At 41.1% G+C, this 288,358-nt stretch overlaps 7 protein-coding genes across 18 annotated transcripts in view; 2 read left to right on the forward strand and 5 right to left on the reverse strand.

Annotated features, from left to right (window-relative positions):
* Positions 1–1,220, reverse strand: part of LOC118098900 (C-C chemokine receptor type 3) — a 7,116-nt gene extending 5,896 nt beyond the window's left edge. The window contains exons 1-2 of the mRNA XM_035143152.2: positions 1,055–1,220; positions 666–838 (exon numbers count right to left, since the gene is read on the reverse strand). Of these exons, the coding sequence (XP_034999043.2) occupies positions 666–838; positions 1,055–1,084 (203 nt within the window). The 5' untranslated portion in view covers positions 1,085–1,220. The remainder of the gene's footprint in view (positions 1–665; positions 839–1,054) is intronic.
* Positions 1,221–16,422: 15,202 nt separating this feature from the next.
* On the reverse strand, positions 16,423–69,522 carry si:dkey-225n22.4 (collagen alpha-1(XXI) chain). Its single transcript, XM_047344603.1, has 31 exons — positions 69,395–69,522; positions 69,123–69,259; positions 68,441–68,560; positions 67,247–67,363; positions 66,939–67,125; positions 66,099–66,264; positions 65,769–65,991; positions 63,752–63,925; positions 63,423–63,500; positions 63,276–63,287; positions 62,965–63,057; positions 61,797–61,850; positions 61,639–61,692; positions 60,473–60,526; positions 60,326–60,379; positions 59,390–59,443; positions 59,138–59,191; positions 46,739–46,792; positions 41,316–41,360; positions 41,176–41,220; positions 35,336–35,389; positions 32,534–32,587; positions 29,609–29,680; positions 29,088–29,123; positions 27,285–27,329; positions 22,501–22,533; positions 20,878–21,024; positions 20,576–20,630; positions 19,771–19,965; positions 17,161–17,238; positions 16,423–16,720 (listed from the first exon to the last, which is right to left on the reverse strand). Exons 1-31 carry the CDS (start codon positions 69,474–69,476, stop codon positions 16,533–16,535), a joined length of 2,814 nt encoding a protein of 937 aa, XP_047200559.1. The 5' UTR covers positions 69,477–69,522; the 3' UTR covers positions 16,423–16,532.
* A 15,368-nt stretch (positions 69,523–84,890) lies between these two features.
* Positions 84,891–108,826, forward strand: zcchc2 (zinc finger, CCHC domain containing 2). The gene is made up of 14 exons (XM_047344630.1): positions 84,891–85,882; positions 90,470–90,590; positions 91,588–91,658; positions 93,875–93,946; positions 94,378–94,478; positions 97,141–97,244; positions 98,009–98,071; positions 98,834–98,894; positions 99,196–99,325; positions 100,909–100,976; positions 101,313–101,389; positions 102,211–102,327; positions 102,434–104,140; positions 105,100–108,826. Exons 1-14 carry the CDS (start codon positions 85,091–85,093, stop codon positions 105,159–105,161), a joined length of 3,546 nt encoding a protein of 1,181 aa, XP_047200586.1. The 5' UTR covers positions 84,891–85,090; the 3' UTR covers positions 105,162–108,826.
* A 470-nt stretch (positions 108,827–109,296) lies between these two features.
* On the reverse strand, positions 109,297–123,108 carry ift74 (intraflagellar transport 74). Its single transcript, XM_035142301.2, has 20 exons — positions 122,975–123,108; positions 121,968–122,101; positions 121,689–121,830; positions 121,484–121,532; positions 121,130–121,228; positions 120,959–121,019; positions 120,486–120,545; positions 120,332–120,393; positions 115,052–115,190; positions 114,318–114,380; positions 113,814–113,957; positions 113,520–113,560; positions 113,216–113,295; positions 112,628–112,681; positions 112,173–112,270; positions 111,927–112,053; positions 111,663–111,826; positions 111,300–111,425; positions 110,337–110,397; positions 109,297–110,195 (listed from the first exon to the last, which is right to left on the reverse strand). The coding sequence occupies exons 2-20, from the start codon at positions 122,094–122,096 to the stop codon at positions 110,080–110,082; spliced, it is 1,815 nt and encodes a 604-aa protein (XP_034998192.1). The 5' UTR covers positions 122,097–122,101; positions 122,975–123,108; the 3' UTR covers positions 109,297–110,079.
* LOC118098471 (SLIT and NTRK-like protein 6) lies at positions 115,671–119,783 on the forward strand. 2 transcript variants are annotated; one of them, XM_035142303.2, is made up of 7 exons: positions 115,671–115,790; positions 116,668–116,773; positions 116,893–117,143; positions 117,432–117,543; positions 117,958–118,045; positions 118,606–118,815; positions 118,929–119,783. In XM_035142303.2, exons 2-7 carry the CDS (start codon positions 116,669–116,671, stop codon positions 119,237–119,239), a joined length of 1,077 nt encoding a protein of 358 aa, XP_034998194.1. In that variant the 5' UTR covers positions 115,671–115,790; position 116,668; the 3' UTR covers positions 119,240–119,783. The 2 variants fall into 2 exon arrangements, with proteins under 2 accessions (XP_034998194.1, XP_034998195.1); XM_035142304.2 differs by having other exon boundaries at positions 118,934–119,228.
* A 6,557-nt stretch (positions 123,109–129,665) lies between the features above and the next one.
* Positions 129,666–227,263, reverse strand: LOC118098393 (microtubule-associated protein 4). 11 transcript variants are annotated; one of them, XM_035142145.2, is made up of 18 exons: positions 227,120–227,263; positions 203,453–203,638; positions 199,270–199,326; positions 180,130–180,243; positions 179,177–179,263; positions 178,766–178,954; positions 173,761–175,239; positions 144,539–145,533; positions 143,580–143,834; positions 141,550–141,730; positions 140,799–140,861; positions 138,353–138,648; positions 136,941–136,997; positions 134,362–134,454; positions 133,039–133,120; positions 132,290–132,402; positions 130,308–130,500; positions 129,666–129,828 (listed from the first exon to the last, which is right to left on the reverse strand). In XM_035142145.2, exons 1-18 carry the CDS (start codon positions 227,214–227,216, stop codon positions 129,824–129,826), a joined length of 4,542 nt encoding a protein of 1,513 aa, XP_034998036.2. In that variant the 5' UTR covers positions 227,217–227,263; the 3' UTR covers positions 129,666–129,823. The 11 variants fall into 11 exon arrangements, with proteins under 11 accessions (XP_034998036.2, XP_034998044.2, XP_034998042.2 ...); XM_035142144.2 differs by lacking the exon at positions 129,666–129,828 and adding an exon at positions 129,880–130,061; XM_035142151.2 differs by lacking the exons at positions 129,666–129,828; positions 143,580–143,834 and adding an exon at positions 129,879–130,061.
* A 6,196-nt stretch (positions 227,264–233,459) lies between these two features.
* kcnh2b (potassium voltage-gated channel, subfamily H (eag-related), member 2b) overlaps positions 233,460–288,358 on the reverse strand; it is a 200,317-nt gene continuing 145,418 nt past the window's right edge. The window contains exons 7-22 of the mRNA XM_035143130.2: positions 250,730–250,909; positions 249,843–249,946; positions 248,960–249,098; positions 247,604–247,758; positions 247,417–247,511; positions 246,939–247,079; positions 243,797–243,996; positions 238,766–239,018; positions 237,804–237,997; positions 237,466–237,568; positions 237,090–237,241; positions 236,812–236,956; positions 236,518–236,707; positions 235,061–235,166; positions 234,795–234,896; positions 233,460–233,890 (exon numbers count right to left, since the gene is read on the reverse strand). Coding sequence (XP_034999021.1) covers positions 233,462–233,890; positions 234,795–234,896; positions 235,061–235,166; positions 236,518–236,707; positions 236,812–236,956; positions 237,090–237,241; positions 237,466–237,568; positions 237,804–237,997; positions 238,766–239,018; positions 243,797–243,996; positions 246,939–247,079; positions 247,417–247,511; positions 247,604–247,758; positions 248,960–249,098; positions 249,843–249,946; positions 250,730–250,909 — 2,688 coding nt within the window. The 3' untranslated portion in view covers positions 233,460–233,461. The remainder of the gene's footprint in view (positions 233,891–234,794; positions 234,897–235,060; positions 235,167–236,517; positions 236,708–236,811; positions 236,957–237,089; positions 237,242–237,465; positions 237,569–237,803; positions 237,998–238,765; positions 239,019–243,796; positions 243,997–246,938; positions 247,080–247,416; positions 247,512–247,603; positions 247,759–248,959; positions 249,099–249,842; positions 249,947–250,729; positions 250,910–288,358) is intronic.

Below are 288,358 nucleotides of genomic sequence, written 5' to 3' on the forward strand. Positions count from 1 at the left end.
CGTGGACAAACATAGTTGCACATAAGGTCATGATGTAAGCGATATCAACCTAATTTTGAAGTTGGCCCTCCTTCTCAAACTGCACTGGAGCTAAGTTACTGATGTTGTAAACATTTCCTCCAGCTGCTGCTTCACATAATTCATGTTTATGATTTCTGTCTGGGCCATTTGTCCCATAAAATTAGATCACAGGTCATAGGGCTACGCGTTAGATGATGGAAAAAGGCCGGTGATTGTCAGATTTCTTCATAAAACAACATGGCTTGTTTAGTTGCAGTGGAAACAGATCCACCAGTTGGTCTTTTGTTGTGTTTCGGACTAAATAGCTGCAAATTAATTAGTTTCCCCTACTTTAATACCACACTTGCAGTCACAACAGTAAACGCAGATGTTGCCAAATCAACTGGGGTCTACGACTTTAATTTACACCTCCTATAAAATCTGAATTATACCCTAATTCTGGGTGTATGTATTCTAAACACTAAATCATACAGTAATTTAAATGGACCCACCGTAAAAACTGTTCAAATGGGATCATGGATACTGCATTAAACTGCTAAACTAAGACATTGTTTACTATGGAATCTTTTTAATTATGCCTGCACTATGTACTCTGTGTTTTCATTCAAGCTGAGCAATGTTTTTCTAGTTAGTAGTCCACTCACCGATAGATGATGACCAGAACCAGCGCAGTACCACAGAGACTGAAGAGAAACATAAAGTAGTACAGGGTGGATAGATGAGCCCCCAGACTGTTCTGATCGTCCCCGTCACATAAGGTGTGATTTTCCACGTCATCGTATCCTGGAGTTTCCATCTCAAATGTTTGCAGGAGAATCTGTCCGAAAAACACATGCAGCCATCAAACCATGCTGTGTTTGAAATGATAAAATGATCAATCCTTAACAATTGTTTTCAGTCACGTCAGAGCGATTCAATTCTGCATATGTGCTCCCGAGGCTCAAGGAAATAGGAGCTCCAATACAATGTGTTAAACTAAAAAGAAGCCCAGGAACATAAAAGCAGATGCTCGTGCTGAGCTGAGATGACTTACCGCCTGGCCAGCGGAGACGCTTCTGCTCATTGTCTGACAAAGAAGGCCCGAGCTGTCTGACTCACAGTAACTTCATGTCACTTCATGATAAGTCAGGCAGCCAGGGTGAGGAAGTTCCACAGAACTGTGTTTGTGAGATGTGTGTGTGTGTGTGTGTGTGTGTCTGTGTCTGTATGTGTGTCTGTGTGTGTGTGTGTGTGTATAAGGGGAGGGATCTGCTGATAGCACAACATTGCCACACACTCTCTGGATCACCCTCCTCCTCGGACTGTTTGGAACAGATTCAGAGGCTGTGGTTACAGAGACAGGCTGAGAACATCTGTGCAGACAATTCGCTGTGATCGTTGTAAATGTCCAGAATTTACTGAAGTCCACAACGTGAAGTCGAAAACTGCTTAGGATGACAAGGGGTGAAGCATGTTAGGTGAAAGGAAAGACCCATGTGCCCCCCAGGAGCGAACATAGCAAAGTGACAAAGATACTGCGAACACAAGTTTCCTAAAAACAATGATATAGCTTCAACTTGGCCTAAAACGGTGTTCAGACCAGAGACTGTAAAAAAATCATGAGTCAGTCTCAGCTGTCAATCATCTCGATTCACTTTGTTGTTTTAGCATCAAATAACTAATTAAAACCACTCATCAGAAACATGAACACTTGAACATACATCAGTGTTTTAAGAACTACATAAAATGACAGAAACCGTCTTTGAGAAAAAAAATAGTTGATGTGTACTTGGCCCATGTCCCATTCACTAACATAGGGTCACTGTGTAGTGAGTGTGACCTCTACTGCAGGTCAGGGGGCTGTGCAGATGTTTTGGCTTCACGTTTGGGAGCTGTCATGTCGTCCGTCTTTATATACAGCCTATGGTTCCCACCAACAACTGCTGTCTCGCTTCAGCACAATGAGACAATAAGATGTGAAATATAGAAAGGCCAGTTTGCAGTACAGCTCCATGAGGGAGTTTTCAGGTGCCAAAATTCCAACACGGCTGTTTATAATACAAGGAGGAGGACGGGAGTTTAGAACTCTGGCAGCTAACGTGGCCGATCCTGAAGTCCGCCAGATAAACAATTGACTACATAGCAATCTACCAGGAATGTGCAATGGCAACTAACATGTATTTATAGCATCAGTCTTTTTAATAACCTAACAGACATAAATATATTGCATGATTTAGACAGAATTCTTTTTAGACGTCAAATTTTAAATTCTCACTTACAGTATCTGCACGTGGTGTGGTTAAAGATAAGGAAATGTGTTTTCAGCAACTCAAACAGGATGGAACCTCAGCCCCCTGCCAGAAAGCCTCATGGGACACATCCACCACACTGACACGCTTTAATAACACTACATTCAGAATGATATTGAAATTTATTATCACAGCTAATAAACCGTATCACCGTCCATTATCCATAGAGCATGAAATAAAATAAATAGGAGCAACTCTTGTTCTCTTGAAAGCACTGGTCGAACATAAGCATTATGCTGGGTGGGAATATTACAACCATTTGCCAGTTAAAGTGCATATTTTTCTAATACTGCTTTACCCACAGTGAGGGAGGTTAAACAGACTTTCACAGAATTTCATATATTTAAAATATACAATTACAAATGTATGAAGGTGTTCACCATTAGTTTTCTCAAACTCAGTATTAAATGTACACCTCTTCACTATGTCAAACCTTTTCAGTATAATATTTCCTAAAACTTTATAATCAAATACAATTCATATTTTATTTGGTATTGTCCCTGAATATGGTTTCATATTTCATTTTGGCCAAGGCTTGAGTCGTATAGAAGTGTGTCCGCCTGCTGCTGTTGAGGTTTATTACATTTCTCTCTCAAGATAAAAAAAGAGGCAGATATTTGCCTGTCATAATGTCACCCTGTCAGCAGAATATTTATCATTCAGTGCAATGCACCCAGATCAGTGTGCATCAGTGTGTGTGTGTGTGTGTGTGTGTGATGGTAAATCACAGATTTCCGCTTCACTTATTCACTGGTTGAAGTAAAGGGTGTTCCCAGTCCTCCCACTATTTCACATGTAGCGGTTGATATATAAGTTACTGTCAGATATTAAGTGTGGTGCAGTTAAGTGATGGCTCAGTTACAGCTCATACAAATATCCTAATAAAAGTTATAAACCTCTGTTGAGACGCTCAGCACCACGTCCAGCAGTGACAAACTGACGCTGTCTCAATTCAGGGGCCGTAATCCTTTGGAGGCTCAACTCAAAGACCGATTGCATCACAGCGGTGCGACTCGGCTGTCCCATTTCAAAGGCTTCTTCAAATGCACCCGACAAATGCGTCCTTTCATCCCCGAGCAACGAAGGCTCCAGCCGGTGGATCTTTCACAGGCCATACCTATCCCAGGATGCACTGGGCTTCAGTGATGAACTGTTCATCAGAGAGATAATTGCCACAGCAGGCAACAAGACCAAAACGTCACGTGCTTGCGCCTTTATATATAAATATCAGACTCAGCTCAGACTCAGCAGACGTGGTACACATGTAATGTACACATTACACATTTTCTTGTATGTGAACAAACTACAACATTAAATACTATAAATATTCAACATTTATTGGCATAATTATACAAATTTATACAAGAGCAGGGGAAGGAAAACAGGAAAAAAATTATTTTTGACCTCACTGAACATGCAGAATAAATATTTTTTAATTTCTAATGTAGTATACATCATAAATTCAGCGGCATAGTCAACTCAGATAGTTTTTTATTGTCAACTGAAAGACTGCTCTCACGCTTAAGAAAGGAGGAATGCTTGTCCTCTGTATGTGAAATCATCCCTTGAGAACTGGGATTTATGACCTTTAAAGGCTGCTCTATTTTATTTTAAATTCCAAATCTTCTTCTATGTAAAGACCTAAAATAAGCAACATGTTTATCTGTCTCTTAATACATACTGACATCCTGTCCGTGACTTCGTGCCAAGCCCATCGCTTCATACTGAGGATATAGGACGGACGGACGGACGGACGGACGGACGGACGGACAGACAGATGGACAGACGGACAGACGGATACTTTATTGATCCCAAGGGAAAAGCATCAATAATTTCCTTTTACAGCTGATCATTGAAAAATGTTATCCAGCCAGAGGGAAATAATACATTCTTGATTTGTTGCGGTGAATCTAAACGACCCAGCACCAGTGTGTCCAGTGTTGGCTACCACTTTGCATAGACTACCCCCACTTGCCAGTGTGAGCAGTGAAGGCCAGATAATTAACACATTAGTGTGTGTGTGTGTGTGTGTGTGTGTGTGTGTGTGTGTGTGTGTGTGTGTGTGTGTGTGTGTGTGTGTGTGTGTGTGTGTGTGTGTGTGTGTGTGTGTGCGGGAAGGGTGGGATAAAGTCATAGTATTAAAGGAACATGTCGGCCAGTGAAACAGTGTGTCTCCCCTCGGATCAATTAGGAGGAGGAGGTAGATCTATCGGGCTTCGGATACACACACACACACACACACACACACACACACACACACACACACACACACACACACACACACACACATTGTTCTGCACTTTTGATTTTGTGGACAACGCGAGAAACATAGAACATGACCAGACTTGAACTTCACCATGGCCTTTGACCGTGTCTTGAGATATCGTAGAAGAGGTGGTCCACGTGATTTCTATCATGTGGACTGACAATCGAAGCTGTTATAGAAATCTGTTCAATTTGCTCTTCTATCTATCTTTGGAGAAAAGTTGGGATTGTTGTCGTCCAGTCTTTGTGGATCCGTTTTTTTGAACTGACAGTGTTCCTATCATCAGAGCAGAGTGGATATGAGAGGGAGATGATTTGTCTTTTGAGCATCTGAAAATAACTGTGTGGGAAAATGATTGGTTTGTTTATATGCAGTTGAAAATAATAGGGCCTGTCACTAAACTGAGGCACTGACGAATAAAACGTATGTAATTAAGGATGAATAATGGAAGACTATGTATAAACCAGTCCCTGGGGTTTTAACAGCAAACAGATTAATTAATAATGCAAATAATTAGCCGCAGCTCTACTGTTGTCTCCGCGGGTTGTGATGAACAACCTCTTTTAGGTTGGCAGACTTGTTGACCTCGACAGGGAAACATTCTTTTGGTGTTAGTTTCGTTGGAAATAAAACACAGTGTGACGTCTCAAGGTCGTGTGCGTCCTGCAAACTGCCTTGTGATTTCAGTTGCACAGAACAGGAATCCACTTGCTAGCTTCAAAAATATGTCACATATATACCATGCATGATTTGTCAAAATAAAATTCTGTTTCCCGAAAGGAAGGAAATCACACATTGGTTTGGACAGGAAATCTGTTCACCACCTCTGAAGAGTGTAATGGAAATTTTGCATTTTGTATGTGACGATTGGATGAACAGACGTGTATGTAGAAGATTGACCAGATTGTTTAGCTTTAACTTTCGGTTTACGATTATTGCTCAGGGGCTTTAAATTTGTGGCCTCTTGAAGCCTGAGGTTCATGGTGTTTCTGAGAAAGTGGTTTGGATCTCACAAATGGTTCACTCTAGGGGTCTTGTCCAGAAATGAAGAGAGAATGTCTCCCACCCTAATAAAACATCAAAGAGGGTAATACGATACCCAATGGGAGGGGGCAGTGGGTTATGAGAACACAACTCTCATGCCTGTTCTTTGCTCATTGTACATGTCATTCAGGTGATGTGTACTTTGAGTCCACCTGCAGATGTTGGATTAAACTTACCGAAAGACAATTGTTTGACATGTGCTTGATTCACAGAAATTGCCACCGCAAGAGGTAAAGAACCGAGCACGTACAGATCTCAGACGTGATCAACAGTCAGCAGTCAGTCCATTCATGGGGTGAATCAGTGGCAAATGTCATTTTTGCAATCAGTAGATTGTAATTTTCATTGTGTCTCAGCGGTGAAGCTCTGAAACTGTCTGAAGAGATGTCATAGTCAAAGTTTGTAAGTCAGAGGATTTCTTTTTTTTCAACGTTGTGTCAAAAGTAGCAGACGGATACTAATTTGTCCCCATGGACGGAACAATGACACTTGGAGGCAGAGCAGATTAAACCTGAATGCCTCCCCGATGAGTGTTATTAGCTCTTTCCTGAAGACACACTGATACAAGAAGCTAATGATTGTGCTTTAACTGAGCTGCTGTGAAATTGGCACTTTCAGAGACCTCATTATTTCATCCTCCGCAAAGTGGCGCAGAGTCTTTGTTAGTTTCACATTGACGCTGTCGTCATTTTCCGGTCCAGTGGCCACGTTGTTTAAATAACAAATGCCTTTGTGTCCATCTGAACCATCTGTGTTGGTTTAAAAATAAGGATTGCATTGTTGTTGATGGAATTTTTTTATCTTAGAATTAATTGTGCGATTTACAAACAAAAACCTGATCTACACAACATTATCCAACTGAATACACTCGGACCAACTTCCTGACTGGTGTTTGTACTGAACCTGTTGCTCAGCCTGTCCTGTTTTCTGCTGGAAAACAGGACAAGACAGTTAATATCCCTTAAACGTTTGAAAGTCTTCTGCACTAGTTTGCCAATCACCAGCAGATGTTAAGGGACACATCATCTGCTGTGTACCTCAGCGTCATTTGTTGTTTCTGCCTTTTAATCAATGCCGAAGTAAACCTGGATCATTTGCAATTCAAAAATTGAAGTGGATTTTTCCAGAACTCAAGTAACTTAGTATTGCATTTCAAAAAAGGTGGGTGACTCAAAAGAAATCCTTTATAAAAGTCAAAATCAAAGCAACTGAGGTTGAGCACCAAATCACTGGATCCTCCACTTCCTACAGTTCAGCTCAGTAACATATTCAATTATCTTTAATTACCTGTCAGGTAGACAGGCCCATGTCTTTCAAACAACACACCCCCAGTGTGTAAGACAGGATTTTTTATACATTTCCAGAAATAGTGCATTCTCACAGTGACACAAATGACCAAATAAATGACACTTTAAAATGCCATCATGCTCACTTTTCTCTGTGGAGATTCCATCATCACTCATCCACATCACAGTGGCTTGTAATTTATAAAAAAAAAAAAAAACCCACTGCTGTCTGTTCCAAAGTGAATTGATGTGTGGCTGTGCTCAGCTATGTCCTGTTTATACAAAACAGTTAGGGCTATGAAATATAGTGCACTGTCCACTGCCGTTTATACCTACACTATAGTTCATACAAACACTCAGTGCTAAAAACCACATGGACGATTATATTTTTTCAATCACAGGCTGATCTTCATTGCACTATCAGTTGTTATTTAATGTTCGGTTAGTGGCTATTTTTTCAGTTGATGTATAAACTACAATAGCACTCAGTAGAGCGCACACCCCCGCCCGTTCCCGACCGTCTCCTTAAAGTCAGACAAAGCACAACACATTACACACACCAAAGGCATCAGTCTCGTAAATTTGCCAGATGTATTTCATCACGATCGATGAATCATTCTCGGAAAATCTGTGAAAATGTCAAAAAATAAGGCCAAAAACTGTTTCTGGGAAAACAGTTTCTGTGTAACCCTGCTGACAAAAAAGTACAGCGGCAAAAAACATAACCTCCTTTGCGGTGGTAAAGATAAAGCAGGTTTTAAGTGTTATGAATGGTAAAAGTGTATTTTTACTAAATGTTATTGTGAACAGATGAATGGAAAAATGAAAAGATTGCTCATTAAATTATTGAATGTAATGAATTTTGAGGTCACTGTAGGTCGGTTCACTTGGCTCAGACCAAGGAAACAGACCATGGTTTTATGTGCTTTTCTCTACTGGGACCTTTTTTTAGAATCCCCTCAGCTACCACTACAGGGAACAACGACTTCTGAATGCAAAGTGCCAGATTGGACTTTGAACTGATACAGCTCTGATACATTAGGTTGGTTGTTGTTCGTCATTGCAGCTGTTGGAATGAAAGAAGAAATAAATGTCTAAGTTTAAAATATAATCTGAGAAGTCTAAACACATTAGTTTTACGGTTGCTTAAACCAGTTTTCAGATTGATTCTACTAAAGTCATTTCCCTAAACTGTTAAAATAAAAATAAATAATATCAAACTCAAAGTAAATATTTGCTATTGACCGTCATACATTGACTTCTTTATAGGCTCCAAATGTATACTATCTGTTCAGACAATGTCCAGTAAGGATATAGAGCAGATGGCAAACAGGGACTCAAAGACAGAAGGCGTACTCACAAGTTTTTCTTTGAACAAAGGTGCAGTCCAACAGCCATCACAGTGCAGGTCAACAACACAGGATGAAAGAGATATTCAGAATATTCTGTCAACCATACAGACCAACACTGGAAAAATCAATCAATCAAACTTTATTTGTATAGCCTGTATTCACAACTCACCATTTGCCTCATAGGGCTCAACGTGTGACATCCTAGAGGGCCTCATGTGAGGTATCACTCTCCCAGGACGGACGAAGGTGCAAGGGAAGCTTTAGCGTTTTACATCAGGTCAGGTCTGGGAGAGAGTAACATCAGCGATGACTCAAAATAAATGTATCCAAAGTGAGAGGCAGAGCCCCCAGAGAAGAAGAGATCTCTTTGTGAGGCTTGTTCTGTTTAGGGCAGTGAAAGAAGAAAGACATGTGGGAACTGCTGGTCTGGGGCTTTTTTACTGCAGCAGTTGTGAACATTGATGATTGTGAATGTGGACAAAGAATCAGTAAATCCACCAGCCACAGTTGGAATCCCTGATAGCTCAACCTGGGTGTGTGATGCAAAAGCACTAATATAGGCCATGAAACCCCAAAATACATTTGGAATATGTACTAATATCAGTGGTGGGTAACAAAGTGCATTTACTTCATTGCTGTACTTACGTAGATTTTTCATGTATCTGTACTTTCTACTCCACTACATATGTATAATGTGTTACATGTTCACATAGTTGTCTATCATTTTAAAGTAATCAACAAGAGGGGGATTGAGAGAGTAAGAAACACCTAAGATGACTCAGTCGTTAATAAATATGACAATGGAAGTGTTGTCAGTAGCATCATCTGCATCATCATTCTTTATTCATATGACAGAGTCTGTACTATTCTTGTGTTAAATAAAATATACAGTTGGCACAGTTGAGGATGAAGTAGACTGTTGGATCAGGAAACCAGCTACATTTTGCAAGTACTAGGTATATGTAAGTACTTGAATACATTTTTGTTTATTTATTTTATACTTTTACTTAAGTAGAATATCATACATGATCAATGCAGCTTAAGTGAATATATCTCAAGTGCTGACTAATTAAAACTAATAAGTATAAAGAATGCAGATGGCGGAACAACAACAGGCCAAAGCAATGGTCTAAGTTCTTGTCCTGCGATAATAACCGTATGTCTTTTTGAGACATGGTGCAAGTTCAGGACAGATCAAATTGAAGACATTGCTCTGACATTGGGACATGGATCTGAGTGTCACATGATCAGAATGAAAAGCGGTGCCACAGAGCCTGAGATCTAACCACTGCCAACATCGTTCACAAAAAGAAGTGGAAGAGCTTTTTCACCTGACAGCAGAGCTGTACAGAGCAACTGAAGCATTTACCTGTGCCCTGTCCGACCTAAAAGGATGTAGTGGTGTAAATTATGCAAGATGTCGAATGTTCAGGAGTGGAAAGTGCACAGACAGACGTCTAGCACCAAACAGGGTTTCCTTACATAAGCACACTCAGCGGGCAAAGTAGAATTCATCCAAAGGTGCCTGCAGAGTCAGCCAGACAGACCCCTGCCAGTGGCCCACTGTTGGAGGATTAAGGGAGACTTCTTTGTGATTGACTGGATGACACTTCCCCCACGACCCCGGTCAGCATCTTGCTGTGCTGCTACTGTAAAATAAAGACACAGTGTGTAGTCAACAAGATCCACACACACACATACACCCACACAAACACTGAACAGGCCATTTACTGTGAAAACATTTTAAACAAGGCCTAGGAGTACAGATGTTTATTTTAAGGAAACTAAAATGGAGGTAACTGTCCAAGGACAGAAAGATGATCAAATTAAGTACAAAAGTTTTTATGCTAATGAAAAAAATATTGACATATTAGGTCATCTGCAGATACAACCTCTGTAATAAATGGTGTCTCTTTAATTTCAATCTCTGTCTGCTCTCGTCAAATTTAGCTTAAAGGTTCAGTGTGTAGACTTTAGTGACATCTACTGGTGAAGTGTCATGTTGCAGCTGAATACCCTCACCCTACCCTCCCCTTCCAAACATGAAAGAGAACCTGTGGAAACGTTCAGTTGTCATGAAAACTCAAAAGGTGTTTAGTTTGTCCAGTCTGGGCTACTGTAAAAAACATGATGGCTTCAGTAGAGAGGATCAGCTCCCGATATAAATATACAGTATTTAAATATAAAGGGCCCATTCTAGGATAAAGAAAACAACAATTCATACAATTTAGATGAAACACACTAGTGAAAACATCACTAGGATTATTTTACATTCACTTTCTGCCATTAGATCCCTTTCATCTAAATCTATTCATTTAGATATACTTGTCCTTAGATTAAGTCCAATGACTACAACCAGTGTGATGACATTCAATTTAATAGGTTGCCAATATTTACTGCATCAAACATTCAGCAATGTATTAACTACTATTATTATTATTATTATTATTATTATGAAAAAGAGTAGATCAATTTGAAATGAAGATTATTTCCTGGGAGATCAGTGAAAATGTAAAAAAAAAATTCCTAGATCAGCCCCTTTTTCCAGATGCACCAAAATATATACAGTATATATATATATATATTTTTTTTTTTTCTTGTTTTTTCAAAATCTGTCTGTAATTCTGCTGACAACAAATAAACACATGCACATGGTTGAAAACAAACCTGCTTGGCGGACATAATTAAACAACTTACCTGGCAGCAGTATCCTCAGCTTCTGAGTGTCTGTCGTTCTGTTTGGCCCCTTTTCCACTGGTCAAAAGAACCACTAACATCCACTAACAGCTGGCTTTTGTCCACAGTATGACTGGGTATAATCTGTACAGTAAACCGGACTCTGAAAACTTGCATACTTGCACAGTTCCTCACTTTCCATGTGTAATTGCGTATGTGACAAATAAAGCTTATCTTATCTTGTCTAAATGATGCTGCAGTAGACACAGGTTTTTATCAGCTCTGATCGGCAGTGCTGGTTGAATGTCTACTTCTTTGTGTTTGTAGCTTCACCTTTCCCTTCCAGTTACTGGCACTCAAATAGCTATGACTGTTTGGGTAGTTATTGTTTTTTACATTTAAGAAACATTGTGAAGTGTAACGGTGATCTGTTTCTACATATCATTCAAGATGCAGGACAAAAAGATTTCTGACGAAATGGTTTTCAAATACGGGTAAAGGGAAATTAGTCAATGGCCTATTTTTGTGTGTTAACACTAATTTTGGTGTAAAAGAGTTTGTTAGAATGTGTTTTGAATGGTTTGCAACATAGTACTTTCTACAGTTTGCTTACTTTTGTGGAACTTCAATTTATTTTTTATATTTTGTGCTTTTATAACATCGACTTGAAGCTTCCAACAATCAGAAACATTTATTTGGAACTGATGATCATTTAAAAAACAAAAGGGGTATCAGCTAAATTATTGCCTGACCTGGAACACGTAGGCTGTGGGTTCAGAAACATTCAATGGGCAACTGGCGCAACAACTGATATATTGGTGTAGTGTTGTGTGTAGACAATGGATGACCACAGACACAGCATCTCAGATGCCCCTCGACGTCCTGACGGAAAGACAGGCTTGTCTGATTCTTCATAATAAGGGAATCTGCGCACAAATTCATACATGTGCAAAGCGAAAGAGTAATGATGTTTGTGTCCCAAGTTGTAACTTTGAAACAAAGGAAAGGTTTGTTGAGCTGCGGTAACCACACCTCTGCCTTTTGGACATTTCCTCAAGGGATGATCATGACACAATAAAAAAGAGAGTACCTGGTCAGTCAGTCACAAGTGCTTTCTAATGACGTCATCCACATTGTAAAAGATGGCAAGAGTGATTGGTCGGGAAGCAATGTTCTGACTGTCATGTCAGAATTTATGACTCTCTAATGACCCTAATCTGACACAGTGACCATCTAAAATATCTCATAGTCTGACCCCATTAGGCAGATAGCAGCCTTTGGCCCACAGCCTATAAAGCAGTATGGTAATGGCTGCAGGGACACAGCACTGCTGAGATAGGTCTGACTATCCAAAACAACTGTCTGTGTAACACTGCGGTCGGTCTGTTTCCTTTCACTTGTTTAAACAAACCAAACAGTTGTGAAAGCATCTTAACAGCTGGGTTGACCAATCAGCACAGATCTGACCTTTGGAGTTTTCGGGCATTGGTCTTAATGCTGTGTATGCTGACAGGATCATAGTGCAGTCAGTGTTGCTCTCACTACATATTGCTGATCAAAGATCGATCAATATCACCATCATGTAGCCAATAAACAGGATGGATCCTTTTGAATTAGATTCATCCAAAATCTGTCCTGACTGAAATATACTTAAAAATCGCAGTGAAGTCAGTAAAAAGTCAATGTTACATAATTAAAGTTTATTTCAATATAAAAAAACTTTACAACAAACATAATAATGCCATGTTTTTTCATATGTTGTTAATAAAAGGTACAAAAATATCATTCCAGCATTCATGGATATTAAACATCATATTAAGTTTTGAAAAATATAAACAAATCAATGTTTCGTAGAATATGTTTCAATTACAGAAGCTTGAAATGCAAAGAAGTCCTTTTCAAGAACCTGGTTAAAGATCTTGTTTAACCCTCGTTTTCTGACGTGATAGCAAAACTCAACTCAAAATGCCACATGTAACAAATCATGTCACCATCTGCACTGGAAAAATTGTTTCGACAGCGAAGATTGTTTCAGAAAAGGCTGACACCTTTAAGTAGGTGTCAGCACTCAGGAATGACAGATTATATATAAGATAGAAAAAGAGAGCTTTTCATGATACAGAAGATACTGTGTTCAAACCAACCACAGCTGCACCTTTCAGACTCACAGCATTAAATGTGAGACTGTACCCAGCAGAAAGACGGGAGCTTAGTCAGTAGCAAAAGCGGAAGTAGCGTGACATTGATGTACTGCTACAAAAAGCTTTAGGTAGCAAGCTGGAGTGGGTGTAGAAAAAACATGTGACTGTGATGCTGGAGCCTCTTCTCTACCGCTTTTCTGTTAGTCCACAGACAAGTGATACAGTGCAGAGGTAAGTGTGTTGGACGGTTCGCTGTACGAGTCACTTTTAACATCGTGACTCACATTAGTGTGTAGCATGTATTGTTAGAGTTAAGGCTTGTAAAACACTTGGTTAAATGGAACTCAAAGTCTATGCAAGCTCAAGTGTTTTGAGCTTGCAAGAATGAAACCATAAAAACTTAAAATCTGCTTTAGCTATTTAGGGAAAGCCTGAGTAATTTGTTTAAAAACTGAACTTTATTGATCACATTCATGCTCCTCAGAGGATAAAACCATTCCATGTTCACCATTTCATTGTACCAGATATAATAATTAATATAGAATTATATACATTTCAGCATTCATGGTCCCCAGAGGAAGAGCCCTTATGGTTTTACTATGTAGGGCAAATTTACAGTGCTGGAAAACTACAAATTTCAAAAGCATTACTATTTTGTTGTTTTGTCAAAGTTGTAAGGGCTGCTAGCCAAGCTATAGATTTTTACATTTGTCCATTAAATTCTAAATAAAATAATGCCTGCAAACTCTGAAATCAAACATTTGGACGCTTAAGATGTAAGCGGTGTGATGGTTTAATGGAAGATTAGCATTAGCATACTAACAAGTAAAATATATAAAATTATGTTTTCATTGAAAAAATTAGAATGGAATGATTATTGTAATAAATAGTAGGGTAGTCATTCAAAAAGCATTACTCTTCCAGCAGGTCTGTTGGCTTAATGCACACTTAAAGTACATCCGCACCACTTTTTAAAACTTGAATGACTATGTACACGAAAGCGTGCTACTCTTACAGCAGAGATACTTTGAGAGCAACAAACAAACACTTGTTTGGAAACTATTGTCCTCAGAGAGGTGGTCACCTGGTTGTTGCTCCACGAGGCATCTGAAGGGGTTTTGTGACGACATATCCATTGATTTCGGTGAACAGCTATGAAACAACAGTTGTCTGAATTTGGGGGGGGGGCGGATAAACATTTTATGTCTTGTCATATCCCAAAACTAATATGTTGTCTTTAGTTAAGTGATGTTAAATCTTTACCCAGATCTGTCTTTTTTTAAATAGCTAACAACACATGTAGGGATAGCAGGTGCTAAAGCGAAAAAGGAAGCCAACAAAAGCGTCTTAAGCGTGGGGTTGATAGTTTTTGGAGTGTGGAACTGCGCTGCTATCCATGAATGTTGTCTGTTTGCTATCAGAGTGTCCAAAGCTACAGAGCACAGGCCTGGTCAAAGGCCTGGTCAAAGGCCGGGGATACAGTGGAAATAAGAAAAGCTAGCAACCAAACAGCTGATTAATACCCATAGTAAATTTTGCTCTGAAATGTTTAAATTTTGGTGTGACTAAGCCTTACTACAGTGGCACACAGGGATACTTATTCAGATCCAACGCAAAAGTAATACAGCCATCTTTGCTAGTTACAACATAGATATGTTTTTTTGCTGACTTTCTTATTTGGGATTGTCATTATGATTGGTACACCAGGAAATTTCAAATGATAATACTATGAGTTTTTCTTTTTTCTTCGTAAAAATGTAGCATTTTAATTAATAAATGATTTCTAATAGTTGTACATCATTTTACTCCACCAGGAATGGGATGGCCCTATGCGCCACAGGGAGGCTGTAAAGTGAACCAGTGATGTGTGTATTGTTCACTTAATGGTGACTCAATCTAGAGCAAGAAATGGAAAATGAAAGTGACTGGATGATAAATATAAACAGTAGTTCATTAGTGAACAAAGTTGGACAATATGTTGCTGTGGCACTGATGAAATTAGTGTTGTGGAGATGCATCTTTGCGAAATCTATCTAGACAACAGAAAACATGGAGGAGGTTTTGAGTTAGAACTGACAGTAATGTGGACGTGTACAGAAACAGTGAGGCTTCTTCCCCTAAAACATGAGAGGATATAAATATAAAACGGGGAAAACAGAAATAAATGTCTATCAATACTAAACGTCTGTATGAATCTGCAGTTGAGGCACTTTCTTGAGACTTATTGGCATTCCATGCAAACCAAAATGCGATGCAAAATAAGTCAATATAAAATTGATAAGCAAAAAGAAAAGATGACGGCTAAAAATAGACAGACTAGAATGGATCCTTTAGAGCTCTGTCTGCCACAGTGATTGATTAGCGCAGCCCCTGGTGATAGTAACGTTTCTTTCACATATACAGTCTCTAAAGCAGGCTGACTGTAAAATAAAACGAAGAACCTTGTGCTTGCCATCTGCAGGTTTTATCTTACGCATTCCTGAACTCTTTTTGTAGGTTCTTATCTTGTTAATTGTTTGTCTTTCACAAGATGAAAAGGTGAAAGGTGTGAAAAGGATGTGCTCCATTCCTCCATTGTGACATATCCCAATGTTACGTCAAGGAGTGTACTGTACTTTTAACATCATTTGCTGATACAATCATTCTCTCTGGAACAGAGCTGCGCTGAGGGTAGATTTAACTTCACAGGTCGATATAAATCTCAACTGGTGAGGCCAAAGGAACCACAGCTTTCAAACACAGCACGAGAGATAAGTAATGCCCACTTCCATTAATATGCAGTTTTAGCAGAATGTACTTATAATATGAACTAAATAGAAAATATCAAGTATTCATTTTGGATCAGTTTTGTTAGGTTGTCAAAATGGGATCTTTTGCCACATTATTCCACGTATGGCAAGGACAAAGTTTTATCTGGCTTTATAGGTGATTTCTTATTAATTATATTTAAAGGTTCTTTATTTTATTAAGTAGATTTGTCTGTTTTTGTGAATGCGTGTGGATATTTGTGCGGACTGCTGGGGATGCTTGTCTGTTGGCCTTGTTAGCAAAACCTTCTGTATCATTAACTGAAAGAGTGACTCGGGTAAAAGAGGAGGTAGCTATTCTGTTGTGTTTTCCCAAACATGAATTCTCTCGATAGTTACACAAAAAAACAACACGTCTCAGTTACAGCCATTCCGGTGCTTATCAGACTAACTCAGGATAAGAAACCACCATTTAAACCTGCTGTCAAACTTTGCAAGTTTAAAGTTTGAATTAGCCATGTCAGCCTGGTATCTCAGTAAGTTACTGCGAGCCTGCTGACCATCTTTGATCATGAAATCCATAATCATGGGGGTATGCAGCTGTTTTCCCACATACTCTCATAAAGGAGTCCACAGTCACACACATTTCTGTAAATCTCTAATACAGTAAATCACTTCCATAAAAGCAGCCTCTTCCACACTGCCATGTCCTCAGACGTTGGGTCCTTTGCTGTAATGTTCCCTGAGGTTGTAGGTCTGATAACACATTGAAATATCACACACTCCTGGAGCCCCTGAGCTTCCCCGTTTACCAGGGTCTCCCTGAGGTCCTTGTTTTCCAGGAATTCCCTGATTGCCTGAATGGCCAATTCCATCAAATCCCCGGGAACCCTGAATTCCTGCAGGGATAAAGAAAGATAAAACTGAATTTTGTATGAGCGGTATTTCTGCGTCATTTATGGAAATAACGTCTAATAAAGTCATCGTTCTAACTAAAAATAGCATAATTTGGATCATAAATTACATCTACTCATATGTGATGAAAATACTGCACTTACTGTCTGTATCTTGCCGTCACATCTCCCTCACCAAACCAACCATGCTGTCACTAATAGTACTCATTGAGAACTAAGTACAAACAGGATCCACCCACGAACGTATTAAAAATGTAAGACTACAAACAGCCCAGATGCCTTTTTGTTAAAAGTGCATTCATGCACAGATCTGAAAGCTCAGATGTCAGAACACTGCGGTTGCTAAAATAGCTGTTACTTCACAAAATGGAATAATGGTTGAGTCATTTTAGAAGAGCGTGCGGATAGGTGCAGTTTTTACATACCTGGATGTCCAGGTGGTCCTGGAGGTCCACGGTAACCTTCTCCTTTGCTGCCCTTGAGTCCTCTGGATCCCATGTCACCTGAGGACACAATATATCTGCTTTTAAAAAAAAATACAATTTGAGTATCTGTAAATGAGCTGTCAGGTTCAGAACAAAGTAAAAGGTGTGATTCTGTTAACGGTGTCGAGACCTGTGCCGAGTCTGCAGGCTTTCGTTATAATGTAACAATACAGCAACTTATCAACCACTAAGTCGCTACATTATTTGTTTTTTTACAACCTTACTCTTATTGAACCAAACTATCTATTAACAGTTTCAGTGGTCCATGTGGACACTGGAACACCTCACTATCATCAGACAGGATTTAAACAAGTTTAACTGATCATTGTTACCGAAACAAGTTGGAGTAAGAGAAATGTCTGCAGATGTTTAAAGTGTGAAACCTCAGAACAATCTCTGCAGGGCAACAAGTCTAAGAGCTGACATCTCTGTGAGGCTGTATTTAGGCACAACAGTGCCTCAAGCTAAATGTTAAATGCCAGCATGCATCATTTAACATGATGCTAATATAGTAATCTATTCGTCATCATAATTTTCATGTAAGCATGCTAACATTTGCTAATTACCACGAAATACCACGTTTATATGTTGGACGACATAAGATTTTGACCTGATGATGTGTGAGATGAAAAGTCAGTGGATGAACATTATTAAAATCTATCCTGTGGGAAAGATTAATACCCATAGTAAATGTAATGGCCGTCCACTAGTGGGTGAGACATTTCACTTAAAAAAAATGTCAACCTCTTAGTGGCTCAGGATAAAAAAGTTTGGTGATCACTAGTGGGATTCAGTCTCTGGGCACCAGGGGGATTTGTTCAAAGTTTCCTCTTAATCAGCGATAGAGTTTCTGTGTGAACCAAAGTGGTGCACTGACAGGCAGACTAATCAATGTTGTCGTCTTCAGAGCTGTGCCACTTGTGTGGGTAAAAAGCCTCTGAATGCAGTTGCCAGCAGGATGCTGTTTGCGCAGCACCACTCCCCAGGATTCTGGAGGAATCTCTTGGGGAAAATCTGTCCCTCCAGATGGCTGAGTGTAAGTAATACAGCTGAAAAATTCATTATTCTTTCATTTAGCTCCTTTAAACATTCTGTTGAAGCCTGAGTCTACAAAGTTCTCATCGATTACAGTACACGCAATGTTCATACCCCCCCAGTGAAACTTTGTAGACACATAATTCACAGAGAAAAAGAGAACGAATCATCTTAGGCCAACCTTGGCTCAAACTCATCATTTTTTCCCTTGATCTCTATGTGAACAAAGATAACTAAAATAAAAGTTAAGCTTCTTTCAGACATGCACATGAACCCCACATAATCTCCTGAAATAATCAGCAGGGGCTGTATGTGGGAACACAAATGTCCGAGTCACTTGCTGTGCTTATTCTGCAGCGTTTCTCCTGCCAGCCCCCTATTAGAAACTCCATGTGGGTGCATTGCTGATGACGTGCGATTAATGCAAAACAACAAGAACTAACAAAGAGAAAAGAGATCATACACGTCGACGACACCGGCGATGATGTCATCTTGAAATGACAATCAAATTCGAGAGCCTTTTGCGACGCCGGTGTTGATGCGCTGTAAACAAAAACACACAACCTCTGTGGCGGACTGTGGAGTACTGCGCCACCCCTCGCCTCAACACTCAAGAAAAAAAAAAAATTGTCAACACATGTAACCGGAGAATTTCCTACTGCCTTCTTAATATGTGAACGGCAAACATCCAGAACCAGAAAAGTCCAGACCCCATTGTGAGGACATTTTCCAGAGTTCATGTCTGAAAACGGCTTTAAAGGCGTACTCCAGTGATCTAGAATTGTACTTGTGTGACATAATAAAACAGTGCCAGAGAGATAGAAGGCATTATGCAACGGTTTTTAATAAGTAAAACCTGCAGACTGCCCCTTTAACTGAGCAATAGAGACAGGTTCATCTACAAATGACATGAGTGCAATTACCTTTTTTAAGATGCTATGTGAATAAAATGTCATTCAGGACATTGAATCCCTTTTCTCACTGCATTCAGCCTTCATTCTGTTCCCTCAGTGTTCCTAACCAAACCTCACACCTCTGGTGTTGCTCTTCTCCTGAACTAGCAAACGGAAATAGTCCACAGGAGAGGAGTGGTACAGTTTGGCATCTTTCACAGCTGATTAGCCATTCCCTGTCTCGAAGTGGTGATAAATCACAGACAGCTTATTGGGATGCATTCAGTATTTGTTGTCTTTTGCTCTGCTGGCGTTCACTGATGTTCACTTGTTTAATGATCTTGTTTTATGGGGTACAGTGAACATCAACGCATCCAATTTGTTAGGCGTTGACACTGTTTTGATTTTAATAGTTGATAAAAGAAACAGTAAATTTTGCCTGCACTCTTGTTCATGGAGATGTGCTGCTTTTGTTGTCTTCGGGGTAAAGAGAGATTGTTGTCCCAGTTTCAGACAGTGAATCAGACGGCGTCTGTAAGGAAGCATTGCCTACAGAGAGCATGAACTTTCATAAGGTGTCGACGAGTACCTTAACAAATTCATACATTATGGATCATATCACCTTTGATGCCTGCAGGACCCTGAAGTCCAGTTGGCCCTGGGTAGCCTGGAGAGCCGCTCCTGCCAGGGTAGCCTGGAGTTCCCATGGAGCCTTTGGTACCTGGTGCTCCTGGCTCGCCCGGGGGTCCCTTGATGTTCTCGCAGGGTTCACACCTTGCTGGGGGGGCCAAGGTCTGGAGCAGTGCTGGGAGTTGATCTGTAGGGCACAGCCAGAAGGTACTATTAGTGTTGTTCAATTGAATTTATCATTTCAAAGTCCGGAGGTCAACTATACTAACTTATTATTTCTACCTTTTAAAGGTTATTTTCTCCAAACTCAAGGTTGCAAAAGAAAGAAGCAATGCTAAAGAGAGCAAGAAGTATCCACTTGGTGGATTGGATTCCTTCACGTTTACATCTCTTGCATCTCTGTTAGTCTTTGTTATTAGGAGCTAATATGTGAGTTAACGAGTCAGGGAGGCGTAGAAGCTAAATGGGAGGCATCTCATGCTTGAGTTGCTTTTAGATAAAGGGTAAACATGGCAAAGGCATTTACACAGTTAGGGAGTGTTTGGTTATTTACATTCATGTCAATAACGCTAAATAATGAAAACCATCCAATATGTTTTGTGTTATTTAACGTAGCGCCACTCCACGAAAGCAAAAGAGCAGATTAACCTGATTAACCCCAGTTTGTTTTAATTAATGAGAATCAATCAAAGGAATTATGTGAAATGTGCAGCTTTCAATTTGAGACAACTTATTCAGACTGAACCAAGGGAAACAGTGGTTTTCCCCTCTGGTCGACAGAAAAAACAGACACTTACTTCGCAGAACGTCAGTGCAGAGCTTGATAAGATGTGCATCTGAGGGGGGTTTGCCCTGCAACACACAATTACACCTTTCTTTAGCTGAATCCACTCGGGGACTAGGAAAGCGGACTCATCCTGTGATTGACTATGCCTGCAGATTTACAGGATGTCAGCGCTCCACTCTTTGTCTTCACATTCAGCAGCCCACACACACTGATAGTTGCACCCCATTACTCCCAAACATAACTCCCCTAGTCCAGACAGGAAATCACTGATTGTATCTTCCAGCCCAATTATTTCTCTCTTGGTTCACTCACAGGTTTCCCTGGATATCCTGGCTGGCCCGGTTGGCCTGGCAACCCATCCTCACCCGGAAATCCCCTGGGACCAACAGCACCCATGTGGCCCACGTCCCCTTTCTTTGCTTCAGGACCCCTCTGGCCCATGTCGCCTGTCACACCTTTCTGAAAAAGCAGGAGGAGAGACAGAAAATCTAACATCACAGGGACAAGAAACTGGGGCCTGATACTGTTTGCAGTAATTTACCAAATTGTGCTGTAGATTAATTGAATGTTCGCTAAGTGCCGCCCCTAAATATTGTCCAAATATAGGGCACGGCTGGCCACCAATAAAAGAGCAAAAGCACAAGCACTGAAATAAACAGTGAGTTATTACATAAGCTGCCCAACATTAGCTGCAATCATTAGCGTGTCTGGTTAATTAGTTACCAAAAATAGTAAACTATTTCTGTTAGTACCAAGGCTAAATTGCAGTCCATTAACTAACTAGATTACATTAGTTTAGTTAGTGTTAGTTAGTTGCATTAGTGCTTACATGTTATGTAAAAAAAATGGATTATCAAAGAGTTTAGGATGCTTAGGAGCTCTGTCCTGCTCTTAACGGATTTGGGGAATTTAGGGAAATGTAACCCAGCCAAGATCAGAGAGTTAGCCCTCATCCTAAAACCCTTTTCTCTTGTCAAATTAAAATAAACTAGATGTCAACATGAGCATGCTTAAGCAAGCAGAACATTTGAACCCACTTTTAATGTTGTGGTGGGTCTGTGTGTAAGAAATAAACACTATAAAAGGGTTATGTCAGACCAAAATAACAGTCTGCTCTTACATCTTTCTAATAGAATAACTGACTAGCCCTACACTGGATCACATGGATCAGCCGGTGAGGATGCCGTTTGCCTTGGATATGCAGTTTCAGTCTCTTTTAAGACCCTTTAGCATCGCTCTGATTTGTAAACAAGTCAGCTTGAAGCACTAAAAGTCAGCCGGAGACAGCTCGCGGAGGGATAATTAGCGAGCTGATAGCCTGGTTGATAATATCAGCTACAACTGATGATATCTGCCGTGGACAGTTGTCGTTTTCGACTCACAAAATCAACGTCCTCTAGATAGAAAAGAGAGGCCTGGTTTTGCCGACCTCTGTCTGAAATCAAGGAACCATTGTTTAAATAGAATTATTTTCTAGAATTAATTTCAAGTGGTACACGTGCCACTGTGGTGAAACTGATCTGTGCAAGAACAGAAGCAGGACTTATTATAGTATAGCAGTTACAGGTATATATACAGCATTCTAATGTTTTCTACTTCACTAGATTTTATTAGTGATCAAAAAGCATAACATAGTGTATATTCAATTATATCTTCCAAATTGTACAGCACTGGCACAACGGGGAGAGGCTACATAACTTGTGATTCTGCAGACAGTACAGTAAGTGTTTGATATTTACGATGTGTGCGCCTTTTAGAAAGGAGTGCTTTTGTGATGTATATTTTTGCCCGGGGGGCCAGATTTCCCCCAGCCTGGAGGTATTGGCTCTGTAAGTCTTCTATAGCAGCCGTGCAGGCTTGACAGGGCTTCTCGCCGCGGTGAAGAATAAGACAGAATGGATTATATCTAATACCGCAAAGTCTAATTCGACAAACCTCTCCTTTCCTTCCCCTGGGTCCCACTTCGCCCTGATGGAAGAAAGAAAAGAGAGCAAGAAGGGTGGGGAAGGGAGGAGAAGAGGAAGAAATGGAGAGAGACAGTTAGAAACTTCTGCCTCCATATCAAAGGCTGAGACAGTATGTCAGAGGAGATATGCTCGCTGCTCTGCATGGCTGATGCAGGAGTGTTCTCTTCTCCGTCAAAGCTGATGGCTTACCAATCGTTTTAGATTGGTTATTATAATGCATTAAATAAAGTTTTTTTCTTATGTACAACTTGTTCTTATGTGATGAAAAATGCAGACAGTGGTCCTTAAATAGCACCCTGCGGTGGTAACACCATTTCTGTGAGGCTTTTGTTTAAAATGAAGAACCAGGACATGAATCTGAGGCTCATGATGTGCTCTGTTTCCCTTAAAATCCTTCCTCATTTCCTCTAGAGGTGACTGATTTCAGCCATCTCAATGCTGTATGACACAAGTAGCTTGGTCGGCTGTTAGGAAGCTTAATCATAGAAATATATATATATATCATATCAGAGAACATAAACACTGCTTCTTCCAGCTAGCATTCTCCAGCGATGTATTTACATGTAAAGTGTGCATTCAAACCCTGGAGACAGGTCCCTATTTATCTGTTCTTCATTAATTCACATAAATGTATTTATTAATCAACTTAAAAGCCATGCTCCTGCCACCTACCTAACTTTCAAAGGTAACTTTGTGCAGATGACTCGATGGAAACAACACTCCTGCTCATTTCAAGGATGAAGGATTCCTAATTTATCTACAATAGAACTTTTAAGAGCTATTGGGACTTGAATAAGAAATTCAACACTTGAAACAACCTCACACAGGAAATAAATTAAACTGTCATGCCTTGGTAATGGCAACATGACAAAATAACAGTCTAATGCTCGACATGATCCACACTGATTACAAACAGCAGTCACGTCTGCCTGTTTCTATTTTAGTGCTCGTATCCTTTGTCTGTATCACAGTTCATCTGGGCCTTCCACTGCTCCAGTTTCAGTTTGTCAATCCCACATCTGACAGAAGGAAACCACACTCTCAAAAAGGCTAATGTTTACATTGGTAGCACCTTCAAGCTGCTGTAGAAATTATGACGTAAAGCCGGGAGGAAGTCACATGGCATAAAAAAGCATAACAACATCATTGTCTTGCCTCATGATTATTTCTAAAACTAACCAAATCGTAACCATAGGGGTTATCACATCATAAAAGATATTTATATTCCAACGGTGAACAGTAACCTCAAGTTGCAGAGACACTTCTATGGTATGGACCCACATAAACCCACATGGACACACTTTTATTATGATTAACACTAACCAGCTTTCACTCCAATGTGTAAGGTTGTATAGAAGATGCAGTGAAGGTGGAGTAAGGGTCATATGTTATCTGTGATGGATGTGAACTTTTAGGATGCTCTAACAAACAACTGTCTGTTCAACCCTGCGTCCACACCTCATTCGCTTTCCTTCCATTCTTTACTCGCTTCCTCCGTGTTGTGTTACCTTCACAAGAAAAAGGCAATAGGGGAACTATCATTGTGTAATTAGTATCTTTTTATTCCTGGTCCCCCTGAACCCAAAAACGTCTAATTTATTGAGCCTGAGCTCCGCTAATCACTTTGCAGAAGAGCCTCGCTTTTTGCCCTAAATCTTAATGCCACATTACTTGGCGGACGAGTGGAAGTGAGGAAGGAAATAACTGAAACAGAGCACACCCTCTCTTCTCCTGCAGTGCAGTTTTATCCTGCAGGAATTAGGAAGTCTGTCTGAAGGCAAAAATATGTCATATTCATTTCTGGGGGTGACACACTTGTGATTCACGGCTGATGCTTTTAGCCTTGAGGGCGTGTCACATGGAAGTTGGGCTACACTGTGTGCACGTTAAGCTGCACACTGAGAAATACAATCGTTTTATCTGTCTCAAGTGGCACAGGCAAAAAAACACAATTCTGCAATAAAGATCCTGCTGCGCACGCACGCACACACACACACACACACACACACACACACACACACACACACACACACACACACACACACACACACACACACACGCCTCTGACTGAATTCTTTCTACAATAGAGATCGATGCCTCAGTAATTGATACTCACTGATCGATTCTATTCATTTGCTGTTGTTCCCAAAATGTATCAATTAAGAATGCAAGGCTTGAAGGCTTAAAACCGCTGCAGATAGCACAGCACTTTATATCACTTTTTTTTTCATTAGCAATTACTGATGATAATCTCAGTATAGATAAACATGTTAAATCAGTTGTACTGTTCTGCTTCTTTCACCTAATGAAACCTCATTTCATCTTGTTGCCAACATCAAATCATTCCTCACTGCTCAGATTTAAAAATGATTTTAGACGGAATTGCATCTTAGCTTCAGCGTTAGCGTAAGCAAATATATCATTAAATATATATATATACTACATTTGTATTTGCATGTTGACAGAGACAGATCTTTTTATCTGCTAATCAGCTGGGAACATGCCAGTCCTCATCAGACACAATAAGCTTTTTCACAGAAGACACTGTTCTGGTGCCGTCATGGTTTACTGGGACACTCAAACAGAGCAAAGTCATTGTTAGTGCAGTAACTGGTCATAATGTCTTCTGTTAAAAAGGTCTATCATTGTCATAAGAGCTCTCCAAGCTTAGAAAACTATCTGTAAAAATAAGCTAAAATAAGCTCATTAGCTGAATGGGACAGCAGGTTCACACACTTTATTCAAGAGAAACATTTGCATATGTCTATGTGTTAACTTTCTAATGCCCATGTCTCTTTGGCGGAGAGCAGTTGGAGAAGCACAACAAATATGACACAATCATACAAAAACTCATTGCAATGACTTTGGTATTATTAACAGTGTAAATGAGTGTGAGTGAAACTAGAGGCAACAGATTTGCATGGATTTCCTTTGCCTCTGAGCAAATCCACTGGTCATGGTGATTCCACTGAAATTCATCAGTTTTGCTGCAGAATGTCACTGTTTTAATTGATGGTGTGGCCGCACTCTCTCTAACTCACCGTCCTGCCTTCACTGCATCAGAAGAGTTTGCCAGCACAGACTGCTTCAATTTGCCCGACTGCAAAGTGACCATTGATTTTCAGTTGACCGTAATTCAACCTGCACTGACTTAGCATCTTACCATTGTCAAGAATCTGAACTGTGACACCACAGTCCTCTTATTGATCTGAGGTTGAACCTAACGCAGGCAGTGGCTTTAAAATGAGGGGCCTGAGATTGCAGGACAACGTTCCTAAACAGAGTCTCTTACCTCTTTGTTTCTGAAAGTTTTGTTTCGCAGACTACATTTTATTTTATTTTATTTTATGTTATTCTATGGAGCTTGGATCAATTTGTTCTTTCAAATTTGTTTCCGTCTTGTCTCTTCTGTGATCTGCTTTTTCTTTTATTTGTCTTGCTCTGTACAGCTGTTCACTTGCACTGATTTTTGTTTGCCATTTTATTGCAGTTTCATTGCTGTTGAATTTTTATCCTGTGTAGTACATTGTAAAGTCAGTTTCTGACTTTTGTTATATAATTTGAGTTTCTTAAATGTATTTTGTGTTGAAGTTTTTATTTGTGACTTGCATTAGAGGATTTCTGACCAAAATAATATTTCATATGTTTTATCTGTTTTGGAATTTATTTCAAAACCTTGGCTATGCATGTAGCTGTAAAGTGTCCTAACTTACAAGCATAACGGTGAGTGTCGAGAAAAGGAAAGCAGCTGAGGAATGTGCCATTTCTAAGAGAAATGAATGAGTACAGTAAAGGACAAGTCACTGTGCCTGGTTTGCAGGGATGTGGTCACAGTGATGAAAAACTGAAAATACAGCCGCTGAACTGGATGAGCTGCAAGGACAAATGCACTTGAATGAAGTTAATGCTCTTTGGCGGAGTTTCGGTTCCCAATAACCAGCTTCCACATAATCGCATTCTGACACAGACAGTGTTACACGGGCAAGTTTTGTGGAGAGAGAGCTAATAGCTGAGAAGTTGAAACCTCATTCAGAAGGAGAATTTGTGGAATGCCTTGTTGCTGCTGTGTCACTGCTAGCAACGGGCAATGTTGAACATTGTGTGCCAGCGCTGTGCAGAAATAAAAACCTGGGCTATTTTATTTTTAATAGCATTTTGTGAGATGCTTCAGGACATGAAATGTGGAACAGATGTGCCTGTCCACCCAATATTAAAATAATCGATTTGCCAAGCAACAACAAGCTCAAAGTTCAGTACAACAACATCCCTCTGCTCAAGTTTTCTATTCTTGAATCTGAGTATGAGGCAGCATTCTGCTGTTAGCAAAGCAAGTGCAAAGCTCCACTCAAGACCTACTGACCCAATCCTGTACAACCGAATGTGAGTAACATCATCATCACTACCATGTGACATCAGATCCCTTGTCAAAGAGAAACAGTTTCAGACATCTCATCAGAGAGCTCAGTGTGAAATTTGTCTTTAGTTATTTAATATGGCTCACACAGGATATTATAAAAGTCCAAATTAACTGCAAGTTAGTTTAAAATTTGATGTCATTTTGTTTTAATGCAGAAAAAAACATTTCTTATCGTATTTCGGAGTGCTTTTTGTATTTAAGAATTATCTTTTCCTCTTATGCCCTTGAGGGGACATTTGTGACCACAAACACACATTTAAACCACAGTGTCTCCGCTAAACCCATCTCATAATCTTCGCTGCCACCCAGTGGAAGTAAAATGACTCTACACTTACAGGCACACCAGGAGTCCCAGGTTCTCCATCTCTGCTTCTCTCCCCCTGCAAAGACATACATCATGATTAACTGAAGGTTTGTGTGAATAAGCTTCCATACACGGTGTGTGTGTGTGTGTGTGTGTGTGTGTGTGTGTGTGTGTGTGTGTGTGTGTGTGTGTGTGTGTGTGTGTGTGTGTGTGTGTGTGTGTGTTCTTTTACTTATATCTCTTTGTGAGGACCATTTTAAGCATAGACCCTACAGAGTGAGGACATTTTTTGAAAGTGAGGACATCTTGACTGGTCCTCACTTTTTCATTCGGCTGTTTGAGGGTTAAGACTGGGTTTTATGGTTAGGGTTAGAATTTGGTTTAGGTTAGCTTAAGGGTTATACATTGAGTTTGGATGGTTAAGGTAAGGGGCTAGGGAATGTATTATGACAATGAATGTCCTCACTGAGACAGAAGTACAAACGTGTGTGTGTGTGTGCATTTGCAAGGATGAGAGTGACTACGTGCAACAACAGTGTGTCAATGTAGTTTTGTGTGTGTGCCACTGTCTGCTGGTCCATATCTTCATTCTGTGTGTGAGCAGTAGAAAAGGTCATGATTACCACTAGCAGCCAATAAGAGAAACCCAGGGAGAGAGGGAATCGGAAATGGCTAACGGTGACCTTTAACAAACCTGACTTTTTATCTTGTGTGTGGCTTTTCCAACTGCATCCTGCAGCACTGTAACACACTGCTCTCCTCTCTCTGCTCCGCTGGGCCTTCGCACTGTTTTCCATTAGCGCGTGTACAAGGGAGCAAGTGAATCTGAGCATTCATCACATGCTGTGATTGCTCACTTTGTGATTGATGCTGTGTTCACAATGCTCGAAGTAGAGTGGCTGATGTAAATCAGTGCAACATGACACTTTTAGACTTCCAGAGTTCCCGTAATGAGCAAAGGGTGCAATCTCAGAGCAGATTGTTGTCGCAGCAGCCACAAGGGAACTCTCGACTAAGATCAGCACATTACAATCCTATAATCAAATTAATTAAACTAGATCCTCTTTAATCAAAAACCTTGTGTAATCAGATTTTGTCAGTTTCAAGGATGGTCAATTTAAATTGTCTGGAATCACCTCTGGGATTTATTCTGAACAATTTCCATCTGTCCTGAAACTGGTTAGTCAGCCTTCCAAACATTTATCTTAAATGTTGCTGGTTTGATACGATGACTGACAGAGAGGTCTCCAATGGTAGCACTATAAGTTGTGTTCATAAATGTTTAGAAAAAAGGTATTTGCTGTTTGGCAGGGTTTCTTAAGACTTAAGACCTTTTCAGATTTTGTAAGACCACAGTAAATGGGACTCTGATGTTTCCTTATATCTGTCGTACTTGACATAGGCCTTAAATTCATCAGAATTACTTACACTTCCTCATAGTTGAAGTTAAGGTGAAGCAGACTAGTAGAGAATAAGGCTTGATACTGAACATTATCTCCCAAGACCACAAACTATGCATGTCATCAAAACATATCTTCACAAAAAAGCATCACGGAAGTAGTATTCAATTAAAGTTAACATAATAATAAGACTAGTATGTAATATTTTAACATATTTAAGACTTTTCAAGGCCTTAAATTCTACTATTTAATTCTATACTTTTTAAGACCCTGTAGAAACCCTGTATAGGTTCACATTTTCAGAGCGCTACATATGAGTTTGTGAGACTTTCCACCTGGTCAGTCTGCTTCACCAGAAACGATACAGTCAGAAACACTAAAACATGCTCAATACAGTTTTACTATTGGATGCAGGAGTTGTGTGACACAAATACCTGGTTTCCTTTGGAGCCAGCCTCTCCTCTCTCCCCCTAAAAATACAACACAGAACATTAGAACATGTCCCACTGAAAAACCGACAGTTTGACATCTTAATAAAATAATATGCTGTTTGAGGAGTTAATACTAGAAAAATAGCATCAGTATTCCGTTTACATAATAGTGTACAGAAAACAAACACAGCACGTTAAAGCGACTGATCCGGATTAGGATTGTTTGCTCTGTATTTGTGTTAGGGCGTACTGCTTTTGATGTGTGAAGGACGACCTTCAGCATCATTAAAATTAATCATGTCATCTGAGCCGAAAAATAAATAATGCATTAACAAGTATGTATAATGTTAAGCTGTCAACACTTCTGCAGTACAACATGTAAATTATGTAAGCTCCTCACAGCTAACGCCATTAATCATTCATGAAGTGGCGCCTTCAAGTCCAAATGTGGACGTCGATTAGTGAAAACAAAATGAGGCAAGTCATTTCTTTTTATTTGATTGATTCCTCATTGGCTTCCTGACCTTGTGACCTTTGAACCCCGGCAGCCCCATGCCACCTGGCTGCCCTGGAAAACCAGCCTCCCCCGTTGAGCCCTGGAAAGGTCAAAGGTTATTGATCTCTGGGAATCAGCTTTAAAAAGTAAACATTTGAAGAAAAATACTATGGAAAACCATATTAACCATCATTTGTATGTTTATGTTTGATAACAGATAACAAGAGCTGCATAAATGCTATAATATGTTTTAAAAAGTGGTCAAATTATATGTGTGACCTAGACTGTATATAAAGATGGGCGACATGACTGCTCCCCAAAAGCGAAGCCAAAGCGTCTCAATTGCCAATTGTATAGGTTATAAAACCTACCTCCTCCATGTTAATAGATGGGACATGGACCAAATTAGAGAGTGCATGACAGATCATTTTTTTTCTCACAGGTATATTTGATTTTAATTAGCTTTTTGATCTAATTAAAACGGGGTGAAAAGTCGTGATTGATAGCCGAGACTGACGATTGTCCACAGCTCCATCCCCCGATCACTACTGCGCGGACTTTTTTAGGGATATTTTTGCTTCATATCTGGAAAGTGGAGATGCCCCATCCATCTTTATAGTCTATGATGTGTGACAAGCAATCGGGTCGACTGCAATAAATTCCCAGACTGTTGCACTGGAAGAAAAAAAAAAATCAAGGTTAAGTAAATGTTAAATAAATATTATAAGGTGATTGAGTGAAAGCTTTCCTCCATTAAAATCCTGATTTCCAGAAAAAAAAAACTATAGCAAGATCTGCTTTGAAGGATGACACCTTCATATAACCAATTACCTGTAATTAAGTGACAGAACAGAGACAACTCAGAGTCTATTTAACATCACAATGGTTGACATTTATGGGCGTAATTGCCGAGAAACGTGTCAATTAACAAACAAGTGGCATTAACAGTGTAGCTGTCACACATCAGCAGGATTTGAACTGCAGGCTGGTGAAATAAAAAAAAAAAGGATGGCTCTGAGGATGGAAGGGAAGAGACTGAGAATGAGGTTGGTTCAGAAAAAAGGAAAAGGCGAAAGCTGTCACCCTGATCACACCCTGATCCCTTCGGGGGGGAATTAGTAGAGCCCCTATTAATCCTACCACCATGTTGAATTCTCTCAAACTCACAGGGGCGGCAAAGCAGATTTGCTTAAACTGGGGAATAAATAGTGCAAATAGTGTAAAAATGCAATTGGCAAGGGAATGAAACTACAAGACCCCTTTGAAAAAAACACATTTGTTAAAAATCTATTTTCATGAGCACTTCACCTTTGCTAAAATAATCCATCCATTTAGTAGGTGAGGCACATCAAGACCCTGATTAAAGACCATTATTATTGCACAGGTGGGCCTTGAACCGGTCGCGATAAATGGCCACTCTAAAATGTGCAGTTCTTTCATGCAACACAAGGGCACACGTGCCACAAGTGATGAGGGAGCGTGCAATTGGCAGGAATAGAGCTGCTGCCCATGAACTGAATGTTGATTTCACTACCATTAGCCGCCTCCAACGTTATTTGGGAGAATTTGGCAGTACATCCAACCGGCCTCACAACAGCAAACCACGCGCGACCCTGCCAGCCCAGGACGGCCATATTCTGCGTCTACATCTGAGAGATTGTCTGAGATCAGCCACCCAGACAGCTGTTTGCACAACCACCAGGATTTCTGCACAAACAGTCAGAAGCTGTGTCCTAATAAAAGTCTTTCTTCAAGATAAACTTCACATTTTAGAGTGGCCTTTTACTGTGACCAGTCCATGGCAAACAACAAATTGGAGAGCAAGATTTGAGAGAAATAAGCCTTTTGTTTGCATAGAGGAAATCTTGAATCTTTTACTTTCAATTCATGAACAAAGGGGAAGCGAAGACGAAAGTGTTGCACTTATACTTTCGTTGAGTGTACATGTCCCTGCAACAGTGTAGTTGAAACAGAGTACGCACTAAAATACGGGATAGTTAAACATAGATTCTCCATTAAACGCAAGATTGAGATGAATATTTATGAATTAAAGAGGACTTTTGTGGTTTCTGCACTGTATTAGCAGTTTTTAAGATTTCTAAGATTGTGTGAATGTGAATGTTTATCTTTGTGATGACGCAGTATCTATAGAGATTTTACCTGCTCCCATTTTCTTGTTTACTTTTATTTTTAAGTGTGCGTGTAGGGCTTTGCAGCATCTTATTGTCTTGCTTCCACACCATAATGTAGTGTGCACTGTATATGGGTGGTTCTCTTATCCACTCTGTAATGCGCCATGAAGGAGTCCTGTGGCGAAACATATTGGTTAAATAAAGAGCAGACCATTGCTTAATGGATCCACATCCTTTGGCTTCCACTGGGCGACAAATGATTTATTGTTATTTACATAAAGAGCAGCCTCTGACGGTCATGCCATAATTTTGTGTGGTTAATTATTACAAAGATTATATTGATTTGAGTAATCTGCCATGGCTTTCATCCTGAGGTTGTTTTGATTTTGCTACTTACGCCATTTTACTGTTGTCTTACTGGATTTTTGAGGAGAGAAGAAATAAATGTCGATTTTACTGTACTTTTTACACTCAGGGTTTATCATCGCCATCATGAATCAGGTCTTTTTTGATACCGCAGCAAATGGCAGGGATTATTTTTCCTGGCTGGTGGACATTAGTTCTGCTTTTGCCAGGAGCTTATGAGAGAATATCATCGACGATGACTTTGACATCACATGTCTACCATAAGAATGCACTTGAAAACCAGACACTATAGCAGTAGGATGTGAATCTCTGTGTGAATAAATAAAAGACAGCGAGTCAGAAGGGTGGACGGAGGAGGAAAAGCAGAAAGCACAGACAAAAGAAAAGGAGGTGAAGTGAGGACAGGGGTTAAGGGAAACAACAGAATCTGCTCGATAATGGGCTGCTGCACTCACCTTCTGGCCTGCAGGACCGAAAGAACCAGCGACTCCTGGATCTCCACACTTTCCCTAAATAAATCACACACACACACACGCACACTGCATTTGTCTGGAGATGACCGTGAGAGCCCCCTCTTTACAACATGCCTTCCTCAATCTAATCTTTAACAAGTCTCGGGGCTGTATTCAGCGATCATAGAGACCAGCACACAGGTCACTGAGGACACATCAGAGAGTAGCTGCTATTTGCATTCAAATAGGTGCCGGCTGCCATGCACAAAGAGGTGAAGTGCAGAGGAATATAAATCAGAGTGTGTGATGTGTAATCATTATCCCCTCAGCCAGTCACATTATTAGTCTCCTCCCTGTTAAACAGGCGAAAGTGGCCCAAAGACCAGTCCTGCCACATTCCCAGAGCATGAAACAGGTTTTTAATAAGTGAGACAGTATTCATTAATAAGTAGATATTACACAATAAAAGTCTGTTGTAGGCTACGATGACATTAGTGCAACCAAGGGGAACATGTGTTTTTTTTTAATTAAGTAAAGGTAGCAATACCAAAGTGTAAAAATAATATGGCAACATGCAGAGCACTATTAGTCCCAGGATGGTGTGCTCGTAATGCTCAAACATCTTGGTTATGCAGCAGGGAGGAACTAGAGAAAATGACGGTCAAGCAAGGAGGCATCAACCGCGCCAGTGGCAGCATAATTTCCGCATCATGTGAAACAAGGGGCCGATAAAAACACACGTAAAAATTTGCTGTGTCCGAAATCACTCACTAATCACTATGTAGTCCACTGTAGAGAGATCTCACCATTTTGTAGTTCTGTCTGAATGTTTAGTGAAATGTTTTTATACCCTATACGGTGGAGAGTTGAGAGGAGAGAGCACAGCACGTCTCAGCCTTCTCTCCCTGGCGACTCTACTCCCTCTAATTCTCATCCAAAATATCGGAGTTATCGTGAGGACAGAGACAAACAGGTTTATATGTACTGGCATTTTCACAGACGGATAAAACATCCTGTTTCAGCGTACCTAATATTTCAGATGGCTCAGTTTGTTTTTGTATAACCGGCAGGATAAATCTGAGATGTGGGAGTGAAATATGTAATAAGAGCCGAGCAGTGCATCACAGCATCACAACTGTGACAATCAAGTTTATTTCTACATTCAAACGTCATGGAAAGTGTTAATACTTGATATAGTTAAGGGCAAAATAAACATTTTAAAATTATTATGGGATTTTCCAGCATAATCCAGTGACAATGAAACTGAAAGTGTTTTTTTTCTTTTGCTGAAGAGTCCACTATATAGACCTGTACATAGAAGTCCATCATAGTGAGTGGAGGGTAGTGAAGGAGTGAGTGATTTCGGACACAGCCACAAATTTAAATAAGGTGAGACGGATATTTTGGACCAGTGCAATCAAATGTGATTGTCATTTTTGGTAAGTGTACAACGGCCATGTCTGATTTGAGACGACAATACCCTGTCGACCTTTGCATCCTACGCCAGTATAAACATAATGTACTACATGTAAGTGTACTAAGGGTGAGAAAGTATTTGAATTGATACACAGTCTTATATATTTATTTCTCTGACTTGTTCCCCCCCTGCTCTCCGGTGTTTGTGCGACAACTGTGAACCGTGCACTTAGGGTTACAAATTATAGGTGCACAGGAACACAGAGGTTTGTGTGTTTGCTTTACAGCAGCTTGGTATTTGTTACTAATAACTTAAGTGAAACAGCGGCGGATCACTGTGTGTGTAACAGTGCTGTTAGCATGATGTGTGTTCCATCTGCAATTAGCGGCTGCAGATGGAACACACGTCCTTCAGACCTCTGTGGGGTGTTAATGGGCTGATAGGGAGCTGATACACAGGTGTAAAAGCAGGTGAGGACACAACAGATGTTTAAGTTCAAATTCTATGATTTTTTCCTAAATGATAAATATAAAATTGAAATAATGAGTTCACTAATCATGTTTATAAGTGGCAGTGTTTATTGATGTTTGGTGTTTTTTGAATTGTAAGGGGTCACTGATGGAACAGGCAAATCCAACATTGTCCTGCTGAAAACCGGCTGGTCCTGGGTGTCATCAAAGAGCCCATTTTCACTTCTTTATATATAAAACTCTGATCTTCCACCCCTGCCTCTCTTTCCATCTTTGTTCTGTGCGTGCTGTGCCGAGTATACAAATTGCAGCGAGACAGGAGATGTGCAATCCAAGGTCAGAGAAAGAGGAATGTGTCCCTGTCCCCCTTGTGCTAGTCTTTTTGAAAAGACAAAAGTAGAAGCCTTTGGGCTCTACACTGATTTTACCCATAAAGGTGAGTTTAAAATCAGTTTTGCTGCTTTTTAAAGTCCCAATATCACAGTCACTGGTGCTTTGATTTAGACCGAAATTGATTAAAGTTATCATGCAAATCATGCAACTGTACAGACGTGCAGTAACAAATCAGTAGAGGGGCTCTTCAATCTGTAACTAGTCCTCTAATTAACAAAACCTCAGTTTGCATAAAAGTCTGAAAAGATAAGAGAGCTAAACTAATTCTCTGAAGGAGAGAAATACATGCAACCAGACACCAGCAGTCCCAATATGAAGTGTCCTTGGCAGAGTGGCATTTATCGCATGTTTAGATACACCTACAATTTTACTCCAAACGAGCCGACTCCCGCTCGGCAGTTTTCTCCACGGGAACATCAAGAGAACAGGGAGGGTGCAACATCAGAACAGGCCGAGAATAGCCGAGCGGTTAGGGATAAGCAGGCCATTAGCATAATAACTAATTATAACGTTCAACGAACAGACCTTGGGACCATCTTGGCCGATCAGTCCGGGCGGCCCCGGGGGCCCCTGGATTCCCTGGACAGAGAGAGAGAGGGAGAGGTTTTGGAGGAGAGACAGAAAGGTAGCGGGGAGGAGAGGGGAAGGGGCGAGAGAGGGAGGAAATGAGGGAGGGAGAGAGAGAATGAGATGAAAGAGACGGACACACTGCTTTGGGCTGAATGTGACAGAGTGCATGACGGCTTAGTCAGGAGGCACTGAGGGAGAAATGAGATGGCTCAGGTCCACACACACACACACACACACACACACACACACACACACACACACACACACAAATGTTCACCACATATGCACACTTGTAAACAAACACACACACTGAGTTTGCATATTCAACAAAGCATTCTGCTGTATCCAGAGCACAGCTTGAATCACTTTATCTTCCCACATACCTTCACCACAGAGAAAACACACACATATAAATCTACTATCTCATAGTTTCACTGACTGTAGTCTACGGTCTAATATGACTGACTGACTCATAACCATTCATTCATTCAATCATTTTACCGTCACAGTTTCTGTCTGTAAGGGAGAAACCAGCACTACATTTTAGTAGTGCTTGTTAACAGTCCAAAGACTTGCAGGTTTGTGGACGACTCTAAATCGCCTGTAGGTGTGAGTGTGGCATGAATTGTTGTTTGTCTAAATGGCAGCCGTGTGACCGACTGTCAAGCTGTCCAGGGTGTAGCCCGATGTCAGCTGGGATTGGACCAGTCCTCTCTGAACGGCGAAGGATAAGGGATGGATGCGTGAATAGAAATGTGTCACTAAATGCGCTGGAACACAGTATGCATAATATTTCTCTGGATGTGTCAGCAAAAAGGCAAAGACAATATTAGGAAAAAAGGCAGCCACATTCTGAAAAGGTAATCCCCCAAAAAAGATTTAGAGGGCAGCTGCCTGTCAAGCTTGTTTACAATAGTAACAGTGGCAGATTCAACTCTAAATTCTTTATAATAATCCTTATTTTTAGACAGAGGCACAAAAAACAAGCTTCTTATATTCAGACAGATTGTATCAAACCTAGCTTTCTAGCCAAAGAAGCTGATGTTAGCTTCATGAGTTGGCTGGAAAAGTTTTCTCTGGCTGACTTTTACAGGGTATACAGGGTTCATGACTTGATGGCTGCTTAAAGACTGAGCCAACATCCTGTCCAGTTAATGAACCATGAAGAGTGTCAAACCTCAGCTTTAATTTCTATTCTACATGTTGCCTTGTTTCCTGTTTTCGTCTCAATCTCATTGTCATGTCACTTCCTGATCATCCTATGCTTCCCATTCTCCTGAATACACGCACCTGAGAAGCCAGAGTTTCTCTTTAGTTTTACCAGTTCATCTTGATACCTTTTGAGTTCAGCATTCCAGCACTTTGTTTAAGCAGCAGCATTTTGGACTAGCTGGAGGAGTTGAAGAATCACAGTAGTCAAGTTGAGAGGTTATGAGGGCATGGATCACCCGTTCTAGATCTTTAGGGGGAAGACAGGCCTTTACCTTGGCTATAAGTCTCAACTGAAAGAAGTTAGACCTAACATCTGCTTGTCAGATTTGAAAACACTGTCAAAATAAACACAAAGACTCTTCATAGAGGAGTGAATATTAGGGACTAGACGGCCAAGGGTGCCCACATCCAGTGTTTCAGGGTGTCCAAACACTCAGTCTTGTTTTCATCTGGGTTGAGGAAGTTTACGCTCATCCATTACTAAGTGTAATTTAACACAATAAAGCAGGGGCTGCAGTGAACCCTTAGTTTTTAGATTTAAGGGCAAGTAGATTTGTTCATCCTGGAAAGAGACATCATATTTCACATAAATTGACGCCAGGGGCAGCTTATATAAAGAGAATAGGATGGGGCACAGAACAGAACCTTGAGGGACACCACAGGTAAGTGAGGCTGTCTCGGAGGAATAATCACCCAGGGTTACAGAGAAGCTCCTATCTGTTAGGACTGAAACCACCTGAGTGAGTTCCTACATGATTGACCTCTGATCCTCATGACCTGCTTTCAGACATGCACTGAACTCCAGATAATCTCCGACAGCCTCAGAGGAGATGTACGTGAGAATGTCCAAGTGAGAGGCTCTGGACTCTCAGTCAAATTTCTGTAGAATGCTTGAATGAGCCCTTTTGAGAACGCAGCAGGAGACCCTCCACAGGATTCACCGCGAGCTGGTGAGTGTGTTGTTGATGTTTCCAACACACTTCAGATGCAAAACTGACTTAAACAAAAGAATACAAATATCTCGGGATGAAAAAGCGGTGCCACACACACGTAGAAGACACCGTCTGAGATGTCAAGAGAGCTTTTGATGATAGGGGCCGATGTGTTGATGTGCTGTAAACAAAACTACATGATCAGCTGAATTTATACTTCCTTCCTCTGCATGCTGCGCCATCCCCATCTGCATGCACCACAGATTTCTGTTTTGTCGTGAACATGTCTCTCCCGCTGAGATATTCATGTGTGAAAGGCAAACTCCGGATGATGATGATGATTCTGATACCTTTGATGTCTCTTGGACTGAACTTTTGTACTTTGATTTTGAACCTGATCTTGTCTCTAAGTCGGCTTTCTGAGTCCTTTGCCTCTGACCAGTGTACAGTTCTACTATCTTGGGTAAAGGTAGGATTAGTGCTAATGTTGCCACCACGGTGGATATGTGACCTGTGGCTTTTCCCTCCTTTTAAAAACTAACGTGTGATGTTAAAAACGTCTGTAATTAGTTAATGATATGCTCCTTAGCTATGGAAGTAACTCATAAGTGCATAACTACTTATGTTATCTTATGTTAGAAACAAACCGTGTTTAATACAATCCTTCTTCTTTCATTGTAAGTTGTTTTACTTTGTGTAATGACTCTTTCTGCAGACACCAGTTAACATGGGGAAATCCACAGATTGACAAGTCTACAGCTGCTGGGCTATAATGGGTAAACCATTGTTTGGGGAATGGTTTATTGTACAGTAAATTGTGTTTGTAATCGCGCACGACTATAAATTGTCTTCGTAAGACTGATTAATTATATGTGTTATATTTGTGACATCACTTTAATCAGAGGAACTTGCATTCTGAGGTATTTCATTGCTCCTCATTGATTTAAATTGGATTAATGTGGAGTTTTATGTTGTTTACAATTTGATGTGTACACGATAATGGAAGAGCTGAGGATCACATCTGGATCAAATCAAATGAAGTGTGATGGATCTTCGTTGTCACAAATCAAAACACTGTAGCTATAAATCCTTTTTTGCATAAGAGTGTGGAAGCCCTTTGTCTTCAGCCATGACATACACAATTTAAAAGCTAAAGTTTATCCAACCTTAAGGGTTCTGGAGTCAAGTAGACATTTGCACATGTATTTTCCTTCATTTTTAGTTAATGAAGTATTCAATGTTTTTAAAACCCAATATATAATGTCCTGGTTTGTTGTGGGAACAGGGTGATTGCGACAGTACAGATTTATGAAATACATAATTTCTAGCAATAAGAGACAAACCACTGTGTGTCTATTGATTAAAAGGAGCTAAGTACGAACATTTGTAATGCCAGACTTGATTGGTGTTGTTTGGATTGGCTGACATTTAATTAGACTCCTATGTATATTTATCGTCACATGATTGTATGTGGTTGCCTGGATACGAGCGGCGGCTCATCCTATACCTCCTCCTCCTACAGACTCTGTGTGTACGTGTTTGTATAAGTGTGTCACATAAGTCCGAGGCTCACTGCAGGCATGTCGTCACAGCAGTCCTCTTTTCTACTGAGCATGAAGGTTGAAAGAAGAAGCCTCCGGTGGAAAGATGACCTCTCTGCACTTAGAAGTGTTCAGGTGGCTGCAGCAGCTTTTAGCTCCTATTAACAAGGCTTTATATAACAAAGAGAGAATGAGCCAATTGCAAAATTACAATGTATCAATTTTTGAATCTATTTTTATATACAATTTATGTTACATGTGTGTTACACCTGGATCCAGAAAAGATATCGAAATATGTTCTGTTTTATACGTTGATCAGTGACCTTTCACCAATTCATCTCAACAGGCTATGCAATGCAGATCCTCACTCACGTGATCCACTTAAAAGCCTCCTATTGATTCACTGAACCTATTCCTCACTCCACGTATCTGTACTGCCTCTATGTGACCACAAGAGGGGGGCAGAGCAACGACGGCAGTGTCCAGCCATCACCACGGAGGCCTCAGTATTCACAATGCCCTGCTGTAATTCCATCTGACTGTGTGTAATCTTGTTTACCAGAGGGGGGGGTGCCCTCACTGTGTGTGAAGCCGTGACCCCGCGCACACTCGTCTGACTCTGGCGCTAAATTAACAACCACTCACCACCTTAATGGCATTGCTAAATAAATCAAATGGACTCATATGGTGCCTGCGCCAAATTAATGATCTCATTAGGAGCCCACTGCAGGGACGGGACAGTGAGCAGCTTTATGTGCCGCAGTGCTCAAAGACAAATGAAGAAACCGATAGAGCCGGTCGCCCACTTGTTACATTACACAGGTAACTGTTGGGAATAGGCTTTCGGATCAGCCTTGTGGAAAGTCAGTGTGGACTGTTTGGGCCCTGTTTTGGTTTGTTGTGGACATGGTGAATCTGCCCCTCCTCATCTGCCTGTTGGGACAATAGCCTTTAATTATTCAAGTTTTTTTTTTTTTCTTTTCCTTTGGACAGGGATTTTCTTTCCTTCCTCCCGCTACTCAATGCCATATGCACTGCAGTCATTGTTATTGTCGACTGTACTGACGGCCTGGGGAGGCTGTGGTGAGATATGTGCCACCTCCACGCTGCCAGCTGCTTCCTGTCACCTGCCAGCACAGAGCTTCAGGATGAGGGAATAAGGGCCAGTGTGCTTTGAACAAGTTGTAGGACGTCTGAGTGCGTTGAAGGGCAAAAGTGTTCGGAGCTGTTCTGTGTAGTCCCATATGAAGGTGAGGCCTGTCATCAGAGTCTTCCTCTGACTGCATCCCACTGGCTCCCCTAACTCTCTCCAGGAATTCTGTGTCTCATGAACACTTTGAATTGTGCAAATAGAGTAAACATTTTGGGTAGTTTCTCCCCATTAGGCATTCATGGTGTTCAGCTGAACATGTGAAATGTGATGGATGTAGCTGTATGAAAAAAAACGTTCAACCCACCACCCTCACAAATCAGTAGGAAGCACAAAAGCAGCAAACAATACAGATTTCTGATACAAAATAAGGGAACTAATACTGCAGTGGTGCTTTGTGCTTTGTTGACATCTTCTAGTCTTCTAGTACAGTCCCTGGCAACATTACAATTCTATGGGAAGATGGGACAAGCAAAAAACTAAAATATATATCAATCAATCAACCAATCAATCAATCAAATTGTATTTGTATAGCCCATATTCACAAATCACAGTTTGTCTCATTTAGCTTAACAAGGTGCAGCATCCTCTGTCCTTAACCCTCTAGAAGAGTAAGGAAAAACTACCATAAAAACCCTATTAACAGGGAAAAGAACTAAACGTAAAAGCCTCAGAGAGCCACATGTGAGGGATCCCTCTCCCAGGGAGGACGGAAGTGCAATAGAAGCCGTGAGTAGCAGAGCATATCAACAAAATACCAATATCCAACAGAGCTCATCTAAGTACAGTATCTCCAGGCCCATATGTGCAGACATGAGGGTCACTGAGAGAGTCAAGGACCCATGTGATAAATAGAAAAACACACAATATAACACATTTTGATCATCGTAAGTGACTGTTTTCATGCAGAATGTTGACATGAACAGGATTATTTCAAGCTGAGAAAAGCATTGATGTTACCTTCGTTCCTGCGAGTCCCTGCTGCCCAGGCAACCCTGTGTCTCCCTGAAAAAGACATTGAAAAACTCGTAAAATAAACTGATGCAGGTGGATTTAAGTCACCAACAGCACTGACATGTTAACATGAGGTCAGATCTTACCGGAGCTCCAGCTGGGCCGACTTCACCGGAAGGTCCCTGAACACCCTGCGGACAAGAGAGACGGACAAACACAGTTACAATGCTGCATCAAGTTCTCACTCTCAGATAGATTTCTTTGCTGTACCTATTTCCTAATTTCTTATATATTGCATATATAGACACCCAGTACTTCAGCCCTAAACAATGTTACTTGATTCAAATATAAGAATTGTGCAATGCATCAGGACAGTTTTTGACATATCAGGATGTCCAGGTTTTAAGATGACACCCGCATTCTAAAGCATAGAATGACCTCTTAACTCCACCCGGCTGTTTACTTAGGTGATGATGTATCAAACAACAAATCCCATCATGAAATCTTTCAGACGAACATGAAGGAATAGAATCTATCAGTGTTTCAGCAGACACCGTGTTCCGGCTCGTCGGAGTAATGAGAACTTCACTTCAGAGAAGCCAATAGTTTTTACATCAGTGAAAATAGGTTTCAGCAGCAGCTCAACTGCTGAAGGAACAGGAGCATGCAGCCTATTGTGTTGTATTTTGTATTGTGTCGGAAATGGAAAGGTTCTGTTAACTTGTCACGGATCTTTTGTTCAACCGAATAATTCGTGATGTCTTTTATTGTTAATTTCTTTTAATTGGAAAGACTTTTTCTTCTGATAGAAGCAAACACATGGATCAAAATGAGGACACCAGAAAACAAGACCTGAATAAACTCCACAACATAAAAAAACCCCGAAAACTAAATGAGGAATTTCTTTCAATAATTTTGCCAAACAGTGAAAATGTATTAATTTATAAGCTGCTCTTGTCTGTTTTTTGGTTCTCTCCGTTCCTCCTGCTCCTCAAGTTCTCTTTGCCTCATCATTTGTGCCGTCTGTGTATTCTTTAACAAGTTTCTCACTGTGTCAGGTTTCTTACACCTGGCTTGGCCGGATGAGACTTGCAGTGAGACAGCTGTAGACTGAGGTGCCTGTCGTCCTGCTGGCATCGCGGTGGTGTGTGCAGCTGCACAGGGGCCAGGCCTGCAGAGCCTGAGGTGTGTCCCCCCACACTAGCTTGAAGGTTTGTTTTTGTGGCTGTATTCTAAGCGTGTTTCCCACGGCACTGTGCATGGCAAGAAAAACATTTTCAGTATGTAACTAATAACTCTCTACCCTCTGCTCCCATGCCAGTTTCAGGAGAATGACTTAAAACAAGGTTTAAAAAGGTGAGAACAAATTGAGCAACTCCTTTGAGGGAATACTAATGAAACGCCAGTGACATCCAGCAAACCCCCAAATTCAAATTAGCTGTGTGAAAGAATAGTCAGAGAGTCTAGACTAAACAATATAACTGTTTCTATCCAACTTCTAAAAGTTTGTTTTTCCTTTCAGATAATAAAACAGAAAATGAAAAGAGCAACACTGGAATTCAGGTCATGTGTCTGATTATAAAACCAATGTCAGTGAAACATAGGGAAAATGAATGTGCAGCTCTTCATCCAGCACTGTGGCTAGTTCACGCTCAATGTATTAGCTGTAACACAACACAGACTTTATACTGTGTAAGCCGAGTTTCTGCACAGTTCTCTGATGCACTGACCTCAGACCAGCATCCACGCTGCACTCTGCGCTGTGGTGTGGTCAAGTGCTCATAATGCTGTTTAAAAAGTCATATTCTGACACTGAAAAAATATAGTGAGCCCCATGGATGTTTAGTCTCATGTGAATCAGCTGCTGTAGCTTCAGCCATTATTCTGCTATGAACGGCTGCAGCAGGGTACGCAGCAGCAGCAGCAGCAGCAGCAGCAGCAGCAGCAGCAGAACTGGTTTCAGCTCAGCCTCTAAACAGACTGACGCCTCTGAGGAAAGATACAAGACAAATCCAGAACAAACAGACTAAAGATCACATAGAACTCATAGAACACAGCCAAAAAGGCTGTCACCTCTGTCACCTCCTATACACACACACACACACACACACACACACACACACACACACACACACACACACACACACACACACACACACACACACACACGCTCCACTACTACTCTACTGAGAACACACACACTCGCACACATGCACCTCATCACTCAGTCCCTGTGTACTATTTGTGTCTCTGCACCATTTTATGTACCTTCAATCTGTGTTGGTGAATATTTATTGTTTATATATGTTTTTGCTGCTATTTATGTTAATGCTTCTTTTTGTACTGCCCACTCCTTGAAGAGCTGCTAAAACGACTTTCCTTGTTTTAGCAATGACACTAAACAGCTGTACAAGAGCCATTATATTCTATTCTATTCTATTCTATCCCAGTCTATTCTAGTCTAGTCTACACATTTTCTCTGCGCCAGTAATAAAGTAATTTTCGCATGTTTATAACGTACAACAACAATATAAAGTACAACAACAATGGACGGCCAATGGAAAACCCATAATAAATTTTAAATGTTTGTTTTACACTTAAGTTTTAATACTTTTTGGTAAAAAATATGTTGACTGACCATCTTTAAATGTAGAGATAAACATGTTTGCCACTGTTTGTGCTGTGATGTGCTGCTCCACTCAGGTCAGGCTGTTCCTGCTGCCCTCTCTCTTCTTGTCGCTAGGACTCTTACCACTTCTTTTTACAATGCATTGTGGGAAGCAATTAGTGCACTGTATAAGGTATAAAAAACTTCACTCAACATTCACACAGCAGTCTACCCGCACAGTGACTATCATCTGCATTTGGGTCCTGCAAAAATGAAACCCTGAAAGTAGAGAGCCCAATCAAATTTCACAACATAATCATTGTATTTGAAATTTAATAAAGTTTTAGTATAGATTCAATTTTAGATTTAGATTGAATCAAGCTTTTTTTCCTGGTATTTTCATGCACAAATTGACAATTTGCATGAAAATACACTTTTGTAGACAAACATGGTTGTTAATATTTTGTGTCTAAGCGTTTGGAAACTGTCAAGTAAAAGTAAGAAAGTGAAAGATCGTCCTGATGTAACTTCATTATGTAAACATGGAGAGGGGTTACATTGTGCAGTGTCTTGTCACGTCATGCACTGTCAGACATCAGCTTGGAAGCTTCACTGAAGCATAGACTCTCACCAGAGGATCAGAGTGCTTTGCATTCAGACTACGTGAACCTGCACTGATGATTCCACTGTAGATAAGTGTGTGTGTGTGTGTGTGTGTGTGTGTGTGTGTGTGTGTGTGTGTGTGTGTGTGTGTGTGTGTGTGTGTGTGTCTGTGTGTGTGTGTGTCTGTGTGTGTGTGTGATAAAGTAAACTAAGTGTAATCTCTGGGGTTTAGAATGGGGCTGATGGATCTGGATATCAGCAGGTGTCTGACATGGTGGCTTTACTCTGGTAACAACATTGGGCCTGTTTAGCATCAGAAATACATTGTGTGACCTCTGTGTTCTCTCTGCTTAGTCTGTCTGTGGGAGAAAGATTTAGTCAATGTCAAATTTCAGTGTCGGATCAGACGAAGAGATTCCAATTTAATTTCAATGGTTTGTCAGATTGTGACGGAAGGATATGTGGAATTAAATTTGAGATAAAAAATAAGATACATCAGCTTTTGTGGAAGTAACATGAGCACCAATGAGTGTGACAGCAAGTTCTCCCCCTAGAAAACAACTCACAAACATAATTTAAGTGAAGCGGGCCCTGCATAACAACATTTGTCTGAACGCATCCATCTCTCAGCAGCGTACCAGCAGGTCTGAGGCTAGATGAGGGCATCTGATCTGTCTTTAGCAGATTGTGGTTATCTACACGTTATCGTACCTGAGGCGAGAAGAGGAGGGTTGGATGACAGATGAAGAGAGAGGCCACATGGGGCACGGAGAGGAGACAATCACAAAGAGGACTAACGGATTTATCTTACATTGATATTTTAGAACAAACAACAGCAGTGAGTCTGTTTGGGACAGATCAAAATAAGAAAAATGCTTGTCGTTCACTCTTACACACAATCATACAATCGGCTTCACATTTAAATGAACTTAATATCTGGATTTTAATTCGCATCTGCACCAATTGCACACACTCCCCGAAACGTGTCGGATTACTCTGACTAAAAAACAGTGGCTATCAGCTTTTTAATTTATCTGCATTCATATGCAGATAGCTGTTATAGAGATTACACAAAGTGTGGTCTGGATCTAACAAAAACCTACAAAAAGTCGAATGTTAATGTTAATAAATGGTGTACAGCCAACAAAAGATGGAGGCTTGGGAACCCCAAAATATTGGCAGTTGCCCCCAGAGGCTAATTGGTCCTCAGATGATAGCAAATGGGCTCTGAAATTGTATGATTTCATGTGACGTCATGAGGACGTGAGAAAACTGAAAACTTGATGCACAGTAAACTGACAGAATATTTAATTGAATAGACTCGACACAACTATTCTGCAGATAGTTTCAGAAGCAGCAGTAGTTTGCTGCTGACCCAGATTCATTAAGTGTAAGACATTGCATTGTTACCAAGCAATTACAGTGGGGGGGGGGACACTGTTGTATAGTAAAACTATTTCCAATAATAAAAGCTGCGTTCAGCGGTTTTTTTCCTCACTGTGCAAACATCAGCCTGATTAGGAAGGGAGGGTTTTGTTTGGGGATGCAGTGGGAAGCTGCTCTGCACGCACACATTAAGATCTCTCTCTATTTGTGCTTTGCTTTACATTCTGGCCCAGATGAAGTGCGGGTGTGGGGTGTGACAGTGATGGGTTTAGCAGTCTGACTCATGCAGACATTGGATATTAAAGTAAGTACATAAAAAAGGCATAACATTCAAGAGTTAAAGAGCCTTTTCACCTCAGAGGACAAATAGTGACTTGGGCTTGACATAAGTAGATTCATCAGCTTTTTCTTCCTGATGGTTTGTATTAGTTATTACCATATAGATGTATTCAACAGTTAATGGAACTTTCTGCTGAGGCTCACTGCCCACGTACAGACACAAAGGCTGAGGACAGCTCGGTGTCTGCTCTGGGTGCATTTGCATTGAGGCCCTGTGTGTGTGTGTGTGTGTGTGTGTGTGTGTGTGTGTGTGTGTGTGTGTGTGTGTGTGTGTGTGTGTGTGTGTGTGTGTGTGTGTGTGTGTGTGTGTGTGTGTGTGTGTGTGTATGCGTGTGTGCGTGCACTGGGTTTACTAGCTTGCAGCAGTGTGTAAAAGCAGCAATGAATCTCAGCTCTCATGTTTACGTCCTGATTATTCCTCCCTACAAATCTTTATGGGACCAGTTAAAAGCTAGCTGCTTGTTCTATCCACAGAATCCACAGGAAACGGGTTTCGTGAGCCGTCTCGTCACAAATTATTACAACATTTATTGACAAATAACTTGGCCACTTTGACATTTGACAGGTATGTGATGCTTACAATCTAAAATCCCCTCATGCAGCCTTCTGTAATACAAATAGCAAGTAACTTACCGGGGCACCTTGAGCTCCAGCAGCACCGGCCAATCCAGGAACCCCCTTCTGTCCCTGAGGACACAACAGACATGTCAGAGCCTTTCACTTTACTGCTGCTATCAATAAGTTCCACATGGTAGCATCAGTTGTCTAGCATCTGTCATCGGATCCTCATCATTTAACCAGATATTGCTGAAGTAGACAAGATGACATTAGAGGAATACATGTACAAAACACACCAGATCCACTTACAGTGATTGAGCAGCACTGAAAAGCAAAGGTGAATCAGGGTCTTTGTGAACAAATGGATGAATGCACGGGAGAAAGAACTCGTGAATAAATGGGGATTTTGTGCTGCTTTATTCTGTATCCACGGTAATATGGATAAAACAGTGTGACATTTTGAAAAGTAATCTCTTTAAAAAGGTAAAACCTGTTAGTGTCTTTAAGTAGGACTAAACACTATTATTGTAAATTTATAAATAGTACGATTTATATGCAGTAAATAAAGAAATACCCTTCCTAGCCGTTATAGCAGCTTAGCTCATATCACACAACTGTCAGATGGACTGACACACTTTGTACAGACATGCATGGTTCACAGACGGTTCATCCTTTTTACTTTGTACTTCCTCCAGCAGGAGGTTGTCATTTCTGACTATGACTAACAGACTTTCATGAGCCCTCAGGATGAATTTTAATTCTGATAACTTTGGTGATTCTTAAAATATTTGTGTCCAATAGATTGATTTACAACGAAATTCTCATCAGCTTCTATTCACGTATAGCTCAATGGCAAATCTCAGTATGCTAACACACTGCACTAAGATGGTAAGCATGTAGGAAACATCAGCATGTTAGCATTGTTACTGTGAGCATGTCAGCCTGCAACCACCACTGTGTTGCCTAGCATTGTCAAACCTGGTGTAAAATAAATATTTGAATATAAAAGGTGCTTTTTCTCATCTAAGTATTTGTATTTATTCACAAAAAAATTGAAATGTGGTTGAAAGCTTTGAAAAAGCCAGTAAGTCAACTTTTGAGGGAGATTTCCTTTTCTCTTGTTGATCCAAGGGTCAAGAATGAACTTCCATATTCAAATGAGATGGGCTGTTCTCAACCTTTGGCCTGCTGTGTATAACGCCAAGAAAAAGCAATGATTCGATATTGTTGCTCGACTCTGTGAATGTCTATAGAACTAGTGCAGTTTGAATATGAAGGCAATGTTGGGATTAAGCATGTAATGAGCCTCTGCTTGTGGCACAGCACTGACGCATGGGGCAGCTTGTGGTGTGGCGAGTCCCGTGGGCGGACGTCTCGCAGAGAGGCGGCAGCTTGTTAAAATAAAAATGAACGGCAACAAACAAACACATTTTAAGCCACAACACAACATGCAAATAAACTTTAAACCTCCAGCAAGACCTCTCTGCGCTGTTTAAGTATGTGTGTTATATGTGTTACGATGTCTGTGGTATGTGACCTGGTTCCAGTGTGTACCACCATAGTACACTGGCACTGGCAATGACCATGTGAAACAAGCTGTAAAACACATGTTATACACTGAAGACCATTCATTTGTACATGATGCCTCCTGTAAAGCTCTGACTCGTCTGTCTACTCGACACATACACAAGTGTCCCTTGTTTTCCACTCAACATGGTCAGCATTTCATAGTTCCTCTGTTCTGTGTGTCCTGTGGAACCAGAGGTTTGGTGTTGGGGCAATTACTTTTTTGTTAGGGGTTGGGGAAAAAATGCAATGGCACTTTTGCTGTACATAAACATATATATATATATATATATACAACTCTGTTAACAAGATTTACTCTTGAATAAATATGACATTTGTCCCAGGATATATGTTACCAACTCAGTAAACAGGATGAGATGGTTATGATTTAGATGAGCTTTTAGGTCTGTATTGCATTAGCTATGATACATGTTTTGTGTTTGTCGTGCATTTCTATATCTGGGGATAATGTTGGAAGTAATCTCACTTCTACATATCTCTCTGTCTCTCATGACTCTAACACGTTCATATCTCTCGGATATATCCGAGTTAATGGTATGTGTCCTTCTAAATGGTAAATGGATTGAATCAGTTCTTTTCCAGTCTCCACTCGAAGTGCTTTACATGTCGTATTCATCCATGCACACGTTCATACAGCACTTATTTACACAGCTATTTTGGGGTTCGTTATCTTGCCCAAGGGCACTTTTGAATGCAGGCTGGAGGACCTTGGCATTGAACCATAGCCTTCTGGCTCGTGGACGACCCTCTCCACTCCCTGAGCCTCAGCCGCTCCAAATAAATATCAAAAACAATAGATCACATACAACAAATATCCTTGAGGTGTACTGTCATGAGGTGGTTGAAGGGTACAACTGGCAATATTCCACATTGGGATTTCCTGTCAACAATTTTTTTGGGGGGCTTTATTTTTCAATACTTTTTGATGTATCTTATGTGTTTGTAGCATTACCCATTGTTTCCTACTAAAGCCTTGTATGTTTCAAATGGATCACAAGTCTGTAATTTTACTTAAAATTCTCAATTCCTAAAACAGATGGTCACTGTAGGTTTTATCAATCGTTGCTCAAATATGAGGAAATAGTCCATTTGTTAAGGAGCAACAATCAGGAGCAAATTCAAGCGTGAATGACCTTTTCAAGATCTGCAATTCATGAAAAGAAATGAATTTCAGCTGCAGCAGATGTAATCGCCCAGTCCTCATCAGTTGAGGGGAAACAAGAATGGTGGAAATAGAACATTACTCCTAAATTAAAGTCTGGGACTTAATATTAGACAAACATGGCCGAGGAAAGATAATGATGCTCATTGTAGTGGTCAGCCACATTGCAGCCTCGGCTGTAAGGTTCCATTCAGGGTTGTAAAGGCTCCGCTTGCAGTTTTAAGATTTCTCAGCCAAATGGCATCAACGTAACCCTCACATAGCATTTTCTATCTTTATCCAAGAGCGTGGTCTTTCAATTTCAGTGCATTATTTCTTTATTCCACGTTCAGATTTTGTTATGCAGAAAGCATTAAAAATCTCTGTCCTTGCAAATAGCCTTAAGCACAAATTGTCTCTGCTCCTGCTCGAAACCGTTTGTCTGCACTCGGATGTGCTGTTTCTGCACAAAGCTCATCAGCTCCAGTTTGAGTCCTTCTCCTCGTGTTAAGGTTGTTTCCGCGTCCTTGCTAAACATACGCTCTCGGATTCTGCAAATCTTCTGCTCTTGTGCACTGAACCTACTTAAAGGCCCACTTATTTTGAGGATAAATTAAATATTTAACTAGGCATATAAATAGTGTTGATATAAAATACAAAGATACAATAACTTAACATGGTCTATTAAACAATTTGGTTTATTCTCAAAATGATGTAGGTATGACAAGTATGCAGGAAAATTCAAACCTGCCTGTGTCTGTGTGTTTGGTCCTAAAATCTCTTCTCTTTGGTTCATCTAATACAAAATCCTGTGAGGCAATATAAAGCCACTTTTTAACCAGAAGTATCTGGAACTATTTTCTAAGAACTAAAAGGTTCCAGCAGATCGGCGTTTGCCACACAGACCAAAGACCAGGGGAAATTAGACACATTGGCCTGCTGATGTATGAACAACTGACAGTTACAACAAGCTGTTCCCCTCCGGTCTGTGATGGAAGTTATCTGGAAGCAGGCGAAAGGAGAAATAAGGGAGCAGCTTATGTTTCACACAGAAGAGTTTATTGCAGCTTGATGCGCATCACACGAGACCAGGCGGTGAATTAAATATCAACGCCCCCCCCACAACCTATCTCCTTCCCTCCCCACCTCGCATCACCCATCCTAACAACATGCCCATAAAAGGCTAGAGATGCTTAAACTATCTATGTTGCATGTATGTATATTTGCATCTTATTGTGTACTTAAACCTCAAGCAAACATATCTAATTCATGGTGTGTCCGTATGTTGTGTCCTTGGAGCCCTCTGATTTAGATATTTAAAAAATCCTTGAGTGTAGAATTTACCCCTAGCTCTCCCTTTATCTCTGACCTGGCCTCGGGTATTGCGAGGAGGGAAAGGAGTATTTGTAAAATGAGATGGGCTCTATTCTCGCAATGGTTAATAAATAGCAGATGTGCTGTGTGAGGATGCTCAGAAATTCCTTGACACGGTCCACCAGAAGAGTGCACAGCAACGGTGATGCTATACAAATCATAACTGAATGTAACACATGCTATATAAATCATTATAACAACATCAAACATGGAGAAGATTCATAGTGTTGCTGTTCAACACACAAAACACCCACATTGACCAAATGAAGTAAAATCCTGAAGTACTCTACCAAATACCGCGCTGGAGGTCCCACACCAAAGGTCTCTGTACTTTTGTAAAGTACTACCCCCCAAGCAGGGAGTCTTGGGGGGTAAAAACATTTCACCTGTACTTAATCTATGCCATGGTTCCTGAGGTGGAATCGTACGGAGTTCCTGTAAAGGTTCCTACTTCCTGGGGGAAAGTTCCTGTGGTGGGAACACATGAAGATGACTAATTGTTGATTCCTTTTTCATCTGCTCTTTCTGATCCTGTTAACCTGAGCTCCTCTATGATCTAACTTTAGCCCTGGTTCAGCACAGCTCTTCAAGTATGACGCCATGCAGGTATGAAACACTTTCCCTCTGTATGAGCCTCTGCAGACACTGAGGGTACCAGGTCTCACCAACATGTATTTTAAGTGTAGATTTCTGAATGTTGGCAGCGAGGAAACAACTGAATTAGCTCTCCACTGCGTCTGTTTTCCTTTGAAGCGTCTCGCCACACTACGCACATAAACCCGTAAGAGCAGCAGACCTCATAATTACACAGCCAAGACGCCCACCACAGTCCAATAAACGACAAGATGGCATAAATCTCTCAAGGTCTAGAACAAGAGAAAATAGACAAGTGCTCTGACACTGTCCTTTCATGTAAGCAGACGAATCTGCCACTTCAGCCTGCCGCATATTGTTAAAGACTGACGAGACTGTAACCGCTTGACGTCTGAACTCTGCTTAGATTAGTTCAAATTGAAGATCTGGAAAAAACGTCAATAAAAGATAAAGACAACAAGCAGAGAAATACAAGAATACACAATAGAGTGTGTGACTGACCAGACGTTTTTATAACAGAGGAGAAATATGCAGCAGCTCGCTCACTCTGGGCTGAGAGTCAGTAGCTGCCGCTAGTCAAGTAGTTTAAGTATCTCAGGGCTGGCTCACGAGCTGGGGTAAGACAGAATGTGGGATTGACAGGCTGATTGTGCAGCTTTAGCCGATATGCAGGAAATGTACCTGACGGCTGTGGTAAGGAGAAACAAGCTCTTGAAGCTTTTGAGTTACCGTTCAGTCTATGTTCCAACCCTCACCAAAAGCCATGAGATTTGAGGAGAGACCCGAAAGAAAGATATAGCATACACAAGCAGGTGAAATGAGTTTGCTTTACAGGAAGCCTGTGGAAGAGGTGGTTAAGGATCTGATAGGGATTACTCCTGGCCTCCCTTTAGTGGTTTTTCTGGGTGCAACCAACTGGGAGGAGACCCCAGAGAAGACCCAGAACATGCTGGAGGGATTATACATCCCATCTGGCCTGGGGAAGCCTTGGGATGCTCTGGGATTTCTGGAAAGTCTTTGAAGCTGTATCAACCACTTCACACTGAGGGATACTGGATATGTTGAACATGCCCTATGGTTGCTTGGCACGTTCAGGTAGAACATCAGGTAACTACGATCATTTGTTGTCCACAGTGCTCTGGCTCGTTGGGGAGGAGCAAAAGGGTCAAAAGATATTTGAAATATATCATAATTTGACAAAATTACAAAAGCATTAATTAATTGATTGATTTGATTTAATGGGATTAAAAATTAAGTATTAAAGGAATATAATTCCCATAGGATGATGAGTGCACATGTGACCTTTTGCTGCATGTCTTTGCCCTACTCTCTTTAAACCTGTTGAGTTGTTGATAAACCAAAAATGTAAATGTACATTTATAATGTATGTCAAATAATCAATGAATGGATACAAAAATGGGATTTGAAACCTTAAAATAGCAAATTTATAAATGGACTTACATAATAAGAATATATACATGTATTTATACCCATATATTTTTCCCATTTGGACTTCCACTTCCCTGCTGCTTTCCCTTTTCCTGTTAGCCATACGATTTTGCTGACTCATTATTTAGCTTCTGCTTTAAGCCTTTCCATGACACTTTGGTCTTTGGTAAAATTATGTAATGACATTTTCGCTCATTTTGCCAGAGTACGTCCCACAGTGTCATGGAAAGTGTCTTGACATAAGTCTCTCTGACTGAAATGTAAATTAAAAGCAGATATCAACAGACTAAATATACCTTATATTTAGTCTGTAAATTAAAAGCAGTTATCAACAGACTAAATATACCTTATATTTTTCTACCCCATCCTTTTTTTACCACGCTCCTCCCCTGCTCTATAGAATCTTGCCAACGGCCACAGGACCGTCAGTCCACCGGGACAAATATAGATCTAAAGGGAAGCCGACTGTCACCGAGCGCAGGACTGGCTGATTAATTCTAACCTCACATGATGTCACTTTACTCCAGGAGGCCTGTCTGTGCACTCTACCATTATAAACAGCATGTGCTGTGTGCGTTTCGGGGTGGGAGGTCAGTATGTGTCGAGGGATGTGCCTCATTTACCTCACTCGCATTCGCATGAGTAAAACTGCAAACTAATGTGCCTCCATAATCACCATGATTAATCGCCTCATTACAAAAAGTTTAATGTGTGATGCTGCAGCTTTTACATTGTTTAATTTATGTATTTACTTCCTGTAGGTTGTTAAATAGATATGACCCTGATGGTATGCTGTTATTTTGTTACCAATTCTAAAAATGAGTCATGTCGAAGAACTTATTTTGCATAACAACAATAACAAATAATTACATTACTACATAATCCAGAAACAGATGTTTCTTTGTTAGGGAGCATTTAGTAAAGAAAAGAACTCGGAAAACACAATTGGAAACACGTTTCACTTCTATTCAGCAGCACATGTTTCTGAAATACAAACGCAAGGAAGCACAGATTCAATGACAACATCCATAACAACAAACCTAACTTAAAGACCCTATGCTTCAGATTTTAATTGAATAGGCAACATTTTGTTTGTTTGTTAAATACAAACTTGTATGTCTTTTACTATAATATGCCAAAAACTGAAATGTTCACGTTCTGCACCTACTGTTTTTGAATCAAGGTCCTAATTCTAACTAACTAATTCACTAGGTAAACAGCTATTAGTCCAGTTAGAAATACCTTGTACTTCGGTTGCATCCATTTTGAGTCTTCAGTTTATAATTGACCACATCAGAGTTTTCTTTTTTAACCATGTGCCCCCCTGTGGCTCTGTAATCTGTACTTGTGGTGAACAACTGATGATTTGGACCTCTAACAGCCTGAGGGATGGAGAGGCTGTAACTTTCACATTAGCAGGTCTCTGAACCTGCTGCTAAATTACAAGCATAGCAGTTTAAAATAAGCCCGGCTTAAACCCACATGGGCTTCTTTGTAGTGTCTATACAAAGACTATTGTCATGGGTTTGCTTGTTTAAGCAACATCATTTACAGCATCCCACTATCACTTAACACTTAAACACAAAGTTCTGCTACAGTTGTTAATTATTTTCGTAAAGAACATATAAAAGAGAATTTACATTTCGATCGCTGAAACATTTTCCAAACGTCTCCTTACAGATTACACGTATACTGTTTAATTACAGGGAAAGAGCGTATGACAGACACTATCTTTATCTCTGTGACATTAAAACCTCACACAGCTACATCTGAAAATCCATAATTTTGGGTGTAGAAATCTCTATACCAGATAATAAGAGACCTGCGACCACCATAAAGCAGATAACTTTCTTCACTCGAGTGGCAAACATCAAATCCAATGTTCCTGAAAGATAGCAGTTTTCTGTTTATGTGCGTTTTTTTGTATGTTAGTGTGTGTGTGTGTGTGTGTGTGTGTGATTAAAGACCATGCTGCCGTTAGCCTGAGGCCTTGTACACTATATCAAAGTTTAGGCCTCATTAACATTCAATGGAGCTGTCATGGATGGGTACACGTAAATTCCTTACAGTCGATGGAAAATGTTTTCCTCAGGCGGTGACCACACGGGTGGGTAATTTGGTCCTGCGCAGATCACAACTGTTGTTACACACACACACGCACCCACATTCAGTACATATCATGTACTGTATATTTCTTTTTTTTTTACCACTGTACTCTCACTGAGTGTCTACTCCTTGGTAGTTGTGTAGGAAGTGATATAATTCCAGGCGTATTTACTGGCCCTATTCTGATGAGACAATTGTGGTAGGGTTTATAATGTAAACTTCTCCTTGTATTAATAAAATCCCACAGTTCTCCACAGAGGATGTGGCCTTTGCAGCCCTATGACCTTAGATCCACTTCAACATATTTTGCTCCCATAGGTCAAGAATACATCCATGCACAGTTAAGTTTCATGTATTTAATGCCTTAGGTTTCTCTCAACAGCTTTTTAAACTAAACAAACAAACCAACATCACCTACATCACAATCGTCATACGCTGGTTTGATAAGCACTAGAGCGCATTCAGTCATTTCCAAATGCTTGATTTTCAATTTGTCTTTAATGATGTGAAATAATTTGAGCCACATGCTTCATGCCAACCAAGCCCAGTCAACCATATCATAACATAACTCTTTCACATATAAAGTTGAGAAAAATGTTAGCGTGTTTGATTTACATTGAGGAGTTTAAAAGTGAACGCTTCCTTGAATAAATGGCCTGTATTTAATCACACAAACATTCATACAGCGCTATATGCTGCACCGCTTCAATCACCAACCATTCACACAGCTGTCAGGGTTGGGGTTCAGTATCTTGACATGTGGACCGGAGGAGCCGGGAATCGAACCATCAACCTTCTGGTTACGCTCTGTCTCTTTATTCCCTGCAGAATTCATTAGTTGGAACCCAAAACGGCCAAACACTGAGCAGGTAATGCATTTTATATGGGACTATTATAAGATGAAATGATTCTAGAAGGCAAATAACAGAAGACGAAGGGCTCTGTTGTTTTATATTAAAAATAAAAGGGTGAATACTAATATCAGTCAAAAAACAATGCTCATAGAGTCCTGAGCCTGGTCACAAGCAACAGAAAAGGCTGACATGGTCTGTAAACAAGACTATTTGTCCAACAGTTTTCTCTGATGAAGCTGTGATCACACTCACTCAACCTCACATGCTCCGGATTCACTTCACTGTAGCTTGAGAAAGAATCATGTCTCTGCTCAGTTGACTTTTCATGCTGGAGCTGAACTGAGACCTTGTTCGACGTGCCATGCTTTCAGCTCACCTCTGGTGTATTTATACTCAGACTGCTCCAAGGTAAATGTCCTTGTCAGACTTCAACAAATATTAGAAGAAAAACCAACATGTACCCAAAGTACCTCAAATAAGTGCGACCAAAACATTTTATAAGTTTGCTGCGGCTATTCATAACGGGCCAGTTTGGTTCACGCATCGGAAAGTTTGAGTCCCTGAAAACGTCCGATACCGAATGATGATTTTCAGTGTAATAACAGGAGAAGTAGGAGAGAGCAAGAGACAGAAGTCAGCGTGGGAAGAAACCTCTCAGGAGATTAAATCATGCTATGAAGTGTCGAAAGTGTCCTTTGTGTGTATAACAACGCACTGAAACCCAGAATTCACCGAAAACTGCAGCAGCCTCGGAGGCCACTTCATCTAACAGCCTTCAGTCTGACAATCCGGGCAAAGCTCTGCATTTAAACTGTGCCCTTTTAACCCCCAACATTATACCCAACAACCAATTAGCCCTTACAGCAACCCGTCCCTGTGTTCTGTAAACATCAGACGGTTTCCTGTAAATCATTAAGACGCTTAATGTTCCCTGACATTGTTGCAGGAAGAAATTCGGTCTGTTTGTTGGTCTTGCGGCGTCTGTGATGCGACTCAGGTCTGATCAACACCAGCTTGTTCCAGGGAAGTGGGTCATCCGGTGGTCCTGTCAGTCTCACAAGCTTTTGTGTTCAGCTGTTTACTGAATCGTGAGAGGAAGCCGCTAGCAGCAGGACAGTGGCTCGACACAGCCAAGACATTTAACTCGTTATTAACACAGACATGATGAAATGGACAGCTCCAAATTCATATAGATATATGCAAAACTATTTTTTTGGGTTGTATCTATAGGTATTAGGGTCTTTTATCAAAGTGCACAATGCTGCACATCTGTTCGTTTTGCAATTAGAAGTCCTTCATTCGATTATATACATATATTTTAAACTATTGGATTACTATTGATAATAAAATAAGCAGATTTTTAATGTTGGAGCTTAGTAGGACAGAGCCAACCTTATGTACATGTTCTTTATTCAAGAATATTGAACATATCAAATATTATTGAGGGATCATCTATTTTATTTGTGAAATCTTAATCTGTGAGATCATTCATATCTTAAACCGTCAGTAACTGTGGTCCAGCAATATGTCCGTTTGATATGTAGCTAAGATTGAGTTTACTTTGTACTAGTACATGAGGAAATATTCTTTGTTACTTTTCCATCTCTGACTGGTTCCATAAGCAGTTCATGTCAGGAAAGGAGGGGAAAGCCCTGGTAGACGACTGCATCCATGGCAATTAGCATCCTGTATACAGACAATAATTTTCCCCATCCTTTAATTACGGTCGAACAACCTTGTCTCTGGGGTTTATACACAACTCATTTCTACCAGCAATTTAGGCACTTCCAGTCGTAACATTATGTTCTAATGCGGGGAAGTCGTGTGAGGTTCATATAGCACCAGGACGTCAGGGTTTAGACGGCAGAGAGCATACAACCCACTTCATTATCAGTGGGATGAGCTCATGTGGAATTGTGAAATTAATGTGAATTTTAGTATTGTAGATATATTTGTTCAGTAAATAATCTGGGTGATAAATTTGATATAAAAGGTCAATATTTTGGGGAAGGCGTGCTTATTCATGTCATGATGGAGAGTTAAATGAGGAGATTGGTACCATATTTAATATGTTATCCTTGTTCATTATTATTGTCCACTAGAAATATGAAATAATAAAAGCGATGAAAAGAATTCTCCTGATCGATTGAATTGATTAACCTTGTTGGTAAACACATTGAAGTTGATTAGCATTCAGTTTGTGTTTTTGTCATTCAAAGGTAACACAACAGTTATAGCTGCTCACTCGCTTTCCCAACACACACACCCAGCTGCACCACCACCACCAGCAACCCCCTGACAAGTCCACACATGGACACCAACTGTTCCTACTCCCTGTGTACCACCACCCTCCACTTGGTGTAGAACACTTCCAGACTCTCGGGGAAAGCAGTTTATTATGATAACAGGAAGAGTCCTAAATTACTGAGCAGTGCGGCTGCGAGTCAAACTGCTGGAGCGCTCAGAAGACTTCAGAGGAGACTCAAAATAGCATCACGCACTTGTAGTTGGTGGGCGTGCTCGCCTGCCTGCACATGTGAGCGAGTGCTCTTTCATTTAGCCACTTGCTCTTTTTCAAGTCACCACACTGGGGACGTCCCATATAACTGTACATGGCCCACATACTCCTGCAGCGGTGTCAGTGTCATTAACTGACAAGAGGAGAGAGTATTCAGATTTACTGTGAGCCATTACGCTGAGGTTGATACTTTTATGTCTGACATGGGAAAGGATGTTGGCGGGCTAGTTTCGCTTTCAGACACAGGAAGCCGCTCACTTTCCCTCCGTGGTACCAGTGGGCAAAGAAGAGCAGTGGATATCACAAAGGCACAGCTTTAAAATTCCTGTGTAGCTTTTAAAGCTATTGTTCAGAAAATATAGCACAGTCAGAGAATTAACGGGTAGTGTTTGAAAACTAGAACTTCTCTCATTTTATGCTTGTACTTCATTGTGTACTATACTCCATTTACAGAAACTAACCACTTTTTCTTTTGCTTTCAATTTCAATTTCAGATTATTTTAGATTTGTGAACACTTCAAACAAGCATTGAGGTGTCATTTCATTTTTGTAAAAGTCTATTTTGATGCTAAGGTAAAATGAATAGCCACCAATGTTTGAGAAGAAAACATCCAGAACCCTATATGTGGGTATCCATGTATGCACAACCTTTGTGTACTTTTGGTCTGGGGCTGTTTTAATGGTTAAGCCCACATCTCTTTTTGGTCCAGGTTCAGTAATAGTTGATGAAAGCATGTGAAGAAGAGTGGAGGCTGTTAGAGCAGCAGGGAGTATTGATTTCTGTGTTTTTTGCACGAGATGTCCAACATTGAGTGTGAGGTGTGACCTGATCTCCCAGAGTCCACACTGACCTGTGTTCCTGGTGGCCCGACCAGTCCCCCGGTGCCTGGTAGTCCTGTCTCCCCCTGTTTTGGAGAACCAACACACACTCAGAGCCAAATCCAACACTATCATAGCATTTATTTGTCTGACTAACTTGGGAGCCAAAGCACCAGAATTGGAATTCGGTTCTGTTCTTTACTTCATTTGAATTATTTACTGTATTATCTGCCTAAACGTGTTTAGGTTTTTCACTTTGACTGGTAAACAGAACTAGATCTTACCATTGATCCAGCCTCTCCCGGAGGTCCTGCCTCACCCGTCTCTCCAGGAAGACCCTATGTAAAACATAAGCATAAAATTGAAACACTTAATAATAGGACCCATAGTACCACTTTGAATGCTTTGTAAATTGGTGTTAAATTTATTCTGTTAGGTTATTAGAAGTCATTGCAAAAATACCTTTATGGTAAATTGTTTTCTAGTCTCATTGACCACTCAAAGTGCTAAACAAGTGACATTCATCCATTCACACCCAGATTCACACAGTGTTTCCTTATGCATTTTCAATTCAATTTGTGATTTAGTATGATTTAGTATTTAGTATTTGTGATTTAGTAGCTGACAAGACATAATATCGTCAAATTCCCACAATGCTCATCACTGAACTGACAGGGATAGCAACAAGTACCACACCTACAGTTGGAGTAAATTAAACCTGGACCTCTCACGCTTTGCAGATCGTAGAGTAAGGATCGAATACGTAGGATTTTCATGAATTTACAATTTGGGTTCCTACATGTATTGAATATAATCATTTATATGTTCAAATAATTATTTAAAACTTACATTATTTTTTTTAAAGAAACTGACTGTCCTTCACAATAAAGTCAAGTTGCAAGTGCGGGACCTATAAGTTCAGTTTTGTTCAGTGGGAAAATTTGCTGTTTTAACCAGATTTAGCAGCAGCTACCAGTATAGAGATATTTTAAGGTATAAATACAAAAAAACGTAAAAACAAAGTTAAATAAAAACGCAACAGATTTACTAGAAGCAGGTTTTAAGGGTTATTTTTAAAAGCGTCACTCAAACCAAATTCTTCAGGTACGGACAGGACTCTAACAATAAAGGATGGGTTTCCTTTAGAATCAGTAAGGAGGGTTCCTACCTGAGGAACACAGGCAGCAGTTAGGTTCATAGTCTACAAGTTGTAATCTCACCTTGGATCCAGGGAGGCCTGGTTCTCCGAGTAAGCCTGGCTGCCCTCTGTCTCCCTGAGAAACATCAGTAGCATAAGGTGACTGTCAGTACCGGCTGCAGATCAGAAAAGCCACAGTACAAATACAACTGCTGCTTTAAGGATTTACCTTGTCCCCTTTTAGACCAGTCTCCCCTCTCAGTCCTTCTGGGCCCCCTTCACCCTGCCAAGCCAAGTCAAGACAATCGGTAAGAACTCAAATCCAAAGTCAGAAGAGTGTTCACTGAATTGAACAAGCGGTGTTATCACTTTAAAAATCAATTATAAGGTTTAGAAAATATGATAATGGAAATTTGAAGCATCATTCCATAAATTACCAAATGGCTGATCTTAGATGTGTGTGTAATTTACAACATTACAATACTGAACAAATCACTCAATGAGAATGAATGAGCGCAGAGGATGGGACCATGTTGTTGATGCGTTCAGTTACACGCTCATCTATTGCACTTCTGTCCGTCCTGAGAGAGGGATCCTTCACATCTGGCTCTCTCTGAGGTTTCTACCTTTTTCCCCCTGTTTATAGTTTTTTTTTGGTAGTCTTTCCTTACTTTAGTTGAGGGTTAAGGACAGAGGAAGTCAAACCTTCTTAAAGATCTATGAGACAAATTGTGATTTGTGAAAATGGGCCATACAAATAAGACAATTTGGTTGATTGATTTAATGATTGAGAGGATTTACCGTGCTAAAGAAGACAGAATCATTCGATGAAAATAATCAATATTTGTGAGGGACACAACCAAGAAACCTTGTTCTAATGGCTCGAGGGGCCTTGAGGAACAAAATATAGGAAACATGGAGAGAAACTGAAAAGCACTGATATTTTGTGCAGGAGCCAGGTTGTGTAGTCTTAAAACTTTTCGAAATATTTTGAATCCAGAGCTAAAATTGCCAGACGCATGGTGTAAACTAAGACTTCACTGGGGTAACATGGAAACCCTGGGAGGTCCTAATTGTGCAGCAGAATTTTAAGTAGCATTTTGGTTTTCAGTGCATTTCAATGGTCATGACATGAAGACACAAAGATTGATGTTTGTTTGCTAATGAAGAATGGCAAAGCTCAATAACTGATCTTTTTCAAAGTTAAACCGGGAATCAAACATCAACAGTGAGACCGAAGGTAAAGGAGTCTTCAAGCGCTGGTCAACTGAAACTCACATTGGTGCTTCAACAAACTAATTAGGGAAATGTAAAGATAACATATGGAGCAGCTGAATCCAAGTAGATATTGTGAATAGCTGGTAGCTGTTGAAAGGTAGTGTGTAGGCATGTTACCTTCAACCCTGTTAATCCAGAAGGGCCGTGAGTCCCAGGATTCCCGTCCTTACCCTGGGGACAGAAACGACTTCCAACATGAGCATGTATCTCAAGGACTGGTGTCAACAGTATGAAGATGTGAAAAGGTACAGTAGAAGGAACTGATCAGCACTTACAGGCTTACCATCAGGTCCCGGTGGTCCTTCCCTTCCTTTCTCTCCTCTGAAACCCTGTGGAATTACAACAACACACGTACATTTCAATGGCCACGCTGGTGGCATGGATCTATGGTCTGACACTCTGTTCAGTACGCCTGCCTAGACTGACATATTTCAACAATTATTGGATGAATAGCCATAAAATCTGATATTTAGGCTTCCATAAAATCAGATGACTTTTGTGATAAACTGACTTTTCATTAAGCACCATGAGGCTGACATCTGTTGCACTGGGTGAGATGTCTTGACACGATTATGTGAATTGCCATGGCAGTTGGTACAGACATTTATGTTCCCCTCACAGTGAAATGCAGTAGCTTTGATGATCCTTTGACTCTACCTCTCAAGTATAAATTTTGTCCAATGTCGATTTGATTTATGGTCATATGCCTGCTAATGACATGCCTCCCAGCCATTATCAGATGTGTGTGTGCATTTAGCTGTACATCCTCAAAGAGAAAGGTTAAATAGACAATCCCTCATAGTGTATCCTACAAAGTTCAGATGAAGAGGCAGATTAATCAAATACTATAAGTAAGTCAGCTTATTCATTAAAAGGTACACAACAATTACTCTAGAACGTTTGCTAACATTTACCACCACAACTTACTACTTGGTTCTGCCTTTTAAGAAGCTTTCAAAAGGACATTTGGAGATACCAAACCCTCTGTGGATAAAAAAAATCTACTGCGATTAACTAGAGTTATTATTGTTGTTATTGTTATTGTTATGAGGATACACAAATGGTCACACTATTATTTGATTATTATTATTATTATTATTATTATTATATTATTATGAATTATATTAAATTGAATTATGCAGTCATTAAAGATCATTGGAAGAAGAAATTGGACAGAAGAAACGTATGTATTAGCAGTTTTCTAGTTCTCGAGTTCAAGTTGTGGTCTTTCCTCCGTTTGTAAATTACATATTCCAATGTGATAAATAGTCACATTGTACAGTGAATAACTACTATTATGTGTAATAACCTCCGACTTCTGTTGGAGCAGATGCATTACTGCAAAACAACATGGGGACAAAAAGGTGAAGACATGTTTTACGGAGGTTTTGGTTAGTCAAGTGCGTAGGTGTGTGCGTGTGTGTGCACGTGTGCATGCGTTACCATGCGGCCTGGTGGGCCGCGCTGCCCTGGGGGTCCGAGTGCACAGTTACTGCAGTCGTCCTCCTCCGCTGTGGCAGTGCGGTTCAGAGGACACTGAGGAAACACACACAAACCGTCAGTGCTTTCTTCATTAGGATTCATAAAACACATTTAAAAACACATTATTTTGATTTAAATGTTTTCTCACACTTAAAAAAGAAAGGTCACACTTCAGTAATTATCACTGCCAGTGAGTTCCACTCATATTACTGCTGTGGCTAAATGAGCAAAGTCGGATACAAAATGTGAGAGAAACAGGAAACTGCACTCACCCTTTCATCATCCTGTGCAGCATCAGAAAGACGGGACAAAATATTTTGTATTATCATTGTAGCCTCATACACACGCAGCAACACACTGAATTTTAAGTTCGACATGTGACCTGTGTAGATTCAGGTTGGTGACAGTGGAGGTCTTACCACAGAGTAGATCTCACAAGCAGTTTCTCTCTCACTCTGGTGAGGATCACAGTACAGACGCAGCTTCTGAATCTCCACCTGAATCAAACAAATTTGAAAAATCTCATCATATGGCAAACGTCAACAATATGTTCAAACAACATTTTGAGTTTTTCTACCCTTTTCTTTGCCATTGAGTGCTTTAAACCTGACATTCATCTAGTGGCGACTGTTACAACCCATTTAAATGTACTTTCACAAAGGATCGCCTGCCCTTGTTAATAAATAAATTCAGAGCACTTGGACCTTTCAGCTGCAGCTTTATTTAGAGCTATGATTTGTGTACTCACCGGCACAGTGATGTCTGTTCCTCTCCTCTTAGCCACCTGCGTCTCCCCGTTGATGTAAATGGGCTCCATCGGTTCCAACATGACTTCTTGGACCAGCTCATCGTCAAGGAAACCGGTGACCTGGCGTGGCCTCACCAGAAGTTTGAGCTGGTGCCATTTTCCATCATACAGGTTCTGAAAGGAGGAACAAATATCTCAAATGTAAAGATACATTGACAGAGGGTTTATTCATTTTCGGGACTGAAACAGCTTCCATTCATGAGCAAAGGTGAACGTAGCTATCAACTTGTCAAATCTTAAACACAGCCTCCAATTTCTGTTGGCACTCGTATGTATGCATGTGTTTCATCTCAACTAATTCTGTTGAAAATGTGTGTCATCTAAATGCTCCACAAATAGTTATGACCGCCGAGTTATTTCGACCAAGAGCTCCTTTTCCATCACCTTTTTTCTCCTAAAGCCAAACACCATACAGAGACAGAGAGAAGAGACAGAGCAGCTATTGTTTCCTCGGGGTGCTACGACACCAGCCATCATCTCTAAAACGACAAATCACAGGCTTACACCTCGTGCCACATCAAAACAAATCAAATGAAACACACAACCTGAACATAATTACAACCCTCTCCTCCCTGCAGTCTAGGTGTGTGTAAGGATGGAGGCTGCCTTTCGGGAAAAACAACTTGACGTGTGTCCAACAGGATGTATTATAAGCTTGTGCTGCCATGGAAACAGGGGCATGTTCTCCAAGTGCTACACACCCGCCAACTAGTTTCCACGAGGTAAATACAGCGGTTTAGCACAGGAAACGTTTTCTTTGAGCCTCCTCCTGGCTTCCATCACATTACATCTTCACCGGGCCGGCTGTAAATTGAACTCAACAGGCGATGATGCTTAAACTACTACTAGCTTGGCTCTCCGCAAGTCAGGTTCATTCACAGCGACCAACACGAAGGGAAACTCAAGATTGGAAGAGACAAACTCACCGCACAATACATCCTTTTAGTGGCACTGCAGGAAAATAACAAACGGCACCACGGAACACGACACTCTTTATATTAACCAATACGCCTACGCTGTAATTATTGGCCAGGCCTATATATCAGGATATAAGTATACATGCATATAAAACCATTTAAGTAGCTTTGATAATCAGCTTTCCAGACATTTAAGTTCACAGCAAAATACAGAAATTGCTGAGAAACCATGCATGTGCTATATATCAGAAATCATAATAAATACTAGTTGACTTTTTATCATTTGCACATATTTCAGCATTTTGTCAAACCATTTCATGGAAAACTGATACTTTAAAATAATAATGTGCATTACATGAAATGAAACTCACTTTTCACCGATACACTTTCTGTTTTTCTGAATTATTATAAGCGAACCTAGAAAAATCTGAGTTGTGCAACTAAAGATCTTTGGCTTGTAAATAGACAGGATGTCTTTTCTACTCTTGATGACCACTCAAAGCACTTTACAGTTCAGTTTTTTGCCATTCACCCATTCACAGTGCATCTATGTGCAGCACTTGTTGTATGAGAAGGGGCCATTCTTGGGGTCAGTATCTTGCCCGAGGACACTTCAGCATGCAGAGTGGGAAAGACTGGGATCGAACTGCTGACCTTCTGGTATGAGGACGACTGCTCTCCCCTATTGTGGCTCACCCTAGCCAAAATAATGTGGTTCAGGTTAATACTTTTGTGTAACATGCATGTACATGTTGTGTTGTTTTTAATTCTGGTTTTGTTGATTTACCCTTAAAGCACAAGGCTTATAGTCTTTGGAACTTTGTTCAGAGGCGAAGGTACAGTTTGTTGAGTGACTTAATACTGAGTAACCAACGGAGGGAGAGATCAGGTATTTGAGCAAATGTAATCAAAATTATGAAGAAATAGTAAAAAAAAAGCATTTTCTTTCCTTCATAGCACAAACAAAAGGGAAGTAGCGAGGTGAAAAATGATTGACATATTGATCTGGTATGGATATGAAACTCAGTCCTTATACTAACCTGAAATCCAGATTTAAAGATGAGACTTTGCTCCTCTTCGTTTAGCCTCGTGGCGGTGAAGGTGACAGTTTTGTCCTTTCCACTTAGTGTCACTGCCGCTTGCATCTCCTTGTCCTTTGACAGCACCCTCCAAAGGTCAAAGGTCAGCTTTGAAGCAGACCCCTGGAGACGCAGGGTGGCTACAAACACATAGGATGGAGGGAGGCCTTCTGGGAAAATCTCCCTGGTGTGAAAATGAAGCAAATTAATGAAATATGAACAATAATTGCACAAATAGCAAAAAATATGAAACGTAACAAATTGTTAAGGACTTGAGCACACTCTTGCTACCTGGTATTCTCGGTAATGTCTGTGGTTGCAGTCAGGGCGTATGCTATCTCAGAAACCAGGGAGCCGGGGATCTTCTTGGCCTTCATCGGAATGTTCAGGCCCAGCATCAGCTCAAAGCCTTTCTCATCACGAGAGGCCACTGGGATTCTTGTGGGACAGACAGACTCTGGAAAGAAAAAGGGTCATTTCTTGAGACAACAGAAGAAAAGATAAACTGCAGCTATAACAGCAGGGAGGAGACACATCTGTCTGCACTGCTGGCTGTTACAACAAAGTGAGGAGTGAGCAAGCGCAGGTTAGGGGCTGAAAAATAACTGAATGCATTGCTTGGCGTAATGTAATAACTGTAGTTTGTCTTACCCCTGTGTTTTGATGTAACATTATTTAATATTAGCAAATATCTGTTTTCCACTTGAGCTTGAGAATGATAAATGCAAAATTGAACATAACTTGGTGTTATGGTGTTATGTATGTTCATTGAGAAGTCACTATCATTACAATTTTACAATAACTACAGAGGATAATTCATATTAATGGCGTCTGTTGATTGTGACTTTGGCTGCAGCTGTAATAGGGACATAGCTGTAGCTTTTGTGTATTGCTGTGGTTATGGCTGTTGTTGTATTTGTAGTTGTGGCTGTTTTGATGAGTGAGGCTGTTTTCGATTTCACTCTGAATCTGATTTAATCTCGAACCCCAGCATAATGTTTTTTGAGATGGGTAACCTCTGACCAAACCTGACCCAAATCTCTAAACATAATCAAACCCAAGGCTCACTCAGGATCATGGCCGGAGTTGGAGATGAAACAAAACAAAAACACACCGACTCAAAATTCTGACCTTCACATAGCTTCTGCTCCATGGAGTCTCGGATACGGTCAATGTTGGTGTAGTCCTCTGCATACAGGACGTAGGTGGATGTCGGTTTATTGGCGATGGATACCAGCTCTGAGGTGGTGATCTCACTGCCGACCCCGACTGCAAATACTGTAATGCCCTGAGCTCGTGCCTCCATACTGGCATCTACCTGAAGAAACAACAAATGAGCCTCCAATGGTTGAGAAGTCTTTTCCCTTTAGGCCAAACATCACAAAAAGTCAATACATATTGCAGCATTTCAGCAAACAGCTTTTATACACAGCATTTACCACATCATCCTGAGATTTTCCATCAGTGACCACCACGGCAATGCGGTTCTTCACTTGGCTGGGTCGCTGAGATGCGGCGAAGACGTGGTCCACAGCAAACTTAATGGCCCTTCCAGTCTGCAAGACATTCAGAACACAGTGAATGAAAAAACGCCGTGATGCTGTGAGGGATCGCATGTGTGAACTTGTCTGTTCATCAGTTCTCAGCCACTGACCGCTACATCACAGAGTGCAAATTAAATTATATACACACATATAAAAAAGCTTTTTTAAATCCACTTGGGAGCAGATCACAACATGAGCAGAAGGTTATGGGTACAGTGTCATATTTTTCAAAGAGCATGTTACATAAAGCAAATTCAGCCTGTCTGTTTGTTTATTGAGTATTTCTATGCTTGTGGTGTTGCTGTGTGGTCGTGTTGCACCTGCTGCAAGCGAATGCTGGCACTCATGGACCTGCGCTTAAGTGTAGCCTGCCTCTCCATAACCAGCCTCAGAGCACTTATCGTTATTAGTTTACTTTTTGGATGGAGAGTTCTGGATGTAGTGAACATTTTTATAGGATATTTGACAGCATATTTTGAGAGTAAAATATGTTTTATTCTCCCACCACACTTCCGCATGCAGGTGCCCCAGGAAACCAGTTAAGAGAAAACCAAGTCAGCAACCCTCACGGCCCCCCCGCCCCCCATGAAAGCTGCCAGGTGGCACAATGTTTCTAGTTCACAGTCATTACAGTCCCAGTTGGGTGATTCTGTCATCAGGATACATGTAATGTGAATGCACGAGACATTTTTCAGTGTTAACACAGTTTATGATAAGAGCACACATAGTATTTTATATTGCACGTGTATATTATGACTGTTAGAGGTAATCAAGTAAGTAAGTCAAGTTTATTTCAAATAGTACCTGTCACAGAGGAAGTCACATGGTGCTTCACAATAGAACTTTTAAAAAAAAAAGGAAATGATAAATGCAGCAGACAAAGTTTTTGCTCACGTGTGAATAGATTTGTGTTTTGCTTCTTTTTGAAGGCATCCACAGAGACAGCCGATCTGAGGACATCCCATAGTGTCTGATCCATTGCTTCAAATGCACAATCTCCTTTTGTTTAGTGAGCACCGATCAGAAGTCTTAAGTTACCTGCTGGTGCTGGTGATAGCTAAGGTGCAAAGAGAAAACGTGCTGTCCCACCTGTGTGTTTCCTCCCAGGTAGGTGATGCCCTGCATGGCCTCGATGAGCTCTGCTCCGCCCTGGTGTGTCCCCAGAGAGATCTCCAATCGAGGTGTGTCACTGTACTGGATCACAGCCAGCTACAGATACAGCAGGACAAGGTGCAGAAGGTCAGCGGTTCAATCCTAATCTTCCCCATTCTGCATGCCTAAGTGTCCTTGGGCAAGATACCGAACCACTTGTCTCATTGTATTAGTATGTGTGATATTTAATGTTATATGATTGGGTGCTATATCAATTAAATTGAGTTAAATTTAACTGAATTGATAGAGAGAGTGCTGCAGATAGATGCACTGTATAAATGTGTGTGTGAAAGGCTGAATGGTAAAACTGTAATGTGCAGTTTTAAATGGTCGTCAAGACTAGAAAAGCTGTTATATAAATACAGACCACTTACCACACTGTAACAAATGTCATTGATTATACTGGAGAAAATATTTAGATGATAACTAAGAGATTAGCCATAAAGACCTTTAAAAATCATATACTGGAGTGGTCTAAGTACAATTGCAGCTAAAGGTGTTTGAAATGAAAATGACAATCTCAGTTGGCAGGTAAATGAAATGTGTACGGATAAAGTGTGTGCCCTGAAATGAATGTGTGAAGTATGAAGTACATACAGTATAATACAGTTTACAGTACCTGTGTGTACTGCGAACTGATGTCAAACTGGCTGGTGATGTTGATAAGCCACTGCTTGGCCATTTCAAAGTCAGGGACTCCGACACTCCATGAGCCATCAACAATATACACCAGGTCATTCACAGCTGTGCTGCAGCCTACACACAAACACACACACACACTCACACAATCAACAAAAACAATTGTATCAATGTAACTGTAAATATAAAAATTCTGTTGTGAATATTTCATCCACATTTCACTGAAAGTGCAGCCAAAAGTGACATTCCGACCTGCTCGCACATCTTCCCCTTCCTCTGCAGCCTCCAGCGGGGTCAGTAGTAATATCACACTCCATAACGACCACAGCAACATGTCTCTGTAGGAGAGCTGCCTCAGTCCAGACAGAGGTGGCTGATTCTGAGCTGAAACACGTGAGAAATTCAGATTTTACTTTGCCATTTTCATTTGCTGTTTGATAACTCTGGAGGAAGCAATTCATGGACATGCAGCAAAACAAAGAGACATCCGGAAACTGCCCTGTGTCATATTATTTGTGAAATCTTGCAATTTCCATTATGTGCTAAGATGACTATATTTAACAAACTTAAATTTTACTGTATGTGACCAAAAATACTATCATAATAAGGTAATTCACTCTCCTCACAGGATGGCTCCTATTCATTCTGATGACCCCTGAGCTTTTCCCCTTTTCTCTCCCCATCAACCTAAAGGTTCTCATAACTAAAAACCTGGTTGCATTTAACTCAAATTTGCTTAGGATTTTCATATTCTCATTTTTGGTGTGTTTGGTGACCAGATCATCATCACAATATTCATTTGCACAGTAGTAATATCATAAAATGTTCAACAGATTGAGAAATTTCAGATCTGAAATTTGTTAAGTACATTCAGAGGATGTTTTTTTTTTAACCACTATGTACTCTCCTACAACCACAAGTGAAAATGTCCACACTGAACTAAAGATGTCCTATGAAATGCTTAGGCATATGAATCATAGCAAGAAGATCTATTATTTTGACTCGATTGACTACAGTGTATATATTTTATCACCACATGTAGTAGGGCTCAAATAGCAACACAGTGATGTTGTGGAATGTAATAAATATCCCATCCTCAAGGGGTCACTAGACTTATAGCCTGTGTCCACAAATAGTCTAAATTCCAAATTCTCATTTCATCAGCTATAGTTCCTGGCCCCTAGAATATCCACACTGTGGGGATCAAAGTTTCCAGTGCAGTGAAGAACAGTGCTGAGTGCCGTCTGCAACAAATTGTGCTGTCGTGCATAGTGTCTCCATAGAGCTGTGTCAGTGCTGGAGAACTGTTTGTCTGTTTGACATATTTTTTAACAGTCCAGCTCAGGGTACATATATAATATATGGCTCGAGGATGAGATTCGAGCGCCTTGTGAATTCACCACATCTCCCTCTTTTCTTCTCCACCGTCCCCACTGTCTCCTCTTACCTATAAAACAATTTGTTTTCATGTTGTGCCATGCAACATGGCACATGGCACTGCCGTGTTCTGTGTTCGTTTTACAGCGCAAACACGGTTCCACCGACCACAAGGCTGGGCCAGAGAAAATAACTACGTGAGCGCTGTGCTGTGCTGGGAAAACAGGAATATAAACACGGCAGTGAGGGCTACAGTGTGTTGGCAGCGGCTTTAAAGACAGGGGAGGATCAGTGAGCTGAAGAGAGTACAGCTGCCACAACCTCTGTTTTACAAAGTCTCCTCCCAGCTCCTCTTACCCTTATCCTCTTTGTGTTGGGCTTATGGAATCATATTTTAACAATGGACTTACATTTTTCTCACAGTGTGAATATAGAGTATATTGAAAATGACTTTAAAAAAACAAACAATGTAAACTGGTAAATTGATCTGTTCAGCACAGTTCCATCCTGCTCATGGTAACTATCACCAATACCAATAGCACATTTATAGCCAGTAGCCCTTTTCATTTGTGCCCCCATAAAAGGAATTGATTTACAGCATCAAGTTACTGAATGAAGACATCATTCCCAGTCAACATGCACATGTGCAACCCATATGGATAAAATGTGGACAACATGGGCAACAAGTGCCATGCACTTGAAATGGGTTAACTAAGTGCTCCATAAATGTGGGCTAAATGTGGACTGTGTGAGACCCATATGTCTTCAATAACATGAGCCCATCTGGGCTGACTGTGGGCTCCATGTGGGGAAAGGGATTTTTTCTTTTAAAAGGGTCCCTTTTGATAGCAGTGGTTTTAAACTGGGCAAACAGTTACTGTAACAGGGACTTGGAAACTCTGTCACTGGTGACATCATTCATTTTAAAACATTACATCAACTGATCCAAGTCTAGTCAGTCAAGTGAGTTAGGTGCACAATAGAGGATTTACAACTCTTAACTGATTTTTAAAATGTTGGAGACCACAGACATGTTGACAGATTTAACAGATTTTTAATATTAGAATATAAGAACACACAACAGGGACATTTGGACAGATTGTAAGACCACACACTTGCTGTTTGGTCAAATGTGACTTCAGAAAAGCTACGCAACATCCGATTGATGATTTTTCCCGTTCAGCTTGCTCTCATTGGCTATAGCTCAGTTTATGCTCAGTATTCCATCGGAGCAGATTATCGTAAATAACAAACATTTTGAGTTTGACATTTACGATTCGAGATTTGTGAGGCTCCGACAAAATTGGCAGCATTCAAATTATTTTATAAACCCCTCACACTTCAGGATTATGTGTGCAGATAATCGACTCCGACTGGCCTCTAATTAGAAAGGTCCCGCGATTGTCAGAATGGGCAAATCAGGTCGAAAATCGCCCGATTATCCTGTAGTGTGCACCGGCCCTTACTGTAATAGAGATTCAGAAAGGACCCCATGATCCTCTGCAGTAGCTAACAGCTTGAAGCAAGTGGGTCTTTAAATTAAATATCTTTAAATTAATGTAGCTTGCTGAAATTTATCTAAATAACTTTCTACAAACAGTGCCCTGTTGTTACCTTTTAACTGAGCTAAAACCGCTGTATATACTTGAATTAGTTTCCCTCCCTATTCATTTAGCCTTTCTCTGTCGTTTTTACAAGTGTGTTAACTAGTCTAACCCTTTTTACATGCAGTCTATGGTCTAACCTGATTAGACCTCTACATCTACATCCTAGACTGCGGGACGTGTTCATGGGAGTTTTTCCTAAATTACATTTATCTGATCCTCCCACTAGTTTTGTTGGGCTGTGTGGTTGGGCTTCTTCGTGTATTTGGTGACCTCACAGAATTCTATCATAGCTCAGAGTGATGGTCCCATCCACAGTCGCACAACTGAAATACAGAGACGTTTATCCTGTCTCCCCACACTCATAGAAATCTGAAAGATAGATGTAGAGTTTCATACAACTCTCTCTCGTCTGTATCAAACTTTCCTAATTTTCTTTGCACAAAGAAAACACAGGATTTTTGGTCTCACAATTTTCTTGACTGCACATTTTGACACTATATGAGGCAAGCACATTTGGTTGACACTGTTCTGTCATTGTCATTTGTATTAATTATCTTTTCTCTGTGTGGGAGTAACAGTATCTGCTACCTCAGTCCTCCATCCTGGTTTTAGGTCAAAAGAGGTGGCTGAGGGTGAAGCCTGCTTAACTGCAGAGTCCCAATAAATGGATCAGACCAAGAACTGAATTAGCACGGAGGGATTGGTGGAATCAATGTCCTGTATTGTTAGCAGTGTTGTTTTAGTGGAGTTATGTTTGGTTGACCTATTCTGTTGTTACAGATTTCTTCTACTGTTCTGGGTAAAATAAATCTCGTGATTTGAAAGGTAATCCTGTGCTTGTTTGTACGTTGGCTGCTTGACTCTGCCCAGTTTCAACCTCGGCAGAAAACCTTTGGCTGGGTGTACAGGGTCGAGGACGCCGAGAGGATTTAAACCTCTTCTAATTCTAATAGAGAAATGTTAACTGACCTAGAAATATGTTCAACTTCAAATAACATCAGGGAACATTCAGAGAGCTGTCATGGAGCCGTTACAGGTTGAACGTGCAGCTCTGGCTTAGCCTGGACAACCATGTAGGACACCAACCGAGAGAAAAATAAAGTTAAGTTTGGTTTTATGGTTAATCAGTGAATATGGCTCAAATCTGTTTTAAAATCACATAACACACACACACACACACACACACACACACACACACACACACACACACACACACACACACACACACACACACACACACACACACACACACACACACACACACGCACACACACACTGTCCATGACTTCAGAGGACATTACAGTGACTTAACATTGATTTCCTGGAGACTTACCCTAACCTAAACCATAGTTACTACTTCCCAACCCTAACTCTTAACCTAACTGTCAAACATGTCCTCATCTTAATATGTAGCGTCTTATGTTATGGAGTCTAACTGTTGTCCCCATAAGGAAGACAAGTCCCCATGATGTGAATATGCAGGGAGATTTAGGTCCTCACAACATGTGTAATACCTGGACCACACACAAACACACACATATGTTTCGTAAAAAAGAAAATTGAAAATGGTTTATCACCTTCTTTTCATCAATATAAATGTTGCTTTTGCTGATCTGTGTGAACAAAACCTCAGCAGGAGGAGGACAGGGTGGTCAGATGGTTCGACAAAGAATGACTTTGATGAGGGAGACCACTGTTTAATTCCGGTTTCTTACCAACAGTCAGTTTTGGTTTCATTTAACCCCGACCACGAACACTAACCAGGTACTTTAACCATAGCGGTGACAGATCAGGAAACAGTCAGCTCAGTGAAAACACTGTTTGTGTTGTCCTGATGCAGATCAGACATTACAATCATTTACTGTATACTGACATTTGTTCTTCAAAAGGACATGCAATAGAAATGCTTTGTAATTAGCAGTGGTCGACCAGTATAGGTTTCTTAATGGCCACATTTGAGCCGTTATCGGACATAACCTCCGGAAGAAGTCCGAATGATTTGGGTCCGGACTCTCTGCGGAGGTTTCCTTTCACACATGCACAACACAGGAGATTCTCTGCTCAGACGTGTTCACAACAATACAGAAACCTCTGGAGCGTTCAGGTGAGGGGGGGGGGGTGAAGCATACAGGAGGCAGGATGCAATCTTTCAATGCTGCTGCGGAAATCACATGTTTTTGTTTAGAGCACATCGACACCTGCGTCGGCCCTTATCACACAATCTCTTTTGACATCTTTGTCTGCTCTTACATGTACATCACTGCTTTTTCATCCTTTTTTTTTTTCTGCTTGCAGTGAATCCTGTGGAGGATCTGCAGACTTTATATGAGGAGGCCAGACAGAGAAAGTCCACTCTGACTTTTGCATTCAGACACACAGCCCCTGCAGAGAAAGTCCGGAGGATCCCTGTGGTTAAGTGCATGTCTGAAAGCAGCTTTAGAGAGCATGGTGCTCGATGGCTCATGTATAATGTCATTATTATGTTATTGTTAATTTAATAATAACGAATGAGACACAAATTGCTAAACTTAAACATTTATAACTCTGATGCATTAGCCACTTGAACCCAGAAAAAGGAAAGAATGTTTGCTTAAGTAGATCTGCACTTTACTTATTATTTAAAATTTGAAACGTCCACAAGTAATAAAACAACTAAACTCTGTAAACTTTTACTTCAATCATATGTAGATATGTTCTGCAGGTATTTTTGTTTATAAGCTTCACGAGCCCAGTCAATCGGTCCATTCAGATTATCTCAAAATGCCATAGGCTATTTGTCTGATTTATCATCTGATATTTTAACTGAAGCATCATGGTCAGAATCAGTGCAAACAGATGTTTGTTTTATGAACACATCTGTCAGTCGCATTAGCAGATAGATCCCAGGAGAGCATGGGAGTCAATTTCAACACAAGAAGGACCAGGAGTCAAAAGTTAGATCTGTGAGGCCTCAGTGAATAACATTAAACACTGACAGTGCGCCGCAGGAGAATGGTTCGTGTGTTTCTCTATTTCTAAATGTGTCTCTAGTATCCTAAAAAAAACCTGCATATACTTCATATTTTATCCTTCCTCAGCTCCTCGGATCCATCCATACATCCTCTCCTCGCTGCCTCTCTCTTTCATTTTAAAGCGCATTAGTCATTACAGACACTGTATGTTGATAGGTGGGCCCTGAACTTGAATTCCTCCAAACCTCACTCTACATTTGGCAAACCAGAAGTGCAGCGAACCAACCACATCAGCCGCCTCCATTGGCTCGGGCATCACAGAACATTCCTTGTGCGCAGATGTTGGAATAGCTCGGAGCCTTGACTTGTTGACTGTCGGTAGAAATTCCAGTAAACAGGCTCTTGTCCCTTAAATGCTCATATTCTGACTGATAGCTGAGAAATTTATTTTGGTCATTGTAATAAATTATGTGCTGTTGGGGTCAGGATATTATTTTATTAGTGTGGTTGAATTTGGAGTAAATTTAGATTTATCACCTTCTTTAAAAGACCTGTTTTCTGTCATCTACACACACCCTGTAATACTAATGGGTTTTTTTTATATTTTAAATGCAATTTCACAACATTACAGTCATTATTTTAATTCATTGCACTATGGTATTAGAATCTATTTGCAGTGGCTTGAAACGTGTAAAGAAATCTAAATGCTAAGGTACACACGGAGGAAGGAAAAAACAGATATTGTTCTTTAGATTTAAGGATTAAAGTGAGATTATGTAACTTCTGCCGACAATTAAAGGATGGAGTTAAAGCCTAAAGACAGCTCAGGTAAAGGAAAGTCTGAGAACTCGCTCAGTAACCTCAATTTCACATCAGTATTTTAAAAAATGAATTTTGAACCCTATGTCATTAACATTATTAAATCATGTTACTTTTATCTAAGACACATAACCAAAATGAAATAGCTCTATCTTTTCCTGACCAAGGAAAGCTTATTCATGCGTTTTGTCTTCTCACACCTGCAGTGCACTGTTTACATGTTCCAGTCATTCCTCCGTGTCTCGGCGTCAGCTGTAGTGCAGAACGCTGCCTCTCAAGCGTATGGGACCCATATCTCTTCAATTCTACCCTTCATTCATTCGCTGCCAGCTAAATTTAGGATTCATTTTAAGATTCTTTTAATGACTTTTAAAGCTCAGCACAGTCTAAACCCCCAGTTATAATATGCAGCTACTAACTCCCTGCTCCAGGCCATAACCTTGCAACCAAAGTTGATGGTAGTTCCTAAGTCAGGGCTGGTAACTAAGGGTGACCTGTCAGCATATTAACAATTTTTAAATCACCTCTTAAAACATATTTTTATAGCAAAGCCTTCTAATGCCTGATTTTTGGTTGGTTTTAACGGATGTTGTTTGTTTATCTTTCTTATGTTTTTCTTGTTTTGTTCCGTGTTGGTGTGTTCCCAGGTATTTGTGAATCAATTTGTAACCTTGTTTAGATACATGTCTCATTGTTAATAATATCTATCTAACCTCTGCTCATTTTAACAAACATTTCAACTGATCTTACCAGACCAAGAAAGCTCCCATGTAAATTCAATCAATCAATCAATCCAATTTGATTTGTATAGCACATATTGACAAATCACAATTTGTATCATCGGGCTTAACAAGGTGTGACATCCTCTGTTCTTAACCCTCAACAAGAGTAAGGAAAAACGAGAAAAAACATAATGTAGAAACCTCAGAGAGAGCCACATGTGAGGGATCCCTCTCTCAGGAGGGAGTAACTGAGAACATCAGCGAAATAACAGTATTTACAACACTGAGACAATTGAGCAAATATGTATATTATTGCCTATGAACTGTACTTTTCCTTCGTGCTATTTCTTCCTTCAAAAATAGTGATTTAAGTTCAGCGATGACATGAATAACCCAGAGTAAAAATAACATGACCAAAGTATTTTAACGGCCATGTAAAGACAGATAATTGGTGACTGCTACTGAAGACTATATTTTTCTGACATTCAGCAATGTAGTGACCTTTACAAGATAAAACTATATGTCCCAGACCAGAAACTGGTGTCTGATCCCTGGACTATCGTGAAAACCAGCCCACACACCTTCTCCATCATTTTCACTTCATTCTGCACTTGTACATACAGTAATTAGAAAGGAAGACAAAGTTATTCCAGTCTTCAGACTCAAGAAACAGCATAACTCTGACATGCCAAGAGACAGAAAGACCGAGAGAGAGAGCGACTGGTGCCTGTGCTAAAGCAGAGGACCTCGCTGACCCATAATCACAGAGGCTGATTTACTGTATGCAGTTAGACTTTATATTTAGCTTGTCTTCTCATTGTCCTGTTGGCTGGTCACTCATGGCCAAACCGAATACATGTTCGCATAACAATTTCGGGAGAGATTCCTTAAGAACAGTGTTGATGACTGTATGCACACATAGATACCATATGCTGCAGATACTGTAACTGGTAAATGAAAGTACAACCAGCAGAATGACAAACAACCACCATCATGAACAGAGAAAACTCATATCCTCCAAAAATAACTAATGCAAACTTTTCTAACATGGTCTCCAATTAACTGACACCACTAATCAGAGTTTGATTAGTGCAATATGCTGTAAATACGTCAAGAAATATGATCCCAGCCTGAGTTCTCCGATAATTCAGGTGTACCCTCCACATAACAACACGTGCCGTAAAGAGGATGACATGGGCCTTACCTTTCTCCTCCAGCTGCGAGCAGACACTGATGGAACGCCACTGTGCGAGGAGAGAGAGTGAAGAGAGTGAAGTCCTGACTCTGTGGTGACAGTCCTCCCTCTGGTTGGCAGAGGGAGTGGTAGGAGTGTCAGGGCAGCCTTTACTGTATAAATCATGGCCAGCTTCACCACAGAATATGACACTACAGAGGCAAATCTGGATCCAGCAAGGATTTACACTCTCATACACACACTCACAGTCAAGACAGGGTGTGTGGACTGACCCCAGTGTGGCAATGCATCCGTGTTTGTGTGTTTAAGCATCTAAATTTCAGTTATTACCATATTAAATCACTGCTAACACCAGAGGCTTAAAACTTGTCAACTTCTAACTAATCCAGCTAATCCAACGTCATGGTTTAATGTTGAAATGAAGGCCTCATATGAAGAGTTGAAATCGTAATCTGCAGTCATGTCCCACTGTAAACTGGGGCACCACTGTGGTCAGCGTGTTTTTACTGCAGCTATTCAGGAGTGTAATTACAGTGCAGGTTAGCGACGCACTGCAAGGTGCAAGTGATGACAAAGCACACAGCGAAACACTGCGACAAAATAATGATTTAACTACAGGTTTCTTTGTTCGACATTTTATTGTGGGAATTTTAATTAAAGCCTTATCATTCAGTTGGTGGGTATGGATAATCTACAGCTGTAAATAGTCCTGTGTTGCCTCCACCAAGGAGTTTATGTTTTCACCCCTGTCTGTTTGTTGGTAGGTTTGTTTGTAGTTAACAGGCTTAAGCAAAAACTACTTGATCACGATATTTAGTGGGAGATTACAGTATGGGACAGGGAAGAACCCATTCAATTTTGGTGTGGATGTGGATCAGCGTGTGGATCAAGGTATTTTTTCACAAAATAGGGCATTTTTCAACATTTTCCTTGCTTTCTCAAAGATTAATTTGCGGATCTTGATTTTGGTGCAAAAATATTGATCAAGTGACTTTAAATGTGGTTTCATTAGGGGACTGTTGGGCCTTGGTAGGGGGTGTAGTTTTAGTTTTGTTTCCTAAAAGCAAGTGTTTCAGAAAATTGCTGAATTAATACAGAGATAATCAGGGGTGACTTGTAACAACTTGAACTCAGTGAACTGTATTTCCTTTTTTAAATACGTTTTTCATAAGGTTCTGTCTGGAAAAATTAAGAAAAGTAAGCAATTTGAAGTTTTACACACAAGGTTCAAGGTATCCTGTGAGTCCTTCAAGGCTTCTCCACATTTTTATTTGAGGGAAATGTTTTCTTCAATGAGTCCATTTTTTCCCTCACTGTCAGAATAACGTTTTGTGCTCCAAATCACGGCAGCTTTTCTAGAATCAAGGGACTCTTTAGTCATCGTTCCCTTAAAGGTTCAGTGTGTGGAATGTAGGGACATCTAGTGGTGAAGTTTCATGCTGCAGCTGAATACCCCTCACCTCACCCTCTCCTTCCAAACATGAAAGAGAACCTGTGGTATTATGTAAATATAAAGTATTTAAATATAAATTGCCCATTCTAGGGTAAAGAAAACAACCATTTGCACAATTAAGATGATTATACATGTTTATATTCTATTTCTGCCAATAGATCCCTTTCAACTGAATCTTACACACTGAACCTTTAGTGTCTTTTTGGTCTTTTCATTACAAAATATAGAATTTAGAATACAGCATAATCCTATAAACAGCCCCCAAAACAGATTAAAACAGCTTTAAAGATCAAAATAATGTATGGTTTATAACAGGCTTATGACATACCATCAATAATCAAACTGAAGATACTGAAAGAGGGGATTGAGATGAATAACGAGCAATCCTCCAATATCTATAGTCTGTTTTCCTGTAAGTATCTGATTATTGCTTCCCCAAAGGGGCTGTTCAGCAGATTATGATCCAAAAGTACTTCAGAGATTCTCCTTTTGTGAATGTGTGGATATGTGAATGTATTACTGCGCAAGAACAAAAAACTCTTCCAATGATCCCACATAAAAAGGCTCTAAGTGAAATGTAACATTGATTTGGCATCTCAACACAGACACACTCAGACCTCAGTGTTTTTAGCACTGTGCTTCTCCGAGGACAAGAAGCCTGAACTGCTATCGCCCCCTGTTGGGGACACACGGGGAGCTTGTTCTCAGGGACACTCTCTGATCAGGGTTGCTACTTCCCTACCTCTGGTTAAAAGCTCTGCAGTTGCCAGTTCTTTCCAAGCTGAGAAAATACGAAAAATTGAAAAAAAATGTACAGAAAAAAAACATGGTTCTAAAAATAAAAGCTCAAATATGTGGATTTGCTTCCTCTCCAGGCAGACCACACGAGGCTGGACGACACAGGGGACTAGGATGAGCTCCAAGTCTCTGGTTACTGCAATGATATGATTCAGTTTTGGGTGCATGACAGTATTGTTTTCACCTTTTCATGCACATGCACAATTATTCTGACTAGACCTGGTGTATGTAGAGAGAACAGGGAAGGAAGGCACCTTTTTTGCATCTAAATATTAAAAAATCTACTCTACACTATATACAGGCTGACATTCAACCATTTCAGAATGTCACTGAAGGTCACGAGCTGTGTCTGACTCACACACTGTATATAAAATCTGAATAGTCCTTCCAGATTACTGAACCAAGCTTTATTCAAGGTGAAATATATGTGGTGAAAAATGACGCAGATCCAATACAACATTTTCTTTTTAACTCTATGATCTCATGCACAGGGCTTTTCCAATTTATTCAAGAAAGCACAGGATTAGAAAAAAACACTGGATGGAAAGGAAAGATTTAAACATTTGGCATAATTTCTCAGGCAGTGTTATAAAATTTGCTCTTTTGTTTTTTACTAGGCGAAGTTACAGCTTCAGACAGAATCATAAAAATTAATTAAAACCAAACAAGCAAATGACTTCTGTGATTCTCATATCTGAAGGGCTGAAAAATGGATTGAGTGTATTTTCCTCTGTTTGAAATCCACTACTGTGTATTTACTTCTCACAGGGTCGATTCGGGGGGATTATCTCTGCGGTCTGGTTGTTTTCTCCTGCCTGTGCGTACCTGACCTCCTTGACCTCAAGTTTTTTGATACAATGCAGGAAATCTAGTCAGAAAAAGAGGGAAGCTGTTTTGACTGTTCAGATCCAGTCCAGGCAGACACTGGAGAAGCAACTATGACTGAGTGACACAACTTTACATCTCAGAACAGCCTCATTTACCCACTCTGCCTTATGTCTACTTGTAATTGTCACATATTTCCATTAGGGGGTGGTATTGCCTCAACGAGAGTCAGTGAAAAACCAACTCGATTTTATTCATTATCTTCCTCAGAACCCAGTGGTGGAAAAGAGCTAAATACATGAACTGCAGTAATGTACTTAGGTATTTTTGCTTGATTTAAACACTTTAGGATTCCATTTAAATTTAGAAAAAACTATTGTTATCTTTTACTGCACTTCATTTGTTTGATATTTTAGTGATTAGTTATTTTGCAAATAGTCAGATAGTCAAAACCAACAAATTGTACAATTATAAATTAATAGATTTTAGGGCATCTTCCTGGCTCTCGCTCCCCCTTTCATTCATATCTCCAATCCCTTCAATATCTTAGTAAATAAATAAATAAATCGTCTTTATTGTTCCCCGAGAAACAATTTACAAGTTACCCAGCCCTATTAGCCACAACTTTACCAGCTGCAACATTAAAGTCATGGACACATAGTACATCGTTTATATAATATACATTATTCTCAAATGGGCCATTCTGCATCTGAGCACTTTGCAACTATTTTTAATGCTGATGCTTGTACTTTTTAAAAAATCAGTCTTTCAGTAAAATGTTACTGAAATGGCTCAACTGCACTACCCCAGTGGACAGTTTTTAAAATTCAAAGCCCCCCTGCTTTAAAATTCAGGAAACAGGCTATTAGGCAAAGAGTTGGAGCCATGCCCCAAACTGCCATTTTGAACTTATTGTACAAATTTTGTGTGAATAGCGACTAATCATGAAACCATTTCAGCCTCAGTGACATGCACGTCCTGCAAAGTGAAGCACCAAAAACTCCTGCCATAACTACTGCCATGGAGCATTTGACAATTTGCCATGCTGAAGAAGTGGAAGGTTTACACCCTGCCCACCGACTATTCCATCTCCAGCTTCACCACCTTCTCTGACTCTGCCTCCTGATGTCGTCACTACATCAGTCTTTGATGGTGACGATGTTGTCGAAAAGCCACCCAGGGAAACAGACTCTCCTGGGGCCCCGCCATGTGTGCTCTGTGCTAATGAACCTGCTATCACTGCCATCCAGGAGGATTGGTCACTGTGCCAGGTTAAAGCAGCCGAGCAGCCTGCACCTACCTCAGAAACCTCAGACTCTGCTGTGAAAACATCTCTACCTCTTCCTGCGACTCCTCCTGCTGGATCCACAGTAATTGCATCAACCCCAGATGTTAAGGTTAGAAGTCTGGTGGCCACCAGAAGATTGGACTGCTTTAACTCAAGCTCTGCAAGCTGCTCTGGTTCTGCAAAACACTCTGCTGCCTGAAGATGCAGAATAAGACTCAATAATTGTTTCTTCTAAATATCATTTCTGTTTGTTGCATTCCAGTTACTCCACATCAAAACTCTGCCAGCTGCATATTTGTAAGGGAATTTGCTTAAGTATGATATGAACTATGGCAGGTCCTGCATTAATGACTGTGTTGTAGAAAGGGCATGTGTGAAAATCTTGTTTTAAAAGTTTTATCAGTCTATATTGTTTTCATTTATAATAAACCCATATTAAAGGTTCAAGGTTCAAAGGTTCTATTGTCATATGCAGAAATGAACAAGTTATCAATGCAATGCAATTCTTAGTTCTTAGAAACATTTAAATATATACATATACATACTGGAAACTTGAGTTTAATCATAAATAAAAGGGATAAGAGATAAATAACAGCTGAGGTAGATTAGGGGATTTAGGTGTGCTAAAAACAGTGAAAGACAGTATAAAAGTCAGTTCAGAATTATTACAATTTGTGCAAAAAGACAACAAGGTGCATAATGTTCACTGTTTGCAAATTGTTCAATATGCAAAAAGTTGCATTAAGTCCTTGTTGGTTATGTGTGGAGGGTGGGAGGGGGAGGAGGCAGTGGCTTGGAGATGTTCGTCAGTCTTATGGGTAGAAACTGTCCTTGAGCTTTGAGGTCCTGCATGTCACACTCCTATACCGTCTGCCAGATGGAAGGAGTGTGAAGAGGTGGTGCTGGGGGGTGTGTGGGATCTCTGATGGTGTTCCGGGCTCTTCTGAGGACCCTCTGCTGATAGATGTCCTGCAGAGGTGGGAGGGTCGTTCCAGTGATGTACTGGGCTTATTTGACCACTCTCTGCAGGCGATTGCGGCCTGTTTGTGTGCTGTTGCCATACCATGCTGCAATGCTGCTGGTCAGAATGGACTATATGGTGCACCGGTAGAAGTTGCAGAGGAGTCCTGATGGCAACTTGAATTTCCTGAGCCTCCTTAGGAAGTACAGCCTCTGCTGTGCCTTCCTGATCAGCTGAGTGATGTGGTGGGTCCAGGTGAAGTCCTCACTGATGTGGACGCTGAGGAACTTGAAGGTGTTGACCCTTTCCACCTCAGTCTCACTAATGTGTAATGGTGTGTGTTGACTCCTCCCTTTTCTCAGGTCCACTCATCACCTCCATTGTTTTGCTGACACTGAGCGTCAGGTTGTTGTTTTGACACCACAGCACCAGGTCCTCCACCACACTGCGATAGGCTGATTCATCGTTGTTACTGATGAGACCCAGGACTGTTGTGTCATCAGCAAATTTCAGGATTGTGGTGTTTTCATGTGAGGCTGCGCAGTCGTGTGTGTAGAGTGTGTACAGTATGGGACTGAGAACACATCCTTGAGGGGTGCCAGTGTTCATGAGTAATTATGTATCATAAATATGATGTGCTTTAGATCACTTCTCAACAGTACCCTGTGTTCAATCAAATTATCCATCACCAACTGACACAGGTAACCTGGGTGTCAGGCCCCTCATGGCATATGACAAAGCTGCCATGTGTAAACTGCTGTGTGTACACTGTACATAGGAAGAACTGGAAGAAGAAGAAGTGGGTTAACGGTCTACACAATGCTGCTGTGGATGCCTGCAACAGGTTAATCTGTGCATCTTGGATAGAAAAAGACAAAAACCACTGAGATTAGAGAGACAAAAAATGTTATTACTTGGAAAATATCATAAACAAAAACGAAAAAGGAAATTTATGTTAAAGTGATTGGATGTCAATGTGATTATAGTACCGCATATAATAAACAATTTCATTGTGCAAACAGTTTGAATAATGTGATATTAATGACTTCAGAAGAAGCATATTGAGTTATTTACTGACCACAAGGCTAAAGTACAGTGGACAAAACATTTCAGACAAAATGTTATGTGTAAAACAGAGCACTAGATTTCTGGAGGATATTAACCTTCATTCCCTCTTTAAATCAATCAATAAAAATGTATTTGTAATGTAATCATATCGCAATTTGTCTCCTGTGTTTCTGCTGTGTCCTCTTAGCAATATGTAGAATGTGAGTTCTCCTAGGACGGAGACTGCAATTCTTAGTGATATTAATTAATGTATTTATAAGTGCAGAAGAAATGACAGCTTTAGGATTGACAGAATAGCAATAGATGCCATGTGTGACTGAAAACATCAGCAAAATAACAGTATTTACAACATTGATTAGAAAAAACACTTGTAACATAATGGAAAAGTGTGTCAATGTTTAAAGTATACATAAGAAAAATAAGAATAAGAAAATATCTGATAGAGATGAAGGGAGCAGCAATGACAAATGAATTGAGGAGTTATTGTCAGTATTGGTAGAACATGTGAATTGTATATCAAGCAGTCTTGTTATAATCATAGACCAACAATCAACGATAAAAATATTTGCATCCTGCATTTTAATTGGTTTCATTGATAAAAAGCCTACTCTAGGTTTCAGAAAACCCCCCAACAGCCACACGATGGCGGTAAAGCGCTAACCGTGCGTATCCACTCTGCCGGAAATGAGGAGTAGAAGAAGAACGTGACTCAGAGGAAAGCAGCTCCAGCAGCGTCGCCGCGTCAGTTGATCAGTAAACCGTGAAAACCCCGTTAAACCACAGACGGTCCGCGGCTCTCTCCGGCGTTACCGAACCGTGTGAGTTGTGAATGATGAATATTCACCCGTTATTCACTCTTTGAAGCTTCTCCCGCACCGCTGATAATGCTGAAAATGAAACTACCGATGAAAACGGGCGAGGAAGGGGAGGACGAGGCGGTCGAGGACGATTCATTGGATCGGTCGGCGCACCAACGGATTCCCGGGGCGGCATCTCCCTCCCCGGGGTCCTACGGGCTGGAGGAGTCCCCGTCCCAGCTGGACAAGGAGACCGTCTTCGAGTGGTTCGGCCTACATTTAAACCCGGCCAAGCGCGTCGAGTTCATGTGCGGGCTCCTACATATGTGCCAACCCCTGGAGCTCCGCTTTTTGGGATCTTATCTGGAGGACCTCGCCAGGAAAGATTATCATGTTTTACGGGACTTCGAGTTTCGGGCCAACAGCCCGGGCGATCTGGGCGTTCTGACGGACGTGGTCGACCCGGTGGTTCGCTCCAAACTCCTGGTGTGCCTGTCCCTCCTCGGGTCCGACAGCAGGGAATGTGCTGGAATACTCTTCGGGATTCTGAGCCATGTAGACCCGGCCCTGTTCTACAAACACTATGACTACTCCCTCCTTCCGTTCAGGGGTCCCCACCACCAGCACCAGCACCACCCGGTCCACCCGCCCTGTCAGGACGGGAGCGTGTACGGGCGCTCGGAGCAGAGCTGCGGCTTCTCCGCGAGCGAGACGGCGGCGGGACCTCTGGAGCAGTTGGCGCTGCTCTTCACCATGGCCTCCCTGCACCCAGCTTTCCATTTCCACCAGCGGGAGACCGTCCGGGGCCAGCTGGACAAAATCGAGCTGGCTATAGAGGAGAGACGCCGGAGTCAGCTCCGGATAAACGCCCAGACAACGGTAACTCCACCAACACTGCAGTTTCCAACGCTGAGCTAGCTTAACGTTTTTTAACTTCTGCGTTGTACCTTTCGCGAGAGTTTGTTTTTAGCGTAATTGTCTATGGAAGGAATAATAAGTAAATTATACACGTATAGCTAATTAGATAATGATAGCTAATGCTAAGTACTGCCTTTGGGAACGTCTTTCTTGAGCATGAGCTGGGGTCCATGCTAAATGATTTAGCTAACATATACTGTATAAGCTGGTAGTAGCTATGTGGTTCCAACCACTGACCCCAGCCATGTTCACATACATGGGGTACAGCTCCTTTGCCTCGGAGCCATTATGTAGCTTCCTATTTGTCTGGGCTGTGGATCAATTCTTGCTGCTGTTACCTTTTTTAAATGCTCCCTGTAGTTAAAGTCATTAACAAGCTCCCTGGAAGCAAAGCCCTGTCCCCATTACAGCTGCATCCAGATCAAATGCCAAGTGCTTTACTGATAATACCACTATTATTATTATCATTGCTATTGTTCGTTATCCAGTTACTCCAAATTGCTTCTCCACGGCTGACCCGTGCTGTAACTGAGCCACAGTGGGTGTTTGACGTGGTTCTGTTTCACTTGTAGCTTTTGAACCTGACACCGGGTGTCCGTAGGTTTTCACTCCAACCAAACAGGGCAGCAGCTCATCTTTCTCACCATGTCTGCAGTGGAAGTTATGTCACATAACTTAGCTGGTTTAGTCTTGGAACTTGAGTGATCCTTACAGTTTTTTTAAGTTTGTTAGAAAGTAGCATGGCACACAGTAGAGCCGACACCTCCACCAAGGCCCATGGTCCCCTTAAATCCAATCAAGCGGCACCCACTGAGAAATACAAACCCTAAATATGCCTGATTCATTTAATCAAGAACCATTTCATGTTTTCTCAGAAATCAATGAAAATGTCCCTCTTAAGCAATGTGATGAAGCATTTCTGGATCCACACTACAATTTAGTGGGTTCCTCCCTGACACATACTGCATCCTTCCACCAAGTTTTGTGCTGCACTGTGAAGTTGTTTTTGCATTATCAGTCTTACAAACCAACCAACCAACCAACCAACAAAGAAAGCAGACAGGAGGGAAAACATAACCTCCTAGGCGGAGGTAAAGTACAATAGTTATCAGAGCTTTTGTCTACATTTTACACAGCCATTAGACCCTTCAATGAATCCAAAAAGCAGAGCACATACTGAAAGACATGCCTGAGACCTGGAGCACATGTGTGACTTTATTTACATAACCACGGCAGTAATCCCTCTGATGTGTAATAGGCAAACACTTCCGAAGGCCTCACCTTGCAGATCAACCTACTGTTTCAACCCAGTTAAGTTCAGTTTTATTTACATAGCACTATATCAAAACATATATCACCTCAAGGCATTTGTCAGAATGAGGTGAAGATCTTACAATATACAGGAAACCCAACAGATCCCACCGTGAACAAGCACCTGTTGACAGTGAAGAGAAAAATATACGTCAGACAGAAGTGGACTGAGGGTGGGGGGGGGCTGTCCGCCTCGAGCGGTCAGTTTGAGAGAAGAGAAACGAGAGGAAGAGGGAGAGAGATAGACAGGGACAGCTGTACATATAGTTGTTTTCAAGCACTGTAATAACAATATATTAATAATTAGTGATAGCAGCACCAATAAGAATAACAATAATGATGATGAGTGTGGATGTTGGGTAAAGCAGGGTTTCTCAATAAGGCAATAAGGGCAGTTTCTCTGCAATATTTCTCTCTGTCTCGATCAGTCAACCTCTGCATTCCTTTGAGTCATGCACCATTATCCACAAAGGTCAGCAGTGAGCTGGTTTTCATTCCATCTGGTTCCAAACTAATTTAAACTTTCCTCCCCCCGGGCTGGGGCGATTTAACAGGGGAAAGAACCACTGTCTTGCTTGCTTGAAATTGAACCCTCCAGGCTGTGGAAGCATGCAGTATCGTGTGAAATCATAAACACCAAGCTACTGTATATGACTTTTAGGCAATGGTGTCTTATTGCGTGAGTCAGTGCGGCCTCTGACCACAGAGAGCTCAGGCTTTCTGACCAGAGACTGTCTAATAATAATGGTAAAAGCTCTGTTGATTGGTGAATTGTTTCAGCATTTGTGAAGTGTACAGTCATGTTAAAAAATAATTTCACCCTATGGAAATTGTTAACTTTCTCAATATATTTATCTATTAACTATCCTTTTTGATTTAGAGCCTTTAAATACAGGTTGTCAAACAAATATAATATAAGAATAAAATGTATTGACATTTACCACATCAGGTCTCCCAGATTAGGTACCAATGATAACCATCTCTTCAGGGAGGGCAGGTGGAACGTGTCTTATTCCTCTGACATCTAGACCCAGGTGCTCTCTTTGCTTTCGAAGTGTGCAGTGTCGTCATGCCAAGATCTGAAATGCTCTCCAGGGCCGAAACGAAAAAAAAACTGTTGTTGATGCCTGTGAGTTTGGCAAAGGAAGTAAAATAGCATATATATACAGTATATGCAACTCTTGTAACTGTTAGTGTCAAAGTACATGCATCTAATTTTATTGAGATTGCACAAATTTGACCCGTATGGGAGGCCCCAGGATAAAAGCCTTTTTTATCCAAGAAGAATATTGGAGAAAGACCCAGCCTTATGGAACAATGTGCTCTGGACAGATGAATGCCAGTTAGAGTTGTAGGAGGCGTATTAGCTGCAGGGCAAATACAGTTTCTCAGGAAGTGAAACTTATCCCAACAGAAACCAATAGGTGAATCCTGTTAAAATGGGCAGTACTTGCATGAAACCCCTCATAGATCTCGCATCTGATGGAACTTTGCATGGAAGAGTGGTTTAAATATTCAACAAACCTTTTAAAAAGTAAATTTCCATGGGCTGTACTTAACATGACTGTATGTATACATATAAAATGAAAAATCCCTAATCTGAAGTCCACCATAATTAATCTTAATTTGTGTGTGTCTTGCTGTCTAATCCACACTTATGGTGCTTGTGGCAGTTTACATTAGGGATGTTCTTATCAGCTAAGCAATGACTGGAAATGAATTGTTAGTATCTGTTTATAAATAAGTCTATCAGTGGTCTCACAGAAAAAAAGCAATGATAAAAAAAAGTTAAGTCAATTAGAGATTGTTGTTTCTGCCTAATAAATCATTTATGCTTGATGTCCACTGATCAGGTGTCAGAAGCAGTTTATCCTTGTGTGTGGCGGCACCACACATGATATTGTTTAAATATAACCAGAAATAAGAAAGTACCAGACCCACTACATTTTTGTTAAGTGCAAATAAAAGAGGAGCTTCACCTATTTTCCTCATCAGAGTTTGTTTCAGGTGTAGAGGAGAACTACGGCATATGGTTTAAAGTTTTTGTTCCTCCAGAGGGAGCTGCTTAAATTGTCTGAAGCGATGTCACTCAAGCCAGGGTCGGTTGTGGCTGAAGACATGCTAAAAATAGAAGAAGTGAGCCTCTGTATCCTGCCCCTCATCTCTGCTTGAGGCTCTATGCTACATTAGCACTACTAACATAACACACTAAACTGTGAGGGCGGGTCTAGATGCTAAAATAAACAAGACTGTATCAAATTTAATGTTTTTTTTCTTTGGTTAGTCCGTCAGTGTTGCAGTGCTAAACCAGTGGAGTGCTGCTTCTACACAACGAGCGTACCTTTAATCAAGTCAGCGAGGCTCGCTGTTCTAGACGACTCTGTGAGGTTGACATCATTACCCTGAGTCAGGTCCCTGCCTGGTGAAGATGCTCGCCTCTTAATAAAATAACCCTCTCCATTTTTAGAGGGCTGCACTGTGTCTGGACTGTGGCACTGTCAGATTTATTGAAACACAGAGTGGGGAGAGGGGCGGTGAGTAAGTGAAAGGTTAGAAACAAACACTGCTAACCGGTGTGTGGTCAGTGTGCTGACATAATGTCTGCTCCATCCCTTTTGATTTTTAGACTCTGTTGCCTTTTTGAAATCCCACAGGTTATGTGTTAATGTTTATATGGATGATGGAGCTTGGCTGTTGTCACTTGCATATATTTCTATTGTGTTTGTATTGCACACATGTTGTTGTTGTTCACGGTCTTAAGCTATTAAACATTTAAGTCAAAGTTTTATAGATATTTTCAGCTGAATTTATGGGGTTTCAATTTAGCTTTTAGTCAGTGTATACACCAGAACTTGGGGAATCTGAATAATATATACGATAAAAAATATTGGATACATTTTTCTTTCTCATTTCCAAAAGGGACAAACTACTGATGACTCTATTCTGTTTCTCTCTGTCTAACATGATTTTACAGGCACTGACTCACCTTTCAGGGCTTTGTTATTTAAACATAAAACTATTTAACTTGAACGTGAATTATTTACCTCGGGCCTTTTGTGAGTGTGTTTCATGAGTAACTACATAAACATTTACATGAAGCTATTCATAGTAAAAGAAAACTACAGGTTGTAAGTTGAAAATATAACATGACAATGTGAACAAACCAGTATGAGGCAGTAACTAACTGGCTGTTTGTTTGTTTGTTTGTTTGTTTGTTTGTTTGTTTTGTTTTTCTAGGAGCTCACAGGTCAGAAAGTGGATTTCCTGCCCCCCCCAGCGCTGGGTTTGGGAGAGTGTACCGCTTCACATCCTCCGTGTCAGAGCCGACGCTCCAGCCGCTGGGTGACACAAAGAGAAGGTGAATTGAAACAGTGCATATATAACAATCATTACTAATCTGATACAGGTATAACACAATTTGTGCTTCCAGTTTCTTCAGCCTTCTTGATTTAATCTGCCCAAATATTTTTTGAACAAGGGTCAAATAACTTAATGAATTAATGAAACATGGACATTTCTAACTATTGTATAATGATGATAATCTTTGTCCTTCTCATTTATTTGGTCCTGTATTGTTCTTTATGTTTTCGTTGATATTGGCAGTTTGAACAGTGACAGTAGAGCCCCCTTCTGGTTTTTCTGTAAATATCTGGTGATGCCAAACAAATTCACATTTGTGATTGGGTCTGAAACCTCCCAGCTCAAAGTCTCGCAGACCAAAATGCCTCTGATTGCAATAGACCTAAAACCTAAAACCACTAAGAGCAATGAGATGTGTGACAAAGCACAGAGGAACAGACAACTGTCTGGAAACACCTTACCTGCAGCTGTTTGTTCTGCTCTTTGAGAAAAGTATCATGATTATACCAGTTCAGTTAATACTGTGGTATAGCAGATTCAACAGACTTCTCCCCATCAGCAGCAGCCATCTTGGTTGTTAACAAAACATAATTTAGCAGTACTGCTCTGACAGAAACCAGACCCATTTTATAAGGGGCTGGATTCTACTATCTAAAGTGGTTTTAGTTGCCTTATAATGTTTGTGATTGGCCTGACCAGTTTCAGTATGAAGGGAAATGATCTGATGGGGAGGACGGCCAGACCCATCTACAAGAGCGAATATGATTGGTCTGGTTTCTAGGTTAGGGTTGTAGGTGGACATACACAGTGGAAAGTACTGATTAATTCATAGCATGCACTATAATAACACAGATAATTGTATGGGCCTAAATATTTGAATAGGTTTTCAGTAGACACACACCAGTGTTTGTCAGTAGTTGCCTAATCCCAGTAAGAAATCCCATCACAAACTCTTCATAGTTCATTTGTGATTTCTGTTGTTGTTGTTGTTGCAGCGGTGCATATAGAGGGGATTGTGCTCAGGGGCATCTCTCGGACCAGAATAGACAAGGAATACAACTTTGAGGTAGGTTACACCACACACACACACACACACACACGCACACGCACACGCACACACACAGAGATAATGTTCTGCTACAGCTTAAAATGTCTTGTCTAAGTGTGATTTGACATTTTTATCTACAACGTATGTAATCTCAAGTTCAGTAAGACTTGGTCCTGATTATTGTAGTTATGTCTAGTGTTTCCTGTAGTGCTCGCACACACACACACACACACACTCTCATATTCACATTCTTGTAACTCATTGCGAAAACTCATTAGCATAATACATTCCGTAGCCCCTTACCCTAACCTCAACCATCACAACTAGATGCATAACTCTAATGCTACCCTAAACGTCTAACGTTAACCCTAAAAGCAAGTCTTAAACCTCAAACAGCCCATTGAACAAGTATTGACGCACAATGGATGCACAGTATCCAAGTACCACACTTGCTCCTGCCCTATTTCAAAATAATTAGTCATTGTTTGTTAGTAGTAGTTTTTACAAAATGAGCAGCATGTGTCAGGATTAGTTATTTACTTGACAACAATTCATACTTCCTGTCCTCACTGATGGGTCAAAAGACTTAATGGACTCACCCTATGCACAGTCATTATTTATTATAGGCACCATATACTAGTTTGAACATGAGGTGTCTTTCTGACTGGTGGCTGTCTACTCTCATTGTTTGGCATCACTTTCTCTTTTTGTTGTGTTGTGCTGGTTACTTGTTCTTTAAAATCTCCATTGTGGTACCATTTTTAGCTAGGTCGAGCAGAAGGTGGCTGCCATGTATTTTGTAGCAGCCAAATCCCACTTGACCATGTGGTTCTGCGTGTGTCCATATTGTTAGATTACACATTTTCTTTGTATCCTTTGTTGTTGTTTTGCCCCAGTTGGCAGTGGAACTCAGCTAATCCAAGTTTCAAATTCTACAGTGACAGTGAGTTGTGCCTATCTTGTGGCAGCTCATCACTACTGTTGACCTTGTCGTTTCAAAAATGAATTTTATCTCAACACAAATTCACAGTATTTAATAGGCATATTTAGCCCTCGTTTACAGAAATAAAAATTCAGCAAGACAGATGGAGATGAGACACTAACCGTCCTGTTGGCTTGACTGAGCTTTGATAGTGAAGCCAGCAGCATTCAGCTCGCCATCTGGACACAGACCACTGATACACACGCAAAGACCCATCACACTCATTCTCACATGTGTTCATATCTGCAACCATGAGCTAAATAGGCATGCACTGTTTTCATCAAGTAGCATAATTAATAAACATTACAGATATGAACGTTTTTAATAACTGTCAAGTGGTAATGTCTATCTGAGGCCTTTTGATTTCTATTAAGTAGACGCATGCTTCTGACATGTGTACGTGTCTGTGTGACGTATGTGTGTATCACCCACTAACCCTCTGAGGTTGTGGGCTTGTTTGCTGAGAGTTTGATTTATGACGTGAAAATCTTGCTTCATTTTCCCTAATTAAAGTTAATTTACCAAATTGTTACATCTTTGTCTGAGCTAGGTGAGTTAATTATCTACATTAAAATAATCAAAACAAATCCAGTCTAGTAAAGATATTCTCACCAGAAAAAATATTTTTATGTGTTGACTTGTCATAAGAAAATATAGCCAGCTGGTGTTGAGACAGTAATGTGTCTATTTTTAGCAAACTACCAATTACCCGTCTATGGAACTGGCCCTGGTGGCTTATCTGGCACTGTCCCACACCCACACTGTGGGCAGCCCCCCAGCCCCTACAGAAGAACTGCAGCCTCTCTGTCTCTTTTTCTCAGTTGGATAAGATTTACAGAGCACAGACAGGCACTGCTCATGTGCTGACCTCTGTCACTTTGATTCATACCTATCAAACAGTGTGTCTGTCGGAGCTTCGGACATTGGTGACACCATGAGTGTGCGTTAATCAATAAATCAAATTTTATTTGTCTAGCCCATATTTACAAATTACAATTTGTCTTATAGGGCATTCTTTGTCCTTAACCCTCAACAAGAGTAAGGAAAAACTACCATAGGTAGTGAATGTGACCAGTTTGTATTTTTACCAACTTTATTTTTGGTCTTAAACGATGTAATCCCAAATATGGATCATGTAAACACGTTTGATGTAATTGTAATCTACTTAGTTTGAATTTTTTGACGTTGTTTTTGTCAATTTTCTCACCATAGACAAATGTAGTGATGGAGGTCGTTCTCTGCTGTGTTTCAGGTGAAGTGGTCAGACTCTTCTTCTACCTGTGTGACCAAAACCCACCTGGAACTGGAAAACTTCCTTCTTAAGGTGAGATATGCACTTTTGTTGAAGATACAGTTTTTTTTTAACACCCATCAATTGCCATAACAAAATTACCATGTTATGAGTCCTGCAAAAATGGAAAACTCCAGTTCTTTGCCAGCCACACTTCACTAGCAATGACTTAAGAGCCTTAAGTGAGCCTATAGTGTGGAACGAGAGGGTGATGTCAACATTTTCTACAAACATAACTTTCAGGCACAGAATAACATGATTCTACGAGATTAATTACTTGTAAGTAAACAAGTAATACAACCTCAGCAGTTTCTCCACTTTATGCCTGCATTTGATAGCAGATAAGACATGTTTATACACAGACGACTTGCAGTGGTTAACATGCAGGTGATTATTTCTTTATTTGCACAAACCTGTTTCTCAGTGAATCTTGCCTGTTGTTTACCTTTCTTCTGTCTCTGCAGCTTCCTAAGGATCAGTGCACTGAGTCTTTTGAAAAGAGCATCCTGAGGCTTCTGAACCAGGGGGACCAGTATGAGAGCAGAGAGGTGGAGAAGAACCTCAGGTACATTACACTTATCCCAGATACACACACAATGTGTCAAATAATAATGTATTATTACCTATTACTGATCAATATTAACATAATCAGCTTTAGTGGTTTGAGCATTCTTAAAATGACTGTTACCGCAATGGTTTCCTTTAGTGAGAATCAGTATCTGCAATGTTGGAAATGTTCATGATAGATATCATTTCAATTATTTCTGCCACATGAAAATGTTACAGACTGCAGCCTTGACCGAAGACAAGGCTGCAGTCTGAGTCCTGCAAGTAGAAAATGGTCAGTGTCTGTCTCAGGGTCATTTCCTGTGTGTAATAAATCTGGAAAACAATCTCAATCTGTGTCAGAGTGCAGTAAAGAGAGAACTACCACCCACGCTGTCGGAATTTAAATTGTTATTCTCACCTGTAGAAATCCAAATTAAAGATGTTAAGTCACATCTATAGGTATTCAATAACCATTTATGTGAAAGAGCTGTTGGTTGTCACGTGACATAACTTCTTGTAAATGGCGAAGCTCTACAGTCTGTGGTTGTTATTCAGAATCAAAAGTGAGTCAAGGCGGCTGCATCCCTCATCTCAGCAACATGATCCAAATTCCAACCCTCCCCAGATGCATCTTTTTCAGCAGTCCATCTGCTCGTCATACTTTAATGTCTGTTCAATATGAATGGACAGAGAAGCATGTTAGTGTTCCAGCTATGTAAGAACCATCAAATGTGAGCTTATGTCAACGTGTCAATCAATTAAGTGGAGTTGAGTTTCGGTGCCATTCAGCTGCGGCCTGTAACTGTTTTTTATCTCTGCCAAGGAGGTTATGTTTCACCCCTGTCAACTTGTTTGTCGATGGCTTGTATGTTTTGTGTTTGTTTGTTTTGAAACCACATCACACAAAGATAACTGAACAAATTTCCATGAGACTTGGCGGAAGGATGTGGTATGAGTCATGGTAGAGCCCTTAAAACTTTGGTGTGGATGCAGGAATTTGTATTTCACTTTCTTGAGCATTGTGAAATATGGCATTTTAAAAATTGGAATCGTTTTCCCAGGGAATAATTCATGGATCTCGATGAAAAACCCATTTTTAGGGAACTGCTATCTATAAGTGTGTGCAATTTGGCGCTGCTTGATTGAATTTAAGCTACTGCTGGGCTGTCATATTTTGACAACCCTTTTATGTGTTAGTATTTCTTGTTTGTAGTGTAAACCATGGATATACAGAAGAGAATCATTGGTTTGATCATATTTGTGGATCTTTACTCACGATGGACATTAAAGGTTCAGTGTGTAGAATTTAGTGACATCTAGTGGTGAAGTTGCAGGTTGCAGCTGAATACCCCTCACCTCACCCTACCCTTTCAAAGATGAAAGAGAACCTGTGGTAGCCTTCAGTTGTCATTAAAAACTCAAAAGGTGTTTAGTTGGCTGGTTTGGGCTACTGTAAAAAACATGGCGGCCTCCGTTGAGTGAACCTGCTCCTGATGTAAATATAAAGTATTTAACTATAAAGGGCTTATTCTAGGGTAAAGAACCATAATTCGTACAATTTAGATGAAACACACTAGTGAAAACATCCCCAAAATCATTTTATATTCAATTTCTGCTTATAGATCCCTTTCACCTAAATCTTACACACTGAACATTTAAATGTCATCACACACTCTGAAATTGTCACCCACGTTGAATCTAAAACTATGTACAGCAACTGGGCATTTTGTTGTAGCTTCATTTCCTCAGTGTCTGTGTTACAGCCACTGCTGCAGCTCCAACTGTTGTCAGTGTTTGAGTCGGCCAAATCCCTAAAACAAACTCCATTGACTATGTATTCAGAACACTGATAAGCCCTCGTCCCTTTGAACTTATTTAGTATCATTTCCCTTACATGCCGCCCACTGATCCTCCACTCTCTCTCCTGAGCTCCCACTGAGGAGGCAGCCCTCACACGTAGAAAACCTCTGATCTAAAGAGAACAGCTTCACTCCCAATGTATCATGATCCTTTTTAAATCACTCCCAATGCTACATGCACCTTTTTACTGTTGTCGAATCACACTCAGGCATCATTTTCAGAGCCACACACACACACACACACACACACACACACACACACACACACACACACACACACACACACACACACACACACACACACACACACACACACACACACACACACACACACACACACACACACACACACACACACACACACACACACACACACACACACACACACACACACACACACGGCATTGTGTCCATCAGTTTCATTTTGTGTGAAAGGAAACTTAGAGCTCAGGCTTTTCATCAGTAACTCGGCCCCCAAATCCAGCTGCATTGCAAACATTGTTGCTGCTTGTATTTGCAAGTCTCTCGCCTTTTATGGGTCTTGGCTCCACCGTTGACAGGCGAAAGCTTTTTGTTTTATTATTTTAACTACAGTATGTTAGTATAACTGCAACAAATTGTCATTACATGACAGCTCCACAGATGGTTGCAAATGTTTGTTGTTTTATCAGTAAGGCACTGCAGTCTGGTGTTATGGTTTGATCATAGCCACACAGTGATTGAAGTATGGAACTGTGTCTTTTCATAGAATTCATTCCTTCTTATAGATGTACAATTAAATATATGTGAATAAGGAAGTGTGTCACTTTGTGTTTCCAGGGAAAAGTTCCTGTCTGCTCCTCCAGTCTTCAGACAAACCAGAAAGGTCTGCCGCTTCTTCAACCGTGACTCCACTTACTCTGCTAAACCCACTTCTTGCAGATGTGAGTATCAAACTAAGAATGACATGATGCCTTTGGAATGGGTTAACGTTGAATCTGTTCTTTTCAGTCTCAGTCATCTGATCTCCTCACAATGGTTTTTTTTTTCAAACTTGTGTCCTCCTGTACAACAGGCTCACTTTCCTCTTCTTCTTGAGCAAGCTGGACAAAATTTCCTTTGATCCATTTTTGTTTATGTTCAGTGAATAGTTTTTTTAATTGCACTCACGGTATTAAAAGGAGCAAGAACATTACTGCAGTCTTGCATCAGACATGTGCACTAAAGGCTCTGTTTAAATCTTAAAATAGTAGTGTCACTGTTTTTTCACTCCACAATTATTAAACTGGCTTTCATCATGACTTGAATAGTTCTTGATATGTGCCTGGGCATTGAGATAAAAATTGTTTTTTTTACAGTCAGAACACACATAGTAGTGTTATTAATTGTTTGCCTTGACATGGCTGTGAAATCTACTGGTGTGTTCTTTCAAATTCTTACATAATTCAATGGGAAGAGGGACGTTGACAACAGAGAACAATTTAGTTTTTCTATTCTATCATTGTTCCATCAACATGAAGAGTTTTACTATCAAAGATTTGCAACATTGGGCCATGAAGAAAATGATGATTTTATGCCTCTTTATCAGAATCAAAAATAATCAACATGGTTCATCATTATTTGCCGTTTATGATATATTTAGATCTCGACTTACATGTCAAACAATGAAGCACCGGTGTCAAAAATCAAGAAATCTTTTTCTTTATAGGCAACTGCCAGCTGGGCAAAGTCTACCAAGGAGACTGCTCCGATGCCTCCAGTCAGGAGGAAGGTGAGAGGAAGTGAAATTCCATCACAGCTTTATTTCCTCTGTGTTTTCCTCTGTGTGGAGCAGTATTGGCAGAGCAAGAGCAGTGTGAATTAAATGCACTGTATAAACAGTGAGTGAGACCTGAGTGTGTTTACAAAGGAACAGCCCCACCAAGCTGACCAGCATTTATTTTTGGAGGTTGCTGAGAAAGGCTGATTGTGTTTCAAATCCTCATATTTCAAAGCTATATTTGCCTGCTCATGGGCAGGACTGAGTTCAACGCCAGCAGTCACAGCTCAAACTTCACAATAAGTCCGTGCTCAGTCCATGCTGGGAAATCTTGTTACATTACATATCATTTAGCTGTGTCTTGTGTTTATACTCATTACCAGTACTGCTTGTGTGGGATAAGGAAATATAATATAATTGCATTATGTTTCCTTAACCTTTTAAAAAAGCATTTGACTCAAACTTGTCAATATAAAAAGCAAATTGAGAATTTTATGTGAGCACTACTGAATAATGTTCTTTACTTGGATAACATGGCCTATTCATAAAGTGAACCCTACTTTATGAGGCATTAGTACAAGTATCAACAGCTAATAGTTGGCAGTGGTCCGTGATCTGTTCATATATGTTCAAATTTGCCGGCGTTCATGTTAAAATGAAGTCCTGATGATTTTTCTTGTCAAAGCACATACGAAAAGCATTTAACATCACATACTTTACCTTGATTATTGATGAAAAGCTGTTGTAATGATGTTTTCTTGATTTGTCTCTCAGATTTAGAGTCGTATGTTCAGGGACACAAGAAAAAGCATGGGACCAAGAGCCCAAGTCAAGGGTGAGTAGAGCCTCCATGGTCTGACCTGTTTTTCTGAAATGTTTTCATCCCAATGAGAAATGATAACATCTAGAAATGTAATATAACTGTGTAAAAACAACAGCTGATTAGTAGAAATAAAAGGTAATATTTACTGTATAGAAAGTGTATATCTCCAACAGGGATGTGAATGTTACAATTGTATACAGGAGGGAATGGAAAAAATATGGATCAATGCATACTTTTAGAATTCAATATTAATGAGAATGATGTAATACACAAGTGAAAGGACATCACATTAAATGACTCTCCTCTGTATCAGTCTCTCTAGTGCCAAAGCCTCTCAGGGAGACAGTTGGAGGGGGGGGCACACTGCAGAGGTCAATGGTCCTGCTGAGAGGAGGAAGAAGAGCTGTGCACTGAGGAGCAGTCAGGAGGCGGAGCAGGTGAAGGTACTGCTGCCTGCTTTGTATTGTCTACAGTACTGTTGCTGCTGCCTACATATTATTTTCAATAGGTGAACTCAATAGTCCGACTTGTAGGTCCATTTAGAAACTGAGTTCCAGGACAAGCGACAAACAAAGGTAGCTTAATTGCAATATATCTCTGAAATTCAATCCACCGCAACAGCTAGTGCTTCTGCTGTAACTTTTCTATAGCCTTTAAACTACACTTACACTACCCTTAAAGACTATTATTCTACAGAGTGGAATAATGAATGGATTATTCCTTAACAAGAAACATGTTTTTAGTTGTTTAGGGATTACTCAATTTGAAGTAAGAGATTATTGGTGGTTTATAACTTTCAACAATCTCAGATTGTGAGTGGGGAACCTCTTGTGTCACCTATCCAGGGGTTATATTCAAAATGAGAAGAGGAACATTATCTTCTCCCGTGGATGAGAAATGTTGTTTTTCCACAGATCAGTGTTCAAAATCAGCTTCTTGTACAAATGAAAATCACAGATTAAAAAAACAGCTCACGACTAAATATGAAATACTGTACATTTTAGCTTTATGTAGGGGATGATTGTTGGGCTGGAGGCCTCTCTGGTTCAAGATGTTTTTCTTTGCTCACATGCAAGTCCGTCCGAGGTTCGTAGCTGTGTTTATCATTAACTTAACTGTAAACTTCAGCAGCACAGTTCACAGTTAAGGACAACTCCACGAACAGTAGTTAATCATTATACATGGTAGATACATGAAGGTCAGTAAGAGTGTGTGTGTGTGTGCGTGTACGTGTGTGTGTGCGCGCGCGCAATTCATAGAATGTATTACACAATACCACGTGAATGGGAGTACGCACCGCTAATCTCACTGATATAGGTCAAGACTGCATGCATGTGTGAGTGGGGGAGAGAAAGCACAATGCTGACAAAGCACATCCTCTCTCTCAACATCTCTCTCTCTCTCTCTTCCAGTTACTTGCAAAACAGAGGCTCAACGCGCAGTAAATGTCTGACCCTCTTCATCACGACTCTGCTTATTCTTTTCTGTGATTGTACTAATTATTACTTAAAATAACTTCAACTTCACCCAGTTATCATCATGAATTGAAACTATTAGGTTTCTTAGAAGTTGAAGAGTCCTTCAGGTATAATTTCTCAGAAACATCCTTGTTTTTTTTGGTCAGTAGAATTACATAAAAAGTACTTAAATGTAAAAGCACTACTTTGGCCTGAACAATTCATGAAAGAGTAATACATGTTTTGATTGTCCAACTAAAAACTTAACGTGTGTGTGTGTGTGTGTGTGTGTGTGTGTGTGTGTGTGTGTGTGTGTGTGTGTGTGTGTGTGTGTGTGTGTGTGTGTGTGTGTGTGTGTGTGTGTGTGTGTGTGTGTGTGTGTGTGTGTGTGTGTGAGTGTGAGACACCATCATCTTCTCCTTTGTGAGAAACCAAGCACAGTAGTTCTGTTATAGTAATTACTGTCTAACTTTGTAGTGACTACGTAATGACAGAGAATCACCTAAATGTGAGAGGTGCTCTTTGAAAACTGACTGCTGGTGTTCTGACTTTTTTTTTCTTCCTCACAGCACCAGGACACTGAGAAGAGAAGCCACCCAGTCACTAAAACCAAGAGCAGAGTCCTGCCCTCTGACAGGTAGCTCAGCTATTCATATGTCATTTGTTTGCTCAGCTTGTTTCTCCAATAACTTAAAATCTAGACGTGTGATCTCTAAAATCCTAAAGTTTATAGTTCACATTAAAGCCAATAGCAGTGGATTGTTTTAAAGTAAACACCTTTGCATTTTAAGATCTGATCAGATGTGTAATCTATATGGACATGTGACTGTGTATTTGACTGCACCATGGCAGAACAAAGAACTTGACGTGTTTAGGTGTCTATAGTGTATATATAATCTGCCACTGACTCCACATCTCTATCTCTTGTTACTGTATTTCTCTGCTGATGTTCCTACACCTCTGCCTGCTTCAGGGACAAGGTGAAGGGGAAAGGAGCTGCCTTCGTGACCAATGGTAGTTTGGTGCCAGCTCTGTCGTCTCAGAGGAAAGGTGAGTGTCTGGATGGCCGTTGTGACGTTTGGATGTAAAAGACCAACAGAAGAGAGGGAACGTGTAGTTCCAGGAAGGTTGTGAATGAGTGAAACAGATATGAAATGACTTGCAACTCCCTTTGAGTGAAGGAAAGACACTTCCTCCTATAACTTAGTCAAATCCGAACACAACTATGATGCACATACAGTTTATTTAGATTCAGTGCAGCTGCACTGTTTCAAAGGATGACATTATCGCCAGTGTCAACCATGAATAAATCCTCATAATCCTAAATACATATATCCTTATCACTCAGTACTCCAATTGCACATTGCAAACAGGAACTGCTAAGAACTAATTCACAATTTTTGTGTGCAAATATATAATACTATTACATAATATTGGCTCACAAAATGGGGTTCAAGGGATAAAGGCTCCTGTTAAATGCTTCCCCTGTGTGACAAACTGTGACACTGTAGAATCCCCCTCAGAAAGTTCCTTAAATAAAGTACTTAGATTAGTTCTGTGGAAGAGTTATTTGATTTTATTTGATTAGATAAGCAAAACCATTAATATAGACAGACAAAACAAATATTAATTAACATTACTATTAGAAATCCACAGGTTGTAAGATAAGAAAACAAACATTGTGACGCTGAACACAGCTCTCCTGTGCAGGCTGTTACTACTCACAGTGGTTTCAGACCCTGTTCCACTCAGCTCCATACTGTTTACACGACGCACATGCACAACAGTAGATCTGCTCAATGCAAACAACCAGACTGTTGGACAGATACATACAGTAGCCAGATGTTTGTTTAACACAGATGTTGTTGCAGATGGGGGTTCTGGTCCAGATACGTTTGGTGAAACATCATCAGAAAGCTACAGCTCACCATCCAGCCCTCAACACAGAGGGCCAGAGAGCCTCGACAGTGAGGATGACAACAACAAAGGTAAAATATCACACTATGTATGTTAAAGAATTACAGTTTCTGTAATGAAAGACGTTGGTGTAACGTGGATTCAATCTGTTCTTACCTGTTCTTGTTTCTCTGTTAGACACAGACAGCCACTCTGATGACTCCAGTAAAGGTCCTGGTCCAGACATGTTCTTCACACACCAGACTGTTCCAGCTGTGGTGGGGGACGTCTCCTCTGTCCATTCTCTGTCTTCCCTCAACCACCGGCCCCAGATGGATCCCCTGTGTCCAGAGAGCAGCACAGAGTTTCCCCCTCTCTCCTTCATGCATTCTCTGCCACCTCCCAGCCAAAGCATCGCCCCTGATGGGAAGTCCTCATCTGGGACAATGATGATGCAGATGCCCTTAGTGCCTCCAGCCATTCCAGGCCCAGGAATTGTGGGAGACCCAGAGAAGAGGGACGTGCTCCCAACCTTTGGGATTCCACTGATTGGCGTCCGACCTCAAGGAAGTCTGTCTGTGCAGCCTTTTGTTCAGAGGTTCAAAACCGTTCTGGGTGGATCTAATGGAGCTTCAGGAAGTGGTTCTACTGTTGCCATGCCACAGGCTTCACATCAGGCCCCAGTCAGAGCCATGAGTGTCATGCCTCCTGGCCCCACGTCCTTCTCCTCTCCTCCTCAGCAGCCCTGCCAAGACCCGGCCAGTGTCAGCTCAGGTCTGGCATCCTCTCTGCCACATGTGGAGCCTTCACACGCCAAGCACCCTGGCTTAACTTTACCATCTGGCCTGCCTTCTCCCTACACCCTGCCCCCTATCCCCTCATCTGTGATGCCTGCTGCAGGAGCACCTGCAGCCACTGGAGTGGCTCCATCTTCTGGACATGTACAAGCTGCTGTTCCCCCAGCTGTGCCCACCCACACCCCTGGACCCGCCCCCAGCCCCAGTCCAGCACTTACTCACAGCACGGCACACAGTGAATGTACATCCTACAGCAACAGTGGTTCTTCCTGTGGAAGTGCCGCCATTGCCCCTGGCATCCCTATTACCCTTCAGCAAACCCAGCAGCAACAAGTGACTCCACAGCAGCTGACACAACCACCACAACAACAACAACAGCAACAACAACAACAGCAGCAGCAGCAACAACAACAACATCAACAACAACAACAACATCAACAACAGCAGCAGCAACAACATCAACAACAACAGCAGCAACAACATCAACAGCAGCAGCAGCAGCAGCAACCGATGGGCTGTGGTACGTGTGGTTGTCATAACAACTGTGGCGGGCGAAGCAGCAACAGCAGCAGTGTCAGCGGTCCCCCCAGCTGCCAGGCACCCTTATTCTTTCCCGCCCACCAAATGGCAGCAGCCGCTCGTCAGGTGTTCAGCGTTCCTCCACCTCTCTTCCAGCTAACAAGCCTGTGCAGTAACAGCTACCTCACCCAGGCCCAGCCTCCTCACCAGGCCAACGGTGCTGCCACCCTGTCGCCCTTCTTCACCACTGCTCCACCTCCTGCACACCAGTCCCCCTACGGCCCCCTCCACACTCACTCCCACAGCCACGCAGACGTGCCATCACATATGCTGGGCACCCAGGCCGCCGCGGTGGCGGTCGCCGCAGCCGCAACCTACAACCTCCAGCAGCAGATGGCGCCGGCGGCATCTTTCTGCCAGCGGGTCTACCAGCACGTGTACCCGAATCCTCTGGGGATGCTGCCCGCTGCAACTCTGGGAGGAGGCGGAGTCAATAAGAAGAGCGGCAATGTGTCCTGTTTTAACTGTGGAGTCAGTGGCCACTACGCTCAGGACTGCAACCAGCCCTCCATAGACTCCACACAGCAAGGTAATGCAGCTACGCAAAGCAGGGAGAAACAGAGGAGCCATTAGTTTTCTTTTCTCAGAAGCCCAAACAAAAGTCCAGAAATTAGTCTAGACCAGTTAGACAAGTTAGAGCTCATTCTCACCAGGTATTTTTGGCACCAGTATGATGCTTGAAAAACCAAGACTGTGACAGTGTGGTAGGAGTCAGACTGTCCATGTTCTTACCTGGAATTAAATCAGCTAACCCTTAACCCAAAGTGTTTAACTGTTAAGTCAGTGTTAAAACCAGCTGCTCTATTTCAACCACTTGTAGGAACGACTTTAGCACCAGTGGTTTAGACCCACACATGTAGAAATGTCAACATCACCTTCTATTGACGGTTCTTGTAATAACTGAAGAGATAAACCACTGAGCCCCCTGCTGGCTGAGAATGTTACGAGAGGTTTTCTTTGCAGCAGCTGTTCTGTGTATGTTTCTGGGGGTTTTTCAAAAGAAGAATTCAACTGCAACTGTTTACACTGCTTTTTATTACCATATACTACACAATATAATCACCTAACCTTGTTGTAGGACTGTCTCAATTTAAGTCAATTCTCATGGTTACCATAGAAACACTCAGGGGGGTATATCTACACTTAAGATTATTAAGGCATAAGATTATCTGGTTGGTTTGGTGAACAAACATCTAATTCACCTTCCCACCATTGGTAAAGAGCAGTGTATGGTTGCTTCCCTTAGATTTCCAATGGAAAGTATGTGGGCCAACTAAAGCATGGTAGCTGAAAAGTGTTTAGAGCAGTGTTTTCTCTTTTGAAAAGCTCAGTAAAAAATACTGTATCTATACACAGGGATACACAGAAACAGCGTAAGGTTGAAGTTCACTGATCCTTTCCTCAGCTGTCCACTGACTGTGTATCCTCTGTGTGTTTGGATACATCTGTGTGTGTGTCCATGTGGCTGCCTGTGTGCTTCCATTGCAGGTGGCTTCCGGTTAAAGTACGCAGCCTCCCACATTTCAGAAGCATTCGACAATGCGGACTGAAGAAGAAGAAGAAAGACGAAGAGTTCCTCTGGTCTCGTTGCCACAGTGACAGTCTTCTGTTGTCCCCCCAGGCAGTGTGTGAGCGGTGCACTAAAGCATCTGTGTACTTCAGGAAAAAAAAAAAAAAAATCTCAACCTGCCAAGGGCTCGGTGGACAAAGTCTAAGTACTTGTGCCTGAGAAAGTCTTGTTTCCGTGGAGATGATACACTGTCTCATGCGCACCATCAGTGGCTCCCAGTCCCTTCCCTTTCAGTTTGTTTTTGATATTTTTGCACTGAGGGTTGGAAACGATTAACTTATTACATAATTATTAGGAAGTTTTGTTTTTACATTAAAGTGGAGAGTAGTCTCGACTGAAAAATGGTTCTTTTACACTTCTTTCTAAAAATAATGTATTTATGCCGTTTTTCCTCATTATTACTGGTTACCTGGGATTTTATGTGTGACAGAAGTGTATAGTAGTTTTCAAAGATTAAAAACAAGAATCAAAAAAAGTAATGTAAGCAAAATGGATTTTATGTTCGTTCTAATTTTCAATTTTGCTCATGTTTTCTGAATGTACACCTTCTCATTTAAGGAATCCGAGTGAATGAACATGTATGGATCTCATGCATTTCTGTTACTTGATCTGTGTTTGATTAGAAGGTAAACTTGCTGCTTTGTGTTTGTTCTGTTTTATTTTTTTATTGTTTTACTTGGTGAAATAGTGAAGCAGGAACTCAAGTGCACTAAAACAGTTCTCACTGCAAACATGTTGTAAGGATTCATTCATTTTTAAGATGAAAATCCACATGAAGTAGCAAACTTATCAGAAAATACGGCAGTGTGAGGGTTTTGGTATAATGTAGTATTACAGGTGTGAAACCTTCTTTGTGAACTGGTTAACACTTCAGAGGGAGATCTGTGTTCTTAATGAAGACGTACAGCCACTGTAGAAGAATATCATTCTAGCCTGAAACAAGCCGAGTGAACTAAACGTCATCAATAACACTTGTAGATCTTAATCCTTTGGGTAGATTCATGCTCTCCTGAAGATTAAGTCGTTCTGATTGGACACTCATTACTGGAGACAACCACTACTTGGAGAACTCTAACCTCAGTTTGCTTCGTGTCCTAAGGCAAAAACCTGTTTTGACCCTTTTCGACTCAGAGGCAGAGTGAACATCCCATCGTCACAGCTTCCTCCCACGTCACTCAAACGCCCTAACCTCTCTACGAGATCCTTTTTATGCCTTAAATTCAACCATCATTCGATCATTAATTACTCCGCTCCCTTTAATACACATTGGCTGTGTAAGTCAACTGAATGACAGCTGTGTAAATCATCTCATCTTGCGCGATGCAAAGTTTTTCGACACGATTATATATGGCTGTAGGAAGCTAGCTGTGCTTCCCATTCATAAGAACAAGACTATAACTGTTTGCTGACTTGTGGCCACATGTGACTTAACATGATGTTAAATATACAGCAGAGTAAAGAGTCATGAAGTCAGTGAACTGACCCTGTAATTACACAGTTTTCTAACTCTAGCAGGACATATGCCGCAGGTCGTAATAAAAACCAACACTGTAGCAGCAGGTTCGGTCCCTGTGTAAAAGTGAATTTTATTTCTCTTAAATTCTTTTTTTAACCAATAGATGAACAAAGGGCTATTTTGGTTTTTTTCAGCAGTCGCATATACTTGTTTAACTCCCACCTACTAAATGGGAAAAGTCATTGTGTGGTCTTGGTGGCCAGTGCTGAGTGAGATGCCACCTTGATGATCTGTAGAGAGTCCAAACAGACGGTGTGATGGATAATGACACTAGGTGGTGCTGGGTGCAGCCTCTTATGCTCTCGACAGAGGATTTACAGCATCCAGCTTTTATTTTATTAATGTTTTTTAATGTTGCGCAAATATTTCAGCCGTTGCCTTCCAGATGGAGCAGTGGGCACTTTGGTTTCAGGTTTGACTTGTATAGCTTGATCATCGCTGAATTCTCATTGTTTCCTGCCCTTAACCTACGAACTGACAAACGGAGCGGAATGTTAAGTAGGTGTATTGTTATTGGACGGTTTTATTTCTATGTCGGATCGCGTCCAGAAGATGTAATATTGAGACGCCTTGTTGGTTTTAAGTCCATGTTGTGCTGCACACTGAAGAAGGAAATATCCAACTTTTTCTGCACTCTGTGATTTCATGAAAAGATTTATGGTTTTTAATTGCTGATCCAGTATTTGATTTGAGTTTCCTGAAGCTGCTCAAGGATAGAATGGGAGAACATGGAGCCCTAAAATATTCAATAGTGCATAAATAGATAATACGTTCAACAATATTTTGTGAAATAATTCATTAAAACTACTCAAACTCAACTCGTGATTTTTTTTTTTGGGGTCCTTTTTCAAAAGTCTACTTTAATATAATAACAACTGCTGCCAGTTAGCACAACATTTAATTTATTCAACTATTAATTATATATTTATTCAACTATTATTAGAATAAGTACAGAAAGTAGTGTCTCATTTGTGTAGCTCTTAAACATCAACACCACAGTTGTTTCTGAATTACTCTGACACTGTTGCTTTAACCAACAGGAGCTAACATGCTACATGTAGCAGCAGCAGCAGCTATGGAGCTTGCTAACGGAAGAGGTTCTCTTTGAAAAAGGGGATTTCTAAACGTTCCATAAAACTCCTTTTATTATAACAATAACTAAATCATATTTGGCTTTTTTCAAATTATATTCTATTTATTTAATATAGAGCACTTTAGGGCTCCATACTGTGTAAAAGTAATTAACGGTTCTCATTACAAAATAACTGCAGGATGATTAAATAACATTGAACATATGTTGGCCTTTATTTTTTAATTGAACAATACAATTTTTTTATAAGGATCCATTTCTTAGGGATGCGCTTTAAGTTTTTAGAATAACTACAGTTTCTACAAATCAAGTGTGTGTGTATTTGTATTAATGTGAGTGTGTGTGTGTGTGTGTGTGTGTGTGAGAAACTCAGGCTGCTCATTGGTTCTTTCAGGCCTTGTGGACGTGCTTGTCTCTGTTTTTTATAACCATTAACTCTCGATCTACTGTCAGTGCACAAGGTGAATCTGAATCTATGCATAAACACAGTTGTTTGTCCTGAATCTTAAAGCGGCTGCCAGAAGCTGCCGCTGGTTGAGACGGGGACAGTGAACGTAAATCTGTAAAAGGAGGAACAGCCTGAAAGATCAAACTGACTCCAGTTTGACTCTGAAGATTATTTATGCCCCAAACTGTCCCACAAAGTTCTTACTCTCATTCAATCACTGAATTCCAATCATCCGTGCATTGAAGTGGATCAGGCGACTCTGCTGATCAGATCACCATCAGATGGGGACCAGTCAGACTGTTGTAGAAGAAGAGTGAAGTCCAGTGTATACATATATATATATATACTGAGGACGCACCTCACAACCCATGTGTACTTTTGTTTGACCTGGATAGTTTGAAATAAAAAACAAAAAAAATGCTGTACTGTACATTTGCAAGGGATCAGTCTGCTGCCACCCTCACCTAAAATGTTTACTCTTTGATATCTATGTACTGGAAAGGTCAAATATATTTCTAGAGCAGAATTTGGATTTTATGCAAACTGTTGATCTGTTTTTTGTCCTGTAATTAAAAGCAATAAATACAAAAATGAAGTAAGATTTATTGCGATGAACATGTCACATCCACATCTGTCTCTCCGAAGGTTTGGACCACATGGAGACAATTCTCATGTTTTCATTTTACTAACGTGAATAATTTAATTTAGTTTTACAGTGAAATTCTGTCATTTTCTAAACATTTTGACACGTAGCTTAGAATATGTTTGGTATGAACGGGGGACATAAAAGTTCTGCACTGTAAGAAAACTAAGAAGAGGACTTGTTGATTAAGCATTTTGTGCTAAATTAATGTTTATTACTGCCAGCCTGGAACTTACAAAAATGGAAATGTTATCCTGAGCATTCATAATTTGTGTACATTATTGTCAACAAATTGGTTAAACTTTGCAGAAGCACAAGTACTAAGTTCAACCCACCGACACGCAGCAGAATGTCTTTCAGAATGTCTTTCAGAACAACAGGAACAGAACACATTTTTGCCAAAAGAAACTGCAGCAAATCATCTTTGAAAAATGGGCCTTTTTATTTCTTGCCGTTACAAGGACGATGATTATATATAATGATTAAGGATATTTTTTCTAAAACCTCTATTGAAAAAATATCGTAATAATAGGCGACATACAATAACCTAATAACATTTTAGATAATTACCTATCAAATTCAATCAAACAAACATATTTCTGGTTCAGCAGCTGCAAGAGAGAAATGAGAGCCACTGACATCCTCTATCATCAGTTTTAAAAGGGATAGTTCACCCAAAAATCTAAATTCACTCATTATTTAACCACTATGCCGATGGAGGGGTGGGTGTTAATGTAAAGTAAATGGTGACCGATTCTTAAAAACGTAAAAAAACAACAGAAGAAAAACACAAAATGTCTCCATACTGCTCGTGTAGAGTCATCCAGGTGTCCCTAAGCCCAGACATTCAAATTCCACTCGAAACAGAGTCATTTACACCGTTTGAAGTCTCGGTCACCATTTACTTCAATTGTAATGGATCTGGCTGCAACGCTGTTTACCCCTGACACGTCATCCACCCCTCCATCGACATGGTGGTGAGTAGATGATGAGTAGATTTCAATTTTTGGGTGAACCATCCCTTTAAGATGACTGTCTGACTGACACATGTGTGAAGGTAACTAGGATCAGTGTAACGTCAGTATCATTGACAGTTAACCATAAATATTTGATAGCATATCTTCTGTCCTAACCAGTCTCACTGGATGTGATAACCAACCAGTCACGCTGTGTTAACACTACACATTCTGCTCCTGTGTGTTCAGCTCCTGTTGCTCTGCAGCGACTCGATGAGACACTTGTTGTACTCGGCCACTTGTTGAGAGACATTCTTGGCCACCGAGGCGTAGTCGCTCTCCTGGGATTTCGAAGCGATGACTGGTGCTGCAGTTAAGGAAAAAAATCACTGGTGGAGCAAATGAAAGGGCTTTACCAGAGACACGTCTCACTGAGCCGTTTTCTGTGGAGAGGCTGAGTAGCAGCACTCAGCCAACACACACAGCCACAGATAGAGGATACACTCTTTCATCACAAAGTTGTTCTGCTCCAAGTGCTGCCACTTCCTCTCCAGGTTAGCCAGCTACGAAATAGAGCACAGACACAAAGGGAGATTAGCATGTGCAGAGCATCACACGTTTGTAATAACATCAAATGTTGAAGTGCTTTGCTCAAGGGCACCTCAACAGTGCCCATCGGCTCACTACTGTATTAACACAAACCCTCACACTCATGTTGTAGTCAGAATGAGTTCATGTGATCTTCACAGAGAAAAGAAAGGACTGGAAAGAGGAGGTGTCAGTGCCTTATTACAGTTTCTGTCCATTGCTCAGGTTCACTGTTAGGGCACAGTCACACGTATGCAGATTATGTATCAGGCAGGTTGTAGCAGGCAGCAGGAACATGTGACAATGACGCCAAGTGGTGGTCAATCACACACACACACCAAAGCCTGGTTGAGGCTGTGATGTCTCCAGTCAAAGTTCACCGAGGTTGAACTCCACGCTGCGGATTCGCAGGATCGCTGCTGTGGCCACATCGTGAGTGTGGATCATGATCTTAATGGATTGTGATCTGACAGCACCTCTATCATTACAGCTGTCTTTACTGCTCTCTTCATCTCATTTCGTCTTCTCTCAACAATGTTGTAAATATAGTTATTTTATTGATGTGCGCTGCCACTCGCAGCATCTATTGCACTTCTGTCTGTCCTGGGAGAGGGATCCCTCACTAAGGCTCTCTCTGAGGTTTCTTTGCTACACAAATAAAATGTGATTGATAGATAGCAAAGGAAGCCAATGTTTTATTAGCCCCCTAGCTTGCTCAGAATGGAAGTGAACGGGAGGCGAGGGTTGATCTAATGTTCTCAAAAACCTTTAGTGAATCAAGAAAATCACTAACTGACATCGTAAAAAGACAAAACATGACAAAAACATGAGAAGACATAAAAAGTTCACAGAGAAAATGTTAAGTGTAAAATGTAACCTGAGCGTGAGTCTCGTTTTCTTGCAGTTTGGTTTTCAGAGCTTCATATTTCTGGTTCATCTCGTCCAGCAGCTGTTTGAATGAATCTCGACGCTGAGTCAGTGAAACTCGGTCGTCCTGCAGCCTCTGCAACACACGAACAAACACATGGTTGTCCTTAAGTTTAATGTCTGAACTGGAAACAGATTATAGGGCTGTTCTTGATCAATCTGATGAAGCTCATACCTCCAACTACAAACAGATACAGCCATAAGTATACCTGCAGTTCATTGTGTACAATGTGTACAACAGATTTGCGAAGCTCTGTCTATTTCTAAATGTGTACTCTATGATTATCCAGGTCTCCAGCATGACCCGTGTCACCTTCTTCTTGTCCTCTGCTGTGTGTCTCAGGGTGTCCAGGTCTCGGTAGGTGTGCAGCTCCGTCTCCATGGTGCCGACGCGCTCCTTCAGGCTGCTGAGCTCTCCTGTGATCTTCCCCTCCAGCTGCTGCACCTTCTCCAGGTCCTGCTGCAGACGCTGCGACTCTGGGGGGTGGAAGGGAAAGTTAAACAGGAACAATTTGCTTGTTTTGTATGTATTTCATTGTAGGTATCGTCAGTGTGTGTGTGTTTGTGCGCATATTACCTGTTGTCAGTCCCTTGGCGGTGCTCGCTGATTGGACCACCTCAGTCTCCTTGCTGACCAGCACCTCCTGCATGCTCCTCAGCTCACTGGCCGTCACTGTATCCACCTGACGCAGCCGCAACATGTTCTACACACGCACAAACACAATCATAGGCTTTCCATCACTTTTCTGTCTCACTCGCTTCTTTCTTACTACCCTTTGCCTTCTGTCCACACTCTACTTTACCACCTCCCCCTCCTCCTCACCCTGCTGCTGTGCTCCAGGAGGGAGACAGTGTCCTCCTGGCTCTGTGTCATCTTCTCCTGCACCTGAGACCTGGACTCCTCAAATGATTCCAGGAAGCCTGAAACAAAGGAAGGAAATTACTGCCACTTACGACTGGCTGCATGTTATTATACAGTGAGGTCCGAAAGGTTGAGAGATATTCTGACTCTGGCGACTCCTGGTGGCTTCCTCCAAAAAGTGCAGTGCATTCTTACATAATTTTAGATACATGGAGTAGTTCATCAAACAACTTTTTTTTACAGACAACAGAAGATCCAAGGAGCCCAGAATTCAAACATGATGACACATAACTGATCATACAAACGGTGCATCATCAGCTACAATGCAATAATAGAATAGCAGACGTGTATTAATATAATTCAGTACATAATATGACATTTGATATTGTCTAGTTCTCCTCAAAATGTTTACTTACGGTCAATTTCCTCCTCTTTCCTCTTCAGCTCCTTGTATTTCTGTTGAACCTCTCCTGATGAAAAAAGCATGATAAGAGATGTCATATTATTATTATATCACATTCATACTTTATATGGAAACATTAATGCATCCTTTGACTGTAGGAGCTGCTGTAAATGTCAAAGTGAAGATGAAATGAAAATGTCTGAAGGGATTCAGTCTTTGACACAATTTACAATTAAAAAGTTTTACAAAGGAAACACCGACTGATGCCCTTAAAGAAGTTCGACCAAAGGTGGTCCCTCTGGAGTTCCAGTGTGAACATCAAGCATACTACATTTTTGTGGTTCAAATCCTCCATCAAACATCATTTGGATTAAAAAAGGTACGAGAACTTCACGAACTGGAACTAATCACATCGTCTCGTACAGAGCACGTTTATAAAGAGATTGAGTCTGTTAATGCAATAAGGGCACTTAATCTAAAATAATATCAAAAGTGGAAAAATGTCACCGTAGCCGTGAAATATATCAAGAAAAAACTATGAATTAAATGTAAAGTTGTATCAATTGAAAATAGAATATGAATTCAAATTTTTGTGATTTACCCTGAGCTTCCTCTGAGTCCTGCTCCAGCTGTTGGATCTGCTCTGTGATTTGTGTGGTCCGGTCTCTGGTCTCTGTGAGCCTGGACACACACACACACACACACACACACACACACACACACACACACACACACACACACACACACACACACACACACACACACACACACACACACACACACACACACACACACACACACACACACACACACACACACACACACACACACACACACACACACGTCACTACAAGGACCCCAAACAAATTTCAAATCTACAAGGAACTGATTACATGAAAACTCACTGTCTCTCCATGCTGGCAATTTCCTGGTTGTCTTCCTTCACCTGGAAATCAGAAAATCTTTATTGAGTCACTATGTTGAGTTGACCTCAATTAAAACTAGTTCAACCCACAGCTCATGGTCCTAATGGAGGATTGTGAGCTGCAGTAGAAAGCTCTAGAAAAAGCCAGTGATTGTACCTTGAGGTCAATATAAAATAGGACTATATAAATATCACTGTTGAATTAAAGGTTATTTGGTGTTTATTTTTTGCTTCATGTCGGATTTTGCTGACTTGTTTCTTTTGTGGAGCCGACCTGTTTGAACAGCTTCTCTCTCTCCTCCTGGGGGGAACCCAGGCTCTTGTGCTCAGCCTCCATGGCGTCACGCTTCGCCTCCAGCGTTGACAGAGTCTCATGAAGACGCACCACTTCCTGTTTTATTTGCGAGTGGGCCAGCTCCTGCACACAATAAAATTCCACATTTAACATATGTTTCAGACCTTATGTAAAATTCATGCTGATATCATTTATTTTTGTTCTAATCTTCATCTGGGTTCAGGTTGTGTTTAATGAGTAACTTTTGTTATTATCAGGAATGTTGGGAAGTAATGACAGAAACATATTTCACTGTAGATTTTATCATCCATGCTGGGTTTACTGATATCTTTTGCATATTTGCTGGTATGACTGTGTAGCAGGTATGTTAATGCGTTCTATACAGTATGAAAATGTCCAAACAATGTCTTGGATTTAACTTGAACCCAGCAGGAACCTGTCTGCTGTCCTTCACCCCCCCTCCCGCTCTTAGACCCAACTCACTGCTTCATAGTCCTCCTTCCTGGTCACCAGAAGGTCCAGCTCCTCCTGCAGAACAGTGAGCTCCTGCAAAACACACAAAACACGGAGGCACTGAGAACAGAGGCAAGATGGTCAATAGGATAAGGACATAAAGATGGTGACAGTGTTAAACTACAGTATGAGTCTCCCTCTAGTTAAAATCAAGTTTCTAAACATGTTGCCCTTGTTCCTCTTACATGATGAAAGAAATATTTTTGAGTGAAATAAGCAGTCCAGTATTTCCACCTTAACACTGGAGTAAAGAAGTGACAGTCTGAAAAAAACAGCCAGGGTTTATGATGATGAAACTTAAGAAACCAATCCTGTCAACTGGTGGGTGGGGCTCAGTAGCTAGAAAAGGCTCCTCAGCTGCAGGAGCCGCTTTGAGGGTGGGGAGACTGGGAGCAGGGGCGGGGCCATATTAGCTTATTCATAGGTCTCAGTCACGGAATAAGGACGGAAGGTGAAGAGTTACATTTTAGCCCTTTTAAGGTTGTGATGGGAATTTTTTCATAACAAACCTTTGGAATTTGTAAGTTTGAGGAACAAAGAAGAGTTTAAGGGGAAGTACTAAGCTCCTGGACTGTAACTTTAAGTATTGTCATTACAGTGCCATGGATATACTACAATAGCATCCAGGCAGTATGCCTGTTATACTAATACAAGCTTAAGAGCAGTATTATATTCCTTATTCTCTATATAAACTACATTCATACCTGTAACAGTTCCTCATTGGCTGAAGCCATAGTGAAATACTTCTCTTGTTTTGCAGCAGACATTGATTGGACGACTTCATCAGCGACCTGCCTCTCCCTCCTGATCTCCTCCTCAATCCCCCTGATCGCCTCCTCTCGTCTGGGGAGCAAACGCACAACAGGGAAGGATACAAGGGTCAAAGGGTGGAAGGGATAAAGTGAGGAAACGTGTCTAAAGACTTACAGATGCCTTCCTTTCCTTCTCTTTTTCATTTCCTTCCATCTAAAACTCATCTGCTTCTTTTCTCTTCTCTTCTCTCCAAATTGTCCTATCTTCTTTCCCCCATTCCTCCTCCTCTCATTTCCTCCACCTAACTCAAACATGCTTTGGACCTCCCTCTCACCTCCCTACCATTACTGTAAAATTCTTACCCCTTGCTTTCTTTACTCCCTCCCCTCGGTCTTCAACTACTTTCTCCCTGGAAGTACAGGCTATTGTCATTAATCCCATGTATTTATGTCCTGTATTATCTACACTTTAAATAAAAGGTATTTCCAACAAAAAGCTTAAAGATACTTCTAACCAAAGTAAGACAGACAGGAAGTGAGGACAGACATTTCACCAGTCATAAATCGTTAGCTAACAGGAACAGGGTATGTCAGCCTTTGTGTTTTACAAGGAACAAAGGTTGTTTGCTGTGCTGGCTGCGTCAGGGTGACAGGTGAATAAAGCTTTATCTTGGTGCCAGTAGACGTGCAGGTAAGTGTCTTCAGTTACTGTAAATGAATATATAATAGGGACAGATATACGCTGAAACACATGAACTGATTTGACGATCCATTGTACAGTATTTTGTGTTAATATTTCAGCGTGGAAACAAATATGCATCACGGTTAACATGATTATTCAGATTAAGGTTAATCAGTTGATAAAGAAGTGGTTCTGTGTATTTTCCATTCAAACCTTTAACACACTAGGTTTTATAGCAAGTTAGTGTCCAAGTAATGCAAGGCAGTTCACAGTTCATAGTACATGTACAAGAACACTGTATCCTAAAGCTCACTACTTACAGTGATCATTGTGTAATAATAAAGTAGTTTAACAGATGGTATACGTTGTACTTCAATTAAACCATCAAGTGATCACCAGAATATGAATCTGCAATTATTTTGATAATCATTCAACTCTAGCATTTTTCATTATGTTCTGCTATATTACAGACAAAACTATTGTTTCCTGCTGCCCTAAAAGGAGAAAAAAGGACACAAGAAATTACATTACTTATAATATTTGTTTAAAGTTACGAGAATGTCTTTTTGCACACCAATAAATAATATAATCGACTTGAACCAACTTGACAATTAATGTGCACACCGATATTAATCAGAGAGAACCTGTGGTGTAGCAAAGCAGTTTAACCCATTAAGCGCAAATCAAAGTGAAATGGAGGAAAACCCTGCATCACCTGCAAAGATAAAGCTACAGAAGAGTCTGTTTGAATGAGAGACTGAGAGTCAGAGCTCAAAACTGACCAGCGGGGAAAACAAAGCTCTTGTTGTGTGTTTTCTCAGTTAAATCATATTAGTCTATTTTCTGTGTGAAGCATTAGTTACCAACTGTGTTTCCTATTTGTTAGCATGATGCAGAGGTGCCGGCAACCTCTCCTGCTGCTGGGTTTGACTGCAGCGCTGGTCTTGAATATCCTGGGGAAAGTTGCTGAGGCTGCAGGAGAGGATGCTCTGGTATGAAAAGTTCTTTAACATTTTATTACTGTTTTTTTAAAACGTTTTTTACGTTTCCTCTTCTGTGACTGTACGTGTTCATTCAGATTGTTAGTAATAACTATCCATTCGTCCATCAGGATGTGAAGAACTTGACCAGCAAGGGTCTGCAGGTCATTCCTCATAATGACAACAGCTCCAACGTTACTAAACTGCTGGTCCAGGGGAACCAGATCACTCTAAATGAGACGGACCAACAAGCCCTGGCCTCTTATCCCACACTGGCAGAACTCCACTTGGATGGTAACCGGGTGACTGCTGTACCAGCCAAGTACTTCTCTGTGGTTCCACACCTCAGAGTGCTATCTCTGTCCAGGAACCGTATCCAATGGTGAATAAGAAGGCACATCAAAATGTTAGCCTTTGTCTAAATCTGTATTGGATAGTATTAAATACTAACTTGAATAGATCTTAGGTATGTTGTGTGAACACAGTGACATGTCAAAATAATGTACTCTTAAAAATCTAAGGATGTACACGTAGTTATTTGTTCAAATGTAATCTTTGTGGAAACTATTTTCCTATTTGATGATGCACCTTAGAAGTGTTACAGACTTGTAAGTAAAGTATTACTTACAGTGATCACTACAACTGATTAGAATTGTGGCTGTTGTTATAGCCTGGATCCTGAGGCTTTCTTTGGCCTGCATGTCCTGACAGAGCTGGACCTGTCCAACAATCAGCTGACAAGCCTCCCCACACAGCTACTCAGAGGGATAAACAAACTACAGGTACAATGCAACAACAATCTAGGAAGATATTCTAGTAAATCCTACGACACAAGCAATATTTCAAGTGTGTATCATCTAGCGTTTTAACAATTTACACACAGTTCAGATTAATTTTAGTGACACTGGAAATTAGTCAATTTAATCATATTGATGATTTAACCGTTCATCGACTTGAGAGTTAACACATGAGATTGTGAAATTTGTATTCTCCCAAGTTGGGAAGTCATAGCTTACTGATAAAAGATGGTGTATTTCAGTGAAAGTTTGTCCCTCATCACTGTGCCAGGGACTTTTCATTCAAAAGAAACACAATACAACACATACTGTAATCCCTTCATCAGAACTCTACTTACAGTATGTTAACCAGGGTATTATTTTGACTGACAAATGCCTGATCTTATCTGGTCCCATTAGAAGCTGAACCTACAGGGAAACCCCTGGAATTGTTCCTGTCCACTGCTGAGCATCATTGGAGAGATCACAGCAGCAAACATTATCATTGGTAAAAATATGTATCATACACTTATCCAAGTATATCAAAATAATAGTTGATATACTTTAAGGTATTTTAGTGCTAAATCATCAGCTTTCTTGTAGTCCTCATACATTTCATCAATTTCTCTTCAATCAACTAATCAAAATCATATTTTATTTGGATCACAATTTGTCTCATAGAGGTTAACAAGTTGCGACAACCTCTGCCCTGAACCTTCAACAAGAGGCAAACAAACAAGAAGCATTTATTTCTCAGACCCTCAACATTACAAAATATATTTTTTCCTCTAGCCTTCAGTTCCATTGGTGCATGGGAGTATGAACTCTGAGTGGAAATAGCTTGGAAATATGGGAGCTTATTTATTGAAAATCAATGAGCTGTGATGTCTACAGCTGGTCCTGTGGTCTTGAGTTTGAATCTAACATATTTATTGTTTGCAATGAATACGTCGACCTATTAGACCTTTTTTAAAAACCATGGGCTTGACCTAGGGGACTCGGGGACTTTTAACTACTCAAGTGAATGTTCGTTAATTGAATGACTTTCTATGTGAAATGTCTCCACAGGGCCACCTGGAGTCACCTGTGCTTCTCCAGATATACAGGCTGGAAAAGATCTTTTAGAGGCTGCAGCTGTGTGTTACCCATCACCATTACTCGCAAATAATGCTGACCCACAAAAACCAACAACACCGGTCACCTCTCAACAGTCCCGGGCTTCAACCACTACACCGAAGACCACACTGTCATCAAGCCAGAACCACAGCTTAAACAATGGTAGGAGAAAGACAGGAATAGATATAAATCTTCTTATATATGTCGATGAACAAAAAGAACATGACAAGCTTAACGGTCCCTCCTCTCTGTCCTCTCCCTCCAACCTCCACCAGACCAGACTCCTGTGCTCGGCAACACATGGAAGTTCACAGCATGTGTCGTAGCCCTGGCACTAACCACCTCCATGCTCATTTTATGTGCCATCAAGGGGCCTTCCTGGTACAAGCTCTTCCACAACTACCGTCATCGGCGGCTAGACCCACAGGAGGATGACGACGACAACTTTGCCTCAACGGTCTTCTCGGAGATGGGAAGATACCACAACCAGCACACCTTCACCTTTGAGACACAGAACGGGCGAGGACATCAGGAGGAGGACGAGGATGGGTATTTTGAGGATCCATACATCAAGAGGGAGGAGTGACTTGCTGAAGAGGGGGATTCGTCAGAACCATGAAGGAACACAGAGCAGCTTTAGGGCCCGGTCACACATACGTGAATGTAGCAGTGGTGAATCTTCACTTCCCATTCACTTCCTATCTGTGCCAGCAAGGGGGCAAATAAAACAATTGCTTACTGTGACGTAGCAAATCGCAGCGTGGCTTCGCATGCAGTTCAACTTTGGTGAACTTTTACCCGCGGTATTCGCTTCGGATTCACGTATGTGTGACCGTGCCCTTAAAAGGAGCCAATCACCTTCTTACACAGATGGGTGTTTAACACATCAGGATATTTTTTTTCTAGATGTCATATCAAAAACAAAATAGATACAATTATTTCACCTACTTATTTATTAGCACTGCTAAATACTATCAGTCTGACAGTTACTGGCTGTTACTGTGAGTTTGTTGTACTGTTGGTGATACAAGCCATTTCTGCTTTTTGTATCGATTTTGTGTTACCCTGTGACATCACAAAGATAATGCAAAAACATACAGATGTGAACATTAAAGCTCTTTCTAACCGAAGTCTTCCCTATTCCTAACTAACAAATCAAACCTAATATACACGATCCAGTCCCATTGAGACGTGAACACCACACAAAGGTATGTAATAATTCGGTACCACATTCCAGTGGCCCACACCCTAGTACATGATCTCCTGCAAGATGCACACTTGAGGTTGTATACAAACAATCCAGTAGTCAAGAAGAATGTATTTTAAATTCTCAGAATAAAACTCAGCTGTAGACAGACACGAATAGATGTAGAATGTAATTTACTTGAAGGATCATTATTAGTATCAATATGATCTACAGTGTATGGTAGGATATAGTATGTACTACAGCACCAGTGAAGGTAGTTTAGCAGTCTATAGAGAATGGAGATATCTGCATGCTTTGTCAGGGAAAAGTGTAAAACACATTCTATTTTTGCTGACTTGCAAGATTATGCGTTCAGGTTAATTACACAGTCAGGTTTGCCCCGGTCATTTTAGCTTCTTAGTCTTGTTTAGAAGTTGCGAAATGCCTTGAATAACGATTAAAGCAGTAATTGAACTTTGACTTAATACTTACTCCCTCCTCTCGGTGAAGATGCTGTCGATGCTTTCTGCCCCGTTGTCGTTCTGGGCTTTCAACTGGGAAGAAAGGACGGAACGTGGAAGCAATGAGAGGGAATTCTCATCACATTATAACTTTCAGGGTTTCAGTCAGAAAGGTTAGTACTTACAGTGTTGTAATCATTCATCATTTCTTCCATCTCTGTGTTGGTGTTGAGCTTGTCCACAAGCTGGAATTACAAGAGTTTACACAAACTTAAAAAAAACCCTGTATAATAATATATATACCAGACAATTTTTCCACATTCTTAAATATACTTCTGATTCTTAATTGAGGTTTGGTCATTGCTTTCAGCCATAGTCAAACATTTACCATCATATATTGCCAATGATCTGCTGGATTTCCTTCACTACCTGTGATTTGTTTCACTTAATCAGCTGATGTTTACAGACTTGAGATCTACAGTCACTGGGAGTCATTATGGATAACTGCATCAGCCAATTACCTATAATGTAAAATGTGCTTTTACAATCTCTTGTTTGTAAGTTCCAGGATGTAGCAGGTATAACAACTTTTGAGCAGCAACTCACAGAAAATAGTTATTGACTATGGTTAAAATCTACAAAGTTTCCAGCTGTTTACCATATTGTAGTCAGCAAGCTGGCCTTGTAGATCCTTAATCTCTGCAGCCAGACCTTCAGCTCTGAGGAAGAAAGAAAACCCCAAAGTTTAGGTCATTTGGGATCTTTTTTAAACTGTTATTCAAGTATAATTGATACAGTGTGGACACAAGCTTGTAAAAATACCACTGACCTCTTCTCGTAGGAGAGGTAGACAGAGTTCTCCTGGTTGTAGTTGTCAATCTCTTTGTGCAGTTTGCTCGTCTCTGTGGTCAACTCATTGATCTTACTCCTGTAGCAAAGCAATAATATTCACTTTGGACAATTATGTACCAACAGGGAGGTTAAGAATTAGTCCTGACTTTTCTCTCTTTGTGGTAACCAACAGCAACATAGCCTTTCAGTGGTGAAAATGTTAATGTACCCTACTATGTTCTCTAATACTGCTGCTGCATTTACAGTATAACACAGTAGTATAGTTCTATTGGATCTGTAATCCCCATATGTATTTGTGCCGTATATTTATTGTACAGTTCGAATGTGTTACCTGAGAAGGCCCAGGTAGTAGGACTTATCCAGAATCTGTCTCTGAGGTCCTGTTGGGGATTGAAGAAGGAAAGACGTTGTCAAGAAAAAGAGAAGTGAGAATTATAATGATGTAATATCTGTTTTGACATAATTCACAGTAGCCATACATGTTGAGCTAATACATGAAACTAATGGGGAAATGGTACGATGATGTCCCTTCATACCTTTCATGCCCGTCTTCATCCCACTGAGCCCCTGTTGGGTGACCGGCCTGTCAGTCACTTTGATCTGTGCTGACAGGACTCCAGCAGTGGCACTTGGGATCCCGCCCCTCATACCAGGATGACCGCTTGTACCTGGAACCATCTGTATTGACAAAGAAAGGAAAAAAGATAGGACACTGGAGTTTAACAAAGTTACCCAGTCTATAATGAGAGCTGCCTTTTAACCCCAACCTAACCCCGCCTCAAAGGTTGTATTAATCCAAACTGCAGTGGACTTACCCCAGTTGCAACACGTATAGCTGTTGGAGGAGGTCGGACAGCTGTTGGGGGTCTTCCAGCACCAGGGGCCACAGACCCAGTGCGACTCATTGGACGACCCATGCTGGAGGGAGGACGCTGGCTCGTCATGATGCCTGAAGCACAGCAACAATATGGACAGATTGACTGATGGACTGATTTTGTCACGGCCATGCAAATCCAATGTAATGAAAATTGTTTGCACACCGACAAACAGGAACGGAGCAATGTTCCCTACACGTGGGACTGTTGATCTAGCTTCAATAACCTGATTTAAACATTTTTAGTGTAGTTTTTTTGGTGTAACACATAGAGGACAGTTTTAAGGACTTTTAAATCCACACTTGTTGACATGAAAGCTGTCTCAGTATAACTGAACGATGCCTGATGTGTGAGACTATAATTCATGCATCACTTATACTTGCATCACTTGTCTTAGAACCTTTACAACATCTCTATTAGCGTGATCAGAGGCAGTGTCTTGTTTTCTTGTCCAGTAAAGCTCACAGAGGATTTGAGCTGTCACTCATTAGCAAAAAGCACGAACTTTGAGGAATCAACGCAAACAATAATAATAACATATCCGGTAAAAGACTTTAGCTTGACGACCATGTAGCTTTAAGTGTCCAGAAAACATTTATAGCCCAATATGCTATGGAAATGCTTGTTCTTTCATTGCTGTAGAAACTTTATGTTAGCTAACAGCGCTAGTCTTGTCTATACAGCGTTAGGTTAGGTCTGTAATAAACCCAGTCTGGTTAACTACAGCTGAACTCGACTGTTTTGACTTGGCTAACACTCGAGCTAACACTCTTAACCCGTGTTAAAGAGACGTGTTAGCCGTCCAGCTTGGTTTACCACTAGCTACCGTTAGCTTGGATGAGCTAGCGAGTGTTTCGTATATCAAACTGAACTCGGGCCATGTCTACAGTCAGACAGTAAACACCTCTACACGTTTTCCAACAGAGGTGGTGGTTTAGTTATTTTACCTGAATGAACAAAACGCCAGCGAACGGTGACACGGTCAACGCAGCAACTTCAGATGTTGACGGTAACTAAGTAACAGCCTTCTTCTTCTGACATCAAGTAGAGCGAGATGTTAAAAAGGCGCACTACTGCCCCCATCCACCAACAGAGGGTATTACATGCAAAGTCATCGTTGGTCTTTCTCTGGTGTAATTCCACATGTGCAGATGGACATCTGAGTTATTTTTTCAAGTCGAGAAGCACATGTCACTACTCTTTGACCCAAACAGTTAATTAACAGACAATTCTGTCAGTCCATCTTTCAGGAAGTGGTTCCCGGTGCTCCTCTTCATTGGATTTGTATATTTCTGTCTAGGAGTGGGTCAGTCAAGCACAGATTCTTCAGCAGCCGTCTGTTCGTATGACTGCAGGGCCAGTTCAATGTAGCCCGACCTCTGGGACTCCATCTGGGCATAGATCTTAAGCAGATACATGAGATGTGAGAATGAGCACAAGGGAAAGGGAACATCCCTGTTTTACACCTTCTGGTGAGGTCACACTCTCTAATGCTAAACAAACTGCCTTCACCTCCAGATGTTTGGTGTCTCTATCTGGAGTCTTACTTCTCACACTATGACGTTTTGGTTCCAGTAATTCAGCAGAATACAGGATCTAAAGATTTCTTGATTTCTCCAAGAAATACATGGTGATGACTTCACCCTTGTGTTATACCCAGGTTACAATGAAGACCTGAAATGTATAAAATCAAATAAATATAATTATCAAGGCAGACATGTTGACATGCGACAGGAGGAACTACACACAGGTAAACAATAAAATAAATGAAGGTGGAATCCCATTCAGCCACTTTTATCTTAGGGTTCCGGATATTTTGTATAGATGGTTCTCTCTCATACTGAACACAGCCACCATCAGTGTTGTCTGTAAGACTTGTGTATTTTCCAACTGTAGCATGTTTAACATCTGTGGAGCCTGAATGTACGTGTTATACCGCCTTTAGGATTAATGTGCTGGTTCAGAGTGGACTGGCTTCCTTATTAAAAAAATTATTGTGACATTTAAATCACACAGTCTGGCCTAAATCATATTCATACCATAGGTTAATGTTTGGTCAAATGTTAAATAACACACATGTAGTCTACAAAATGATGGCAGTATTTATTTTCTTTCTGCCTCCACTAGAGGTCAGTGCCTGTCTTAGTTTCTACACATCACTCACTAATGAATTCAGACTTAGACTCTTGGTTTGTGCTTTTATAAAAGTCACACCCAGTTAACTTCAGTGAGAAATTGCATCATGAGGAATGCATTGCAGTGTTTATCTTTAAATCCTGCAACCACAGTTTAAAAACAGCACAAGCAGAAAACAATAAAGTCTGAAAAGTGACTCACAGACTTCACCCCAGCTGGATCTCAGACTGAGCTTGGAGGGTTTTCAGTGGCCTTTTCATTTTCCTCTAATTTCTGCTCCCTTAAACGCACACAGTGTTTTAACTGATTAATTCTGACTCCTTATATTAAGCCATAAGATGTGGCTGATGTTTTTTTTTTAATTCACTTAATTTTATTCTCTATTATAACTCTATTAAACACATAAAAACATAAATACCACAACTTCAACAACATATTCCACGGAGGAACAGACAAATAGGGAGAGAAGAAGAGAACCAAAGACAAGAAGGCTCTGTATGTCAAATATGTAATCAAAGCTACTTGGGTACTTGGGACCACATGGCCTACATGGACCACACTTTTCTCCAAAGCACATTCTCTCTTATACAATTCCCAGCTAGGGCGGCACGGTGGTTAAGTGGTTTGCACTGCTGCGTCACAGCAAGAAGGTCCCATGTCCGGTCAGGGTCTGTCTGGGTGTAGTTTGGATTTTCTCCCCGGGTTTGCATTGGTTTTCTCTGGCTTCCTCCGGCAGTCCGAAGTAATATGTTTGTGATAGTGAGAAGGTTAATTGGAGACTGTAAATTGAACGTAGGTGTGAGTGTGAGTGTGAATGGTTGTTTGTCTCTGCGTGTTGGCCTTGTGATGGACCTGCGATGGACTAATTTCATCTAGGATTGGCTCCAGTCCCTTCCTTATTAAAAGGATCAGTAGTATAGATAATGAATGGATGGGATACCAAACTGGGAGAGCATATCTTTTAGGTAATAAAACTGGAAATTTTCTATCGTTCAGCAAAAAACAACTAACACAGCAGTGTTTGATATATGTGAGGAATTGGCCATGGGGCATCAACAACCCTCAGCAGCATAACTCCAGAAGGAATTGTATAAAAATAAACTGCATATTTCCTAATATTCCTTAGTATAAGTATTGGTTGCACCTACAGTTCTAGTCAAGTTGACCAACAAGGATATTTTTGAACTAGTTCTTAAAGAAAGAAAAAAACGTACTTTTGCAGCGAATGTGTTAAATTCTGTTCAGAAAACTATCTGTGCAGACGAGGCCTTAATATCATCACATTCGTTTGGATTAAAAATTTACACTTTTATCCTTTCTCATTCTTTCAGAAAACAATATGGAGCCCACAGAAAACACAATAAATCAAACACGAATGAGAGTTTTAGTTCATTTTATTTAATGTTTATTAATCACATCACTAATTAACAAGTAATCACAATAAACACTTTTTTTCCAAACCAAAAAAAAAAAAATTCAAATTAATGAAAAAAAAGAAAGAAAAAACACAAAAAAACATGAGGAGGTTCCGCAAATGTCATAGTAAGTCTACCTAACACATCCCATTGTTTGTCAGCATGCTCTGCAGGTGTAGTAGGTGTTTATTAGCGAATGTTACACTTGTCTGGTACGAGTACATGTAGCAGTACATGAAGTTCTACGTGGCTCCTTGGATCGATTATTACTGCGGAGCACTTATCACACAAGCCAAACCCAGAAGCTACAATTAGTCGCCTAAATCTCAAAGGAGGATGTGTTAGGGTCTCGGTGTGTGCGACTCTTCAGGGCAGGTGGCTGCTCGAGTGCAACGTGTAGAAGCCAATATGTATTGATATGCATTACTCCCAAATTACAGGCTTTTTCACTGACCTCTAAACTCAGTGCTTTGTGTACTAAGTTAAACAATATCATGTGATTCCGGTGCGTTAGCTTCAGTCGCATTCATCTTTTTTCAAACGAACCTATACAGAGGTCACTGTATCTTTAAAGCGAGAATTTTGAGCTAATCATCTCTTAAGACTGAGTTTGTGGACATCATTTATTAGTGTGTGTTCATAAATGTGCACTACAAATATTGTTAAATGCCTCTTGTAATAATTAGGCTCTATGTTTCTAAATCAAGCTGCTCTTACAGCATCTTCAATAAAAATCTGGCTCTATGAGATTTTCTGCGTTTGTTGTATTTGGGTTCAGATCTCTCGTCCCTAAAGGAAGTCCGCGGCGTCGTTTGTGAAACTGGCTGTCACAAATCAAAAGTATAACCCCTTCATCCGCGAGTGCACAACCGTCACGAGGCTACACAAACACAACGATAAATACATATACAAAAGCGTTGCGTCTTTAGTACAATATATCTCAAAAGACATTCTTTCACTTCAGTGGCCCATTTCCAGAGAAAAAGGCAGACCTTTTCAATTTGTCATACTAATAATGAGAATAATAGTCATAATAGTCATAAACGCATACTCCCCGTAAAACCTTTAAAGGTACATGGACATAAAAGCTTTTCTGAACAGCCTCGAAACTCCCACCCACCAACCCCCCGGTGATGTTCTTGTTTTTTAGGGCCGTAAAGAGGGCATGGATAAAATATCTTCTTACATCCGCGTGCGACCTCACAAGGAGTGGTGAGTAAAAACTCTGGGGTAAAAGCAAAGCTAAAATGTGGTTGTGGACAGGCACAAGGAAAACTTCAGCTTGGTGACAGGCGTGGCACAAATTCAACTGGTACCGCTCAGCTGGCAGAAAAGCCCTCAAACATCTGCACTTCAAACATTTCCCTGGTTCAGAAGACTTTAATCAACATTTATTGCCTATTACTGTTTAAAAAAAAACTTGATCTTTGCTTGTTAGCTTTTCACTTTTTAAGGCATTCCAATGTAGAACGAAATAATGACTGAATCGTTTTTTTTAATGATTGAGTAGGAAAGGTGAGGGCGGTGTACGTCAGTTTATTGCTCATTTGCTTTAATTAGGGGTCAATTTAATTACTTGTTCAAAGAGGAGTCATTTAACTGTTAATTAAACATCATTACTGCAGCACAATGACCTCTTTGATACATTTAATAATTAAGGTGTAATTTAGTTTTGTCAAAGCGTTTTATGAATCTTTATTAAAGTGACAATTTTTGTAGTCGGATATCATCTCTCTGGGACAGCTGTGTAGCTATGTCCTAGAAAAGGCCTTTTCTAGTATTAACATTCATTTTTGTGAAATTCTGTTAATTTTTATTCATAGTCAAATAATATATGGATATATAATATAACAAGTGCTGGGTATCAAACTTCATCTAACTCACTGAAATGTGTCCGCAGCTTTAAGTAGGAATCTGTCAGTTCATGAGTTCAAATTTCCTGTTGGATGCGTAAATATTTGATCAGATGGTTCTAGAATTACATGAAAATCATTCTATAAAATCCATTTATTTACTGAAAGATTAATTTTACTGAAAAACATACACATTCCTATAAATTGAAGTTGTATTTTTTTTCATAGAATTTGTCATCAAGAGTTGTTCTGGTATCAATTATAGCTCTTGAATTGAAAACGACACCCAGCCCTTGTTATAGCACTATACCTAAATGGATGAAGTATTAGTGGACAATGAGCAGAATGTCATTGATGTATCAGAGATACCTGTAATAATGTTAAAAATCCCATGAGTATTTCATTTCTGTCTGTTTGAGCCATTGAATCGCTGGATACAAATCTGCACCTGGAACTACATCATGTCTCAAAAAGATGAAACTGCAACCATCATAAAGTTCGCCCTGTTCACCACCATATAAAAATCACCATGTGAGTAGCAGCACATTGACCGTCTAAGATTATTTCCCCAGAGATACACATATGGTACCAAACCACAACACTTTGAGTCATAATGCACACAGGCTTTCAGCTCCGGGGGGGATATTATAGAATCTGGCCATGCATTTGAAAGGCAATTTGAGGCAACAGTTGAAATACATTGCTACAGGAGAAGAGAATAAAGCCGCATCATGTTCCGCTGCCAGTACTTCCACCGAGGACACACACACTATTAGAGATGTTTCGTGCCTAACAACATGCTACTATTACCCTCATGGAGACACCTGAACTTGTGACTACACACAGCTACCAGGAACGCTTGGTTAACACAATTTCCTTCAAACAGCTGATACCAGGTTGTTTCTTATGTTTTATCAACTATGATATTCTGTCATTATCATCCTTGTCATTAACTTTAGTTTTCAGGTATGAAGGTCAGGAGGCACAAACGAGACACACATCTCCTTTAACGCCAGAGACGTTTGCTATCCGACAACATCTTCCTCATCTCCCGCTGGACTGTACGCTCACATACGGCTTCTCGAATTTCAAAAACTTACAGGTTTCTTATTTTGCCATTCATGTAAAGCATACCTCAAATGCTTCGTTTCTGCACCTTTCTAGGAACACCTCCCTCCTCACTTTCTTCCTCCCTCCACATGTCGCCTCTTTCCTCACTGAGTCGTGGTTTGAGAAAAATCCTGTGCGTGTTTCCAAGATGTTGGGAGTACTATCAGGAAAATAACGAACACCGTATTGCTTATATAGGAAGAAACGTACAATAAATAAATGAAAACTTGTTTTTAAAATCAAAACCTAAGAGGAAAGACAGAAATAAGAACCGAACAGAACACCAAAGCTCATTTTTACACAACTTTTGTCACTCAAACACATTATCACAAACACAGAGAATAAAGAGTTAAACAGCCTAAAATGTTCATACAGCCTACTTGTTGTCTAGCTTTTTTTTGTTTCTCAGCTTGTTTATGGTAAGTGACGATGACGAGAGGGAGTGATGATGAAGATGAACAATGGATTACTGTGGACGTTATTGAAGCAGAGAGTAAGTGGTTACTGGGAACAAACAGCCCCTACAGTCACGAGGGAAAGCAAAGCTATTGTACGTGTGTGATAGAAGCCGTAGGTGAGTCTGAAAGGGTTTCCATGCTGCTCGGGAGACAAGTAAACTGCTGTCTGAGGTGTGCAGGAGAGGTGATGCAGGGTCAGAGTCCACCACCAGGATGTGGGTAAAGAGGATCCAAGTGAAACTCAATGATTCCTATAATAAGGTGCAGCCACAAATGTACGGAAACCTTGCAGTCCCCTAATTTCCCTTCACGTAGATTCCCAACGAGGCTCAAGCTTAGTCTATACAGTCACTTCAGCCAAATGCAGGAGGGTGGAAAGGTTTGAAACGATGAGGGGTGACGGCGCATAATGAAGAGCTCAGATGTGAGAGAAGAGGCATGAAGCAGAACTATTAGATAAGTCAAAAGTTTGCAACAACAGATTTAAGATGAGGGAGGTTTTCAGAGCTTTATGGGGGCAAAGAAAAGGTCAAGATCTCATTGAGGAGCTGCTGCCGTCCCCCTTGACCTCCACCTGGAGATGCAGCAAGGAGGGGGCGGAGGGGGAGCCGTCGCAGCACGCGGTGGCGCCCAACGACTCAAAGAAGGAGACGCTGCGGCAAGTCTGGGGGGGGGTTTGGTGGTGGTGGTGGTGGTGGTGTAGAGAATAGAAGGAGCCGTGTGGGTGGGGTCCGCTGTTGTCCTGGGGGGCTGGCCAGGTGACGATGTCGGCGCCGTGGTCCGTGCGAGAGCGAGCATTCTCGCGGAAGTTGAGCTTGAAAGACTCAATCTGCAGCAGAGAGGTTGGAAAGGAGAGAGAGAGAGACCGAGAGCGAGAGAGAGAGAGAGAGAGAGAGAGAGAGAGAGAGAGAGAGAGAGAGAGAGAGAGAGAGAGAGAGAGAGAGAGAGAGAGAGAGAGGACGGGGATAAAGGATTAAAAAAAAATTACAGTGGGGAGTGGGAGGAGATGATGTTGTGGGGGGGTTGAGATGAGGAGGGCAGAAGGATAGCAGAGTTAGATGCCTGTAAGATAAGAAGTCAAAAGATGGGGGTGTGATCAGGGGCTTGGGAGTGCAGACAAGATGAACTTAAGCACAAACAGAGACAGTTTTACACTGCAGCCACAAAGACATGAGGATGAAAAGTGCTTTGATTATATCACGTGATGTCTCTGACGTTGACTGGCAACATGATATCACTGGCCGGTGCATCTCCTCCTGAAAAACAAACCCTAAACTGACAGTGGATGAGGCACAAACATGAACTTACTTGTCTCTGGGATGCTCGAGTCCAGGGCCTGGGGCTCCCGGAGACTCTCGCTCTCACATGGAGCCCCGTCCTTTAGCCCGTTCTCGTGGGCAGCGAGGTCCCCAGCCTCCCCCGGCTCAAAGCTTGGGGCTGGGGCCTGGGTGCCACTCAGGGGGGTCCCATTCCCCTCAGTTGTCTCCTTGCCCCCCTCAGCCTAGAAACACACAGCAGGCCATGTCAATTGGTGGGGATGGGACAACCTGGCTCCAAATCTATATAACCATGATTATAGCTCTTCATGAACGGAATTACAAACGATAGAAGAGCAGTTTAGTTTGTGCTTACAAGACTAAAGCACATGTCTGCTACAACCTTAAAAGATCTGGAGCCAGGCTCAGGTGGGGAAAGATGGAATTACAAAAAAGTAATAACACATGAATGCAGTGATAGAAAAGAAAGTCAAGCACATCAAATAGAAACGAGACAGATGTGCAGTCAACATGTGTAGAAATGATTTTCCTGAGCTGCAAACTCTTCGGTATGATATCATATAGCAATAAAATTGCTTGAAATCTGTTATTCTAGATTGGAGTGAATGAAGAATAAATGACAACATGTTAAACGGCAAATGCCAAAACATATCATAGCAAAGCCCTGGTGAAGCCGGGTAAATACACATTTCAGTAAAGAAATCACAAATTTCCTTTCTTAACCAGCTCCGAAAAAAGTGAGCCAATGCAGTTTGTAGGAAATGTTACTCAACCGCGAGGAAGTAATACCTTTGTAGTGGACTAATTTCAGTTGTGGATTAATCCACATTTGCTGCTCTAGAAAGTATAGTTCTTTTAGCTGGACGGTGTTTATGAGATTGAGTTATAATAAACTACCGTCTCTGTGTTCTTGGTAACGAATGAACATGTTACACATGGTTCTGTGTTGTGTTATTAACAGTGTATGGACAGGAATAAGCTACATTAAGTACTAGGATACAGTCATCGTTTGGTTTTAGACCATTGTTATCATTTAAAAATAAAAAGTAGCACTGCTTTACATATATCAACATCAATCTTTGTTTCTTTTCTTTCAGGCTTCGAATATAAATAAGTATGCAAGATAAGCACTGCATCTTCCTAACACAATGCAGCAAAAGCAAGAGTGGACAAATTACAGACTTTGTTGTTGGTATGAAGAGCTTCAAAGTTGTGTAAATCATTTTTAAAAATAGACTTCAGTTAACACAAGGTCTCTATTATCTGACTGCTATTTTTAGTTTGTTCCTGTGATTATGAATCTTCACTGAGTTGGAGGGTGCAGATGAGGACTGGGCGTGTCAAACAGTGTGTGAGGATGAGGGGGAGAGTGAAGGTTGTGATGATGAAACACAGATGGACTGCAGTAGGCTGAGGGGACAGGTGACATCATGTCTAGTAGTCGTTTTTTTTTTTGCAAGTTCACAAGCGCGACCCACAAAATAACCCATAAACCTCTACATGAGTTGGACAGGGCACACTGTTTGAATGAAAGGTATCAACAGCATCTCACGGTTGCTGTGTTAAATCTCAACACACATCAACACAGTCTTGTGCATTGAACACTTTGTAAACAACAATACCTTAGGGATGTTTCTTTAATTTAATAATAGCTCAATTAGTCATGAATGTTTAATGTCATAATAATCTAATAATAATGAAGGCGTGTGATGCAATGCATAGTTTGTTGCCAGCAGGACTACATCAAGTAGTCGCCACTATCAGACAACTGCAGGTAGAGATGGAAACAAATCTTGAACACTTTGTAATGCACTCCATAACGACTATTTCGAAGAAGTATATCTGAATTCTCATTTGCAAATGTACGGTTCAAACTGCATTTTCATTGTGTGGGCTAGCTCATAAAAAGATGTCCAAGAAATTCGAAACATCTCCGCATGTGTCAGTTTCCGAGATTGACCTGCTGTAACAGTAGGTTAAAAACAAGGTTGTGTTCATGTGTGATGATCTCACCTTAATGTTCCCTCCACCAGGTGAATGGCTCAGATTGTCAATGGAGCCCACTTTGGACTGAGCCTTTTCCCTAAAGTTCACCTTCTGGGAGCCGATCTTCACGTCCCCGCCACCTGCAGCACACACGAGTATCATCAGTGTGACGAACACACACACACGCTCACACTTAAAGCAGGACGTGGAAAGCGATGAGGTTTCTACTGTTGTTCTTCATAATCAAGAAAATAAATAGAAACGATTTTCTTACATATCACTGTAAATGTTGTAGCTGGACTTCTGAAACCAGCTATACTGCTATGTTAACTCATATATGGTTACTGTAAGCAGCAGTGATGTTTCCCATTCCCTCAAGGTTTTTAAGACCATGGATGTGTAAGATATTAAATTAAAAAAATTAAAAAAGTCTGATTCAGTAACTTTGAATTCCAATGTGTCAGGGTCACTACAACATTTGAGGTGGGTTGCACACATTTAATAATTACTATACATATGGATCTATCAATCCTCCTGAAACCAATGTGGCCTATTACAACATTTATCATTGATATATTAATGGACACGTCAGTAAAACAACACAATTCAACAGCACAACAAACTGCACCATCCACAATGATCTGAAGCTGTAGCAACATGTCTCTAGAACAGTGTCAGTTGAAAGTAGTGCATTTTATTGAGGTAGGATCTACTGGGTGTCCAGACACACTATAATAACTATTACAGCAGAGTCATAACAACATCTTCCAGCTCACCAGGCTTGTACTTCATGTTGTCCTTGGAGCCGCACTTTGACGTCACCTTACTCAAATCCACCTTCTTGTTGAGTATCTGCACCTGTTAAATGTCACACAAGCTTTTCTTTATCAACAGTGATAACAAACAGGCCGGGTGGAAGGTCATAAGAGATACTATCCTCTTCAGTTTCAGATCACTTTTTTGCACCACAAAGTATGACGGACACTTTCAGGGAAACAAATCTGAGATTTCAAGAATGAACTAGTAATATTATGAGAATTAAGTCGTAATGTTACTAGAATAAAGTTGTAATTTTAAGAGATTAAAATTGTCCTGTACATCTGCATGCTATTCAAAAGGGTTTCGTAGTATTTAAAAAAACAATGAGATTGGTGATCGAGATTTTGGATCCAGAAGGAGCAGAACTCCAGTGAGCATGGGTTCTCCTTTGCTGCTTATTTCATAAACTTTTTTTTCTTTATTCTCAAAATCTCAGAATATTTTCTACTTCAATATGGCCCTAATACTGTAATTTTTGAATATATATATATATACTGTATATTATCAAAGTTCTATTTACACCTTTAATTATCACCATCATAGGACAAGCAGTGATCACAGTATCACCTCCTCCATACTGAGGCAAAAATCAACTGACAAAGACAAACACAAAGAAATCAGATCGTAACTTCACGATCACATTTCTAAGAAAAAAAAAGCTGAGCTTTGGGATTTCAGACAGGGTCCTGGCAAAACACATTCCTCAGGCTCACCATCATTGAAATGAACACTCTCATCAAAATCACATTATAATACCTCATCGATTGGTACACTTGCTGTAAAGATGGCAGGTAAAAAAATGTCAGGCAACATAAGAAGAAGCTGAGGACAGGACAGAAAAGCCAGAAATCCCACATTCGCATCTGTGTGGCGACACCACCGTCGTCTCAGAACAGGGACAGAGCCAATCAGAGGGCAGCGGTGTTTGTTTGCTTGACTGGTGTTTAGTGAGTTAGTGGCAGGGCAGGACAACACAAGAAGAGATAAAGGGAGCAGGGGGCTGTGAAGCAGGTTGTGGGCAAGGGGCTGGTACTTTAGGCTTGCTTGCATGCGGTCCTGTAAAAACCCGAATTCTGTGGCCGTGTGTGGCTTGACTTTGAGGGAATGCCTCGACTCTGCTAAAGGCTGAAAAGCCGGTACCAAGGACTGTTGACCCTTTTTAGGAGCAACAAGGGGATGGAAATACAAGATTTCTTTGATTCTGCCGTTCTTCCCATCTGCTTAACTGAGTCGAATTGTTGGACTAATTAGTCGCTGGTTGTGGGCCAGACAGTACTTACATTCCCTCCACCAGGAACATACTTCATATTGTCCTTGGAGCCCAAGCGTGAGGTGACGTGGCTGAAGTCCAGCTTTTTGGAGACTACCTGAACCTATATGGACACAGCATAGCAGCAAGAGGGAAGAGGAGCAGAGCAGAGGAAGAGGATGATAGGAGAGGACGTGACAGGAGAGGAAAAGAGAGGTGATAAGACAAAAAGAGAAGAAAGGAGGATAAAAAGAAGAGTGTAGAGGAGAAATCACCGTCACAGGTCGAAAAGAAAGGACAGGGGAAGCGAGCAAGGTTCACCTGGACAATATGGCTGCAGATATTTAAACTATTTCATATAACATCGCTATCAACTGCTGGGCTGATAAGATGTCTGACACGATAAATAATAAGAACTGGGAATAATCCAAATATTGTTTTATCCAAATCTGGAGAAAACGAAGACAAGAGCCAGTGAAGGCCTCACAGAATCGATTCTATGAAGCACACACATGCACCACACGTAACACAACATGCAAACATGTGTCCTTGTTGAGGAGAATACAGTGAAGTCTCAGAACATGTGTTTGATGGAGACACAGGACAATGTGTTTAGCACATTTAAACAAACACATGACGGAAACTTTATTTGGGTTATGACATGCAGGTTAGACTCATATTGCTATCAGACAAAACCTTTACGCCCAAGTGAATTGTTCCTAACATGGTGAAAAGAAAAATTCAACATTTTAAAATTCAATAAAACACTGTCTCTCACACAGCCTGCTTTACACAGGACCATCAACCAGCAGGATTCATTACAGCAGGGACAAAAGCATGATCCCTCACCAGGTTCCCACACTGCCTGTTCTATTTGACGGAGGTCGAGCCATGAAGGACTGAACCAGTGTCTCTGCAGCAGTGGGACGATCCACCAACCAGGTACCCTCTCTGACTGACATCACAGTCAAACACTGTTCAACACCTCGCAGGACAACACTATGTTAACAACAATTTGCAAAAAGGATATCCTGTCATAGAAATGTCTGGAATCAAAAGGACTAAAGTACGATGCAGAACATCCTTATCAAACTTTCCAATCAGCCATTTACTGTTAAAGCTGTATTTGTTGCAATTGTAAATGGAGAATCTCTTTGCAGTGACTGCTGTAAAATATCTGGATGGCTCGAGGGTAACAACACCATGAAAGAACACCACAGATATCTATTTTATATGAAGAAGAAGCCATTTCCAGTCACTATTGGTGTTCCACATGGTTCTGTCCTGGGGTCCCTTCTATTTATCATCCATTTACTTCCTCTTGGCCATATCTCCCATAGATTTAACATTCATTTCCATTGCAACGCAGATGACACCCAGCTCTACCTGTCCACCAAACCTAACTCCATCTTCCTGCCTACCCCTTTCTCTGATTGCCTACAGGAAATTAAATCCTGGTTCTCCTGCAATTCTCTCAAACTCAACAGTGATAAAACAGTTTATCCTTATTGGCAACCAATCCACCTTCACAAAATCAGAGAGTTTTTTCTTCACTATTGATAATTCCTTAGTTTCTCCGTCCCCTCAGGTTAAGGGTCTGGGTGACATCCTTGACAGCACACTATCTTTCCAAGCTCAGATCCATAATGTTACTGGGTCCACATACTTCCATGTTACTCCCTTCTTTTTGGTCTCCCTCACAAATTCCTTCATAAACCTCAACAAGTCCAGAACTCCCCCATTAATCACATCACTCCTTTCCTTCACCAGTTTCATTCAGCCGCTCTGCTCCCCGCCTCTGGAACTTCCTCCCACCAGAAATCTGTAACATTGACTCTCTCTCTCTTTCAAATCCCGTCTCAAAATCCCATCCCATCCTATCTTTTTAAACCAGCTTATTCAGTCTGATTGATTTCCATTTGGCCCACCTACATAATGTTTTATTCACTGTTCATTTTATAATTTTTTTTATCTCTGCCTTGTAAGGTGACCTTGAGTGCTGTGAAAGGCACCTACAGTATAAATAAAATGTTTATCAGAGGAACTCTATACATTTCATATGTGAGCCGCACATGGACGCAGCGCAGCTACATGTTGCTACAGCTGAAACCACATCCCCCAAAAAACCATTCAATTCAACCATTAACTTTAAGATGAATCAGTCATGAGAAGAGGTTTCCTCATCATAGTCTGTTCAGTTAGTTTTCAAATTATCTTTCATATGAGACATTATATTCAGTCTGTTGTCATTGCGATTAAACTGTGTTCAAGTTGCCGGCTAGAAAAACCACATCATTCAAAACAATGTAGCAAAATAAAATGTAATTAAAACTCTAAATTTCCCACAGACATAAGTGTTTATGTTTGAGAATACAGTGTGACAGTACATGATACTAAAGGTATTTTTACTACTAAAATCACCTTAAAACAATTATCAAACTGGCTTTTCCCCTTAGTGGTTCAATTTAATAAAATAAAATAAAAATGTGAAAAGCTGTTAAAAGAAAATTTCAAAAATATGTATGAATAATAAAATAAAGTAAAGTAATAAGTGAGAGGGAAGAGGAGGAAGATGTGATGATGGTGGTGGGGATAGAGAGGGGAACTCACTTTGCCCTGGCTGGTGTCTTTGGAGGCAACAGCCCTGATCTGAGAGGCAGATGACACCTGGGGAGACAAGCCCACCCTGGGTCAACAACAACAACAACAACAACAACAACAACACACCGTAACAACACACAAGGAGAGGAGGAGGGGGAGTAATATTATGACCACAAGGCAAAAATGGTTATGGGATTAAGGTTCAGGTTAAGAAAAAGAAGGGTAGAAGCAAAACTAAAAGATGAGATAAGGGAGAAAATTGGGAAGAACAAACGGACATGGAGAGATGAGAGTAGAGAGGATGCAAGAAAGAAAAGAAGAGAAGGTTGCAAATACAGAAGAAGAACTTTAAGGATAATTCCACTAAAACTTGGGTCTGAGGCCATTATTTTCACAGAACTTCTTATAAATGTGAGTGGAGAGGTGTGTAACTGTAGCTATTTCAATCTGTGTTAGCGATATTAGATTGTAAATACATCTCTGAATATGTATTGATATTTGGAAGTGCATTTTACTGATATACATATAGATAGACCCTGTGTGTGAACCTAAAGTTGGGACCCTGCTTTGAACTCAAATAATTCAACAGGATTTGCTCTTATAGTCTTTTTCCAAGATGGAGAACAAGCACACCAATCAAAACGTTGCAGGTGGGATTCACAATGGGGGATGGTATCATCTCTTGTTGTCTGCCCACCAGTTGTTGCTCCCACAAACCTTTTCAGGTAACGTTTCAGGCACAGGCCCTTCTTCAGACTGAACCTATTGAACCTGAACCTTCTGAATGTTACCTGGGAGGTAATTAAAACGTTTGTGCGAGCTTTAACTGGTGTGCGGACTAAACTTGAAATATATAGTATATGTAATATATACATAAATATATGTAACAGTCTAAAAGCTACAAGTATGGATGAGAAATGCAAATGTACAGATTGTTGCAAGTCAACATATAAGAAATAAGTCTTAAATCAATGTATCATGAAAATAAGACCAAAGTTTTATGAATTGGAATTATCCTTAAAGAAATAAGAGAAGACACAGAGAAAGACCAGGGAACTATTCCAAGACACAAGCTTCCTCTGCCATTTTTTTCCCAACTTATGCCTCAAATGTTCCAACAAAGATCCTGTGAGGGTTTAAAGCTTGAGGAATGGGTGAAATGGTAGAAAATGAACATGGACTGAGACGGATTTGCCAAAACAACAGAGCCAAATATTTAAGGAGGTGAGAAGTGTAGCTGTTGATGAGAATGTAGTAACCAGGTTGTGTTTCATGCTCACACACTGAAAAGTCCCAGAGTAACATGTTAGGTCTTACAGTCACAAAGCATGTTAGTTGAATGATAGTCAGAAAGTACAAGCTATTAAAAACATAGAGAGCAGTCTAGAGGACTGACAGCTGCAGGTGACCAGTGGACCTACCTTCCCTCCTCCAGGCTGGTGCTTCATGTTGTCTGTAGAACCGATCTTGGAGCGGACGTTGCGGGTGTCAGCGGCTGGCGCTGTGCCGGGACGAGTCGCAGTCTTAGAGGCGGCGGTAGCTGTGGTAGAGAAAGCGGCCCGGGGGGCGCGGGGCACCGTGGGCTTCTTCTCTGGCACGGTGCTGGAGGATGGTGTGGCCGGTTTGGCTGCAGTAATTCGAGTGCGAGAGGCAGCAGTGGTGGTGGTGGTTGTGGCACCAGCGCTGCGGGTGGTGGTCTTGGGCTTGGTCGAGTCAGCTGAAAGAGAGAAAGCAAGTGTGATTTAGAGTTATATGTGTTTCATAGTGGGAGAAAGCTTACCTGACTCTCTCTACATTAAATACAACTTAACCTGTATATATATATACAGTGTCCAATGCAACACAATGATATGAAAGTAGGAAAGTTGGGACACGGACACTGGTTCATTAAGAAAAAACTCTCTCTCGCTCTCTCTCACACACACAGAAACACAGAAACACACACACACACACACACACACACACAGTAAACCAAGGCCGAACCACAGAGGACCACTGTCTGTTTGACACTGGCTGTCACCCCTGACAGATAAATGGTGTGAGTGCCAGAAAAGACAGTAAACACACAAAAAAAGGAAGTGAAGAAAAACAGTGAATCGGTGAACTGTGAATCAGGAAAGCAAAGCAGACGGAGACAGAGAGGAAAAACATCCGGGCACTGAGGGATCATCGTCTTTCATTCAGACCTATTTTAAAGTTGAACTTTAAGATCTCCCTGACAGCTGCTGTCCTGCTTTTGTAAATCAGAGAGAATATATCACTGAACAAAACGTGTATGTCCATGAGTTTTCTGTACTATTTATAGCTGCTGAAGAAAACAATCATTAATTCATAATGCCACACATTACCAATGGAATATTGGTTTACCTTTCCATAATTAATAGTCAATAATGAATAGAATTACACCGTCCTTATTCTGTAACTTGGTAAAAGAAAATTGGAGTGCAGCAAAAGTCCATGTTTAAATCTCCTCCTGTGTGAGTGAATGCAATTTAGCATCCTTTACTTCAGCACAGAGGCCCAGCAACATTCTCACACATGTAGTGATACGTCTTTCTTTGCTGAAATGCTGAGGCATGCTGAGCCACATGTCCTGCTGTTGATCCTCCCTGAGAGCCTTCAGTACATCTCCTGCTCATATAAGATGTGTTTAATTGAAGGAAACCTCCCGCTTGCCTCCGTGTTTCTAAAGAGTAATTTGACTTGCCACACGAGCCCTTGCAGATTAGACCTCCCCGGGCTGCATCAGCAGGAGCCGCTAACTCCTGTCAACAGCGAGGGGACAGTAATCCATAAACTGCTGCCGTGAAGGTTTTTAACTCTCCAGGCCCTTTCAGCAATAAAGCCTCGCTCTGTACGAGCCAGCCCAGCATTGTGCTGGACGGCCAGTGTGTGTTGCACTGTCACACTCCTGCTGACAGCTGTCATGATGCCAAAATATAAACTAATCTGTTGACAGGAAGAGGGAACCTGGAACTGTGTGGGAAGAGAAAGGGAGGGAACAGTGCGCAGAAAGCAAAAGTACAGGGTCTGACACTAGCAGGAAATAATGGCACTATGGGTTTTTTATATCTTTATTCGAGAGCATGGTCTTTCAGTTTGAGAATATACCCTGTGCTTGCACTCAAGTATACTCTGCCTGTGCTTAGATTTCCTGCTTCAGCTCTTCTCGTCGCACTTACACTGCTTCTGTGCGCATGTGAAAGGTCGGCTCTCTGAGTCTTTCTTCTGCTCTTAGATTTCTTTTTGCAAAAAGTTGTCTGATTCTTTTTTATATATAATAACATTGAAAACCTGAACTTTTAAGAAACACATCAGCTGGGTCTACTATATTTGTAATTATATTAGGTAGTTTCATCTTATGTCAGGTTGCTTTATTAAATCTGGCTACTAGGGACTATTTACAGTATTTTGTCTGTTGCTTAATGAGAACTGTCCCTATCAAATAAATGAACACTCATAAACTGAAATTCTTTTTTTTATTTTCCTAAATTAAAGCAACTGTTCATTGTAGATATTTCTATTACTTTTCTGGGAGTTTTTCTAAATGTACTAAAAACTGAATAAGATGATTGTTACTACAACAACACAAAGCTCAGTACATTTTTGATGGCACAGCCAGATGTACCCACTAAGGGCTCTAGTGACACATCACAACATTACTCAACAGTAACACTGGGTGTCCACGGAAAAATACTCATCCAACGTTTTGTCTTTCACCTGCACCATGTGTTCGATTATCATTTGGCTGATTGTATTTGACCCTTCCTGCAGGTATGTGCTTGTATAGGGGGGGGGAACTACAAACAGATTTAAAGTGTATCTTCTGTTTCTGCTCATAATAACAAGTGAGTGTTGCTCTGATACCTGCAGAAGTCTTCAGAGTGCTGGGCTTCTTCTCTTCTCCTGGTTTGCTGTTTGTCTTCGGAACTAAAACACACACAGTTTATAGCCGTTAGGACATAATGTGTGTGAATAAATGTGAATAAAGCTCAGGGAAATACATTTAAACTCTCAATCATTTGGAATGAATCTACTGTTATTCATCAGAGGAGAAACACCAGCTAATCGATTTAGTAGTAATACACGATGGATTCATGTTGAAGAAAAATGAATTCAGAGACTTCCAGGATAAAGTCATAATATCACGAGATTATGAGACAAAAATGGACATTTGGATCAAACAGTGATTTCCTTCAAGTCTGTGTGTTTCTTTCTTAGGAATAGACAGCTTCTTACACAATGTTTTAAAGTCCTGGTAATGGTGATGAGAAGAAGTATCTTGTTATATGTGAAACTTTTACTAAAACAACTAAACGAGCTGCTGCATATTTCTCATTTTAACACAGGGAACAGGCTGATCTTTTAATATACCCCCTCTGAAAGGAGACAGCATGAATGTTCGACTTTATTCTAATAAATTTTCGACTTTATTCTCATAAAATGTTAACTCTATTCTCATAAAATCACATTATTCCCTTAATAAAACAAATTTTTCACAAACTATCATTTCTGGAACATGGACTTAATACTCCATTATAATGATACAAATCAATCCAAGACAAAAAAAGTTATATGCGTGTGTGTGTGTGTGCACATGTGAGCACGTCTGCCATACCCAGAGGCTTTTTGGCTGCAGTGGTGGGGGTGGTGCGAGTAGTCAGTGACGTGCGCACTGATGTGGTGGTTTTACTGGCTGCTGTGGTAGCCATTCCATTTTTGGTGGCAGCGGTGGGGCCTGTTTGATTTGAGGTGGCAGTGCTCGCCTTTGGCACGAGGGGACGCCTCTCAATGGTCGCCTAAGTAGAGGGAGAAACACAAAAGGCAGATGTTAACAGAGAAAGAGAGGGACAGGAGGACATGATGAAATAAAGGGTAACATTTTTATATATAACAGAAATCAATGAAAAACTGGGCACTTTGTATTATCTGCTGCTCTTAATGTTTGTTGTGAAGTTTTAGGTCAAATATTTTTGCTCCAGTGCTCTTACTATGTAGATCGAGTGCATGATGCTTCATGAGGATCGCACATTTCATTCAGCAGCATATTTCACTCCCATCAGCCCATATGATGATGCCATGCTCCACATACAGCTGAGCCTCCCTGCAACAAGCTGGCTACACTGAGCTGAGTCACACAGCACCCCTGGGCGCTCAGAAGCTAAACAGTGGCTGCTTACTCTGTGGTGGTGTAACACTAAGTTACACACAGAGGGAGAGAGGGCTGACGGGGCTTAAGGCCCAAAGCATGGTGCAGGCCAGTGAATGGATCAAAAGACAATTTTAGCTCAGATGTCCAGTTTTAGAAATCAGTCTTTGAGTTGACACAGATCTTATCATTAGTATTCAAACTGCATCATGAATAATTTTTCGACTGATGACTTCTTTTTGCTAATTTTAACCTTGTTTACACAGACAAGAAACGTAGGAGGAGAGGAACATAAAAAGACGTCCAGCAGGAATAGAAGAACTACAAGTGAGAGCACTGCAGTAATTTCATAAAGGTGAACAATTTACAAATATGTGCTTTATAATATTTCTGAGTATTGCTTTCTAATGAGGCCCCAGAGGTTGTATGGATGTAAAAGCTTCAAGGATTTCTAATGCATGTAGGTTGAAAGGTTTACAGTGAAAGCTCAATCACGAACTTCATCTCATGCACCACACATCCCATTCAAGTTGCTGTTGTGGAGCTTTAATGCCTAATTTAAGAAACATTTAAACCAACGTGGAAAAAGAAAAACTATCAGGACAAATGGTCAAGATAGGATGTTTCACCACATTTTCCTTGATTTCTCAAAGAATAATGTGTGGATGTTGATGAAATAAATCAGCCATGTTTATGGGAATGATGTTCATGAGTGTGTGAAATTTGGTGCATATCCAAATAAAACTCTGGATCTAGTGAATTTAAATGTGGTTTCATTAGGGGACTGGAGGGTCTTGGCAGAGGTATGTGCTCTTTGATTGCCCTTCTAGTTAACTATTAACAAAAGGCAGTAAGAATGTGTAAACCCATTCCACAGGAACCTTGTTTGTAGGCGGTACATGTTTCTGCAGAGCTGATCATTGTCTGTACATATATGACAGTAAACCCAGCTCCTGTTCTGACTCTTTATTACAGTAACTGCACTGTTGTACGTCTCACGTCTGGTAACCTTACCCGGGACAACAGCTTTTGTTTTCTTATATCCGAGCTTGGACTCACTGAATATAAAGCTTGGCAGCCCTGAAGCTGTACTCCTCAGTACTATGAGCCTGTGCATGCTAACACACACACAGAGCAGATGGCCAAATTCTCCAACTAGGAGGAAACCGATTTTTACGAGGGAAAAAAAAGCAACAGAGCTAAACATTTTAGATTTTGAATACCATTACAATAAACTCAGATCCTTTTAATAGTAAGATATTTTTTGACCTGATCCAAAACCATCAGGTGTCTTCTCTTATATAACCAGCTGAGTCAATGTGACCTTATCATTTCTGGTTTACGGTGAGAGGTTAAAACTATTAACAGCACTTAGAGGAGACTTGTATAAACCTGTCACTGTGCTGTTGGGTGTAAATCCTTTGTGCATCCAGGTGCGCTGTTCCATGTAACTGAGCAATCTGCAGCCTCTGACAGACGCTCTGACAGCCGACACTCACCTTGGGTTTGACATCACGTGTGGCGGTGGTTGTGGCTGATGACAAGGGCCGGCTGGCAGGGCCGGTAGAGGGCCGCTTTAGGCCTGCGGTGGCTGTGGATGCTGCCCTTGCTGTGGTTGCTTTTTTGTCTGAGCTGGAGGTGGTGGAGGTGGGTGTGGGGCGCTTAGTAGGGGCTGCGAGCGAACCACTGCTAGCAGCTGCGGAGCTTGGCCGCATTTTGACAGCGGCGCTCGGTTTGGTCAACCCGGCACCAGGCTGTGATGCAGGAACAGGCCATACAGGATGGATGGACAGGCAAAATAAGGAGGGAAAGCAAAGAGGACATGGAAAAATAAAAATAAGGATAATGGAGGATAACGGCAGCAGGCAGGCAGCAGTTCAACCGTAAATAATATAATCAAAAATGACATGCTAAAAATAATAATGAGAATCACTTCTGTTATAAACACAAGAGTGTGCCTTAAATTAGCTCTGTACATAAACATAGGGATAAAACAAATGGGTGGCAGAAGCATTAGCAGCATGCATGATGAACTTTCTGTTACTTAAACTCTTTACTTTAGCAGGATTATGTAAAAACCATTGGAGAGATTACCACGAAACTTGGTGCAAGGATGGGGAATGGGTCAGAGACAAACTCATAAAAATGTGGTGTGGATCCGGATCAGGGGGCGGATCCAGTATTTTTATTTATTATGAAATAGGGCTTGATGAAAAAAGGGGACTGATATTTAGGGATTTACTGAATTTAAATGAGATTTAATAAGGTGACTGTTGGGCCTTGGAGGAGGTATAAACTTTACTGAGTTCCCTAAACGTTTTCTGCTATCTTGCTCCCATCGACTTTCCAAAATAAATGTAAAATACCATAAATACAAGGGCTCTTTATACAAATGCATCCTTGAGGTATGAGAAAAACATACATACTTTAATCTATTTATTATTATAACAAATCCTACCTTGGTCTTCTTGTCTGCACCTGCCAGGTCTTTGTTGGGTGTCGTGCTGCTTCCATTGGCTAGAGGTTTCAATTTCTTGGCCTTCTCTCCTCCGTCTGCCTTTACTGCCTTGTCCTTCTTGTCATCCTTTTTCTCTACAGTCTTGTTTTCGGCCTGTGTTTGGTCCTGCTTCTCTTGCTTTTCGCTCTTCTGCTCTGGTTGTTCTGCCGGCTTGTCGGACGGTTTCTCCGGCTCGCCCTCTTTCTCCATCTTCTGGGCTTTGTCCACATCAGCCTTCTCTTTCTTGGCTTCCTCCACCACTACCGTCGCCTTTGTCTCTCTGTCAGCCTCCTTCTCCAGTTTGTCATAACTAGTATCGAACATGACGGCTGTCGACTGTCGCTCTGGGGTCTTCTCTACCTTGTCGATGTGCTCTTTGTCGTCCTTCATCGCTGTCTTCTCAAGCGTCTCAATATTTTTGTTCTCGGATTTTTCTTCCACTTTAACCTTTTCACTTTTATCAATTTTTTCCACATTCTCCATTTTCTCAGCTTTGTTCTCTACCTTTTCTGCTATCTCTACCTTTTCTGCTATCTCAACCTTTTCTACTTTCTCTATCTTCACAGATTTTTCCGGTGATTCTTCAGCCTTGGTCATTTTATCCTCTTTCTGCTGCATTGACTCCACTTTCTCTGTCTCTTTTTCTTTTCCCTTTTCTGTCTCCTTCTTCACCTCCTCCACCTTTTCTGCCTGCTTGTCAGCTGCCTTCACTTTTTCTTCCTCTGTTACTTTCACCTTTTCGTCCTCCTTCTCAATTTTCACCTCCTTCTCTTTCTCGGTGTCTTTCGGCATTTCCTTCTCCGTTTCTTTATCCACCTTCGCTGGAGTCTCGGTGCTTGCGTATTCAACCTTCACACCCCGTTGGTCAGCTTTGTTCAGAGGTTCAAAGTGGCCCATCTTCTTTACACTATCCTCCAGATTCTCCTCCTTCTTCTCTGACATCTTGTCTGACTTCACTGGAGAGAACATAGAAAATAAAGGTTTTAATTTGAAATCAGGACAATAATAGGTCTCTTATCAAATAACAACACACAAAAGCAGTCTTTTAGTGCCATTACAGCAACATCCAGTTCAATTAATCCAAAACCATGGAACTCATCAATGACTTATAACCATCATGGACTAAATATAATTTCTCTACACACACATAAAATATTGAAACTGAATATTAAATCAGACCAGATCTCTGAAAAAATGAATGTACAAAGCAAAATAATATAGAATATATTCAAGGTAAAGTATATATATATATGTATATTATTGTTATATATCCATTCATCTTCTTCTTCATCATCTTCTTAAAGTGCTTCACACACACACACACACACACACACACACACACACACACACACACACACACACACACACACACACACACACACACACACACACACACACACACACACACACACACACACACACACAGCTCGATAAGCCATCAGGCGCAATTTTCAGTCGAGTATTTCGCTCAAGGACATTGAAGACGGGGAAGCTGGGGATCGAATGACCGGCCTTCTAATTAGTGGACTCCCCACTCTCCCCTCTGAACCACAGCTGCCTCCAAAAGGTGACCTGTGATTCAGATTCTTTTTTTTTTTTACAACAGCCTATTAGCTCTCACACAGATTTCAGCTGCTTCACTTGCCATGTAACTGTATTGTGTAGGAACATAATAGATCCGAGTCAGTATGGGAACACAAACAACAGTAACAAGGTAAACAGAAACAGAGGATCAGATAAGGCGGAGATGATATACGGTGAATCTGCGGTTACTGGGGTCGATCTTTATCTTTCAACCACACACGTACAGAATAATATCGGACAGGAAAGGTTGTTGTCTTCTCCCTCACAGTCTTATGTCCCCTGGCTGCCTCCCCTCTCTGCCCTTGACAGATCATCCCTCTGCTGTACAAAATCTTGTTGTTGTGTTCTCCATCAATTCCTGCAGCCTCTCCCCTTCTTACCGCTCCATCATCTACACCTCCAGAACCCTGAGCTGTTACTTCCACCTGTGTTGTGTTTCTATTATAAGCCTTTTGCTATTTTAATATTTCCTCCTAGATGACCCACATTTAAAAGCACTGCTGGTTTTTTAGATGCAACAGACTGATGCAGCTGAAATTCACCAGCCCTTTATGTCATCCTCTATCTCAGTCATCTCTTCTACCTCTCCCCATCTGTCTGGACCAATCTCTACAGTCTCATGTCATCTGATAAGGCAGACATTGCTGATGATGAAAACGGATGTCTTCCTGGTATGCAGCTCAGGCAATCAAGTGAAGATGCAGTTTGGAGAGAAAGGCAGAAAATAGAGAACTAGGATACAAATACAGCTCTGAAATATCTGTCAAAATAAACTTCACCTGAAACCTTCATCAATGAAAAGAACAATTTGGTTTTGGAAGTATAAATAGTTATGCACTTGCTGACATTTTCCAAAACCAAACTGACATCCCAAGGTGTCTGCAGATGGGATCAATATAATACAGAGCAAATGATATGAATGAAGCCAACTTAGTAAATGTAGGATATTTCACTACTGTTGTTCTGAAGACCATGCTCTGTGAATCAGGGTGACGCTGCTGACCCACTAAACCAAAACATCACGCAATAAAAACAAGCCAAACGAAAACATTTCCCTTCTGTTGAGTCACTGAATGAAAAAATGTGCATCATCTGACCCCGGGAGATGGTAACCTAAAAAACAGGGTGAGCTGCACACAGACGCAGCTACTTGCTCTTGTCAGGCCATGTTCCACGTTAGAGGCCGGATCCTCGGATGTCCACATGTTTAAAATGAATATGACATAATGGATTCTGTTCTGTCTTTAAGGAGACACTGATTCTGTTCTACAGATTTTGGAGGATAGACGCTGCATACCGTGTGTAGCCTTCACAATCCATTGTGTGGTAAAATATGGGTTTGCTTTCAGGTGAAGGAGGAGTATACGGTCAACAAAGACAAGATTTGATCTCTCCCACTTTGTCTCTCTTCTTTTGGAGGATAGTCATGCTTCAATTCTGAAAGCAACGATGCTCTGGGGGCTTTGGGGATGTAAACAGGAAGTATCATGTTGCTGTGATTTCAGTGAGTTATGCTGTGGGCTACAACCTGAGCTCTGTGTTCTGTTTTGACTTATCTGTTTACATAGGGTCACCATTAAAAAGGCTGAATCAGCATTATTGGATGTCTTTGATACTGAGGAACTAAATGATAAAATCACATGATTCTCGTGCAACTTCTGGAGCCCGTATTTTGTAAGATCTCAAAATGAATTTGCTTATTTTTCATTAATCTGCTATCGTCTGATGATGAATTCACCTCTGGGGGAAACATACAATATTTTGGGCCTTCAGCCGAGATCCAGGCCACACTCCATCTTCTGTTTCACACGATTTACTCTCCGACTAGTTTATTTTATCACAGAGGCCAAAAGTCTCTCCACACAATGACAAATCTAACAGTTATCTGCATACGAATGGAAAAAAGCAGAAGCATTTCAGTCAATGTGTTCCGCCTCTTTTACCCTCCCCCCAGGCTGTTTAACCGTGGCAGCCAAAGCCTGCTCAAATGTGATTGGTCAATCTATAAACACAAACCAGTAGCCCTCTGGCCCCAAAACCTCGCCCACAGATTCTGCAAATGTGTATGAAGAATCTATTTATAATGATTCATTTGATGAGATGATGACACCCTCAGGAAGTATTTTAAAGGTGTCATCATGTCTCTGTGTTCAGAAATGACATGAATAAGACATGTATGTATGACAGGAGGGAGATATCTCCTTATGTTGTTTATCACATAAATGGTTAAATCACTGCCCAGTGTACAATAATCAACTTCCTGCAGTTTTGTGGAACAATAACATATTTTTGGTCAAAGCAAGAACGTCTATAAACTGTGAGGGACGTTAGGATACAGTTAGGTTACAGATTTATAACAATTTAAATGACAAAATTATGAATTATTTATGAATATGAATTACGGCTCTGGACCACGCCCACTAATCACGCAGTACAGTCCACACCTTCATGTGTAGATCATAAGGTGAAAAGTTTATGTAAATCGAATTAAAGTTGTAAAACAAGGCTTACTTTCACCCAGGGTGAGGTGCGATTTGATCTTCAGTTCCCATCTGCATGCCGAAGTGTCCTTGGGCAAGATACTGAACCCCTAAATGGCCCCTCGTAGAGGATGAATGCACTAATTGTAAGTCGCTTTGGATAAAAGTGTCAGCTAAATGTAATGATGTACAAGTGTTATTCTTTCAGCGTAACATATTCAGAGTAATCACCTGAACAACTTAACTCAACAGTGCAGTAAATCGAGGAAAAGACCATAATGGCACAAGAGATGAATGACCAACAGCTGATACATTTTCCGCTGTACCTTGCAGAGCTGCAGAAGATGAAAGAAATATTCATCATGTACGATGACTATCAGGAGCCCAGTGACGAAGTGGCGACAACGAAAATGAGAAAAAGGTGGCAGAGGACACTATAATTCATCTAGAGGCAAGTGAGCGGGAATCAGAACTCGGACAGGAGAAAGAGGATCTGCTAAATCTGGAGCTCTTTGAATTGCTGGTACAGGAGAAGAGTTTCAGTGCTGACCTCAATATCCAGCTCTGCCAAACCAAGAAGACTCTGCAGAGTTTACAGACGGACTGGAGAAAACTTCAGGAGAGATACAATGAGGTCAAAGCAAAGCTGATGGTTTTTTTTTGACGGCTTGAATATACTCGAAAACTCACCCACCTTCGCGGGCGCATCAGGCCTAATGAAAATTGACATATTCTGGAGTAATTGGAAATGGTTGTGGCAAAATGGCTCAACAGTGCCCCCTAAAACGAAGCAATTCCATCTGGTTTCATTATTCATGACTCATTTCCCTGAATAATCAAACGAAAAGCAATAGCAATCTCTAACAAGAGACAACTAAAGCAACAAAAAAAACAGGAACAACAGAATCGAGGTGCTACTTGTGTCACTGGTATGTGAACTCTTCACCCGTCCTCGACCTGACTACAGGATGATCCCTGATGACACTGCACTAAAGATTCATTTTAAAGAAAACAAGCCAAGGTTTCATTCTCCCTCACCGTCACTCCTGTGACCTTACTTGTTTCTGGATGGTTCTGGCAGACTAATTGGAAGTCAAAGAAGGGAAAAAACTTCCATCAAACAACTGAGGACGAGGACAACCACAAAGAAAAGACAAAGACAAAGACAAAGAGAGCAGTAGCCTTTGATTCAAGTGCTTGAGAGTCAGTGTGGGAAAGAGTGATTAGCAGGTTGAGAGGTGAGTAGGTGGACAGAGAGATAAAGGAAACACTAAGTAGGCACAGGAGAATTGATAGGGAGTGTTAATATATTCACTTTCTTAAGCTGGGCTCAGACTACAGGAGTTTTAAAATCCTGCCGATTTTTAAATGGGGTTGCATCACATACCTGAGGAATAACATCGCAGAAATTCTCTCATCTCAAACATGCACTCATTACAAGATTTGAAAAAGAATTAGTGACGCACAACCTAACGTCACTGCTCCGATATGATCTCATGAAGAAGACACGTTGCACAGGCACTCGTATTCTAGCCACATATCGCCAAGCCTTTCCTCCAACTCCAAAAAGCTCCTCCAAAGCTTGACTAGTCTCTCTCACTGGTTCAGCTCTGAAGGCACTCTCGAATCATCCCGATTGTGACTCCAAAATAGCATTGTCTCTGATAGTTATCACGGCGGCCCTGATGATTTTGCCGGCAGTCTGGGAGGTTTCAAAATGGCTCTGCAACCCCTCACACTACCAGATAATCTGGGTTAAACATTAGTGCCAACAAATGTTCCAGACCATACTTCTCCTCTGAATCTGGGGGGTGGCGAATCAGCTTTAAAAATCGGCCCCAGAATTACTGCAGTCTGAGCCCAGCTTTTTCTGAACAATATTTTGAATATAAGTTTATTAGCATCTTTAGAAAGTGCTATCATGCCAATAAACTTGTTAGTGAAGGAGAGAGAGACAAGGAGGACAACTCAGGGAGAGGAAAGAAAGGAACAAGACGAGGGGATCGGGGTGTAAAGCTTTGACAAGAAGGCAGTGACATTATCTTACATAATAACACACAGCGACCCAGCACCTGAAACAGTGACAGACATTAGAGCAAACAGAGTGAACACAGCTAGGTGACTGTATATGAGGAAAACAAATACTGACCTAAATAACACGAGTCAACGCTGTGACAAGACAAAGGAGAGGGTGAAAAAAACCTTGGTATTCTACACTGTGAAAAACACACAGAGGCTCCAGAGATCAACTTGATCCTCTAATTAGAGAAGAAATCTGATCCGTGTCACAGCTGTGGAGAGGCTGCTGAAAATGGCTTCATTTAAGCAAACAGCAGGAGGAGGTGACACCCGCCTTACAAAGACAACACACACTCTTTCCTCTTTTCCACAGTGGCCTTCTATCCCTTTGTGCACAGCCCCTTTCCGAAAGTAACGTTTTCTCCATTGAAAATCCTTTAAAAAGGAGAGTTTCACGCCTGAAACCAGGCCGACCAGCTACGTGATGAATCAAGCAAAAAAATATTGGAAAACAGAAAAAGGCAAGGCTACAAATCTGTGTAGCTACTTATCTTAAGAGTGAAAGAACTACACATCCCATAAACCATTGCGGCTGATCCCTTTCTAGCAAATACCAGCTTCTTGAATTGAACCTTGTTGTGATGATTTTCTCGCCCTATATACTTTCGTTTCCTCATCTTTTAAAAAAACGCAGCATGCAACAAAAGGTTAGTCCTCAGTGAAACTATTCTGCCACCAGTTTTTCTTGCCAGCAATGTTATCACATTGTAGAAAGATCGTCAGATACTAATGGCGAAAGCACAAAGAGAACTGTCATTAACAACAAGTGAACCACAGATACAAATGTTTGAATTTGTCCTAAACCATCATTTTCTATTCCTCTTTGTTTCTCAATCTGTCACCTCAGCTTCCTCTCGCCCCGGCTCCTTCAGCCTGTGTTCTCGTGACTACAGCCTTTTGTTCTCATCTTATTCAAACCCCTCTGTTCACCACTCATTCTTTTCCCTTTCTGTCTGTTTCCACCCGATCTTGCTGCTTCAGTTCGTACCAAATACATTCTGACCTGGTGATTTTCTCAGTTCTTTCAGTAGCACATTGAGCTGGCATGACACTCTGTCGAGCACCTAGCTCAGCCAAGGGAGACAGTGTCCTGAAATTCTATAAAGCTGCACAAACACCACACTCATAGAGATCAGTTCCCTAAATATGCCTGTTCATTTTTATAGAGATACATGAATTATTCCCTGGGAAATCAATGAAAATTACCAAAAAACAAAACTCTCAATGTTAACGAAAGTGATAAATTCCTGCTTTGGCCCTTTGGTCCAGATCTGTACTAAAAGTTAATGAGTTCTTTCTTGTATCAAACCCAATCTTGCGCCAAGTTTCAGAATAACTGGTTCAACAGTTCTTATGTAATCAGCTAAAAGATGAAAAACAGACAGAGAAATTGCAATAAAAACAAACCTCCTTTGTGGAGGTAGCAAAGGTGATGCAGAAAGATAAAGCTTCAGAACAATGAGAGGAGGGATGAGCTCAAAATGACTGGGCAATTAAAAAAAAAAAAAAACGATCATTGTCCTCTGAAGAGAAACATGAATTATTAACACAGCTTCTGATTGGAAGCCTCAGTAATGGACAGAGCGTGTGTGCCTTGAGGGGAGATGAAGCATGATATGGAGCATTAGTGAACAAAATATTTTATGAGAACATGCTTAGGCATGATGTCAGTCATTACTCCTGGAGCTCAGCCAAGAGCCGACAATAATTCATTTTCACAATATGACTTTGTGATTCATGTCAAATATCAAATGTGTTTTTGTTAATAAAGCCGTCACCACAAAGAATAATGGGCAGAAGAAGGGGGCTCAAACGTCATGTGAAGGTGATTTAAATGCCCCTGCACACCAAGACAAACTCCCACAGGTGATCATGTAACAGCAGCACCTGGGATTTTCCTGCCATGACATGTTAAAATATCTGCTCTGAAAAGGGACCTTGAAGATCTCTCATGCATTCATATTCCTCTTTTGCGTCCACCTGCATTTTCCAACTGACTTTAACTTCAAATCAGTTTTATTTATACAGCTCCAAAGGAGAAGATACATTATCTCAAGGCACTTTACATTATAATGCATCTTTAAATACATTTGCACTCTAAAATTAGCTTCGCATTAGTTCCAAACATATCTTTATTTAACCATTAGGGGAGTTGGGCTACGATCAATTGTGCTAATGCTTAAATCTCACATAACAAACGTGCTGATGTATGAGCACAGAACACCTCAATTCAGTGTGTTGTTTTTGTTTTTATTAATATTAGTTCAGTGCCCGTCAAGCTGAAATGTCTTTCCATTTTGTCAACAACCGTTCATCCAAAGATAATTCAGCTTGAGAAACAACTAAATAAATACAGATTCCTCAATTTAAATCTGGACTGGATCAATATGTTGTCTATACTCTCCCATATAAATATTGCAGTTCTTTAAGCTTTCTCATTTTTTAAAAAGTACATTTAAAAAGGTGTGTTTGACTGGACAATGTGTTACTTCCCCAGTGCACACCTTAATACAAGAAGACAAAGACAAAACAAATCCAAACACATTTGCAGGCAGTGCTGCATTTCATTCGACAATCATTAGCAAAAGCAAACACATGTCTGTGTCCAAAAGTGATTTACTATAACTGGTGGGAAGATTCCATTCATCCTTGCATGGCGAAAAATTATGAGACAATTATCTGCTCGATTCTCTGAGTGAATGCAGCTGAAAAACTCCCAGAAACCAGGAAATATTACTGGACAAAAAGGATTTAACATGACAGTAGATATACCCACTGGCTCAGGTGTATGTTTAGTGTGGGATCTGCTTTGTGTCTTTGGGTTTAACTTTTTTAAATCCCTTCTTTTCAAATTGGCGAGAACGCTGCTTTATGGAGGATTTAATTTCATTAACACACTGATTTCCCCTTCTTTTCATTGTTCATTCCCTCTTATCTTTATGTCCTCTCCTTCTATCAGGTATAGTTGACCAAATTCTAGGTTTCCTTTTTTCTATCATGAAACATTCATTTCAATCTCTCCCTCATTTTGTTTTTCTCTATTTCTTGTTTTCTCTTCTTACACCACCCAATCCCCTTTCTTAATTTTCTCCATTTCAAATCTGCTTATCATTATTCCCCATACCCCCTCTATAGAGATAGAGAAGACCAAGCTATAGTAGCTATAGTAGACATGCAAGCATTGCCTACATTATACCACTGTATATGGATCCCCAAGCATAATCTTTTCCCCAAAGGAACCATGAAAACAGTTGTATTTTGAGCATTATTCACTGTAGATATAAATAGTTTTCACACAACGACAGCAGCAACATAAATTCTTTCATGACCTCGGCAAGAAAGAAAACAGATGCATAAACATAGCACACAGCCTGTGGCTAGATGACGCTGCCATGCTCCTATTTAGACTTCAGGGGGCAGACAATAAATATCACTGCCCCTTTAACAGTCAGTGACCAGGCTGGCAGCCTCTGCTACACTCGCCTTTGTGATGAAAACAACCACAGTGTGACCAGAGAGGACAAAACAGAGACATATACAGACAACGTAAACAGACAAAGTGTAAGGTTGCTATTATAGATTGCACCATCACACTGGGTCACACTCCCCGGTCAATGACCCCATTTTGGCTCAAAGGCAATCCTCATTCAACGTGACCTGCTTGCCGCCATTTTGGCTCCGTCAGTCCTTACAAGGAATCTAATGAGCATTCAGAGTAACAGAAAGACAGAAAAAAGGGCTAGAAAGAGGGAGAATTGTAGACAAACAAGAAACAAGGCACAACAATAATGAGCAGTGTTGTCCTGACCCTGTATCCATATGTCAGCTGGATAGTCAGCCTGGGTAGTAATTCTCAAAGCTTATTGTGTTGCATCCATGGCTGAAGCACACAACCTTATGCACATGAACAGACACACTGAGTCACAGCTGAAGACAGCCACCTGTGCCCAAAAATGCAAAAACTAAAACAACATAATATAATACACACACACACACACACACACACACACACACACACACACACACACACACACACACACACACACACACACACACACACACACACACACACACACACTGTACAATTAGTCACAAATCTGCGTCTAAAATAGGTCCTGTGTGTTTGAGTCGCACAATGAAACAGATACTACGAACATGGAATGTCAAGTAGCCTGCGGGGGGCTGCTCCGTTGTTGTCGACTTCTCTCAGCTTTTCTTTCTCTCTCTTTCACTCTCTGTCTCTCTTGCCGTCTGACACTCCTCCTTTCATTCTGCCACTACAGCTATTCTCAAGACATCTGCAAACACGTGCCAGAAAATCCAATCCAGTTAGAAACTGACGGTCAAACAATGAATCAGAATCTTCATCAATAGACCGAAACACCCGCAATCTTCCGACATCTACCCTACTTTCATGACTAGACCTCAATACATGGGTAAGGCTGGGTTGCTATTTGAACTATGAGTCCTTAGTATTGTTGACAGAAAAGCCTTCCCTTCTCCATGTGCTTCATTGTAATTAATCCACAGACTGCACAACTACTCAGAAAGCCACAGACGACACTAATTGCTTGCTTGCTGTAGCCCCAACCCTATGACATCCAACACCGTTCTGCAGGTGGTCTGCCACCGCAAAACTAAAACAGCATATTTTCCTCCTTCGTTGCACTTAGATTATTTTCTACAACAGGCCATTTTATTTGAAATTGACAGCGACCACAAAGCAAGGGTCAAACATGTCTGTATATTTACATGTTTACGTTGATAATATTAGCAGCCTGTCAAATGTCTACATAGTGCCGAGAGCCTGCAGCCAGAACAGTCGGAGGTAAGAGGTTAACCAACTAAATTTTCCCGCACTGACATGTTTGGTTCTAAGAAGGACAGTTAAAAAGGGGAGACAGAAATCATCACCTCCACCTACCATCCATTGTGATGAAGGGGTTAGTGCTGGAGGTCAAGCCAAGGTTAGTATATCCACCCACGGTGAAGTCATCATCTATGCCACCTGCCACTGTCAATTTGTTGCCAGCTCCAAAGTCAACATACGCACCAGTGTTAACTTTAGTATCCACTTCCTTTCTGTCCAAATGAGCATCTTTAAACATGTCAGATTTGATACCAGTTTCTCCTTCCATGTTGGCACCTACAGTCTGAGCAGAGCTGGCGTCCATGCCGCTGAACCCCTTGGGGCTGAGGGGCACTGGAAGCACAATACCACCAGGTTCCTTCTCCACCCTGAAGCCCTCCATTGAGGCATCTAATGGTGAGAGAGGGGAACCAGCATTGTCATCCCTCAGTGGTGGGAATGGGGAGAGGCAGAGGCGGGGTTCAGGCGGGGCCTGGCGCAGGTCGATTTGCGTGGCGCCCGCTGCGGAGAGCGTGGGGGGTGGGGTCTGAGGCTGATCTTCTGCAACCGTCAGTGAGCGCTTCATGGAGTGTGGTGATCGACGTGGACCACTCATGGGCGATGGCATCTGGTCTAGCTCTGCTTCATCTCCACTTGGGTATTTATCAGGCAGCTCTAGACTGGTGGGTACCGACAAGTGGGAACATTCAGACATTGCTCTCCGCATGGCCTTTCTCTGCTGCTCAGCCCGTCCCATGAAACAGGGCTCCAACTCCTCCCCTTCTTCTATTTCTTCCTCATCGCTATTGTCCCCTGAAGAACCCTCGCATAACTGTTGAGCGCCTAGAGGTGCCCCGGCTCCAGCGACTTTTATACCCCCCCTCTCCAAATGGTTGTCACTGACAACTCCTATAACACAGTAGTTAGGGGCCACCTGGGGCATAGCAATCTTTGGACTAGATTCAGCAAAACTGGAAGTGTTCCATTGTCCATCTACCGGCGATGCCTTCATCGGTGAGGCACCCATTGAGTGTGGAGCCATTGCATTATTCGGTGATAGCAGCTCCACACATCTGACTGGGGATCCAGGAACCGGTGGCAGAGAGGCCCTGCTGATGCCACTACAAGGCAGGGCAGAGGGTAGCCTACCTGGTGAAGCTGGGGAGGGGAATGGAGAGGAGGATAGCGGACTATCTGGGCTCTCTCCAGCACTGCCCAGAGAGGCATGACCCAGCGAAGTGCTTCCGGAGATGCCCCCAACACTCGCTGGCACCTTCAGCTCTGCGTCCACACCGCCCCTGCTTGGATGTTCGAAGAAGCACAGCTTGTCTTCGTCCGTGAGTCCAGTTTGTGCCAGAGGTCTGTCGCCTACCACCAAGCTCCTCGGGGTGCCCATGTCCATGGCTGAGGGGTGCTGCCAATCCCAGCTCTGATCTGACACAGTGGGTGTCAGGGACGAAACCTTACACAAATCACTGTACTCTGAGAAAGGAGAGCCAGGCTGCTGATCTGAAAGAGAAGACATGCTGTCCCCTCTTTCTATTCTCTTTCTCGCCCTTTCTTTGTTTCACGGTCTGCCTTTGTCTCAGTCTCAGGTGTCTGCAGGTAATCTTCACCTCTTCTCTCCCTCTTCTCTTTGTTGTTCTGTGCTGTTGCTCCTTTTCCTCCAGTCACTCAGGTGCGCTCTGTGCTCTGTGTGTGTGTTCAGTGCTGTGTCTCCAGTCTGAACTCAATCACACGCTGAGGGTGAACTGAATGTGCTGCTCTCTCCCTTGTTCCCTCCTTTCTCTCTCTCTCTCTCTCACTGATTATTCTGGCAGTCATGTGACCAAGTTGTGGCTGTCAATTGGCTAAGGCCAGTTTGCAGATCCCACCCACAGTGGTGGAGTGAGTAATTACCCCTCCCCTCAAGCTTTCTGTTTCGCTCCTCGTTTTTTCTCCTCTCAACCCTTTTTCTCCCCCTCTAGTTCTGTTTCATGGTAAAAACAGCTCTGACTTCCCCTTGGGGAGGATTGAGTGAGGGCTGAAGTGCTTTGGGTGGGAGAGTGAATTTGAACTCAAGACCTTTCAAGACAATAGACATCATATGCATGCATGTATACATTCACAGTCTATGTCAGTTGTCAGCAGCAAATGGATTTCTAGGTAATATTCATCTCTACCTGACCTGTTACACCCCTTCTCTGTACTTAGTTACTGTGTACTCCTTTGTCTCATCCAGGGCTGTGTTTAATGTAAAAAAGATACTCAAGGCTAAAAACCTTCAGGTTGGCAAAAAAGAAAGATGGATTAGATCAGAGAGCAGAAGCTGCGAAGGCTAAAGAGCTAATATCATGAACTGTGAGTCGACTTTTCACACAAAACTGTGAAAAGTCAGATGTATATTCTGAGGGAAGTCACATTTCATGTGGTGTGTTCTGAAGCAATGCCTCAGATGTAAGTTGATACCCAGAGGTGGATATAAGGAAGATGGATGAGGAAAGAAGCCTCTGGTAAAGAGATTGTGACGTCTGTCAGAGTGAATCTGATCATATGTGGACGGAACAATGCGCAAGCACGCGCACAAGCACACAGGCACAAACACGCACACGCGCACACACACACGCACGCACACGCACACGCACACACAAGCTCTAGAAATACATAAAAATAATTAATGTTCTCACACAGTGTATGTACATGAGTATTCATTCTGCCACGTACCATGTAAAGAATATTCATAAAAGACAGAAGAGCCTATACATGTACTTACATTATAATCACATACACTCAATTCAGCCTAACCCAGACAAACAGAGTCAAGTCTGAAAGCATTTCACAGGAGGTCGGCTTGGCAACCTGCACAGAAACTAATTGAGCTCCATTCTGGCGTATTTTGTCTTCTAGTTTAAAAAAACGCAATTTCTGTTTAAATGAAATGACACTGGCAAACTTTTACTGGACAGAGTGTGAGTTAATGATGCACTGGTTATTTTCTGATGTGATTGTGTTTTTGTTTAGAGTTTAATGTTAAAGCAAACTCGACACTTCCTCCATGTTGACCCACTCCGGATTATGTGCCGGAGTGGGTTATGTGCATTTCAATATCACAGTAGAGCCAATGCGTAGATATTTCTTACCTACCACTCTGGTGCTCTGTTTGTATTTTTAAGAAAAACATTGTTCTTATTCTGCTGTTATTTTAAATTTAAGTACAGGAATGTTGTCACAGAAACCAGATGTAATTCTCCAGTTTTCTGCAAAAAGAAAGATTTCCCTGTCACTGAATGAGCCCTGTGAATTTATCTAGCGAGGGCTTTAGCAAATGTTCATTCGTTTGCAAAAGTGCTGCACTCCAGCTTTAAGCTACTGTCAGTTCAACTTTAACATTCCAGATGTTTCACATTAAGGCCTTGGAAGCATTACAAGGCACTTGCACATCTGTAAAGTCCTTGCAGGTATAGGTAAGAATAATCCACACTGAAAAAACAAACAATAATCTGCACAAACATGCATAATAATGATAAATACATGCAAACTGCTTTCACACACTTACTTTCCTCTAATTAAGTTACAGATGCAAACACATCTGTATATATATATAGATTAGCTGTGATAATATTATATGTTCTATGTGTAATGGGTGATTAATAACACACAGCATGCTCAATTATGAGACTGTCTGAGACCACATTCCCATTCAGGGGAGTGGGTCCAGTGCCAGTCATAGCCGCCAGTTACAGCCGTTCCTGTGGCTGTGTCTTTGGACTAAAGGGTGAACTTTGGCAGAAAACAATGATTTTTAACAAGCAGAAGGGCAAACAGGGACGGAGCGAGGGATGGCGGGACTGTGGGTGAGGGGGACGTAGACAGATGAGGATGGATAGAGGAACGAATGGAGGAAAAGCTGGAGGAACAACGAAGAAGAATGAAAGCAGGGCATCAGGAAGAATTACTAGAAGAAGGTAGGTAAAAGATGGAGTGGCAGGAAGACGGGGAGGTAGAGAGTCATAAAGAAGTGGGGATAAAGGAGGCTGGAGTGGAATGAGAGCAGTGGATATTCTGTGTGTGCAGACATGTCACATCCTGCCACCGTTACAGGACAGGGCAGGACAGGACGACAACCATGGCTGAGGGGCACTGTCTGGATTTATTCACTGCATCTTGTTTTTGCACTGACAAAAACAGTAAAGGTCATTTTTCTAACCCTCACTTATGGGTTTTGTTTGGGTTTAGAGCAGTTACACTGACCGTCAGTGAAATACATTGACTGCCACATCACAGGAGACATGCATATCCCAATCTAAAGGGTATCTTAACCTTTACCTTATTTACTTCTATGTCAGCCCATAGAACAAAATGAACTGGATGGGCCAGGTCACACAAACCTTCGCCTCCTGCTTCATTTTCAACTATCCTAAGCGAGGGGCAAATAAAACCTTAACTTCCTCTGGCAAAGCAAATCGTAGTGTTGCTTCAAGTTGAGTCCAACTTTGGTCAAATTTGACTCGCGGTATTCGCTCAGCATTTAGAATAGAATAGAATAGAATAAAATAGGCTTAAGTGACAACAATCACTGCTTTGAACCTGTTGTGGAAAGGCCAGAGAAGCCAGAGCCATCGTGTTTGGTCCAAAATGACCATACATACACAGGTTATGGAATTTAACTCCTTCCAGAAGCTGCGTCTGGATGACTGCTGTTTCCAGCGCTACCCAAGGCTGACCTGCTAGCTCGGGTCTGTACCAGGCCCTGTCTCTGGTGGGTTTTGTTCTCAACCCTGATTGGATTCACATGAGATCTGAGTGGGCCTTCAAACAGCTCCTGGTGACGCCTACATGTTTGGACACCATTAAAAGGCAGCTACACCACAGCTAGAAAGCATGTTTCGGCCGGAAACCATCTCAATCACAGCACTGTCACATCGGCTAGAGCCTGTTCCATTCCCCAAACTGCATGTCTGGTCACATGACCCTGATCCTTCCATCACAACATTAGTCACTGACTGTCACTCTTTTCACATCACACCTGCACAGACAGACAGGGAGACAGACAGGGAGGGAAGGAGGCATGGACAGGTGGGTAGACAAGCTCGAGGCTGGTGTACTGTCGCTGCCTCTGTGTATCACATCTGTCATGGTTTTTTCCAAACTTCTCTCCCTGTCTGATTGCTGCTTGTTGTACAAAACTGACACCAGAGTCCGATGGGGACAACACAGACACAGACACACACACACAGTCCACCAAATAGATGACCTCACCCTGTCTGACTGGTTGGCTGGCAAAGACACAAACATACACACACACACACTATACAAAGTGTTACATAATCCCAGTGGACGACAGACTGGAAGACTGTGCCTAACAACCCGTGCAGGCCATTATGAGGGCAAACAGAAAAGACTAAATCTGTGGCCACTGAAGGGCCACGTGCCACCTTTATGGGATGTTGTTTATTCAGGACAAAAAGACAGGAAACAGCTTGGTTTTCACAAAATAATGAGATTTCCAAAACTGTATAAGCTATATTCCAAAAAGAATCCATGAAGTTTGTCATAACCACATAGAAATTTTGACCTGGTGATGGAGCTACAAAAGTCAGGAGATAAACAAAATCATTAGGATGCATCCTCTGGGGGACATAAATATAAATACAAGATTTTATGTTCATCCATCATGTAGATGTTTAGTTATTAAATAGGATAAGTGTAAACTCTTTCCTGTTGGTGGCACTAGAGTAATGTCAGGGGATCTTAAAAGTCAAAAAAGTTAATCATCTGGAGACAATGAACATCTGCACAAAATTGCAATTCATCCTCTATTTGCTGAGATTTTTCAGGCTGGACCACAGCTGAGTACCGACCAAATTGATACAGCCAATCTCCAAGACCACACAAGCATGACTAAAACGCAACAGCATGTGTGATAAGTCTGTTAGGGGGGGGAAACACAAACAGTAATGTATGCGGTTTCTCTGGAGTTGCTCACGGCTTGTTCCAGTCAATGGGTTTAATTGTTGCTGCTTGATTCATTGGATGGTGATGCTTCAGTTTAATAACCGAGTCGGTGTTATTATTCCAGTGCTTGTTGGAAAAATTGTTTTAGCTTCAGAGTTAACAGTAAACATCCCAGCTGCTTTGTGTCAAACGGACGTAGCCCAGTCCTGTTTGGGCCTATGTAACCCACATATGGACAAACCAGTGCTTAAATAGCCACAACACACCATCTGGGTTTCCCTGTTTTTCCTAAAATTATTGTTGTTCAAGGTTTATGGACGACATGACTGCTTCCCAAAAGTTAAGCTAAAGCCTCTCAATCGCCCCCTGGCTTCAGTATAGGTAATAAACCCTGCCTCCTCCATGTTAGTTGACAGGACCTGGGCTAAAAAAAACACTTTCTGTCATTTTAGGTAGTTCTTATAACACTCCACATGTTCAAGTGTTAATGTTTTGGATAAATTTGGTTTTAATTACTAATTTAATGATTTGATTGACAGGGAGAAATGTTATGATTGACAGCTGAGACTGACTCGCGATTGTCTGAGAACGTGTATCAGGGGGAGGTCCATGCTACGGCTCCGTCCCCCGTTCTCTACTGCACGTCTCTGGCGTCTCTACGTCACAGGCGCATGATTGCAGCGTTCGTATCCAGGATATTTTGGCTTCATCTTTGAAACTGGAGGAAGTGGAGTGATGTCCTCCTTCTTTACATACAGTACATAAAGGAAATGCTCACCTCTCCTGTCTTTCTGAACAAACCAAAAACAATCAAAACATGTAATGTGTTAAAACACTCTCATAGTAATAGTTCATAATGATGGCGCTACATATTAGTGATGTAACCAGTTTTATTTCAATATGTTTATTTATCTCACAAACACAATCTGTGTTTTATTGTTTATATCAGCCAACATGGTCGTCTTGTCATCTTCCATCCTGCTTCAGTGTAAAATGTGTAATAAACACACATTCCCACGCAGGATATTCAGGAGTTGTGGTATTTCTAAAAATGGCAGACAGCAAGTTTTCTAAAAATTGAAGAAATTCCTTTGCTGTTAACTGAATACAGACAGGGATTTTTCTGGATGCTAATATATCACTCAAAGCAGGAACAGGGGGAAGAGGTGATGATCATAGGTGTAATGGTGGTGTGGGGAGCGGTGGGCGTGAGGGAAGTGGTGGAGAGACAATTTATGGAGAGAGACAGACAGTCTTAAAGTGATGTCTATTTATAGCTCGATCGCATCTCCTTGGCAGCCTTCCTCCCCATCCTCGCTAAACATCGAGGAAGCCCCTCTTCCCTTTTGTCGCCAAAGCAACCGCCTCCTGTTGCTATGGTAACTGCATGGTTCCTCATCAGTGTGCTGACTCGAGCCACATGGGGGGTTGGGGGAAATGGTTCGGGGCATGTTTGGTGGTGAGGATGGGGGTTTTGTCTGAAGAATCATGGGCTGATGGAGGGAGGGTGGATGGCAACAGTGAAAGCCAACAGTGTGTGTGTGTGTGTGTGTGTGTGTGTGTGTGTGTGTGTGTGTGTGTGTGTGTAAGTGTAAGTGTATGTGTGAAAGTGAGCAGGGCGAGGGTTATTCTCATGCAACATACCCCAGGGATGGTATATCACTATGCTAATGTACTCTGCGTCTTGCCACAAGCCAAAGAATTCTCTTCAGTCAGTGGCGTCTTTGTATTAATCGTATACATCAAGCAAGAAAGTCTGATGATGGAGAGATGAATGAGGGATGAATGTGACGATCTATACTTCACTACAATATATCACAGAGAAATACACATGCCCTTTACAGTACATTAGTGCTGGCACTGATCTCAGGATTTGATTCAGTTCATTTAAATCACTATGAATATATTAATTACGCTATCCCATACAGCTAGACGCTAGATTTGAAACAAACGTTAAATATCTCACCTTAGATTTTTACATTGGGTGAGACAATTATTGTTGTAGCATGAAAACTATACCAGCTGTGGATGTGGCTATCCTCGGTTGCTGATGAACCATATGCTGGGATGACTATACATCAAATTAGACCTGGACCATGGCCATGTACTGTACATACTGTAGCTGAGTTATAACTTCAGCTCTACAAGCTTCTGTAGTTTAATTGTCACCATTTTCCAAGGGATTCATTCATAGATTAAGATGACTATAATAGGGGAATAGGGGACTGATGTATTTATTTGAGATGAAGCAGGAGAAACTATATCAAGCCAATTCTGTCTATAATTGAATAATAATAACCTAACAATAAATAAGCCTATCATGTCTATTCCCGCCCCTGTGTTTGTAGCAACAAACAAACAACATAAAGGAAACATCTGTGAGACATTAAACTGTGGATGTGAAAACATGAGTTATGAAAGCTGTGTTGATTTCACTTCACTTCACTTCAGTCAATCATCTCACATCCGGTCTGGGTTTCCATCTACCCCTAATACCATATTATTCATTCATCCATCCATTATTATATAACACGTGTCCTTTAAGAGTCATGGTGGGGGGTTAGAGCCAATCCCAGCTAACATTGAGCGAGAGGCGGGGGTGCACCCTGGACTTATCGTTAGTCCATTATATAGCGACAAATACCCACCCTCACATTCACACTCTTGGGCAGTGAATAGTCTCCAGTGAACCTAAGCTGCATGTCATTGGTCTGTAGAGAAAACCAGAGTACCCAGGGAAAACCCAGGGCCAGAAATACTGGCGCCATACCTTCCCCCCAGTTTATCCATCTGCTATTCATTGTCATCAAGCGTTGCTTTGCTTGATGACAAAATGACTTAATTTGCCTAAACAGCCCATAACAGAGCGAGGAGAGAGTCTCATTCATATTTATTAATTAATGACATAATAACCAGCAGCTCAACTATTCCCTGTGAAGCAGCTGCAATCGCCTGATCTAAGTTCATCATTCATAATAAATGAACCTGGCGCCTTCAGCTAATGTAGCCACATCTGCTTCACCCACTGACGCCTCTGTCATGAAGACAAAACACATACAACCTCAGACCCTGCTGTCCATTACCACCACCATGAAGTGTCCATTACACGTGAGGTGTAAACACACGGAAAGCCATTCTGCTTCTCCAACCATCAGCTTCATTATCCCAGAGGACACTGAGGCCGTTGACCACGAGGAACCACAGTCGTACAGAGCACTGGAACCTGGCTCCTGAAACTAAAAGCTGATGGTACAGGGGAAATGAAAATAATGTCAATGAAAATGTTAAGCGTGAGATTCATATCTACGGCTGCTACTATGTTATATACAGGAAGTATCAAAAATGTATTATCATAAGACACATAATTTTTGATACTTCCTGTGCTTCACATGTCTGTATCGCGATATGTATTATTATAGGGTATAGCGCATGATGCAGTACACAGATTTAAAAATGTGACCTGAAAAACATATAAGGGCGTGTCACTGCATTTTAAGGCTGGGTCTGGCACCAACACATACAAAATAAAGGTCAGAACATAACTTTACTTAGATCATAATTTCAATTGTATTATGTGTTATTAAAGGTTCACTGTGTAACATTTTGTGGCATCTAGTGGTGAAATTGCATATTACAGCAAATTGAGTATCACTCATGCGGGCTGAAAGAAGGTAAAACCCCTTCAGCACCATGCAGGCTCGCTGCTCTTTAGTATCACTCCATCCTGTTCGCTGTTCTTCAGGCTGCTGGAAGATTATTCTCATTTGCAGCTCAATCCCTGCCCCACAGTATTTCTCTCTTCTCCTCCACTGACTAAAATACAGCTTTCAATTTCTTTTGAATGTTCATTTCTATACTCACTGACACACACATGCTAGGAATTTGAACTTTACAAAGCTCAGCGCAGAATGTGTGCGCCTTGATTGTCTGCTGCTTAGCTCATGCTGTTCTTTGATGGTCCTGTGGTAAATCTGTCTCCCTCCTCACTCTTCATCTCTGTCTCTTGCTCCCTGTTGGTTTTGAATATATTTCACAGACTGGTACAGATATGCACCAGTGACCAGTCTTGTTTACTTGTTTTACATAATTAAGATGCTGACAAAGGGAAACTTTGCTGTTTCTGACAACCTCCCACTGAGGTCTGTGCAGTGGAATCACTTCTAAAACCCTATACCACAAAATCCCAAACAGTCTTATTCCTGCTCTCTCTGGCTCTGCATTTTGCTATGTTGCCCTGCTTGTGTTCATGAGTCCCTTATAAAAGTTAAGCTGGACCTCTGACAATTTTTGCGGCATTATTGTCACTATGCAGTGCCCATTCTAAACTTGTATCTTTGGAATGGGCTGTTCTTTTGTACCGTGTTAATGCTCAGGAGCTACTTCAGAATTATTCCTTGTCATCAAACAGTTTGACAACATACTGTCACTTTATATAGTTTTTATAGTTTCTTTGGGCTGGACGTTGTGTGCAGAGCTTTTTATAAACAGTCTATGGTGCAGGAGTGAGGTTTTGGTTTATCCTTCCTGGTTTATACGCAATGAAACTTTTAGACTGAATGTTTTTTAAAAAATTAACCTGAATTTGTTTATTCAATTTTAAACATATTGCATGTCTTAAATCTCACCAAACTACGCACTGCACTTCCCTGGGCCCAGGCCAAGTGCGTAGCCAATAAAATTAAATGTTCGCAAGTGATGAAATGTTCGCAAGTTCGCAGTAACTTTTAGAATTTGTAGGTCTATGTAGTTGTTTATGTCCATGTCCTAGTTTTGTTTATGTCCATCAGTAACGGCCTTGTCAGTCTAGTGTCTCATTAAGTCCAGCATCTGTTGCTGTTCCTACGGCAACAACAACTGATCCTTAGTCTCTATAGCAACCCCTCCTCCATGTTTCTTCTCCTCCTCTTGTCCCTCCCTCAAAAGCACTTTGTGTCTCTGTCTTTCAACCAAAACTTGAAAATACTAATTAGACCTTTTACAAAAGTTTATATAGAAAGACGTTCACACATCAACCGTTTGTTACTGAAGACGATAAGCGAAGCTCCTTTGTGACTGTTTAATAGCGATGCACTCGGGTTAGACAGACAAATTAGTGTTTAAAAAGTTACAAAGTAGGATGTTGTGAAAGTTTCATTATCACATGAAGACTTTCAACATTCCTGAGTTGTCCAAAGTAATGTGTGTATATAACCCAACAAACAGAGCTGTTCTCCAGACATGGAAGCACAGTGCCTGCTCGTCTGCGTGTCGAGAGTCTGTCTCAGAGTCCTGCATCATTTCAAAGCAAAAACAACTGGTGCAATGTTTCTTTACTTGCATATGTATCCAATCTAAAAAATGACAGGTTCAGTTTTTATAGCTGACTTTCACAATGAACATATTATAAGAGAGTCAGTTAAGTACTCCAGCATATGTCTCTGTGTTTCAAATAATCCAATCAAACCTTTAAAGTCTTCTCTTATATGTAGCCACTGTGTTGAAAGTTTACACATCTAACACGATTGAAGCACTACACTACTACTACACTAGTTTCACAACAACATAGAACAAACCCATTGCTCATTGGGTTATATTTGCCACTTCCCATTCACTGCCGTGCAGAACTGTGTGTTGTCAGGGTAGAGACGAGGTCTAGAGGCAAATGTCAACAGTGTACATACACATTCACATAATATTCCATCCCCTTGGGTTTAGCCTGATTGAGCTTGGTTAGGATGAGGAAAAAATACTTTGTACACCAACCATCCAAAATATTTGGTGCTTGTTGTACATTTAAATGCTTTAACTAATATTTTTGGTAAGGATTGTCTTTCTCCCACAGGAATTTAACTGGTTTAAGAGCTGGTGATTGAAGACTATACAGTAGCATTTCCAAATTATTGTTCAGTACTATTCAGAAAGCCTTTCTGTATTGAAATATCTAAATGTACTAAAAATTACTGGTTGTGGAAAATACTTTTTCCCAGTACTTCTGCATCATACTCTAAACAGTCAAAAATGACAACACGATTCTATGTTGACAATAGCATTACATTGTATATTTAATGGAATGTGATTGTATCTCAAAGTACTGTATGTCTTATGGTAGCTCTGTCTACATATCCCTGTATTTACCTCTTTATAAGCATGTCACAGTTTCATGCACATAGTCTTACTTTCTTTATCTGCCTCTCTGTCTACAAGGGTCTCTTAAGTTGATGTCTTACCTTTTTGAAACTTGGTGTATGCCTGTCTCTCTCTCTCTCTCTCTCTCTCTCTGTCTTCATCTGCATCCATAAATCAGTCCCTGTCTAAACCTCCCAGTCGCTCTGTTTGTTTATCTCCCTGCTTTTTTGTCCTGTGTGTTTCAGGACAATCCGTTGCCTCAAATCTGTCTGTTCCAGTTGTTCTGTTTTCTTGATATCTCTTGAGTCTGTCTGAAGTCTGTCTGCCTGGGGAGTGGCTTGGCTTCTTCTGTTCTCAAAAACTTTAGTCTCAGGATCCGTTTAAATACATTTTTTTAAGCTAAATCTGCAAAACAGACTCTCTATATCAATCTAATACACGCACAAGACTCACATATAAGCAAATACAGAATGTATCTCAGGTAATTAACATTATAAAAATAAATGACCACCCATAAGACTAAAGGGCACATACCCAGAACTGACCTATAGCACTGATGATACCATACGTGTTTTAATATGCTACTCGTTTAGGGAACAAAATCATATTTTTTACAATTCTCTGAAGTATGAACCCGTCTGTTTACTCACCTGCTGCCAAAGCAAAGCTTAACAAAGCTTAACTCTGCTCTACTTAACTGGGAAACAACACCTTTTTACAGAAGAAAGGTTTTCAAGGAGTACAGGAAAGATTAATAAGTGTCTAAAATGGTGAACTTTTCATGTAAACTTCTGATAAAGGGGTGGTCTTATCCCACAATTCTGAAGTAATAATAATAATGCAATAAAGTTTAATAGAAAAGGAGTAATGATGTTCCTTTTCTGTGTATAAATAACTGTGGTGATGGGTGAAGTGAATGTTCCCTCTGATAGAGTTTCAGCACCATGGACAGAGTCGAAGTTTTCTTCAGCTCCACCAATTATAAGTCATAAGAGCCATTTTAATAATCAAAGAGAATGTCTTCTGATGAAGCGAGACAGACAAATACAAGCATACATTCACTAAGTGTAAATATATTGGCTACAATCATGGCAGAAACTGCATGTTGATGTCTTGTATTATGGTATAGCATCGCTTTCATTATTCTGAAAGTGTATTGTAAGTTTTGCTCACAGATCCAATCAAACTATGGATGGTTCAGACAAGAAAAACAAACATAATCCATGTCTTTCCAGACTCTTATAATATGTGTAATGAGGACTAGAATGAATTTATTAACACATGTTAAGTGTATGTGACCATCATTGTATGGATGCTCGAGTTAAAAATCAAAAACATGTTTGGTGAGGTGAACGTGACCATGACATCTGATTTTAGATCACTAAATTTAAATCATTTGAATAAATTATATCTGGACGTTCCGGAGATATCGCGATAACGAGATTGACACAGATGGACACAGATGGACAGACAACCAGTTTGGGGCATAAACAAAGCTCTATTGTTAAAGTCAGCTAAGTAATGTCACAACACAGCCATGATCTAATTATAATGCCATGATTCAAAATTATTGGTGGCTGGTCAGAGGAGGGGGCCACATGTATGTGTGCTGATGGTTGACTTATGTGTTTGAGCAAAAAGTGTAAAAGAAAACATTTGAGACGGAGAAAGCTAACTGATATTTAAATTGACAGGATATGTGATTGTTTCCTGTGTTGAAATTTGTACTGGGGGAAAAAAGTCTTGATACTGCTTATGTCATTAAAGATATTGTTCTCTGCAATCATGGAATGAAATTGCACCATTTCTCTGTCCTTTTAGCCAAACTGTAACAAAAACAAAAATCTAATTCAAGGTCTGAATCTCTTGTACTGTACACTGACGTTTGTCTTTAGATATGGTTTGATCCAGCAGGTATAGGGGTCAGCACCCAGCACCACCCCCTGCCTGCCAACCAGTGAAGTGGATCATCATTGGTGGTTTTCTATTATTTCTGTTAAATACAAAAACACACAGCCTTTGACTAAAGAAACCTAGATTTTGCGGGCGTACAGATGTGAAAAACTGTGGTCAACACGAACACAAGCTTACCTCGCTTCCAGAAAATCTTGGAAAAGCAACACAAATAGACGATCTGCAGCATATTTACAGATGTTTACAATGTAGGAGACAAACTGCACTCAACTCACCAAAGTTTTCACTGACTGAGTTGATATGCCTACTTTTTAAAAATGTCAATATTGAAATATATTAAATCTTATGTGCAGCCCACACAGCTGGCATGGGGCCATCTCTGTATGGGGTGAGAATCTGTTCCTGAAGCGTCATCTGAACAAATAATGCAGAGTGACTCACACTTCTCTCCAACAGTGAGCTGTTGGCTGTTACAGTGGCACCAATGAGGCAAAATCCCAACACATCCCTAAAGCTGTCAAAAGGCATTAGCTCATGGTCCCTGGTCCAGGGAAGGGGCCATACTGTACAGATGTCCCTTATGGGCTATCATCTAACAGCCTGCGTCCCAATGAAAGGAGCCTAAATAACAGTGGAAAGCACTGATACGTTCTATACACGCCTGCCTATAGTAGTAGTAGTCCTGAAATAGAGTCATGTCTAAGTATGTAGTTCATGTGACCACAAAGGCGCTAAGATCCACCTATAAAATACAAATAAAAACATGTTACTCCCCTGTTTTGCTAAACGACACTACGATCTGAGAGACAAGAGAAGAGACCCTAACCCTAAAGTCGTATGTGCATTTATGCAAAATTGACAGCTATCAAGTGTGCAATAAACTTCTAGGACCGCAACCTTGGTTGCGGTCCTAGAAGTTTATTGCCTACTTAGTGAGAATGGGAAGGAGTGGGGTACAGCATGTGGTAGGTGTGTTATTTTGCTTGAATGTGTGTGTATGTGTGTGCGTTTGTGTGCACAACCCTCAGTCAGTGAAGGAGCTGTTGTGTCACAACCAAAACTTCTCTTAAACATTGCACTGATAACTGGAATGGTTACATTAGTACAAAGCTGGCTATGTTGTGTGTCCCAAGCATGACACTGTGGTTGTTGTTGTTATGATGATTGCACCAGTACCACGCATCAGGCACTCCCACTGCCAAATGCGAACACAATGCATACCTGAGTCCTGTGTTACTGCAGCTGTAAGTCACTTTTCATATGAAGTTATTCCATCAAATGAGTATTGAATATTCATGTTCACATGCCTATGTCTTAACGCATCTGGGTGATGAATTCATACTATTAAAAGATGTGCAAATTGTGGTGTACAGTAAGACGGAAACACTCTGGGGTTTTCTAGTAATAGTCGGCCTGAAGGTAGGAAGGTAGACAGACAAATCATTTAAACCCTCTGCAGTTCAGGCTGGTTTGACTTTTAGACGTAAAATAATCCAGATTTGAAAAGACCACATATTTCCTGGTCACAATGACAGATGTTGATACAGAGGATCTACCACCACACTGTGGAGTGCTGATACTTTATTCATACCCTACTCGCCTTTTGCCTTCGGTTTTTCTGTCAATTTTGTTTTAATACTCCTCTGCACCTCAGTATTTTAAACACAAGTCTCCCAAAGGTATATTTCTTTCACACCCATCCCCTCTTAGCAGCATTCTTTCACCTCTGCATATCCCTCTATCTCTCCCACAAGTCTGCCACAGAATCCTCTTTTCTCTCTTTATCCTTTGCGTCTCTCTCCTGTGGTGCACAAAACAATATTTCTCCTTATCTCTGTACTCCTCTTTTACATCCTTAAGTTTCTCTCAAAATTAATGAAAAGCTTATTATTACTAACTCCAGTTTATTGTGTTTCAGCAGTTTTCCTCCATGCATTTACCTCACTCTTATTTTGTACGCCCCTCTCTGTGACCCTCTTAATTCTCTCCTCTTGTTTTTTTCAATGTGCTCCACATGCCTTCTTATCTTTTGTACAAGGCTTAAATATCACTCTGGGTGACAAAGACCCACCCTGGATACTGACAAAGGGTCTCATTACACAAAGGGCAAACAGAGCCAGCTGCGTTCAGCATTCTGTGTTCTTGTTCTCTCTTTAAAAAACAACATACAGCCACACAAGCACAGATATATGCTCCAAACAACAAACACACAATATAAAGCCTTCATGGGAATCAAATCAGACAGTTAATGGTGCCATGTGTCTTACATGGTGCTGTTTCCTAATTTGCTGCAACGTGTACAGAAACATGCACTGACAGCAAATGCACACGTGCATAAGAGACACACATCACCAAAACATATCCACATTCACAAAAGACAAAACCACTCTGTGTGTATCAGGGATTAACAGTCAACCCAACCAGCATAAATCACCCTATTCAGATATTTGCATCCACTCAGAAGTGGCAAGTGGCAAAAATGTACTAACACTAGCCCCTGCGTTCTTGTGGAAGGAAGTAGGGGGCATTGATCAAAGCTGCCTAATAGCCAGGTTCAACACTGCTGTTCCTGTGGTGCACCGAAGGCTGGCTCAGTACTCATTACAGCCTCCAATGAGAGGCAGAGACAGGAAGTTCTGACAGGAAGGACAAGGAAATGAATCCTCTGGATCTGCGCATCTGCATAAATCACAGCAGTATACGCACGAAACACTTCAGGTCCTCTGGAAAAAGGCCAAACACACACAGACACACACACACGTATGCAGACACGCAAACATGCACTTGAAAGTAATGACACATGCATGTGAACAAACTATAATAGTCACATGGATGCATCACTACACATGAACATATACAGGTGACGTCCACATTCTCACTCACACACATAAGCACAAGTGTAAATCTATTTGATTTTTAGCTTCCATGTCTGGCCGCAGTAAACTTTGTTAGTTCCAAGTCTGCTGAAAATGAACATTTTCTTTTGGTCAGTACCTGAAGCTTGTTATCTTAGATAAGGTTTCGTAAAACAACCGAAAAGGAGCAAACTGCTCCACTGCATATCACGAGCCATAGTCTGATGAATCCAAAACCGAATCATCTTCAAATTGCAGAGGCTGTCGATACCAGAAAGACCTTCTCAAGAACCTGCTGCCTTTCCAGAAGGAGCAGATGGCCCTCTTGAAATCGAGGGCCTATACTGACTGTGGCTTACTTAACACTTGGAATGGCAAGAAAGCACTTGTTACTTGTGCACAGAGAATGAATGGCTCACAGCAAAGACCAACAACCCCCATGAACTGTGGCTGCATCTCATTTCTGTTCTCAGCAACTGTCACCTTGTTGCTGAAATGTGTCAAGAAGCTCTCAACTGTTTTCCATCTGTCATTGTGCTAGCATACCACTGATGTATCTCAATAATGGGGCATGAACAAAACACAACAAAGCCACAGGAGGATTTAAAGTAGGACTCACCTATGTTGGAGAAGCAGCAAGGCAGCAATCATCACAGAACATGGAAAGTAAAATCAACAAAAACAGCAAATTACTATTTGAAATTGTCAAAGTTACTCTCAGGAGACACAGCAGGATGTAAACTGTTGATGCATAACAACAAAGGTGAGTTAACATGAAACCAACAAAGCCCTCGGAAGTCTTTTTCTAGAGGAAGTTGTAAAGAGACAGGCAGCTAGTGAGGAGCCAAGAGTTAATTGGAGACAGAAGAAGACAGAGTGACACCTCACACCCGGATGCAAAGAAACTAGAGCACGACTACAGTGTTAACACAAACACTTGGACAGAAGAGAAACAGAGAAGGAGGGTTTTCATGTGGTGAAGATGCCTAGGGGTGTCGCTAAAGAGAAAGACCCGGTGATTGGTTAGTTGCAGCACACCTGTCAACAGCAACTCTGTTAATCGTGAGAACATCCCAGCAGTGAATCATGGGGAACCGCAGATAAAGGTCAAGCCAATGCACAGCCCCAGTTGGTCATCACTTGAGTCCATGCGAACGTTAGTCACTCAGAAACCCACCATATTAGACACGCCAAAAAGTCCCAGCCAAGACAAATGTGTCCATGCAAGAAACAATGAAAAAGGGTCTAATTTATCTACCTAATCTCTAATGAATTTCAAATTTCTAAACTACTGAAGCTGGATAGAAGGTCATGCATGATGTATTTTTCTGTTAGTTACTCTATATTTAACCTCTACGTTGTCCTGGGTTGACTGCAACCAACCTTCAATGGTGGGGGCAGGTGGAGGGACCGCAGCTGGCTCCTCCAAGGGGTCAGCAAAGCTGGGAAAGAAGGGCTTAGCTGCAGGGTTAAGACCAGATCCTGGAATTCCCAGAGGGCTGACCGATGGAGGGGAAGAGGGGCTGACGACAGGGGACGCCTGCAGAGGGAGCTTCTTCGCTCCTGGCGAGGTGGGACTCTTCACTGAGGATGAGGACGATGAAGAACGAGACTTCTTGGATTGTTTCTGGGATGATGTTTCATCTTTGGGCTCTTTCTGTTGGAATTCCTGTGCCGTGGTTTTGGGGGAGCGGAGAGGTGCTGGGCTTGGGGTGTTGAAGGACAAGCCTAAGCGCAGAGGAGGACCTGAAGTGCCGATGTCACTGAAGTCAAACATCTCGCTGTTGCTGCTAACCTGCGAGTCGTTCAGGAGCCATGACGCGTCTGACGGTGAAAGAGGTGGAGCTGAGGCTAACACCTCACCCTTGGGTGAAACGCCAGGACTAGACTGCGAGGCAGGGCTGAAGGCCGAGGTGTCTTCCTCAGGCATGACTTGTATACATGACTCTTGCAGGGAACTGGTATTGCCAAACATCCCGCTGTCAACCAAGTCACCACCCACTTCATCGTCTGGAGAGAAAGATGGAGAAAAGGCCTGGCTGTTGTTGCCCAAACTGGCATTCTCGGATTCCATCAAGAGATCAACTTCATCACCAAAGTGAGGAGTCATGGGAGACGAACCAAGTGTTGCAGTGTTGCCAGTTGAGCGCATGGTGAACGGAGCTGCTGTAGCTTTAAGCTCGCTGTTCAGAACCAGTGGACCAATGGGAGCACCTGTTAGGGAGAACAGGTCTTCGGACAGGGGGGCAGGAACCAGATCTTCATCTGGGTAGACCTCCTTTTTCCAGGGACTGTGGCTGGTGTCCACTTCTGTAAATGAGGCCTCCAGGTTTGCCGGAGCTGAACTCCCTAAATCCATCATCACCTCCTCTGTGATCTGAGAAGTGGCTGCAGACGAAGGAACAAATGGTTCTGCCATCACTCCCCACTCCTCTGGAAGCTTCTTCCTGCTCTTCCCCTTCTTCCCTCGGCCTCCACTCTTCCCAAGCTGCTCCTCCCAGCCTCCCTCTCCTCTATCCCGCCTTGGGCCAATTCTCTGGAAGAACTCCTCTGTCGGGGGAGTGTTTTCTCCCAGTGCTTGCATCTCAGGGTGACCCCTGCTCTCCAGGTTCTCGTAGGATCCCTCATCTTTCTGTCGCCTTTTCTTCTTCTTTTTCTGTTTTCGGTCCGACCCCTCTGTATCCCTTTCATCACCCCCAGCATAGGCGGTGCTCTCTCGGCTCGGCCAAATGTCAGGTGGGTCATCAGGGCTGGCTGCAAGATGGCTTGCATGGCGACTGATCATCGTATTTACGCTGGGAGAGAAAGGGAGGTCTGAAGACAGGCAGCCACCCTGGTCAACCCAGCTGTCGGCTAAGGCACCTTGTTGTGGGTGAAGAGGGGAGAGTTTAAAGTTGGGGGTGGGTTGATATGTGCATATGAATTGGTTCCCTTAGTCTAGATCAAACAGAAAGTAACTAACATCCGTCTAATATAACGTACACAGTGTCTATCATGTACACATAATGTGGACACAGAGACAAAAGGAAATAATACTGCTTCATGGAAGAAAGGAGGTCAATTAGGCAACAATGCTGCAACTAAAACAGTGTTTTTGGTTTAAGGACATTGTATCATAAAGCTTAGGTCTGACGGCCAATGATGGCAAATACCAGATGTCAGGTTGAATTTATTCTAGATAGAAGAACGTAATAAAGGGAGAAGACGTAGATGAGAGGAAACAATTGGAGGAAAAATGTCCCTCTGAAACAAAGTTGGTTTTATACTTTGGCCCAGTTTGGCCACACAAACACAAACACACACACACACACACACACACACACACACAGCTAAAGTGGAGCATCTGTCAGACCCCTTACAGTACTGTGGCTCTCAAGAGGGTCATATTTCATTTTAACGAATCCGTGACAGAACAATGCTCATTTAACGTATACGTCCTGGAGGCAGAAAACGCCCAATGAGAGAGAATACCTTAAATGTTGTGTTGCAATCTCATTAGGTTTGGCCATTCTGCTACATGTGCATGTTGTGCTGTTACTGTGTAATTTCAACAGTAAGACAATTGTGAATTACAAAACAGCACAGGAATAGGCCAATATCCCTCTGTGATTAAATGCAATTAGATGTTGGACTAAAGCCAAGGCTCTATTTAATCTAGATTATTTATATTGTTACTATTATCTCTCAAATGATAAATGCAATTGTTTTAGTGGCCTTCCAAATAAAGCTTTACAGTAAAATGCCAGCAACACTATCGTCCACCATGCAAACGCAGATACTGTTTGCACTTAAGTACAGAACACTGCAAAAGTATGAAATCATTATTTTGGGTTCTTCCCTTTTTAGTTTTTCTTTTCAGCACGGCCCTTGCATCCAGTCAGAAATGCTGCATGTGATTGTAAACAACTACAAAATTATAGAGGTATTCTGTTTCAGCACGGTGGTTTTATCCAATCTGCCGATCAGCCACTGGTGATGAGAATAACTCTAGAAGTTAATAATAACGTAAGTGAAAATGGATGTCAACAGAGCAGGATTTAAAATATAAACAAGCTCTGCAGTTAATTTGTCAGGCTGGGAATGTGCATTAGATATTTCTTAGACCTAAAATGAAATCTATTTATATGATGTCTCCAAATGGTACCTGTGAGTGGAAAGCCAAACCAGTGACTGAGGGTAGGTCTAATTAATAGGCTATATATGTAATTAATTGTTACAATTACTGCACTTTAATGGAGATAGATGTAACATTATCTTAATTATTCAGCACAGGATATTTTCATCCTGTCGTCTTAAATTATTCCAGTATGACCAACCAAATATTCAGGGCATCTGGTTTGCAGTTAGGCTCTTTGTGCTCCTATAACTGGTAGTGGGAGATATTCAGATTATTAATATGCTAAAAAATGCAATATACTGTAAATATGTTCAATAGATTGTCATGCAGACTCATAACAGTTGTTTTCATAGATCTGCACTCCGCATCATGTGATATGGAAATCAGGGTTGGTGGTTGCTGCATTGTTGAGTCACCATGTGTTGCCTCGTAGTTTTCTCACATATCCGTTAACTGATCTCACACACACACACACACACACACACACACACACACACACACACACACACACACACACACACACACACACACACACACACACACACACACACACACACACACACACACACACACACACACACACACACACACATTCAGACCCAGGCTCTTGACTTTTCAAAATAAATGCTCTGTAATTCTGCTCGATTCAAAGTATTGCAGCACCAAGAATGAAGATTGTGCTTTTACTTTGTGAGATACGGTAAAATAAAAATAATCAAACTGTCAAAATGATCTGGCAGGACAGATTTTATTGCTGGTCGACCAGTCGCGCCAACAGTTGCCGACCACTGCTGTAGTTTATCCAAGAATGTAGAAGAAGAAATGCTCAACTCGCCAACTAGTGCGCTGCCCCACTCCCAATGATTCCTGTGTCCAAATTGCACCAAGTTTGACACTGATCTTCCTCGAGCCATTAAGAATACACATGCCAAGCGGATAAGATGAATGGTTCTCGAGATATGCTTTTCACATACAGACATGACAGACAGACATTTGTGGAATTATTTGGTAGATTCTCTGTGGCTATGACCTTTTTTACCTGAATGATGAACCTGCTCAGCACTTTTCTAAACACCACTCAGCGTGATTAGTTATTATTGTTATACCATACAGTGCACCTACATGGGCACATCTACTTTCAATATGCAATATTCTACACACTAAGAAAAATGAGGTTTGTCCTTTAATTTGTCACTAGGCTGCATATTTTTGGACTCAGCTCATGGTTATGTGGTTCTGAGCAAAGTCTAACATCCTAGTGGTTACCAGATGAAGATGCAACACCACTGGTATTTTTACCCTGCTTCTTAATACTCAGGCACAGAGGGTTCTTCCACCTGCTGTGGAGCAGGGAACCATGGGGGCTGAGCTGCTGTGATGCTTTGTGCGTGGTTCCACTGGCCCCACGGGATGTTAGTGTGGCTCTACTGGGTGCCACAAGCCACAGCATGGTGACAGTCACGCCAACTAGGCTCAGACATGCATTGAACTATAGAGACGCCCTATGGGGGCGAAGGGAAGCCACTGGTGGGTGAGATGCTGGTGAGTGAACATTGAGAGACACGGACAGCCTCTCTATACTGTATACACGCACGCACACGCACACGCACACACACACACACACAAACGCACACACACACTCAACACATGTATACCGTATATATCTTGAAGCTATTACATGACGGCACACCCCCTATATATGTCAGCATTAGATGTGCATTGACCTTGAGCTGAATCCCCATTGAAGATGGAGTGGGTGCGTAAGGAAGAAGCTATAGAACAGCAAAGACAGTCAGCTGATCTGAGTACTGCACCCCTCTGTGGAATGAATCAGGCAGTGCAGCAACACTCATGTACCTATACGATCATGTAGATTGTACAATATATAGAAAAACATTTCTTAATTGCCACTGATGTTAGAACGCAGCGGATGGAAAAATAATGGAAGAACATCATGATTCAAAGATTCTATAGTTGAAGTACCACTGCGAACAATGCTATGAAATTGGGTCATTATAATCGTGATGACTACTAGTTATTATATATGATATAAAATATTATATTTCTGTGCATTTGATGTGTCAAGTTATTGCTCATACTAAAACATCCCATTCTAGATCATCTATATATTTCTGTTCAAGCTTTAAAAGATTAGGTTACAGTATTCCCCTCAAATAAATGAAGTAGAGCATTGCTGAAGAAGACCGGTTTACTTTGAACGAGATACACACGTCTGTCTGTGGCATGTGAGCTAATCTGCACGTGTCCTACCTGCTGTCAGGTCTGCAGGGCTGCGAGGAACCTGGGGTTCAGGCAGCATGGGGCCGTGTTCTTTAGGGGCCTCTAACCCTGCTGGGGGTGTGGCGTGCTGGGGCTCTGCTATACTTGGGGGCCTGTCTGCTTGGAGAGTTGCAGCTCCTAGCTCCACATTGACCCCCTTCCCTCCAGGTTGGGAGAAACCTAAGGGACAGACACAGATGAACAGGTATACAGGGTCAGTGTTACATATTCACTGAGCTTTGCAGTAATGTTACTGTTGTCAAAGGTACATCAAGAATAATGCAATATGTGCAGCCCACTCATATAGTGTAATCTTACTGAGGGGAAGCAAGTGTGTGTACTACAAATACACATTTTCTCTGCATTTGAAAACTATATTACCATTGCCAAATAAAGCTATACCTGAGAAAGCTCCCATCAGGTCAGTATCCATCATTTGGGCAGGGCTGCTCTGAGAGTCCAGAGGATCTATATAACCTGCCATGGAGGCTGACATGAGGGAGGCAAAGAACAGCGGGTGGGAGGCATGGGGAAAAGAGAAGGACAAGAGTGGAACATAAGAAAGAGAGAAAAGTTGTCAGAAAATGGTGGGTGGGGGATGGAGAGATGGATGAAGTCGTAAATAGAGGACAAGAAGAGAAGGAAAAGATGAGGTGGTGGGCGTAAAGGCATTAATCATTTAGATTTGGTAGACAAAACAGGAGAGTAAAAAGGCGATAAAGCATTGAAATCAAATGCAAAATGTTTATCATTGTTGATAATCCATGTGTGATATTATTCTGAGTACAGTACTGCACTGAGAGCTTTGGTCTCCAAAATAACTGTACATCATTATTACTGTATTTGTATAACTTGTGTCTGTACATATGCTTCTCTGTTTATCTTTGGCTTTTTATCTTTGTTTAGTTGTAAATTGTTGTTTGTATCTTGAAAGCTACAGACAACCAGCGACATATTTATAAAAATATTTCAGTTTACCTCCTGCATGTGCAACATGATGCTGTCAGAACAATTCAAAGTTCCTACTATAACTTTCCCCTTTGTTCTTGGTAAGAATATTGTAAGTCGCTTTGGATCAAAGCGTCAGCTAAATGAAATGTAATGTAATATCAAGTCATTCAGTGAAAAGTCTCCAAGATGCATATAGTCCATAATCAACCAATTGCTTTGACAAGAAATTTTATACACCTTCTTCCTTGTTAATATAAAAATGTTCTTTTAAGATGCCAAAGCACCATAAGTGACATCAAAAGTTATGCATTCATGGAATCAGTCGTATAACTGCTCGTAAGGATATTCATTACATTTCCTTTCGTGCAAGTGTTACTTTGGACTTTTGTGCTTGACCTCCGTACCTGATAAGAAATCTGTGGCCGCGGCCTGCTTCTGGTCAAGTGGGAGTGGCCGCACCTCTCCTTGAGGTTCTGGGCGTGACGCTGTTATCTGTCCCCCTGAGGTCAGCTTACAACCTGCAGTGACAACAAGGATTATCTAACATGAGTTCTCCCTCCTCACTGGTGACGTGTTACTGTACAACCATAATTAATGGCACGAGGCTATTAAATATCACACTCCTCTGAACACAAATATGCAGAAATAACTCCAAGGCATTTACAAAACAAACAATCGTACATAGTGGACTCACAATACACGCACGAAATGCTCACATGGACCTGCACAAACACACGCACCCGCTCTCTCTCACCTGCCGAATTTCCTCCCAAGAGCAGATATCCGAGTCCCATGCAACTCAACATTCAGTGGTTTTTGCTATGTGCTGCTCTGTGCCTCTGACTCTGTCTGTCTCCACTGCAGCCTCAACTGGCTCTGAGCTACTAACACTGTGAACCCCCAGTCATACACGCACTCACACACAATCCCAACACAAAGACACACACACAGGAATGCAATCACAGTCGAGGAGTCTGGGTTTTTGTGTGACGTCTCTCTGTCTGTCTGGTTCAGGTCCCGGGCCCGGCCAGTTAGCGCCTCCCCCCTTGCAGCCCACTCCCTCCCTCACTACTCCTGTAGTCACCTTTCAACTCTTGCGCCAGCCTCCAACCAGAGACCCCTGACTGAGGCTGCACTCCCCGACCGCCTGATTTAATGTGGCTGGAGAAGCGGGAGAATAAAGATAAGGAAAAAAAGACGGGAGAGGGTCAGGGAGGAAGATGCATGGACAATTAAAGTAGCAGTTACAGGATAGCAAAGAACAAGAGACAAGAGGGAAAGAGGATTACAAAATGGGGGAAGTAAGGAGGAAAAAAGGGAGGGATGAATGAAGGACAGAACAGACACAGGAAGAAAGTGAGGCAGAGGAGAGGAGGAAAAGAAGGAGGGAGGCACCAGTGGAAAACCTCTTCCAGCAGCATACACAGAGGGTGACAGTGAAGCGAGCAGACAGGACACTACCCAAAGTCACAAACGCTTCCATATATCAGACACACACAGAGGCCATGGCGGGGTGACTGTGTCTGTCTCGACGGCACACACAAAAAAACACTCTGTCGGCAGGGTCACCGATTGATTCAAAAACACTAATGCAGCAGAGCTCTTCCTCACAGTTTCTGTCTTTCTGCCTGTCTCTCTCTCTCTCTTTCTCTGCTTTGTGAACAAACATTTGGGGACGTAACAGGAGATGTGTTGTGTGGCCAAGACAAACACACCTACATGCACCCAGCGTCTCCATGCTCTTCTTGGTTAAGTCAGTGAAGTGGAAGCTTTGCGGGAAACCAGCTTTCCTGCTGAGCTGTCCCGCTGTCCAAGGTGCTGAAATCAACCTGAGCAGCTTTGAAAAGGGCAGTCAGGGGAACTGGTATGAAAACCTTAAATTATGTATTTGTGTTTACATTTTCAGCCCTTACTAAACCATGTGGTTTCAACAGGGCAGTTAACAGTCTTACTTCAAAGCTGTGACCAGAGGGTGTTTTATATCAGGGGAGGGAGGTTACATAAGTACTTATCCTCAAAGCTGGTAGCTGTCTGGTAGGTCCCAATCACTCAAAGAAAACATCTCTCGGGCAAAATCAGCAGTTATATGAGGAGACTCAGCTGACTAAACTGACTAGAGAGTAGTTGCCTAATAATGTGGTTCTTAAAGGGGAATAATGGTACCTTTCTACCTGGGCCCTTCGTTTGTAAATGTGGGCGTGTAAATTAATGGCACTTACTAAAGGTTTTGGACTTTCAACCATCACCATCCACCTCCATCATCCTGCAACCACCCAAGTGTCACGAGATTCGGAGTGAGACTCACTCTCACATCTTGTGAGACTTAGGTTATTGCAGGAAGACGGAGGTGGAAACATGAGAGAGAGAAAGTTTGGTTTTTACCTCTGACTATGATGGCCATCCCTACTTGTTAGAGCTCCAACAAACTAAGGAGCTAATGAAGAGAGAGAGAGAGAGCAGCAACAAGCAGAGGATGGATGAACTGCTGCACAGTTGAGAGTGAGACTTCTCGTTGAGGAAGACATGTGTAATGTTGCCAGACTCTTAACAAAGACCCAACATTATATTGTGGACTGTTGCAGTTGCCCCATAAGATTACGTAGTAGCCACTGCTGCTGTGTCACGGCTGCCATTTATGTTTGCTGATATGCACTAATAAAAAAACTTATATACAGAATAAACAGAATAAACTATGCAGATGTGCATTAATGTTTGCATTTTAGGTTAAAAATATTTATTCTATCAATTGAAGTTCTATATTTGTGTTTTCCTTTTTATTTATAGTTATTTATGATAAAGTTCATGATTGAATTGTAAAATATCAAGTTTTAAATACATTTCTTTGTCACAAGCGTTTGATATATTTGCCAAAATATCGGTATCAGAAATTGTATTACTACTTAATATCCGAATAGGCCACCAAAAATCAGTCAGAATCTGAACAAAGTGCTTTAGATCAATTGGTACCGAAACGTATTTGCACGACAAACCCCTCAGACCATAAGACAGGTTCAACAACACCTTCATCAAACCCCTTGATGGATGGGATGGCTGGGTAGGTGAATCCTTACACATTCTAGAAATTGAGATTGTTTTGGCTAAGTCTCTTTGTAAGTAAATCTTTTAACATTCATTTTGTTGGAAGTCGTTGGGAAAAACGGAGATATGGACTGTGAAGTCAGTCAAGACCACAAAGGAAGAATCGTGTTGGATTTATGCTCCACACACTGTACGGTGTTTAAGGTACCAGCGCTGAACTGCTCAGCCTGAAAGGAGGAGGAAGACCAACAGTAACGCATCAAAAGGGAGTGTGTCTGTGTGTGTCTGTAGGTTTTGTGTTATGAACATAACTCAGTACAGTGTCATCGGTGGCATTACTGTCTTGACCTTTAACAATTGTCTCCTTTGAGATGAGAAAATATAATAATGTACACGGTATCTACAGCATCACTGAACTTTGGCAGCAACATTTTTACATGAGAGCAAATATAACCAGCATAACTAACTCCCAACTCTAACTTCACACCTGTAATGTGCATTTTATATCCCTGCCAAGACCAGCTCCCTTTACCTGTGAGATCCAGAAATATTTTGTAAGACATGTTTAGTGTGTGGGTGCCCCCTTATGTAACATGGTCACTGCAAAGTGCTTGAGATTGAATATGATCTAATACCTGACCCATGTCTGCTGCCATGTGAGCAGTGTCCTGTACAATGGCTCCTTACTAACATCAATGTGTTCCTCTCTTATATGCATGCTTGTTACAATTACTACCTCTCAACACTAGTATGATTTTAAATAGCAAAATCACTGTTCTCTGAAGTAAAGATATTATAACGGCTACAGTTTATGGTGCATAGTGCTGCACCGTGCACAATTACTGACTTTACTTAAGCATACAACAAACAATGTGAAATACTTAACTTTAGTTTTTTTCTCTCAAGCAGTAAAACAATTTAAAGTGAAATTAGGTTGCTGACCTTTCAAGCTCCGGCTGTTTATTTGAATCATTCACTGCAAAATTGACTGCATTAACTCACAATGTGTCGTTGATTATGATGTATGGAAATACAAACATACAAACAGGATGTGAGACAAACAACAACTGATTGCAATGAGCGAATGACACAATGAAATCAAGTGAGGATGTATGAACAATGCTGATGAGAGATTTGTGTGGGTTAAACTTGTTGAGCTGTAACACCAATGATCTGATGAATAGGACAAATAATATACTTCTTCTCAGAGTTAAAAATCGGGTCCTGTGTTTAGTCTGAACTGAATTTCCAAATTACGTAAGAACTGCTGCTGCTGGGGGTTGCTGACCTCAGTGTGAGGACGAAGTACTGCAAGACAGACTGGCTGGAGCAACTATGAGTCTGACGGATAGACTTTTCCATCTCAGAGGCATCTGGGCAGACACACACACAGACACCGACACACACAGACACAGACACACAGACACACACAGACACACACAGACACACACACACTCAGAGCTACTCTGCTGGAGCTGCACTAATTTGGAAAAACTACTGTAATGCACATGCACCAGCATACATGCACATAGTAATAAATACACACTCAAAGTACACGCTCATACTCAGACAGGAACACACACACACACACAAACAAAATGATGCCAGTCAGACATCCACAAAGTCAGACACCACGCTTAGTGGACAGTTGGCTGACCTGACAGAATAAAATGGACAAATATAGCCTAGAATGAACACACACACACATACAAGCACAGTCTTCAGATGACAAATCCCCCTCATGCATGGACATGTTTAGGAAGTGGCACTGGAGCACTGTGAAGGTTGTTCTGAGGACAGCAGCAGCAGCTGAAATATGACTCAGGCTTTACAGTACCTACACTTTCTATTCCTGTGATAATTTCACCATCTGATTGTCTGGGAATAAGATCGTCACTTCTTGCTCACCATGTTATTGGATTTTTGAAGGTATTATGACACAGGGACACAAGGCACACAAATCCAGTGGTAGCTAGAGACTTGAGTGTGGTTTTGGTCTCTATGTGCACTACATTTCTCATCGCATTGCTTACGATTGAGAAAATAGCAAAGTTTTCAACAAACCTTTTTGACCTGGCAATCCCATATATCATCAATCACCCAACTCTGTGTATAACTTTTACTTTTACATCCATACGATGCTCTCTTTTGAGTTTAATAAATCCATCTATCCACACCAGTTATCACACACAGGCGTTTATTATTCGGACTCAGGTGAGGTTAAAGGTGCCCTGGAATTTTGCTGCACGCTAACAGATGCAACAAAGATCAACAACAGGAATGTTCTGAATATGTCAATCGTACACAACTACAGACCTGAGAGGTGTCAGGCAACATTAATAAGAACACCTGCAAGGGTATTTATTGGTATGTAGAAGCTTTAATCAACATTCGGATATTGCTAAATAAATAAAAACACATTTGAGAATATCTATTAGCAGTTGTATTGTGATATATTGCATTAGTTGTTTTAGTCTGACTCCGCAGCACTAATGCAACTGAATGTGTAGCTACACAATGCAACCACTTGTCGCATTTTTGTGTCAAGCACAGTTAGTGCACTTGTGGTGCAGCCACTCTGCATGGACTTAAATTTAATGCTGCACGTTTGTCCACGTGGGACCTGTGTAGACCCTTTGGTTAAGGTGACAAAATGTATGCAGACCCTTACACGTGGACCCAGGGACCAGGAATTGGTCTTGACACAGCAGGATCAAAGGAGTGACTGTGATCTCCCACTGTTCAGTCAGCTGGAGGGACCCAGTGCCAGGACAGGGTCAGGACAATGGACTTGTGAGAACAAGACACACACACACACACACACAGACGCACAAATATATGCACACACAAACCTCATCTCAGATAAAGGTGATGAAGGGTTAATACTACTAATGTAGCATTTGCAAGGAGCTTAATCCCACCCTCAGTCCACTCTTTTGTAAATCTCTCTGCTTTGATCTCGCTAATATCTGTGTCTGACTACAACATGTTTTACTACAACCAATACAAATACAATAAACAAAACTGCAGGCCAAAAGCCAGATGGATGAAGGCTATGGTGTATATATTGACTGGTTTAAGAAAGACAAGAACCGTAGTTTCTAAATGTGAATGTTCATGTTAAGGCTGATGTCAGAAAAAGGCTTTATTTACTCACCATTTCGTCAGTTGGAAACTATAGTCTGGTAACTGCATTAAAGTCATAGCACAACTTTCAAAGCCACGGTGAATCACCAATACATCTATCTTTTAAACTTTACAACACTTATTGCCTCCATTGGTCTCTGAGGCATAGGTATAAGTACTGTATAGGTGTACTGTTCTCAAATTAAGTTTGCGTTGATGATATGGAAAAACTAATTGATATATACATTTAAACCCAAGTTCTTGCTACATTTTCTATAGACATAAAATTATGTATTTCTGGATTGATCCTGGCATTGTCCTGGCATAGTACCGGAGAACTTTAAACCTTGTGGCTAACATCTTGTGGGATAGTCTCTGTCCTGATGAACCATACGCTACTATAGGACCAGGAACAAAAACAACATTAGTAGTTCAGTGGCGTACAAGGTTTACCAATTTAAACATGGCAGAAGCCTATATCAATGTGCTACTTATCCTTGAACCTCCTTTGCAAGTGAACATATTTATTGGCTCTTTCATCAATCAGGCACCCTCTGGATAAAAGGCAATGGCCTACTTAGGATGTTTGTCAGGCAGCTTGTACATTAACATTATAAATGGCTATTCTGTATATTAAAATTCAAGAACAAGTGGTAGAGATGCACTTTGTGGCAGCCTCACCATCAATATCACGCCCTACGATTTCCTAACCAAAACTAATCTGGGATGACCCGGCAGGACAGGGTAGGACAGGCTGACGTCCTGCAGCTGTCCTCCAGTTGACTCCAGCCTCTCCCGGCTCCTCTGCCTCAGCCCCAGCTCCTCAGGCTAGGATAGATACTAAGAACCGGAAGGGTCAGGGTCACCGCAGGACCACAGGCACAGAGTGATGGTTCACTAAGAGGACAGAGTGCTATTCTCTGGTGAGGACAAACATTCAGAGTGTCCAGTTGATTCAGCCATGACACAGCATTAATCATAGACCTTGGATCAGATTGAATTGGTCAGTAATTCTTTCTGTCCACCTTTACCCACACAGAAATTATGAATGTGCAAGGTTATATATATATTTTTTATTTTATTTTTTAGATCAGGTTTATTGATTTGTAGAGCTATGGGAAATATATTAAAAAAATTTCTGTAACATCAACTAGGGGTCCTACTCCTCATTTCTTCCAGGAATATAAAGAGGAGAAATACGAAATGGAATTAATTTAATAGCAGAGAAAGAGAAAGAAGAAGTATTATGAGGAGAGACGGGGAGATCGCACATCTGGAGAAGGGATTAGAAGAATAAAAAGGACTCCGACAGTGCCTCTGTGGTTAATGATGCTGTATAATGCCCAGTCACTGTGTGAAGAGTTCCCCCTTCTGTTACTCTGACATACTTTCCCCACCTATAGCGACTGGATATTCAACCACAGCGACATACTGGATTCCTTCCTCCATTGGTTCTTTGACCAGTTATTATAGGAGATCAAAGCTTGGCCTAGTTTTATTTAATCCAGCCAGTAACTCGCCAAGGTTTAACTTTAAGAGCTCCTCCTGCAGCAGACAGGGCACATGGCCTTAATGCACACAGATACCACCAACATCAACAAAACTATAGTATATCCAGGATTCTCTGTTGGTATTTACCTCACGTGTAAAGTATATGAATGTGATGTGGACATGCATGAGGCAAAATTCAACAGATGTACAGTATTAGCCTGGTTTAAACAGTTGTAAGGTTTGCCCACATGATTTGTTCAGGTTCATAAATATCTGGTGTTGTGCCTAGTGATGGTCACATTTCAAACATCTATCTATCTATCTATCTATCTATCAATTCCAGAAATCTATGTCTGTCTGTATGTGGCTCATCTTATTGGCTTCACACTTTGGTTTGCTAACAGCCCAAAAATAAACAGGCGACCAGCGCTCTGTAGCAGTGGCGACTAGGGCTCAACGTATCTCAGCGTAACTGCTCTGTAGACGTGGTCAAAAACAAACTGTTCACGGCAAAGACAACTGATTCTACAGTTCAGGGGTTCTACGTACTGAGTCGACCTTCACCAAAGTTTGAATTAACAGGTGAACAGCTTTTTGTGCAGCAGTGGTGATGCTCGCTCAATCACTGCAGGCCACTTTTACAGTTTCAGAGAGAAAGCTGCAGCCAGCATCACCACAGCCCTTTCCAAATAGGTATGTTTACAATGGGCAGTTATATAAAAATCAAGATTTGAATCATTAGTATAGCCACAAACAACAGTTGTCTAGTAGTCCGACCCTGCATGCATTTTAGTAATGTGAGTCCCTCCCTGTGAACCTGCTGACCCTCCCCATGTTCATAAAGTGAGATAGTGTCCAGTACCTTTGTGCTTCTTTTAAAATGGCCCCCGACAAGAACAGAGAAGTCAATGCTGTTCACTATATTGTTGACTAGTCAAGTCTTTGAAGTTACAGTATTCATCCATCCACTTATTCATCAGGTTCTTCATCTATCACTCCAGGGGGATGATGCTACTTATTCTTGGGTGGGTGATGGGAGAGGGTCACTTGTTTTTGTACCCTTCAGTTCATTAACTCTCTTGAGACCTGGGTCTGTATACAGTTTATCTATTAACAGCATCTATTACGATCACAGCAAAACAAACAATACAAAAGCCGCATCCTGGGATAGGCTCTATCCATTTGTGAAGTAGGCCTACAGCAAATGGGAAGATGCATTAATGGTTTGTTTTATTGTCTGAATGTCTTGGATTTCTAGAAAGGCACTTTCACATATAAATTCTTATTATTAGTGGTGTTATTATTAATTGTTTCATTATATTGCCTGAGATGAGCCAAAGTGTAAAATGTCTGAGCTAAGAAGCATTTTGGGAGGTTTCTGGTTACATTTTTCCATGAGTAAAAATGTGTTTCTAAATGTAATGGTGCTGGGATTACAGAGAGTCAGGAGGCTAATGCAACGCTGGTACTAATTCCGTGTGCGAGAGGGTGATGTGCATTGACAGGCGGTTGAGAAGCAAGGTGCATTGGATGAGACATCTCTCTGTCTGTGTGTGTGTGTGTGTGTGTGTGTGTGTGTGTGTGTGTGTAGGAAGCAGGAGGTTGACAAGACCTAGAGGTTTTCAAAACAAGGCTGCCTTTCCTTCTGAATCCAATCCTCAAATGCCATTGTATATTCCACACGTCCATGCCCTCACCTGAAAACAAGCCTGTGTTTGTCTGTGTGTTTAGAGGAAAACAACGCGGAGGCAATCCCTCTGCCGCTATTTTAATCCCCTCTAACTTTCTCTCGACCTTCTTCGTGTCAGTGTTTGTTAGTTTTTATTGGCAGGATTAAGGAGTTGAACTACCGAGAAGGATTTTGCCTGAATTTGCAATCCAGCTGTCACGCTTTCTCCTTGCAGTCATGGATGCGTTGAGTCTAGCAGGGGGACTGCGTTTAGCTCCCACCAGCAGGGATTGTGCAGTCAGTACCCGTCAAATCAACAGATGAAGTGAACAAGTACTCGAAGAGGAGGAAAATCACTAGTTGCATGCGGTGCTGGATGTTCCCCATTCAGAGCCTTTCACGTTTGAAGCTGAAAGGAAAGTGTGAGGCCTCAGACACACACACGCGCTTTATTCTGACATGAGAATAAAGAGGGAGAAATCTGTTCACTCAAAAACATACACACACATACGTGGGGATACACACCAAGACATAAGAATCGAGAGTCAAACACACACACACACACCTTCACATGTGAGGAACACAGATGAAAGGCTTTCCGTCGACGGAGGAGGCATCAGTGAGGGGGGAATTATGTTTTCTCCCAGCTCGGGGATTAAAGCTGCATCATGAATATTTAAAGGAGATTTACCCCGTATTTCTGACACATCACTTCTTCAACTAAAAGAGGCTGACAGCATGAGTTTATCAAATTACACAGTGATGGTGATGTGCTGCTGAAAGTAACTGGAGTTATGGTGTTAAAGAGATGGTGACAACTTCTCCTTCTTCAAAAGATGAGGCTACGACAATGAGTTCTTACATATATATACAGTATATATACAGTGTTTTGAATCAACTCTGTGTGAGTTTTAGCTGCAAGTAAGTTAAGTTAAAAGCTGTTGACAGTCATTAAACCTGACCAAAAGAAAACTTTCTGCAACTACAGAGTCTAAAGGCAGGATTATGGCTTCGCAAGACTGTAATGCTCATTGTTAGGGTTTACACACACACACACACACACACACACATGTCATGATGGCATGGTTGCATGGGTTTCAACATCTTTCCCTATTTGAGCCATATGTGATGTATTGCATTTATGCAGTGGATCATACATAAATGAAACACCCTGGAACCATGACAGGAGCTCAAGGTCCTCAGATGATGTGTGTCTTCACTGTGTGGGCAGATGCACATCATGTACTGTACTAATGTAGAGGGTTGGCTATATGCTTTCTATACACAACTCCTCAAGTCTCTATCCCCTTCAGTCTGTTAAATACTGATATCTTATTTTATTGTATTTGAAACTTCCTTCTCACCATCCAAGGGTAAAGTAAGAGAGCAGCTGTTCAGGGTGAGGTTCTCTTGGGGTCGGGAGGTTCATACTTGTGTGTGTGTGTGAGATTATTTGTGATGTACATTCGGAAAGGTAGGGGATGATCCCTCCACTGAATAGCACATCTGCCTACACAGAGAGTTCAAACCATCTCCTCCTCTTTTCCTCCCTGCATCACCCACGCCACAACTCCCAGTCTAAGTAGGACAGGCTGCCCCATATAGACTGTCGCGTGCAAACACACACATGCTGACAGAGAGCATTGCACAGGTCACAGTGATCTCTGGAGGTTACAGTATAGTGGATGGTAAACCCTGAGCAAAACCGCATGTCATCTCCGAGCTACCCTGCTGGTACTTAACTCAACAAGGTCATTACATGATAGAGTATGCTCGAATGGAGACACAACTAACCATTAGTTAAATGATTGATAATTATATTCATATTTCATCAAGCATTAAGTCTTTAAAACGTCTAAAGCAAACTATCCATCATAATTTGGCAGAACAGAGTGAGGTGAAGTCTTCTGAGTGTTTTCGTCCAAAACCCGGCTAATGAAGATCAAGTGATATGATCGAGAGAGGCACTTAATGGCTTTGGGGTGAGATCGATTGCCTCAAGCCAAATTTATTTACATTAGAGAATTAAGGTCCACCACACCCCCAACTGCTATTTACTACATCCTGTGGATGTACATTACATTACTTCCCATGAAGTATTTTTGCAGTTCCGGTTTGCACTACTCTCATCCTATCCCCCCGTGTGCCTTATGACTGCATACTATGTGTATACTGAGTTGTACTGTGTACTATGTTTTAAGTACTTATTATGCGTACTTATATGATCTGTCTACTTATATGTTTACACCGGGAATAACAAAGAAACGGCATTTCAATCCCGTCTATGTCCTGTACATGTGGCAGAATTGACAATAAAGTTGACTTTGACATGACTATTTAGGTTTAGTGATTTTGTTACAATCCTGCAGTGCCCATTCTAAACCTGCCAGTTTGGAATGGACTGTAGTTTGTTCTGTGTTGATGCTCCGGAGCTCAGAAGTATTCTTTGTCATTAATGATCACTTCTCGAACAGGCCTACAATATGATGTCTCTGTTTTGTTGTATTCTTTGTACATACAGTCACTGGTGCAGGGTGACGATAGAAAACTTCAGTTCATCCTACCTGGTTTATCCACAGTGAGTATTTTATGGTCAGTGTTTTGTATAAAATGAAACTGATGACTGGTTCAGGAGATGTGTTCCATCACAGATGTTTGTGGAAGTATTAGGTAGATGTACTGCTCCTTAATAAATAAACTTCAACACTCTATTTTACACACAAAGTAAAGGAAGAAATAACGCCACATTGTAATAAGTTGTCATAAACATTTCCCCTGATTTTTCAAAGAATCTGGAAAATAATATGCAAATTAATTTGTGTTTACACCCACCACTGTATTTTAGAAGCTGGGAGCATTATGATAATAACTTGGTGGCACTAATTCTCCAGTTGGATGCTATTAAACCACAAAAGAGGATACAGATAAGTTGACATACTTAGGAGGATGTTTCAAGAGAGATAGGATTCATGTCTGTGAAGATTCTCAGTCATCCAGGTCATGGTATATCCAAGTGCTAAAAAAAACACGTCAACTGGACTTGGTTGAGTTGAGGATTCCTATGTCACAATAATGAGGGAGAATTCAAAATGCAAAACAAATATGACATTAAGTCACTTTTGTTGACTGATGATTGGGGTGTCAAACCAATGAACACTCATACTTGTCACTTTGAAAGGCAATTACTTTGTTGTTTAGGTCGGTAGACTTGTGCAAGTTTTATTTAGTACAGCTGAGCATGGTCCAGTGTAATCAACTATTGAAAAAGCAGATGAGCTTCTGCCATGATATCTCTCTCTACTCTGTGCATTATGAGCTCTTTAATGTTTAAATCCTGCGAGTCTGCCTGTAATTTGGAAAGAGAACCTCTAATGTACTGATACCTGACAAACCTCTCTAAAAGGTAAAAGCCCCTTTATTTCCTTTTCTATGTGTGTTTTAAGCAACAAGGCAAACGTAATTGCTGGTTTTTATTCTTATCCCAAAAAAGGAGAGAGTAATAAAGTAATGTGTTTTCTAACCATCCTTCTGAAGTAAAAGAAAATCACGTCCCTGCGGCACACACACTAATCTTTAAGCTTCGCACTGTAAAAAATCCACGTCCCCTGAAAGGTTACAGCCAGCATGACTAAGCGTCTTGTTCTCTCAAAAAGCTGCTAAGGTATAAAATATCCGAAACAGGAAATAATACTGTGCATAATTCAAAACGCTGCGAGGGACAGGAGAGACGGGAGAGGAGCCAAGAGAAGGGAGAGGCAGCAGTTAGACAGTAGATAAAAGATTTAGTTCAGGTTGGTTAGAAGAAGAAAGAGAAACCCAAAGCCAGGTAAGTGTGTGTTATATATTGCTTTATTAGCACAAGGTGCAGGCAGACTACAGAGAGAGGCACATCTATAAAAGGACACTCTGGGATAGACACTATATGGAACAAACTACTTAAAGAGGCTGAATCTAACCCATTGTGCAACATGTATGAACTTCTCATGCAGCTAAAGAATAATAAAAAAAAACAATCAAAATGGATGAATAACATTTAGTGCATTACACTACAAGGTGAACAAATTTGAAACACGGATGTAGTGGCAGGATTAAGCTCGACCTCTGATCCCTAAAAACATCTGTTTAGAGGTCTACAGTGACTTTTACTGTCAGCAGCACCTAGATGATCAGATGAATTTCACTGATGTTAACTGAGTTCAACATGCTTGTCCTTTTTAACATTTTGGAGGAAATGTCCTTTTTTGACTTGTTGGCAGGCCACAGAATCTCACTAGGCCTCATTCACAACTCCTTGTGAACATTTTCACTAAGCAGAACATTTCAGATTAATATGCTGAGATATTTTTCTTGTATCTCTCTGTGAGAATGCTACTGTACCACTGTAGTAATACAGTAGTGCTGAGAGGTATTGTATTTGTGGTACTAAAGAATGAAAACAAAGTTATATTGGTTTTTCCATTACAAGTTTCTCTGGATAATCCATAAAACTCTTTGTCAACAGTTTTCTTAGGGACTATTTCTTGGCCAGACAGTGACCTCTGATCACTCACGCTTTAAAGCAAACACTCGTATTTGGAAAACAAAAAAGAGATGCTAGAACACTAATTTGTTTTGATGGTGGGTGCATATTAGAGAAGAACCCATGAAATTTTGATGCAGATCCACATCAGGGGGCGGATTCTGATATTTTTTTCCTCTTTCTTTAAAGGGATAGTTCATCCAGAAATGAAAATGCACTCATTATCTACTCACCCCTATGCCAATGGGGGGGTAGGTGAACTGTTTGAGTCAATAAAACACTTCTGGAGTCTCAGGTGGTAAACTTTGTTCGAGCAGAATCAGATACAATTGAAGTCCATGGTGAGTCCTTCTTCAGTTGTAATAAAACAACAGAAAAACCATAACATGTCTCCATACTGCTCATGTGGTGTCATCCAAGTGTCTGGAAGCTCCGACATTCAAATTCAACCCGAAACGAGGTGATTTACACCGTGTTTTAAGCTTAAAAGTCTTCTGATATCTTTCGACAAGGTGCATTCAAAGATCTGAAATGCTAAGGTCCGCTAGCTTAGCCTCTTCCAGTGGCCTCTTCACTTTAAGGCTTAAAATACAGTGTAAATGACCTTGTTTCGAGTTGAATTTGAATGTCGGGGCTTCTGGACACTTGGATGACACCACATGAGCAGTACGGAGGCATATTATGTTTTTCCTGTTGTTTTATTACGTCTGAAGATAGGTCACTAATCAGCTACACTGTTTAGCCCTGAAACTCCGAAAGTGTTTTCTGGACTCAAACACTTCACCCACCCCCCCATCGGCATAGGGGTGAGTAGATAATAAGTGAATTTTCCTTTCTGGGTGAACTATCCCTTTAACATTCAGAGATAGATCATTATTTCATAATTTTCACCTTTTTAAGAGGGAATAACTCATGGATTTTTATGAAACAAATCCATTCACATTAAGGGTGGTGCATGCATGAGGTCAACTTGGTGCAAATTGATTGAATTTAAGGGGGATTTTGTGGATGAGGCCCAGTTATTGTCGGCTAGTTTCCTCAATAGCTTGTGGCTACATCACCCTGAAATCTAGAATAAAACCTTATAATCTATTTTGAGGTGAATGTAAGTGTTTTATCGTTTACATGTATTGCATAACAACACAAGAAAGCATAACACACAGACAACAAACACACATGACATTATTAATATGTTTAAGAAATTAATGGAGGCAAGCAAATTAAATAGGCGAGAAGTTTATAATTCAATATAAACTGAGACTTTGAGGAGTTTCTAAGAACCAAAGAAGTGCAGACTTACAGCTCATCAACAGTGAAAAGGGACAAAAGACGACTCAGAGACCAATGGGATATCTCTCTTACATTCTTTACAATAATGATTGTCAACTCAAGGTCTGGCTTTAATATTTACTTCTTTATCTTTTTGGTTAACGAAATCTAAAAATAGTGCAAAGCAGTTAGAGAGTCCTGGTCCATCACAGGAGAAAAACAAACAGTTTGACATAAATAAAAATGGTCCTTTGGTGGGTTAATATGTGAGTATGTTTGTGTGTGTGTGTGCTGGTCGCTGGGTGTTGACAGATGAGGCTTGTAGCACTGGGAACTCAGTGTAAGAGGATTCAGACAGGAGGACAAGGGTTGGCAGCTCGGTGGGGTCTATGCCTCTGAATCTGTGTGTGTGTGTGTGGGAGTGTGTGAGGATATAAACATATTAACTTGTCTGTCTGCTTCAATGTGCATTAATTTGCCACGGTATGCTTTTAAATACCTTAAATTAAATAAAATCTATAAATCTTTGTTAATAGGTGTTTAGAAAAGAAAACTGAGTAGAGGACTTTTCATTGGACAATGGCCAAAAGGAACTACAAACAATAAATAAACAAATTGACTTTCAAATGTGACTGAAATCAGTTGTGTGTGAGAGACACACAGTTTGCCCAGAGGAGCGAATCACAGTGTGCCAGCATTGTTTGGAGGAACAGCGTGTGCTGAAGTCAGGAGAGCATGGCATGTCTGTGTGCGTCTGTGTGTGTGTGTGTGTGTGTGTGTGTGTGTGTGTGTGTGTGTGTGTGTGTGTGTGTGTGTGTGTGTGTGTGTGTGAACGTCTAATGTGGACGCAACCTCAGACTTTCTTCTTCACATGGGGTCAAAGAAGCCACAGTTGGGGTAGATTGTGTGGTGGCTCTGTGTGTGTGTTGCACAGGGATCGGGGAAAAGGTGCACAGAAGCGGAAGCACAGCTGATTGACAGTCGGCATGGTGGTGGAGGCGGGTTCTAGTCCTCTGAAGCATGGGGGATTGAGAAAGGAGGGGGACAGAAAAAAAATCAGGGAGATGAAGAGAAAATCAGGAGGGAAGGGTAATAAACGTATGGGGTGGAACGCAGTGAGGGAGGGAGAGAAGGAAAGGAAATTTAAAATAAGTGCATCAAACAAAATTCATTGGGACAGGAGACAAAATAAAGTGGCATAAAGGAGAAATGAAAGTACAAGATAATAAATCATTTCAAAGTAGGATGAGAGGGAGGGATAAGGAGGGGGGGGAAGGAAGAAAGCAGGTTAGTAAAGCTGTCAAAAAATCAACTGCTACTCATCTAACAAATGTCAAATACTTGACCAACGTGAGAAATGCCAGATTTATGTCCGTCTGCAGGTCGGGTGCCAGATTTATCTACATGACATTTTCAATGGTGCTCATTGGTCAACTATTTGGGAAAACACTCATTTATATATATATAGTTTTCTTTATAGGCCATGCAGTATATTCATGCAGCAGCGGTGACATGCAGCATCACATACACACATCTGCATTTGCTCTTGTCAGGATTCAGCTTACGCTCTCAATTCTCTGACCCAGTTGCTACTTATACCGCCTGCGTCCTGCATCTGCTCCCAGGGGTTCGCTTGAATAACAATGATGAATGAATCCAACGCACCTCGACAAAGCCAGATGCTCTGTTCACTAAAGTAGCCCCAATAAAATTATTATGCCACACCTCACACTGTCCTTTTCTATTACACTGCAGATTTCATTATAAGGACAGTTTGGGCAATCTGAGACAGAACTGTAACCAAAAGTTACAGGGAACATCCACTCAACTGAAAAACACACATACTGCTCTGTAACCATGGTAACACAAGCCACCCCATGCCATGCAAACAGCCAGACAGCCAAGCGGTGAACATGCCAACGCAGATGTCAGATTAACATGCAGATCACTCCTCCCACCATCAGCAGCGTCCGTCCCCACCAAGCTTTTCAGTCACGTCAGTGGATCATATGCAGATCATGAATACGGCAGCAGGCAGGTTGGGCAGCTTTCACCTTCCTACGTTGCACTTGTACTGATTAGAGTTCAGTGGAATTTAGAGAGACACCTTCTGTTTATAGTTTTTTCTGAGAATAATCTAGGACGATGGACAAAAGGCTGGTAACCTTCCAAATAGGGCTCAGACAGTTACCACATCATCACAATGCAACACTATTGTGTTGACCGTATATAAAAGGTGGACGACATGACAGCTCCCCGAAAGTGAAGCCAAAGCGTCTTGCTTGCCCCCTGGTGGCTGGCTGCAGTATAGGTTATAAACACCATCCCCTCCATGTTAGTGGATGGGACTTTAACATGGACCCACCCAATTGATCCAAATAGCTCTATTAATATTCTGTTTGTCAATGTAGCATCATTACCTCTAGCCAGGAGCATGTGCTATTTTCAGAGCTAACCTGCTGCCATTTGTACGACTAGTTCAAAGTTGACATTGTGTTATGCTGTAAAGACCCTGGGAAGGCCACTTTAGGTTTGAGACTTTGATTGTGCAAGCACAGCACAGTTTGTCAACAGTGGTCAATTCACTTCATAGTCTAAGGCCTCCTCCCCCTGGTAGTGTTTATTTTATCTCTTACATCTGTGACAGCTCTTGCCCTAACACCCTGTAGAGTCAGTGTATCAGATCTCTGTCTGCATCACTTCCTCTTACCCTGCTGTTTGCCTCAGTCAGTAGAGTTGAACTTTTTTGAAGTTTTGTTGTTGAACTGACTTTTGTACAATATGTTCTACTTTACATATATGTGCTAATTGCATGTTTTCAGTGTAGGAGACTTTTTACATACTAATTCATGCTGGCGTGCAACATTCTTTCACTGCCAGCGGCATGCACAGCTGTGAAGTTTGAAATGGAACAAAGTGAAATGAGGAGCAGGAGTGTGTGTGGAGTATGGAGGCTGAGAGATGAGGAAAAATTAGACCAGAATACTGAAAAAAAAAACAACCGATAAGCTGGTTTCCAAATAGGACCACAAACATAAACACACACCCACACACACCAGAAACAGTTCTCTTCTTGTTCTATTTCGGTAAAAGCAGAAAGCCAACAGGCAAGGAGGATTCGTCACTAGACACAATAAACATTCATCTCTAGAGCCGAGTCTCTTCCCTGCAGCTAATTATCTCTGATATGAGATTAGACTACAATGATTCATTGGCATTAGAAGTAACAATAGGAGTGTTTAGTACAAGGGACATGTGTAAATGGCCGTGTTATTTCATTTGTTACCAGCAGAGCTGCTGATGTTATCAGGGCAACAATTTCTGCTGCCAATTAAGTATAATTTTCATAAATTGATTATGCAATTTAACTCATTTGCATTTTCACAGCAGAATGAAAGTGAAGTCTTAACTCCTGTGTGTATATCCTGAGCTGGAAAAAGCAATGCAACTTTCACTGGTGACACTTTAAATCAAATGTTTAAGGTGAAAGACAAGAAATGTCCCACCCCCATTAACGATAAAAGAGAAACGTGTTAAACATGACATATCAGTGTTTAAAGCCAGCTGATATTATTATGTTACACATTGACAGTTAAGGTCAATTACGTTATCACATTTAATACACCTGCAGCAACATACACTATTTATTCTCTAAAAAATATACTTTTACTCACAGCCACTATGTTTTGGATGTTTAGGTGGTCTTATAAATTTCACTGATTGTGAAACAATTCCTGGAACAATGGAGACGGTCCTGGCAGTGCCAAAGCGATTAAAGAATCTACAGTTTGAGACTCAGACAACCCCCTCCTACAATCCTCTAATGATGTTGTTCTCCCTGCTACTACAATGCACAAACTAATGGTGAGTTATGTGTAATAATGTGCGGGGTTAAATAGTTTCAGGTACAAGGGAAATCTTTAATTTTTTCATGTATCTGGTAAGTTTTGTGGGAATTTAGGGTTGTAATGATAATATTTTAAAGGCTGATCCACGTATTATTTTCTTGACTCACACATTTATAGGTAACTATTGTAGCCCAGAGGAATAGGAGTCTGTCATTGCAGCAGAATTAGATTCCTGGCGGGGTGGAGAGGCCTTTAAAATCCCTACTTTGGCATTTTCTTCAGTTCAACTCCCCAATTTGAGCTTCTTGGAGACTTATGAGAGCAGCAGCCTTGTTCAGGAGGAGCTTGAAAGGATGCTTGAGAGCAACAAGAGCGGCTCCTGCTCTAAAATGCCAGTATAAAGGGCTTGCACGTAAACACACAAACACACAGAAATAAACTGAGGTGAAGAACAAGGAGGAAGTAAACAAGACTGAAAGACAAGAAAAGACTTGAAAAAGGCCATGACTGGAGGAATGAGGATGATGAGGAGGCCTTATAGCAGACTGACAGGCGGCAGAGGGAACTGTGGGATATGTCTTACCAGGCTTTTGCACCCCATGAGCTTCCTGCTCTCCATTCTCCAATGCAGAACCCGTGTCTGCGTGCACACACACACACACGCACAAAACAAGCAAACACATTACTACTGAGAGCTAATGGCCAGACGAGATAGAAAATCCATCTACATCGTACAAGTTTGTATGGAGAGATACAACAAACTTAAATGGACCCCATTGACCATTTTAGGCTTTTAAAAGGCTCCTCAATATAGCTGTCGCACTTTAGGTGTGTGTGTGTGTGTGTGTGTGAGGAGGGCAGCACGTCAGCACGTCAGCTGGTGTCAGTGTGGGATACTGAAGGAGGTGATGCTCTGTGACATCTGACTGCTGAGTCGCTCAAATTTGCACAACAGACACACATTGAACTCACCATTCACACAGATGGCAGCAAGGTACAGTACCATGCCAGGTGCTGGTCAAACCACTGGGAGCAATGGGGTTCACAATCTTGCTTTAAATTGATAGTTCACCAAAAAATTCACTCATCATCTACTCACCACGATGCCGATGGAGGGAAGGGTGAAGTGTTTGAGTCCACAAAACACCTCTGGAGTTTCAGAAGTAAACTTTGTTGCTGCTCGTGTGGTGTCATCCAAGTGTCTGTAAGCCCTGACATTCAAATTCAACTTGAAACGGCGCCATTTACACCAGGTTTTTTCCGTTGTATTATTACGTCTGCAGTCTCGGTCGCCGGTTACTTCAATTGTATCGGATTCGGCTGCAACAAAGTTTACCCCTGAGACTCCAGAGGTGTTTTGTGGACTCAAACACTTCACCCACCCCTCTATCGGCATAGTGGTGAGTGGATGATGAGTGAATTGTCATTTTTAGGTGAACTATCCCTTTAAGGTACTTTGTCAAGCCAGGAATTGAACCTCCAACCCTGTGATTACAAGTAGTATATAACATGAGCGTGCATGTCAGAGGGGTGTGTAGTAGGGAGTGTGTATTTTGTAATATGTGTCTATGTGTGTGTGTGCATGACAGGGGATAGTGTGTAGTGATGTGTGTAGTTGTGTGTCCTAACATCAGTTGGTATGGACGTTATAAAACAATAAAAGTTGGGGGATCAGAGGAATTAGATGCAAATGTGAGGGAAAAGTAAGGGGGGGGTTGTGATTCTCATGGTGTGTGTGTGGGATGAGACAACCGGTAGGGGGGGTCGTGTGTGTGTGTGTGTGTGTGTGTGTGTGTGTGTGTGTGTGTGTGTGTGTGTGTGTGTGTGTGTGTGTCAGGATCACGTGGTCTTTAAAATACTGTATAAGGACAAGGAAAGTTGTTTATTTACTGCCTTTAGGGAGTGGTCGTGTTGCTGCACTCCTATATAGTGCAGCAACACGAACACGCACACACACACACACATTACAAAATACACACTCACTACTACACACCCCTCTGACATGCACGCTCACATACACATATATAGCACATGCGCGTGCACGTGTAAAAAGGTGTATGTTATATACTACTATTACAACCCACTCTACTACGGAGCCTTAAGGGATCATGCATTGAGTTCAACTTTGTTATAATGTCATTTGGTTACCTGGGCCTGACATTGACACTTTCAGCTCTCACAGAAAAAAACATAATTACAACCTTAAGTATAGAAATAAATGGTATGCTTTGAACTGAAGAAACAAAATGTCAATGTTTCTGACCAACACACAACCCTAACAAGAATGCATTTCCTTTTTTAAGATATATATTTAAACTTGCTTTGTGATACAAGCCATAAGACTTTGCAGCTACTTCCACTCATTGTGGACAGCCTAACCAATACCTTATCTATAACCTTAACCAGGACTAGTTCATACATGACACTAACCTTAACCTAACCACTACTAACATCTGAACCCTAACCTTAAACTGGAGAAATTATATTTAGCCTCATTAGACCAGGCTTTGGTCCCCTTGACGTCTACTGGTCCTGACAAGGTCAGAGTTTATGTTGGAAAACGTCCTAAAGAGGCAACAAAAGGTGTGCACACACACACACACAAATACATTACACACACACACACACACACACACACACACACACACACACACACAGCCATGCAAAACTCCAAAACCTCTAACATGCATGCAACATGCACATTCACTGCATTCAGAACAGAATGTAGGATTCATAAGAGTCCACACACATTAACATATAGGACACTGAAACATCAGGCAATCGAAATGCACATTACATGTGCATCAGTGCAAAAAACATAATCTCTGAATAAAAAACAATCAAATAAAATAGAAACTCTCCTCCTTCGTCTGGATCTCTCGCTGACAGGGGACAATGAACAGCGGACTGCCTAGCCCTGCTATTTGGCACTCAGCGTGTCAGCATTTGTCCACTTGCACACAGCGTGCCACAGCTGATCACTGGCAACGCCACCCACGGCTCGTCCTGCGGCCGGCTGCCACTGACGAGTGCCCATACACAGTCTGACTGTCTGACTGTCTGACCAAAGTGTCTGTGTGACCACAGCAGGCCTGAGAGCCGAGTCATCCCCAGTCCACTGTCACTTCTCTTTATCTGGTTATGTGCTCAGATCTATATTTGATCCATCCACTATTTATACATCTGTTTACAGACCTTCCTACGACCTATCTGCTTTTTGATTCCGTCTCATCTAATATTTTAACCCAACCAAAGATGTAGAAGCATGCTCCCTATGTATAACATATAACATCAAAATCTAACACTGACCGGAAACATGACAAGTCTCGAAAACTATCCAGACCTCATGTTTTAGGAGCTTTGTTGACCTGTAAATAATGTCACTGTCTTTGTTTACAGTGTCTGTGAAAGCAGCTTTTTATTTTTCATATTGTAGATTATAGATTTTAATCAGGTTTACTTTGAGGACACTGCTGTAGTAATAAAGGTGAAAGATTTTACTTAATGCTACTTAATGCTCTATTTCCGTAGGAAGCAGTCATACTCGAAGTATCCAATCAAACCTCAAAAGTCATTGTACTTATTTGTTTGTAAGAGGCAATAGTTAGTGTTAATATTTTAAACAGGATGTTATCTCCTGGCTTTATTTTTTACTGTATATATTAATTTTTGAAAAATGTCACACAAAAGCAAATCAAACCTTTCCTATCAGCCTGATGATGACTACAACCAGACTATGATAAAAAAACAAACAACAGAAACACCAGCTTACCGACATGGTAATGGCTCTTTCACAAGTGAATTTGATCAATAAGATAAAAACACTGTATAAAAGTATAATAAACTCAATGGCTACAACTGCACAAACACCAGATATAATATGTTCCAATGCTACACAACAAAGTTAAACGTATTAAAAGGGAACTTGTTTATTCTGCACATTCGATGCAGAAAAAGAACTAAAACCTGGTGAAGCATCATCAATAAGCTTTAGTAAATGGGTACGAGCAAATTAAGTGACATCAACAATCGTACTGTTTTACTTCCCTCCCTGCACAATGACATGACATGATTAACATGTAGCTGATAACATACTGTCATCCTAAGCCCATGACCTTGGTGAGGACACGCTCTTGTTCCCATGAGGGATCTTGGACAGGGGTTTTCAGGGATCATCAGGTATGTGACCTTGGAACTGAACCTTACACATCTTCACTGTCGCAGATTGACTATTTGCACTACAACTGTTCAGAGGACAAAACTTCTAGTTTACATCCCAAATGTTTAGCTTGGAGGTTGAAATCGGCTCGTGCTCAGGCCCCTTTATCCTCCCTGTGGCTGAATGACACCTCCACAGATCAGAAATGGCAGCTGGTGTCCAGCGGTGCCTGAGACTATCTGTCATTAGGGCGCAGCTGCAGTTTATGTTACATGACACACGTTTTGATGCATCAGGTCAAATTCAGAGGAGCAGATCAAACTACCATTTCATCAGGGATATTTTAATCAAATCAATACGACTGATTTTCGTATTATAAAGAACGGCGTTTATTGTGGTTTTGCAAAATAACTCTTATATAAAGAGGACCAAAGAAAAGCTGTTTTCGTGCAATTTCTTGACATGATGTTAAACTGACACTGTAAATTCAGCTTCTAATGTTTTTTAATGTCAGTGATCAGTGGTGATTTCTTCTAAACACCCCTGTTAGCCCTGCTTATCTCTCAAAAAACGATTATTTCCCTTGTCCTCAACATATCCGTCTCACCTGCCCTGGTGTCATCGTCCAGCAGGGGGATGTAGTCCGTCTTTCCTACCGTCTCCCCCACCTGGTCGTCGAAGGTTTCTGCCTCCAGCTGAGCCACAAAGTCCCGCTCCACCAGGTTCTCCACCTGCCCCGTCTGAGGAGCATCTGTCAGCGCGTCACTTAGACTCAGGTCTAACTCCGCCATGACTGCACGCAAACACAGAGACACAGGGATAAGCAAGGGGACGGTCACTTGATGAGTGGTGATGTCCAACGAAACATCAAGAAAAAATACAGAAATAGTGATGACATTTTCCAATACAATGTATAGGGTTCATCTCTTAGAGGGGGGGCTACTTTTTAAGAAATACAACAAAAAAAAACTAATATGCTGTAAAACGTGTGTGCTTGTGTGTCCTCAGCACTTTGACACAACTTTGACAACATGTTCACCCAACTTTTAAATGTAAGTAGATCAGGTTGCAGACGAACATTCACCAGGGAGGTCAACAAGTCTGGGAGACCTCTCTCATGTTACAACTAAACATCCAAGCTCCTGTTCCTAAAACCTTTAGAAAAACACAACATGGCTTCACGTGGTGAGAAGTTTTTTCCTCCCACTGTAGCAGACACAGCTCGAGCCAGTTCTGTAATCTGTAAATGTGAAGACGACTGGGAAACAGATTCATGATTCATTCTGCTTCTGTTCAGCTCAAAAATAGTTAAGAGGAACTGATATACGGAAGATATAATCAAAATGAAAGAATTACACCAGAAAATCTGAATTCTATATTTAATTTGTTCAGTTAGGTTTTCAATTTGTGGTTTTAAACTTAATTTACGGAAACAGAAATCTCAGGGAGAGAGTGCTCGGTTTCTGGGAAATGATCACTTTGAAATAATGGGAAGCCACTACTCCTAACTACTACAAGTTGAATTACAGTGAAGAAAATGCTAAATGCAAGTGAAACAATGGCTTTGTGAAACGTGCAGTTTGTAAAACAAACCTTCTCTGTTCAACTAAATATAGACCAATTTAACTTAAACCTCAAACATTTTTAAAAGGGTTCCTTTTTTATTTTCAAGTGACTAAAATCATTCTTATTGATCATGGTTGTAATTGTAAATTGCTGAAATGGAAACGTTGCAGGAAGTGGAGGAAAAATAAGGAAGAGAATCAGATGAAAAGCAGAATAGAGAAAGAGTGGTGAAAGGAAGCAAGAGGTCAAAATCACGTTAAAGTCCCACATGGTGAAATAGAAAACCGAAAATAAAGCCTTCCTCATTATTTTGCATGTATTTAATCTACAATGATGAACAAAACGACTAAATCTATTTCTTTCTGTGTTCAGGGCAAAATCTGATGTGAACATAACTGGCAAACAGCAACAAGACCAGAGAACCTGGATCCAAACCCTGTGGTGTGGGGTTCATCCTGCTGAGGTGCCCCTGAGCAACACACTGAATGGCCACAAGCTGCAAGGCCTGGGCCTGACGTTTCTGGAGAGCAGCTACACAAAGCACAGTGAGGAAAACCTACACATAATACCACTGTCTACCACAGGGAGGCACAGTTTCAGTTGGGATTACACAACATGAAAACTATGCATGTACAACACAGAGGCAGAATCTGGACCTGAACATGGGCTCCGTGACACAAAGACACCCTCAACCAAGCAGTCACCAGCTCATCTGGGAGTTCGGCTGACCAATGGACACCAGGGGAATTTGCAGAGTCGTGTTGTGTCATCCTCCAATTATAATGCCAGATTATCTGCGGTGCCAGCAGCAGCAGCAGCAGGAGGAGCAGGAGGAGCAGGAGGAGCAGGAGGAGCAGGAGGAGCAGGAGGAGGAGGAGCCAGCCTCTCTCTGCTCCCCAGACAACCTCTGTGTCATCAACCCTCCTTGAATCAAACACACTACATCTCTGGCCTCTTGGTTGAACATCCTGTTCTCACACTATTCAAGCAGCAAGTTGTGGTTAAAGGTCAAAGGTGATCTATCATGAGACGTGTGGTGTTAGTTTCTCTTCTATCTGACAGTCAACAACATTTATATCCACACATAAATATGAATGAACCATTCTTTCTTAAACCGCAGCCACGTGACAAATCAGTGGAGGTTACTATATTCACTGAAAGTACATCTCACACGTTTTCATGACACACACTCTTCCTACTAGACAATTATTTTTAGGTTTGAGATTGGAATCATTATCTTAATAAATATATTGAGAGTAGTTGCAAGCCTCAAACAGGAGAGGTTGAAACTCAAACACAACTCCACAGCCCCATCTGCTGGATTGTCCATTCACTGACTTGAAAGAGAATAGGTATACAGGTATACTTCCAGAAATAGAGATATGGTTTTCCCAGTTAAAACTGAACTGGTTTTCTCAGAGCTCTAAGCCCTAACCAGATCCTTTAGGATGACTTGCAACACCAACTGTGAGACAGGCTTTATCATCCAGAATCTGCAGGGGACCTGCTGACCCTGGATGTCTGGAAGCTGCATCACATCTCCAGCCAACTCTCCTCTCTCCCCCATTTTTCTCCGCTCACTCCAACCGGTTGAGGCAGATGCCCATCTCTCCATTAAAAGGCATATTTTGTTCTTGCTACAGTAATAGTGTGCTTGCTTGTTATGGGTTAGGGTTAACCTTACTTAAGTGCCTTGACATAATGTATGTTGTAATTTGGCACAACACAAATATAATATAATTGAACATTGCCAATACAGGTTTAAATTGTTCTGCTGACATTTTGTTGTATTTTACAAGGAAATTGAATAGAACATATAGTACAACGAATCCAGGTCCAGGCCTCTATTTCAATGGGCTTGACGAATTAAAATTGTACTATTATTATTTTAAGAATCTGTCCTCTTTCATTTAATCAGATTGAATTAGTTAGTCAACAAGTACAAAATAAATTACATAAAGTATTACAAGCTATGAAATCAGTGTCTGAGACATATAAATGAATCTAAACTACACGTGTGTGTGCTCATTACATGCCTGGCTGCCAGTGTATCAGCAGCAGTAAGTGAGTCCCCAGTGCTGAGACCTTGCAGGGTGTGTCGCAGGAAGGCTGTTGCCTTGACCACAAAACCATGCTGGTCAGAAACACTGCTCCAGTTTCCATATTTAACCCCACATCATCTGTGTGTGTGTTTAGCATACTGTACGTCATCTGTGCTGGCTGCAGTTAGCCGAGTGATCCATGCCACCCATACCAAGCAAGAAAACACAGAAAGAGACCAATAGCAATCATATGAATGGTTGAAAAAGACTGTCTAGTTTAGCATGTTCCTTTTTGGGTGTTTCAGCTTCTGTTTCTACAGTGGTTTCCCACATGACCACAGGAGCAGAAGCTTTTCATTAGTCTGCTGCGACAGCGGGATGGATTTGGGTTAAGACAATTCTAAATACGAGGATCTTTAGACCCTGTGAGGGGCCTCAATTTAAGCCCAGGTCCTGTTTTCCACCCTCTGCTCATGATTGTGGTGTGGCCAGTCAAACATAATCTGGATTCAACAAAGGAAGGAAATCCACGCAAACGGCAGTTTCTATTGTGTAGTCTGCTAACAAATGTCCCAGTGTATGTGTGGATTAGTTGTGCATTTATGTTTGCGCTTCAAACCCATATGTGTGTGTGTGTGTGTGTGTGTGTGTGTGTGTGTGTGTGTGTGTGTGTGTGTGTGTGTGTGTGTGTGTGTGTGTGTGTGTGTGTGTGTGTGTGTGTGTGTGTGTGTGTGTGTGTGTGTGTGTGTGTGTGTGTGTGTGTGTGTGTGTGTGTGTGTGTGTGTGTGTGTGTGTGCTCACGGGCCGGTGGGTGGGTGTCCTCTGCCTGCCAAAAAGCAGAGGTGAAGGTTAAGCTCCTTCTTAATCTGCTTCCACACAACACTTTTGTATGTAAACAAAACGACAGAATAAGCAAACACGGGAGTGATCGAACTTGCAATTATATAAATTACTGTGTTTAAAATGTATTATAGAAGCCCGTTTTGTACCATAATTGCAATAGGCATTATCACAAACCTATCCTGTACATAGCAAATATTGTGGTAGCATTGCTGATGTCCTTGCATAGTTGTTTTTCTTAGATGAGCCAGGGAGATAAAAGTCCCTGAGTCTACTTGCCGCATTTTCTTTTTTTATTTAGTGGTCCACAAAACATTACTAAGTGCTATTACATGTAATCCTGAAATAGAAACTTCAGTTATAGTATGAATAACAAACTGCTATATGACGCGTCTCCAACCATCCAGAAATTAAGCCAAAAATATCTTGGATGCAAAAGCTCACATTAATGTTAATGCTGGGATGTAGATCAGAGGACTCAATACTGAGCTTTTAATGTTTTATTAAGATGTTTGTGATGATGTTTAAAGTCTTAACTTTAACATCTCTGTTCCCCACTGTCCACACTCGGTAACTGCTTCTGCAAGGCCTCAACCCGTAGCCTGGGTTCGATTCCCGGGCCACGGCCATGTATGCATGTCCTCCCCCACTCTCTCTCTATCCCCCTTTCACCAGCTTACTCTGTCCTATCCATTAAAGGTTTGAAAAAAGAAAAATTGATGTAAACTCTAATACAATCTACAGTCACTATCTAATAATATAAGTTGGAGTTCGTAAAGACACTGTTTATTCAGTTGTCATGAGTCAGACCAAACCTACTGTATCTTCCAACAGGGCCCTCAATTGCATTTACTAGTAAGATTTTGGTTGAGATGCTACAAGAGGCTATGGTGACAAAATATGTTTATAGACTTTGAACATCTTTTCTTTTTTCAACGCACTCAAAACTGCAATCGTGGCCACACTGCAATCGGAAACCAATGTGCAACTGCTGTTCATAACTAGTTAAGGGCTCCAACGTGCAACATCCAACAAGCTTCTGCACAAACCAGTGAAAATGAGCGTGTGAATGTGAAATATTATCTGGGCTCAGCAGTGACACTGAGCGCAGACACTGTGGTTGGAGAGACACACAGGCTCACTGTAAGTTCCAATGCTTAGAATCATTCACAAGTCAGCGAAGAAAATATGAAGCCGCAGCTTCTCAGTCGGTCCCGAGCGATGGTGTCGTCAGTTGAACTAACAAACGCCGCTGGCAGTTCCTCATATCAGCTGTCACTAATTAAACTCGGCTGCTGTCAGTTTCTGTGCTCTCTGTACACCATTGTCTGTGCGGGTCAAAGATAGTTCATGAGAGGAGAACATCCACTCTGGAGCTACACTGCACACCCACAACGAACAAGAACGTTTATTGACTACCAACAAATGCAACATAGTGAGTCATCTCCTGTCAGGGTGTCATGCTCCCAACTGAACTTTCATTTATGTCATATTAATAATTTACACTTGTAGACATTATTGAATCTTGACCTTCAGTACTTGGATCAGGAAGCTCATAACTAAGGTTTATGAAATCAAGACATCCCCTGTGTTATTTCGCTATGTCAGATACTGTATGATCAATATCTAAATTGCGTAACCATGATGTATGGATCAGCAGATATAAGCGTATATTAAAACCACCAAATTAACTGAAAAGACTAAGACTGTAGCCCAATTTTTTTTAACCGAGAGACACTGGTAGGTAATCTACAGTGTATTTGCTTTTGTTTTCGAATTTCTCTCCAGACTTTTTATTACCGGTAGACTCTGAGCTGTGCGGTTTGCAAATGCATCTGATGCAGTAAACCTTGATGGGATGTGTCCTCTGGGTGAATGTGCATGTAAAACCTGGACCATTATCGATCTATACTAATTCGCAATCTGTGAAAGTCGCCACAAGTGGAAAACAATGAGCATTAATGGTACAGTGTGTGTCCTCGGGACCAGAAGTAGTAGAAGTAGCTGCAGAGTCGAGATAATGGAGTGAAAGACTGAGAGAAGAAGTTCTGTAAATCGAAAAGGGAGTGAAAGAGAACGGAGAAAAATCGTGTCGTGTATTTGTGGGAGTTTCCATAGGCTTAGCAGTGTCAGGCTCATATAGCAGTTGTCATGGTGATGGGTGACATAACACTGTGAATCTAATCCAAAAAAATCCCTCCGTATTTTCACCTCCTGTTCCTCTAATATACAACAAAACGATGTAATGTCCTGTTGGGTTAATCCTGAGGAAAGGTCTGGTTTGCTAAACGCAGGAGCCTTGGAGACTGTTCAGTGACTAAAGGACACCAGGATGAATCATGCCTGAGCCACAGACTGGATAGAAACATGTTTGAACCCAGGACGTGTTAAAAGATGGTTCGGTTCCTGCTGCCATATTTGGATTTTTAGCACAATGATAATGTTTTTATTAAGACAAACACTATCACATGATCTACATCTAATCTAATCTTTCCTGGTTAAACATTAAATAACAATATAGATGGTAAAATGTTAATGATAAGAAGTTTACTCTTTGAATATCATTAAACCTTAATTATTTCTTGGCTCAGACCTAAAAATCCATAATGAAATATTGTGTGTGTGTGTGTGTGTGCTTGATGGACGGGTACACACACACACACTTGATATATGCACTTGTGCATTTCAGCTGCAGGTTTGAAACCAGATACATAACAGCTGCTGAGACATCTAGACTGTGCCGCCGAGCAAGGCATTGCAGCATTAGCTGCTGTGGTCTAGCTATAATTATCTAAGAAATGTGAAAAGACAAATGTCTCTTCCCTGGAGTCACACGGCCAAAAAAGTAAGAGAAAAGTGAGAGGTTCATCCTGAGTCACACAAAGTGTTCGATCATTCCCTGACATGCTGCACGGTCATGGCCAAACACTGAATGATATCCCTGTGCTGCCGGGAGCCTGCGACAGACTGGTCTGCTGTTAGGAGCAGGGATTTACATGTCTGGTTCCATAAAATCCACAACTTAAAATTAGTGTTTGCAATGTCAATATTGGATTCCCTCCAGCTACACTAACTATTACTCTAAAGGTTTGGCCAGTGAGTGTAGTCCAATGTCCAAGGACAATATGGCAGTAAAACAACCATAGGGCAGATTAATATCCCTTCACTATGTGGACCTATGATTATGAGTGGTCACATGGTCAGAGCACTGAGAGGAAACACAGTGTAGGATCCATCTGGCAGAGACTAAGGCTTTGAAATGGACAGAGGAGGAAAGTTATTCTGTATAATGTATGTGCAGATATAGGATAGAAGTCGATATTGAGCTTGAGTATTACATTACAGATAAAAGACCAAACATTAGCACGCCTGTTTGGGATAAAGACATTTAAAACCAGATAACAGTCACTGTTACCTGACTGGACTCAAAGTAAGGAACACATTCTGTGTTTGGTTGGACAATTATTATTTTGATTTTATTACAACTTCAGGTTAATCTTTGTATTTTTATAGCCACAATAAACCATCCTTCATCAGTTGATGATCAGAAAAGAAAGAGGACGCACTTTCATTTTACTTTCTTAGCAATAACCCCCAATATTTTTGTTAGAATTTTCTAAAAACTCTTTTGTTACGAATGATACAAAAAAAGAAAAATTCTGTCATCTTTCACTGCATTAAGGAGAAGTTCAGATTTCAAAATAGAAAAATCAAACCTATAAAATTAAATAAAATTAAGAGATAAGAACCTAATGTGTATAAACAATATATCTGTTGGTCTATAACCAGCTTGGAAAGCTCTTTTCTTATAAAGACATTCTGCAGAAGTATCATCTATGTGCTCCAAATTCTTCAAATGAGTGAAACAAATACTTCTTGTCAACTCTTTCACAACTACAGACAATGGTTATGTAAAAGACAGAATAAATGAAAAATGTGCGCCAATTCTTCATCTTCTTTAAATCTCACAATATATACACGTAAGAAAAACATGAATGAATCAAAGAGCTTTTTTAAAGATGGACAACTCATCACAATCACTAGAAGTGGGCGATCTTCCCAAAGACTCATATCATGATCTTTTCAACACACCATGATCAGAATTTTGAACTTTCTACTCAGTTGTGAAATGTTCTATTGAGAAAATACAGACTCAAACCAGCCTGTGGACTTTTTATCATTGTCTTAAAAACACTGACAGATCATATTTCTAAGGTGAGCATTAATATCTTAAATCTAATGTCACCATATCCTCGGTGAATCACTCAGCATCTTTCTAGTATTTTTGATGTGGTAGACAATAGGAGATTTGTTGTACTACCTCTGGAGGTGTCGTCTGTTTTCTGACAGGGCTTCAGGATAACTTTGCTTTGACAAATATCTGACTGTGAGGAGTCAAACCATCAAACACTTCTGACATTGAGTCGTCCAGCTCAGGTTGAACCGTTTTCCAAATTTATGACGGGTGAAAGAGAAACAATGATAGAGACACGTGCTATAAATCAGCCAATCAGCACAGCCATCCAGTGGGCAGCCTTTCTGTTGGTTTGTGAGCGTAGATCCACGTTATCAGTGTGGATCAAGTGAAAGCATCATGTTAGGATCTCTATGACTCACTGAAAAAGTAGATCAGTCACAGTATTAAATCATTCAATCACCATGTACAGCCATAATAATGGGGGGTTTCCGCATCTTGAATATTATGCTGGCCATGTGACATTTAATAAAACTATTCAACCCACTGTCAAACACACACATGTATGATGAGTACAGTGTGTAATATGTATTTAAGTAGACGGCCTCAACATGGTCTGTAAAAACATAGTGCTCAGTGTCCCGGGCCTGCAGACACTGTGTGGAAAGCTCTCCTCTGATGTCACTTTCTAAGAGAGGTGGGACATTTCCTCTGAACGCCCAGCCTGCTATGTTACCATGCAGGAGGGTGTGTATAGTGGGAGCATGTGGGAGCATGTGGCTGTGTGTGTGTGTGTGTGTGTGTGTGTGTGTGTGTGTGTGTGTGTGTGTGTGTGTGTGTGTGTGTGTGTGTGTGTGTGTGTGTGTGTGTGTGTGTGTGTGTGTGTGTGTGTGTGTGTGTTAGAAAGAGAAAGAGAGGGAGACAGAATGAGAGTTGGCGCGCTCTGCTGCTTTGACTGAATGAGTTTACGACTGTGAATGTGGCTGTGGTCAAATACACATTCAAGAGGCATTCATCATTTACACTTTTACATAATATTCTCAAGTCTGATGAGTGCAGCGAAAATAATGTTCCTAAAATAACAGGCACAAGTTATGATTAACATCTTCATCATTATGTAAAATCTGTGTACTCTTGGTGATACCACACATCCATCTTTAAACTTATAGGTGGGAGGAGAGAGGATATACTGCATGACCTTTTGCTCTGTCCCAGTTCCTCTCCCTTGGCCCGACCCTAGATATGAAGTGCCCTTCGCTGGGAGTGTCCCCCTCCAAACGGAGTCACAAGGGGGAGGGCTAGAAAATCCTCCCCTAGGAATTGGGACACCACTCGCTACGTCATCAGCAGCCAACCAACATTATAATAGCGACAGATCTGACCACTGCAGAACAGTAATGTGTGTTACTCCTGTACATAGAAACTTCTGCCCTGAACTGAAAACGTTATAACATGAGAGGGGAAGTACTCATGGGAGTAACACAATTTACTCGTTACTCTCACTCAGACTGTTTCATGCTTGTTTAGACGGCTGAATAATGATTTCCCTGAAACGCTTGTCACTGCGATTCAATGACATTTCATTTGCTACAGATATTGCGCTGGATTTGAAAAGGTTTTCATGTTTATTTTGAAAGATACCCGCAGTGGTCGCCATGTTGATTTGCTTCCTCTGTTCCTAAAGCAATTTACAAGAAACAGTGTGGGTCAAGGAGTGTTTGAAGGAACACTACCTTTTCACAGCCACACGCAAAATGAAGGGGTAGGGCCAAGTGGTTCATTGGGACAGGGCAGTCTTGTTTATCAGTGAGCACACCACTTCATTTTGTGTGTGTGTGTGTGTGTGTGTGTGTGTGTGTGTGTGTGTGTGTGTGTGTGTGTATTTGAAGGCATTTCCCCTTTTTTTTTTTCGACAGCCACACTACCGTTTGTGTTCCAGCTGATATACAGAGACAGCTGATGAGGCACTTTTAGAGCCCTCTCTCTCCCTCTCTCCCTCTCTCTGTGTGGGGTATCATTAATACTTTATAGTAAAAATAATCTCTGTTAATAAATCTCCCTAATTACATGATTAACTGGTAATCAATTAAAACAAAATCATTTTCTCACTATGCTGGGAACTGGTTGGACTTCCGTCACTTGCTTGACCAGTTTGACAAGCACCTGGTGACACACATGTAACTAACTTGTACTAGTTGTTTCTCTCTCTTTCTCACAATCTACTTTACTAATTGATACACAAACCTGAGGGGATCTACTTCAACGGGCTCAGCAGTGGTGTCTGTATGTGTCTCTGTGTGTGAGTGGGACAGAATATAACGAGCAGAGATACTTCTAGGAAAAGTACAACTTGTTAACTGTAACATATGCTAATTAACAACTGTCTAATTGATAATGTCAGACAGTAAAATGGCAAATCCCCCAGAATGACCATTTATTACTGTGTACCGTATGTTTGTGTGTGTGTGTGTGTGTGTGTGTGTGTGTGTGTGTGTGTGTGTGTGTGTGTTTTCTAGGTGTCCCTGTGTCCAGCTGCCATTCCACTAATCTGAGAGAGATGGTATCACTGACATTCCCAACAGGCCATTCATTCTATTTCCCCAAGCCACACAATCACAGCAGTTTGTCAACACACCCTAACACACAAACACGAGGAGAATGGAGCACGAGAATCTTAGGGCTTCTTCAAATAGAGCCACCAACCACACATATGTGTATGGAGTTTTGGTTCGGACTGGTGGATCACAGTATTGGCAAAACAATGACAAGTAATAACTAAAAGATGATAGTTTAACTGAAGTTTTGAGCCGGGGTGTTTAATTTAAAACATCTCCGTACTCTGGACTTGTGAGATCACACCTCAGCCTTCAGGCTCACAGCACGACGTGTTTGCAGCGTTTACACAGAGCTATAAAACCTTCAACAAATACATGGAACTGCTTCCAAAAAGTGAAGATTTGCTACAAGGATCCTTTTCTACTCTCCTCTACTGCTGTTAAAGTATCAATATTGTATTGTCTGGGTGAAAGTCATTATTTCAAGTGTGGGTGAAAGTTTTGTAACCTTACAATTTTTTTATTTTTGGTAATATCAACTAACCACGCACGCACGCACGCACACGCACACGCACACACACAAACATTCTCTGAAACCTCAGAATGACACTCAACAATTAATACACACTTCTCTCATTTCAACCCACAGCCTAGCAATTCAGGTAATGACAAATACTGTGAAAACAAATCTCTCATTGACTCATTCTCTCTCTGACACACACACCAACACACAGTTGTATGTAAGAGGCTGGTGGTATGTTCACTATCAGGCTTTGCGACTACTAAGCGAGCTATGAGAGATGAGACGATGATGACAGGTCAGAGGCAAAGAACAAGTCAGAGACTGTCTTCATATACAGGGAGTGGCCTAAAGCTAAAGGAAGGAAGTGTGTGTGTGTGTGTGTTGTGTGTTGTGTGTGTGTGTGTGTGTGTGTGTGTGTGTGTGTGAGTGATTAGGTGCAGTTGCAGAGCTAAGACACTAATGGCCTTTTTCTGTATTACTTCAGGTATTTTCCAACTTATAAAAACTGAACAGGGCCTAGTTCCTGCTGTCACAACCTCCCTGTTCCTAAGCTAAGACTTTCCAATGCCCCCTCAATGTTAATAGGGTCCACAGAAACTATGACAAAAGTAGTAGTAGTAATAGTTTAGACTGAATGAATATTAGGAGCGAACAATGTACATTGTGTAGCAAGATAGGTACAAAATACATGGATTGCATGGAACAGCCATTGTTGGCATCTTTTACAATTACTACATAGCAACTGTCTTTTAAGGCTTTTGGATTCTCCCTAATTGCAGTTGAAACAAAACCAAAGCCAGTGTTGCTTCTACACATTGGAGTGACACGTAAACATATGAGGACAGAGACAAAAATACTCTAAAAATATCCTCTCTGTGTGAACTTTGCTCTCAGATGTTCTATTCTTACTTGAGCAAGCACACACGCACAGAGCGGAAGGTGGAGGGAGATCCACTGATAATATTTTCATATTGCATAAAAAGTGTCAGACAATGAGAACACACTCGTTTTAGGACGTTTGTTACATGAAAAGGTAAGTTAGTCAGGTTTTACATTATTAATATATACATATATCACTATTGTTTCAATGTTTTCAGAACAGAGGTTCAATGCTGGATTTATAAGTGTCAGTCATAACACAACAACACTGCAGGCTGTTATACATTAGAGCTGACGGAAAACAATGATATGTCTAACAATAATGTGCTTATTAAGTGCCACACACACACACACACACACGGCAAATCTAAATATCATAATATATATAAGTGAATAGAGCCATACATCACAGACACACAGGCTGATACGAGCAGATCAGGAAGCTGCGGACATAATGTTGGATATTCTGTATTTCTATGTATTTGTCCGAACAAACCTAAACCTACCCATAATCTTATGAAAACGTTTTGAAGAATCTTGCTATGAACCCCTCCCACTGCTCCTTTACATCTTTCTTCCATCCCAGAATGAAAGTTCTCCTCTCCTCTCCTCTGTCACGGTTTGAAACCATCACTGACAAGGAAGACAGGGCTCTCTGTACAGCAAACATTGTCGGTTACATGGGAAAGCCTTTACACACTTGCACCATCTGCATTATTCATCTGCTTATGACATACTATTCATTATGCACTATATTTGGGCAGAAGAGCTATGATGTTACATAATGATCTTGTCCATATGGTAGATGCACACATGCATGTCCTCACTGTCTCTACTGAAAAGGCTTTAAACCAGAAAGACCTGTGAGCAGTTACTTTACCATTTATCTCAGGTAAACACATGTTAATGTGATCACATGTTAATTCACATACATGTATAGCCAGTGTATGACCACACATACACACACTTCCAGGCCTATGTGCACCCTTTGCTTTGTGCGTCACGACTATTCTGTCCAAGTCCCATCAGCCTCATCAGATGGTGTTGCATCCAGAGGAGGATTGATGGCAACATATAATTTAAGGTTTTAATTTAGAGTGTGTGTGTGTGTGTGTGTGTGTGTGTGTGTGTGTGTGTGTGTGTGTGTGTGTGTGTGTGTGTGTGTGTGTGTGTGTGTTTGTTTCAGGTATTACTCATGTTGTGGGGACCTTAATCTGTTTACACATGGGGACTCATCTTCCTTAAGTGGACAAAAGCAAAGCGTACATCATCACATTTTGAGGTGAAAACATGTTTCATTTTAGGTTTAGGTTAACATAAGAGTACGTCTCCAGGAAGTCTATGTAGGTCAACGTCATCTACCTCGGAGTCATGGAGACACAACTGTGTGTGTGTGTGTGTGTGTGTGTGTGTCCCCTGCTGCTCTCACATCCACACAGTGCCTCGATGGGACCCACAGTGGCCCTGTTTGAGGGCGAAGTAAAGGGGCTAGTGTTTGACTCTGTTTGTGTTTGTGTGCGTGTGTGTGTGCGTGTGTGTGTGCGTGTGTGTGTGTGTGAAAGAGTGAGTGAGTGAGAAAGAGAGAGAGTCCTGTACTCTTAATAGAATTACACAGCAAGCACTCTTGGATTTCTGTATAACTGAACACTTGCTTTATCCCATTAGCATCCATGTTTGAAAGGAGACAGGCAGGCAGACAGGCAGACAGACAGGCAGACAGACAGGTAACACACCCTCCATCATGCTCAGCCTGCCCCTCCTCCACCTGCTGCTGCTCATTCTCCCCTCCCTCCCTCACCTCTTTTGGGCAGGACCCACAGCCTCAGTGACTGAATGAATTCCCTGTATGTCCCCACTCGCCTACACACCCCGAAATACACACACATACACACATACACATACACACTTTGGGAACTATGCCCTATTGTTGCAGAATGAGGCTTTACACATCGCAATGGAATGCAAAGCAGGGCAGACGCGCACACTCTCACAGGCAGACACACAAAGGTCAAAATCTAATCCCAAAACAAACACTGAACACACACTGGTAGTGGACCCACACTCATCCACGACCAGGACATGCCAGAGGGTATTCACTAATGTGTGTCTACACTGCAGCTTGGTCTGCTGGCCCAGTACAATAGTGGATTCCATGTGACAAAAAACGTAATTGTCTGCCCCGTTACTCGTGAACCTGACCCTGAACTTAAATGCTTCACATTCCTGATGCCTGCTCACAGATATTTGATTCTTTTCCACATGCCAACAATTGATTTATATTCATCTTCAAATATTACAAAATACTATACATATGAATACCATATATATTTACTCAAAATAGAGAAGTATGGATATAACTAATGGGAGAAATAAGGTAGGTTATGTTGTCAGTATCAGTCTTATACATCAGTGTGATAAGAATTACCTAAAAAGACAGGAACCATCTTTGACACCTTAGTTTGCCCCAGCCACTAACATGGAGGATGCGGGATGTGTGATCTATACTGCCGCCAGCAGGAGGGGATCAAGACACTTTGTCTTCACTCTTTGGCAGCTGTCATGTCTTCCTCCATAATATATCATCTAAAGTACAGGGTTAGTGTATCATAATAGCTGTGTCACGCAAAGATATAATATGTGCGACACAATTAAAAATGTACCTTCCACCTGGAGAATCCTGACAACGGCTGAGTCACTGTCAAAGCAGCAGCAAGCATTTCTTCCTCTAGTTGAATATTCACAGTGAGGATATTAATACTGTGTTTTTACACATGTAACCTCAGATTCAACCTCTTAACTGGCACTGAGGAACACTAAAGATTATTCTGCTCTGAATGTGGTCAAACAGTAAGAACCACTTCGCCTCACAGGCTCTGCCAACCACTCAACGGGCAGGAAACAGGGTCACTATCTTCCAGTTCTTTTCCTCCTGGGTTTGGCCGATGGCTGAACGCTAAGACATCAAAGTGAAGATGACCTTTGACCTTACAGATAAATAGGACTTCATAATTTTATCCAATTGGACATGGGTAAAACAAATGTGTCATAATTAACATATGAATTATTGAGTGATGGCCAAAAACACTATGTTCCAGCCATGGCTTTCCCCAGCATTGCACATTTCCGTTGTTATTTTTTTATTCAAGCATTCTCAGTCACTCTCCTTTACCCTTTTTTCTTGGTATTTTGTCTATTTAATTACATACGGTCTGGCAGACTCTTTCGAATTCATCACTAAGCTAGGATTATAGCATTTCTGTTATATCATACCTCTCAGGATGCACTGCTACGCATTTCAGGGCCTTTTTCGATATTATGTGCAGTCACATTTAAGGGTAATTTAACATCCGAAACCAGGAGCAGATCTCTACTTTAAAGCTAAAGACATTTATGAAACTATAAATGAGCAGAGGATATGAAAAGATAACAGGAAATTATATTTTTCTATTTCACTAATATTAGCAATATTAGCCTAGAACACCTCTCAACCATATCTGTCCATCTACCTATCCACCCATGTGTGTGGCTCCCCTCTTCAGCCTGCTGTATAATTCCCATCAGGGCTGATTGGCAGTATTAAAGCCGGGTCGCCAACACACTGCTCCAGCTGCTACTGTTACGAGGGGGGGATTACAGCAACCGGTTCACTCTGTATCATCCCATTCTTCCTCTCTGCCCTCTTTCCCTCCATCATTTCATTCATTCAATCCGCCGCTGTCACGCAATGTCAGACTCCACCCCTACAGCCACACACACATATTAAATATCCATGTACGTGTTCACACTCACTAACGCATATGGACATCTTTTGTGAAAAGTCACCACAGGGTACGACGGGTTGCTCTAAGAAAGAGTCCTTAGAGAACAAATAGAATCTGACAAGTTGTTGGTCGAGTCACTTGCCACCATTTGTAAACTTTATAAATCCACAAAACTACAACGTATATTATTAACAAGCATTGTATACATGATTAAAGCAGAAAAATTACATTGTAATAAGTCGGTAGAACTTTCTCACACATGATTGACTCAGTTAACTAAAATGTCTTGGGGATTACTCATCACATTTCGGAGCTAGTGCTAAGTGTTGTTTTAACACGTTGCCCTGACGCATTGATTATTAAAACAGGTAAATACTTGATAAAGAATCAGTGAGCAGGAGTTTTAATTTACTCCTTTCACACCTATATGTTTTATTTTTCAACACTGTTTTACATGCAGGTATACTGGCATGTGCAACCCCACAGGAATCGTCGCAGATTGCTTAATATAATAGCTGGCCTCGTGCAGACCTGACAACAAAGTCAGCAGCACTTTGGGATCAATCACTATAGGTTGTCCACGCTGCTGCATTTGTTTTCTTCTCAGTTTCTGCCCTTTCACACTAAAATACATCCCAGAGTTTTCAAACTAAAACAGGGCCAGCAGCATTTCCAAAAGCAATCAAGATGCTACTTTTCTCTGTACTTTTGGTCCTGAATTGGAAACAATCTGCTTGTGGACTTTTGGTCAAACAGATAAAAAACTCTATTTAGTCTCTGGGAAACTGAGACGGACATTGACACATTGCTATTTGCTGCTTTACATTCCCTTAGCAAACACATTATTTGCCCATTGCATTTAAAAGCTGCTATACATGAATTATCAATAATCTGTGATAAATAATCAATTGAGAAACATACTTCCTCTTATTCTCTAATGAAAAAATAAGTGCATTTTTGGGTATGATAAACTCCTGCAAGAGTGACCATTCATAAATAAATCTGGCTGTGACTTACCTCAATGTTATTCTAACAACAAGCCCATACAGAAATACAATAATTAAATTTAGCTTTAATGTTGATCAGTACAAACTGAAACCTGACTAAAGCCATTTGGGGTTTGGACTTACATTTGGCTGTGACTAATCTTAACCCTAACTACAAGCCAACATACCTGGCTGAACCGTCTCCGAGCATAAATCTGAACTAATTGCACACTTCTAACAACTGAGCTATAACAGATGCTTTGGTGGAAATCCAAATCTTTACAGCCACATTGATTTGACAGTTAACCACATGAAACGTTTCCCACATCGAATGTAGGCTCAACACTGATTTAAATATTTCCCACGAGATCCACAGATTGGATTCTGTTTGGTGCGACGGCTGATAAGGAAAGGGTTGAGGGCATTTTAAACTGAAATAATACCAACTAACTAACTCTGGTTTCAACTTCCCTAACATGAGTGTTTTAGGATTTCTTTAGCCTTCTAGGATAGTGACCTGAGTTTGGGTTTTGGACTGTTGATCAAAGAAAATATGGCATTTCAAGACGTTGCCTCAGAGGCAATTGTGAAGGTATTTTTCACCTTTTTCTTACATTTTATAGACCAACTTTGGCAACTTTGTGCACTACACAGTGCAACATCGTGAATACCTTTCAAAGAGCCACTGTCATAAAGTGTGGGCCTCTTTGAGGGATTATCTCTATGAAAGCCATCTTTTACATTTCTTCATGCTTTTGAGCATTCGGAGGAGCATAAACACTTGCTCTTAAGAAGTGGACAAACAGCACTTTGTTTGAATCACACCCCTCCTTCACCACTCTGACCACCATGAAACGCATGGTATTCCCATCATGCAACTGGCTCCAAATGTTCCCAACATCCACGCTACACACAGTCTAATGAAGGACACGCTGATCTCTGACAATTAAGGAACTCAAGTGAGAATAAAACCTGTCCTGTCAAAAAAAAGGTGAAGTACAACAAAAGTGAGGAAGCCTCACCATGTCAGGATAATGTGGTCTTTGTCTCAGACTAAACTGCGCTCAACACCAGCAGCAGTCGGCAGCACAGGAGCACATGCATTATGGATTTCCTCTGCTTCCTGACTCCTCGACAGAGGCTGGCATGAGGCAGTGTGACGACCTTGAAGAGAGTATCCTGCTACAGTCGGGAAAACCCTGACTGACGAGCCCATATCAGCTTTCCTGCACCTCAGATTCACCCGTGACCGAAAACTCCCAAATAAGCTTCAACACAACAGCTCACTAAAGATAATTTATGGTGAGAAGACACAAGGAGGGTGTGTGTGCATGTGTGTGTGTGTGTGTGTTTGGAGAGCCAAAAGACAGATCTGTGAGAGTGCCTTGAAGATCAAGAGACACTCCCACACATCTCTGAGATCCAGTCAGCTGATGTCAGTCGACTGGATCTGTGAAGAAACCAGGATCACTCCCAATCAGGAACAGTCTGTTAGTTTATTCCTCCTTATATCTTCCCTGTTTTGAGCACTTCTCCCCTTTACTTTTGTAAATCTCATCCATGATCCTTGTGTTGGTGGTAAAAGAGGTTAGTGTTACTAACGGTGTGAGGTATAATTTTAAAGGTATAGTTTTCTGGTCTATGTCGTATCCAATGAACCTCCATGTTTGTTTATGGAAGAACAGAGGTACACACACAAAAGAGCACTAATAATTCTTCCCATATATAGATGCAAACCTGTGGTCTATGTAATACATAGAGGAGACAAATGGTGACATTATGCAGCTGAGAAAAATCATAATTAAACACAGGCAGTGATTGGGTATAAAATATAAGGAGATTATTTCTTATAGGCTACAAAGCCTATAAGTGTAAAACCAACCGCCTCAGGCTCTCATTCATCCAAATGTCCATCACGCTACTCAATATGGGGACGTGCTGAATTTGGTCACATATCTCAATAACTTGTGCACTTTGTCTGGCACATTGTATACTTTGGGTTTTATGTTTTAATGCCTTGTTATATCCTTTTAGTGTTTTATCATTTTACCTGCTTTTAGGGCAGGTGCAATATTCAAATCACTTTTATTCTGCATTATTATTCAGGGTCTTACGTGATATGTCCTTCCTTGTGTACTGTTTTGTTTTGTTGTCGTTTGTTGTACAAAGTACTGTTCTGCAGCCGCTGTAGCACTTTGGCCCAAGACAAATTTCCCCACGGGACAATAAAGTAGATTTGATTTGATTTGATCTCCTTTCCACCATCCCTCCACAACATTTGATGCCAATTGAGTTGTTTTTTTGAAAATATAACTGTGATAAATATTAAACATTTTTTTATAAACTCTTCCCTCTGGACCCACTGTGAAGATGGAACATTACAATCACATTAGAATCCAGATGACCTTCTGCTGCTGATCATACGTCACCTCCTGTCTCTGCCTGCTGCACCTCTCGCCTGAATAATGCAGAGGAATTGATGCTGTTGTGAACGCGTCCGTGCAGAAAACCTCCTGCTGCGTTGTGCATGTGTGAAAGACAGACTCTGGGTAAACTCTGTGGCTGATTCTCCGGATTTTACCCACAGGTTAGATTGACTAGAACAATGTTCTCAGTATTATCATGGTATAGATCTTTCTCGCAGCAGCCATGTTGTCATGCTAGAGCAGCTTAACCCAGGTGTGAGTAAACACATTAATTAAGCCTCTGCTCTTTTTAGCTACAGGCCCTTAATTAATGTGTTTACCAACACCTGCTCTAGCATGTCAACGGGGCTGCTGGGAAAAATACCTCTTGTTACGATGTGCTGAAAAAGTACTGAACTAATACTTTTTATACAACATTGATTTGTTTATTAGACTTTGTATGACATTATTTGATCACTAATAACTATTCATGTTTGCACATTTGTTAGTCAGAAGAAATATATCAAACTAGACTGAAATACCATTTTTGAAAACACTGACAGTGGTTTACATACTTTCTTCACGTTAATAACCTTCTGCAGCAAACAGTCATTGGATTTGAATATGTTACAGGTTTTAAACGCAGTGTGCTGTATATTATTTCACTTCAGGGTTCTATGAGAAACCAGACGACCAACCATTCCACCAACCCTACAACGATGCTCCCTAAACAAAGCTTACTTTATCCAACGCCAGTGTCCGACATGAGATTCTAGCAAACTCGTCTAATTGATCCATTTACCCAATTTCTCCTGAAAGTGGCTAATGTCTAACATAGATATCCACTTTGCAGCTTTAGTGAATGTCATGCTGAACCAGGCAGTGACTGTTTTCCCACTTACAACCAGGAACATTGTACTGTCAAAGACTGTGTCTCGATTCAGGGGCCATTTTAAAGGATCCTCCACATGCATCCCTCCATCCCAGAGAAAAGAAGGCTCCAATGGGTGGATCCCTCAAAACCCAACCCAGCCTATCCTAGGATCCATTGCGCTTTGGTGACTAACCATTTTTCAAAGAGGTATTGGCACTGGCAAGAGACAAACATCTGATGCCTGAGTTTTAGGCTCTAACTCAACTGAACAGCTACACGTGTTAAAACAACAAGCTGGTGACGCCGATCAAGGAAATCCTCAGTAGAACTTGCTCAGTTCGGTTCAGCTATTGTGTTCATATACGTGGCCCGTGAAGGAGAAGACCCCTGAATTGGGACAGAGACAATGTCCCACCAGAATCTATGCTTGTTGCCATTGTTACATGGTTCATCAGCTTATTGTTCAGTCAGATTTCTCTACTTCAGAACACTTAAGAGTTTTTTCCCCCAGAATCCAAAATCCACAACTATAAAACTACGGAGAGTGCTATTTGAAATTGGCAACAGGCCGCTGAGTATTAAAGTGGGCCTGCTCAGGAAACTGATTCAGATGTACTGTAGCAGAATGTTAAGAGCTGAGCTGGTGTATTTATAAAAGAGTGAGGGAATAAAACAGATGGTTTTCTTTTTAGGAAGTTTAATAAGTGGAAATATCTGCTCTTAGTGGCACCAGTCATGCTGCAGTGGTTCTAATACATGGCTGCACTTACGGAGTTTTTCATCTTAGCAGGAGTTTCAACACAACTAGCTTCACAATACGAATCCAAAGTAACACAAAGCCTCCACCAGGCAGAGCAACACTGAACAGAAGAGGGCACTTCCTGCTATGAAAGTGTATTGATGCTTATTATAAATCCATTATGTGTCCGTGTATTGATCAAGACAAGGACACACACTTTTTCACTTGGACATGTAATGTTTCTAATTGAGAAATGAAGATGTTTCTTTATCTATTCTCTCCTGCACAGCTGAGTGTTCTCTCAAGAGACCACAGGGGAGCTGGGAGACACCCAGTCCAGGTCAAACAGCAGCTTAAGGTGCAGCACAACATGTGTTTCATGTCCATCCATCTCTGTATGTTATGAAACTTGTGCATCACACATCTGACACTGTTCAGTTCAGCAGCTCAGGAGCAAGTCAGAATGTCACTGAGTGCGACCTGTGTGATGGCTGCCAGCCGTTCGGGCCTAATACCTGATCACTTTGGCAGGCTTACAGAGAGGCAACCAGCAGTGGGACGTTTTAGGGATGCGATTGGATCAGGTCCATAATGAATTCCGGGCCTTAGATCAGTCCCACCTCTTATTTCCCACTCGGTAATCTGGCTGTGGAGGATTGGAGAGTAATCTGGATAGACGGAGTGAGACAGTGAGGGAGACAGGGAGGGGTGGGGTGGGGGTAGGGTGACGTACAATCCTCTCTGCTGGGATTCTCCTGTTTTTGTCAGTTTCTGTGTAGATATTCAGGGGAATTTCATTGTTAACGATGAGTAGACAATTTAGCATCATTCAAAAAACTCTTATATGGTCTTATACTGTACTCGCTCTTGGTAATTGGTCATTAATTGTAGCATATTACTCATACAGTTCAGACAGGGGTGGGTAGGAGGATATTGGTTCACTGGAATATTATCATCAGTGTGTATCTTGGGTCTAGTTGATGGGAGCATACAAACTGCCTGTAAGCTAGTGAGGAGGACCCACTTGTAGTATTTAAACCTGGTGATGAATACTGCTAAGCTGGTGGTGTCTGATCTGTGCCTCCTGTCCCCGTTGGTTCCCTAATTTTAACACCAGTCATCCCCATGACTAAATACTGGCCCACTGCAACACACTCAATGCACAGTCTCATATTACTGGGCAACATGACTCAGTCAGGCGTGAAATCTCAATGCGTGTTTTTGAAAACTGAGTAGGTTACCGTACTCAAGTCAACACAACAATTGTGATATTGTCATAGACAATACATAACAAAAACAGTACATAATGTCCCAGTGCCAGTGGAAGCAATGCCCGTGTCAGACTGTGCAGCAGTTTTTTAATCAATCTTTTTCATTCAACACTGACAAGATGGAGAAGGTGTGATCCCCAGTGATGGAAGGGGTTTTGTTATTAGATAACTGTCTGTGGACATCATTAGGAGCGGCTGATCATCTTATGTAACATTCAACACAATCATGTCGTGTGGATATAATGCTGAGCACAATGGAATCAAACAGCGGATTAATGTATTGTTAGAGCTTTGTTCAATGCATGATGTGAATAGTTCAGTTTTATATCTTTCATAACAGACACAGTTCATCACTTTGAAAACTACATGTCCATTTATTTCCTGAAGTCTTTACCCACATCTCAGTCTTTAGCCGGACAGGAATTTTCTTGGTTATTAATAGTAAAACTGTCATAAAGGACGTATTTACAACTGAGAAAACCTCATCCGCTAACCAAGACTATGATTTGTAAGCTATGAAAAATGTAAACAAGAGGACATACTATACAACAACTCAACAACTCAACCATGATCTCTACTTTATCACAGACAAGATGCTCAGGTTTGATTTACATGGTCACAAAGATATTAAATCAACTCATTGCAGTGAGAGATGTTTCTTATATTCTGGCGCTCGGTGGATTCATAGCTCTTCTCTGAGAACATCGATCAAAGCTGAGTATTATCATCTTTGTACAGATTTAAAGGAGGATTGCTGCATTGCATAATGTGGACCAGGGCTATCTGCGAGGTGAGTGTAAATCAGTGCAGGAAGGGAATTGAAAAAAGGGAACGACAGAGGTTTATCCTCAGCAACATGTGATGAGAAGTGACAGGAGCTGAAAGCACAGGGGCGGTGGAGAGGAGGAGAATATGCTTCTTCTCTGCAGATTTTCAGATTTGATCAGACTGAAGAGCAGAAGAATATTAACTAGAAACACGGACCCAGCCAGGAACAAAGATATTATAAACATTAACTGTACAAGATCCATGCACGTACAGGGTTAAGTTTATAGAGGTCAACTACAGTGGCTTTGTGATCTAAACATAGTGCAACACAAGTCGTTTAGCTGTTCAGACGTGGACTCCCACACACTGCAAATGAATGGAGTCCAAACGCGCACACGTACACGCACGCACACACACACACACACACACACACAGCTTGCACAACTTTCCTCCTGCCCGCTGTGACAGTGCAACTCCTCAGTGCGCACCCCCGTGTTGCCGGGAATTAACCGGGCCACCATGTTGGTTTGCCCACTAGAGTAGGAGTGCATGTACATGTCGGAGAAGGGGAAAGTGAAAGTCGGGAATCGAACGGTGGCGCTGACACGACAGCTGCAGCTGCTCTTTCCGCTGACTCTGGCATTACGAACAGGGCGTGCGCACTCGGCGGACTCCCCCTAGAAAGGGAGCGAGTTTCCGAGCAGCCCATGAAGGCAGCATCCTCCTGCACCGTGATGCAGAGGTGATCCACAATCACTGCTCACACACCCTGCACGCGCGCTCACACACGCTCCACACTCCGCACACACACCTCCGCTCCGCGCGCACACACACTCTCACCCACACGCGTCTTGTTTCCGCGCCACTCACCGTTAGTTGTCCGCTTTTTGACACTTTTAGTCAGGAGTCTCCGTGCGTCGCTGTCACCGCTGCGATCCGCCCACCCAACAGGGTTGTCCGCTGGCATCGAACTAACGTGCTCCTCCCCTCCTCCAATCACCAAGCGATGCCGCCGACTGGCTCTTGGGTTATCCAATCAAATGGGAGGTGAGCGCTGAGCGACGAGGCTATTGTCCAATCACGGCCCTGCGTCGTCACGGCGCGCACCGCTGACAGACACTCTGCACGTGCAATGGAGAAGTTTGACTCCTTTTACGGGACGCCGCGGGTCCAATCGCCGGGAGGAACGCGCTCTGGACACGGACACGGCCCAGGAAGACGCCCTGAAAGCGCCTGGATCACCGAAATGTCACCGGGACGAAGACACACCGCGGCCGGACAGCGTGGAGCTCACCCGAGGCCCTGGACCACAGATCCACCAGGGCCCATTCATACTGTGGGATCTCATGTTTACCGTAATAAAGCCAATAGAAGTGAATGTTCCACAACATATCAAACTATTCACTGTTTATTAGATTGATGTGATCATGAATCATTTTAATAATGGTTATCATTGCTGTGTAGTAACTGATGGTAAATACATGAAGCTCCAACTAAAGTACATGGGAGGGAAATAATGAAATGCTGTTTTCAAAATGGTACGAGTCTCATATTTTAGGTTTATAGCGACACCTTGTGGCAATAAATATCAATTACAGGCCACAGCTACTGCGGGCTAATGCCAGGCTAATGCTCGTCTGCTGCGTTTGTGTTCAGAGTGTATGTAGTTTAGTGTTGTGTTGTGTAGAGTAGTGTAAAGTAATGTAGTGTTGTGTTGTGCAGTGCTGTGTATTGTAGTGTTGTGTTGTGTAGTGCTGTGTATTGTAGAGTAGTGTTGTGTAGTGCTGTGTATTGTAGTGTTGTGTTGTGTAGTGCTGTGTATTGTAGAGTAGTGTTGTGTAGTGCTGTGTATTGTAGTGTGTTGTGTAGTGCTGTGTATTATAGTGTTGTGCAGTGCTTTGTATTGTAGTGTTGTGTAGTGCAGTATGTAAATGTGTATTTGTGCGCTGTTTATAAACTGAGTGGTAAAGGCTACTTAAAATCGAGCTATTATGGGTGAACACTGAGTGTGTGTGGTTTGGGTGAAGTGGGTAGAAGGAGCTCTGGTAAATTGGAAATGTGTCTCTTTACCATGTCTGTGCTCGGGGGCCCATTGTTTGTGAATCCACATGTAACCATCAGTCCCATGAAATGTAATAAGAATCAGTGCAGCCGTGGTGAGTTTGCTTTCAAAGAGGTTTATTGAAAGAAATATTTTTGAAATTTTATAAAGTTCAACCATTGATAATGCTATCACACAATCAGAACCTGAAGCTTCCCCATTGTCCCATCTAGCTGTCTTCCACATTTGATATGAATCATGTATTATAAGAAACACTCCATTGACCAGCCCGGTGTCACAAAGTATCCATGGTTACCTCAATGTTCCAGGGACTGTCAGTCATACAGGATACACTGTTAAAAAGATCCGCTGCTGTCAAAACATCTGGGAGGCCTTTGTGGACACCACTCTGTACTCTAAGGCAAAATGTGTGTGAGATTTGAACACAGCATGCAGGGAATAGAAAGATCGCCGTGGTCCGACAACACTCTCAGATGTGTTGACAACGGTCACTCTTCAGGGTGCAGCCCATCCCAGCAGGGCAAAGGCAGAATTTATAATAGTTTATTTGCACTTGATTTACCTTCGGAGGCCAAAGTGGAAACACAGACGTGATAAAGGTAAATCAAGTGCCCTTCGATATTTGGGAAACAGCAATAGTTCTGCCCAGGACTGCCACACATGCATCGTTCCATTACAGTGGTTTGCAACCAGATACAAATATACAATATCATATTGTATCATCTAGGATCACTATGTTTGCAGCTATTCAGTACCCCTCTCTTCCATGACCTGGAAGTAGTATGTATATATATATACCTATATATATGTATATATAAATATGACTCTCCCGGAAGAACCCGGAAGAATTCAGTGTTTCACTCTACACACAGTTTGCAAGCATACAGCGGAAAATCAGCTGCTTTGCACGTCAAAAACCTCTCATTGCTGGATGATTTTCGGTGCAGCATGCAAGTAGAAATGTGCACAATATTAAAAGTCTTTAGCTTCATCGCCCTCATGTCCATTTTGACCATGGACAGCTCTTTTCTTTTTTCCCAATAAAGTGATTATTTAAATAAGAAATTAGAGCAGACTTTATTCATTTTAGTATAGTTTCCTCTATAGTATTCTGCATCTCAAAGCATGCCAAAGAAAATGTTTCCGTTTCTGCATAGTGCTGGCTATACGAGTGCCAAAGAGTTTTGATTCCTTTACAAGTAGTAGAAGTCGGTATGTACAGGCGAGGAGCGACAGCAGATCCAGTGTTGTGTAAACGGTACCAAACAGCCACCCTCACCCAACCCCCTCCCCAAATCCTCAAAATATCTACAAGGACCCAAGTCTGTCGGAACTCATAGAAAGTTGAATACAGCTGAAAAAAAGGTCAGCAGAGTGGAAGAGCTATTAAGGGAGGTGTGTGTGTGTGTGTGTGTGCAGGTGTGAGTGTAAGCTGAGTTTTCATGTGTGTGGCAAAATTCAACAGGGGACAACATCCTCACCTCCCACCCCACTCTTTTCCCCTGTGGATTTTTTTTATCCAAAGTGCGCCCTCTACTGTTATAATATGCACTATGCATTACACAAATGTATTCTCTAGCACTGAATATTATTCTAAAGGTCACAACAGGGTCAAAGAAGAAGAGTCGACGACCACATTCTAGTTTTGAGGTCATAGTTCTGAATGTAAAAGATACAGTTCAGGCCACTAGGTGACTGTTATTGAACAGGAACAAAAAGAAACAGTCGCTACAGTGTCTGAGATGTTGAGGAGAGCCCACGTCTGGAAATCAGTACCTCAGCACTGCAACTGTTGAAAAGCAACAAACGTCTGACTGCCAGCTTCACTTAGTGGTTACTGGATATCCGAGTCACGTGTTACTGTGGGATCTCCTGGTGAGTGCTGGTGAAGATGATGTAATGGCGATGGGCGCGTCAGTGAATTAAACCCAATAAAACAACAACAGGAAGAAGACAGGGTTCAGTGGTGAGAGGGACTCAGTAGATTCAGGGATTCTTCCAACTTTGTAGCAACAATACACGTGCTTTACCATTCATGTAAAAGCAGCTAGAATCTGTACAATGATTATCTGGGTGTGGCTCTTTCAAACCGTCCTGATTAAACCCCAGAAAATGATTTTCAAGTCTGTGTAAAAATCTCCTTGGTGGAAGGTTAAAAATGCACAGCTGCATTTACATCTCCAGTTTGAGTCAAACTAGAGCTTTCACATAACATTCATCTTTTTTGTTTTACTTAAATGTCCTAAAAGGGTCGATTTGTACAGGAATTCAAAATGTCACCCATTTGTTAGGGCATTCATTGGCTTTGGTTCGACACTAAAGTGCACCGCTACAAAGCGCGACATCGTACACAGCAACAAAGTCCAATCACTGCACAGGGAAAGACACTGACGATGACCCGGGATCAGTTTGATTAATGATTATTAGGATTAATGTGCACTTACACCCATAAATATTAAGAGACCGTGATGCATTTCAGGATTATGAACAGAGTTTACACAGCAAGCCTGTCTCCACCAAATGAGCTCAAGTGATAAATAGTCAGACAAACATTTTTCAAACAAATAAATAAATTAAACAGCTTAGACCAGCAAGCAGCAAAATACAATCGTCACTATTATGCATTAAAGGGGAATTCCACCAAAAAGAAGGTTTGGGATGTTTCTTTCTGATTGGTTGGTTTTGAGTTCAGAGACCAAGGAAAACGAAGCCTGTGAAATCACTAACACGTTCCTGAGTCTTCATTAACATCCGCACTGTTTAAAAAAGTAAAGTGCTAAACATTAAGGGGTGTGGTTAAGCTGCTACAAGTCTCAACTGTTTAAAGGACTATTGCACTTCAGGCAGGACGTCCCTCCTCTGTCAGGACTCTTGTTGTGTTGGTACAGGAAAGGCTCCATCTGGAGATTCTTTTCTTTTTCAGGGAAGACAATTTGACCATGACACAGGTTTTCATTTTCCTTCATCTCGAGAACTCAAAACTGATCAAAATGGAAGATTCTAAGCAAAATTCATAATTCATTCACGTGGAAAAAATGACCTTGGAGTGACGAGGGGGCGTCATTGCACCTGCTCCTGTTTGTACATTTCCACCTGCCCTGAGGATTCTGGGTAAACTCCAGACTGTGCCCCTTACACTCTTCTGACAGTGGCACCACAACACGTTGTTCATTTCCATCACCACTTTTTGAAATGTGTGAATCACGTCAACATAAATATTAAACTCCTGACTCCTGTCAGATGTTTAATTCTCAAACATTATATTAAACTAAGTTCCAGGACCTTTTTTTTATTTAAGCAGACATGAGAATATATAATTTAAAGGAAACAAACCATCACTACAACCAAATCATTCATATTAGTGGTTAATTTGCCTCTGTACAGGCATCCAATGTGTATTTGTGGGAAACAATCATAATGAAAAACACATAATTAGCATTCTCAAAAATGTGTTGCTATTATATAATTTCTTCTTCTTGAGTTTACATGCACTCGGATGACTTCATGTGTCTTTTTAAACCTACGTTATAAAGGGTTTTTATTTGTGCTGTCTACATTAAAAATCCCAAACAATAGATTTGCCATTAAATCAGTTTGGGGCTAAAAAGAAGAGAAAGGTTTCCTCAGCATTCGATACAGTGAGCATCTACAGTGTGTGAAGCCATGCTCTGCAGACTGAAGACAAAAACCAGGACAAACACACACATAAAAAGCTCTGGACTTGAACTTATCACACACACACATAATAATAATAATAATTATGTTAATATTAAAGCACACTCACTCGTCTCTTCTTGCCAGTGTTTGCATATTGTACTGTACATAGAATAATGGCGCATTCGGCTGGTCATTGTAAACTGGCAAACTTGTGTATTTACGTGTCACATGACAGACTGTTATGTACAAGGTAAAAGCATTCTGGGTAATTGCTCAGGTGGAAAAAAAAGTAAGGACCAATGAAATCTGAGGTAGCAAATTCAACTATGAAAAACTAGACGCACTCGACCAGTCGTCCTTCGTGCACGTGCTCTGATTCCCTTTTGGAAATCAAAGCAGACCAGTATGACTTCATCACTTCATTGTGTTTGACAGAAAAACATCACAACTCATATATCTCATTACAGATTAGTAAACTGGGATTTCCTGCTTGTTGAAATATTGTTGGTTTTTGGTGCACTGGTCTGGTGGTAAACTTGTAAGTTTGCCAGTTTACCTGTTGGCCACACTGCCTAAGCCTGCCATATGTTCATCAGTCACTAGCAAACCTGTACAATGCTTATGATAGGGCAGCTGATATGTTCATTGAGAAAATTCATGGCTTTTAACCCTCCAGTTCCCACCCCTGAGGTGCAAACTAGCCAATCCAGTGTGCTCTTGGGAAGGCGGCAGCTCCGCCTCTTGGGGCAGGGCATCAGCGTGAAGGAACCAATGACAGAATGGGACAGCAGGTTTCCTGTTAGGCCAGCTAACACTACAATTTATCAACCAGTTTGTGAGATTATCGGAAGCGCCACGGACATATAGATTTTAATAATCATTATATCAATAGGATTTTCAGTGCAAGACGTAAATGGCTACTTGTTTCGTCGTTACTCTGTCCGATGTTGCTTGTTCTTGTAAGTCATCCAACACTGGATACAGCAGTAAAGGGATTCTTCTACAGGTCAGCAGTTGTGTCACCCTCAGGGTGACTGAGACGTCCGGACCACATCGACCTGGACAGTGTTCGTTAAGAGGCAGAGCTCTTCTCCGCTCTGTCGTGGTTTTGGTTAAAGGTTGTGTTGTTGTGAAGTTCACAAAGCTCCAGATGTTTCATTAAAGGGGTTGGGGGTGGGCAGGGACACACACACACACACCCACACACGCACGTGCACGCACACACACACACACACACACACACACACACACACACACACACACACACACACACGCACACACAAACACCCTTTCTGAGCTGTGTGTCCCTACTTGAGAGATTGATGGTGACCTAAAGGGTTTTGATGGAGGAACAGCAGGTGCCTCCTGATCTCCAAAGTGTCACAAGAACCGCTGGAAACAGGAGGTACTGCAGGATACAAACATCACACGTATTCATTCTCAACGTGTATCCCTCCCTCCACCCCACTCTCCCCCCACCCTTCACCGCTTCCTTAGCTCCCCCCGGGGTCGGAGCTGTGTCTTTGTGGTGTCCTTGAGTCCAGTGGCGTCTGCAGTTCTTGGAGGGACAGCCTCCTTTGAGTTTCAGGATCCAGAGGAGACGCTCCTGAACCAGTCGCCAGCCCAATCCCGGACACAACACACATCTCTGAGCCAAAGTCTAACGCTGCTCCTAAGCTTGAGCCCACTGCCGCTCTGCTCCCTAACTCCAACTCTAAACTTGAGCCTGTTGCTGGGCCTGAAACTATCGCAGCCCCAGTCCCCAGGCCCAGCTCCAGCTCCAGCTCCAGATGCTGCCCCAGGCTGTCGAGTCTGGAGGGAGTGAGATGACCCTGGCTCGTATTGATCAGAGAAGATTCCTGGGCCTGCAGAGGGTCGACAGGCTTGGCCGGGAACTCCTCAAAGTCCTGGGAATCCAAGAGCTGCAGGGAAGGTGAGAGGGAACAACTGTGATGATGCTATTTGTTTATTGTGGTTCTGTGAACTGTAGTTTACAAGAAAAATCTAAAATCGATTTTTAAATCAAACTTTCACTTCTTTGTGCCTGAGAAAACAAGAAAAAGACCATTGTTGTTATAACAGTTGGTTAATATGTAAATCTATGTTCATGACATTGGAGATCTCCAGATATAAGTCATTATAGTTCATATATACTAGTATAATATGAAGAATACATGCATTTGGGAAAATGTGTGTAAATTCTTATCCGAAAAACATGCCACTTAATTAATAATTATATAGGCTGTGCTTACTTGTCTGTATAATTTAGTGTTTGTAATATATATTCTGCAGTGTCCCAGAAGTCTAACACAAGCGCATTAACTGAAAACTCAAATGACAAATGACAAATGACAAGTGACAAGTGACAAATCAACTACAAAAGCCACACAATGGAAACACAACAATACAGGAAGTGAGCAACGGATGTTGACATTGAAATGAGCAGAGCTACTGATTGTGATCAAGTGAGCCTTCGTTTGTAAATAACCCAGTCAAGCCAGTCGATATAAACAATGTGATGCTTGTCTATGTGAGGTGTTGTGGTTACAAGTGCATTCTTCTTTTCAGTTCTGCAAATCACCTGTACCGTAACACCACAACTAGACAAGCGTCACATTTTAAATGACTGTTCGTGTTGTGGCTTTTCTAGTTGTGTTGTCACTTTTGCATTCATGTTGTCCATTAATGTGTTTGTGTGAGAGGTCTCAGCCACCATGATATTCACCAATGACATCATTCAAAAACTGAGCTCCACAGAATAAAGCCAAATGTATTAACGCCAGGACGAAGTGAAATATGCAAAGACAAACCTTATTTTTCCCTCACCTGTGATAAAGAAGCCAGAGTGTCTGTCTCCAGTGGTGTAACAGGCTGAACCAGCCTCTCTCCTGGGCCTGGCTCTGGACCTGGACCAGGGTAAGGCGAGGCCTGCAGAGGAGACAATACCACAGCCTGAGTCAGTCACTATTAATAATAATGCAGAACTGTGTTTCTTCCTGCCTCCTGCTGATAAAGTGTCACCCAAGGACTTGAACCCTGTGACATCAAGCATGATGCTTCTACATGTGTGTGTATGAGTGTGTTATTATCACCTGAGGTGGTGTGGAGACAGCGCTGTAAGCAGGAGGAACCAGAGCCATCTGTCTCTGCAGCAGCTGCATGATGGCTCCGATGTCTGTTGACATGCGACTCTCCAACCTGCACACAGCATGACCAACTGTTCATTACTACACGGAAGATTATTTTCATTTGATCAATCAATATATTTTATTTGTGTCATTAAAGACATTCAAGCTGTCTTAATGACACGATCAGTGAACAAGGAAGTTGGTTTGTATAATGTGTATACAAACAGTACTATGGTACTATAGTTACCATAGTAACCATCTCCCCCAAATATGACTGTGAAGTTTGTGCGTAAAATGTCATTAGTCTAACTGTTCCATCAGAGTGTGAATGATGTGTGGTAGAGGTGCTGTATGATTGTGTGTGTGAATGGGTGACTTGTACTGTAAAAGGCTTTGAATGGTTGATAAGACTAAAAAAACACTATATAAATGAAATCCATTCACCATTCCATTTGGAAATAAGACCGACTTATTCTATATATTATAGTAATATTATAATATATATAATAATATTATTCTAATATTGTACTTATAGTAATATACTAAATGTCGTTGTATAAATTGTGCTCTAAAAATCTATTTTCCCCACAGGAGTCAACAAAGTTTTATTTGATCATTTTAGTAAACCAGCATTTTGGTCTGTACTCACACTTTGGATACAGATACATGTGTAGTTCTCTGTATAGGAGGTGTAGGTTTTACTGCTGGATCCTCTCTGAGGTTCACATACAGATAATTAGGACTCTGCTAACCTTCTGACCTCACCATATATATAAATATTTTGAGTACTAATGAGTTCTCCCCATACACACACCACTACACCCCATCCATAGTTCTTCACACAGACTTTCAGTCAGCTCACACACATCCTATCCAGAAGCATCCAGTCAGTCATGCATTAAACCTCGGAGCATTCAGCTGGAGGCGCAGCCCGCCTTACAGCTACGCCCCTGCACAGACACACACAGACTGTGATCTCTACAAGACCTGACAAAGGAGCCTTGTCCAGGTAAAGGCTACAGGGGCGGAAAAACTATTTTCTTCAACTGTGATGAAGAGCAGACACTCTGTTCAGAGGCAGCTAGGTTAAGACAACACAATCTTTTCCTGACGGATGATAGAAAGTGCAGCTGTGTCTCAACACTGACTTCATTGTTGTCTTTCTATAACAAGTGATTGATCCAAAAAAACACAAAATAACACCAGACGAGAACCGATATTTCTGTACCAAGTCGATGCCAGAATGCAATTTTCCTACATTCCACCGTTCTCTTTTATAATGTTAATAGTATTTTCTATTAGGAGTGTGTGTTGAAGTAAATGGGATTTATTGTTTAGATTTTTGCCTGGTATCGAGTGCATGGCGATACTTTTCGTTCAATCGTCAAAGGAAGTCTCCGCTGATTGAAATAACTTTGTACCTGCAAAGTTGTTTCTGCAGCATGTCCAGTCGTGTGTCCAGCTGGTTGCGTTGCTGGCGGCTCAGGCTGTTTATCGGCGTGTTGATTGTCGGCGGGGAGGCCAGGCTACAGCTGGGAACCTCTTGGTATTGACCGCCCCCCCGACTCTCCCCCCAGAAACTAAAGATGTTGGACACGCCTGAGAAAGCACCTGTGAGCGAGGAGGACAGAATGAGAGTGTGCTTGCATGAAAAGGAAACAGGTATTACTGTTTGATTGACACAGATAAAGATAAACTATTTGAATCTATTTTACCTGACAGGGCATTGCAGGTGTTCCCAGTCTTGGGGTCTCCATCAGCCTCAGAGTTCTCTTTGAAGTTCAGGGGCGGGGCCTGAGCCTGTGGGTTACCCAGAACTTCAGGAGGAGGGGCGAGGCCCGTCACAACAGACTCCTCCCCCTGTAAGACGATGCAAACCTTGGTATCAAAATCAGTTTTTAATGTTCAAGGTTTATTTTGCATCTGGCTAATAGGGGGCAAGAATGACAAGTAGGAGAATAAAAATATGTTTTCAGGTTAAAAAGAGTTGTACCTCATCACCACTGGAGTGAGACGACACTGAGTTCCGATGTGCCTCCCACGTCCTCTGAGGCGCCTCCCCCTGTTTATGGTTGTTAGCTGCCTCCCTATGTCTTCGTCTCACAGACTTATGGGACTTTTTAATTTCTCCAGCATCTGCATCGTCTAGACAGAAGAGAAGAAAATAAAAGAGAGAGATTGGTCAGTCCAGCTGGATGATGACTAATACAGGAGCATTGCCAAGAAAACCATTGGCATGGACAAAGTTAATCATCACCTGAAATTTACTGAAGTTCTATTTCATTCCAAGAGTCGGATAATTTATCAATATAAATATGACAATTTAACAAATGCACTCAGCAAAGTATGAGCTATTGAGCATTGACTACCTTTTTCTGTACGTCGTCGGAATGATAACTTGCGTCTCCGTAATTTGTTGAATCCCGCACAGTTTGAGTCACCACTGCTTGGAGAGCCTGGGATCATGTTGGTCTGAAAAGAGAAATTACCAACATTAAATGGTCATTAAAAGAAACAATGGAGGGATAAAGATTAAGGGACTTGACATGCATTTAGAACAAGGACAATTGAGACTGTTACCAACAGAGCTTTAACAATTGAACAACCGTCCAAATGGTCAGAACAGCTAAAAAGGTTTCAGGTTGTCTGTCTCAATCTGCATCACTCCTCTACAACCTCTAGAGCTAGCTTGAATTTGTGAACTCACATCTCGGAGGTTAAAGGTGATTTCCAAGTTGTTCCAGAAGTTGTCTCCAAACTCAGGATACATGTCCAGCACCTCCAGAACATCTTCTCTGAAGATTTTATGGAGGTCGCAGTAGGTTAGAGCCCTCACATCAGCGTTGGATTTACCCGGCCGGGAATACAGGTTGATGGGCTCGCCAAAGATGTCATTTTTCCCTGGTGAAAGAGAAAAGAAAGCAAAGCGAAACGTGTCAGCTGACAGTGGACGTCAGAGCAGAATCTAAGCTCAGGATCTGCCTGCAGATCTCCGAGACAGGACCGTGTCGAGGTACAGAACTGTAGTAGGCTATAGCCAGATTATGGTTCTGGGATTGGTAAAGGAAGTGACCAAGAACCTGATGCTCACTGTGGTTGAGCTCCAGAGATCATCTGCACAGAAGGGAGAAACTTCTGGAAGGAAGCAAAGGGTGTACTCTCTAAAATACCACATGCAGGTGCAGCAGGTCTGAAGAAACACTTCACTATTTGGAGTAACACCATGTGCTCACCAGTAGATGGCGATACCAGCAAATACAATTCATTAGAAAGGCAGCACAACTGGTGCCTTAACAGTTTGTACTCTTATGAAGGTAATTAATGCTGGAGGCTATAAAGCTGTGGAGAGCTAGTGCTACAAAATTAAAGTGCCTGTCTTACTAAGAAGTCCATGGATGCCAGTGTTGCTGCAGGGCTCAACTGCGACTCACGACCTGCGATGAAGTAAATCTACAGACTGAAGTTAAATGATGACATTTTTTTTACAATCTTCTAATTAAAATACAAAACTTGGACGGAAAAACTTTCAAGAGAGAAATATTTCCAGATGTTGTCATTTCACTTCAGACTAATTCATTTACTAAAAACCTCCGGGGGACAGGGGTTAGATGGTAATGCACTCAGTAAAACACGGAGAAGAACTGAAAGCTGTAAACGCTTTTTAATTACCCAAGATGGCTACCACCACATCTCCTCTCAGTATCTCTATGGATCCCCTGGATATAAAGTAGAGTGCGGTGAGGACGTCCCCGGCGTGGACCAGCGTGTCACCAGGAGGCGCGTGGGTGGTCTTGAACTTCATGGCCAGCGCCCTGAGGCAGCCCTTGGTGGAGCCTTTAAAAGCCTTACAGTTCTGCAGCAAGGTCCGGTTCAGATGGAGGCAGATATCTGCCTGGAGACACTCGGGGAAACCTTTCAGCACCTGGGGGGGAGGGAGCCAAGGAATGAGGGAGCAGAGAGAAGGAGAAGACACGAGCAAGGAAGGAAAGAGGGAAAAAGAAGAAGTGGACGACATAAGAGGAAGAGGACAGGATGTGAGAGAAAGTAGAGGATAGAATGGATGGGAAGAGGTAACAGAGGAGGAAACAGGAGGAAATGAGGGAAGGAGAGGGGGAAGGAAAAGGAAAGCGTATGAATTGATAGAGAAAAGTTACATCAGTATTGATACAAGTAATTAACAGCTGAGTGGTGCATTAAGTCCAGTACATAAAGCTAATGTCAAATAAATGTCACAGATGGTGGATGGTTTAACAAGTGAAGCCTTTCCTGTCTTTATTGCCTTCATTCCTTTTGGTGAAGACTCTTGGGACATTAGCCTTTCAATGTTATTACACCATTTCATAAATTAACGTGACACGACTTAATAGCCTTTACATTTATCAGAAGATGGTGGTTGTAATCATCAAAAAGTCATGATTTATATTACATTTTCTACATTTTTAGAAGACGAGCCTCAGCGGCCTGGGATCCTCGCTCTCAAAAGGGGCCTGCGTATTGATTTTTTAGAGCTTCACAGGAAAATGATTTGAAACTGTATATTTCAGAGGGGTTTTACAGGGAGGAGGCCCATTGTGAGTGTAATTAACATGAAGAGCTGGTGCAGTTTTAATGAGTTCACTGCAGCCATTGGAAAGTCCCAGCTCTTCTAACTCTCTGGCTGACTGCACACAACATCACACTACTTACAACACCACACTGTGTCCCTCGCTTCAAGCTGCTTTCTTCATTCCAGCCTTCAGTGGGACGCCTTCTCTTATCTCTAACGGACATGCTCCATGTCTCTCTTTCATCTTTTGTGTCTGTGCTCTTTCCACTTTTCAAGCCTCATTTCTTCTTCTCTCCACATCTTTACTTTTTTTTATCCCAATAGTAATTGATCTAACTTCTCTTTCACTATTACCTCTTTGCCTCTCTTAAAATTTAACAAACCATATAAAATGAGTCTGTTTTGAAGTCCAACACAAGAACACATCAAATAAATTGGAAATTAATAAAAAGAAAATCTCTATAACCTGTAAACATAATATTTTTTGGTGAATTTTAACAATAGTCCACCGTTACTCCCTGTACACATACAAAACAGCCATTTTGTTGATTTGTGTGGTGCAAGTCCAAAATGTGCTGAAGTCACATTTCATAGACCAACTGTATCAGGTGTTCTCTCGCCTCCAGTTTAATGGAGCATTTAGCAGATCCTTAACTGCTGACTTACGAGGATGCACTGTTATTGTTTTAAATAAATGTTTGCTGTGATGATATATTAGTGTGGACTCTTCTATAGTTTTTTAAGTGGGTAAACATTTTGCTTAGTGTGGAACAGAAATGTTTTTATGGGTGTATTTTGCCTTTTTTATGGCCAGGGGGACACTTAAACCACTCCACTATATAGCTGTAACAAAATATACAGGCACACTCTATGTATAGCATTATACTTTTCATATGGTTAACTGCCAGCTGTAAGTGCCAAGGTCTTGGCTTTAAACTATTTTAGTCGTGAAGGGTTTTAATAATAAGGGAGAGTATCAAAGAACAAGATAATATTTTTTTAAGCCAAGCAAAAGGTCCGTCACTTCCATCGAGACTGAGGGGACTGAGATAAATAAGTTTTTACAGACATCCGACCAATTAGAGGGTCCCCTGATATTTCTATTAAGCCGTTTTCAGACATGACCTCAAGAGGAACTCTGGAGAATTGGGTCTGGACTTTCTCCAGAAGTTTCCTTTCACACATGAACAACGCAGCAGGAGGTTCTCCAATCAGATGCGTTCACAACAGCCACAAATAATCCGGATGTAACGTATTAATTCTGCTGTGTCTTCGGCAATTACGGCTCTACTTTTTCATCCTGAGATATTTATACATGTTTGTGTTTTTTTCATGTTTGCATCTGTCGCATGTTAGAAGTTTCTGTGGATTTTATTAGGGAGCCTGTTGGAGAAAGTCCGCAGAAACTCCAGAGGCTCTCACTCTGACATTTGCGCTCACACATACAGCCCCAAGTCCGGAGGATTTCCAGAGTTCAGTGGATGCCTGAAAGCAGCTTTACTCTCACAAATAGGTTGGCACTTTTGGCATTAATCTTGAAATATCTTGACAACAGTTATATGGATATCAATGAAATTTGGTGCAGAATAAGATGAACCCCAGCGACTATGATGATCTCCTGACTTTTCCTCAGGTGATTCCCGTGGATCAAACTGGGTTTTTCCACTGTAAGGACATTAGTCCCAGTTGCTCTTTGCAAGTGTTTTTCCACTGCGCCACACAGTAAGGTTACCGCCAACTTGTGACAACTACACTGCATTTCTACAACTTCTTCAAAATAAATGCATCCCACTGGTTTCCCAGTGGAAAATCTTTTAATGTGACAGCACAAAACGGTTGAAATTTGTGTAACTTCACACATTGAAGTTCTGCTTTGGTCGAAACAATAAACAATAAACAATAAAAGATGACTTGTGTCTGAAATTATAAACAAAAACAGAGTATTAAAAATAAACCTCAAACCACAGAGATTTTAGACTGAGGCTATAAAACAAAAAAATCTTAACACAGAGTGACTTTCTGAACAAAGATTTCTCTCTAGTCTCCAGGCCAGCTGCTGAGGTAAGAGCAGGAGACTGGTGAGAGTTGGACCAACCCGAACTTGTGGAAAAACCCTAAATGTCTTCTCTTTCCTCCTTTGACATATTTTAACATCTACTGACTGATGATTTATCTTAATGACTTCTGTTATCCTTGTGTTTTCTAGTGAAATATCCTCAAATCTGGGCTTGACTGTGATGAATTGATCCCCTAACTTTTCATCGACCCCGTTCTGACCTGATATTCACATCCATCATGAGTCACCTGATCACAAGTGTTGAGCGCTGAGTAGAGGTCTGAAGGCAAATGTGTCTTCAGTGTGTCCTGAGATCCAATCACTCAGACCACAACCACATCCTCAGCTGACATCCTCTGACCCGCTACAGTTTCACCACGAATAAAAATGATTTTTACACTTCTCAGTGCCAATATGTGAGGGGAGTATTTCTTACAAGTAGCCTGAGAACTGCTACAGACTCTTAGTTGTGTTTAAGGAGTACAGGTTAACGGACAAAAAGATAGCAGAGTGCTTTCTTAGAAAGTATCCTGCATTAAGAGCTATCCCTATGTGATAGGTCATTCTAAATTATTTAATTCATTAAACATTTCAGGTTTACTGTGGCAACCAGGTATAGGGACAACAGATACAAATGTAAGCCTATAATGGTAATGTTAATAATATTTTCAGACTCAGAACTGAGTTGTAAGTCACGTGTGTTTAAACAACCAGTTGGAGTATGGGAGCCTGGTGAGGACTCTCTGGGAATGTAGTATGGGCTTCTCCCAAAGGCTGAGGGTTCAATGTTTGGAATTCAGAAAACAGAGTTCTACAACACATGAATCAAAACACTGGCTTGTGCTTTTTTGTCCGTGCTGCATTATTATTCTCTCAATCTTTGTGAATGAAAGAGGCTTTAGAATCTGTCGTGCAGACAGACGGGGTTTCCTCTGATTACTGTGAATTTTCTCTAATTCAGCCTGCTCACCACACTGCACTTCACTGGGCCTTGAAGAGAGCTACATCACATAATGAAGGAAGGTGACGATGCTGACATTGGAGTGCACTTTCCCATGGATGCACATTAAATCTGTTTCCTCTCTACTTCAATGAGTTATTACACTGAAATGAAACAGGGTTTCAGTGATGGAATAATGTGCTTGGATTGGGTCTTCCTCACACTTCCTCTGAGCTTCTGTAAGGTTTCACAGAAAAAAATGTGGTGTTATTTGCTGGCCCGAAAGACATGCTGATGCTATAAGCAAATATATTTTAAGCAAAGAGCATTTCTGAGCTGACATTTTTTAAACAGTTTACAGTGCAGTGAAAAATATAGCTGTGAAAATACAAGTAGTCCTGAATCGATTTGTGAGATAATGGCTCCGGGAACATTTATTGATATAGAGACATGTATTTCGTTTATAATTCACACAATCTGTAATGAATGATGATAAGACAGATGACATCCACTGACTCATGCATTGTTTAAACCAGTGGATGTATGATGTATGATTTATGATTGCAATGCATGTGTGCGTGCAGCACCATCCTATACACTGTGACTCAGAGAGTTCAGGCTGAGGTTGACAACCCTGTAAAGCACTCTTTCAGTCTGTCTGTGCGTGTGTGTGTGTATGTGTGCATGCATAGTGTGATTATGTGAGAGATCTGACTCACGTTGTGCATAGGTATCTGTGTGTGTGTGCATGTGTGTATTTGTGCGTGTGTGCATGTGTGTGTGTGTTGGGAAAGAATGTATTGGCCATCATGCATGTTGCAAAAACTCTAACCTATTGATTTGTACAAGCGTGTGTGTTTAAATAAATATTGTTTACATTTGCATATCTGGAATGTGTGTGTGTGTGTGTGTGTGTGTGTGTGTGTGTGAATATTATTTATGATACTCACATCAGTATGATTCCTATTTTCTCTGATGGTGTCGGACCATGCATGCTGACACAAAGTCTTCCAATCACCCTATTAACGTACAACGCAGGCTCAAAATACTCCACTAGCCTTTGTGTACATGTGTGTATTCATTCGCACCAAACATTCATGAACATGAGCAGACTAGGTGTGCACACACAGGACAGGGTGTATGAGGATGTGTACTCACAGCATTCATGTCAATGCCATTGGTGTAGGACCAGGCGTGTTGGAAATACTCCTCCAGCCTCTGCCTGAGCGGGTTGGGGATCTGGTGGAAACGGATGAACTCCCTGACTCTTAGCATCTGGGTGTGGTAGCGGGCCGTCCCAGAGTACAGTCGCTGGATGATGGCTGACACATTCCCAAAGATGCTGGCGTACATCAGAGCTGGAGGTCAGAGAAGAGGAGGATGTAAGACATGAGTTCAAGTTTGGAAGTATGTCAAGGGAGGAAACACGGTAACCAGGTCAGAAGGGAGAGAACAATATAAATGTTAGTAGAGAGTAAGTGGCACTTGAAACACAAATATGCCTGACTGCGTTCATCTGATAATAATCATGTTATCAAGTTTTCAGGATTTTTCATGCATTGAGAATTGTGAGGCAGTCGTCTTTTCTAGACAGTGGAAACAACTTATAGTGATCACGTTTGTCCTGGGCCGAATTCATCACTATTAGTGGTTGATTACTATAAATGAATTGTGTAGCTTCTGTATGATAGTCCCAGAACATAAAAAAGGTAATGGAACACACACACACTGTCTCTCTCTTTCACAGGCTCAGCTGACGTCTCTAAACGTAGATTTGTTTGAAATGACGCCACAATATCCACATTGATCATTATTTAATGATCAATACTTTTCTTAAGAGTATTGATGTGTTTGATACAAATACTGTAAATTAAGAAAGGCAACAATACAACAAAGAATAAAAGACTAAATAGATGAAACTCTGACAGGGAAAGAAAATATGACAGATTTCCATTTTGTAAGTACAGATGTATAAATTATAAGTATCTTTCTAAGAATTCACTGAGACGCATCAAAGATCAATCTAGTTGCTTTGAAAAGGTGACACTTCATTTACAGTCATGACTCTAACAAAGAGATAACCTAGCTGCTCTGAATTTTTCCAGAAGGCCAGCTACTGTAAAAACATATCTCTTTTTTTGCAATTTTTAAATAGAAACCAAAGAATCAAACCAAGAATCTAAGGTTAGAGAGTTGTGTGCTTTGCAGATTGTAAGCCCTATGAAGAAATTATGGAATTTATGATTTTAGGCTATGTATATAAAACTGACTTGACTACATTATGTGTGATATGTATTATCCTCTAAACCAAACGGCCTGATGTGCTGCATCCAAACAGTTAAGATAGTTCATTATCCTCTGCTCAGTCACTGACAGAGACAACTCAGAAATGGGTCCTGAAGATATTGGAAAACAGTTTCAGATTTTTTGTTGTAAAATAACACTGTGTTACAACCCCTCCATTGTAACTTGGCAAAGTAAAGCTGTTGGTGAAGTCATAAAAAGCACATTTCACACTTAAGGACACAGTACACACTTGATGAAATAGACAAATGTCGTGATTATCACCAAAGGATTATAATTCTTCGTGTGAAACTCTTTTTTTTCTATGGACAGTGCTATTTGTTAAACTCACACTGAAGATGCACATTAGCTTTAACTGAAACTCTAGAATACAGTTTTACACAGTACAGGGACTGGGACAGGATTTGTTTCCTGTGGCTTTCATTGAAATTAAGTTTACCGGGCTCTCTTCATGTATAAACAGGTGGAAGAAATAAAACATCCAATAACAAGTTCAGTGTGTAGACACATATTTGAAAGAAAATTGTGAACGTGATGTCCTGTTGATATTTGTTAAATGGACAAGTTTGGCATGTTGACATGGATTGTGTATCATTACATGTGACAGGCTGTGTCCTTTGTAGACAATAGGTCTGTCTGTAGAGGACAGTGTTTTGTTGCGTCCATCCTGAGCCTCACTGTCTCGTCCTGTTGTCATGTTGGATCCTGTTAACCTCTCAACCTCTGTCAGCTCCCATCACTGTCTGCATCATCCACTGAAACAGCTCTGTGTGTGTGTGTGTGTGTTTGAGTACTGTATGTGTGTCATAAAGGACACAGTTTATGTTAATGTTAATGTTTTAATGCTCACTGCGATTTCATAGTGCACTTTCCATTTTAGGACAATTTAATATAGTAGTTAATGGGAATATTTCAGGTGTCAAGTCATTTTCTGGCCAAGCAAATGCCAAACTGTCTGGAGGAGGATGAGGACTGCGGACAAAAATAAAAAACTGAAAATGGCATTGTTTAATACGTGCCTTTGATTTTAGCTTTGTTCCAGTGCAACTACATTTTTCATTTTTTCATAAGGACAAACCTTAATGATGACAAATTTCAGCCAAATAAAAGGTGGATTTTATTGAATAATATTTGAGTGTTTTCAGAATGAAAGAATAATACATGGAAAAAACAACTGTGATACAAAAGCAAAAAACAGCACACTCTAATTAGGGCTATGTTTGTGAAGTCATCCCTGTTGTCCTGATTAAAGTCAGCAGAAAAGTTCAACAAGAGCTGAAGTAGACGATTCATCAAAAACACTGATTTCACGCTGTGAGGGAGGGCATGGTTGCATCTAGCTGCAGGAGTCACAGCAGCGTGGAGACGGTGCACAAGATCAGAGCCCGGTGAGTGGATTAGTGAAGCAGTTAGCAGTTAAATAATCTCTCTCACTCTCTTTAATCCAATAGTGTGGCGGACCTGGGAGAACTGCAAGACACACGCCAGGAGGGGACAGACACGGCTTTTCATCTAGATTAGTTCCAGAGAAGCTGGGTGGAAAGTGAACATTTCTATAATAAGTGTGTGTGCGTCAAAGACAATACAGAACATTAGAGAGTGGCCTGTATGTTGAGTAACACACAGTTGCATTAAGAACTACTACACCCACATTATGTTATTGTGTATTTGTCTGAGTGAAATTCAGTGAGATAAAAAACAGTCTAAGGAAAATTAACAAGTTGTTATAAACAAGTAGTTATAAAGATCAATTTATACATGTTGTGTTACTATTATAACGAATTATGTTTCATACTTTTATAAAAAGGGGACCGGGGTTTATTAACATGCAGCAACTGCTAGTTTCTCTAATTTTAAAGTTTTTTTTAACCAATCGTGGGTAAGATACAGATTTACAGAATGTAAACTGCATTTTACACAATTTATGTGTCTTTTGCCACAAGAGCCTACTTCTTATGCAAAAGACAGACACTCACATGAGAATATTATTACTTACATCCTATGAGCATGACACAGATGGAGAAGATCTTCTCAGAGTTGGTGTTTGGGGAAACATTTCCAAACCCCACACTGGTCAGACTGCTGAAGGTGAAGTACAGGGCCGTGACGTACTTGTCTTTGATAGAAGGTCCAGTACCTGATGTTTACAGAAGTTAAACAGAAAAGGTCCAATGCTCACCAGAATGACAGAGCAGCAACAAAGGATCATTCCACAATTGAATTCAAAATGTCTGTATTTAATACTGATTATAATGTCTTTTTTATTAAAGGTACAAAAACAAAACAGTTCTTATATTCAAGTGACTATGCACAAATGAAACCATAACTTTGAAAATACCATTCCATTCCTGACAATAGATCTCCATAAATTCTACACACTGAAACTTTTGATAGCTTAGAATGAAATGAAACAGTATAGAATCTCTACTGTTTTTTAACCAGAATTAGAACTACCCTGTTTGTCTGTTCAGTACCTGGGATGGAGTCATTGTAGTGTTTTCCCAGTTGGTCCCCCAGTGTGTGGAGCCAGCCAATTGAACCATTTCTCTCCACACTACCGATGGCATACCTGGGAAAGCAACAGTTGCAACATGATTGTATTGTATATCATTCACACATTATTCCTGTGCATATCTCATCTGACTCATTATGACATTGTACCAGATGCAGGCCAGCCAGTGAGCGATGAGGGCGAAGGTGCACATGAGGAGGAACAGGACAGCTGCGCCGTACTCCGAGTAGCGATCCAGCTTCCTGGCTACACGGACCAAGCGCAGGAGGCGAGCAGTCTTCAGCAGACCAATCAGAGTGGTGGTCTGATGGGCGTGGGAGAGACAGAGAAAGGTAGAGATAGAGGAAACAAAGCCCCTTGGTTCAGCGTTCCCACCTGCTGTCATCCTGTCACACATTTACACTCAGGTTGTGCAGCTGCAGCCGTCACTGCTGTGAAGGAGGTACATCCTGACTCCTATTCATTACTGTGGGCTGTCACTTCCCTTTCCTTTCAACTTGTATTCAGCTGGCCCCCTCCATGTCCATACAACAAATAAATAACAGGCCGATTACTGCGCTGGTACAGAGCCCAGTCCTGCTCTGTGTGTCCTCACAGTAAATAATGGTTTTCTGCTGAGGAAAATCTCCACTTTCTTGGCTCAGCGGCTTCTCCCCGACAGCATCAATGAAGTGAACCTTGGCAAAGCTTTCCCCAGGCACTACTTGAATGTTGGAAATTTATCATTTTTGTTTTGGCGTGTGGCTTAATTGCTATTAATATTTTATCACGTACATGCTTCCCATTATATATGCATTTCAAGCACCACTTAATCAGTCAATATAATTGCCCTTAGTTGAGTTGCTGCATGGAGTAATTCTATCAAACTTAGTCTCAGTGGTTTTCATCCTCATTATGTGGGATGTATCCTCAGAGGACTTCACAACAACCTACCATGCAACCCACTCAGCCACTCAGTCCCCTCGCTCTTCCTCGAGACACCAACCTCCTCTTCCTTAAATTCTTCAACCACCTCCATCACTTCACAAACGTAAGAACTTCCAATCTGTCCAATCATTACTCCAAAACAATGATGTTCAATGAATGGAAGAACCCTCTCATCAGAGAAGCTATTCTTTTTGATTCATTAATGCCTTATAAATGAATTGATTATCAAAACTGTTATTTTTTCTTAAAACTACCACTTGCTTAATCTACTAATTGTTTCATTAGCCTTTTGTACACTGCCCTTTGTGATGTAAGGCAGACATGTTTTATTTTGATGCTCCACCACAGCTGACTGCAAATCAGCTTCCCCATGGAGACAATTAAATGATAAAACAAAAATTAAACCACCTCTGCCTCTCTCTTTCTGCCTCGTAATTCCCATCCCACCACCTCCCTGTTTCCCTTTCCCTTTACATTTCTCTGTTGTTCTCTGTATCCCTCCATCTGACACCTGTCTTTGCTCTTTCCCTCATGTAGTGCACAAACAGCCAACATTCTCTCCCTCCATCTTGACGTACCTCCTCTCCGTTGCGATAGATGAGCAGGTCAAAGGGAATAGCGGCCACCATGTCGATGAGGAACCAGCCTTTGAAGTAGTGGACAGCGATACGCACAGGGTGACTCACCACTTCATCATTAACGTTCACATAAGTTGTCCTGATAGGAAGAGAGCCTGAAGGTTAATGGTTGTCATTATAACACTTTTGACACCACTGGGATTACTAGATTGTACCACTTTATTTCAATAACTATAACAGTCTCTACTAATGCTAATACCACAGTTTATCCTGCAGTTGCTTCTACTACAGCTAATACTGTTGCTACAACTACTAGATTTATTCATGTCTCTTGGTAATATCGTTTGTCTCGAGTGATCCAATCACAAGTGCACAGCTCTAATTTTAGGTGTGAATGCTCCCAAGATGCATTGAGGACACATTCGAGATCCAATCACTAACCCCGTTTTAGTTTGATCCAATCACATTCCGATGTGGTCTGGGATGCATTTCAGGCCATATTCTTCCATTTTATTAAATTGGTAAAATCGTAATTCAGGGTGGGACAGTTGTGTAGTGATTAGCCTTATCGCCTTAGAGTGCATGTTCTCCCTGTCTGTGTGAGTTTTCTCCACAACCTGCTTCTTTACGTTTGGTTAGCACTGCTAGGTTAATTTACAAATTTGCAGCTAAATTTAGCATCACTGCACCACATCTGGTATTTGACAGATCAGCAATTAAGACTCTATCACCACCTAGTGGGCGGGCATGCTTGTTGGAAAGTTGTTTTTGAGTCTTTTTGAGATTTTTTTCAACGGAAGGGAAAATATCCATTCAAAAAACTATCCGCAGCAGTGTAGACAAGGCATTAATGCCAGGTAGGAAGAAGGCCTTAATGTCAGACCTGAAATTGATGAGGATGTCAATGATGAACATGATATCCACCATTAGGTCCACCACGTTGAGAGGAGAGCAGGAGTAACCACAACTCTGCATAGCAACCTCTTCCTGTGAGGAGAGGAGAGGAGAGGAGAGGAGAGGAGAGGAGAGGAGAGGAAGATTCAGAATGGTTAGAGAAAATAGAGGAAGACAGGAGAACAGTTCTGTGAGACTACCTCTCTCAAATAGATTAGCATTAAGGGTTTAAAGATAATTTGCATACGTACAATAAGTAGATAAACTATGAAAAAAACCCAGGACATTCAGTACTAGAAACGTTGTCCTGAGAGATACTCTTCATCTCCACTTATTTATTCAGAATTTTTAGCACCATGAAAATCCTCCGTGCAAACTATTGCCCTGTTTATCACTGTTTTTCAAGCAGCTCACAGCAGGAGTTTCTGTTCTGCTCTGTTTATTTGCTGTGGTAACAAAACGTTGATGCCTAAAGTATTGTTGATGCTGTACTGCACAGTATGTACTTTACAATATAAGTGTGTCAAAATAATTTTTCATTGTGATGATAACTTATACCTCTTTTAAACCAAAATTAGCAGTTATACATGGCTAACTGGCTAAAAATGGTGATTGACTCCTTTTCCATTGCCAGTAGACGAGTTTGCCTTTCTTTTCTTCCCCGGTGCGTAATATTCGACATGACGAACACTGAAAACTCAGGCACTCTCGCACCTTGCTGTCTTGCCAAATTACAGTGCAATGTTTCCATAACTGGTGATCGGAGAGCCAATTAAAACCCATGTAGAGTCATTTGACCTGGGAGTGAATTCTGATTGTACCCATTCACATTGCAGACAAAAGCCAGAAAAGATTCTGTCCCTATATGGACCCCACCTGGTCATTGAGGAGGAATGCGGCGGAGTAGGGTGTCAGGATGGCGGTGTAGATGACCAGCAGCAGGATGAGCCAGTCCCACACGGCCTTGAAGGGGCTGTAGTGCAACACTGTCCACTTGTGGATGCGAGGAGCTTGGAGCTTGTACTCTGGCAACACATCTGCACCCAGTGACAGTACCTGGGTAAAGAGAGGGAGGGGGTGGGACAGAGCGACAATAAGACAGTGGATAAAAGGAGACAGAGGCAGGAGTGAAGGCAATAAATGGGGCAATGGAAGAGAAGGAGGATGGATTGGGGGGGGTATTACCATAAGGCTATGTACAGAGCAGTAGGGTTATGGAAAATGAGTTGACAATCCGGCTGACACATACACATACATTTCCATAGAGTATAGCAGCTTAATAAAATACACATATATATTGAATTCCATGACGTGTGTTTTGCCTTCACTGCAGCAATTATAGTGATAGAGCCAGTGTCCAGTGGAGATGATGAGAACTGTTCTGAAGGCAGTGACTCAGGGACTCTCCTAAGGTTACACTCCCAGGCAGCATATATCACACACACACACACACACACACACACACACACACACACACACACACACACACACACACACACACACACACACACACACACACACACACACTGAGCTGCCATGATTCCTGTCACATCCTCTGTGTCTCCATAGTATTGACTCTTACACAAGAGCTTCGATTTCTTAGTGACAAAGTGCATATAAGCATATTCCAATCAAACATAAACAAGCACACTGAAATCCTTCTCTTCCATCTTCACATTAAAACACAAACACACACTCGGAAGGCAATATCTGGTATTATGGTGCAGTTCTAAGTAGCTTTACTTGCAGTAATGTATTCCACGGTCGGCACTGCTCTCGCCCTGGATGAGAGCAGAAATGAATCTGTATAAAGAGATCTGAGGAGAGCCTGCCTTGTGTCTCTGTCTAATAGAATCACACAGAGAACTGCAGAGAATCTGAGCGGGTGACAAAGTCAAAGTAACTTTTGGCTGACTTTCAGCACTGTCACACAACAGCATGCTGTTTGGATGCATGAACTAACAAACAGTGAAGTACACTAGGAAATAAATTACAACTTCTGTGGCTTGAAAATACTTCTACTGCCACGTACGTTAGATGACCTTACAATATAATGCAATCCATTACATTAACAACTATGGCCTGACACAGGCTCTACAATGATAACATTATAACGTGAGCTTTACAGAGATCTGCAAATTAGTCAGAAGCTTTTGAAAGACGTTACACGTTTTTTTCTATTTCTGCACTCCAAAATTGGATTTAAAATTAAATAGTTACTGTGAGGCAGAACTGCTGACTGCAAATTTAGATTCAAAGGTGTCTACATCACTATACAGGTATGACAGCCCTTTTTATTTATGACCCTCCAGTTTAAGGGAAATAAATGGAGTGGAACAGACAGAATACATTTTAAATTAGAGTGGTAATTTGTCATATTTGGGACCATCAACAATGTGCTATTTATGTAAATGTCCGTTCATATTTTTCACTTTGTACAAGATGATCCAAATAACTTGCAATTATTCTGCATAACTGAGTGACCGCAAACACAAACTGCAGAGAGCCCATAGAGTTTGTGCACAGTGTGTGGGCAGAGTTTAACAATCAACTGAAAAGAAGAATCACAATATGAGTAAGTAAATAATGCAGATAATTCAGATATGAAGTAATAAATCCTGTATTCCATAATTACATGTTAATAATTCTTCCTTCACTTAATTTTTCCCCAACTCTTCTTCTTGTTCCTGCTCATTGACCTGCAGAATCTTTCTTCATAACTAATTTCATCTTTTCTTCCCTGCATGGCTCTGTCCTCTGTCCAGAAAGTTTTGCTCCAACTTCCCATCCTCATCTCTTCTCCTCCACACCCAGCAGCTCAGCCACATCTCATTCATCCTGCCTCCCCGTCCTTTCTGCTCCTGCCTGAATGACCAGTTTTTCTTTCCCCTAACCTCCCTCAATCATTCAATTTCCATCTTCCTCTCGGTGACTCTCACTCACAGTTTTTTTCTCTCACACTTTTATTCTTTTATCATTCCTTCCTTCCCACTTTAAGTTGAATTATCAGTTATTTTGAGAATAATCTGAGTTGTCTTTATCAAAATTGGAAAAGAACGCTAGCTTGGCTTGAGTATGTTACAAATTAATTAGCAAGCACAGCAAATTACACAAAGTACATCAGATACCTACATATAAAACACATTAAAAAGTCACACACCTCCTACTTTTATCTAAAAATCTAAAGAGATGAGCTACAATTTCGGTTATCTAAATAAGTGAACTTTCACTTCATGGTGGAGTCTGACCTGAATTTGCCCTTTTAACGCCTCAATACACCTGACACACTTACTTCTTATCAGAACATGTTGTCATGAAGATAACGCTGAGCTTTCCAAACTGATGTCTAGACACAAACAAAGAAAAACAGAAGCTAGCATTTTCTTATCTACTGTTTTGTAATTATGGAATTCTAAAAATACTCGTTGAATTCCTTGACCTGACAGTAATGCAACGTAACACATCCAGGGCAGGAAAAGGTGTGTGCTTATATTATTGAGAACGAGTGTTTGTATGATAGCTTTTTACATCTAGGATGAACCTGTCATCCACCTACAACCACCTACTCCCTCCTTCACTCTTTCCTTTCCTTGCAATTACAACTGACAACTTCCATAACAACCTCAATTCTTAAGCAGTTTCTCTGTAATTTACCAAACACAACCTTAAACTACAGATTAGTTGGTGTGTAGCTCATCACAATTTATTGTGGACCCTTATGCTTCTACAGCTCTCATCAAACTAATCTGAGATTTCGGTCAGTGTCAGTATAGCTGTGGGAACCGCTCACCACAAATTTCTATATACAGTTTCACATAGAAGAGATGTGACAGACTGAGGAGGTTAAACAGGGCATAAACACACATGGTGTTTCTCTCAGTTGTCAAGATGTTGTGATGAGAATGCGACCGGAACAGACTGAAATAAGTTTTATGCATCATCAGGATTATGCAAAAGAGAGACGCATTCTGTGTGAAAAATCTGGTTCGAGTGAATTTAAATATGGTTTAATAAGGGGCCGTTGGGCCTTGGCGGAGGTATGCTCTCTATTGAGCCATCATAGTTTCACACTGTAATAACGGACCTACTTTCCTTTCTGTGTTAATGATTTCCATGGTTTGGTTTTATTGATTGACTGAACTTGGCATTCCCTGTCATGGTTCATGGTGTCAAAGCCCTCTTTTACGTCAGTGCTTTGTTGTTTTCTGATCAAAGGATCACCAGGTTCAAAAAGTGGATTGATTCAATCAGAAGGGTCATTATTTGCTTTGCTGTCGTCTTCTTTTTTACACTTCAGGCACTTTAAGAAAAATATATCACAAGTATCTATCACAAACACAGCTGTATCCAGATATGCACATAAACACAAACTCACTCACTAGTGAGAGCAGGAGCAAATGCTTTGCGCGCATGCACACAAACAAACACACACATACACACAAACGCACACACACACAAGTGCCCCTCTCAGCTGTGCGTCCCCTGCTGGAGTATCTTGCGGGCTATTTTTAGCCATCTGTGTGAAACTACAAAACACTGCCCCGAGGACAGTTAAAAGTGCAGATGTCAAGATATATTCAAGTGCAGATCGGGCAGAGTTGTATCAGAGGACAGCCCTGGAGGGGGAGGACCTGGGGAAACTGAGGGGGCACTTTACAGAGCTGACTGCCTCTGTTATCAAGACGGTATTCTCACATCACCGACAACACGCTGCTTCTTCCTGTTATCAGTGTCCAGAGTGGAATCCCCCAGTCCAGCACAAAGCTGCCTCCTCAGCAAATTCTGCACATCATCTATGCTGGAGTTTGACACGGGGAGTGTCAGATGCCTGGACTGCATCTGACACACTGGGTTTGGGTCAAACTGAATGTGCTGAAATGTTTCAATTTACTGCTCAGCATTCAAACGTTGTTAAACAAGAAGGAAAAAAAAAAGATATTAAATGCTCAAATCTCAGTGCATGCATCAAATGCAATCCAAAGTTTAGGCTGTCCATTGGACTGCTGCCATGTCAGTTTTACTTTATATGACGCTGTATGCTTCAGAGTGACAGGAGTGCAGATACTAGGACAAATGGAGATGACTTCTGACAAGATATAAATCAAATTGAAACCACAAACGTCACATACATGGTATACACCTGCTAACTTGTCATGTTTCCTTCAACGTCACTTTAAACAAGATGACAAGACAACAGAAGGGTAAAAACTATTTCATGTTGGCTCAAATTATTGTTTTTGCTTTGATGAGAAAGGAGAAGTAATGACACAGACAAGAGGATGTTTTGTGTTTCAAAGGGGAGTTCAGTATGCAACACTATGTGGGCACCTAAGATTTACATAAATTAACAAAAGTTAAAAAGTCTGGAGATTAATTACTAATTGATGGAAGGATAAAGATGTACAGATATAATCAAATATATGGATATATATGCAGTGAAGAAAGAAGATTTCAACAATGATGGAGTGTTTCAGACATATTTTACTCATCTATCCAAGTTCTCCCAATAAAACTGATCGCAGATTCGGTAAAGATTTAGTTTAAAGTGTAACTTCACCCCTGAGTGTTTCTCTAAACCATGTCTGAGGAGCGCGGTGGTCCTGAGCCCTTTGAACTACTGGCACTGGTGGAGAGGCAGAAGATGATCGGGGACGTCTCTGAATGGTTGAAGATGAGGTGGTTTAGGAATTTAGTTTCACCATTAATTTGAAAATGAGTGCAGATTTCCAGATTCCCACTCAAGAGCAGTCACTGGTAGCAGGGTGCCCCCCCACCTTTGATCAGAGAGTGTTAACCTTTTCAAATATATCCTACATAAATGTCATTTCAGGAATGAATGTACATGAGCATTGGCCCTGCAACGTCCACTGGGTGGTGTTATGAGCCACGTTCAACCCAAAAATGTTTCTTTTTTTTTTTTTAATACATAGAATTGGTAATAAATGTGAAATAATACCAGCATTAATGCACATCATCAAAAACAGCCATATAATTTAAATATAATAAATTATATGGCTGTTTTTGATTTATAATTATAATATAATAGAAACTCAAAAAACACATTTTAGTGCAGTATCACTTTAAGAGAAAAGTATACAGCAATTACAAAGGAGCTCGAGGATGGACAAGGTTACAGTAATGTCTGAAGTCTGAAGGTGATGACTCATCCTTTCCAAGGCAACAAAGTTCACACACACACACACACACACGCATGCATACACACACACCCACACACACAAGCACACACACCTGGGGAAGCATTCAGTACAGCTGCAGTCCTATAAAGGGTAATGACTGAAAGACACTTCCATCATTAATCTTCAATCAACTCCTCTATCGGTGCAGAAGACTGAGTGCACACAGCCGCAGAGGTATATATACAGAAAGTTTCACACACAAAGTTACAACATCAAAAAGTAAGTGAGGCTGAGTCAAAGTGCATCTGAATAACCTACTTTCTGCAGCTTTTGTACTTCAGATGGTTTCCTTTGAGGGTGCAACTTTGAAAAGTAGATAGTGTACATCATTACAGTCGACAGGCATCCTGAGCTGAGAGTTTGACAGGACATACCACACATATTACAACACCGCATACATGGTGCAAGTTAGTGTTAGCTTTTAAGAACGGTTCCAGAGAGAGTTGAAAAATGTCTTTGTCAGCCCTCCTCAGAAGTGGATAGCCCAACAGTGCGTTTGAATTCAGCTCTCTGTAGTGACACTGTAAGTTTTATTAAATTTGACACTCCAGTTTGACAACTTGGTGGGGGTCTCAGAGGGGAAGAGACAAAAATAAAGCACTGTATGAGGTTAACGGCAGCTGAAGGCACTCAGGCAGCACACACCATCAATGTGCTTGGTAGGGGTGTTGGGTTTGGGAGGCTTCCATTTCTCTTATTGAGATTAATTTTGGTGTAAACTTGAAAAAAAAGGAAAGATAGAAACAAGGCATGCAGACAAATGGATACAGAGATGAAAATCATCTGAGCTCAGTTATAAGGATATTTTTAGCCTCACATTAATTATCATCTTTTAAATGATCTCTTTGTTCCAATTTAAAGTGAAGGAGTTGGACCGAGAAATGTTCAATCGACTGTATTCCAACTGCTCACTGCCTGTGGTGTTGTATCTATCTTTGTTGGAGTAGGTCTTGTTATAAATCTGCACATCAGCACATAATTTTATGTCTGGAAAATGAAACCACATCCCTGTGTGGAGACTCATACTGTACACGTACAGACAATATCCCACTGTTTCAGGAACATGGACACAAAGCAACAAAAACATTTCACTCAAATGCTGCAGGGGAAACTGGATGTAGAATGGTTTCAATTGGGGATCAGATCATATTTATTAACTGCCTTTCCCTACTCAAATGCTACAAGAAACACACACACACACACACACACACACACACACACACACACACACACACACACACACACACACACACACACACACACACACACACACACACACACACACACACACATATATTATTTAGTGTGAATAGTGGGAATGCATAAATGTTGATATAAATTGTACTTAGCTTTTCTGAAAAACCGAATCAAAGAAAGAATTGACCTGAGAAATTGTTGTTTGCACACAATAGGGAGGCTAGGGAATGCATGTGTGGGAGTGTATGTGCATAAGGGTAAAAGCCAGTATTGTACAGCTAATGTACTACTAAAGGCTCTGTAAGTGTGCATACTAATTTAGTATACAAATGAATGTTTGCAGTGTGTGTTGTCTGTGAGTGTGTATGTGGTGCACTGCCTCAGGGCAAAGAGTGAAGTTACACCACCACTTCGACATAATATATTTTTGTTTTAGGGAATGAAATAAAGAGATGGAGAGATTAGGAGATGAATAGAGAGAGAGATAGAGAGAGAGAAAGGAAAACAACTTCTAGAGCACATGCACATGCAGCTTGAGAAAAAAAAAATAGTGTGTGAAGGAGAGAGCTAGTGGGCGAGAGAGAAGGATCGAGAATCAGAGCTGATGGGCATGAATACACAGAAAGACAAAGAGAGCTGAAAGATGAGTAAAGGGTGAAAAAGGAAAGAGGGATGGAAATTAAAAGAATTTCAATGACAAAGCTGCATGGCCTCACAGAGGACAGACTGTGGCACATCACACACACACCCTTTTACATCAATTTGTGAGGACACTCATTGACATAATCATTCCCTGGCCCGAAGGGTTTAGGACTAGGGTACGGGTCAACCATCACCCTTTAAGCAAGTCCAAACCCTCAGACAGCTTTTGAAGGTGATTCAGTGAGGACCGGCCAAAATGTCCTCAAATTCCCAAAGTGTAAGTGTAAGACATTGAAGTAAATTTGTAAAGACATTGCGCTGAAACAGCAAATGTTGGTGTGTGTCTGTGCCTTCCAGAATGAATGTTTCATGCTTTTTGCTTTGTCTTGCTCTTTTTAGATTCCTTATGAAGACAATGAGTAAAGCTTTGTCTCAAAAGCAGAAAACATCTCATTACACAAAATGCTCATGTTTCTTCTTAAAAACACTTGTTTTATCGCTGTGCTTCTCTTTATATCATTCTCTGCTGTGATGAGTTGGAAGCCCCAGCAGACATTGGTTAATATTTCACAATGAGCAACTGGTCAATATTTAATACACAGTCAAACAATACTGCTCACTTAGTATAAGAAAGAGCATGTCCCATCAGCGTTTAAACACGAGCAAAAGAAGCACATCAAAATTTCAGAGGCTTCAATTTCTACTGTAAACAGAGTGGCCTGTGAAACGCCGGCACCGAGGAGCAAATGGTTGTTATTTCGGGAGCAATTGCTCAGGATAACCTTTTAATAATGCAATATCAAATCATGTCTGTTTGGTGAAGGTCTACATGTGCAGACAGCTTCTACCTCTTAACAGCACACAAACACCTTTCCATGAGGACTGAGATAAAACACATAAAACACCCTTTGAATGCAGCCAATATGCACTGAAGCTCCAATAATCAAACCTCTGTCTGGATGAGGTTAGAGACACGTGTGTAAATGTATTAGATCACCCATGCATATATAAGCACTGTGCAACCAGAAAACCAGTTTAAATCGAACAGGTGGCAGAGAGAAACGCGCCTGTCGCAAAGCTTTGTCCGGATGCTGGAGGCTGGAGGACAGGTGTTCACTGTCAGCCCCAACGGATGGAAATATTCTGATGTGCGTGTCAGTCTGTATCCTGGCATGATGTGTGAAATGCAAGCTTGGCTTGGTTTACCACAAACCCAATTTAAAGGGTACAGGACGCACGCAAATAAGGTGCAAAAGGGCAACACACACACAAAGAGACATGCACACGTAAATATACACTATAAGCACTCGCTATACACATTTAAACACTGACTTCCTTTCATTTCCTCTGCTGTTACCCTGAACTTGAGCCTGTCAGCTAACTGGATAAATCCCACCCTAACCTTTTCTTGGCCTCATTCTAACACTTACATTTCAAATGAAAGGCTGCAGGAGTTTTTCTTTCTTTTTCATCTTACAACATTAACGCACACACACTGCAGTTCACACACAAGAGGACATAAGGTTTTGACATTGGCCGGCAGCTTTTTCTTTCACCATAAGGCTCGTGTGATATTATTAGATAGTGTCTGCTTCAGAGTCAGTAGGGAGAGTCAGCCACTGCTGTCTGGACAACACAGAGGGGAAGGAATATGTGATTATTGCAGTAATAATTCAGATGAAGGAATTAAGTTACATCTACAAATTGTTTCCCTGTTAAGTCCCAGCAGTTTTTAAAATTCCCTACACTACTTCTAAAAACCTGCATTTCAAAGCAAAATAACCACAAGACCAAAGTAAAAAGTATACAGTGGGAGTTTCTTATAATCCTAATGATTTTTAAGAATATTATAAATTAACTGTTTACAGGGTGGCAATATAGGGATTCATATTAATAAATCCAAAGCGACTTCCCTTTTCTGCAAAGCATCTCTATTTTAAGCATGAAAATAGATAATAAATTGTGTTTCAAAAGGAATAACAATCACAGAGGATTAATATTCGTAAATATTCGTAATATTCGTTAATATGTGTTTCGCCACAAAGTTGCTAAATTTTTTACCCTAATACTATAACGCCACCTCTTGATTTTGTTTCTTAATCCTCTTTTCATTTAGATTTTTAGATATGATTCAGATTGAGACTTACGTTGACTTGTTCCTGGGAGTGTTACCGAAGAGGTCATTTGATTTCACAGCGAAAATATACAAAATAGGTTTTTGACACTACATTTTGTGGTTTACAGCTGTGAAGTGTTGGGATTATGGAAATATAGTAATTTTGTGTTTTGGACTAGAGTGCAGCTCAGGTCACAGTTTTTCTGTCTAAAACCAAAGCCTATTTTGTGTATGACCCTGACCTGAAACCAATGAGTTACTTGTTTTCCACGATTACAGACATGAGCAGTGTAAAAACTCAGCCCAGCCAACATGACCTGACTGGATTTTTAAAATGTTTTATCCGAACCTGGCCCAGCTTTTTAGGTGCAGACAGGTCCCAAAGGTCTGCAGTTAGGTATCTACAGTCTATTATGGACCTATGTCTGCAGGTGTGTCTCCTAAGTCCCCTCGCTGACTGCTGCTCTGGTTGGTACAACCTTGTGTTATCTACACTTGGGCCAAGACTCTGAACCAGTCATGCTTGTCTTTTGGATGTGTTCGTTGTTACCTGCCTGAAATCAACCTGGTTTCCTGTGCTCAGGATCAGTTGCTCTCCATCTGCCAGCCACACTCAGCCAGCACTCCCTGCTTCTCAGCAGTAAAGCCACTCTGCCTGCTTTACCTTTGCTGCAGAGGAGCAGACCTCTTCTGGATACTAATACATATTCTTGGTCTCTCTGCTGGGCTCTCTCTGTTGCTGCTGGCTAAGTCTGCACATTCTTCTTCTAACTATCCATTTTTTTTGTAAATAGAACCTCTCTTTCAGACACGTCTCTACTCTTCTGTTCTGCCCACTGTGTCCATGATTTCCCTAAACCCTAACAGTAGTTTTGGGATGTGAGAGAGGACGGTTTGGAAATGCTGTGTATACTACTAACCGGGTTTCTGCAATGCCACTTATAACCAACCCCTCCTATATATTTATGCTTTTGAGCATCCATATGCAAGAGCATGCATCTCTGTCTCTCTCTCTCTCTCTCTCTCTCTCTCTCTCTCAATCCCATGTATCAGTTCGATATCTGCCTGCCACCATGATTGGCTTCCTGCTTGACCTTTTTCTCTCCAGCTCTGACAGTTCCCATTAAGACATAACAAAGGGGCATATTTCCCCAGCACTGATGTCTCTCCTTCCTCTCCTCCTCTTCCTCTTCACCACAGCCATCTCCTCCAATATTCATCAGCACCATCAGCGCTTAGGGAGGTTGCCCCCTCTCCCTGGATATCTTTTTCCTCTCCACCTCTCTCTGTCTTTGTCCCCAAAGACATATCTCCTCCATGATCTCATCTCGCTCTGTATCTATGTGTGTTTTTACCCTTTCTGCATCTTTGTGTTGATCTGTCTCTGCATCCATTTCTCCCTCCCTGTTTATTCATGTCTCTCCCATACTACAAAACAGAGGGGGATAAATGTAGCACTGTAACATAACACAAGCAACGGCTGTGGGGCTGCTGACATATGGGCTGGGCACACACACAAATGTACATGCATTTGAATGTTAATCCACGGAACAAGGAGACTTCACAGTACAGTTTTTTATCTTTTCACAGTGTGTCTGAGAAACTGCTTTAACATCCTCATGTTCAAATCAGAGTAAGTTTGGCCTTTAGTCCAGAACCTGCAGTTCAATAAGAATCTATAAGAGGATTTCATCTTTGTACACAAAAGCAAATATTCACAAAAGACTTCTTCTAATCATCATTGTCTGGGAGGCATCATTGCTTTTTTATCTAGGTTTGCATTATATATATATACACACACACTTCACATTCTGTTAACATCAGGCTAAAATATCCTACGCTGATTGCAGAGTACATGTTGTACAATATTGATAGGACAGAGTACAGAGCTATAGCTTCTGTTCATGTGGCTTTAAAGTGAGCTGCATGTGAAAGGAGGATGCCACTATGCATTAGATTCAAACTATAGAATAAGGCCACACGAATATATGATGCTGGTGTGTGGAGCTACAGCGGGACATATAGATACTTAACACCTCTGGTATGTTTAATGTATGTGTAGTTAGCTCTCCAAACATTAGCATTATGTTATTTTTATGCATATTGTATAATGGTGAATATTATAGGAAATTGTGCTTGGCAAATGAGTTATAGTTCAAGTAATTTCACTGAAAGAAACCATAGTTTACAATGTCGTGTCATGCATGTGTCAATGTTTGGGCAAACATGCAAGGTGGTATAAGATTATGAATTTTAGATATTGTATAGGCTGAACTTTTTGTTATTTACACTATTCATGAATGATCAGAGACAAGACAAAAATGTATTTTCATCTCAGCAAAGAGAATACTTTTTTTACTGGAACATTTATACATATCCACAAATAATGGACAATGTGATGATCCACACGTTATCGTTTACTTAACGCTGTGATTGTTGTTTTCTTATCAAAATGCTGAATGCTGACATTAGGTAAGTACTAGATGCTTCTCCCTTGCTCACTTGTTTTTTTCACAACATGAATCATAAAACACAGGATGACTGAGGATTTGCGATGATGGGAAACACATTTACAGAGAAGTGACTGAAAGAAGACGCAAATGAAAGCGCTAAAAACTAGTACATGGATCAATGTCCTTTATTGTCCCTAATTTTTGAAAGGTCAAGAATTGACATCGATGCTCAAATGATGAGTCCTTCCTCAGACTTACTGCTACTAGTCTCCTCCAAGCTCTGATGATATTTGTTCTGTAGAAATAGCACTGTACAATGTTCTTATCTGACATACCATGAAGCTATGCTGTGAGAATTATGACTGCTGACTTGTTAGACTGAATGACTCTGACCCCTAATCCCACTGAGAGGTCAAGAGGAGTAACAGAGCTGAAGATGGTGTAAGAAATGGATTAAAAGCTTCGGTCCAGTGCTTTCCATGGATGGATGGTCTCACTGTCTAAATGACAGTTGCTTGACCTAGCAATCATCGTGTGCAAGCCATTGTTGGACCACAACTGCTTTGCATATGTGCAACTTAGTTCACACTGGAAAAGATCATCTGTGCATGTTAGTGTATGGTATCATGCATGATAACACAGATGTGGGTCTCTGTGGGTCTGTGTGTGTAGACGTTATGCATATCCTCAGTGGTCCGCTATGGTCTTAAGGGAGGCTGAGATAAGAAATCAACTATGACGTCATTTGTAGCATGCATATAAATACTGTGGCAAAAAGGAACACACATTCTCTCACACACACACACACACACACACACACACACACACACACACACACACACACACACACACACACACACACACACACACACACACACACACACACACACACACACACACACACACACACACACACTGGGATTGGTAAAAACTTGTCTCTTTGTCTCACAGCCCATTGGTTCACTAAGCACTGTTGTAATTCACAAATTATTATCCAAGTCACTGACGTTCCAGAAACAAAAGCTGCTGATCCACACGCACACACTGAATCACACATTTCTCTAGCGTGCATAGTTTGGATGCATGAATGTACATGTAGATACATGACTCTGGAAAATCACACTTAGCTTTTCTCAAATCAAAGAAAGAACAGATACTGATTTTTCTTGGGCATTTAAAACTACTGTTATTAGATGTTTTTCTAGTAGTCTAAATACTCATGGAACATAAACTGTCCTTTTCAAGAGATATGAAACTCATATTTAAGCCAGTCAGATCTGGTGTAGAAGCATTGAGTTTGACAGATTCATGGGCTTGTGCGGTGAGTTAAAATGTGGCAGAGGACTGTGGCATGACTCATTTTGAGTGTCGACAAATGTGTTTGCAGTTTAGCTACAGCTACTGTTTGGCATCAGCTGTAGCTGCCAGAGAGAATGTTTTGATATTTGTTCAACACGTATTATGACAATTTCCCATTAACAGTATCAGTAACTGTCTGATGTCAGGTGGTATAAAACAAGACAGCAAGGAGGATTAGCTGAGCCCTTCTTTCTTCTACATTTGATGTATAACTTATTATCAGAGTGATCCTCTGGATTCCTTTTTTCATCCACCAAAGGGCAGCGCAGAGACAAGTTTCTGACAACAACAAATATGTTGAAGGTGGAAGAGGATGTGACAATGTTACTCTTAAAAAAGATAAGATAATATACTATAGATGCCTGTTGATTCTTACTGATAAAATTATCTCCTCTAAAAGTTCAGTTATTGTGGAAATGTCTTCTTCGTTTCCTGGTCGTCTCCATAGAAATATTGGCTACAATGCCCCCCTATGATTTCCATTTGTTTTGCTGCAACTAAATTAACTCAGAATATGGACAGAATGCTGACATATGAGAAGGCTGTTTGGAGGTGATAGATTTTAGGAAGCTGCCAAATTTGAAAAAGAATGCAGGGAACAGGTGTCCAGTGGCACACAAACCAAACTAGCTCTTTGCTTCTTTCTCTTAAGCAGCTTGCCAACCAAGACACCAACACCTTCCTATCTTCCGAGATGATCTTGTGGCCAGCCATGTCAGCTAAGGTAGCTGCGCCACAGCTCGTCATGTAGAGGGTATCAGGCTAACATTCAAGTGATTCCTCCTAGAAGTTAAATATTTGATAATCCCAGCATCACCCATAATCCACAATCACCTTCTCTCTCCTGTGTCCCTTTGATTCTCTCCCCCATCATCTGTCTCCTCTCACCACAGAATGCAGCTCTCTCACAGTTGGGTGACAGCAGTGGGGTGCATATTAAGTCTTCTCAGTGGGTTCCTTAATCTCAGCCAAGCCGAGCCAAACCGAGCAGAGCCAGGAAGACACATTTTTTGGTGAGAGCTAAACTCCCTGTGATGCAGCCATCCAGACAGACAGATTCAAGATTATAAGAAGAAAATGTGATGAAATAGAGACCACATGTCCTAAATCATGATGACACAAAGGGCAACACTTGCTTCTTTTAAATATTTCCATTTGGGATAAAAAGGGGAGCAGCAATTAAATTATTTTACACCAAGTGGACTACTACAATGGCTACTGACACACAGCTTGCAGGGAGAATAGTGTGTATTTGCAAATCTGCTGTACAGTACAGCATGTGTGGGAGTCAGGGAACGCCATGAATTACACTTCACTCTCCCATGGTCTCCCAGCATCTCTGTTGCTAGTATTTTTTTTGTTCCTTTATTCTCTCTGCTTTATACACCAGGCTTTGCTTTGTCTCATTAACGTGTGAGAATGTATTACTGGATGTACTTTACCTGTAATTTAATGGTTTTCATTTGTCTAAATTCATCAAAATGGACTGAACACAAGAAGCAAAATAATTAAATAATGGATGCAGCCATTCTAAAAGCCCCATTTTGAGGTTTAATTCCCGAAGTACTTTAAAGAAACGTTGTGGTATTGGGAGCCTTGGAGTGGTTGGATTTGATTTCTGAAACATTTTTGCAACAACCTTGTGCAAGCATTAGCAGATAGATCTCTGAAAGATTCCCCATGTTACTCAGCTTTATCAGGAACTAATGGAATCATGTTGACTGCAGGAGTATAATGGCTGGTTTTAATCTTGCTGAAAAATCACCCTTCACACAGAGTAAACGATCCAATACAAAATCAATACGGTTTTTGAGGTGTCCCCAAGAAAATCAATGCTCCTCTGGGAGCTATTGTGAGTCAGATTGAGGACTCTTGAAATTTAGACTGTTTAGCTATTTATACTTTTCTTTTCTACTTAGCTATTATGCCATACATGACATGACCAGCTTTCATATCATTAGGTAAAGCCAGAGCTGTTGATAGACACTGCCACAGACGTTGTGTGGCAGTGTATTAAAGGCTGATATCATGGAAAGTTGTCAGTCAATAACCTCTGGTGCTACAGAGAGGATACTCGTGTTTCGTTAAAGTCAGTGTACCTTGATCTTCTACTTAATTGCTTCAAAAGCACATCTCATGTAATGTGGATCCCAGGTTGTGTCCTAATTCTGGCTTTGCCAAACTCTTGCATAACGTTAAACACTGGCAGCAGGTACGTTCAAACTAAGGGTGCTCTCAGGTGTCAAACAGAGCCTGTCTGAAAGCCGTGTGGGAGGTAGAGAGAATGAGAGAAAGCGAGAAAGTGAGAGCGACTGAGCCAAAACTGGATATCTGACTGCCAGTCTGTATGACGAGTAGATACTCAGCAGAGTATGTGAAAATGTGATTCCTGTTTGACCACTAATCCGTGGCTATTGGACATATCTGAGAAACAATAGACAGGGAGATATAACCTCAATTTGTTGTGTGTGTGCAGTATATAGGCCTATACGATCAAAATAACATTTCTGCTCAACTTTGGTTATTCTTGTCGAATAGCATGGAGGCCAAATGAGGACAAACAATGAACTGCTTCAAATCCAATTCAACTTCTTTGGCTCAATGAATTAACATCATTATAAAAATTTTAAAAAAGAGTAAGCAAATACAAAATGCAAATGTGTGCCAGGCTGTGCTTGATAACAATAAAAATATGAAACTTTCATTCTAACCAGAGACCTAGTTATATTAGTTGTGTTCTTGTGCTAATGACTTAATCTACAGGAAACCCTGTAAAGTAAATATTGTTCTAATATTTGAGTAAAAATCTATAACGTCACTAAAATGTTCTATTCCATCCTCAAGGATGAGGGTTAGTGGGCAAGGTCACAAATACAACAACAAACCTGTGTCTAGTAACGATGATTTTCTCAAAGACAGTATGTAAAAGCATATCTATACCCTGTTTTACGAATAATCACAGGGCACATTGCTCAACCGGTGAGGGAAAGTTTTCATCCCCGTCCATTTGTTTATCGTTTGTCAGTAGGATTACGTAAAAACTAAAAACAGATTTCACAAAACTTGGTGGAGGGACACAAAAGGTCTCCAAACTCTTAACTTGATATTAATTCTACATTATTTTGCATATGCATTTGTTCGATGATGACTGGTCTTTCTTATTAGGGAGCAGGTTGTGCTTACTGCAGTAAAATATTGTTTCTGTAATGTATCTTTGTTGCAAATGAGCATTGTAGTATCTGTTCTCATACCCTGATGCTTTTAGGGGCGAGCATTCAGGTGAAGACACATTTTTAATGATTATTTCACACTTATTCATTTACAGCACCAATAAGAGAATACTCATCTAAAAACAAGCTTTACACAAATCTAATCAATATTATTTTGTGTCGTTATCAATTCAGTTCACTTGTGAAATGTGACTCTGTTTTTTTTTTATGTAGGGCAGTGGCTTCAGTTTTTATTTGTCCCTCGATGTCCTGCTGGTTAAGCTGACATAATAGAAAGTGACTCCGTTTAGCCTGGATCACTGCATGCCAAAGAACAAACCAACAACTGCATGATGGGACTGATATCAATGCTTAAGCAACGAAGACTCAGCTGGAAAATATTCCTTTTAAAAACATCTGCATTTTTCCCAGTTGCTGATTCGCAACTTTGCAAAAGTTTAGTTAAGAAAGATTTTCTTTTTAGGATGCAATATTTCAGATAGAGGGTGAAAGAGGTGCTTTAGAAATGTAAGGTAAGAGACAAATAATGCACATTTTGAACATTACAGCTTGTAAACATACTGTAGTAAACCCCAAATTAAAACTATATCAATGTACATGACCCCAAAAAAAGAAAATGCCCTATTACTATTTTACATGAACAATTTGTAAGAATTTTACTTCCTTGTACACGTAACAGTCTTAACGTTCCATCCTTGTTCATAACACACACTTTCTCCCTCTTACACACACACACACACACACACACACACACACACACACACACACACACACACACACACACACACACACACACACAATCCTATACTTGTCCTCTACCTTCTCACTTCTCCAGACATTTCCTCAGTCACCCCGATTGCCCCTCTCTATCTCACCTCTTTCCCTTCGGCGGGCGGACATTGTGGTTGCTCTCTTGCTTCCCACCCGCGGCGGCAAGAGAGTGGCAGGCCGGGCGGGCGCGGCATTAGAGCAGCCGGACAGTAGGACGGGTGGCGGTAGTGATCGGCAGCGGTGGCTTTAGTGAAGGTCGACTGGTGCAGGAAGAAGTTGAGGAGCTTCAGCAGCGACGGCAGGACCATGGTCCTCAGCAGAAGCTCACCGCGGTGGGGTCGGGGTCAGGGTGGTCCTCCGGGTGTCTGTGACCGCCCCCTACACGAACCCACACGGAGACTTCACAATATGGTGCAGCAACAACAAGGTTGGCACAGCGCAGAGGCAGCCCAGAAGGCATACTGTGGCATACACATGCGTCTCATGCATGAAGTCGCTGTCAGTGATCACTCCAGTCCCCTTTCTGGGTACAGCTCATCTTCTTCACTCTTCCTCGTAAGCCTCTTCTCCCTCAGGCTTGCAAATGGAGGGAGTAGCAGGGGTTTCGCAGCCTGCTAAACATCCAAATATTCAACAGCTTCCATCCAGATGTAACTGAGCCTCAGCCTTTCTTCAGTCTCTGCATGGCTCAGATCATTCCTCAGCTGACCCATGGTTCCTCATTACTAGCATCACTTTTTTCTTACAACATCTCAAAGAGTTTCTTCAACCGTCCTCACGCCCAACAGCGTCCTGCCTGTCAGCTGCCTGGCTGTTAAATCGTTGAATAAATCAGTATGCAACAGAGGAGAAGTAGAGGAGGAGAGGAAAAGAACGACAGTGGACGGCAACAGGAGAGTCGGTTTCCATTAGTTGTAGATGGAGCCGCGATGCTGCTCAGCCGCTGCTGGTATTATTACTACTACTATTACTACTCCGAAAAACAGAGTGGCAGAAGCAGAGTGAGCATTAGAAGAGAGAGATAGAGGACAGGAGTGTGCTCACTGGAAGAAGCAAAAAATTACCCTCCACACAAAAGAGATGAGATGCTCTGTTGAGGATAATCAGAGAGGAAGGAGTAGAAGTGAAATATATAGAAGAGGAGGGAGAGGGAGAGATAGAGATGAAGGGAGGCAGATAGAAAAGAAGAAAATAATGGAATAGATATGCATACACAGACAGTGTAAGAGTGTTAGAGGCTGTGGTGTTTTGTGGTTGTGTTACGTTGTTGACCCTCGGTACATCCAGGAGTAGAGGCACACAATGTAACATTATGTAACAATACATTAATAATAAGAAGAATCCAGCACAACAACACAACAAACTGTGAATCTAAAATGAACATGGAGCTGATATATAACCTCAGATGAGCATTGCTTGTTGTGTAGGATTATGTTATTTCACAGCTGTTCAGGTTATTGTGTCCATTCTTTGTGGATACTATAATTGATATTGACACTGTCTTATGTTGAAATAGTGCAAGTACAATAAAGTGCAAATACAAACATAAAAATGTACTACGCAAATGAGGTATGACTTCAAATTTAATAATACAGATATTTAATGTTATTTATTTGATTGTGATATATTTATGGAGAAATTCATCATTGGTATTTATTACATCCGTTATATTAATTAAAAAAATGTCAGTGATATGAGTCTCCCTATCAATGAATCCCAGAAACAGCACAGAACACAAGTGAAATGTCTGGACATTGAGCAGCCACTATCAATGTGAAAATATTCCTAACATCATCCACTGTACCGATCAGTTCAATAATGCTGTAAGCACGCACACAGACAGTGATAGATCGGGAGTGGGAGGGAAAAAGAGAGGGTCTTGCCCGCCCCCAAACTGGCCAGTTTATTGGAGCAGAAAAGGCAGCCAGCATTAATGCCTTATTCCCCAGCTCAGTGGCTCGGACTTTGCAAATAGGCTGTACAGTCCTGCATCTGATGCCACAGACATTACCTGATACAATAACAGACAGTAAGGAGTGTGACGCTGGATTGAATTCATAGAGGATTCATTGTTGATGTTGAGGAGGAAGGGGTTAAGTGTGTGTGTGTGTGTGTGTGTGTGTGTGTGTGTGTGTGTGTGTGTGTGTGTGTGTGTGTGTGTGTGTGTGTGTGTGTGTGTGTGTGTGTGTGTGTGTGTGTGTTGCACCCATACTGTCCTTTGTCTATTTGTATATATGTGTTTAATGTATGTGTTTATGCATGTATATGTGTGTATATATATATATATATATGTGCATGGGTACCTATGTTTATGTGTGTGCCACAACCATGATGACAGGTGAGAAAGGACGTGGGTTGTGTTCTTTAGCTGACACACATACACACACAGACACACACACACAGACACACACTCTCTGGTAAAGGTCACAGAGCAGTTAGCCGCTGCTTGGTGCAGGCACCTACAGGCCAGCAAGCTCATTATGCTCTGCTAGTATCCTAAAAATAGGCTCATGGAGATTTTTTCACCATGTTTGCCACCCAGGCAGAACCTCTCTGGCTATGAACAAATCCCTCCTCCTTCGGAATGACACGCCCTATAGCCTTTCCTAAATCATTTGATTAGAGCTTGCAATGGCTTAGTGTGCCGCCTGCAAGGAAGTCTTTTTTTGTCTTTTCTATTAAAGTTTATCATTTTAGGACCTTCTTAATCCCAGGCTTGGACGTATCATCCACTAAAGACTTGACCAATAGGTTCTTTATCAAATGTTTGAGCATTTGATGGGTGTTACTGGTATCACAGTATATGCAAACCATATTTCAAATGCCTTAAAAACACCATGAGGAGTGCATTCTTTACATCATGGTGCCAACATTGTGTCAGGTCATGAGGCTGATTTAGTAGCCTACACCACAAATATTCAGATAAATATGATAAATACGTTTTCATAGATTGTACAAAAAACAGTTTGAGACAAAAGTGGAACTTTTGCCAAAATCTGTGATCTGTAATTTAGAATTAATAGAAATTGTTTGTATCCAAGACAAATGACTTTGAGTGTGTGTGTGTGTGTGTGTGTGTGTGTGTGTGTGTGTGTGTTTGTGTGGTGAGCGTGTAAGAAAGACAGAGATAGAGAGAGGAGGGTGTGACTCAGCTGGCTTTGTGATAAATTATTGTGACTGGAGTTGATGGCCCGATACTTTTACTTACACCTGTCCGAGCACTGCTTCACAAAGGCGTATGTGACTCACACACAGGCACAATGCACAGGCACACACACACGCACGCATGTGAGTGCACACGCACACGCACACACGCACACACGCACACACATACAGATACTTCTTTCAAAACTTTGTAAAGTGTCTTCAGGATTGGTACAGACATAATTGCATTGTTCACTGGTGCAAATAACGTTAAGTTAAAAAATGATCTTGTTCTTAACTGCCTTGCTGCTATCATACTAGTTTCGGGAAAGGCATGTGGGTTATGCCCATGAAGATGTTGCACTTACTCTTCAGTCTTTTGACCTAGCATCCCTGACCACCTCCAAAGGTGATTTGCCTTCCATACAAACATAACATCATGTTCGGCGAGTGTGTGTAACGAATGTGTCTGTGAGAGGAAAAGAGCTGTAGTGAGGTGAGAGAGCAGTGAAACACTAAAGCAAGTCTCATGCAGGTGGCTTAAAAATTGAACAAGCCACTTTGATGTTTGCGATATACAAATTTAAAACATCCCACATTGGATAAGCCGCAAAACATGGAGTATATTCAAGATATCGCCCACCCATACTGACTAACAGTTTACTGGATGACTGAGAAATTGGTTCCTTGGATGGCCGTGTGAATAATTCAGGGGCTGGTGATGTGCTGATCTCTATGGTCTCCTTGCAGGCTGTAGTAAAGGCTGGCTGCAATGCTTTGTCTGCCTGCCCTCTCTGTCAGCACAGCTCATGACTCCAGGGGTAAATAATGCTCTGGGTTTTCTGGGCCAGAGCCCTACACACACACACACACACACACACACACACACACACACACACACACACACACACACACACACACACACACACACACACACACACACACACACACACACACACACACACACATACAGGCACACGTCCAGGCCACATGACACAACCCCACAACATGGACTGTAGAGAATAAACACACAATCTTACCCAACAACACACAATGGAGTAAAAAAATTAAAAGAGATGAGGGGCGAGAGGGTAAGGAAAGAAATGAGAGGAAGTTTAGCACTGCTGGTTCTTTACATATGGGGGATAGGTTGCCTAGATACAGTGCAGAGAAACTCCCATCTAAATTTAAACCTGGAGAGAAGGAGAGAGAAGCTCATGCAGAGTGAAATAAAAGAGTGAGAGAGGACGATGGAGAGGTGACAGAAATGAGAGAATAGAGAGATTGATGAAAGAGGGCAGGAGAGTGTATATGAGTGTAAATGACCTGACAGATACAACAGATTCATAGATGGGACCTTGACTGAGCAAGAAAGCTAGAAAACAAGAAAGAAAGAGGAATCGGAGGCTGGGGGTGAAGAAGTAAACCTGTTACAGCTAAGCCCCTCATCAAACATGTATTGCAATCCTCTTTGTGTGTGTATGAGTGTGTGAATGTCTGTATCTCCATCCTTTCTCATTTACAGGTTCACAAACAGGAACCATCTGTAAAAAGTTGGCTTCATTTAAAATATTTTTGCACATATAAACACACCGTTTTAAGGCATAGGGATGTTTTTACAAACAAGACTATCTTGATAACACGCACGCACATACAAAAACTCTGCCCCAGGCGAAGATGTTAGTTAGTTAGATGTTAGTACAGAGCAACAAATCAATGGGGGTATTGATAAATGGCTGTGGTTTCCAAATGAAGCATTGCATGATGCTGTTAGATGTAACAGCAAGCTGTGTTGGGATTGTTTCTATCTGGGAGCCAGCAGCTCCCCTCCCTGGCCATGAAATCACAACACAGCATGTGGCTCTATCACCATGAGGACCAGGGAAGCTGATGAAGCTTCTCTTCATCTCTGTCGTATTGCCTTTCTGCTCATCTATTTCCTCAACATACCTTTTTGTACTGAAGAAGCCCAATCCATTAGTCCTTTAAAATAGTCTCTGTGTCTGACTGCCCTCTGAGGAAGCTACGCTGAGGTAACGGCCACCGGCAGAGCAGCGGGCTGGCTCATAGGGGGACTATAAAGTCACTTAACTGCTTGTGATGGCTTGTGATTAGTAAATGACAAAAGATTGAAATGCGACATCCTCCTGATGTCTACGTGCCGTAATTGTGAACCTTCTCCCTCAACAGGTCAATCTCAGAGGCATTGCTTGTTTTCAGACAAATGGAACAGCACTTACGATTGATACTCCTGAGGGAAATTGCGAGTGGAGGCTGATGAAGGCTTGTTAAAATGACTTATGAAACAGGGACATCATTAAAAATAGTTGGAGCCTCTCCCAGCATGCACTGGGTAGACGACAGGGAGACAACCAGAACCAGCTGCCAATCCATCACAGACAGTGAACGTTTTCCAGAACTTTTCATAGGATTACAAGTTGAAAGATGGCCTGTACTCGAGAGAAGATGATAATTGGTACTAATAACAATACTAATACTACTACATCACTACCACTACAAAAAATAATTATCATAGTATCATAATAATGACTTTTATTTAAGGTAACGATAATAAAACAGTGGAACATTATAGAAAAATAGAACATGTAAATAGATAGAATAATAAAATAGAATTAAATTAATAGTCAGTGTAAGTAAGAGCCAATGTCAATAATTTGTAAAAGCTTTCATAAAAAGTTTTAGGAAGGGTTACCGGCATGATGTCTAGAGGGCCCGTAAAGGATTTCAGGAGAAGTTTAAAGAGATACTGCAGAATTTAAATAAAATGTACTGAGACTTAACACTGGGGCTGAAAAAGTAAGGGTATAAAAGTGCCTGTATAGGTTCAGATGACTTAAGGCAAGAGTACGGACAGGGACAATTAGGCTCTTATATTTTTACTTTTCTTTGTGATGAACAATATTTTTTCACAGTTTTCACCTTTTATCATGACTATATGATGTGAATTCAAAAGTCAGTCTGAGGTGCTAAAAGTAATCTTGGATTATGAGGATGGTCAAAGCTATAATTACAAACAATTTCTTCCTTCTATCATCCTCGAAGACTTCATCAATTCGGGGGTAGTATTTAATGTCCATCTAGACCGCAAGTCCTCAAACTCCTGTCACAGACAGGCAGTGGTAGACGCTTAGGTCATGGTTGTAAAAGTCCCTAGTATATCCACATATGTCTAATGGTAATAAATTACAAGTCTTACAAAACTGAAAGAAAGAAACGGACAATGTGACATAAGTTCTGAGGGGAAAGTGAAGCAGTGAAAGACTATACCATATTCAGAAAGTAGAGCAGTAGATATAAAGTTTAGAGCTAATGGAGCAGGAAATGTAAAAAAAACTAAAAACTGTTCCAAAGGGCACTACAGCAATACGAACCAAAATTTGCTGTTTGAGCAGTGATATATAAGAACAAATAAAACCCATTCTAAGCCAGTAGCTCTGAAAGAATACCAATGCAAAGTATTTACCCAAACACTGTGGAAGGGAAGTGTAGATTTATAGCGGTAAAACAGATGGACGATAAAAAGGCAGGTGTATTTTAAAGGTATACAGGGTTTTATCCAGAAAACTGTCAAACATGAAAAATATCCCTGCTCTCCATCACAGTGAATAGAACCATGGTCAGGCCACTGGTTGGTCTGAAAGGGTTTAGTTGTTTCTAAGCAACAGATACACACTGCAAACTAAATGGATCTTCCCCGACTTCATGGAAAAAAAACAGTAGGACTGGTTAACAATTTCTATAGCTTTTGGGAAAACGATTTGTTCTTCCTCCAGATGACCTACAGCACATACCAATGGGTACTGGGACATGAAATATATCTCAGGGAGGGAGACCTATTAGTGCTGTCTCTTGAGGCTTGATGGCATTGTGTGTTTTTGAGTGTGTAGGGGTTAAATGGTAAAGCAAGTGATTTTCCAGGGTCAGCAAATTGCAATGCAATCAATTTTTGTAATGCTTTCGTAATTCATAATTGCATCAACACCATTTCAAGCGAGCAAAACAAGAAGTAAGGACCTGCAACAAGTGTCATGGCTTCTTCATTGACAAGGACAATTTTAATCAGACATTATTAATATGATGTCTACAGGAGCATCACTTCATAAGTTACTTCCTAGAGTCACGTCAGTGTCAGGAATACACATTAAGTTGATGGATGAACTGTGTTGCACCTGCATGAAATCGTCCATCATGGAGGTAAATGAGCGAACAACCCCTCCTACAAAGACACACACCTCCTTGGCTAAACTGGTTAAAAACACACTTCATTTTTGGTTGACAAATTGGAGCCCATATGCGATGAGTTGAAAATAATTTATATGTGACGAATTATTCTTTAAAATTTTAAATAAGCTGCTTGCTAGTTTCTTTAAGTTCATAGTTATTTCAAATATTAATTCAGAAGCTTCAAAATTAGGCTTTACACGTTAAATCAGAGGTAGAATTCTGTGCACAGAAAGAGTGTCATAGTCACCTGCATCACAATCACAATCACACATTTACAAACTAATTCTATGTGTATAAGGGAGTAGGCATAGGGGCACCAATGCCTTAAAAATGTAGATGCACAAATGAGCACACCACCCACCTTTATTTCCTATTTGATATGCAGTCTGTTTGTTCTCATAGTGTGGGTGGGTGTGTGTGTGTTCTATTCAATACATAATTTACCTTTCATTTATTTGCCTAACAACTGCAGTATGTCACGTTGGTTGTGTGTGTGCGTTTGTTTTCCTTCACTCATGAACATATACTTTCACACACAGTAAATCACTTGTTACTCTCTCAAGCCACACGCCCTCCAGAAATGTAGCCACACAATGGACAATGTAAAAAATTGAATTTAGAGATCAAGATAGAGCACGTTATGACTTTATATCTAAACACACACACGTTCATGCACACAGGGTCAACAAATATATAAAAATGTAAAACACTCTTTCCTTTTATTGAATTCCTATTATTCTGTCTCAACAGACAGCAAGAGATAGAGAGATATTGCAGTAAAAAAAAAGCAGGACTGCAGAAAGAAAGTACTGCAGCATGGAGGTCAATCAGAGGAAATCATGTTTAGTTATTTTTTTATTCTTACTGATTTTTAGCTGTGCACAAAAGGAATGAAAATGACTGGTTTACAGTTTGTTCTTATGAAATATTATTGCTACGTATATAAAACTAACATTTAAAGGAACTGCATACATGAGGTGATACTGGCTCTTACGTGCATACATATTTCTTTGGGGATAGCGTTATTCAGATAATGAGAAGAAAAAAGGGCTTCAAACATACTGAAAAATATAGTTTCATAACATATGATGTGTCATTCAACCACACCAGAGAGATGAGCTTTTTCAACACTAAACCAACATCTAGCTTTTGCCAGAGATAAAAAACTATTGTTGGCAGGCACTTTATTGGAAACATCCTGCAGCTGAAGCACTTTTGGGGCGAGTTTCAATGAAATAGTAAATATTATAGATGACACTTGTGTTTGGAATACTGAAAACAGGGAGAGGGGTGAAGGAGGGAACTGAGCCGACTTTAAGTTATTTGAGAGTTCACTGGATTACATACAGTCATTCAACCTCCAAGCAATGTCTCTCTCTCTCATGCACAAACACACATACACACACTCAGGAGGTGTGTGTGTAAAAGTACACAAAGGTGCATATGCATGAGCAAACTAACACGCATCCAGACAGACACACTGGAAAGCAATGATTCATTCAATGCAAATTCACATTCCGTGGCCCGGGAGGGGACTGGGCATCCTCCACCTCAGGCAAGAGGAACACTCGCCCCACGTAATTCATGTCAGGTCAGCTCACACATTATTCTGATGAATTGCCCAAATAAGAAGGAAGGGTACATTGCAAGAGTGTGTATATGTGTGTGTTTACTCATAAATCTCCCCTCACAGAAAAGTTGGAGTGAGTTGAGGGTAATGTTGAGAGGGTAGTGCTGTTGAAGTGTCAGTCAGATATGCACTTTTTGTCGGGGTATGACACACATCCTCTGTTCGACATTTTAAGCAAGTGGGCGGATGGCTTTTTAGTGCAGTGTACGTTCCTGCATGTTGCACGATGTCTCTTTATGTGATGTCACCATGAGTTGATAACCTCACTAAAACACTAAAGTGGATGAGCAGTGTTCAGTTCATCTGCCTCCTCTAACTCTAGAGTCTGCCAGTGCCACTACAAAATGGACACAATGTACTGAAATTACATTTCTGCCTCGATACAACTTCAGAGACACAAGCATTCATGCATGAACACAAATTATATAAGCTCTCCCTATCAGTCAGCTTAATTTATGACTAGACATAAAGTTTTACTGGTTTTGCTTGATGTAGTCAATCACTACTATATGTTCAACGACCCGCAACTAATTCACAAGTTTGGATATGTATCCAAATGTATGGATATAGTATCATTCCGACGCCACTGAATTTGTTAAAATATTTTAAATGACTTTCCATTGCAAAAATCCTGCTAAATCCATTCACATTGCTTTGCCATGTTGGTGATAGTAACGACTCTGAGTCATAGTTAATATCTATCAGCGTTCAACGGGCCCTGATATCATCCTTTGAGGCACCTCACAGTGATGGATAGCCCCGCCCCCTTTGAGCCATTTGTCGCTTTGATGAATGGGTATGGGACAACTGGCAGCTGCAACAGTGAATTGGACTCCTGTCGCAGAGTGTGATAAACTGCTGCAGTGGTGATGCTCCTTTGCAACAGGAGACCTTGGCCAACAACCTCCGCAGATGAGCAGTAAGTCACATATCTGTAAGCCAGAGCCCCTGAGCACATCCAAGAGCAGTGTCCATCTATCAGGGGAGACGCCTCCCTCTAGTCATGGCAGGTTAACAACTGTCCTGGTGGCAGGCGAGGAGAGAAATCCTCAAATATGGATTACCCATAAAGTATGTTCTGATGAGTCCGTTCCAATATGTCCTTGAATGTGCTTCATAAAACACTTTTTATATTACAAGAACAATTTTGAAGACTGAAATTTGGAAGAAATTTAAAATTGAAATGTAAGAGATGTGATTCTAGCACTTTTTGGCCCCTTACTGAGTTGTTATAGCCAATAAACCACAGGATATGTAGGTCAATATGTCCCTTAACTCACATACACTAAGAGCCTGAAGCACAATTCCAGTATCATTTAGATGACTGGGGTGATCTACAGCAGTTGGCTCATACTGAAGCAAACTGCTGCTGAGATGATGAAACAGCAGCGCTCAGAAGTAAAAGGTAGGAAAAGTTGAATCCTGAGAGCTGAAACACCAACACAAATCTCAAAAGGCTTCTAACTATTTTGTAGCTCGTATCAAAACAAGGGCAATGACAGCGGGCTGTCAAGCAAATTGCTTGAGTTAAGAGGTGCAGTGAAACTCTAATTGGGTCTCTTTGGGTCTCCTTTGGGAAGGCTTAGGCCTGTATGTGTGTGTGTGTGCGTGTGTAGCACTCTAAAAAGATACCATGACTGCATACAAATGGCTTACCCACAGGAGTAAGATCTCACAATGCAAGGTAGAACTCTCTCTCTCTTTCTCTCCCTAACACGCACACACTCACACAAACAGACACACAAGAAAGTTTTAGACAACTACTCTGGAGAATGTCCATACAATGGGGTGCAGGCTTTCTCCAGATTTTGCCTTTCACATATACAGAACACAGCTGGAGTTTCCTGAGGGAGACTTATTAACAACAACATAGGAATCTCAGGAGCATTTATGTGAGGGGTGGCGCAGGAGGTGCGACGGACTGATGAATTTCGCTATGGAGATCATGTGTAGAAGACACAGACATCACATGTCTGTGTCTTCTAAATGCATAGCATCTCTTTGTCATCCTGAGTTGTTTCTATTTTTCTTGTATTTCTTCAGTCTTGTGTCCACCGCGTGTTACAAATGCTATCAACAAGCCTGAGAAAACCCAGAGATTGTCCGCAGCAACTCACTTTAATATTTGCCTTCTCACATACCTCAAGATAATTTCGGGACAATATCCAGAGTTCAGTGCATGTCTGAAAGCAGCTACAGAGTAACAACCCATAGGGATAGAAAAAAGATCAGGGGGAAGGAGGAGGAACAAAATCTGAAAGTTGATTAAATACAACACATTATCAGACTTGCACTAGTGACCAGGCTGCCATGAATCAGATTACAGCAGCAAAGGAAGTAGATCATTTCTCTCCCTTTATCATCTGTGTCACTAATGCTGCCTTGTAAAGAGGGGATACAGAGAGAAGAGCATCATCTGCACAGAGGGACAAAGTCAGTCAAGTTGACAAAGAAACAGAGATACCAGGGGAGGGAGAGAGTGAAGGAGAACAAAAATCCATTAAATGCATTATGTACAGTATACTACCATATTTGCTATTCTTTTAATGTAAATGTATCTTTTCCCTCTATTTTCTTCTGATTGTTCCTCATTTTGCTCCTAAATGCTGTTTATTCAGCTGATGCAGTAAACTTATTTTCCTGCCATCTAATTGGTACAACCATTTGAGGCAGCTTGGGCTGCTACCTTTACTTAAATTTGAAGCTTTGGCTATGATTGTCGCTGGTTATTACACTGTGCCCATTGATTTGACACAAAATATGTGCAGTCAGAAAAGAAAACAGTTAATTTACTTAATTTTACCTCTCTCTTACCTCTCGACCTCTTATTTTGAGGTAAAACACATGAAAGAATGTAAATACTAATATGAAAAACACAACTACAGCATCACAACATTGAACTGATTTATAGTTTTATAGTTTGTATATAGTATATAGTATATAGTATAGTATACGTATATAGTTTGTTCCAGATATTTTTCACCGCATCTTCTGTCAGACCAAAACATCATTATCAAGCAAACTATGACCTAAACTATGCAAATAAGATGTAAAGTTGTAATATATCAGAATGATCCTTTTAATTTCACTGAGTTATCCCTAAAGCGTATGTTCACAATTTTTCAAAGGTGTTAAAATCCAGTTTAAAGTTTTTGTGATTCCAGGATTAGTCAGTGTGAATCAGTTAAATCAAGAGTTTCCAAGTCAGTCTTTCGTCATTCGTCCAACTCACACATAATGTGTATTGGCAAGATTAACTTCTCGGTTAAAATCCTAGTTAGGTCGAGGCCTTTCTGTGTTCTTCCCGTGTCTCTGTGGGGTTTCTATGGATACTCTGGTATCCTCCCACAGTCCAGAGACATGCAGATTGGTGTTAGGTTAATCAGACTCTAAATTGACCGTAGGAGTGAATGTGTGAATGGTTATTTGTCTCTGCCATAAACTGGTGGCATGTCCAGGTTGTACCTGTCTCAATGTCAGCTGGGATGATGGCCCCCCCGCAACCCTTCAATAGATTAGCAGTATAGATAATTGATACATCACTTACATTAGAAGCATATTAGGAAGGTATCTTTTAATAGCAAATATAAACTGGGAGAATGTGCATTTGATCATCAGACCAATATGTTAACACTGGCTTGAAAAATTGTGAAATTACACATTATGTGTTGTTATGCTATAACTTCCACTTTGGCTTTTACCAGTATGGCATAAAAACATTTTCAACGGAAATGGGTTATTGAATTGACAGATTAAAAGTTAGACAAAGACATTGAAAGCAGAGAGAAGAGATGATATGAGTTTGTAAGTCTTAAAAACTATCTGATGCATTCTGAAGTTCTTTTCCATCCATCAATCTTTTTGCCTTTTATCTGGAGTCACTGTGGCAAATCCAAATGTCCCACTCCCTTGGACTCCCAGTTCCTTCCCTGAAGTATTCCCATGGTAGATGAGATACATGATGTAATCTCTCCAGCGTGTTCTAGGTCTACCCCAGGACCTCCTACAAGTTTGATTTGCCCACAATTGAAGGCGCAAAGGAAGTATTCTGATCACATGTCCGAACAACCTCAACTGGCTCCTCACAATGTGAAGGAGCAGAGGCTCCATGACCTGTAGCTTGTTGCAACCTCACTCTTTGGGTCACTACCAACAGCTCATGACGATAGGTGGGTGCTGCAATATACATTGGTAAATTTGAGAGCTTTTCCTTTAGGCTCAGCTCCCTTCAATCGCAACAGCTCAGTACATTGCCCACACTACTGCTAACACATTATTATGTATGATACACCCACAGCAATCACATTGTGATCCCATCAAACAGACCTCATCTGGAGGCTGTCTGGCTTGCAGTTGGCAATATGTAAATGTCATACACCAGATTGGTCAGAATTGGCACAAATTAAAGCATCTGTCCAAATCTCTTTGGCATGAACTCATCCTCAATACACTGCACAATGTGGACACATTTCACAAACTAAGAACACACCAACCAGGTGGACAGTAAATGCAAGAGCCATATTATTATCTAGGTAACATATGTAGGTTCAGGCTGCATTTTTAATACCAGGTGTAAATGTGAAGCAACGGGCAGAGATAGGACGAACAAAAATGAGAAATGAGGTGTGAAAAGAATAGGCAGGATGTGCCAACTCTCTCTCACTGTACATAGTATAATGAAGAAGATGAATTGTGACCAGTGTATTATTAAAGTATTATTAAATAATACTAATAGGGGAGAGATGTTCGACAAGGTAGAGTCACAGCCAGTAACTGGGCATGCGTGGACGTATGAGAGAGCTAGAGAGAGATAGAGAGACAGAAAAGAGAGAGAGAGAGAACTGCCAAGCACAAGTTGTCATCATCAGTGTGGGTGGCAGCTAGACTGACTATTGATCCTAAGTGAGGGTCTCGGCTGCTGAGTGTTTCTATGTGTGGGCTTCACTGTGTGTAGGTGTGAGGGACTCAGTGATGAAGCAAAAGAGAGAGAAACTGTATAGGGAAGCAGGTTTGTGTATGTGTTATGCCTTGTGTCCTTCTGTCACCTGCATGTGCACACAGAGCAGAAAGAGATTTTTTGAGGTGAGCATTTCTATACCAACTAATGTCAAACGCCTCACTGACACTAACTAATGTCAAACGCCTCACTGACACTAATTGTAGACATCTAAGACCTGAGCAGCAACACTTTAAATAGACCCACAAAGGAGACAGAGGTGTCACACACGTGAGGTAAGCATCGCACTGGCCATGCACCTTCATACACAAATGGCGTCCACAGGAATTGACAGGGGGCGTCCGTACATTGCACCTGATTTAATGCTACATAAACCACGCCAGCCTGTATAAGTACGCTCGTATACCACATCAACACACTACACTTCACAATTTGATAGAAATCAAGATGTGTGTCGCTACATTCCAGAGCATGTCATGTTTGGTTCACTACAGCGAACACTTACATGCCTAACCTTTAATTAGTTTCACTCATGATGATTACCATACAGAGGTCTACCCATATTTTCATGTATTCCTCAGCTCATCACACATCGATAGAGTGTGTAAAAGACCCACATTATCTGGTTATTCTCGGATGGTGTTGCTGGTCGTGACAGCCTGGTGACAGGGGTTTTTCCCATATACAGCAACCAATCATCTTTCCCCCAGGGCCAGAAACAGCGTCATAATGTGATAACGTGACTTCACACTGTGAATCGTGGCTAAACCCGAGCGGTGGGATCACATGAGACAATTTTGCAAGAATGAATGAGTATATTTAAACCTCTTGTGGTCGTCCTTTGAAGATACAAGGCCTGGACAAGCCAGGAGGCAGCACATAATGTACCGACTAGAGTTCAAATAATATGCTGTGTAAATTTGCTCATTGAGTTTGTTAATTCAATCACGCACTGGTGGGTAGATACTCCACTTCTTTCATTCATTTTTATTTTACATCATAGTCAATTATCTAAATAGACTTATCTCCAGTGAGAAATTCTCTTCAGAGAAAGTTGTTTTTGTTGTTGTTGAAAAAGAGGCAAAATTAAAATGCGAGTTGTCTGCCTACTGTATAATTAACACGATATTATTGGTTCATACAAAAGCTGAGATTCAAAGTAAATCTCAGCTCGACCTGGGGGTTGTTTGTGACAGCTCATCAGATATGGCATGTACTTACAATGTGTATAAGAAGGTTAGATATCTATTTTGATGTGATATCTACAACTGTAAGGTGTACTAAGTTGATGTGGCGTCACTACAGCAAAGTATGTTTACACATGTACTTGAGCTGTAGTAGGTATGCAGTGAAGGTGAGTGTGTCTGATTCCTTTGGCATCTCATCTCACAAGTGTTTGTAGCGGCTTCAGTCCAGCCGGTCTGTGCGAGCTTATGTGTTTAGCAGATTTAACTTTTCCTATCACCGCCTTCTGTCTCCCATGAGGGGGTTGCCCTGAATGATAGGACTCTGCGCTGTCAGTTTACACACACACACACACACACACACACACACACACGCACACACACACGCACACTCACACGCACACGCACACGCACACGCACACGCACACACACAATAGTTGAGGCTCTGCAGCACTGAGCCGGCATCATCATTCAAACACATAAATATGCACACCTGCAATTTCACCACCTTAAACCCCAGAGATACACATTTTGAGTGTAGGAATGTGTCAAGTAATTAAATTATGTAAAATGTTGATTCCACCTTCTATCTTGCTTGATCCTTCCTCGCTTCTGCTTGTACATGACAACTGTGCTGCAGCACAACATAAACTACTGTCTTATAAACATAGTATGCATTAATCTCTTTGGTTTTCCGTATGGTTCACGTTTACTGCTCTTACTGCTCTTATTACCCTTATCCACCTGCACACAGATATTTTCAGTAGACAAGTGAGGTTGTAGTGTGATAAATGTTGTGCATTAACAACATTATTGACATTTATGTGAACTACTTAACACATAAACACAAAGTAGGAATGTGGCTATCATTTGGTATTTGGTCATAAACCACAATATTGGACAAACTAATATTTTGACATGGTGATAGCGAAAAATCTGGTTATAATGAAAATAATTCAAATGAATCCCAAGCGAAGACACTTCACTCAATACATCAAATGTTGACCTGCCTGTTTAACATAAGAACGTCTTCTAGAAACAGAAGCAAGCCCATTCGCCTACGTACACTAGTACAACTTCTGAAGATACCGTGACCTGGATGACTGAGAATCTTCCCAGACATGGCAGTTCTAACCACAGCAGGACAATAAAAGTGTAACTAAGTAAACACTCAAAATAAATGCATATGTTGCTAGTGAATGGCGCAAATAAGCAACTTAAACCATTGCAACCTTTTAAGGCAATTATGGGTGAGAGGTGTTTGCGCTATTCTGAAAGCAACTAATGACGTTTCTTATACAAATTCTGCAAAAAATAGTTTGTTTACTGAGGGCAGCAACAGTAAACTAGAAACATACTGTAAATGTAGCACTGCCCTTGATTTACTGCAGTGTGCACAACTTTGCTGGTCACACTCACAAATTGTCGAGACAGGTATACGTCCACCCACTACGTCATCAGCTGAAGTGCGTCGTGACTCTTACAGGACTTATCTTTCGGAGGATCAATACCTGGCCAGTCTGTGCCTTTACTACAAGCTCTCCTTTTTTTGCTCTATTTGCAAAACCATTAGATCAGTGAGAAAACCATTAGATCATATCGCTTCTTTCATTACTGACTTACAATTTACAATGCCTCATCTGCTTTAAAAAGAGCATCATAAATACAAGCTGCCACAATTGAAGCAGCTAAGCCCTCCCTTATTTCCTTTTTATTAAAATTCAGGGGTTATGAAGTGAAGTGAAGCTTTGATTTCATTTTCGTGGGGTCTTTGATGAAAGGGAGGAATACACGCGGCGATACAATCTGTAATACTTTACCGGTGATACACGGCCTGCCGCACATTCTCATTAGGGTTTTTAATCAGCATGTTACTGAGTCTCGTGTTTACAGCAATTACGCTTAATAGCCTGTATTGTAAACAATTGATTGCAGTGCATCGATTTGTGTTATGACCTCATAGGGAATTGCAGCAATTTATATGTGCACAAACTGGTCATTAAAGTGAATGGATGAATGAACAAATGAATGAATGAAACAGAATCCCGTCAAACATCAAATTCTACTTGGAGCACCTGTCACTCCCTCTTCTCCTGCCTGATTAATGGATGTGTATTCAACTTTTAAAAGGATAGAAATCAACACTACACACAATATGACAGAGCAATAATCCACAAGGACACATCCCCAAACTTGGCTAATGTCTTTCAAAGGCCAGAGAGCAACTGTCCTTAGCAGCCCTTGGGCTTCAAAGTGCCTGTCCTCTGGCTTCCTCATCACACACACTCCCTGGAGTAGAACACACTAATCAACAGGGAATACAGCAACCCTCCAATCACCGCAGTGACAAACAACTAAGTGGAGAGAATGTGGACAGCAGAGAACAAAGATAGAGGGGATGGGGGCATGAATGCAGCACCCTGAGATGAGCTAAAAAAACACAGCCTTCCTCAAGGGATGTCACTCAAATGCTTACAGAGATACACAATGCAAAGAGACACACAGGCATAGCAGAAGCAAAAGCTAAAGAAACAGACACAAATGAACAGAGAGGGGGAAGTGGCATAGATACCAGATATGAAAGAGATTGCAAATATGAGAGAAGGCTAGTGTGAGCTCAAATGTTTGATCTGAATGCAAACAAGGAAAAGTAAGATGAAAAAACAGTGAACACTGAACAAAACTGAAATTGAAATTTGACAGGTGGGACAAACAATAAAGCCCTGCAGTCAGCACTTCAATTTCACACTTTGCTTCACCACGCTCCAATGCACCACTGCAATTTGTACGAAGTCATGCAATTAAAGGTGTTTTTTCTTAAGAAGTTGCTATAAAACTAAAAACATGACTATTTTTACTTATTTTGTTTTAACATTTTGATTTGAATGCAGCCACATTTTTACTCTCTGGGTTCGTTCCTGTATCAATTCTTTCATCACAGCTCCCAAACTGTTCTGCTGATGAGAAATGTACCTCCGGCCACAGTGGCATTTCCACCCGGCTCTGCATTCGACAACCTCTCAGAACATTCAAAATTCAATGCGAAATTGAATGTAACAGAGCCCTGAGATTGACAGAGAGAGCAGGACAAACAAAAAGGAAAGAAAAAGCGGGGACTCGCTCATGGGCGGCAGCAACACTTCATCACCCACCAACCAAGGAGTTCCAGAGATGAGTTGGGTGTGGGTATGTGTGTGTGTGTAATGTAGTGAGTGGATACAATTTAAGGCAGAGGGAAGAGAGTCCTGATTTATTTGTCCAGTTCTACTGATTCAAGGGCATTGCTGGTAAAGGTGATGGATGGGGATTGTTTTCACATCCCTTCGCTTTCTCTCTCTCTTCATGATCAGACACTGCTGGAGGCTGCCAACTTAACTTTTCCTGTGGGCAAAAAAAAAAAAAAGGAGGACTGGACAATAAAAAAAGCAATTTGTCATGGAAGCGATTACTGATTTATCTTGCACTGCTATAGTCCAGTTTTGAGGCTATTTGTGCTCTGCTTCAGCTGGGCCACCATAGTCAAAAACTAAATTTGTCAGGGTTGGAAACAGAACATTGTTGTGCACTTCCTGGAAATCATTTATCTCAGCCCAACAAATACAAACAGTGCTCTAAATTGTTCCTCTAAAATATTAATGTGTCCACATACAGCAATGCTGCTGCTCATTTTAATGCAGTGTGTACACACATACTGTACTTTAATGTCCACAGGTGGGGAAAACGTCATTTCTGTTTCTGTGTTTGGTGCGTGTCAAATGTAATTTATATCAATTTGCTCAAGTGATTACCTCTACTAAAACAATTAAACACATACAGTACGCACATTGTCTCTCACACACACACACTTAGACAACAGAGCTGAACTGGTAACAGTCAATAAAACAGCTTGGGCTCTGTCTATTGGACAGTTAGTGTGTTATAAAAAAGACACACTATCTCAGCTATTATCACGACACCTATTTCACCTTTATTGCTTCTGTCTATGTCCCCATCTACTTGTTATTGCTAAAAACATCAGGTTCCATCTGTAACATCATATTATTATGCTCACATTCTGTAAAGGATGACACAACTAATGTTTGTGTTTTGAACACATCATAAAACTGCAAGACACTGCTCATTCACAGAGTCATTACTTTTGAGACTGTAATGGACAATAGCATTTATGAAACTCTTCCACGACTGGCAGAGAAACTGCAGAATTACACCACTCTTATCTTTATATTACACATAAATAAAACAGCCCAATATTACATGTAGTATTACTACTTTAATTTGATAATTGTAAATTCTGTTTATTTTCTTATTTTTATTTCACACTGCATTTCCCCCTTGCAATTTTGTATTTGAGGATCAATACTGTTACATCTTTATCTTGTCTTATCTCAATTTGCTGCCACATTTAACATTAAACAATCATTTAGCATGATTGTGGACTGAGATAATTCACAGTAAAAACAAGTATTAATATATCAACCCATCAGTCATAGGAACAACCGTGAAGTTATGTTACTGTAACTAGAACCAAAATAAGCAGTGGACACGTCAACACATATCGACCAGAATCATGCAGACATGTAGACCAGTGTGTGTGTGTGTGTGTGTGTGTGTGTGTGTGTGTGTGTGTGTGTGTGTGTGTGTGTGTGTGTGCATGCTAACACTGACAGTGTACACTCCAACAGTTCTTAGCATCTGCCTTCTGTAAACGTGTTTGTTTGTATTGATGAGCCAGAGCTTGCCAGTGTCCCTTTGCACACAGTATGCTCCTGCACGCACATTTCTGTCAATACACACATGCGCACATCAGCACAGGGGACAGGGGAGTGCAGGGAGATAAAAATACATTTGCACAGAAACATAAAATGAATGTGTTTTCTGACAGTAGGTTAGTTTACCAAGCTATAAATAAACTTCGCTTAATGAAATCCCTTTTATCAAGTGACATATGCACTTTTGATGGGATAAATAACAGTGAGTCTGTCAGTACTTTACATAAATAGAAACATTTCTAAACATACTCTCCTTACAGACTTATGTCTCCTTCTCTCTCTCCCTCTTTACCTCCTTCCTTCTGTCTTTCTCTCTCTCTCTACAGCAGACAACTCCAGTGTTTGGCGAGCTGCTGCTGAACACAGCTTAAATGGTAAGATTTGAAGAATGTCAGCAATAGCCCGATTCTAACCTCAATATCTCTCACTCCTCCTCACACACATACAGAAACAGAGGGAGCTAAAAGAGAAAATGTGTGGAGCTGAGACGCTGAGTTTACTTGACTGTATTGTCATGCTAAAATTGGACTATTGCAATGCACTGGGTTTATTGTTGAGGAGAGGAGAGGAGAGGAGAGGAGAGAAGTTTCTAGACAGATAGACAACATTAG

Source organism: Hippoglossus stenolepis, chromosome 19 (genome assembly GCF_022539355.2).
Source record: "Hippoglossus stenolepis isolate QCI-W04-F060 chromosome 19, HSTE1.2, whole genome shotgun sequence".
Classification (NCBI taxonomy): Eukaryota; Metazoa; Chordata; class Actinopteri; order Pleuronectiformes; family Pleuronectidae; genus Hippoglossus; species Hippoglossus stenolepis.

Coding starts and splice junctions, on each gene's coding strand:
- si:dkey-225n22.4 (XM_047344603.1), bottom strand. CDS start 69,476: ATGTTGCTGTGGTCGTTATGGAGTGTGATATTACTACTGACCCCGCTG. Junction 59,192..59,389: donor CGGGAGAGGCTGGATCAATG/GTAAGATCTAGT, acceptor TCTCCAAAACAG/GGGGAGACAGGACTACCAGG. Junction 32,588..35,335: donor TCGGCCAAGATGGTCCCAAG/GTCTGTTCGTTG, acceptor TGATTTATTTAG/GGAAAGTGTGGAGATCCAGG.
- zcchc2 (XM_047344630.1), top strand. CDS start 85,091: ATGCTGAAAATGAAACTACCGATGAAAACGGGCGAGGAAGGGGAGGAC. Junction 91,659..93,874: donor ACAAGGAATACAACTTTGAG/GTAGGTTACACC, acceptor GCTGTGTTTCAG/GTGAAGTGGTCAGACTCTTC. Junction 104,141..105,099: donor CATAGACTCCACACAGCAAG/GTAATGCAGCTA, acceptor CTTCCATTGCAG/GTGGCTTCCGGTTAAAGTAC.
- LOC118098471 (XM_035142303.2), top strand. CDS start 116,669: ATGATGCAGAGGTGCCGGCAACCTCTCCTGCTGCTGGGTTTGACTGCA. Junction 117,144..117,431: donor TCCAGGAACCGTATCCAATG/GTGAATAAGAAG, acceptor CTGTTGTTATAG/CCTGGATCCTGAGGCTTTCT. Junction 117,544..117,957: donor GAGGGATAAACAAACTACAG/GTACAATGCAAC, acceptor TGGTCCCATTAG/AAGCTGAACCTACAGGGAAA.
- ift74 (XM_035142301.2), bottom strand. CDS start 122,096: ATGACGAGCCAGCGTCCTCCCTCCAGCATGGGTCGTCCAATGAGTCGC. Junction 121,533..121,688: donor GATGAAGACGGGCATGAAAG/GTATGAAGGGAC, acceptor AATCCCCAACAG/GACCTCAGAGACAGATTCTG. Junction 121,020..121,129: donor TACCTCTCCTACGAGAAGAG/GTCAGTGGTATT, acceptor TTTCTTCCTCAG/AGCTGAAGGTCTGGCTGCAG.
- LOC118098393 (XM_035142144.2), bottom strand. CDS start 227,216: ATGCCAGCGGACAACCCTGTTGGGTGGGCGGATCGCAGCGGTGACAGC. Junction 199,327..203,452: donor GGACGATGACACCAGGGCAG/GTGAGACGGATA, acceptor GTGTGCACGCAG/ACACGGGTTCTGCATTGGAG. Junction 145,534..173,760: donor ACCTGCCCCCACCATTGAAG/GTTGGTTGCAGT, acceptor TGTTCTCTCCAG/TGAAGTCAGACAAGATGTCA.